General features: G+C 42.2%; 11 protein-coding genes across 11 annotated transcripts; 9 read left to right on the top strand and 2 right to left on the bottom strand.

The window, feature by feature from the left end:
- The first annotated feature begins 468 nt into the window (after window positions 1-468).
- abca3b (ATP-binding cassette, sub-family A (ABC1), member 3b) lies at window positions 469-26541 on the top strand. Its single transcript, XM_076752145.1, has 31 exons — window positions 469-775; window positions 1849-1938; window positions 4489-4735; window positions 7220-7347; window positions 9357-9522; window positions 10037-10296; window positions 10394-10510; window positions 10977-11097; window positions 12593-12766; window positions 12900-13081; window positions 14611-14757; window positions 14940-15069; window positions 15198-15352; window positions 15491-15646; window positions 15728-15938; window positions 16048-16198; window positions 16906-17004; window positions 18148-18346; window positions 18434-18740; window positions 18833-19106; window positions 19427-19631; window positions 19779-19998; window positions 20784-20942; window positions 21218-21390; window positions 21947-22081; window positions 22228-22422; window positions 22584-22771; window positions 22868-23038; window positions 23199-23395; window positions 23526-23599; window positions 24165-26541. The coding sequence occupies exons 2-31, from the start codon at window positions 1885-1887 to the stop codon at window positions 24294-24296; spliced, it is 5127 nt and encodes a 1708-aa protein (XP_076608260.1). The 5' UTR covers window positions 469-775; window positions 1849-1884; the 3' UTR covers window positions 24297-26541.
- Window positions 26542-28671: 2130 nt separating this feature from the next.
- Window positions 28672-32858, top strand: LOC143333766 (cytochrome P450 2K1-like). The gene is made up of 9 exons (XM_076752040.1): window positions 28672-28890; window positions 29026-29188; window positions 29407-29556; window positions 29711-29871; window positions 30813-30992; window positions 31625-31766; window positions 32127-32311; window positions 32436-32577; window positions 32671-32858. The coding sequence occupies exons 1-9, from the start codon at window positions 28672-28674 to the stop codon at window positions 32856-32858; spliced, it is 1530 nt and encodes a 509-aa protein (XP_076608155.1).
- A 4303-nt stretch (window positions 32859-37161) lies between these two features.
- On the top strand, window positions 37162-40752 carry LOC143333765 (cytochrome P450 2K1-like). The gene is made up of 9 exons (XM_076752038.1): window positions 37162-37383; window positions 37519-37681; window positions 37941-38090; window positions 38228-38388; window positions 38976-39155; window positions 39248-39389; window positions 40018-40202; window positions 40330-40471; window positions 40565-40752. The coding sequence occupies exons 1-9, from the start codon at window positions 37162-37164 to the stop codon at window positions 40750-40752; spliced, it is 1533 nt and encodes a 510-aa protein (XP_076608153.1).
- Window positions 40753-45186: 4434 nt separating this feature from the next.
- Window positions 45187-48791, top strand: LOC143333731 (cytochrome P450 2K1-like). Its single transcript, XM_076751966.1, has 9 exons — window positions 45187-45396; window positions 45532-45694; window positions 45957-46106; window positions 46245-46405; window positions 46974-47153; window positions 47246-47387; window positions 48068-48252; window positions 48380-48521; window positions 48604-48791. Exons 1-9 carry the CDS (start codon window positions 45187-45189, stop codon window positions 48789-48791), a joined length of 1521 nt encoding a protein of 506 aa, XP_076608081.1.
- Window positions 48792-49673: 882 nt separating this feature from the next.
- LOC143333758 (cytochrome P450 2K1-like) lies at window positions 49674-52611 on the top strand. The gene is made up of 9 exons (XM_076752025.1): window positions 49674-49877; window positions 50054-50216; window positions 50305-50454; window positions 50561-50721; window positions 51345-51524; window positions 51622-51763; window positions 51873-52057; window positions 52190-52331; window positions 52424-52611. The coding sequence occupies exons 1-9, from the start codon at window positions 49680-49682 to the stop codon at window positions 52609-52611; spliced, it is 1509 nt and encodes a 502-aa protein (XP_076608140.1). The 5' UTR covers window positions 49674-49679.
- A 2586-nt stretch (window positions 52612-55197) lies between these two features.
- LOC143333757 (cytochrome P450 2K1-like) lies at window positions 55198-58135 on the top strand. The gene is made up of 9 exons (XM_076752024.1): window positions 55198-55395; window positions 55554-55716; window positions 55800-55949; window positions 56054-56214; window positions 56901-57080; window positions 57178-57319; window positions 57398-57582; window positions 57710-57851; window positions 57945-58135. Exons 1-9 carry the CDS (start codon window positions 55198-55200, stop codon window positions 58133-58135), a joined length of 1512 nt encoding a protein of 503 aa, XP_076608139.1.
- Window positions 58136-61343: 3208 nt separating this feature from the next.
- Window positions 61344-65593, bottom strand: LOC143333548 (uncharacterized). The gene is made up of 4 exons (XM_076751621.1): window positions 65419-65593; window positions 64278-64948; window positions 64016-64129; window positions 61344-62669 (listed from the first exon to the last, which is right to left on the bottom strand). The coding sequence occupies exons 2-4, from the start codon at window positions 64917-64919 to the stop codon at window positions 61737-61739; spliced, it is 1689 nt and encodes a 562-aa protein (XP_076607736.1). The 5' UTR covers window positions 64920-64948; window positions 65419-65593; the 3' UTR covers window positions 61344-61736.
- Window positions 65594-65622: 29 nt separating this feature from the next.
- rnps1 (RNA binding protein S1, serine-rich domain) lies at window positions 65623-68748 on the top strand. Its single transcript, XM_076751530.1, has 7 exons — window positions 65623-65691; window positions 66288-66434; window positions 66530-66715; window positions 66807-66912; window positions 67005-67158; window positions 67246-67387; window positions 68283-68748. Coding segments are annotated over exons 1-7 (843 nt in total). The 5' UTR covers window positions 65623-65689; the 3' UTR covers window positions 68389-68748.
- A 1031-nt stretch (window positions 68749-69779) lies between these two features.
- On the top strand, window positions 69780-82370 carry LOC143333587 (arf-GAP with dual PH domain-containing protein 1-like). The gene is made up of 11 exons (XM_076751689.1): window positions 69780-70152; window positions 72951-73081; window positions 73865-73956; window positions 75154-75236; window positions 78923-79035; window positions 79206-79352; window positions 79727-79810; window positions 80255-80317; window positions 80466-80537; window positions 80811-81039; window positions 81143-82370. Exons 1-11 carry the CDS (start codon window positions 70062-70064, stop codon window positions 81169-81171), a joined length of 1134 nt encoding a protein of 377 aa, XP_076607804.1. The 5' UTR covers window positions 69780-70061; the 3' UTR covers window positions 81172-82370.
- On the bottom strand, window positions 81905-130978 carry LOC143333588 (ras-related protein Rab-26-like). The gene is made up of 9 exons (XM_076751690.1): window positions 130287-130978; window positions 128509-128619; window positions 111418-111459; window positions 109633-109699; window positions 102976-103028; window positions 86435-86500; window positions 85538-85594; window positions 84567-84643; window positions 81905-83946 (listed from the first exon to the last, which is right to left on the bottom strand). Exons 1-9 carry the CDS (start codon window positions 130470-130472, stop codon window positions 83847-83849), a joined length of 759 nt encoding a protein of 252 aa, XP_076607805.1. The 5' UTR covers window positions 130473-130978; the 3' UTR covers window positions 81905-83846.
- A 45727-nt stretch (window positions 130979-176705) lies between these two features.
- Window positions 176706-180520, top strand: LOC143334048 (transcription factor Sox-8). Its single transcript, XM_076752553.1, has 3 exons — window positions 176706-177392; window positions 177756-177991; window positions 178148-180520. The coding sequence occupies exons 1-3, from the start codon at window positions 176977-176979 to the stop codon at window positions 178900-178902; spliced, it is 1407 nt and encodes a 468-aa protein (XP_076608668.1). The 5' UTR covers window positions 176706-176976; the 3' UTR covers window positions 178903-180520.
- Window positions 180521-222088: the final 41568 nt, after the last annotated feature.

Genomic DNA, 222088 nt, shown 5'->3' with positions numbered 1-222088 from the left:
TGAAGCCTGAAAACTAACGTCAGGATATCTCCGCCGCATGGATTTTGGCTGTTCCCCCAGCTTACTGAGAGTGCAATATAGAGCACATTTCTAACGAGAAACTTCAGCAACATTAAAAATGAAGCATTTTCCTCGATACATTGGCCAACCGGCGTAGTGTACATTTGTGAATTTGTGATTCAGCTTGGAAAAAGCTTGAATTCAAGAGCTCATCAAAACTACATGGCACCAGTGAGTCTACCTTATTTCATTATTATAGAAAAAAAAGGGAAACATTTCTAAAAGCACAAAACATAAATGACCACACCACAACATTAGTACTAGAAATTGCAATAATAACTCGATATAAAAAAAATGTGAGCCACAGCACATAAACTATGCTAGATTTATTCTTCATTGTTTCTACATCTGTGCATATAAATCCCAGCTGTTCAGATCACGTGGCGCGCTGCTCCGCTGGGATCACGTGACGTGTTTTGTTGACGGTTGTCGCTGCATTTTGCACGATGAATTCACGGGCTTATCAAGCCGCTGGTGCAATGTCATCGCCTCGCTAGAAGGCAGCAAACTGGAGGGGAAAAACCTGGACCGGGCCGCGGACGTCCGTCGCTTCTCTGATGCTAAACGAGCCTCGACAGTGTCGGTGAAGGAAGAAGCCCCGCGGTGATGGTATTGTTGTCGGTTTGAGACAAAAAGGAGGAATTGTTTTCACCTCCACCAGGAAGAGGGACCACAGCTCGTGAAGTTCATATGCCGAAACGTGCTTTTACTTGAGGTAATTTGACATATTAATGTCACACAACATTGCCAAGTTACTTCGGTTGAAGCATTACATTATTAAGAATGTGTCAAATGAGATAATGTTGGTGAGTCAGCGCATTGTACTTTGGAAATACCTAGCTTTGTGCTTTAGCTCCATCATTAGCATTCATCAGGATCCTTCGGGATTGACGGACAGGTTAATTGTCCAATCAGGAGGTCTAGGGGGCCGCGCTGGACCAATCAGACAAGAGGAAGACTATGTATTTTATAAGGAAAGAGTTCACGTCCTAAATAGCTTGTGTACGGTAATTGTTTGCAGGGACATACTAGAGGAATAGAGAAATGGTTGCTTTAAGTATGTAGCACAAGGTCTTCTGAATTCAGTTACACGGATAATACATTCAGTTACCAGTTCAGTTATCATGAAAGGGACGAAGCTACTCAGAGATGAATGGCACTAGTGTGACAGTCCCAGCATGACCACTTTCATTACATTTATGAACTCGTGTGCTGTGCTGTGAAATTGACTTTCAGCACGACACACCTGGCTGCTGTAGCTTTAGATATGTGACTATATCAGGAAATGTGACTGTCAGTATTTGCAGAAGTTCATACTCTACTGGCAAAGGAGTGTATTAGCTGTGTAATCAGCCATAAAAATGACGCTGTCACCAATTTATTTTCCTGGTTCAACTGGTTCAGCATGTGCTTTTCTTTTTCCTGACTGAACTAATTTCTGCTTTCTATGAACTAATAATATCGCCTCTTTTGTTTTCTAATACCAGTTCGTCTTATTTCTCCATCACGATCTTGTGATCATGTCTCCGCTCTGTGTACATAACCAAACTTCATGCCAATTGCTCAATTTCACTTCTCTGTTTTTTTTCCCCCCTCGATTTATTGTTAAATGGAAACTGAGATCAGAAACCTTTACAGCCATCACTGCTGGTCAAAGCTGCTTTGAAAACACCACTAAGCTTCCAGAAATCTCCATAAACATTTTGCAAAAGAGTAAATTGCACACTTCAGCTTTTTTTTTACCTGAAACTAAAAATGTCACTCCTTTTCTGTCTCCGTCCGCTTTAGAAAGCTGACTGAACTGTGACCTGTGAACTGTTCAAGATGGCTATTATGCGACAGTTTGGGCTACTGCTGTGGAAAAACTATCTTCAGCAGGTGAGTTGGAGGAAGTTGAACCTTCACACACACACACTCACACACATGCATGTGTCTGAATTAGGTCCTGACATTGTTTGCGACTGTGAATTGTCAGAAGTAGCTGTATTGACAGAGCGGAGGCCTGTGTGTCAGTATTTGTTAAGGTAAAGGCATATGGGGCATCATAAATACAGTAAGCTGGCTAACAATGTCTTTTCTACAACTTCTGATGTTACCCAGCTGCTTTGAAACTGGGTGACCCCCGTAACATACAGTGAGCCTACACTGTTGCGTCACAAGCTGTTACTAGGTCAATACGCTGGTTCCTGTCACATGCTTTTCCTGCCTTATATGGCTATCTTTAGGGGGAGATCACCATTTGTGCCTGTTAGTTATTTAGTTGATTATTTTTTATTGTTGTGACATAGATCATGAGACAGGAGTCATGAGTCAAACGCACACACACACACATACACACATACATAGATATACTACTTGAAGTAAGAATATTGAAAAAGCAAAAACAAACAGTAAAACAGAGAGGAAACAAATACATTCAATTAAGAAAAATAAGCAAATGGGTGGAGGCGATGAAAAGTTATGAGCAGTGACACATTCTGCAGATACACATGCATACACGTAAATAGATTTTCTGCTGTATTGCACTTATGCGCATAATCACCGTCACATTTCCATTTTCTCGTCTGTCAGTAAACACATTCGGCAGGTTACGCACACCTTATCACAAATCAGAATCTTCTCGAAAGACACCATGTCCTATGGTAGCAGTTCACTCCAGGCTTGGCTGTTGTGTAGTTCGTGGAAAATCATATCCTCAAATTCAGGGTCTGTCCTTAGTTTACAGAAGATAAGAAAGAATTTGTAACAGTGCCAGTGAGTCGCTCTGAATGGCAGCATGCATAGTTTTGTACATTAATATCAGTTGAGGGTTGCACAATGTTGCAGCTGAAAAGGAATTGGTTATCTGCTTTATAGCATGCGTGGTGTGAGGTTGTTGCTGCGATACTAATCCCTGCTGCTCCAGCTGTGGGTGTCTGGAGACGACACAGACTCCATTAGGACCAGGCAGGAAGAAAGACTGAGCATTGTGGTGTTGCTTGTCCATCTTGGCTGCAGAACACAGACACAGGCCGCATATTAATCACTTAAACTGTAATGTAGTTTGGACATTGAAATTCAGGCCTATAAAACTCTGTCAGGAAAACGGCTATCACGTAAGACTTTGTATTTCTGGGCCATCCTGTTTTGTTTTTTTTTGTCCCCATGGACGACTGGCCACGTTGAGAAAACTTAAGGTCATGTTGACATATTTCCAGCTCAGCGACAGCAGATTTTGATAGTTGATGAGATTTCTTTGCAAATTGTCATGAATGCTGTCATTGGGCTTGTTTTTTTGTTATAAAGGAGCATGTAGCCGAAGGAGGGCAAAATGAGCTATATTTTAAATCAAAGAAAATAACTGTTTTGCATATTATTAACCCATATATCAGGGCCCTTCAAAGAATTTGGGCAAAATATACTTGAACTCTATTAAGCTAACCTCAGTTTATTTCCTCAACACGGTAGTAATTGAAAAGGTTAATGCTTTGTAGGTGATAGCCTATGTTTTTACTAAATTAGATACTGTCTTGTAGTGCTTGAGACAATTACCCCAGTGTTATTTTGTGCCTCATTCAGGTGTTTTATTGCCAGTGCACCGCTCCTTGTATGGTCCTTGTGCCACTGAAATCAGAGGCGCCTTGGCTGCCCTGAATGTCCTGGATACTGAGGCTGGGACGTGAAGCTGTAGCTCACACACATACATGAAATGAGCCCATTGTAGAAGTTACAGTGGTGTCACGACTCAAATGCCGGCATGCTTTTTTTTTAATAAACAGTGGGTTATGGTGATTGGTGATATGATCTGCGCTCATCAGTCGTGGCAGAGCTTTGTCAGATGTTGAAAAACCAAATGTAATGACTTTAGAGGCTTGAATCAGATGATACGGTGCAAGGAGTCATGGTGTCAACACAATTTGGTCAATACTCAAAATGGGCTATGGTTCAGCATGCATCCTTACACAAAACAGTGTTGCACAAAAGCAATCATGAGACCAAATTTATTTACGCATTAAAACACACTTCATGAACATGGAGAGACGGGGCATGGTGTGTATTCCCTGGTTCTATTTATTCCTCTTAGGGTCTGATATTGGCACCCCTCTGAGATTGACTGTAATGTCCTGAAACTGTCCAAGTCACTTTGTGCTCCAATCACTCAACAGGAGGAGGCCGTCACACAGATTCTGCTAGCATTTTCATAGCATATTAGCAATAACAAGGTTGTTTATACTTTGTCTGAGGAGCTTAAAGAGAATTCATTGTACATTGCTCACCTGTGGCTGAAATTTGGAGCCATTTATTCATTTTTGGTTGGAGTTAAAGTCTCAAATATTCTGCCAAACATTGCAGTTAATCCATCTCTGTACCTTTTCTGTGTGTGCTTATTCCCTCAAACCCTAAATGTCTCTCTCTTTGCATTTTCATTGGCCACCGATGACTCTCCAGAAACGTCAAATCCTGGTGACTCTGGTGGAGATACTACTGCCTCTGCTCTTCTCCGGCATCCTCATCGTGCTACGTCAGAAGGTGCCTTTCAAGGACTACCCAAATGCCACCGTCTATGAGAGCTACTCCGTCGACATGCTACCCACCACGTTTTTTCAAAGTTTACAGCTGGCGTATGTGCCCGGTAACTCCAGCGTGGTGCGCCAGGTGGCAGAGGATGTGCGAGGCAGCCTGTTCCTCTCCTCAGGTGGGTCATAGTTGGGAGAAAGGACAGTTTATGGGTATACATGGTGTTATTTGCTGAGCTATTTCGCCCTGGTTCCAGCCTTTATCCTTAGTTAAGCTAACAGGCTCGTGGATGTAGCTTTATGTTTATAGGGCACATATGGAAATTATATTGATCCTTCTGTTTAACTTCAGCATGAAAGTAAATAAGAATGTTTCCCAAAATGCCAAACTATTCCTTTAATGCTGCCCTTTTCTGAATGTATAAAACATGTTTGATATTCAGTGCCATTATTCTCCCGTAAAACTGAGGTCATTTGCTAAACAAATTCAAAAGGAATACATATCGGCACAGCGTTGGCTGAAATCTTGAATCGTTGCGCTAAAACTCTGGATTCTGTCGCAGCAAAGCCTAACGATTACGTCGCCATTTGAGCTGTTAGTACCACCACCGCAACCGGTGAAACACATACCGCAGCCTTGACACCAATTGTATTTTTGGACAGAGCTGGGAATACTGGTTCCTCTAGAAACAGCTCTCAAGAGAGCAAACAGGCCGCGCCCTGCTCCTGTGTCAGACTGCAACAGCTGGGAGTTTAGACTCCACTTCATCTCTTTTTAATTCACACACGCAGATAAACATGCACACGGTCTGACTGACAGATGTGCAAACAGGCTGTTTACATACAGCCTTTGTTTTCATGATGACAGACAATCAGCAAGATGGCCAAATAGCAGCGGTGTGAGGTTGAAGGCAGAGATGTAGCAGCAGGTTGACAGATCTGTGTAACTGCAGGTTGTGCTGTACACAGCCGTGTCAGAGCTCAGCTCAGCCATTAATGAATAATTTAGCTGGTTTCAGCATTAAAGGGATGAGGTGGAGGAGAATGATCAAGGCTGAATTTTACGATGTCATGCACACAGAAGACCTCCCAAATGTGACCTCAGCGTCCCACCTAAAATAATGGATTCTGCTGAACAGATGAAGGTGACAGCAGTTGAAAAGCCCCGTGGTATCGCAGATGTTAGAGTTTTACACACTAAACGACACAAGGATTGTCGAATGCAGCCCTCTAAAAACAGGCGGGACATCGGTGTTTGTTGGTGTAAAGAAACTTGGTGTTGAAACGGCTTGTATGTGTTTACATGGTGTGTTGTGAAATAGTGAATTGTGAAATGAGATTGCTTACATTGTGTAATCTCAGATTTTTGTTCTTAAGAAGTCGTCTAGTCGGTGACAAATAAAAAAAAAGAATCATTTTTTTCATGTTCAGCTTATTGAACATAATGATGACTTTCTTGTCACAAGAGCTTAACAGGAAAGTAGGAAATGGCTGCATTTGTATGACGCAGTATGAGAAGCTTTAACCAGAAAATGACTAGTTTTTCAGTAAATCGTAGATAATCAAACTACTAAACCCGAACCTCGCTGATGTTTCTTGTAGGTAATAATTTCACTCTTTTATCTATCTATCCATCCGTTATCCATTACATTTAGCTTATTGTTTCAACCATGAAGTTTAGCTTATTATTTGAACTTCTTATCCATTACTTTCAGCTATTTATTTTATCTGTTTAGCATTATTTTTAGCTAACTATTTAAGCCATTTAAGCTGGTCAGCTGATTACTGAAATGCTCACTTTTTAAATTTCATGCACTATTTCAAATCTTTGTAAATTTCTCGAATACTTTAACTATTTAAACCTTTTTATTTTGCCTCACTGCTTGCTTGGTAACTAGTATCCATGTACTCTCAATTGCAACACGTGGCTTTAAGGTGTCACACCTCGCCTTAAAGTGCCGTCAGCATAACTATCTTACTCTTATGTAAAAGCTCAACATTACACCAATTTGTAATAGTATTTGCAGCTCAGATTGTGTTGTGTCTGAAACGGTCATTAAGGTTCTCACCGTGTCAGTGTTGTTTAAGAAAAGCAGCTGAAGTGAGGAGCAATATGTCGAGAGTTTATTTTACGAGCCTGACCCTCATTTAACCCTTGGACCAATGTGTAATCCTGGTGTTCTTTGCTAGACTCATAATACCTTCATGTGTGCTTGATTAGTGGAATACAAAATGTAATTGTGAAATAGAGTCCCGGAAAAAAAAAAGAGATTTAATCAGAAGTGAAAAGAAAACCAAATCTGTTATCTGTTATTGTCATTCAGTTTCATTTGGCCTGCTGGGGGTTCTTTCAGGCGGTCTGTGGTGCTATTTCAGCTTGGTCTGTGCCTCTTCCCTTTTTGTGTGATCGAGCATCTGTGTCATGAAAGCATGCTCTATGTGGGTGTATTCAAGTGTGCTTGAATATTTGACCTGTTCATAAAATTGGCCATAGGATTCAGTATGCTGACAGTGTCTTGACCACCTTCCTCGCTGTCAGTGAGAGGAGCGATCACCAAGGTCAGACAGTGAGACGGGTATGAAAGACGTACGTGAGATGAATACCACACTTCTAATGTCATGTTCTCCGGATCTACGTGTGTGTGTGTGTGTTTCTTTCCCAGTGCGTGGCTTTGAGACGGAGGATCAGTTTGAGGACTATGTGAGAAATGACCCCATGTCAGGAAATCTGCTGGCGGCTGTGGTGTTCGAGCACCCCTTCGTCCACGATGATGAGCCCCTGCCCGCCAAGGTAAAAGGCTGCGTTCACACACCGTCACACATAAAGCTGTGCTGAATGTCACTGTTTTACATCTGCAGCTTTCAAAAGAGGCTTTGAATGTTTTCCACCATATTTTCTGACACCCTAAAAAAAAAAAAAATCCTCGAACAAAATTCTCAATTTGAATAAAGTGATTCATCTGATTAAATGAGTTAGTCTTTTTTTTTTTAGATCAGTTTTCATTAATCAATGTAACTGGTCAGTTTCATCAGCATAAACAAATGTAGGCAGCAAAAGTAATCCAATAAAGGCATGAAATAATGAGAAATGGTAATCGTGCTTTTAGGCTTATTGCTGTTAGACCGACCGTGTTAATACAGGTGCAGCAAGCAGGAGAGTAAACCGTTTTTGAAAGGCTCCATGTACCAAATGTGGACTGAAGCAGAATATTTCTTAAGATAAACACATGTTGTGAATTTGAAATGATTCTGTCATTTCCAAATCTTGGGTAAACTGCAGTACATTGTTTTGTTCGCTGCTAATTGCATCGCGAGCGCTGCAGAGTAGAGTCACGACACGAGTAAGTAATTCTGCTTATGCTGAATACAAAAAAGCTAAATTTGTTTAGCTGGTGTCAGTGTAAGGATGAATGAATAGTTAACATTTACAGTTGCCAGTAATACTGGTTTGGGCACCTTGTTCTAATTCCTGAAACCGTGTTGTTTCTTGGCCAGCTGGCAGCTTCTTCTGGCAGTCTTAGACAAATAAAAGAGCTCATGCTTTGATAATTTTTTTGATGAAACGTATCTTTTTGATGAAACGTAGCTCCACCTGTACCAACTGAAACAGTAGAATCCTGCTTTCACGTGAATGCGTGAGTGACAATAATGTAATGATACAATGTTGAATAGTACAACAGTCACACGAATAGCTTGCTGTAAAAGAAAGGATCAAATAGGCACGTTTTATTTTTTACGTTTTATTATAATAAGCAGTTCTTAATAATTCGATGTTTGTGTTTTGTCCAGCGGTGTAGTTGCAGAATAGTTGTACAAACTTTGACAGAGGAGAGATGAATTGTGTGATCCCACTGGGCACAATGAAGAGGCATCAGGCAGCCCGAACACTGGGAGAGACAGAGATGTCCTCTTCGTCTGCGTGCCTGTCTCCCTCTGCCTCTTTCATATCAATTCAGTTCAACCTTGTTGTCCTTGTAGAAAGTTCCTGCTGCCAGATGCATAAACCATAAATACTCAAAAGGCAATAAAACAAAGCGAACAACACAAAGTTATGAGTCAGCTGTTGTTCTCAACCTTTTTGATGTCTTACAACAAAGGAGAGTCACTTGTTGCTACTGTCACACGCTTCATAGTCAAGGCAGCAGCCGGAGAAGAAGAGGTGGTGTGGGCCTTCCACCACATCAGTGCCACATCAATCGTTCCATCGGCCCTTTGTAGGAGAACAAAAAGGATAATAACAGTATAAAAATCCAATGAATTGGCAAAACACAAGTAAATTTGGATTTGTACGCTAACAACATGCAGACAACTTGTCTAAATATCCTATTTAACTGTTTGTTTTATTAGTTTATATCAGTGTTTTCAACTTCATAAACTACAGCAACACAGGACCCTGCATCAGTTTTACAATAGTAAACCAAATTGAAATATTTAAGGTTTTTTCTGAACCAACAAAGAATAACTGTAAAACCCTTTGTTGTATATACTGTATGTGGATCAGTTGTGGGACAGCAGCAATAGGAGGCTTAAAATATTCCATATTAAGAACGTAAAATAAACAATTACGTAATTAATTTGCCAAAATATACTGTAACTCTTTCACCCGCTGCATAGTCTTGGCTTATTTACTGCTTAGTTGATTTATTCACTCTGCAAAAAAAACCCGAGAGGCAGCTGCACTGCTTGAAGCCAAGCTGATAGATAGAGCTGACTGTGAATTCACTCCTCTCCTCTCCTCTCCTCTCCTCTCGGCTTTGTTCGGGTTCACTGATTCTGTTCGCTTTTGGCACTGTCACACAGGTGAGCTACCACCTGCGCTTCACCTTCACCCCACGCAACGCCCCGTTCAAGGAGAAGTCGGAGCTGAACCCGAACAGCGACCTGGACTGGCACACGCTCAGCCTCTATCCCCTCTTTCAGCTGCCAGGGCCGAGGGAGCAATATGACAAGGAGGGGGGAACGCCTGGTGAGATCCCTCGTCTCTGTCTCGTCTTTGTCTTTCTCCGTCTCTTAACTCTGTCTCCACATTGGTTACCTCTGTTTGTTCGATTCGTCAAACTTAAATGATGATGATGATGATGATGATGAATTAGGGATTAGATAAGACACCCCTCTGCTGTCCCCCCAGCAGGCCCAGACCCTTTTTACATAATGAAGTTCCAAAGTTGAGTGTAACTATAATGGGATGATGAGGCATACTCCAAAAGATGAAGTCATCCTCACAGCATAATAGAACTGACAAGCTTTTAGCATTCCATGAATATGGATTTCCAACCTCCACATGCATAATAACTCATGACTGCTGCTCCACTTTGGTTCCTCAAGGCCTCGTACCCATTTTAATGTTAACTTCAGAAGTTAGAAGGACGTGCCGAACAGGCCACTTTGCAGGTTGGATTTTGTGGACCCAGACAAACGCTGATATAAATGATGGTATAAACATGTTTTCTTTAGTGTTAGTATCTCTTTTCTCTTTTAAGGTTATTTCCGAGAGGGATTCCTGGCTGTACAGCATGCAGTGGACCTGGCCATCATGCGCTCTTACAACAGAACTGCTGCTTCCTCTCTGCTGCGACAGATCAGAGTGGTGCTGTCACGGTTTCCTTACCCAGCGTTTATATACGACGTCTTCATCCTGGCCATTCAGAACCAGCTGCCCTTACTACTGGTGCTCAGCTTTACCTACACCTCTCTCAACATAGTGCGAGCCGTGGTGCAGGAGAAGGAGAGGAAGCTCAAGGTGCGTTTGTGTGTCTCTGTATGAGCTGGAATAAAAATGGACTACCTGATCCTTAATCTCCTTTTTTTTTCTTTTTCTTTTTTTTTTTTCTTTTCAGGAGTACATGAGGATGATGGGTCTCAGCAACTGGCTCCACTGGAGTGCCTGGTTCCTCATGTTCTTCCTCTTCCTCTCTGTTTCCGTCTTTTTCGTCACGCTGCTCCTCTGTATTCAGGTGAGTTTGTGTTAGAAATCATTGTTACTTCAGACACATTCCATCACACAACACCCTCAACCACATATTGAAGCAGTTTCTTAAATAAGCAAAAGGTAATACAATGTAGTTATCTATAGTGTTAGTGGTGGAATGTAACTAACGTTTACTCAATCAAGGACTGTACTTAAGTACAAATTTGAGGTACTTGAGTATTGTATGTATGCCACTTTCTGCTTTCTGCTCCGTATTGTACTCGACTACATTTATCTCACAGCTTTAGCTACTACTTTACAGTTTAAGATTTTTGCATACAAAACACACAAAGAGCTCATAAAATGTTTTGTTATGACTACAACTGAAACAATAGTAGTTGTAGTTGCAGCATGTAAGCGCAGGAATGAGTAGACTTTGGTTTAGAGACTGAAAATGTCTGTCCCTGTGTTATGACTGACGGGAACTCTCTGTTTTACAACTGTTGTTTTAGGTGAGCCCCAATGGAGCAGTGCTGAGCTACAGTGACCCCACGCTGGTCTTCGTATTCCTGCTCGTCTTCACCGTGGCCACCATCAACTTCAGCTTCATGATCAGTACCTTCTTCTCACGAGGTGTGTGTTTCTATGTCTGTCCACTGTATTGTGAAGGATAATGGCGTCTCTCTTGATGGTCGGTCTGTTGCTTTGTACTCTACTGTATGCATGGTCAGACACCCTTTGGACGGCAGCACTCGCAATGTACTGTGTTCTTCTCAGATGTGGGTCAAAATGTCCGCTGTTTGCTGTGCTTCCTCCTCTTCCGAAGCATAAAAGCAGCAATAAAAGGCACATCAGCTATAAACTGACTAGACGAGAACAGATCAACACAGCAGTTGACTCGTTATGTGGACCAACTATGAGAGGGTAAATTTCACACACATACTTTCAATCTGATTTAGCTGCTGCTGTTATTGCTGAAGAGTTTCCTTTATTGAATAGTTTTGGAGCTCTTTCTGTCTTCAGCCACCTGAAATTAAAGCACCCCGGACAACATAGACGATAAAGAAAACTATTTAAACCCCATCTCTCGCTTTCTCATGTTCCTCTTCTCTCCCTCTTTGCACTCTCTCTCTCTCTCTCTCTCTCTCTCTCTCTCTCATTCATAGCTTTTCATTCAGTCCAGCCTCTGTCTTCTTCCAGCTTTGCCCAACAAAGCAGCTCAGGTTGCAAGTGCTCATTGGCCTCAGTTTTATGCAGCCTTTTGCAAAGCAGTTGCACACAATCACTTGTATACGATTAAGCCTTTTGTCCGCAGGCGCTGTGTTGAAAAGAAAAGCCTCTCTTTTGTGTCAAATTTCATGAATCATCTTGTATATCTAACTCTGACTAACACTGGCAAAGTGCCTGAGTGTCATTTTTAAAATACTGTTCAGCTCTTCCTTTCTTCTTCCTGCTTTCTCCGTCTTCCCTCAGCCTTTGGCCCATGAATAATTGTCTAAACTGTAATATTCAACAGCCTAACTAACGTCATTAAAATTGTTTCAATTGCTGCATCATCACACTGGTTTCCCTGTGACACTGTGACATAAAAATGAGCCTGAACAAGGTTCGCTCATTTTCCTTAGAAGTAATTATTTGTCGACAGTAGAGGAAAGAGGCAGAGATGAGGGGCTTTCACAGAAACTAGGCCAAACCAAGAGAGAGGATCCTTCATTGCTCTGCTCGGCTGTTTTTGCACAAAGATGGACAAGTGCTCTTTATAGAGGTCTTGTAATGTTGCTCAGAAATGAGGGCAAAAACAGCCCTGAAAGCCTTTCATTCACCTCATCCACAGTACTTCTTCTCTGCTTTCTTCCCCATCTCTCCCCATTTGTTGTGCTTCATCTGAACAGCACTCAGACTTTCTCTGTCAATCATGGAAATGGGTTTCACAGAAAAAGCGCCTCTCTTAGTCATTTACCTGTTAGCTTGCTTAGGTCTACAAATACATGGCTGTGTGTTTGAGCTCGTCTAGCGGTACAGCAATGTTCTCTGCAACTGTGACAGCGGACGGAGTGACAAGAGCTGTGATTACACTTTTTACTTCACTGTTGTTCTCCAACCTCTTCTTTCTTCTGTCTTACTACAGCTAATGTGGCGGCGGCAGCGGGCGGCTTCATCTATTTCATGAGTTACTTGCCTTATTTGTTCCTGTGGCCACGCTACGACTTACTGAGCCATGCCCAGAAGGTGTCAGCCTGCCTCATCTCCAACGTGGCCATGGCCATGGGATCTCAGCTCATAGGGATGTTTGAAGGCAAAGGTAATGCTTGGGGTCATGGTCAAAGTGAATTTTGTCAGTTATAGTGCACAAATGTTTGACTATCTGACTGTATTATGAAGTTGGGGTCAACAGTGTATTTTTTTTGTTTATCTGGTCCCTCTACCCCCTGTAGGTACGGGTATCCAGTGGTCAAACTTGTTTGACTCTGTGACGGTGGATGATGACTTCTCCATGGCCCAGGTGTTGGGCTTGCTGGTTTTTGACTCGGTGCTCTATGGACTGGTGGCCTGGTACATGGAGGCAGTTTTTCCTGGGGAGTATGGAGTGCCACGACCATCTTATTTCTTTGTACTGGTAAGCTTCAAAGCTACTTGCAGACACACACACATACACGCATACATTCACTGGGGATGTAACCAAATACAGATACAGTAGTGGGATGAATGTGTGAACAGCTAGTGCATTCAAAGTGATGCAACTATTTTGAATAACTGCTGTTATCTGATCATTTTGTGCCTCGTCACAGTGACTTTAGCCTCTACATCAGTGTCATTAATGCAATCTTAAAGGAAGTAAACCATGAAATGGGGATGTTGCGAGCAAACAAAATATTGCAGGGTAGTCATTCTGATCATCTTTCGCAGAGACAAACTGCACTAAAATGCACTGTCAAAGTTAAAAACATTTTTTTCAGCGTTGCATTTTACATTTCAAACCATATTTATTGATTACTTAATACTGTTTTAATATACCTGTTCAACTTGTGAAGCTGGGTATTATGAGGCTGGTGGAATTTTTTAATTATTAATAGACAGTAAGAAGAAGAAAGAAGAGATGTCACATAATCAGGCACCCTGAGCAGTTAAGGGTCTGGGTCCACGAGGGAAACTGACCCCTCCCAGCTACCAGTTCACACTCCATAAGCCAAGACTAAACAGATTGGGCTACTGCTGCACACATAAGGATACAGATACTCATTCGCCCAAATAAGGGATATGATACTTAATGCTGCTCTTGCAGTAAAAAGGACATGACCTCTCACCAGATTCTCACCTGTAAACACTGCTGACTGTGTTCATTGAAAGGCATGAACATACCTACCACGACCTGCACCTGTGTCTGACATGGCTTTTACATTGTGGTTCACACTTAAAGACACATTGTCTTGTATACAAATGTTGTAAGTGGGTGGCGTTTAGTACTTATAGCACCATCAGGAAGTTGCATGGTCGAGATCTCCTGTAAGAGGAAAAATTGCCTTAGATTAAAGAAATTTCTCCGATACAGTGACAGTGGAGGTGATTGAAAGCGTGAGGTCACAACATGTCAGCCAGAGGAAGTCTTTGGGTTCAGCTAGCTAGAATAACAGGAAGCATCTGAGTCTGTCCAGCCAACACAAATAAGGTTTATGTATATAACAAGTATGGACGGTCACGAAATGGCATGCCTTTACACACGCTCTAAGATAAACTCATGCTAACCCATTTCCCAGTCGTCAGGAATTCAAGAGACTGCCAGCAGGGTGTGGATTAGATGTTGACGCACTTTATGTCCATTGTGTGTGTGTGTGTGTGTGTGTGTGTGTGTGTGTGTGTGTGTGTGTGTGTGTTTATGTTGCTGTTTCTACAATGTAGAAAGTGGAGGCTTGAGTGTGGTCCTTAGAAAGTTCATCCGAGGGAGTTTTGGTCAGGAGACAAAAGATGTTTGCAATATATGATAGAATATTTTACTTTTATTCTGGAAACATCTTGCAAAAAAGATGTTGGAAATTAATACTTTAATTGTAAAGTTCTATATTTTACAGCTTGTTGACTAAGACCAGTTTTGCCGCTCTCCACTTCCTGTCTCTATCCCACACTGTCCCCTAATCTGTTCATCTGCAGCCCTCATACTGGTGCAGCAGTCCTCGCATGGCTTTGGTGAATGAGAAAGAAGAAGAGGAGGATGCAGAAAAGGCTCTGAAAGGGGAGTTTATAGAGGAGGAGCCAAGTGGACTAGTCTCCGGGATCAAGATTAAACACCTGGCTAAGGTGAGTGGCAAAACAGACACTATGACCTAGAGAGTCAACATGTCCATGTGCTGTAAAGGGGTGCAGATGGTGCAAGTGAAAAAAAAATAAGTATAGAAAGTCATTAAAGATTGGACAGCAGGAGTCAGACGGTAAACAAGCAACAAGGTTACTCAGCCCTCATACCGTTTTCACTCCAACAGGAATTTCGAGTGGGCAACAAGACGCGGCAGGCTGTGCAGGATCTTACACTGAACATGTTTGAGGGACAGATCACAGTGCTGCTAGGACACAACGGTGCTGGGAAGACCACGACACTGTCCATGCTGACAGGTGAGCAGCTCAGACACACTCACATGCAATCAACCAATGTGTGGAGACACACACACACACACACACACGGCCAAACATGGATGCCACCTAGATAATTGTAACTTGTCTGATTGTGTTCGTGCTTGCAGGGCTGTTTCCCCCCACCAGTGGCAGGGCCTATATCAACGGTTACGACATCTGTCAGGACATGGCTCTGATCCGCCGCAGTCTGGGGCTCTGTCCCCAGCATGATGTACTGTTTGATAATCTTACTGTCAGAGAGCACCTGCTCTTCTATGCACAGGTACTCACACACACGGTGTACATCTTTGTATGTTATGTCAGGCTTGCTGTAGCGCTCCATTAATGCCATTGTGAAGTAGATAGTTGGGGTTTGGATGACATATGGTTAATTTGGTGTGCTTCTCTGCCTGATATCCAGCTGAAAGGCTACTCCAAAGACAAGATTCCAGATGAGGTAGACCGGATCATCCGTATCCTGAACCTCGAAGATAAGCGACAGGCTCGCTCCAAGACCCTCTCTGGTGGCATGAAGAGAAAACTCTCTATTGGCATTGCCCTGATTGGTGACTCTAAGGTAAAGAAATTCACAGTCACTATTCGCTCTCATTCTTTTTGTCCCATTGTTCCTCTGCTTAACCCACATTTCATCTCACAGGTGGTGATGTTAGATGAGCCCACATCAGGTATGGACCCATCAGCTCGACGTGCCACCTGGGACCTTCTGCAAGGGGAGAAACGTGGTCGCACCATCCTGCTCACCACGCACTTCATGGACGAGGCCGACCTGCTTGGCGACCGCATCGCCATCATGGCGGGAGGAGAGCTGCAGTGCTGCGGGTCTCCACTCTTCCTTAAGAACAAATATGGTAAGTGGGCAGTTAAGTGGAAATGACTGCAGCAGGCTGTCTGATTTTCTGAATATGTCATGCAGATTATGTAGCACGTACAAGCCTGTTCTTTTCCTCTGCCCACCAGGTGCTGGCTACCACATGGTGATAGTAAAGGATGCCCTTTGTAATGTGTCCGAGATCACCCGCCTTGTCCACATGTATGTACCTAATGCCACACTGGAGAGCAGTGCTGGGGCAGAGCTCTCTTACATCTTGCCCAAAGAAAGCACCAGCAGGTGAGTCATTCACGTCTTTGTTCTTATGCAGAATACTCATAGTAACACAGTGGAAAGTGAGCCTGAAGGGGAGAAAGTACACCAGAAGTGCCACCAGCTGAACCATTGTGACTAAATTATATCCTGTGTGAAAGGGAGATATATATGTAGTGCTATAAAGAGAGAATATCCTGAAATGGATCAGTACATTTATAAAATAACTCACATCATTATGTCCAACATACACTGACACTGAGGATATGATTCTAATCAAAACAGACAACAGTATGGCTTTGTTTCTCTTTGACTGTGTGCATCAAACTCTTTCTTCTTTTTATACGTAATGAGTCATTGTGGAAATTATACTAAAATTGTCCATCTCTTATTTTACTATGACCTTTCAGTTTCTCACTCCCTCCAGGTTATTTCTTTCCTTTATAGCTCCTATTACCTTGTTTATGTTCTTATATTCAGAAAAACAGTATTTTTACCCCCACAAACTGGACTTTGACTCCACAGTAATACTTACTGCTGTTCTACGGTTAGATTTAAGGCAGAACTAAAGCTACAATATATCATCTCATTTTAAAACACAGTGATATAGAGTGAAACCTGGCAGCTTTACACTCACAGAACTTATCTTGTAAAGTTCAGGGGTCGCATTTGTCCCGCTGTGAGATGGTGCATAAGCTGTTTCTCTGATACACTTGGTTTGTGCTTTCTGTCAGGTTTGAGCTGCTGTTTGCTGAGCTGGAGATGAACAGAGAGGAGCTGGGCATCGCCAGCTACGGAGCTTCAGTCACCACGATGGAAGAGGTTTTCCTCAGGTAGGCAAAATGTGACGTGGGCAAGTGTGATTTCTCACTTTGGAAATAGTTGCCATGCACATGAGACACTTTAATGCAAAAGAAAGTGAGCTCCGTATTCTAAAATGAAGAAATGCCTGTTCGAGTAGCTCTGCAGTCAGCATGGAGCTTATACACTGAACCACACCTTAAAACACATTTCTGTTTTGTTCACATGCAAACCAGTGCTATGGCTGATTTATTCCATTGCTCACACATCTCAGTCCCACCTGCCTGCTGCTTACTGAGCCCTTTTTTCTGCTTCCCTGTGCACTTGATTCGTGTATCTGAGCACAGGAGCGCTTCGACTGCAGACCGCTAACTCTGCATGCTACTTCTGCTAGCACGAGTGTTTGACATTGTAATTGGCCCTGCGAAGAATGTTTGTCTCACAGGCCTCATTATTCACAAGTCACACTGAGACTCCATCAGTGTGTTGTGGACGTAAGCAGCATACAGCAAACATCAAACACCAGACCAAGAAAAGCTGCTGTTATAACATTTGGCCGTTTAGCTCCCGTCTGGCGTTCAGTTTTGCAGCCAAAGAAAACAATTCATCAGTTAGATATTAACACTGCTGCATTATTACATTTTTGATTCCATTGTGATCGTCTACACTAAATTAAATACTATATAATGGTGTTTTCAAGAGAGCTAAATCATCTGATGAGCAAAGGTTTTAACCTAGATTACATTGTAGTTTTTAAGTGTCAAGTGAATTTGACGCACACTTTTGAAATGAGGCAATAAAAGCAGATGCGAGGTGTATGAAGGATAGGCGGATGTACTTGTAGGAGGATGTAAATAGGTTCAAAAGGCACACATCTGGCGAGATGAAGGTGTCTAATATACATAGTTGGGTCTGCTTTCCTGTGTAGGCGCCTTGATTAGATGAGCATACTGCTAATTTCATTGTGATGGCCAGAAATAGCTTTATTTGCAAGCAGCCCAGCCTTTCTTCGCCTTGCTGACCTGCTGAATGGAAAGGGAAATAGACACAGCGGATGGATTTTTACAGCAAGCGACTCTTGAACCTATAACTGAAGACTTCATATTTAAGGCACTTTTTTTTTTTCCTATTTTCATTAAGTTGGTGGATAACCACAGTTTGATTTGTATGTTCAGAGTGGGAAAGCTGGTGGATTCTAGTTTGGACATCCAGGCAATCCAGCTGCCAGCCCTGCAGTACCAGCATGAGAGACGTTCCCATGACTGGACCACAGATGACACCAGCAGCATCAGCGGCATGACCGATGTCACCGACTTCACAGACAGCGGCACGCTCATCTCAGAGGACTGCTCCAACATCAAGCTGAACACTGGGGTGAGATGACAGGAAGCAAAGTGAGGCATGTCTGTCATTCATACTGCTCACTTCCACTGTTTCACTTCCCCTTTCCTCTCCTATCAGGTCAGACTACACCTGCAGCAGTTCTACGCCATGTTCCTGAAGAGGGCGCTGTACAGCTGGAGAAACTGGAAAGTGATGGTGGCTCAGTTCCTGGTCCCTTTGGTCTTCACAGTCGTGGCTTTAGTTGTGGCACGCACCTTTCCCAACCACCAGGAAGCTCCTCAGCTGAGGCTGGCACTCAGACGCTATGGTCCCACCAGGGTCCCTGTGGCTCTGCAGCTTGATCCGGGTCCCCTGGCCTCTTCCTTGGCGAATACATACAGTTCACAGCTCTCTGCCCAGCTCGGCCAGCTCGTCAACATCACAGGTAGGCCCAGTGAGAGAGACACGGGAACATGGTTCGACCGCTTAGCTGAAAATTTACTGACTGTACGCTTCTTTTCTCCCGCTCCCCATCAGACTTTACTGATTACATCCTGACCCAGGCAGAGGAAGAAGGCGGCAGCTTTAATGAGCGCTGTGTGGTGGGTGCTGCTTTCCGTGGCAGCAGCAGCCAGTATGCAGAAGCAACAGCCTACTTCAACAACGAGGGCTACCACACACCCGCCACGGCCCTCATGATGGTGGACAACGCTCTGTTCAAACTTCTAGCGGGCCCGAATGTTTCCATCCAGACGGGCAATTACCCCATGCCACGCAACCTGTCCGAGGTCGCCCGGAGCCAGCTCACAGAGTGAGTTGACACTGGCAAGAACAAGGCCATTTGATTTATTTTGAGGTTTGAATTAGTATTGATTTGTAAATTACTCAGGGAATCCTTACCTGTAATTGAACAGCAGTGAGGATTTGAACAGGTGAAGATCAAGGAGATGGAGCAAAGTAAAAGAAAATGTGACTCTGTTTTATGTCTGTCTCAGTTATTTCTGTCTTGCTATTTCTTCACCTTTCCTTTGCACAATTGCTCTTCAATTTCCTCCTGTTGTCCACCACTTTCACCTCCTTCCTCCTCTTTTTCCCTCTCCTAACCATCTCATCCTTTTCTTCCATCTGTAGGGGAAAGACAGGCTTCGCCATCGCCATCAACCTTATGTACGGTATGGCCTCCCTGTCCAGCACCTTTGCCCTGCTGCTTGTAACAGAGTCCTCTATCAAGTCCAAGCATGTGCAGCAGGTCAGCGGCGTCTACCTGTCAAACTTCTGGTTTTCTGCCCTTCTGTGGGACCTGGTCAACTTCCTGCTGCCCTGTCTCCTCATGCTGGTCAGTATGACATCCAGTATTGCTTATTGAAACTGAGTAGTTAGTGTAAACAGTGTGGTTCGATTTGTCCAGGAAGTGAATACAGTATGCGTTAAATTGATATATGCATTGTGTAGTCTGATGTCTAATGTTGTTTTATGCTCTTAGGTGGTATTTCAGGCATTCGGAGTCAAGGCCTTCATAGACGACAACCACCTGGTAGATGTGTTGTTGTTGCTGCTGCTGTATGGCTGGGCTGTTGTGCCTCTTATGTATCTGCTCAGCTTCCTCTTCTCCTCTGCCGCTACTGCCTACACGCGCCTCACCATCTTCAACATGATCTCTGGCACGGCCACCTTTCTGGCTGTCACCATCATGACCATCCCAGGTGAGAGGAGACACTGGCCTACATCACTGGCAGACATCCAAGTGCTGCAAGTTACCGTATTGGCCAGAATATGCTGAATTTAAGATGGGCTTCACTGTTTCAGACAGCTGTGGGAAAAACATTTGAAGATAATGAAGACTTTCAGACTAATCCTATCAGTCCAAAAATGGGAAAGTCCTGATACTTGAAGCCTTTTCTATTGTAGAAAATCCCACACTTGTCCAAATAGATTTTCAGGTGCATCTAGATCTTCTGTCCTTTTCTCTATGAAGCCAACAGTCTAACATTTTTCATCCATTTGAGCTCCTGTTCATGACATCCCATGACACTGATTGTTCTTGACAGATTAATCAGTAGTTTTATGCAGGAAAGATGTTTTTGCTCTGGACAACACACAATAAACAGACTTGAAGTGACATGATAGCCAAGCAACAATGGCAACAAACAACCCATAATGCAACATTCTGTAGGCATTGGTGCTAAAAAATATCATGTTGTACTCTGGCCAATATGTTATACACTCATTTTAAGAGAGTTTAAGAAGTGCTTGTGTTTGGCTGAACACATGATTGCAGTGGCATAAAGTGGAAAAAGCACTGACCCACACCATCAAACTCGAGGGGCTTCAGTTCTCAGCATCAGTGCTCCTGGCTTGGCTCAGTCCCTCACTGAATACAGTATGCAGTATCAGTGGATGAGAAGCCAGTGAGGCATCATGATCATGGTGAAAATAAAGAAATATGTCCTTTTCGTTTCTGTTGATGACCTAATGAATTCTTCTCCAGAGCTGAACCTGCAGCACCTGTCGCACTTACTGGATAAAGTGTTCCTGATCTTCCCAAACTATTGCCTGGGCATGTCCTTCAGCCAGTTCTACCAGAACTATCAGTTCATCTCATTTTGCCCCACCAGTCCAGTCACCCAAGCAGTGTGCAAATACTTAAGTAAGTACTGCCCAAATGTAGCCTCAGAGAATGAGCATTTCTTTTTCCTGAAGGATGGTCCAGTGTTTTCTTTCACACTGCACCAAACTCCATTCAACTACAGACGGTTATAATCCACTTTTCACCCAGCATTTTACATTAATAATTGTTTTGAACCAATGTTTCTTGTGTTTTTAATTACCAAAATAAATGGTATTGAATTGACCAGATTTCTTGTGTGAACTTGCATATTTCTGCCCTAAATTTATTTAAATGAAGTGTTTTCCTGCTTCTAGACATCACGTACCAAACAAACTACTTCTCCATGTCGGAGCCTGGTGTGGGACGCTTTCTCGTGGCATTCTCAGTGCAGGGTGTCGTCTTCATTATGCTGCTGTTTGTCATCGAGCTGCAGTGTGTCTGCACTCTCCGCCGACTCCTCGCCTCCCTTGGCAGAAGACACAAACAGGTAGGCAAAGTGTGGGAGCGGTGAACAAGGCAGCGTTTGTCTTTTCCTGTGGTTCTTTTTCTGGGGGGGGTGGAGACTTCAGTTTCATTGGAAATCTCACAACCGCAGGTTATCAAGGGGAACAGTCTTGTGTTGAATGAATTGGATCTTGATAAATATGCTCATCTGTTTTTCCAAAATCGATACAGAGCATCACTCCTTACATAACAAAACCAGAGCGCCAGCTGTACTTGATCAGACAGAAGAGGCATTGGGGAGTTGTTAATTGAGGCTCTTCACACTTCTAAGATCTATTACCACGGCTTCATCCTTTTACTAAAGGGATTTCAGCGCTACATGTCTGTAGTTGTAGTTGTAGTTGCAGCCTTTATGAAGAGAGTTCTTATCTTCCTCATGAGGTGTTTATATTACTTCAGTCTACCTCCTGTTGGCTACTATGACATATTAAACTACGACATATTTATGTGTATTATAGCGTTAGAAGACCTCTGGACAGGTACAGCATGTGACATTACCTGGAAGCATGTGGTCAGTGTCTTGTATTTGTGTGTGTTAGTTACCTCTAATAGAGGATGCAGCCCTACTTCCAGAAGACAGAGATGTGGCCGAAGAGAGGAAGAGGGTCCTGGAGTGCCAGCCAATAGTGGAGTCTATGGTTGGTAGCCCCCTCATACTGCAGGAGCTCAGCAAGGTATGGAGCACGGGAGTGTTCTTCCCTTATATGCATGGGTCTGAATGTTGTTTGAAACACAAAGACAGAGCCCCTCAGTGTTGAAATACGTGTGTCTGTGAGATATGACACGATGGCACAGACCCACTGTTATCTCTTCCTTTCAGGTGTACAGCAGCGGGCAGAATCTCCTGGCTGTGGACAGGCTGTCTCTAGCAGTAGGCAAAGGAGAATGTTTCGGCCTCCTGGGCTTCAATGGAGCAGGCAAGACCACAACCTTTAAGATGCTGACAGGTGATGAGAGTGTTACCTCCGGGGACGCCTACATTGATGGATACAGCATCTTGAGGGACATTAAGAAGGTGAGAGCACAGGGAGATGGATGGGAAGGACATTTAATTTGAAGATAAATTGATTTCAGTCGTTCGACATTTGGATTTAAGTTTACTAAATCTTCAGTGTAGAGCCGCTTTGCTTTCAAAAGGCCAAGGTTTGAAAGAGGACATTCGTCTCTGAATTGCAGGTGCAGCAGCGCATCGGTTACTGCCCTCAGTTTGACGCCGTGTTGGACCACATGACAGGAAGGGAAACTCTGAGTATGTATGCCAGGCTCAGAGGAATACCAGAGAAGTATGTGTCTGGCTGCGTGGAGAATGTCCTGAGGTCGCTGCTGCTGGAGCCTCATGCTGATAAACTGGTCCGTAGCTACAGGTAGGTATCCTTTAGTGCTGTACAGTTTACATTTCGGCCTGAGTGATGCTCTGTTTTGTTGAGCAAGTGTGTGTTAACGACCATCAACATACGCAGTGGCGGCAACAAACGGAAGCTGAGTGCAGGCATGGCTCTGATTGGTGGGCCTCCGGTCATCTTCCTGGATGAGCCTTCGACCGGGATGGACCCTGTGGCCCGGAGGCTGCTGTGGGATGCTGTTACACGCACACGAGAGTCTGGAAAGGCCATAATCATCACTTCTCATAGGTGAGCTTCATATTATATCAGCTGTGGTATGTTTACATCTTCCACCACTGGGTGTGAGTTAAAAGAAACTATTACAATAAACATATTATGTGCATGAAAAGCAGAAGAAGTCAGGATGCTTACACCTTTGACCCATCTCCCTCATATGTTCCCTCACCAGTATGGAGGAGTGTGAGGCGCTGTGTACCAGGCTGGCGGTGATGGTCAACGGTCAGTTCAAGTGCCTTGGGAGTCCCCAGCACCTAAAGAGCAAGTTTGGCAGTGGCTACACCCTGCTGGCTAAAGTTCACATAGAGACTGAGCTGGAGGACAGCGACCTGCAGCTATTTAAAGACTTCATCGAAAGTACCTTCCCAGGTCAGAGGCATGCCGTGTAGCATTTAAAATAAAATGATAAAATGAATCTGTCTCCCTGCAGATTTGCAGAATTCTCTGTGCTCTACGTTAAATCTGTTGATCTAACAGTGTGGGCTTTCTTCCACCACAGGAAGTCAACTAAAGGATGAGCACCAGGGAATGGTGCACTACCATTTGACTGACAAAACGCTCACCTGGGCCCAGGTAACTGATTTTATACAGAAATACAGTACATATCTGCACTGCTGTGTTAGAGCTCCCTCTAGTGTGTCTAATGACACACAGCAACGCTTGACTGAAATAACTTTTTATAGCTACAGCTAAAGTATTTTAGCTACAGATAGCTCTCTAGAGGAGCAAGCAATGGCAGATGTGTAACATGTGGATGGCAAACGAAGGCAGTCAAAGTTAATTAAATACCAAAAAAATGCGCTGATGCTTTTTTATTGCTGCATGGCGGGACATGTTCACAGTAATAGAGAGCAGAAATAAAGTATATTTATTTATGTTTTCAGTCTTCAAAAGATGCAGGTTGTAGGTTCAAATTGTGAAAGCCTTGGATAACAGAGAGCACAGATGCCACTGATTCATCTGTAAAGCTTTGAGACTTATTTTTTGAACATAGATACAATATACTTCTAATGTGGCATCTTAAGCTTTTTTTTAAACAACTCCACCCCTGGACTTTCTTAAATGGGATGAAATCTCAACCCTTCCAATGTTGAACCCAAAGTTACGCCCTTGCCCCCTATTCTCCTTTCCCACCTAGGTGTTTGGCACTTTGGAGGCAGCCAAAGAGAAATACCACATTGAAGACTACTGTGTGAGCCAGATATCACTGGAGCAGGTGTTCCTCAGCTTTGCCCAGTTCCAGCACTGTACAGAGAGTGGGAGGAAGTAAGCGGTGCGAGGAGTCCGTCCATCCATCGTCCATTTTCGACAGAGTGTGTGTGTGCTTTGGATCTGCGTTCGTGGACTTGCCTCGGTCACACAGCAGGTCTGTACACAGGCTGGAGCAGAGCGTGGTTTGTCTCCAGCTCCATTTTTACCTTAACCACCAACACACACACACACACACACTGGGCCAGTCTCCAAACATCCAACTTCAGCATTTCTACTACTGTATCATGTTGGTGTGTCTTTGTTGGGTCTTCATGCTGTTGTTATTGTTGTTGTGTGACAAGAGGGTAGGAGAGCTGAGCTGGGATTGTGACATGTGGGGATGTTGATTATACCAAGTGATGAACTTTTTTTGTTGGTGAGATCAAAGACAATGATACCACTCATTCGATACTACCACTACTCTGAACTGTGTGTGACAGGGGTTTTGTGTGTGTATGTGCACTAATGTGTGTACAGCTTGACTTTTTGTTATTTATGATTTTATTTTATCACTTGATTATGTTTCTAAGAGTCTGTGCTTTTTTTTTGTAATCAGAGAGTGAACCACTCCATTTGATACATTTATGGAATCGTTGCACACCTTCTGCGCCTTATCTAACTAATGAGGGTTCTTGTTTCTTTATATTGCCCTATACAAAATGCCTGGTTATCCTTAAGAGCCTCTTAATGTTGTTGCCAGATGTAAATAATGTGACGTGTTCATGGTACTAAAAATCACTCAGATCAGAGCAGAACATTTACTCATTCAAAGACTGTTTTGAATGCATGCATAGAATACGATTTACAGAATGCATGATACTAAGAGAGCAGAGAGCTGCTAGCAATTAGTAAAAGACCGTCCTGATTGAGGATTAATCCTCAGAGAACATTTAGTCCACTCGGAGTACACTTAGTACACCTCCATTGTTCGGGTCAACAGTTCTGTTTTTGCTGTCAAACAAGTTCCAGCAACAGTGTGTTATCATGTGGACAGCCAGCCATTATAGTTTAAATGGAGGATATTGAGACAGAAAGCATGACGCATCATTGTGTGATGCAGTAAAATGAGAGGTCGTGATTTCAGATTAAGCTGTCTCACACTGCATGTGATTGATTTGGACCTGGAACAGCGAGGCTGCAATGACCTCTGATGGGTTTTGTACATTTTCTTTTGCACTTGCGTGTGTGTGCGTGTGTGTGTGTGTGTGTGTGTGTGTGTGTGTGAATGTGTATTAAAAGTGTGTGGGTAAGTATGGCAACACGTGATTCCTGAATTCACCCAGACTAAACTAAAACAGTGCTATGATAGTCCTTAAATATTAAAACCAAGCGATTGTTATTGTGCAGTGGACAAAGTTTACGTCTGTGTCATCTGTAATGTCGAGCTGCTCCTTCAGGGAATGCCAGGAAATGCAATAAAAAGGCCCAGCAATGGTGTGGTTAGTCAAACATAACTTCAGTCCTCTGCATATAGATGCCTTGTCCTGAGGAAGAACGATCAGCGCAATGTTTGTTCCTTTTTCATTTGGATGTGCCACTATGAACCCCCTTTCATGTGTTAATCATCCTCTCAAAGCCTTGTTTGTACGCGTACTAAAAGATCTGTTTACTTTGGAGTAACATTTTGAAAAACATTTGAACTTTGCAAAGAAAAAAAATCCCCCAAGCATATTGATGAGAAGTCTATTCTCAGTTCTCTGCTTTTCATCCGTGTTGAAGATCAGTGTTATAATCTAGGATGAATTAGCGTGCAAATGACATTCCTACCTTTGAAAAATGACTTCAAAGACGTGAGATGAATGTATTTACTGTCTTTATGAAAGCAAAGAGCACTCACAGTAATCGACTTTATTAATAGTGTCATATGACTTACAGCGCTTTCTTCATGTCACCAGATGTGTGTGTGTGTGAGAAAAGAAGTAGAGACTGACATTCCAGAAAGACATGCACACGTGACTTATTGATCTTGAAAGGATTTCACCTCTTAATTTTGACTTTTGTTACATTTGTTTGTGTGTTTGCACAATTTATGTCCCATTACATGTATGACTTGAATCAATCGCAATGTTCAATATGTATTTTGTGAAACGGTGGAAAGGATTGCACTGCTGACAATGAAGGATTGAGTTATGCTATATCATATTATAAAAGGGAATTTCCATTATTGTAACTGTGTACTGTCTTGTACCATGAAACTGACCTTGTCATCTGTATATGTAACGCTGTTCTTTTTAAAATAAATAATGCTCTCTGCAAATGGAAGCAAATACCAGAGCCTGGTCAAATTTTTCCAAGAGGCACCTTACACCTTTCTTGAATTTATTTCCATGGCGAGATACTACAAGGAGTAAATATATATACTTACCCTTAAAAGGCATCAAATTTGGAATCAGAGCCAATAAATGAGAATCAAAAGGTTTAACAATGGACACAAAGCATCACAGTGAATCTGAAAAGGCATAAAATGATGTGATGTGATGGCCAAAAACACTTGTATATATGGAACATTATGTATTCTGTTTTACCTAACAAGCCATTTCTTTTCTGGGTCAAGGTACTGCATTGGTACTACATTGGTAAACTTTTAAACTGAGCATTTCTCAATGTGTACAGAACCTTAACCTGGCATCAGTCAGGAAGTTCTGACCTACAAAACACAAGTGAAGGCAACATGTCAAACAGGAGGAAATGGCATCCCTTCATTTAACTTGGAAAACAATTGTTCTGTCAAAAGGTTTGCGTCCTCAGAGGGAGTCAGGTCCAGGTGACTCTAGGATCATTTTGGAAGATCTAGTGCAGTCCTTCAGTCTCCCTGCCAGTAGCATTTATGGATCTGCTGGTCCTCCACCTTCTGACTCCAGTTTCAGGTCCTCAGATAAGAGATAACCTGCTTCAGGTGGATCTCCAGAGACTCAAGAACTCTTTTTTTTTTAATGTGAGAAATGTATTTGATCTCAACAATGTGCTTCTCTTCATTTATTTGACAGAAGACAGTTTCATTTTAGTAATTATATTACTTGCATGATGCAAATATGTTACTAGTAGTCAGTAAATTTGTTACGTAAAACTGTAAATCTTGCTTTTACCTGCCTCCACCTCTTTAGCTGTCCAGAAAATATGGCCACACAGGACAAACATGCTCTGGTCAACCATGCTGAAGAGTTTGGAGACAGAGAAGTCACTCCCATATTCTATGACTTAAACAAAGTACACTATATTGCCAAAAGCATTCACTCACCCATCCAAATAATTGAAATCAGGTGTTCCAATCAATGTATAAAATCAAGCACCAAGGCATGCAGACTGTTTCTACAAACATTTGTGAAAGAATGGGTCGCTCTCAGGAGCTCAGTGAATGGTACTGTGATAGGATGCCACTTGTGCAACAAGTCCAGTCGTGAAATTTCCTCGCTCCTAAATATTCCACAATCAACTGTCAGTGGTATTATAACAAAGTGAAAGCGATTGGGAATGACAGCAACTCAGCCATGAAGTGGTAGGCCATGTAAAATGACGGAGCTCAAGAACAGTGCGTAGAAAGCTTCATGGAATGGGTTTCCATGGCTGAGCAGCTGCATCCAAGCCATACATCACCCAGTGCAATGCAAAGCATTGGATGCAGTGGTGTAAAACACCCCGCCACTGGGCTCTAGAGCAGTGGAGACATGTTCTCTGGAGTGAGAGTCATATGCGAGTCAAGGCAGGTGAGCCAATACTTTTGGCAATATAGATCACATGCTAAGAAACCACTTGTGTTTCCTGGCACACTATTTTCTAATGGTGACTCATGGAAAGAAAAGATGCATTTTGGTCTGACTACACTGAAGGATTTTGGGATGGGCTGTAAATGGAACAACAACAAATGAAAGGTGTATGTGCGAGAGCTCACTGAGCAGACTGTTGTATGGCTGTCAAGAGTCAAAAAAGAGTTACAAAACAGAAAAGAACATATTTATCCTGACATTGACTATTTCTTTTCTGGGTCAAGGTATTACTTTGGTGCTATTTTGCCACAAATAGGTAAACTTTTAAACTCAGCATTGCTCAGTGTGTACAGAGCCTTGACCTGATAACAGTCAGGATTTTCTGATGAATACCTGGAAATATAAGCACTCCGAGTTCATTCATTGTAGAGTTTTACCAGAATTATTGATTAAACCCTTGCTTTAAATGTCAAGTTTACATGACATTTGAGACACAGACTTACGTTGGCAATAAGGTTCAGTCAGAGGAATTCTGTCAACAGCACAATAAATGGGGAGACATAAATGTCTATTCACTGTAGAGTATGGGTGTACCTCCCAGAACGATTGATTAAACCCTTGGCAAATGACATTTGAGACTTGAGTTGACAATAAGGCTCAGTCAGAGGAATTCTGCCAACAGCACAACAAATGTCTTTTTTGGAGGATTATATTTTCTCTTATCCAGAGAAACTCTTTTCCAGCCCGACTCTGTTGGTGGCTTTTGCTCTCCTTCTTGTCCTCTATGTTGTTTCCAGCAGTTTCACCTCCCAGGAAATGGGGAAGGAGCCTCCAGGACCGAGGCCTCTTCCCCTGCTTGGCAACCTGCTGCAGCTTGATCTCCAGAGACCCTACAAAACCCTCTGTGAGGTGAGTTTAACACTGATCACGAAACAAATCCATTTTGGAACATTTTGCAGTTTATTTCATTGTCATTTAATTTGCAATAATACATGTCCTGATACCATCTCTGACATATTCAGTTAAATTTTTACATTTTATTAGCTTTCAAAGAAATATGGGTCTGTATTTACGGTACACTTGGGAACCAATAAAGTGGTGGTCCTGGCTGGATACAAGACAGTCAAAGAGGCTCTGGTCAGCAATGCAGAAGCGTTTGGAGATCGAGATATCTCTCCAATATTTTATGATATGACTCAAGGTCATGGTATGTCTTCCTTTACACTATTCTTACATATTAGCACGAAACCAATAATGTAAATGAACAGTTATAGCAAAAGCAAAACCATTGATAACATTGGATTTGCCATCTGTTATTTAATTTAGGCAAATCACAGATGAGCATTATAATATGCAAATGTATGTGTGTCATATGTATATGACATATACAGATTCATTTTTACTTGAGCATGTCATGTTTAATAGGGATTCTGTTTGCAAATGGAGAATCATGGAAAGAAATGAGACGTTTTTCCCTTTCCACACTGAGAGACTTTGGGATGGGTAAAAGAGTAGCTGAGGATAAAATCTTGGAGGAATGCCACCATCTGATCCAAGTGTTTGAAGAACATAAAGGTATCGAGTCAATGTATGGAAGTGACAATGCACAATGTTAGGAAGGTGTCATTGTAATGCTGAGTGATATTTCCTCCCCAAGATTGCAGTTTTCATGCTTCAGTCTTAATAATTTCATGATGAAAATGATCAATTTCTTGCCGTCACTTTACAGGGAAACCATTTGATACAGTATGTCCTGCCAATTATGCAACAGCCAATATCATCTCCTCCATTGTGTATGGAAGCAGGTTTGAATATAATGACCCCCGATTGCAAAACATGGTGAGAAGAGCCAATGAGAACTTTCGCATGACTGGCTCTGCGCCAATCCAGGTAATCTCCATATTTGCTTTTTAACTTGATGCGATTTTAAAGGGATTACGCACCATGCTAATTTAAGTAAGCAGTGGTGACTGACAAATTTGATCTGTGGACGCATGATTTAGAGCAAAATAAATTTGTCATTGAACAATTGCGCAGAATGGTAAAAAGCATCTAATCCTTTAGCATTTCACAGTAGATTCATAGAGACCTCCAGAGTCCACCAGAAGGCTGATTATTGCATGGGTGGTTCCAGGATTTTTTCTCTCCTGGTGCTAAGGGGGAGCTTGACCAGCATTTTCATGACTTCAGAGTTCAGCCCTGGACAGCACTCATGCAGCTACAGTTTCTAACACAATACATTCAAAATGCGACAAACAACAAGAAATGTATGTATTCCACATGCATAGCAAGCAGCAACCTCTGAAGCTTGTACTGACTTTATTCTCAGACTTGGCAGGTCCAGATGAGTTGCAACAGTACAGAGTCTCTTTTAATGCAAGTGAATAAGACACCAAGCAGTCACAGGCAGGCAAAGATTCAGGATGTGCTGAATACTAAGTCTTAAAGTCTGTTTAAGTGTTTGGTGTGGCAAACAGCTTATATACTGCACTGATAGCAATGAGTCTCAGGTGTGTGATCAGGTGAGCAAGCAGGTAGAAATGGCTGAGTGTGGAAAAGTACTGAGGGCACCAGTGAGCAGATGACGAAACAATGGCAGCAGGTCAGAGAACTGAATATACTGTGACATCCCAATGTTAAAATGCCGAACTTTACAGCAAAAATAAACATTTTACAGCCATGTAAATGCTAAATATATATGAGTACATACACTGTAAATAACGAGCTCATTGCCTTTCATTCTTCCCGTAATATGAGCTTTTACAATATTAGATGTTGATGGATAAAAGCATTGTCTTCAATAATCTTTGTTGTTTACTGTTGCCTCAAAGGTTTACAACATGTTTCCCCGGCTCACCAGCTGGATCAAAAACCGGAAGCTGATACTAAAAAATACTGAGATGTCTATCAGGGACGTTGCTGATGTGATGAAGACTCTGAAAGAGAGCCTGAACCCTGACACCTGCAGGGGGCTTGTGGACTGTTTTCTGATTCAGAAGCAGAAAGAAGAGGTAAGACTTTTGACCTTTGATTACTCTTCATCAGTAACATCCACAACAATGTTGCACACGTCTATTTTATAATGATATGTCCAGTGTTGGGCAAGTTTCTTTCAAAATGTAATATATTTCATGTTACTAGTTACTTAATTTAAAAAGTAATGTTACTTTGCAATATTATATTATTGTTTATTTGATTACTGATTATGCTACTGATTACACTACTTTTGCACTATTTCCATTAAAATAACTGCAGATATTTGTGCATTTGTACATAGTGCAGATATGCACTATAGCCTCAGCATAACCTGGCTGCTATGGCAATGTGAGCTTACCTTATGATTGCTTTTCACAGGGATTTTACTGACCAGCTTTATCAGATGTGTTTCTCATGTGTCAACATATACACTCATTTTAATCCATGCAGCTGTCTGCACCAGCTCCATGCAGACATGTTGACACTTGAGTTTTCTGAACAACACACACACACACACACACACACACACACATATTTTTAGAGACTTTATTATAGAAACATGATATATTACATTAGCAGTGGACAAAGTAATGTATTACGGTATAATGTTACTTTTGTACAGAGTTACCCTCAAAATTGGATATATGTGTGTTCTTTCTTCTCTTAGGACTCTTGTGTTGTGGACACTCACTACAATGAGAGAAACTTAATATTTACTGTGGCCAACCTGTATGCAGCTGGTACTGAAACCACAGCAACTACACTGAGATGGGCTTTGCTGTTCATGGCCAAATATCCACATATTCAAGGTAAGGAGAGAGGAGGCTACACACAGATGTCACGGACAGAATGCATCCAGCTCGGCCACAGTTTCATCCATGTTGGTGCAATCTGTGTGCAGTGTGCTATGGCTTCCACAATATGTAGAGAGTCATTCCACCATCACCAGATTTTGTACATATAACCTGGGTTCCAGAGGATGAACCTCAGTGACTTTGATGATGTCTTGACTCTTCCTCTTGATCATGTTAGTATTGTCACTGTATGCATGTTAGCATACTAATATTAGCATTTAGCTCAAAGCACAACTGTGCCAAAGTACATCTTGGCAGAGGTGCTAGCATGGCTGTAGAATCTTAGCCTTGTCAATTTATGATTATGTTTTTCAGACCGGGTTCAGGAGGAGCTGAGCAGGGTGGTTGGAAGCCGTCAGGTCCGGATGGATGACCGGAAAAACCTACCATACGTTGATGCTGTGATCCACGAGACGCAGAGAGTAGCTGACATCATCCCTATGGCTATTCCTCATAAAACCAGCCGAGACATCACCTTTCACGGCTACTTCATAAAAAAGGTTTAATGCTCACATATGTTTCAGAACTTATGCATGAAGAAAATATCCTGGAAATGTCCATTAAGCTCTCAACTTTCTTTTTGAGACCCTATACGACAAACCTGCTCACTTCCATTGCCTGCAGGGGACTACTGTGTTTCCTCTTCTTACTTCCGTCCTGTATGATGAGAGTGAATGGGAGAGCCCACACACTTTCAACCCCTCCCACTTCCTGGATGAGGAGGGTAAATTTATCAGAAGAGAGGCCTTTTTGCCCTTTTCTGCAGGTAAAACAACTGAGTCAGAGCTTTCTCTACAGGCATTTTACAACCTTAAATACATGATCCATTTGAACTTGTTGCAACTCCTCATTCTTGCAGGTCGCAGGGTGTGTCTCGGAGAAAGCCTTGCTAAGATGGAGCTCTTTCTCTTCTTCACCTCCCTCCTTCAGCGCTTTCGTTTCACTCCTCCCCCTGGAGTTACAGAGGAGGAACTGGATCTGTTACCAGCTGTCGGCTACACCCTCAGCCCTACACCTCATGAGCTGTGTGCTGTCAGTCGTCAATGAGGAAGAGAGCTGGAGCAGTGTATTACAACTGCCTGTGCAAAATGGCATGCATATTGTGTTAATATGTATATGTAATTTGTAGTGACTTTGTCGTATGTGCATGTATTTTAGAATGATACTGTTAAATTTGCCTGCATATTCTTGCTGCTCAAACACTGTGAATTGTTTGTACTTGGTTTTGTAGACTGTAATTTTGTCATGGGTTTAATGTCTTATATTGAGCAAATACTAGAAAACCTGTCATGTATTACCATAATTAAATTTCTACCTGCTTCTTCATATAGCAAATACTGAGTGAGCATTTAAAATTGCAATAAACCTCGTTTTGTTTACTTTTAGAAAACTATGTAATCTATAAAATAAATACTGGACACACATTTCTTCAAAGGTTTCAGATGGAAAAAAATAAAGGCAAGAATTCAATAAAGGGAAATGTATTGAAACTGCTTTTCAATGATGACTTGGCCAGTTTGCAGGATTAATCATCGGTTGACTTTCCACCCTGATGCTTCTTCATTCATGATGTTGAGCTGCAGAGTCACATTAAATCTGCTTCTGATCAGGTTTGACTGGAAACATCTGCCTTCTTTTTCTTGTTTTATTTGTTGGTGCTGTTTGAGTGAATGACCCTTTGACATTAGATGTTCGAGCTAGTGTTCTACATGCTGCCACCTGCTGCACTGGAGGACAATACATCACAAATAGGCAGACAACCTTTTTTTCAGAGGTTTTTAAGGTTAAAAATGGGGAGACTTACAGGGAAACATTTAAACAGCAAGACAGTGGAAGAGATGGGTAAAATAAGGGAGAATCCTGAGAAAAACAGGAGGGTTGACAGATCTGACCCTTTCCCTCTCCTCGTTCTCTGCAGCTGCCTGATTCCTCACCTGCAACTCATTCCATCATCAGTGACTCACTATACGTACTGTTCTACTTCCTTTGTTTCTTGGCAGATTGTTTGTTTACACGTAGCAGGTATTTTGGAAAACAGATATTTTAGCCCCTCCATTTTCAAAAATAACATTGTGCACACAACATTTTCAAAAATGTTGTCGTTTACATGAACCCGGATAAATACGCCGTCGAGTGCCATCATAACTATGCCAAACCTATGGGCGCGAGTGTACACGTAGGTCACTCACATGACGTTAAGTATTTTCAGTTGCGTGTTGTGACGTTTCGGAACCTAAAACGCCATTTAACCCTGTTTACATGCCACCACATAACTGGCGTTTACAGAAATCTCCACTTTGGCCGGAGTTTTTAAAAATGATCGTTTTCCGTGAAAAACACTCTGTTTGCGTGTAAATGAGAGGCCAAACCGCATGAAAACATATGCGGTTTCCCTAAGTGTAAACGGGGTCTCACACTATGTTTACACGTAGTCGTTCGTTTTCAGAAAACTTTACCTTTACACTAAACCACGTATGTATGCCGTCGACGCTGGCGGTGACACAGACTGGCTCTTCGTGTTGGACGGGGGAGAAGTTGTTGCAAAATTGCTGACCTCCAAGAACTCATTCGTCTCTGCTCCTCGATATAATAGAGCAGCTGTATTTGCAAATGCAAACATACAAAATGGTTTGCACCAACATAAATGCGACTGCTACTCTGAATGCATCCATGATCACCATAGCCAAATGAAAATGTAAACACTGGTTGCACTTTTGGCGCAGGTGCAAGTTCTGGCGTATAATGTGACGTCAGCTACCTAAAACTCTGTTTTTCTCTGTTGTTCTCAGTTTACATGCAAACGTGCAACTGAAGCTGACCAAAATCTCCACTCTGTCCGGAGTTTTTAGAATGCATCGTTTTCAGTGGCGAATACTCTCTTTTGCGTGAAAATGAAGAGCACAAATGAAGGGAAATGTCTCAGTTTTTCACATTACCGTGTATGTATAAACGGGGCCTCAGTTAGCACGTGCGTCATGTCGTGGCTGTCTAGCTTATGAATTAGTGTTCTGTTTATATGTTAACCTCAATCTGTTTCTGCTGCCTGGAACTTTGTGTTTGACGTTTTGCTTACTTACTGCCCACCTCGTTTACTCTGTAAGCGTATGTTACTCAGTTTCTATTATTAAACCACTGAATTGCATTTTGTCTCAGTCATTTGCATTTGAGTCCATTCTCTGTATTCCTGTTGCACATCAGCTGAGACACAAGGGCAAGAAGTAAAGGAACAACCATTCTGTTTGCATTAACAAGAGTCATGCCAGTACTTATCTGTGCAGACTGCTATAGGAAAAAGCAGGTCACTATTTATGGTAAAGAATGGAACAGAATCTCGGAGCCAGTGCCTTTAATATTTTTAGGAAATGCACATAAGGCAGAGATTTATCCTCCTTTTCTCATTCTCAAAATATCAAGTTTATATTTTCCAGATTTTGCATTTTAATTGCTCAGTCTTGACTGACAGTTTGTTTGTGTCAAGTCTGCAAGCTGCACCCAGAGAGATGGTGAAGGCAACATGTCAAACAGGAGGAAATGGCATCCCTTCATTTAACTTGGAAAACGGTTGTTCTGTCAAAAGGTTTGCGTCCTCAGAGGGAATCAGGTGCAGGTGACTCTAGAAGACAGTTTCATTTTAGTAATTATATTACTTGCATAATGCAAATGTTACCAGTAAGTCAGTACTAGAACTTTAAATCTCGCTTTTACCTGCCCCCATCTTTTTAGCTGTCCAAAAAATATGGCCACACAGGACAGTCAAACATGCTCTGGTCAACCATGCTGAACAGTTTAGAAACAGAGAAGTCGCTCCCATATTCTATGACTTAAACAAAGTCCATGCTAAGAAACCACTTGTGTTTCCTGGCATACTATTTTCTAATGGCGACTCATGGAAAGAAGAGATGGTTTTGGACTAACTACACTGAAAGATTTTGGGATGGGCTGTAAATGGAACAACAACAAATGAAACAACTAAACGAACTAAAACTAAACGAAAGACGCATCCAATAAAAGATTTTGTCGTTTTCACCCACGAGCATTGTCGTGTAAACGGGGCCTGAGGCTCAGAGGCTGCACCATCACTTTGCTCTCCTGCTCCGTCACTCGGCTCTCCCCCTGCCGTACTCTGCTCTCCTTCACTTTGTTCCACTGCTCCTCCCTGTCTAATGTTACTTGTCTTATATGATTACATAAAACATTAATGTTAGATAATTTACACTCAAATCACATCTGATTACGAGTATGGACACAATTTTTTACCTAACCATCATCATTTATGACTCAGTAATAGACTAATGATACCTGACTAGCGTCATCTTCATCCGCTGTCTTTCTCTTCTTAGAGAAATATTTGAACAAGCTCATCTGAAAATGCAGTCAGCAGTTACATGATGGCGTGTAGATATTAGCTTAATGCTATCAATTAGTTTACTCACGTTAGCGATACTGAGTTGGCACCCTGCCCAATTAACTTAAGCTACTGATATGCTACGTAGCGTTAGCTGGCCTTCAATATTTTGCGAATGTCTATTAAACTTGTAAAATCTATTGTGAGTAACCATACTCCTCTGACTCTCTGACCTGGTGCCTGGGTGCTTGACATGTCACTTTCAAGGTTGTGCTCTTGCGAGTAATTATGGTCAGACTCTGCTGTGAAGGTGGAGACATGCGGTGGTGGTGTATTTGCGACAATAAAAAAAAAAAAGAAATTTGAAGGAGCAGCGGCTAGGAATAAGGAACGGCGGCATGCCACTCCTAAATTAATGTAGAGGAAACCCTGCTATATAAATATTGATTTAATAGAAATACCTTGTGCGTGTGTATATTCATTGCACCTATCTGTTTAATGTTATTTTCATATGAAAGTCCATGGTTATAATTATTCATAAGTATGCAGTGTCATAACTACATCTCTGACGTTTATAACCACCCAAACCATTTGAAAATTGGTAGAAAATTGAGCAAGTTATGGTTATTTAAAAAGTACATGCACCATTACAACACAATGTTATGAGTGAGCAAGCTGCCTGTGGCAAGATGGCCTCCAGCGCAGACGTCCGACTCCATTGGCACGTGGGAGGCTGAGGCTGAGGCTGAGCAAAGGCTGGACATGGCTGGTAGGCACAGGCACAGGCTTTGGAAACTCATGGGAGAGATCAGGATAATCCAGTGACAAATCAAGCTCAGTGTATTCCTTATATACTGAGCCTTAATCAGGCTCATGACCTCCGGGTGTGCTGCTGGAGAGGCGGAGTCAGCTGGGTGCACCTGAGACAGACAGGGGAACACATAAAACTAGCGAAAAGGGAAATGGAGAGCACTAGGAACAGATAGGTTACCAGATCCTAACAAAATGTCTGTTTTCGAGGATTATATTTTCTATTATCCAGAGAAACTCTTTTCCAGCCAAACGACTCTGTTGGGGGCTTTTGCTCTCCTTCTTGTCCTCTATGTTGTTTCCAGGAGTTTCACCTCCCAGGAAATGGGGAAGGAGCCTCCAGGACCGAGGCCTCTTCCCCTGCTTGGCAACCTGCTGCAGCTTGATCTCAAGAGACCCTACAAAACCCTCTGTGAGGTGAGTTTAACACCTTGATCACAAAACAAATCCATTTTGGAACGTGTTGTGGTTTATTTCATTGTCTTTTCATTTACAATAATAAATCCTGACGCCATTTCTGACATATTCAGTTAAATTTTTAAATTTTACTAGCTTTCAAAGAAATATGGGTCTGTATTTACGGTGCACTTGGGAACCAATAAAGTGGTGGTCCTGGCTGGATACAAGACAGTCAAAGAGGCTCTGGTCAACAATGCAGAAGCATTTGGAGATCGACACATCACTCCAATATTTTATGATATGACTCAAGGTCACGGTATGTCTCCCTTTATACTATTCTTACATATTAGCACAAAGCCAATAATGTAAATGAACAGTTATAGCAAAAGCAAAACCATTGATAACATCGGATTTGTCATCTGTTGAATAAAACACTGTTTTTATCTGACTCAACGTTCAATTTTATATTTCTAGGTGGTTTCATTTAGGCAAATCACAGATGAGCATTATAATATACTGTATATATATATGACATATACAGATTAATTTTCACTTGAGCGTGTCATGTTTAATAGGGATTCTGTTTGCAAATGGAGAATCGTGGAAAGAAATGAGACGTTTTTCCCTTTCCACCCTGAGAGACTTTGGGATGGGTAAAAGAGTAGCTGAGGATAAAATCTTGGAGGAATGCCACCATCTGATCCAAATGTTTGAAGAACATAAAGGTATGGAGTCAATGTATAGAAGTGACAATGCACGATGAGGTGTTCTGATACACAAAAAAAAAGATGATGTTAAGACGGTGTCATCGTAATGCTAATTTCATGATGAAAATGAACAATTTCTTGCCGTCACTTCACAGGGAAGCCATTTGATACAGCACGTCCTGCCAATTATGCAACATCCAATATCATCTCCTCCATTGTGTATGGAAGCAGGTTTGAATATAATGACCCCCAATTCCAAAACATGGTGAGAAGAGCCAATGAGAACATTCGCATGATTGGCTCTGCGCCAATCCAGGTAATCTTCATATTTGCTTTTCAAATTAGGATTGCACACCATGCTAATTTAAGTAAGCAGTGGTAACTAGGACTGGGATAATATGCTTATCCAATTAAATGTATATTGCAGTTCGTAAGTATTGAGTTTGTACAAGTCTTACAGTTGGACAATTGAAAGGCTAATTCAATAAAATGATTCCATATAGAAAGTGGACACAGGATTTAGAAAATAATTAGTTATTGAATAAATATATAGAATGGTAAAAAGCATCTAAGCCCTCAGCAATTTACTGTGAGGGTAACTTTGTAGTGGCAGTTACAATGGTTTGGGGCAAATTTTAAAGTGACAATACAATACAAGAAGGCACTGTCAGAATAAAAATGACTGGAATCTGCAGACATCTGGTGATGGAAAATAATCAACTGTGGCAAATAATGGATGAATATTGTGTGTAAAATACTAGCTATTTCTGAATACATATGTGGTGCACAATGAGGTCATTCCCTATCATTCTCCTTGTATTTTGAGCTTTTACACTCATGTGGCAAGAGTGTATGAAAGCATTGTCTTCAGTTGTCTTTGTTGTTTTTTCTGTTGCTTCACAGCTTTACAACACGTTTCCCCGGCTCGCCAGCTGGATCAAAAACCGGAGGCTGATATTAAAAAATACTGAGATGACTGTCAAGGATATCAAAGATTTAATCAAGCATCTGAAAGAGACTCTGAACCCTCACATATGCAGGGGTCTTGTGGACTGTTTTCTGATTCGAAAGCAGAAAGAAGAGGTAAGATCCTTTGCATTTGTTTTTCATCTGCAGCTTCAGCAGCAATTTTGCACACTTTTGTTTAATAATGATGTGTGTGTTCTTTGTCTTAGGACTCTTGTGTTGCGGACACTCACTACCATGAGAGAAACTTAATATTTACAGTGACCGAACTGTTTGCAGCTGGTACTGATACCACGGCAGCTACACTGAGATGGGGTTTGCTGTTTATGACCAAATATCCACATATACAAGGTAAGGAGAGAGGAGGCTTGTAAATGTTTTTACCTGTGGGTGCCCTTCAATGCTTGACAAAGACGAGAACAAATGGAATATATGTGATAAGATAGTCGTGCTGGACAGTTCTATCTGCTTAACTACATAACAATGGTCGGTCAATAAACTGGTCAATAACTGAATGCGGCCAGCTTGGCCACAGTTTCATCCACGTTGACACAATCTGGGATGCACATTAACACACACCCACAGTGTGCTATGGGTTGCACAGTATGCTATAGAACCCATAGGACACTGGTATGTAGGTATGTCTTTTAAAAGACCCATGTACTTAAATGATTGATTCATTTGCTCATTTCACCTTAGCCTACATTTCATTTTCAATCAGCAGAGTTCCCAATTGGTGCCAGTCCATATTGCTGGAAGATTTCAATGTCTCTTACAAATGAGAGACATTCTAGTCACATATTACCTGTGTATCTGGACCCTATTTTACCATGTTGTTGTGAGTCAGTGATTAATGGGGACACTGGTTTGCTGTGCTTCATGCTAAATCTTCATGGGGGTTCTAGAATGGCTGTAGACTCTTAGCCTTGTTAGAGTGAAAGCAGACAAAAAACATCAATTCATGATTTTTTGTTTTCAGACCAGGTCCAGGAGGAGCTGAGCAGGGTGGTTGGAAACCATCAGGTCCGGGTAGATGACCGGAAAAACCTACCATACGTTGATGCTGTGATCCACGAGACGCAGAGAATGGCTAACATTGCCCCCATGGCTATTCCTCATAAAACCAGCCGAGACGTCACCTTTCAGGGCTACTTCATCAAAAAGGCTGAGTGCTCACATATGTTTCAGAATTTATCCACGAAGAACATATCCTGGAAATTTCCATTAAGCTCTGATTAACTTTCATTCTAAGACGTCTTATGTTAAACCTGCTCTCTTCCATTGCCTGCAGGGGACTACTGTGTTTCCTCTTCTTACTTCTGTCCTGTATGATAAAAGTGAATGGGAGAGCCCACACACTTTCAACCCTTCCCACTTCCTGGATGAGGAGGGTAAATTTATCAGAAGAGAGGCCTTTTTGCCCTTTTCTGCAGGTAAAACAACTGAGTCAGAGCTTTCTCTACAGGCATTTTACAACTCTAAATACATGATCCATTTGAACTTGTTGCAACTCCTCATTCTTGCAGGTCACAGGGTGTGTCTCGGAGAAAGCCTTGCTAAGATGGAGCTCTTTCTCTTCTTCACCTCCCTCCTCCAGCGCTTTCGTTTCACTCCTCCCCCTGGAGTTACAGAGGAGGAACTGGATCTGTCACCAGCTGTCAGCTTCACCCTCAGCCCTACACCTCATGAGTTGTGTGCTGTCAGTCGCCAATGAGGACGAGAGCTGGACCAGTGTATTACAACTGCCTGTGCAAAATGACATGCATATTGTGTTAATATGTGTTATGTATATGTAAATAGTAGTGACTTTGTCGTATGTGCATGTATTTTAGAATGATACTGTTAAATTTGCCTGCATATTCTTGCTGCTTAAACGCTGTGGATTGTTTGTACTTGGTTTTGTAGACTGTAATTTTGTCATGGGTTTAATGTCTTATATTGAGCAAATGCCAGAAAACCTGTCATGTATTACCATAATTAAATTTCTACCTGCTTCTTCATATAGCAAATACTGAGTGAGCATTTAAAATTGCAATAAACCTCGTTTTGTTTACTTTTAGAAAACTATGTAATCTATAAAATAAATACTGGACACACATTTCTTCAAAGGTTTCAGATGGGAAAAAATAAAGGTAAGAATTCAATAAAGGGAAATGTATTGAAACTGCTTTTCAATGATGACTTGGCCAGTTTGCAGGATTAATCATCGGTTGACTGTCCACCCTAATGCTTCTTCATTCATGATGCTGAGCTGCAGAGTCACAGTGAATCTGCTTCTGATCAGGTTTGACTGGAAACATCTGTCGTCTTTTTCTTGTTTTATTTGTTGGTGCTATTTGAATGAATGACTCTTTGACATTAGATGTTTCAGCTAATGTTCTTTTTTTAAGATTGAAAATGGGGGAGACTTACAGGGAAATGCTTAAACAGCAAGACAGTGGGAGAGATGGGTAAAATAAGAGACAATCTTGGGAAAAACTGGAGGGTTGACAGATCTGACCCAACCCCACACCTGTTCTCACTTCCTTCATGTGCTCTGCAGTTGCCTGGTTCCTCACCTGCAACTCACTCCATCATCAGCCACTCACTTTAACTTCTTGAGACCCGGCATATTCATTTGTATCCTCTGTAGTGGACATTTCGTTTTGGTCTCAGAATCCGGGAGCCAGTGTCTTTAATATCAATTATTATTAATAACTTGTGTAGCAGCATAGAAATATGGTTTATTCATCTATGCATTGCTGCACGTAATGAACCGGACAATGGCCAATCAGGGAAACGAGCGGCGTATAAAAGCGACAGCTAGTTCCCCGGGTCCGTCCTCTCTGCACTTCACCTGACGCGTCATTTCCGGGTCAGAGCTGTCGGTCCTCAACAGATTGCTGTGCGCCGCTTCGTGCCTCCCTGAGTTTATTCCTGTGCGTGGCCTTTTGTGTGGTTGAGAGCTCTGGTGACTGTCTGCAGCCCTCTCGCTTCCCTTGTGTGTGTGCGTATGCCCATCCTCAACAGGTCAAACGGCGATCAGGCCGCGATAATCAGCTGACTGGGGCCACTGCTGTTTTGTCTCCACAAGAAGTTTCCTCCGCGTTGCTCTGGCGGAGCGAGTGGTCTTGCCACGGCGGCTCGGCCCGCGGGTTTAATAAAACTTTTAACCGGGGTTTCGTCCTTTTTCTTAACCGGATGCATGCGTGCTTCCCACTCTCCCTACCCCTGCGTTATTTACATTAGGTTTATTTGGTTGTATTTTGTGTATCTTGATTTTGATTTTGTGTTCTTTTTTTTTTTTCATTCCATTTATTTAGTTATTTGACTTAGTTTGATTTCAATTGTCTCATTTGTTGCTTATGTTTGCTGTGTTAATTTGAGTGGTTTTGTCCTTTGGTATTGTTTGTTATAAGTTCTAATTTAAACGACTTGTATATTTTTGGTTAAAAGTTTAACTTTGTTTGAACTTTGGTTTGATTTTGAATGATTTTGTTGGTTTCTCTTCTGTTGTTGTCCCAGTCCCGCTAATTTGTTTTCTCCCCTTTCAGCTGCTGGAGGCCGGTGGTGGTGACGACGGTGCCGGTGAATGGTGGTGGTGTCCTTCGGTTTGTGTGCTGTGCTTCCCTGGGATTTGGTCACTTCACTGTCCATCACGTGTGTGTGTGGGTGTTTTAAGTTGGTATTACTTTTTCATATTTGTGTGGCTCACTCCCCCTTCACTAGCACTCGCCCACCCCGATGCCTCAGCTCCTGATCAGGTCTCCCTTTTTCCTCCCTGTATGAATGGTTTGCTTTTAAAAATACAATTTAATAAACTTGTCCTTTTTAACCCTTGGAACCACGTCTCTGTCCATCAGTAGAAACGGACCTGTGTGTCTAGTTCCCTGCGTGAAATTCCCGGGGTGGCGTTGTCGTGCAACCGTTAGTGTGTACAAGCATACATACAGTATTCCGATCAATCACTTCCTCCTACTCTCCCTCGCCACACTTGGAAAATGGTTGTTCTGTGAAAAGGTTTGCATCCTCAGAGGGAGTCAGGTCCAGGTGACTCTAGGATCATTTTGGAAGATCTAGTCCAATCCTCCAGTCTCCCTGCCAGTATGTGAAAAATGTGTTTGACTTCAACAATGTGATTCTCTTCCTTTATTTGACAGAAAACAGTTTCATTTTAGTAATTAGATCACTCGCATAATGCAAATATGTTACCAGTACAAGTCAGTAAATTAGATATCTAGAACTGTAAATCTCACTTTTACCTGGCTCCATCCTTTTAGCTGTTCAAAAACTATGGCCACACAGGACAGTCAAACATGCTCTGGTCAACCATGCTGAAGAGTTTGGAGGCAGAGATGTTGCTCTCATATTGTATGACTTAAACAAAGGGCATGCTAAGAAACCACTTGTGTTTCCTGGCACAGTATTCTCTATTGGTGACTCGTGGAAAGAAAAGATGTGTTTTGGTCTTAACTACACTGAAGGATTTCGGGATGGGCCAAAGGATTACTGAAGAGGCATGTCACTACCTGACTGAAGAATTTGGACAACATGAAGTTCACATTATCTCCAGTAAAGTATTGTCCCTTCAATACCTTACAGTTTCTTTGTACCTCCTGTCCATAACTCTCTCTCTCAGGTAAAGCCTTCAGCAACACTCAGTCATCTTCTCATGCAGCTTCAAATGCTGTAGCGGCCATCATGTTCTGAATACAATGGTGGTCTGAATGCAATACAATACAGAATCAGCTCCCATCCTCCACTAGAAAGTGACTTAATGATTAAGAAAAGTTGACATTCTAGTGCATAATAAGCACTAGTTAAGACTTTAGAGATGAATTATATGGAAATAACGTGGAATTGAGGAAAACAGAACTTTCCTTGGAGGACCTCTGCATTAAAATCCAATCCAAGTAAACATTTGTTGATTGGAAACTTTATTCTGCTTTATTATTATTCTTATTCATTACTTTTATTTTCCTGCAGACAAATTTCACATTCTTGCATGCTCATCTGTGCAGTGACTAAAAACAGTGTCTTGGACACATGAGCTATCAGTTTTAATTATTTCTTTATAAGTGTATCCAGTGAATAGAACCTCCATGTTATCACTTTAAACTATGTATGTAAATGTAAGTACCAATTTCTATAGTTGTTCCTGAGAGATGTCTTAAAAGATTACTGCAAATTTTTTTTGGAATTCACAAACCCATAAAGTAAAGCATCTCTATTTAAAATTGTTAACAACCTAGACCTAACAATTTTTTAGTCAACAGTATGTGTGTATTAACTATTCAGAGTTAGCTGTCCAGAGGTCCAGCAGTTTTGGGTAAGAGGGAGTCACAGGGTGGCTGGAGCTGTTCAGTTCGTTCTTGTTTGCAGATCATTTGCGAGTGCTCTCAAACACGTGCATTCCTGGAGTCTACTTACATGGTATTTACTGTGCACATTCCTGGTTGCAGTTGCCATTTGGGTTTGCTCTGAAGACACTGTAGGTCACAGGATGATTGCCAGAGTTGTAAATAAAACAAACATCTGCCACATAAAATAAGTCATACTTTTTGTCTTGTGAAACACTGAAAGGATTCATTTATTTTGGCTTAGAAATGGATTTAAGTGAAACAACCTGTGAGGGGAAATTCATTTTTTGTTTGCACTTTTCATAGCACATAAACATATACAACCACGAAGATTTGCAAGTTGATAGTCCTTCTAAACAACAAGTCAAAAAGGTTGGGAACGACTAGTCCAGACAAATAAGACCCTGAAGACATCTAAAAGAACTTTGCAGAACTGACATTACTCAGGAATTTTGAATCAACAATACAGGTGACTTAAATTTTAACCTCCAATTACATGTACCTGAAATCAGAGATGCTCAGACATAAAACACCCTGTTGTTCAGTGAACCTTTTCATTGTAGAACTCAGGTCTACCTGAAAAAATGTTGCTTCAGAGCCTAGACAAACAAGTCCTTGGGCTTTAACTGTCAAGTCTGCTTCACCTTTGAGACATGTCTCTGACAACAAAGCCCTGAAGGGTGGGGAGGTGATTAGTAATCCTATACCATAGCTGCAAGAAACAGTTCAAGTCATGTTGGTTGAGCCTAAACAGCACTGTGTTTTAGCACCAAGGCTCAGTAAGAGGAGTTCTGTCAACAGCACAACAGATGTCTTTTTTGGAGGATTTTGTTTTCTTTCTCTTCTCCAGTCCAGCCACTCTGTTGGGGGCTTTTGCTCTCCTTCTTATCCTCTATGTTGTTTCCAGGAGTTTCACCTCCCAGGAAATGCGGAAGGAGCCTCCAGGACCGAGGCCTCTTCCCCTGCTTGGCAACCTGCTGCAGCTTGATCTCAAGAGACCCTACAAAACCCTCTGTGAGGTGAGTTTAACACTTTGACCACAAAACAAATCCATTTTGGAACATGTTGTGGTTTATTTCCTTGTCATTTCATTTATAATAATAAATCCTGACACCATCTCTGACATATTCAGTTACATTTTTAAATTTTACTAGCTTTCAAAGAAATATGGGTCTGTATTTACGGTGCACTTGGGAACCAATAAAGTGGTGGTCCTGGCTGGATACAAGACAGTCAAAGAGGCTCTGGTCAGCAATGCAGAAGCGTTTGGAGATCGAGATATCTCTCCAATATTTTATGATATGACTCAAGGTCACGGTATGTCCTCCTTTACTTCACTATTCTTACATATTAGCACAAAGCCAATAATGTAAATGAACAGTTATAGCAAAAGCAAAACCATTGATAACATTGGATTTGTCATCTGTTTAATAAAACACTGTTTTTATCTGACTCAACGTTCAATTTTATATTTCTAGGTGGTTTCATTTAGGCAAATCACAGATGAGCATTATAATATACTGTATGTATATATGACATGTACAGATTAATTTTCACTTGAGCGTGTCATGTTTAATAGGGATTCTGTTTGCAAATGGAGAATCGTGGAAAGAAATGAGACGTTTTTCCCTTTCCACCCTGAGAGACTTTGGGATGGGTAAAAGAGTAGCTGAGGATAAAATCTTGGAGGAATGCCACCATCTGATCCAAATGTTTGAACAGCATAAAGGTATGGAGTCAATGTATGGAAGTGATAGTGCACGATGAGGTGTCCTGATACACAAAAATAAAAGATGATGTTAAGACGGTGTCATCGTAATGCTAATTTCATGATGAAAATGAACAATTTCTTGCCGTCACTTCACAGGGAAGCCATTTGATACAGCACGTCCTGCCAATTATGCAACATCCAATATCATCTCCTCCATTGTGTATGGAAGCAGGTTTGAATATAATGACCCCCAATTCCAAAACATGGTGAGAAGAGCCAATGAGAACATTCGCATGACTGGCTCTGCGCCAATCCAGGTAATCTTCATATTTGCTTTTCAAATTAGGATTGCACACCATGCTAATTATGTAAGCAGTGGTAACTAGGATTGGGATAGTATGCTTATCCAATTAAATGTATATTGCAGTTCGTAAGTATTGAGTTTGTACAAGTCTTACAGTTGGACAATTGAAAGGCCAATTCAATAAAATGATTCCATATAGAAAGTGGACACAGGATTTAGAAAATAATTAGTTATTGAATAAATATATAGAATGGTAAAAAGCATCTAAGCCCTCAGCAATTTACTGTGAGGGTAACTTTGTAGTGGCAGTTACAATGGTTTGGAGCAAATTTTAAAGTGACAATACAATACAAGAAGGCACTGGAATCTGCAGACATCTGATGATGGAAAATAATCAACTGTGGCAAATAATGGATGAATATTGTGTGTAAAATACTAGCTATTTCTGAATACATATGTGGTGCACAATGAGGTCATTCCCTATCATTCTCCTTGTATTTTGAGCTTTAACACTCATGTGGCAAGAGAGTATGAAAGCATTGTCTTCAGTTGTCTTTGTTGTTTTTTCTGTTGCTTCACAGCTTTACAACACGTTTCCCTGGCTTGCCAGCTGGATCAAAAACCGGAGGCTGATATTAAAAAATACTGAGATGACTGTCAAGAATATCAAAGATTTAATCAAGCATCTGAAAGAGAGTCTGAACCCTAACATATGCAGGGGTCTTGTGGACTGTTATCTGATTCGAAAGAAGAAAGAAGAGGTTAGATCCTTTGCATTTGTTTTTCATCTGCAGCTTCAGCAGCAATTTTGCACACTTTTGTTTAATAATGATGTGTGTGTTCTTTGTCTTAGGACTCTTGTGTTGTGGACACTCACTACCATGAGAGAAACTTTATATTTACAGTGACCAACCTGTTTGCAGCTGGTACTGATACCACAGCAGCTACACTGAGATGGGGTTTGCTGTTTATGACCAAATATCCACATATACAAGGTAAGGAGAGAGGAGGCTTCTAAATGTAATGTTTTTACCTGTGGGTGCCCTTCAATGCTTGACAAAGACAAGAACAAATGGAATATATGTGATAAGATAGTCATGCTGGACAGTTCTATCTGCTTAACTACATAACAATGGTTGGTCAATAAACTGGTCAATAACTGAATGCGGCCAGCTTGGCCACAGTTTCATCCACGTTGACACAATCTGGGATGCACATTAACACACACCCACAGTGTGCTATGGGTTGCACAGTATGCTATAGAACCCATAGGACACTGGTATGTAGGTATGTCTTTTAAAAGACCCATGTATCTAAATGATTGATTCATTTGCTCAGTTCACCTTAGCCTACATTTCATTTTCAATCAGCAGAGTTCCCAATTGGTGCCAGTCCGTATTGCTGGAAGATTTCAATGTCTCTTACAAATGAGAGACATTCTAGTCACATATTACCTGTGTATCTGGACCCTATTTTACCATGTTGTTGTGAGTCAGTGATTAATGGGGACACTGGTTTCTGAAACTGGTTCAGTAGTGAGTGAGAGTGCTGCAGCTCAAAGCACAACTGTGCTTCATAGTAAATCTTCATGGGGGTTCTAGAATGGCTGTAGACTCTTAGCCTTGTTAGAGTGAAAGCAGACAAAAAACATCAATTCATGATTTTTTGTTTTCAGACCAGGTCCAGGAGGAGCTGAGCAGGGTGGTTGGAAGCCGTCAGGTCCGGGTAGATGACCGGAAAAACCTACCATACGTTGATGCTGTGATCCACGAGACGCAGAGAATGGCTAACATTGCCCCCATGGCTATTCCTCATAAAACCAGCCGAGACGTCACCTTTCAGGGCTACTTCATCAAAAAGGTTGAGTGCTCACATATGTTTCAGAACTTATCCACGAAGAACATATCCTGGAAACGTCCATTAAGCTCTGATTAACTTTCATTCTAAGACGTCTTATGTTAAACCTGCTCTCTTCCATTGCCTGCAGGGGACTACTGTGATTCCTCTTCTTACTTCTGTCCTGTATGATGAGAGTGAATGGGAAAGCCCTCACACTTTCAACCCTTCCCACTTCCTGGATGAGGAGGGTAAATTTATCAGAAGAGAGGCCTTTTTGCCCTTTTCTGCAGGTAAAACAACTTAGCCAAAGCTTTCTTTACAACTCTAAATACATGATCCAGTTGAACTTGTTGCAACTCCTCATTCTTGCAGGTCGCAGGGTGTGTCTCGGAGAAAGCCTTGCTAAGATGGAGCTCTTTCTCTTCTTCACCTCCCTCCTCCAGCGCTTTCGTTTCACTCCTCCCCCTGGAGTTACAGAGGAGGAACTGGATCTGTTACCAGCTGTCGGCTTCACCCTCAGCCCTTCACCTCATCAATTGTGTGCTGTCAGTCGTCAATGAGGAAGAGAGCTGGAGCAGTGCATTACAACTGCCTGTGCAAAATGGCCTGCATATTGTGTTGCTCACCCCCACACAGGGCATGGCATCCTTATCAGCCAGCAGATGTCTCTATTGTCAGAACCAGGATCAGTGAACAATGGCAGGAAAAAGTTCATTTCAGTCACCTACTGTAGGATAGCAAGTTATCAGAAATGATGGAGGAGAAAAATGAATGGTGTTGTACACAGGTGGAGATGCTGACTGGTCTAAATATTTTTAGTAATTTGTACACATTAATCAACTTGTCTGAATTTGGTTGTACGTATATGCATTGTTTTCGAATGGTACATGTACATCTGCCTGTATATTCCTGCCTCTTAGTCACAATGGGTTGTTTGTACTGAGTTTTGTAGGTTGTAATTTGTCAGGGGTTTAATTTCTCATATTGCAGCAAATGGCAGAGATAATGTCATTTACATGAATGTGATCTTTCCTCTTGATGTAGCTTATACCTGCTGTACATCTGAAATATTAATAAACTTCTTCCGACTGGTTGTAGAACCGGAATTTCACTTTATATTTTTTCCAAAGGTTGCATTTCAGATGCTAACACAGAGATGAATGTTTGATTAGATCTGTCATTGGCTGACATATCTGCTCATTAACACAAACTGAAGAGATGAGTTGAAGGTCTGTCATGATTGGTTCTGCCTCTCCAAGAGAAGGTGTGCGGTCTTGGTTGACAGCTCCACCCAGACAGGTGCCTAGAGTGACATCGCTGTATAAATATCAAAGTGAAGGAAAGAAGCAGTACTGGGTTACAAACCAGCATTTATGCCTCTGTTAATATCTGTTAAGTTAAAACGCTTGCGATCCCAGTCGTATTCAGGTCCAGGTGACTGTGGGATCATGCTAGAAGATCTTTGCCAGTCCTCTACTTCAGTCTCCCTGCTGGTGGCTATTGTGGGCTTGCTGGTTTTTCACCATTTTTACTCCAGCTTAAGCCCCCAAGAAACGAGAAGGGAGCCTCCAGGACCAACACGTCTCCCCCTGCTCGGTAATTTGCTTCAGGTGGACCTCAAGAGACTCGACAGATCTCTTTTTGATGTGAGAAATGTCTTGTTTCTTAAAACAGTGTGAATCTTTTAATTGCTTTTATTTTGACATTTTCAAGTTTATTTTCGGAATTATATTAGTTGCTTGTTCAAATATGTTTTCAGTCAGTAAATCACATTTGTTATCAAGGACTGTGAGTCTCACTTTGACCTGCCTCCATCTTTTAGCTGTCCAAACAATATGGACCAGTGTTCACAGTCTACTTTGGACTTCAGAAGGTGGTAGTGCTGGCAGGATACAGGACAGTCAAACAGGCTCTGGTCAACCATGCTGAAGAGTTTGGAGACAGAGAAGTCACTCCCTCATTCATTGATGTTAACAATGGACATGGTAAGAAAATATTTCTGTCTTTCTTTTGAGTAACTTTGTTTTGTTTTCGTCTAAACAAGCCAACCACTTTTTTTTTTTTTTTTTGAAGGCATAATACTCTCCAATGGTAACTCGTGGAAAGAAATGAGACGTTTCGCTCTAACTGCACTGAAACATTTTGGGATGGGCAAAAGGATTACTGAAGGGAAAATCATTGAGGAATGTCACTACTTGATTGAAGAACTTGAACAACAGAAAGGTAACATTATCTCCAGTAAAGCACTGTCCCTTCAATACCTTACTTTTTCTATTTAAGTCGGGTCCATAACTCTCTCTCTCTCTGTCTCTCTCTGTCTGTCTCTCAGGTAAAGCCTTCAACAACTCCCAGACAATAAGTTATGCGGCTTCAAATGTTATAGCATCCATGGTGTTTGGAAAGAGGTATGAATATGGAGACCCTGTCCTCCAAACTTTGGTGGACAAAGACCACGAGGCCATCCATCTTTTGGCAACAGCCCCCATCCTGGTATGACAGAGTGACTTAATGATAATGAGAATATTTTACATTGTTGTGCAATAAGGCGGAAGAGATGAATTATCTTATTGTAGTCCATGAAATTTTTGTTAAAGTGTTATTGAACTGATACTTAATTAAAAAACAAAAAAAACAAAAAAACAAAAACATTTCTTTTATGCAAAAAACTCTGTAATTTAGTACTGAGGAAAATACGGATTTCCTTGGAGGACCTGCGCATTGAAATCCAATCTAAGTAAATGTTTATTGGAAACTTTTTTCTGGTTTATTTTTAATCTTATTCATCATTTAGATATGTCTGTGTTCATGATCTAGATTTGCCTGTAGAAAATGCTACATTTTTGCATGTTCAGCTGGGCACTCATAGTTGTAAAAAAGCCTCAAGCTCACATTAGCAATCATTTTGAATCATTTATTTGCAAGGGTTCTAACTAAACAGTGCTTCCATTTTTATTTTATTTTTTTTTGTACTTTTTAAATATCCCTAATGAAGTGATTAACAATCAAATGTAAAACAAAACCAAATGAAAACACTGGTTAAATGAAACCAGCTGGGGCTCCAGACCTAATAGCTCCCCAATAATTAGACTAATTTGTGTTGTGCTCTGTTACAGATATACAACACGTTTCCTTGGATGGGCCCTTTTATCCAGACCCTGGCGTATGTGAAGAGGATTGTGGGAGAGAACAAGGATTTACTAAAAAGTATCATAGCAGATCTGAAGGAGACTCTGAACCCTGAGATGCACAGATGCTTTGTTGACTTATTTCTGACCCGTAAGATAAATGTGGAGGTGAGGTGTCCCAACTCCAGTGCATTCATTCCTAGGCTGATCACACAAGATAAGTCAATCATTAAGTATAATCCCTCTGTTCTGTATGTTATAATAGGAGTCTGAAATCAAGGATTCACACTATCATGATGAAAACCTGGTCAGCAGTGTGCTAGATCTGTTTGCAGCTGGAACTGACACCACAGCAAGTACAATTCAGTGGTGTCTACTTTTCATGGCCAAGTACCCTCAAATTCAAGGTGCAAAAACACATCCACATGCTCATCTCAGCTGGCCATGCTCATATGAGATTTGGGTTAAAGTAGCATTACATATTCATCAAATTAAACCTTTTTCACATGCATCCAGACCAGGTCCAGGAGGAGCTGAGCAGGGTGGTCGGAAGCCGCCAGGTCCTATTAGAGGACAGGAAGAACCTGCCCTACACTGATGCTGTGATCCATGAGACACAGAGAATGGCTAACATCTCCCCCATGGCCTTTCCCCATCAAACCAGCCGAGACATCACCTTTCAGGGCTACTTCATCAAAAAGGTTTAATGTTCACATGTGTTTCAGTGCTTATCCATGTAGAAAATATCCTGGAAATTTCCATCCACCTCTCAACTTGGAAACTTTCGTTCTGAGACGTCATATGTTAAACCTGCTCTCTTCCATTGCCTACAGGGGACTACTGTGTTTCCTCTTCTTACTTCTGTCCTGTATGATGAGAGTGAATGGGAGAGCCCACACACTTTCAACCCTTCCCACTTCCTGGATGAGGAGGGTAAATTTATCAGAAGAGAGGCCTTTTTGCCCTTTTCTGCAGGTACAACAATTTTATTAGATCTTTCTCTACAGGCATTTTACAACTCGAAATATATGATCCAGTTTAAATGTTGCATCTCCTCATTCTTGCAGGTCGCAGGGTGTGTCTTGGAGAAAGCCTTGCTAAGATGGAGCTCTTTCTCTTCTTGACCTCCCTCCTCCAGTGCTTTCGTTTCACTCCTCCCCCTGGAGTTACAGAGGAGGAACTGGATCTGACACCAGTTGTGGGACTTGCTGTCAGCCCTACATCTCATGAGTTGTGTGCTGTCAGTCGTCAATGAGGAAGAGAGCTGGAGCAGTGCATTACAACTGCCTGTGCAAAATGGCCTGCATATTGTGCTGCTCACCCCCACACAGGGCATGGCATCCTTATCAGCCAGCAGATGTCTCTATTGTCAGAACCAGGATCAGTGAACAATGGCAGGAAAAAGTTCATTTCAGTCACCTACTGTAGGATAGCAAGTTATCAGAAATGATGGAGGAGAAAAATGAATGGTGTTGTACACAGGTGGAGATGCTGACTGGTCTAAATGTTTTTAGTAATTTGTACACATTAACCAACTTGTCGGAATTGTACGTATATGCATTGTTTTCGAATGGTACATGTACATCTGCTTGTATATTCCTGCCTCTCAGTCACAATGGGTTGTTTGTACTGAGTTTTGCAGGTTGGAATTTGTCAGGGGTTTACTTTCTCATATTGCAGCAAATGGCAGAGATAATGTCATTTACATGAATGTGATCTTTCCTCTTGATGTAGCTTATACCTGCTGTACATCTGAAATAACAATAAACTTCACTTATATGCCATTCTTTCATATTGGTCTCTGTGCTGTTTGCTCCCTCCAGAGAGAACTTACATAAGAAATATTAGACACAATCCTTTCTTTAATGTTTTCTGGTGGGAAAAGACAAAAATAAAAGTACGACAGAAGATTTAATTACCTGAAAAGTTGCATGAACTTCTTTCATGTTATGATTCAGCTATTTGACAAGATTCTTTTCTCCTCAGCTGACTGTCAACCCTCATGCTTCATTCATGGTGTGGAGCTGCATAACAGTAGAGTGAATAGGTCACATTAACCCTCTTTTACATATCTTCCTAAATTCACCTTTTAAAGGCATTTGCATATAACATAACACCCATGCATTTTATATAGAAAGTTGCTGAAAGACAGGACAGGAGACCTCAGCCAGACACCTGGGGTTGGATGGAGCAGGAGGACAACCTGGACGCTGGCAACGTAGAAGAGGAAGCTCCAGAGGTTGGCCAAGAGGTTTGAGATGAAGATAGGTAGCTGACAACTGATGATCTGGCTGAAATTTGGAGCATGGTGCAGGACAAGCAGACAACAGGAGGCTAGTAACAGGGGCTCTGGCTGTGCATCTGCACGGGCAGCTGACCAGAGTTTTGTGATGCTGGGTAGTTGCTGAAGTCTTTGCTTTGGGGACCCCGTCTTCTTCTGGGACTCCATGGTACCCTGTGAAAATGTTCAGGCAACTCCCTTCAATAGGTGCCTGCTGGATGTCAGGGGGGCTTCTCAACCAGTCCACTGAAGGCTTGAAGGGTTGAAGGGAAGGCAGGCAGAGGGCTGTCAGCCCAGGGCAGGCAGGCTGCAGGCTCATGAAGCCATATCAAATTGAGGATAGGACTGGGTGTGCTCTGGAAAAATTGGACGTGGAATAGAGCAAGCATGGACTTCTACCTACAGAACCAACTGGTCAAATTCAGGGTTCCCCTTCCAGATGACTGCAAGGGACTCCAGGAAGCCTGGCTCTTCACAGAAATAAAATTATCCTGCAACGCTCCAAAGTTATGCCAGGAAAAAGGCAGGCAGGGCCATGGACTGTTTGCTGAATCCGTTTTTGGTCAGATTGTTCTGTCAAGGTGGTGAGTATGAGGCAGCAGGGGATGGACATAAATGTAGACAATGCACAACCACAGCAATTCAGTTTTTTCTTTTTATTTGCAGTGGTGAATATGCAAAAGCTTACAGGCAGGCAGGAAGGGAGGCAGGTACAGGTGGCTAAAAAGCAAATATAAATACACACATCAAGAGAGAAACTAACAAACTTAATGAACTGACACTGACTGGGGAGAAAGGCTGCAAATGCTGCAGTGCTGATGAGAAAAGTGGGAACAGGTGTATAGGTGGGAGAGGATGTCAAGAACAGTTACCTAGTAAGGCAGCTGGACTTGTGAGCTCGTGAGATCACACAAGCTCATGCAACACAAGAATCCATCTTCCCAGGCTTGAAGATATGCTCTTGTGGCCTGTTTGCAGCCCACCAATACATAAAACCAATATGTAAAGACATGACAAGATGAAAGATGTAAAAGAGCAAGAAAAGACAACAAACATCTTCCATAATTTAACTTTGTCTTACTTTCCACATGTATTCTTGCAAATGTTTTCAGTACAGTTCTGGTTTGTTAGGGTTAGGGGCAAACAGTCACACAGATTTTCGAGCTGTATTCTTTTGCATATCCAGTTTCCCTCCATGACTCAAAAACTTTTCTTCCACTTTTTTCCAAAGGTTGCATTCCAGTTGCTTACACAGGGATGATAGTTTGATTTGATCTGTGATTGGCTGACATGTCTGCTTATTTACACACACTGAAGAGATGGGTTGAAGGTCTGTCATGATTGGTTCTGCCTCTCCCAGAGAAGGTGTGGAGTCTTGGTTGACAGCTCCACCCAGAGAGGAGCCGAGGGCAAAATCTCTGTACAAATATCAAAGTGAAGGAAAGAGGCAGCACTGGGTTACAAACCCGCTTTTAACCCTTTGTTCAGCTTTGACAATATCTGTTAAGTTAAAACATTTGTGCCCCCCAGAGGCATTCAGGCCCAGGTGACTGTAGGATCATGTTAGAAGATCTTTCCCAGTCCTCCACTTCAGTCTCCCTGCTGGTGGCTATTGTGGGCTTGCTGGTTTTTCACCATTTTTACTCCAGCTTAAGCTCCCAAGAAAAGAGAAAGGAGCCTCCAGGACCAACACGTCTCCCCCTGCTTGGTAATTTGCTTCAGGTGGACCTCAAGAGACTCGACAAATCTCTTTATGATGTGAGAAATGTCTTGTGTCTTAAAACATTGTGAATCTTTCAATTGCTTTTATTTTGACATTTTCAAGTTTATTTTCGGAATTACATTAGTTGCATATGCAAATATGCTTTCAGTCATAAAATCAGTGAGTCTCACTTCGACCTGCCTCCATCTTTTAGCTGTCCAAACAATATGGACCAGTGTTCACAGTCTACTTTGGACTTCAGAAGGTGGTAGTGCTGGCAGGATACAGGACAGTCAAACAGGCTCTGGTCGACCATGCTGAAGAGTTTGGAGACAGAGAAGTCACTCCCATATTCTATGATCTTAACAAGGGACATGGTAAGAAAATATTTGTCTTTCTTTCTTTTTTTGAGTAACTTTGTTTTGTTTTCGTCTAAACAAGCCAACCACTTTTTTTGAAGGCATAATATTCTCCAATGGTAACTCGTGGAAAGAAATGAGACGTTTTGCTCTAACTACACTGAAAGATTTTGGGATGGGCAAAAGGATTACTGAAGGGAAAATCATTGAGGAATGTCACTACCTGATTGAAGAACTTGAACAACAGAAAGGTAACATTATCTCCAGTAAAGCACTGTCCCTTCAATACCTTACTTTTTCTATTTAAGTCTAGTCCATAACTCTCTCTCTCTGTCTCTCTCTGTCTGTCTCTCAGGTAAAGCCTTCAACAACTCCCAGACAATAAGTTATGCGGCTTCAAATGTTATAGCAGCCATGATGTTTGGAAAGAGGTATGAATATGGAGACCCTGTCCTCCAAACTTTGGTGGACAAAGACCACGAGGCCATCCATCTTTTGGGAACAGCCCCCATCCTGGTACGACAGAGTGACTTAATAATAATGAGAAAATTTGACATTGTTGTGCAATAAGGTGGAAGGGATGAATTATCTTATTGTAGTCCATGAAATTTTTGGTAAAGTGTTATTGAACTGATACTTAACTGAAAAAAAAAAACAAAAAAACAAAAACATTTCTTTTATGCAAAAAACTCTGTAAATTGGGACTGAGGAAAATATGTATTTCCTTGGAGGACCTGCGCATTGATATCCAATCTAAGTAAATGTTTATTGGAAACTTTATTCTGGTTTATTGTTAATCTTATTCATCATTTAGATATGTCTGTGTTCATGATCTAGATTTGACTGTAGAAAATGCTACATTTTTGCATGTTCAGCTGGGCACTCATAGTTGTAAAAAAAGCCTCAAGCTCACATTAGCGATCATCTCGTCTCTCATCTTCAACCGCCTATCTGGAGTCGGGTCGCAGCAATCACTTTGAATAATTTATATGCAAGGGTTCTAACTAAACAGTGCTTCCATTTTTTTTTTTTTTGTACTTTTTAAATATCCCTAATGAAGTGATTAACAATCAAATGTAAATCAAACCAACTTAAAACACTAGTTAAATGAAACCAGCTGGGGCTCCAGACCTAATAGCTCCCATAACTATAATGTTCAGTCTTCCAATAATTAGACTTATTTGTGTTGTGTTCCATTGCAGATATACAACATGTTTCCTTGGCTGGGTCCTTTTATCCAAACCAAGACGGACGTGACAACGATTGTGGGAGAGAACAAGGAAGATATAAAAAGTATCATAGCAGATCTGAAGGAGACTCTGAACCCTGAGATGCACAGATGCTTTGCTGATGTATTCCTGACCCGTAAGATAAATGTGGAGGTGAGGTGTCCCAACTCCAGTGCATTCATTCCCAGGCTGATCACACAAGATAAGTCAATCATTAAGTATAATCCCTCTTTTCTGTATGTTATAATAGGAGTCTGAAATCAAGGATTCACACTATCATGATGAAAACCTGGTCAGCAGTGTGCTAGATCTGTTTGCAGCTGGAACTGACACCACAGCAAGTACACTTCAGTGGTGTCTACTTTTCATGGCCAAGTACCCTCACATTCAAGGTGCAAAAACACATCCACATGCTCATCTCAGCTGGCCATGCTCACATAAAACTGAATTCCTTTTTCACATGCATCCAGACCAGGTCCAGGAGGAGCTGAGCAGGGTGGTCGGAAGCCGCCAAGTCCGAGTAGAGGACAGAAAGAACCTGCCCTACACTGATGCTGTGATCCATGAGTCACAAAGACTGGCTAACATTGTCCCCATGTCTATTCCTCACAAAACCAGCCAAGACATCACCTACCATGACTACTTTATCAAGGAAGTCAGTTGCTCACATCAATCTGAATCCACACACACTTGCTTTCGTTAAATACGTTGTTTGAATTCTTGAAAACAGCGTTTGGATTCAATATTTTATGATGCACCCTACTCTCTTTCATTGCCTGCAGGGGACTACTGTGTTTCCTCTTCTTACTTCTGTCCTCTATGATGAGAGTGAATGGGAGAGCCCTCACACTTTCAACCCTTCCCACTTCCTGGATGAGGAGGGTAGATTCATCAGAAGAGAGGCCTTTTTGCCCTTCTCAGCCGGTACAACAACTTTATCTGAATTTTCTCTCCGGATATTTAACAATCGTGAGGATATCATTCAGTTTAACTCATTGCAACTCTTCATTCTTGCAGGTCGCAGGATGTGTCTTGGAGAGAGTCTCGCCAAAATGGAGCTCTTCCTCTTCTTCACCTCCCTCCTCCAGCGCTTTCACTTCACTCCTCCACCTGGAGTTACAGAGGAGGAACTGGATCTGTCACCAGCTGTGGGCTTCACCCTCAGCCCTTCGCCTCATAAGCTTTGTGCTGTCAGTTGCCACCAATGAAGAGATCAGGAACTGCCTCTTTGCCTCTTGTGGTCACTCAGTCACCCATGACGTGTGAGACGATGTTGTGTGAAAATGTAGAGAGTAGTACTAGTGTAGAGATTTCACCAATTAACAGCAATTTGCTCTAACTCAATGGCAAATTTTCTGTAGAAAAAAATAAAATAAAAAAAAAATTGTTACATACCATGCCAACATTTGGGAACTGGGAATGACTCATATTCATGCTTGGACAGGATTTGCACTTATTAGACAGCCTCATTAACAGCATTTTCATCTCGTTGATGTACTACTGCTGTTACTGCTATTATTACTCCTACTACTAATAATATGTTAAAGGTACAGTCATTTCAACTATTCGTTCAGTGAGAGAGAAACTTGAATTTCGAAAGTATACGGTTATATTTTTCTGTTTAATAAGGACAACAGGTGCAAGAATATTTCCTCTGTTGATGTGTTGGTGTGCTATCAATCTATGGCCTTGAGGTACAAAGTGGTATTATGGTATCATAGACGTTTTTGACACAACATCAGAACTATTACTTTTTCACATTCTGTTGATAAAGTGCATTGCGTCTTTGAGATCATTTAGAAAAACGTTGGTATCAATTTACTCCCAATAGAACCTGTGTATTCATGCTACTTGTGTACGGCTTTATCTTTGACAAGCAGCAAAACTGGTTTCTGTAGTTTCTGCCTGCAGCAGAGTGGGGTTTGGAGGGCGGGCGGTTGCAATCAGGACATTGAGTACAGAAAGTAAGATATTGTTCACACTGAGTGACTGACTGATTTGCTCCATCACACCTACTGAAGAAGTCTCAGTGGTGACTCAGAGTGGTATGTTTGAAGGCTCTCAGTCATCCAGGTCCTGGTTGCCCGAGGAGGGTTCAATCAAAGGCGTCTGTGGTCCTGCATTCTTTTAGTGGCCCTTTTAGGACCTAGAAAGGTGCTCTTAAGATAACTTTTCTCAGTAATTTCAACCAAAAAGCAGTTTGGACTACCTGCAGATATCCCTGCATTTCACAGAGGAGCTCATTGAACTCACTGTGAGGAAAACTGCTCAGTGAGAATGTTTGTGTTCCTGAAAGGAGTCAGTTTCCATTTGACCTAAACCTCTCCCCCGTACTTGATAACCTGTTGCAGCTACATCTCAATATTAACCCCACCTGCTGAGTTTGTTTGTCGTCCACCAACTAATAACCTGATGTATTCAGCTTGTCTTCCTCAGTCCTAGTGTATCTAGTCTGATAATTGCAAAAATGTGTTGGTCACAACTCGTGACACGTTACCCGATTCCACTTGAGTGTGTGCTTTGCACTTCATGAAATTAGAGCCCTTGTTCTAAGATAATCCCTTTTGCTGCAGGTAACAACATTGCCCATTCCTCTCATACCACCCTCTGGTGCCAGACTTCTATCCAACACAAAACAAGACAGTTTTATGGGCTTTAATCAGAATTACAGCCTCATTAGTGTGCATTTCTACCTTTTACTTTAGTTTCTTATTATATGTAGCTAGCTTATATATTGCTAGCTGTATTCTCTGTTCAGTCAAAAACATGTCCAGTTAACAATACAAACAGGTTCAGTCTGTACTGTTCTGTATTTATTTGCAACAGCTTTTCACTTGGATGTGCGAATGGGCAAGCAACACGATATGTCTCAGGAAGAACATGTAACATGTAGGAAGTCCTGAATCCCTCTGCAGTTTCGTACCTCCTCCATCTTATCAAGAAGAGATCTCACGTTCCCTATAATAAGAGATGGTATGTTCTTTTCTTGTCACGGCATGTAGCTACAGCTCTGCATGCCCTCCTCTTTCTTATTATTTCCATGGGGATCTCTGGTCTTTCCACTGGGAGTATGTTGGTGTTGCACAGCACTAACAGGTGTAAACAATGGAGCTGTGGCTGAAGGGATCTCCCGATGTTGTTTTAAATAGTGTGGAAAAGAGTAAAAAGCAGATCACTCGTCTCACCAGTTGTACATCCCTAAGTGGAGATGATCGAATGAGACTAGTGACGGAAGAAACACAAGAAAAGCGCAAAAAAACCCCCAAAAAACAAAAACAAAACACCAAAAAGAAAAGCGCTCTGAGCTGCTGTAACTAGCTGCCAGTCGTGCGGCACCATTTTGTTTGCCACTTATGCTTTTGAGATATTGCCCCATCATCACAGGCTTGAACCTGGGTAAGACAAAATACATCATATTGCAAATCTGTTTGTGTTTTTGGCCATTCACCTCTTAAAATGTACCCATGTCCCAACCACTTTTTCTTAATAGTCTGCTTGGTGACTTGAATAAACTTTACCTCTTGCATGCTTTCTCAATGCATCACAGAAGCCAGCTGGTTATTCATTAACCATACACAGAAATAAATCTGAGAGCAAAACAATTAAAAAAAAAAAAAAAAAAAAAAAAAGTTGGACGTGTGTCACCAGTCACATGGTGTGCCTCACATCCAAATTGAAGCTCTTTCTCTTCCTCCTCCAGTGCTTTCATTTCATTCCTTCACTTTGGGTGAAAGAGGACTAACTGGGTCTGATATCAGCTGAGGGCATCACGCCAATACTAACACAAAATTAACTAAACACACAAAGAAGCAGAAGGCACAAATATTGTCTCTGACACTCTTACCAGTGTGACTCTTGAAAATGTTCCTGTGATAGAAAATTTTTCTCTGCAGTCCCCCCCCAGTGTTTGCCAATTTGCTGCAGCAGGATCCTAAGCCACCCCACAGCACACCACACCAGTATTCCAAGCCTTGCTTTTGTTTTGATATTTGAACTCTGCTAACTTGTTGTGGATTTCATGATTAAATTCCTTTTTTTGTTTCAGGCTCAAGGGTTTGTGTGGGGGAGAGTTTGACCCTTCCCCCCTCCTCCAGCACTTTTGTTTCACTCCCTCACATGGATCTGACACAGGCTGGTTTGACAAATATTAACACACAGACATTTTAAAATGATTAGTCATTAAATATGACGCTTATAATTCTCATAATATTGACTTTATCTAATGTTAGTACTCCAGATATTATGTCACTTCTCCTGAGACACGCTTCACCAGCTGTACACTGTCATCTGGTGATCTGATCGTTTTCATTAGAAACGCAACTTTGGGGCCCTAACTAAATTTTTTAGGATAAAGTGGAACATGTGGAACATGTTTTTATGCAAAACTTCACACACTTCTTAACACTTGAAACGCTTTGGATCATAAGAATCTCTTTATTTTTTGTCCCTTAGCATAGAGGTATGAAAACTAACAGTTCCTAATGCCAGTCCTAGTGATAGAAAAATAATAGATACAAAATAAAAAAGAAATGCTTTAAAAAATGACAAAGTGCCTGCACATATCATTTTCTCTAATTCTGAAATAACAAATGACAAATCAAACACATTATTACTAAACCATTGTAACACATTTATTCTATTGCTGTTTGTATTCCTTTAGAATGTAATTTGGAAATAAAATGAATGTAAGAAACGCTACAGTGTGTTCATTCTAAAAACATGTGTGTCTTACATAAGTATTCCAAACTGACTCTAAAAAAGCACAACCAAGCCCTTGTGGTCCCAACACTCTGGGGCATCTGAAGCCCTCTAAGGTCCCTCCACTTTGATAATATTGATCTGTTGATCCTGTGGCTGCGTGGACACACTGCAATCCGGGAGGGTCCTCGCTGTACAGCTGCTTGCGAAGTCAGATGTTTTACTCTCTGACCCCCTGAAAGTCTGGGGATGTGACTGGCTGTATGTAGAGACATAGGACTGTGTGTAGGGTGGCATGAGTGTTTGACTGTTTTGCTGTGGATATGCGGCTGAATATGGTTGTGTTTGAGGGGGAGTGTGGGTAAGTGGGAGGGTCTCAGCATTGCTACATGGTGTAAACCCATTCATGCTTGAAGGGCTAAGTCCTGGCAGTTTAAAGGCCTCTACATTTTCTAAACTCTCTAAAGAGTTGTAGCTTGGCTGGGACTGGCTGCACTGAGTGTATGTGCCTTGACTGAAGTTGAAGGTGTCCTGGCTGAAGGAAGCTGATGCAGAGGCCGTTGGCAAATCAGAGGGTGATGTCATTTTGTTGTGCTGCTGTTGAAGACCGCTACAACATCCCAGTTTGGAGGCAAAACTCTGTAGAGTGCTGAGGATCTGCTTCTGAATGTGTGTCTGCTGTGCCTGCTCCCTCTCCAGACGGCACTGCTGCTCCACCAGCATCTTCACTGCTAGACCCAAGCTGCGCACTTCAGAGCCCAGGGTCTGAATCTGATCCTGTAGTCCACCTCTCCCTCCTGTGTCCTGGACTGCCTGCTGGGGGCTTGGGTTCCCCTCACTACGAGTGGCGCCCTGGCCTCCCGGGGTCTGCAGTCGGATGACGGCAACCCCAGGAGCTGAGGATGTTAACGGTGATGTTGACCGGTTAGGAAGACGAACGCCAACCCGAGGGAGAGGGTGAACGGAACGAGCAGGGAGACCTGGTCTCTGTGTGAGAAACCGCCTGGGGGCACCGCCTCCTCCAGCCTGACCTTCCATAACAGTCTGTGTAACAGAGAAACATTTCATGAAAATACTGAGAAACTAGCTGTAAGATAAAATGAGATAAGATATTCCTTTATTAGTCCCACAGTGGGGAAATTTCCTGTATTACAGCAGGGCTCTACACTAACTTTTCCACTGGTAGCACTGGTGCGACCAACTTTCTCAGTTGGTCGCACCAGCACATGATTTTCCTATGAACTGGGCACATGCCTTGGCATAGATTGGGTTCACATTCAGCCCGTTTTTTTTCATCAGTGAGATCTGGGATTTGAATTGTGTGAACGGGAGTTCCTCTTTCGCTATGTTATAGGCAGTGTTAAACTTAATGACCATTTCGTTCTCTTCTGTTGAGCGATTACTCTCATCCATCCGCTGAAAAAAAAAGTCGGGAGGGGCTCAGTGTTTCGGGTGATGCATTGGTCCCGACAGGTTTTGTGTTTTATGCTGTCGTTGTGTAACTTCACAGTTTCCAGCTTAAATTGTGTCGACCCCGTAACAAATTTAGTGTTGCCTGCAACAGATGGGCCACACTGTCGACACCAGACACACAACGTAGTTCCCCCTTCGTACCGCAACCACGGGTACTGTGTCAACCATTGCGGTTGAAAGCAGTACTTTTTTTTTTTTTTCACCTGCTGCTCGGCGGGTCTCTCCCTGTCCTCCTCATCAACAGTAGGCCTACCGTCTGATTCGGCACCTTTTGCTGGCTCTACCTCACCACCAGTCTCCTCCTCTCTCTCCTTATTTAGTTTTTGGAAAAAATCAGCAATAGACCGCTTCATTTTTGAGAATAGCGAAACGCTAGTCTTGGTGTCTTGAAGTTCTGTGCGCTGCGCATGTACGCGACGGCTTATGTGCACGCGACAGCGCTGTCTCAACAGGAGAGAGTGCAGGTGGAGGCGGCTGACTAGACCAGTGAAAAAAGGACGACTTTCAACCACAATGTCACGGAGCCATAAAACTGATGCGCTCGCACGAACGCGACCAGATGAAATTCTTACAAACTCTGAAAAAAAGGTCGCATATGCAACCATTTTGGTTGCAGTCTCGAGCCCTGTTACAGCAGCAAAGTGGATAGCAAAAAATAGAGGGCATCAGTAAAAAAAAGACATTAAATAGCAATGCAACCTTATTAACATAATACTTGAATAAATGTTAATTGGATGAGGATATGTGCTGGAATACTAACCGGTACCAGCTATTTAAAGATTCATTGTACAAACCAAAGCTTGGACTTAACAGGCACTGTGGCCTGCAGTGACAGTCTATCACTCATGACGTGCTGGCACACGCTTTAGTTAACATGTGCAAACATTTATGGTATTTCAGTTTTGCGCTTTTCTCACCTTTTCAGTGGTAAGATCGTAAGTTTCATGTGGCTGTGACACTGCACTTCTCAGATCAGCACCTTGGACACTCAAGTGATCTCTCCTCAACAATGATGCCACCTGCTGGAATGACTGTTAAAAAGTAAAGCACGCAAGGCTGAAAGTTGATTTGACTCATATTGTATTGGACAAATTACACAGTTTTTGTGTTATTGTAAACAATAATTACATACCTAACAACTGGGATTTTGACACATGAGAGAAATGTGTAAGTAGGTACCTTCATCCTGTGTGACAGCGCTTTATCCAAAAGCCTCTTTCGAGCTGCCAGCATTGAATTGGTGGCTGGAGAAGGTGTGAGTCTCCTCCTCATGACTGCTCCAGAAGATGTTAGAGTGGAAGACACGGTGCCCGTCTCTGCCCTTGTTACAGTGGACTGGGGACTTCTTTGTTGGTTGTTCTGCGCAAGGGAGGTGACACTAACAATCTGGATGTCATTTTCTTCCTTATCTCCCTCATGTTGCTGTTCTGCCCTGCTCCCGTCACTGATTTCCCCGGACCCAGATGGCTTTGCACCAGTATCCGGATTTGTGGAAGTCTGTTTGGCAAAGTTTGCAGCTGGTGTGAAGCCAGCATGGTGAGATGCCTGTCTCAGGAGGTTTTGGAGATGAATATTACTCCAGCTTTCTTGTACTGCCCCAGCTCGAGGCTGCACCTGTGCTGGTGATGTGCTGCTTCCAACCTCCACAGGTCTGACCCTCCCTGGCGGCCTCCCTTGAAACTCCCTCAGGAAAAGGTAGATGGCCTGGGCAGACACCTTGATGTTCTCCAGCTCCAGCACGGCTTTGATCTTACGGAAACTCAGACCAGCCTTCCGCAGCTCCACGACTTTGTGTTTGGCGGCATCATCCAGCCGGCCCATGGTCTGTCACCGCGTTTGGCTGCTGATGTCTAAAAAATTCACAATTCACAATATAAAAATTCATAATAAACCTGTAACTAACACTTAGTGTGAGTTTAATACTGAGATGATTTTACTGAATGTCTTCTAGTATGTGAAAATACCAGTGCCTTTATTAAAAATCTTGGTTGTAGCAAGGTTTATCATATTTTCCCCAAATTTCCCCGTTGTTAGAATAAACTTCTCTCTTACTCTTATTTTATCACAATGTTTTAAAGCAGTCTTGTTATTGTACAGTTCCAACATATCTCAGTAAAACAAAAAACTTACTAAATATATACTGATGAACACATGAAAAAAACAAGATCTCAACAAACACTTAATTTTTGTTATCGTGAATGTACGTGTGTACTGGATTTTTGGTGACCAATATGTTTCGACGTGGTGAAAGGAAGAGATTTTGGGTGAGCTAGCAAAGGACAACAGCTAGCACAGCACGGTTATAAAGTGAAATCCTCACCTTACGAAAGCTCGCTTAGGAAAGGTCGATTGGTGTTTCCTATTCGATTAAATCATTTCTCGAGCCGTGAAGAAACACCCCGTCTTCGCATAGCTGTGATACAGTCATATGAACGCAATGTCATAAGCTCACGTTTTTACCAGCAACATAAATAAACAAATGAGTTGTAAGTGGCGCTCGGGTGGTGACGTCACTTCCGTTTTCGTCGTCATCACCGAGCGACATCCTCCGAGGCCGCGAGTAAGGTCCACCGACATCTAGTTGGAGAGATATGTAAGTTTAGCGTGTTATTTAGTTGCAATAAGACTAGTTTCAATTCCAGTCTATGTTTTATGTCATACGGAAAATTGTGTACCATTATATAGCCGTTTGTGCTCTTCGTGAATAGAGCAGTAATGGATAAACCGTAGCCGCCATAGCTATCTCCTCCTTGTTTTGAAGCGCCAGTTGAATGAAAATCAATGGCGGCGGATTTCGGCTCGAGAGCACAGTTGTTGCTAGTATAGTTAACTACCCTGAGATGTTTCAGTGATGATTGTAGTAATGTTAAATTGTACACGCACTTCTAATACGAATTTAGTTTCTTTGGTCACTTACTGCTTTTTGTAAATCATCTGTGGTGTTAATCGTTAAAAGCACATGCTGGATTACGATGCGTGATTGGTCGACAGAAAATTTGTGGCCAATAGTTGGTTGTATTCTACCATCACAAAAGTTTTACTTCCTTTTTTCAGAAGCAAATCCTGTTTTGCATCACAGTAGTCTTAATAGTTTTTTTTTTTTTTTTTTTTTTTACTGCTGGTAAGACAAAACAGCTCTTTGCAGACGTTATTTTGGGCTCTGTTTTAATTGGGCACTATTTTCTTCAGGGCACCATCACCTACAAAGCGGAAGGAGGAGGAAAAAACAAAAGACAGAGGTAAAGAAAAGACTAGTACCAAGGAAGGAGACAAGGAGAGAGGACGGGAGAAAGGAAGGAAGCGCCGCAGTGCTTCTACTGGCAGCAGCAGCAGCAGGTTTGTTTCCTATGTTACTATTTCTACACAGGTCACTGGCAAAATCAGTAGGTTTTCTGACCTGCAATGTTTGTCTTTGTTTTGAACACGACCAGGTCCAGATCGAGCTCCACCTCGAGCAGCAGCTCTGGTTCCAGCTCAGGTTCCTCGAGTGGATCCAGCTCATCCGGTTCCAGCCGCTCTGGGTCTTCGAGCTCTCGTTCCTCCTCCTCTTCCAGCTCCTCAGGCTCCCCCAGCCCTAGCCGCAGACGCCACGACAACCGCCGCCGCTCCCGCTCAGCGTAAGTGACAATATTTATACATGGCGATGTCTTATGTTTCACTCGCGTGAGTCATGATAAAGTTAATCGGTGTTTTGTTGCGATTCTGCAGATCAAAAACACAAAAGAGGGGAGATGATAAAGAGCGGAGGAAAAGAAGCCCGAGCCCCAAACCCACGAAAGTCCATCTTGGACGACTGACCAGGAATGTCACCAGGGTCAGCTGAGAATGATTATATGTATTATAAACAGATCATCCAAGTCTTCTTTTAACATTGTTCTGACAAACACACTGTCTTTTTTTGTACAGGACCACATCCAGGAGATCTTTTCCACTTATGGAAAAATCAAAATGGTTGAAATGCCAATGGACAGACTCAACCCACACCTGTCCAGGGGCTTCGCCTACGTGGACTTTGAGACCCCCGAGGAGGCCCAGAAGGCGCTCAAATATATGGACGGAGGTTAGGCCAGAGTGTTTGTTTGACTTTGCAGGATTACTGCGTGCGAATGTGTTGAATAACTGTCCGTGATGACTTTGTCATTGTTAGGTCAGATTGACGGACAGGAAATCACTGCATCTGCCGTGCTGCCTCAACGAGTCCGCCCTCCACCTCGCAGACCTTCTCCCCCTCGCAGAATGCCCCCACCCCAGCCAATGTGGCGTCGCAGTCCGCCACGCATGAGGAGAAGGTACTTTGAATGATTTTCAGTCAGTCACGATTTCCATCGACATTTGTCAACATAACATAGCATATCAGCATATAGATGGGTGACAAATGAAAGGAAAAAGTATGCAGATTCTTCCACACAGCTGCACTGCAAGGTACAATTAAGCAATTAGATCTGTGGGAAAGACATCTGTAAACTGGGTCAGTTGATGGTGCACATTTGATAACTGTGATGCTCGTACATTGGTGTGATATGTATGGAAAAACAGAAGAGCAGCTCATCCTTTGGTGACTGAGAATCGATTCAGGATGTGATCAGACTGTCAGCAGCAGAGAACAGCCCGTCGACAGTCACACAGAGAGGGATATTATAGTCTGGTTGCAGTGCATAAACCCCTCATTACAAAGACGAATGCACGTTTGAGGCGCTGGTGTACAGAGGTGTGGGGAAAAACGTAATGCGGTCAAAGGAGTCATCATATTCTCGACAAATGGTACCGGCCTGAGTGCATGATCTCTACACCGAGGGGATCTGGTGGCTCTGTTATGCTGCTGGGGCTGGCATGTTTTGTGTCCATGTGTCCAATTAGAGTGGAGCGTCACTTCAAGTCAATACAAAGCTGTTCTGAGATTCGCCTTTATCCATTATGAAACAAATCTATGCTGATGGAGGGGTCTTTTCCAGCATGACAGTGCCCCCATCCACAGGGCAGGAGGGGTCCAGTAGAGTTCTGGAGACTTGTAGAATTATTTGCCAAGGTGCATTGATTATTTACTAAGATACTTAATGATTGATTTTCCTTTAATTTGTTTCCCATTTCTATGTTCATGTTCTTTGTTTCACACCATTTAGTCTGCTCATTCTGCGTGCCTTCCTGCCACAAGAGCTTTTGTTTTTAATGCTTATGTCCTCACAGGTCCCGCTCCCCGAGGAGACGGTCCCCAGCACGCCGCCGCTCTCGCTCCAGATCTCCTGGCCGCAGGCGTCACCGCTCCCGTTCCAGCTCCAACTCCTCCAGATAGACGAGTTTTCGGCCTCCTGGTGCCAAGTGATCGCTTATGTTCTCTCTGATCAGTTGGAGTTTCTGTTTTCCCAGACCTCCTGGACTCACCAGAAACAAAACCATCTGCACTGTAGCCAACACAAACATCTGTCTGCATGTAGAAAGCGGAAGTGTGTTTTTTCTTTTTTTGTGCAAATGTGAGTTCCTTTTCATATATTGTGTTAAATTGATCCTGAAAAGCTGGTTCTGTGCTTATGTTGTGTTTCAGGCTGAGCGTGGGCTCCACTGACATCGACAAATATTTCTTTTAAAGTATGACTTCTTTTTACCATTTACTGAATTTTTAGACATTTTTGAAAAATAAAAACAATGAAACATGCACAGTGAGTGAGTTGCTTTTGCTGGTCACATTTCTGGCTCAGTGCCTGTCAGCTTTGTTTGCTCAGTGCGCCCTTTCTTAACCTCTAGAGAACACGTTAATGTTTAATGCGTCTGCCATACCTTCAAATGAATATTAACAGAAAAGATACTCAAATGTGCTCACAATTCAGCAACAACACATGGCAAATGCATGTGTTCCGTAATGTAAGTGCAGTATTTGCTGGTACTGCAGCATCATTTACTGGATAGAGCCATGAGATCCAGGGAAATGATATACCAGTATGTTTTTTTCTCTCCTTTAATTTCTATGAACATGTTTTTTTGCTTTTGTGACAGGCAAGATTAAGGGAAGATTTACCACAAAAGCCAGCATCCCTTGAATGTATCTTCATAATAAATCTTACAAGGGTAGGCAGATCAGCAGATACATGCACAGTATGCAATGTTAGTTAAACTGGAAACACAACAGTGGGTGGACACAAGAACTAATACAATATAGATTACACACTACTGAGTGACAGGTGGGATTAATAATGGCTCTTTCATTTCAGTGACCCGCTGAGCCAGCATGCAGTTTGGCTGATTAGCCTTAATTGGTTCATGACTCTGGTGACCCCATATAAACCCTAACGAAGCTCCGCCCACCGTCAACCGGAGCACAGGTGGAATCAGCCATAGGTGAAAGCACCTGGGATCGGTATTATTTCACCTAAATGAGACAGAAAAAGAGAAATAATTAAAATGACAGGGAATACTGGTAATGAGTTCAGTATTGAGCGTCTAATATCCAGCATGATATTTCTATTAAGGATATATTGCAGCAAAGGAGGGTTTGTCTTAAAATGAAAAATCTTCAGGGGACAGTCTTAAACAAATATGGGCTATTCCACAAACCGTGTCTTTTCAGATGGAAGATGTCTTTTCAGGCATCAAGTGAAATATTTCCTGGCTATGAAATAATGAAGGAGGCTGTAAGGGGTAAATGTGGGTGTATTCACGGTCCGGAGAAGCGTCGTGAGCGCGTTTCCTACCGCTGGGGGTCTCACTCTAGAGAGAGAGACAGAGAGGAAGACTTAAATGTATTTATTGTTGCATCTATATGGGTCTTTATAGCATACACTAGGCTGATCATGCTCCACTATTCAGCCACCCTCCACCCAAAATTACAGCCTTCTCGTTAGAACTTGGGCGCGTCGCGACGCGCTTTTACGAATTGAGTCCAGCACGCCAGGCGTCAATCTTACTTTTCGATGCACGAGAGTTTGATGTCTTCAGCCGCTGAGCAGGCATCTGAGCAGAATCATTTGCATTATGACCTCGGACCAAGAAAAGAACAGACAGCGTATGAAACAGCTTCTGGGGAAACCTGGAAATGGAAACTGTGCCGACTGCGGGGCTGCAGGTAGGCTGGAGGGGAGTCCCTGACGGACGCTGGCCACATTTTACTGACCTTTTTCCCACTTCGGTCTGTTTGTTTATACATTCTGCCACCACCCTACGTCTTTATTTTGCATGTGGGTTATTATAAGCCACACATAATTAACTGCATGTGCCGAAATTTAACAATGTGTCGGCAGTTCTCTTTTCGCAAGAGTGTGTGCAAGGTCGTTGAGTTTCTCAGACAGTCACGATGTGGTCTAGGCACGGTTATGAAATATAAAACGGTTGACATAATGAAGCTCAAGCAGGAGAGCAATGGATTTCCTGACGACTCAAATAAAAGAGGCTTCCAGCACTTTTCATTTAACTTTATAAATAAGTAACACATGTCGAGCTTGAGGTGTTTTTATTTCAACTTGGAGTGCCGTCTTGGTTATAAAGGGCTTTACAGCATATATTTGATATGATTCATATTCTTAGTACTAGCTGAAGTCTTCTTTCTTTCTGCATGTGGTCACACACTCAGATGGTCACACCTTGTAGGGTTCAGATCTGCAGCTCAGTACATGGCAAACAGGTGTGGCCTGTGAAACAAGTCTCGTCTGCAGCCCCAGTGAAAGTCAGAAAGGTCTGTTGAATATATTGTGCTTTACTTTGCGTAGCTTCTGCTTTAAAAGTTTAGGCTTTCTTAATGAACCTAATTCAAAATGGCCAAATATGTGATGAGCCTATGATTATATCTGAGCATCTCATTTCTCCAAATCCATTCATCCAGGTCTCATATAGGATGCCCACATGCAGGGCTGCAATTACTTTCATTATAGATTATTCTGATGGTTATTTTAATCAGAATGAGTTTGAATTGTTATTTGAAAATGTGAAAAAATACCCATTATTTCCCAGAACTCAAGATAACATCTTAAACGTCTTAAAGGTTTGAGCGAAGACGCTAGTTTACAGGAAATTATGTCAGTGAAAAACTGCAAATCCTCTTATTTGTGAAGCTGAAACCAGAGAGTGTGAGAGAATTTTTTTTTTTTTGCTTGAAAAGGAAAAAAAAAGGCCCCGTAATGCAGAAATGATGGGAGTGGCTAGCTACACATCAGCCTCTTGTCTCTTGTGTACAGATGCAGTCTTACAAGTGTGCAGCTTTGTGATTATGTACAAGGAAGTAATAGGTTTTTTTTTTTTTTTTTTTTTTGTTCTCATGCTATTTTTGCAGTGTGTGTTCACTCCGTTTTCATTAGCAGTGGTTGAAAGGCTGCAGCATGCTGATAGAAGCTATTTGACACTGTACCAGTTGTCTGGCTCAGTTGCAAAATAACTACCACAGCAGCTGAAATCTCACCTTGCACTGATAAGAGTAATGGTTCTGAAAAAGGAGGTTTTGGAGGAAGTGTGTGTAGCCAATCGCACGTTCGCTGCAAGCCGTGTGCTCACAAACCTAAATTTAAAGGACTGTCTTGTCATAATAAAAGAATCTGTTGTTGTTGTTTGGATTTAAAAAAAAGAAAAGCTGTGTGTTCATTGTGAACTTCTACGAAAGTGCTGATTGCCACAGTGCACGCTCATTGCACACTTGCCTACCTTCAAAGAAATGTCTCAACTGTGCGATGTGCTGACCTTTCACTCAACTTTGTAAGAACGCTGAAAAATGTCATGAGTGCTGAAACATAACTGCCTGACAAGTTAAAAAAAAAGTCATTTTTCAGTTTGTTTGCTTTATCTCAGAAGTTTTTATGACAGATGTGTTGGAGGTAGTCGTGACTCATGATATATGCATAAGTGTGAATGTAACATGTGAATGCAGCCAAGGTGTGAATAACACTTTGCACACACTGGTGTATGTAAATGCTATACAGAAGATATACTTGTGAATTTCCAATATTACTACGAATGTGAAGGCAAAACCTTGCAGCTTTCAAGAGCAACAGGCAAATAATTGTGATACACACGAGGACGTGCTGCCTGCCTCCAATGAAAGATGATCTAGAACTGTATTATCACCATTTCTAAACAGGTGTTGATGAGCTGCAGCAACAAAGTACAGTAAATGTGGGCTGTTGATGTGTAAATAATGTATTGAGGGCGACATTTTGCCGCGTTCATGTCTGTGTTGTGACAGAAATGGCATCTATGAAACACTACCCTGCCGGGGTGATTCAAGGTGAGCCATCAGTGGTGCTGAGGCTCCTCTCTCTCTCTCCCACTGCTGCCACAACACAGTGAAAATGCAGAGGAAACACCCAGTCTGCCCCCACACAAACCCGAATACAGTCCAGCTCTTGACTGACATCATTTCCACCCAAATATTGATCATCTGTGAAACTGTGGGAGGGAGTTCTGATCACTCTGAGGATGTGGACAGAGTTGTTAAATCTAGGTCATGACGATAAGCTCGCTGCACTTTGGTGACCTGCTTCCTGTCTGAGAACCGGATATTTTTTGTATTGAGCGAGTCATCAGCATTAAAGGCCGAGACATGGCGAGTGAGGACTCTAGGCCTCCTGAGGGATGGACCGCAGTCTCTTCCTGTTCCTTCTCAGTCATTACCCTGTTTTAACCCTTTATCTCACCTGCCTTGCATCTTGTGTTAGATTTCTATCGATACTTTTTTCTGCTCTAATTTCTCATCAGGCGCAGATTAACATGATTAGAATGTTAAAAATAAACTTCCATACAGATGATTTCTCCAGCGCTTTCTGCCTGTAATAACATGTCACTGTTTTGGTTCAGTGTCCTAGAAGGATGTTTAAAATTGTTTTGTCCAGTTTATTCAGTTATTTTGAACCTTAAACGTGTTTTTACTCTGCGTGGCAGATCCGGAGTGGGCGTCCTACACCCTGGGTGTGTTTGTGTGTCAAAGCTGCTCAGGCCTCCATAGAAACATTGCTCAGATCAGCAAGGTGAAATCCATCCTGCTGGATCCCTGGAGCTCCTCGGAGGTGGAGGTGAGGACTCCTGTCTGTCGTGCACGTGAAGTGTCCTTATTTTATCCGTAAAAATCCCCAACAAAGTCGAATTCAGCCATCGATTATGGTCTGAAACTTGGCTTGAAGTAACGCAGCCTCGCCCTCACCCAGCCAAGCCTGCTCCACTGTGAGCATCACTCTCTGCCTGCCGCCCCGCCCCTTCATCCCTGCTTGGAAAAAATAAGACAAGTCATCCGTCTCAATTGAGCCCGGCCTGAAAGGCGTGAGCCAGCAGCTGGCAGATACAACCACTATCTTTGTGTGTGTGTGTGTGCTGAGTCTTGGGACTCTCAGACTTTAAAACTCACTTTAAATACCACTTGATTTAAAGTGAAAATATCAAGAATGAGGTGAAAAGAAAATTGTTTTCTTCCATCTAGCCCAGTCACATTAATCATATCAAGCTGCTGTCCACTGTGTGTGAATGCATGCAACAAAAGGAGGGTTTGTGTCGTTAGCTCTTTCTCTCTCTCTCCGTCCCCCTTTCCCTGACGTCCTCTTCCTTCATTTGCCTGTGTGATCTGTAGTTTGCTAGCTGTGTGCTATTGCATGCTGAGCAGTGTCCTCTGTGTTAAATACAGAGACACAAAAGAAGAAGCAGCCATGGCAGCAGCAATGTCTCCCTCTGGGCAAGGTGTCAGCCACACAAACCCTGAGCTGCAAGCACCTCATTATTTTTGTGTGTGTGTGACCTGCCCTCATCAACCAAGTTATATACATACGGATATCCCTGACTAACACCTCTCTTGTTCCTCTCTGCAGTTTATGGACTCTGTGGGTAACAATGCTACCAAGGCCAAATATGAACAGATAGTTCCTGCCTTCTACTACTGTCCCACACACAGAGACTGCACGTAAGTGATGCGTCCTCCTCTGTACCAGTGTCCTCTCAAAATGTGAGAGTTTCCTGATTTTGACAGCCACGGAGATGTAGGTTATCATATGCATCCATTCGTGCCTAATGGAGTTGTTTACAAGGTAGATTAGGATGGATTGACTTTGCAAAAATCAGGTTTATTAAAATTTTAAAGGTTCTATAAATAAAAAAAAAAAAAAAGACACCCGGAAGAAAGTCAGATTTTATATTTGGAGTTGACGTATTGCTCTTTAGGTCATTTATACAATAACAAATGCTGATGTTTCCTGTTTCACACCATAAAAATGTAATGCCACTCTGCATCACTACTGAGGCTTTTTAGAGCCTAAGAGTCCGTCATCGATCAACAACATTGCAAACCTTTTCTGGTTATATGCTGTGGTTATTTTGTGCTCATAGACAGTAGAATATTACTCATTGCATCTTTAAGATTGCAGTTATTCTTCCACAGATGGATGCATTCATTAACTGTTGGGCAACAAGTGGTTTTTGTGATAAGACTGGCCAGTTCCTGCAGTTTGAACAGGAAGCAACAGTTCAGTACGAGGGTTTCTTCTTAACGGTCCAGAAACATGAATAACAATATGCAACAGCTAAACACTGAGGTGTGGAGTGTATTTTAGAGCTGCATTGTGTTTATGAGGGGTGATATGATTAAGGCAGTAATGAGGAAGAGATGATTGGATAAAGGAGAGAGAAAAAGGCAAATCCATTAAGTGTGAAGGGCTTTGCGCATTCATGGGAAGAGCCATACAAAGCCATTACATTAAATACTGGCCTGCTGATTTGTTGAAAGCGACATTGCTGGTTAAGCATAGTGAAAAGCAGATGAGGTGTCTTTGTATGCTGAAGATGCACGCACATACAAGGCGCTGGTTTGTCCATGATGCTTTGTGGATGTTAAGGATAATTGCAAAGGGAACAGAGAGTCCATAGAAATTAAATCAGTCAAGATGGACATGAGAGATGAAAGAAGAGCATGAGCCGTGTAATCAGTAGCATGACACAGGGAGGACAAAGGGAAGGCACAAGCGATAATTACGAGAAGATGAGCCAAGTAATATTTGTTTGCATGAAATGTGGCTCCGAGGCTTGATATTCATGTAAGTTAATGAGACGTTTCCAACAAATTAACTCAAGCATGAAGTAAACATCAACACCAACTGTTCTGCAGGCTCCTGCGGGAACAATGGATCCGAGCCAAGTACGAGAGGAAGGAGTTTATGTGTGTGGAGAAGCAGGAGCCTTACTCGGCAGGTAAGAATTAAACGCGCCCTGTACGCTTACACACACACACACACACACACAGACACAAAGACACACAGACACACACGCATTATACTTCTTTTTGCTTACTCTGAAAAAGAAGTAATTGTACGCGGCTCACACAGCACCACCTATTCAGCAGTGAATGAATGCTCAGCAGGGAAACAGCATCATCCATTTATGAGCAACATTCTTGGATGAAACAGCTAATGAAATCTGAGATAAAGAGTGAAAGAGGAAGCAAAACTGTGCCCCCCCCCCCCCACTTAGAGGAATAGTTCAATATTTTGGAGATGTAACTACTCTGAAAACCTGAAATAGTTGTTTTTAAAATCCTCTTTATGGACAATTTAAACAAATCAGATACATCAGGTTTATAAGTCAGCTTTAAAGTTGTTGGTGGACATATTTCTTTCTCCTTGAACAGAGCCTGGCTAGCTGTGAGCAGGGATTTTATGGTAAAGTAGCACAAACTCTTGCTCCTCCTCTTATGTCACCAACTGGCTGATGATGATGATCCTGTGAAAAAAGTGTATTGATGTCTGTTTGGGTTCGCCATGTGTTGTAGGAGGTGCTATTTGGCCCGCTAATAGCATTACACTGTCAGAGAGTGTAATAATAAACAACTCATGTCCCAGTAGGCACCATTACCCACCGCTCATTTACATAGCCAAGCCCAATTAGCCTGCCCATCAGACTGACTGCTCGTTAGGTAGCTTGGCAGATAGACGGTGTGTCAGCACGGCTTATGCTGCAGAGACGATGAGGGCTGGTCATCAAGGGAACTAAACTGCCCTTTGCTGTCCTCCTTCAGTGCTTTGTGTGTCCTCCTTTTTAAGATTCTGCTCGTCCTTCGTGTTTCCTTATCTTCATCCATCTCCGTTTCTGCAGTACGTCTCATCTTTTTCTCATGGTTCACTGTGTGTAATCATTTTGCCATGAGCTCAGTTTCTCATGACCGTGCAGCTCTTATCTCTGGCTTCTGTGCTGAATCATGCCCCCGCGTGTGTCACAAATTACAGTGTCTCTTGGCAAATCACCAAGTGGAACCTCATTAAAAGAGAGAAAGTGGCACAGACCTGATCGGTAATCAGACTCAATCAAAAAAAAAGTGATTGGGCCCCCCCCCCCCCAAACTGACTGGCAGCGAGTGCACAGATGCCAAGATTGAACCATTATGATCTCTTAAAACTCTGGAATCTTATCTATTAATATTATATACAGTGATGGAAGAAATACACACATACACGCATACACACATATAGTTCTGCATTCAAAACCCTACTTAAGTAAAAGTACAAAAGTATTTCCAGTAGAAGATACTTAAAGTATCAGAGTAAAATCACTCATTCTGCAGTAAAGTGACAGTATTATTAAGTACTATTATTTATTTATTTAGTATCAGTATGACTAAATTCTCAAAATCTGCTGCACAAATTTTGCACTTTTTTTCTCACTAGGATATCTAAATATATTGGGGCCATCATTAGATGATATATATACACTGTTTTTAACAAGTGTTATTAAACCTTATTAAAATGCTAATGCTAAGTTCTCACAGGGGTTACAATTGAGCAAGCTCTGCGCTTGGAGTTAAAACATCATTCGGCAGCTTTAAGAAGTGCCTTTGCAGTGAACCGAAAAACTAAAACAGAGCATGAAATCTCTCAAAGAGATTGTTGCTGTTTTGAAAAAAGAAAGAAGAGAAATCTCTCTTCTAGGTAGATGAGATAAAGCGCTATTATCAGAGTCTCATGACTGTCCAACTCTTGCTCTCTGTGTCTCTCTGTCTCTCTCCCTCTCTGTCAATGGCCTCTTGTGTTGTGCTGTGCAGAGGTTTAGGAGCATGTGGCTGCGTGTCTGCGCCCCGGAGGAAGAATGGCCTCTTTTGTCTACAAGTATTCTATATAATATTGCTCCTAAATTGCTGGCCAGGAGAAAGTAGCAGCAGTCTGTAGAGAACCTGAAGAAAGACACTGTGTTTGCAAACCTTGGACACGCCATCGTAACAGCGAATGAATTCTCTTCTCCTCTGCTGTCATGCTTTTGTGGACAGTCTGCCCCACCCTTGGTGGGTCTCAGTGCTGAAACAAAACTTTCTGGCTCATGAATAATTGATGAAGCCGCTGCTCAACCAAAAGTTTACTGCTGTCTGTGGCCCGCACCATGTCGGCTTTATTGCTGTACAAAGAAGCAAAGGACGGGACAAAGGGATGGGTGGAGGAGAGAGAGGATGGTGCAAGTGGACCAACTGAGATATAATTTTCTCTCAGAATTTCCCTTTTTTGCATTTTTATTGCACTGCAGTTTAGCTCATACCATACCAAGTATCTTGCCACAGTTTTGTCATGCTAATGCAGTGTCTTTGCAGCTGGACTGATAGCACGTCATGACCAAAGCCTTAAAGTAGGCTCTGTGGCTGTGCTAGCAAGTGGTGGTGCATGAACCTGCCAACACTTCCTTAAAACACATGAAACTGTGGACCTCAAATTGATGAAAGATCCAGTTTATTATTAATTAAAAAGATAATCTGACAAAAAAACAAAAAACGACTAATTCGGATCTTTTATCGTTAAATATTGCTGATTTTGCATTTGTGCGAGTGAGTTAATTTGTATGTGTGTTGGCTGAGTGCACATAGGGCAATGACAGTGCACTTCTTCCTGCAGTGCTGTTTCTGTTGGCTCATGCTGAGTATGGGCCGAGAGGCCAGTGTCAGGAACAAGCCCAGGAAATGAGCCAACAAGCTCTCTGTGTGTGTGTGAAAGAGGATGGGCTGGATACAGCTTATTATTTAGAAGAGGCTAAAAATGATGGAGCGAAGACTCATTCTCGCTCCAGTGCTGATTGGATCGTAAGAAAACTCTTTAAAATAAGTTCTGACACAAAAATACTTTACTGGTTGTTAATCCAAAACTGTGTGTGTGTGTGTGTCTGTGTGTGTGTGTGTGTGTGAGAGTGAGAGATGGTTTCGGTGATGTTCAGGCTTGCAGAGGAAACCATCAGTTGAAGCTGAATTATTTATGTGTAGTAAAAGCAGAGGTGCTTCCTCCCATCACTGCTGAGCTGCTTAGAACAGTGACCACATAAGCCAAACGTGTATGCACGCACTCGCACGCACACACACACACACACTCTTACATACACAAATTCACCACCAGTCTCTGTCATATAGGAGCTTTCAGAGGTCTTGACCAGCATCGTTTCTGGGTCAGTCTCTTGGGTAATATCATGATACAATAGGTGGATACTTGAAAGAATCTTTAAACACATTTTTCTTTGTTTACACTTTTTTGTTTACCACATATTTCCATATGTGTCATTTCACTGTGTTTTCAGTTTTCATCTACATTGTAGAATAAGAATAATTGTTTCCTGGTGTGATAATGCCATTGTGACAATTAAAGCTAAAAATGGATCTAAAGCTTCCTTCTTAGAGTTAAAACAGCTAAAACAACAGGGATTATTGGACTTACATGCTTTGGGTGGCTAAAAATGGGTGGTTGATCGATAGCTTGATGTTTCTTAGAGTCACCGTTTGTGAGTTTCTCTCCGGTGTGACTGTTTGATTTTCTATTTAGTTTTTTATTAAACATCTATTGTGTCTTCCCTCTGTTTTCTCTGTATTCCTGCTCCACATCAATGGAACGGGACCCTTGTGGCTCCCCTCCTGGCAGGCTACAGAGAGGGGTTTCTATGGAAACGAGGCAGAGACAATGGACAGTACCTCAGCCGAAAATTTATTCTGTCCGAACGGGAAGGCGTTTTGAAGTACTTCAACAAGCACGATGTGAGTGTTTTCTCCCTCTGTCTATCTTTTAGTCTGTATTTGATTTGCAGGTCTCGCTGTTTGAAATAGCTCCCTCTCTCTAGAAATGTCCTGGTTTTTACAGCATACAAGGAGAGTCAAGACTGTACCGCTGACTTTCTCTCTTCTCAAAATGTCTTTCTTGTCTGCAGGCCAGAGAGCCCAAAGCGATAATGAAGATCAATACAGTGAATGCCACTTTCCAGCCAACAAAAATCGGAACTGCCCACGGCCTGCAGATAACCTATTTGAAGGACAACAGCACTAGAAACATCTTTGTTTACCACGAGGATGGAAAGGTGAGGTGTGGCACCTCTCCCTGCTGTGTGTGTGTGTGTGTGTGTGTGTGTGTGTGTGTGTGTGTGTGTGTGTGTGTGTGTGTGTGTGCGCCTCCCTGGTGGAAATGGTTTGTCATTACAAGTCAGTGTGTAATTGAAGTTCACTGTAATAATCCTTAATATTAGCTAAAGGCTTCCCAAAACAGACATCTCCCTGGTGTTTAGAGCTTTTCAAATGGCGTTTCTCGCACAAATCCCACTTAGAAAAGCCATTTTGTCTGGTAATGATAGTCATGAGCACTGTGTGTAGCGTGGGGGGTAATTAGGGATTATCAGTGCTGATGATGTGTGCGAGGAGATGATATTGCAGCAAGAATCATTTTCCTGTCTTGAAGGAAATGGTGGACTGGTTCAACGCCATCAGAGCAGCCCGGTTTCACTACCTGCAGGTGGCTTTTCCTGGAGCTCCTACCTCTGATGTAAGTACATGCACATATACAGGGTAGTAGCTACAATTGAGGACACTGACATCACATTGTTGGGGGATTTGTGAGTTTCGGCAAACTGTGGAGGCCATTACGTTCTACAGTTAAAAAAAATACAAGCATTTAATAAGCTGATTCAGATCTTTCCAGACTCAGTATATTTAGATATGATTACTTTAATTATTCTTTTCCCTCACAATGTGAAAAAGGCTTTGAGGCCCCATTAAGACCTAAATATTGCAGAAAAGAACAAAAAAACAAAACAAAAACACAACACAGAAAAATAACTGGAATAGTTGAATAATGAGATAAAAAGGGAAAAACCCTTTTACCCACAGCATTTTTAAGAGACTGGCTAGGACACACACGTACGCGCACACACGCGCACACACACTCACAGTTTATCAGTAACTAAGTCTTTGCTCTTTGTTTGTCTAGCTGCTGCCAAAACTAACTAGGAACTACATCAAGGAGGGTTACATGGAGAAGACTGGTCCAAAGGTAATGCATTTGTCCTATTTTTGTTTTTCTGTGTTGATAGAATACTTTTCCACAACATGATTTCTAAGTTGGGGAAATATGCAAAGCCTATAACAGCGTCTTGCAGAGCATAAAAGCCCCATGTTTCTCTCCTGTTTCTGTCCCACAGCACACAGAGGGCTTCAAGAAGAGATGGTTCACGATGGATGACAGGAGGCTCATGTACTTCAAAGATCCACTGGTATTAAAGCTGCACAAAACTGCTGTAGTTACACAATGTGGCCAGCAGATGCTGCTATCCCCTTTTCCTCTACTGGAGGCACAGTGCACTCAAAAACTCCATAATATAAATATTTACCCTTGAGAGAGATTGATAGATGGATAACAGTTTGGTTTGTGATGCCAAAACAGCAACATTTTCCCAGAAATATGACAGTTATTTGCACTGACTTAATCTAGAAGTCATGTTTGTATTCCTTAATGAAACTGCGTGTGTTTCTCCCTCTGCTTTGAGGACGCCTATGCACGAGGTGAGGTGTTCATCGGTAGTAAGGAAAACAGCTACACTGTGCTTCCTGGTCTCCCCCCGAACATTCAGGGCTACCATTGGCAGTTTGGAATTACCATAGTGACCCCGGACAGGAAGTTTCTATTTGCATGCGAGACCGAAGAAGATCAGAAAGACTGGATGGCTGCATTTCAGACTGTTGTCAACAGACCAATGCTGCCTCAGGAGTATGCAGGTAAATTGAACACCCAACCAAGTCAAGTCTTTATTTAACTCTTTTATTTTTTTTTCCCTCAGTTTCTGAGTCTTATATTTTTCATTTTCTGTTCTCTCTGCAGTAGAGGCCTATTTCAAGCACAAACCATGACTGTCTTCATGAGAAAGTAAGAACTGTTGGTGCAGGAGAGGCAGGAAGTGGAGCTGGAGGAAGAGAAGGACCTGAGATATATACCTAAGATCTTATAGTGGGAGCCTTTATAAAAGCCTAAAGGTGACAAAAAAAAGGACCTAAAGGTGAGACAGCTTTGCCCACAGTTAACGTTCCCACAGTGACACCTTTACCTACCATCCTCCTCAACCTGACCTACATTATGTACCAGACCCATTTCGTAGGGAGTCCGAATCACTCCTGAGCTCTTGAATGTTAGCCTAACTCACTCATCTGTTATGCGACTTAACATACTTGAAAGAGGTCAGTCATCCTGACCTGGATGTGCAGAAGTTATATGTGTGACTTGTTGAAAGGAATCACAATTGTGCTGCTCAGATGTCAAAATATGTGGTTTTCTTGTCCGCAGTAATATAGTGTTATAGAAATGCTTAAGTTACCCAGATGTCTGAATTAACCTTGCATTTCAACTGTGTACAAACTGCGCCCTTCTGGCCACTTACGTGCACGCTAAAACAAACATTATCTGACACAGGACTGTAATATAATCAGTCAGAAGGAATCATACACACACGCTCTGCAGATACTCACATTTATTTCCATGTATGAGTACAATATTTAATTGTCAGTGTATTTATTTTTTTAACTGTCTAAATTGCTCTACACAACTTGTAGCAATATAGTACCAAGCAGTGCAGGTATAAAAAGCTAGTTTTGCCTGTTTTTTTTTTTTTTTTTTACATATTCAAGCATTATTTGAAGAATTGGCTTGCACTTTTTTTTGATTTTGCAAAACTGCATGCAAATTTAGAATTAGTTTTAATGTGGTGTAGTTATTTATCCAGCAGAGGGAGACAAAGGAAAGGTTTTAAAACTGAGCCTCTCAACCCACACACACACACTCCAGGGACTCATTAATCTCATCAAACCAGTTACTGCAGGTGTGCACACTGAATTATTTGTGTACGCGCTGAAGAGAAAGGTATGAAGATGTTGAGCAGTGTCGCCTTTGTTGAAACTTAAAGAGCCATGGTCAAGTGAACCTCGTGAGCTTAACTGTTAAATCTCCACCACGTACACACTCACGCTTACTGTTTTGTAACTCGTGCTCTGAACACGCTGTGGAGTCGTTTGAGTGAATCTGAATTATGGTCTCTATTAAAAGGGGAAAAGCCACATTACCTTCTGTTTTTATTGTAGTTTCAGTTACAAGAAAGAAGTTGCACATTGAAACATAGTAAAACCAAAAATCAGTACATTACTCTTAACATCAAGATTGGAAAAGTGTACAGTAAATACTGCACAGACATAATCAGTCTGTATGACTAAGATGAAATCTACCAAAGCAACAGACATATAAAAAGAGGCCTATGCTTCTTTTATGAAGAACAGGTTAAATACTGTGAACAGATTATAAGAAATGTACTGGTCAGTCTTTTTAAGAAAACATGGCACTATATACCCCATTTATATATTCATGAATGGGAAATAAAACAAAAAGCAGGAATAATAGCAGCCGACTACTGTTTGCACATCTGACTACAAAAGAAAACATTCAAAATAAAATCAAATATACACATCTGTGTCATATACAATACTTCTTTCTACCAATCCATACTCTTATTTACCATCTAAAGTGCTATTCTCCTCCATCAAAACTTTCTTTTTACATGCAGAAAAAAAGTATTTACATCTCATTTGTCAAAACCCCAATGTATGCAGATTACACACGGTATGTACCAGTACCACATGTTTTATTTACCAAGATGAGCGGCTGCATTAGAGCACTCAAAACTCAACACTGGTCCTTTAACATTTAAAAAAAATCCCCCAAATCTTTTATGTTCAGTGGCCTGTGCACTGCCATGTTTGTGAAGGTTCGCTTAAACTGCTGTATGCTTAATTTTTTGCATCTCGCATGAATTTAAATCTAAAAGAACCGTTCATTGTGGCTAATGATGCTATTCTGTACCTCCTAGCCTTGTATACACAATAGCAACATGAATTTACGTTTATGTAGAAGTAGTAACACATATTTCCAAATATCCACAGCTGATTTATGGAAATGCTTAGATTGAGTTTATGCTGGTGAGCTAAACTGGCTGCAAAGAGCCCGTTGAATTTCTGACATGAACACTGAACCATGGACAGAGGACACATCACTCTACATCTGTTGTATGAACATTCATCCACGAGCTGACCAAGAAGAGAACAGTCAGCCGAAATGACGGCTGTCACTGACCTTTTAAATGGACGTGAGAAACAAATGGCTTTAGAAGACACATGTCTGCAACAAGACAGTTTAGGAGGAAGCTGTCCATTAATAGCTTCATAACTGAGGTGTGCGGCGCATGACTTTGTCTTTTGCAAACCATAGCCTGGGGCTACATTCACAGCTGCAGAAGGAAGTGGGTGAGGAAAAGCAGGACGTGCAAGATGGAGTAGGGCAGCGAAATGAGTGCAGGACGACAGATGGAGGCTGTGTGGACGGAGACGGGGAGGTTTGAAGGTGCAGGAACGGGAGGACAATAATGTTTATACCTCGCTGGAGCTGACTCCTCTGATCAGGCCAGATATGAACACCGACTGTATGAACATGAGTGATCTACACACATAAATACACACACAGATCCAGAGAACGACTGCGGCAGGCTTTAAGACCTGCAGCAGCCCGTGCTCTTCATCTCCTTGTTAACGTACTCCTGGAGCTTGAACTTCTCACTGGGGTCCTTTATAGACCGGTGCTTCAGCTCCCTGAGACAAAGGAAACAAAGACCACCAATAACACTACAAATATTAAGATTATGCCTTAAAAACTAATTTAGGAACCTGTAATCTGACACACAGAGAGATGACTGATTATTGGCGTATCAGAAGAACTAATTTAAATAAAATCTCCATGTCCCCCTCCACTCATTCTTACTTCACTGGGATGTTTGACCTTCACTGTGAAAAATGATGTATGCACAGAGTTTGACACTAGGAGGCCAATTTCACATTCAAGGGATTGTTTTTTTGTTTTCAAAAAGCCATTACTGTCCCTCTCTCCGAAGCCACGGCCCAAACCACACTCCTTTGACAAAAGCAGTAATTTTACCTCCCAGAATGCAGGTTTACTGCTGGCATGATTGATTAGTTTATTTGTGTTATTGTGTGATTTTTGTGAATCCCAACAAGCTCTTTAAAACACCGAAGTCACACAATAACACAAAACAAACTGATGGCGTTGGCAGCAGACCAGCCACTCTTGTGTTCTCCAACGTAAAATTGCTGTTATTGTCAAAGGAGTCTGGTTGGGACTGTGGCTTCGGAGAGAGCGATATTAGCGGTTTGACAGCGAAGTAAAGCAGTGAAAATGAGAGAATGATGCTCACTTCGCCACAGCAGTGAAAGCCAGCTCTACATTGAGGCCGGACCTGGCGCTGGTCTCCATGAAGGGAACGCCAAACTCCTGCAGAGTCAAAGCAATGACAGTTATTGGAGAGGTTCACTCGCTTTCAACAGCCTTTCAACAGGCTGTTGGCTAAAAATGATGCAAAAGTTCACAGCAGAACTTCACAGCACAATAGCGAACTTGTTTACTTTGGACAAATCCAGCTCATATGTGATAAATTTGTCTCCCAGCTTTTCCTCTGCAGGGGAATTTGTCTCAGCCCACAGCGGCGATAACCGATGTGCTTTTTTTCCCCCTCGCAGGCTGAGCCTTAAGTTACTTAGCGGCACTTTATTGCTCCCACTTCTGGAGAGAATCGCTTGGCTGTTTGCTACTTGTTTTGTGTGTCATGCTGTTAAGCAACAGTCAGGGAGATTGATAGTAGGAAATGTTTGCTCCTGGTTTCGGAGCTCAGTGGTTGTGTTCGTGGCCCTGCTGGAGTTTATCATAGGAACATAAAACCTCAATAGATGATGACAAAAAAGGGCAGGGATCTATATGATAATTATTCATTGTCAAATGTTTATTATCTACAGGAGGGCAATACATCTGAGGTGTCTGGCCTCTCTTTGCCTTATCTTTTTGGTTTGGAGGTGGTACAGCAGAGAGAAATATGTGAGATAAAAATTAAGTGAAAGTGAGAGCTGATCTCTACATAATCCCACCTTTATGGAATATTCATGATAGTCTCATCTGCCACAGGCATTCAATCAGTCATTCAAATACCTGTGGTAAATTACCTGAAAGGAGAAATCACTGCCTTTGTTGGTCACACACAAGACCTTGATTTCACCAGATTTCACAAGACAGAGTTGACAACTTCCTGCTTGGTGCAGCTTCTCATTGTCGTAGCTGTGGCGTCTGAACAGTGAAAATTGAGCCCATACACTCTGTTAATTCTAATTAATTCACCTTTGCGAGCCTCTCTCCATCTTCTCTCTTCACCACCCTCTCATGAGTGGCATCAGCCTGGTGGGACGGGAAAAACAAGGTCACACAGGCGTGCATCACGCACCAACATCAGCGCTTAAAACCACAACATCCACCCACCCGCCCACCGTTCAGATCTGCTCGCTGTTTGTTCACAGTTTACACACAAGCCTTTCCTGGTGTTCAGGTTTGATGGCAGCTAATGAGTCAGGATTGGCTCTCAATTTGCTAATTAAGGGCTGATATGGAGCGTGGGGGACTGAAACTAGACAGAGCTCCAAGGCAGAGACATCTGTTCTCTGTTCAGAGGGAGGGATGTGAATGGCAGCTATCGGAAAAAAAAAATGTGTAACACTGATATTTGCAAATTAGCAGCTTGAGATATTGTCAGATGTGTGCAGACTAATTGTTCTTTTAGAAATATAACAGCAAAATAGCTGCCAATGATTGACTGACTGATCTCCAACATAAACTCGAACATATACAGTCTTTGATACACTTGATGCATGCGTGAATCCTTACTGATGCCAATAAAACACGAGTTTTAGACACCTCAAATACTACAAAAAACTTGTTTTTATATAAGAGAAAGAAACCTTAAAGGATAATCTGGTGATATTCTACATTTTGGCAATTTTCAACAAATCCCATGAAAAAACCAAATTAATAGACTCCCATTGGTTCCAGCTGAAGATGTAAATCTTATCTTATACTGCCAGACTTCTATCATCTTAATGAATCTCATCTCATCAAAGAGGAAGTAAACTAAGAGAAAACATTAAATGCCAACATTGCCATCTGTGGTTGTTACACATCTAGAATTATTTTTTCATCCACTGTCTCTACCTGCAGTCCCAAAAAATTCCCATAATGCCTTGCCTTGTTTCCAAGCAGCATGAGCACCACATCCTGTTGGGCGTACTCGTGGATCTCAGTCAGCCACGCCTGGTAACAATACAGGACAAAGAGACGAGAGAGAGGAGCTGTGAGACAAGCAAGAAGATATTATGAGTGTGAAAACCTGAAAGGGAACAACGTGAGATTAAAGATAAGAATAAAGAGGAAATGTGTAGCAGACATAAAAAGGGCTTCAGGAGAAGAAAGCCTTGTCTGGGATTTGACAAGGACGAGCCTGAGCATTAAATCTAATAATGTGAACAAAGGAGGAGGGAAGTGAGAGCCACGACGGCATTTAGAAGATGAACATTGGTAAAAGAAAGAAAAAAATAGAGAAAAAACTGAGGCAAGGACAAAGAGATAAAAGGGATAAAAGCAAGAAAGAGTATTTGAGAGAGAAATACTGAGAGTTAGTGTAAAAAACATCATCAGTTTAATTAACAGTCGGCTGCATCCTGCTTTCACTACATGTACACAGAAGGACGATAAAGCTTTACAGGGAACAAACTGCACATCTGACTGTATGAGCCCTGACAGCACCTGAACCATCCATTCACCGCTTGTGAGCATTTAATCAAGTCAGACACACACCTGCAAACCTCTCCTGCTGAAATAATGTCCCTCATCTCAGCACAAAGCCAAGCTGTACCCTCAATGAATTGCTCCACATTGGATTTCTGACTGGCTGGTGATCAATGCGCCTTTACTTTAGCGGTCCTTCTCCCGAGCGTTTCCCCTCTGACAGCACCTCTGTAATTAATTCTGCTGACGTCTGTGTTTGCATAGGGATTTCACCTCAAGCCAAAGGTCCTGTTAAATAACAGGAGATTGCAATGTGTTGACACTGCTGCCTGTGAATTTCACAGCATGTACGTGTGGTTAAGGAACACTATACGTAGGTGTCAGCTGGAATTTTTATAAACAGGAAGTTGTGTTGATAGGAGAATTTCTAATTTACATTATCTTGATAAATACTGAAATGAGATTGGCATTTGAAGCCAAACTCTCTCAAAACACAAACGTGCATAGCTAAAATGGTGAAAATGGTGAACAATAGCATGTTAGCATTGTCACTGTGAGCTTGTTAGCATTGACTGACTACATACAGCCTCGCTGGCAGTTCCCATTTTGAACAAATCTTTGACATCTTTAATGAAACAAAACATGCAAAAAAAAAAAAAAATATGTACAGGACCATGACTTCCATTTCAATCCACACCATGTTTAAAACCTTCTCCCAGCCCTCCTTAGTCTGCAGCTATAGTAAAACCATCCAACATCCAAACTCTGGAACCCCGATCCTTCACCCAGTCAACTCCACATCCAGCAAAAGATGCACGGCCCTCTGCAGGCTCACGTGATTGGCACTGCACGACCATGCTCAAACACTCAAGTGCTTATAAATAAAATACCTGCATTTCACTCAGCTAAAACCCCATCATACTGCAAACTTACACAATAAGTCACTTTAGAAAAAAAAATGGCTTTCTATTAGGAAGGAAAAGGCTTAAATGAAGACTTGAGTTGTGATCTAATGCTGCTTCATTCTGACCTTTAATTTAGGTGAAGTAAACAGAGCTTTGGTTCACTAATACAGGGTTTAAATTAAAGTGTACAACACTGTTGCCATTACATTTGCCTCTGTGTCATCATTTTGTACCACGTTTAGCTAAACTATAATTGTTTTTGTGTGAGAGCAGGTAGACTGAATAATGAGTAGCTATGAGAGTTTTATATAGGAGCCAGTTCACCTGTGTCTTTTGTCCTCTAGTTTATTGTGTTGCCTTGAAATGAATGCTGCATCACATTTGCAATTTGGATTTAATAAGGTCAAAGAGGTTTGGTGATTTGAGAAACCAGACAGTGGCTCGGAGGTTCTTTAATAAGGCAGTGAGCTCCATCTGTGGGGAGCGGAGGACCGATTTAGAGGAGCATTTAAAGACGTTTAGACGCAGGTCTGGCCGAGCCCTCTGCTGTTCTGAGATAACTGGAAAAAGATTGAGGTAGGCTGCTTGAATTTGCATCACAAATTCAGCATTCAACACAATGCTGAAGGGGCGAAATGTTACAGAGGAACATTTTGCATGTGGATAATTATCTGCTTCATGCATAATTCAACTCTCGAGGTTTCCCATCATTCACATGTTGCTTCGCTCGGTCCACTGCTCGTCGTTGGTGCTTCTCTTGGAAAACAGCTCCTTTAAAAATAGTCTGTACGAACCAAATTCACTAACATATTTGTGTGGATGTTTGGCAGTTCTAATACAGGGTTCATCAATCCAACCTTGAAAAACTTTTCATTCTCCAGCAAGTCTAAACAAGCCTCTGCAGGATAAAATTTGATAGCTCGCCTCTGAGTGATTCTCTCCATATGCTGTGATTACCGTTGATGAACCACAGCTTGTAATTAGATCATTCAGCTGTTTATAGCGCAACCCCCTCCCACCGCCCCATGGGTCATTTCACAGATACAATCACTGATTCCAGATGATGCCACTTGTCACCTATTACCAAAATCTCCTATCTTTTCATCGCAGGAGAGGAATGACATGTGCAGTGAGTCGGCAGACAGCAAAAATGGATCAATGCAGCAAACAGGATCTAGACGTTACCATTTGCCTCAGAGAGAGGAGACGAGTGACTGCATTTATACTTCCTGAGGGAAGATTCTGACCATTTATTCATACATAACACTTGATAATGAGATGTTTTTTTTTTTTTTTTTGCAAATCTATTCTTGTGAAAGAGTGCCGAGAGACGAGCTTTGGGTTTATGTTTATGAGAAAGGCTTGGCTGAGGAAGATGCTGGGAGAGAAACAGGCTTCCTGAGTAAAAGAGATCAGACTCTGTGGAAGTGCTAATTGATGAGTTAACAGGCGCACATAAATAAAGATACCATGCTGAACAGCCCACCATTGAGGGCCATTATATCTCTGTGACAGGCTGAACAAACAGTGACTCCCTGTTGTCAACATCTCATCTATACGCTGCAAACAAGGCTTGAAACACAAAGCTCTGGAGTTCTGTATTTTGCAGTAATAAAGACTCTATAATATCTAAACATGCCTTTATTTCTCACGTTAGTCGCTCACGTCACATTTGTTCTTGTGCCTGATTCACACATAGCAATGTGGATTAAAGTTCTGGATGACATCTGCAGCTTGCACACACTGAAACTTACGACGCATAAAGTTCACTAATGTAAATTAGTTAATTTGCACAAAACCAGGTGGTTCTTGAATACGATGGCTCTGTTGAGTGCAAACAAAATGCAACAACACCGCCGTGGAGCTGTTGGAAGATGTAAATTTTTTAATGCAGGCTGGCAGTTTCCCCTTGCCTCCTGTGTTTGAGCTAAGGTAGGCTAAACATGGGAACACCAAAGCCTTGAAAAGTTACTCAGCATGCTTTCTTTTATACCAGGTTTTTACATTTCATTAAACAGCCCTGCAGGAAAAACTCTGTGAATGTTTTGTCCGCCTCAGGTTAGCTGTCGTTTGCATCGACACCTAACCTATTTAGGATCATGCTATTCGAGCACACTCCAGTGGTCATAGTAAGAAACTGCAATACTAGATTCAATTTGTTATTTAACAAACAAATGAATATAATCAGTAACAGTCGATTTCTGCTGTGGAGACCAGTCGTTACATATGTTCATACCAGCATCGAGGCAGAGATGCTAACATACTAGTGCTTCTGGCAAATACTTTAAAAATGAATAGATAAAATAAATATATTTATTTTGCTTTAGATTTAGAACAACAGCTGAGAGCAGATATATACCAGGCTCCAAATAATATCCTCAGTGGCTTTGGCTGCAGGAACTGGGCTGGGTTCATCTTTTATTCAAGACTAATACTTCTGGCCAAATGCTCAGGGAGCCAAATGTCAATGACAATGTGGCACCGTAGCAGGGGCGGTAATACATTTCTCTGCTCCTTGCCCTGGCAATGGCAAGTCCCCAAATTGTGTGACAAATCAAATGCAGCTGGAAGTTTGTTTTGTTTGCAAGGGCCATAAAATCTTTAACAAACCCAGTGGAATTAAGCTGCTCGATTCCTATTTTCCTACATTACCGTTGACTCTCAGTAGATTAGAGGTCTGATCAATTAAAATGCCAGTTTGAAGTTCCAAGTATTTCCAAGCAAACCTCCGAGAACAAATCCAGAAGTTACTATTTGTTCTAATATACTACATTTCATGGAACTAAAAATGCACTGATGAAACTCTTGATGCCTGCTCAGCTGCAGAAGTAAGAGACGCTAACAATGGCAGAGACACTGATGCAACAGAGGGAGAGACAGAGGGACAGAGAGCGTGCCAAAAGGCAGCAAGATGGAGAGACAGACAGTGACACTGAAAGACAAGACAAAGACCCAAAGATCTGTATCAGAGGGGAAGGAAGATAAAAGCCAGGCAGACAGCTGCAGGCGGCTGCATTGTGACATTGGCGAGACGAGTTGTCACTGGCAGAGGTATGTGAGGGCACTTCTGATGTTGCCTTGTTCTCCTCTTGTTGTCACTGAAATGAAAAAGCAGAGCTGTGTCCTACTCCAGGGTACTGGACGAGCCAGGTCAGCACACGCTGCTGTGGTGCAGTTTTCATTTTTTCCCCAAATGACGGTGTCATTTAAAATTGTTCAAGAGGCCGGGATGGAAGTCAGAAATTACATCTAGTCTCAATAATATAACATACAGTAATGTGTCCCTGGCAGTGCTGCCGGAGCGCACCAAAACAACACTTTGCCGCTTTTTTTTTTTCTCCAAGTGAGGAAATAGAATATTCACAGATAAACTTGGCCGGCTTGTGCTGCATCCACAGCGCCTGCAGGAAATGAAACCTTGCTGAGCTACGTTTTGGTAGCGTAGCCTATCAGAAGAGCTCGACCTCTGCCTGCACTGCAACTTTTCCTCTGAATGGATGTTTCGAATGCGGCTTCAACTGCTCGGCACAAGTAAGCAAATGAAATCGTTCAAAACCCAAACTACCTGCTGCTCTTTTGATCAATTCCACACTAACTACAACCTGCTACATCACTGGTATCACCTAAAACTACTTTGCTAGATTGCTGCTTGTGAAGCAGCTGGATTCACCAGATCACAAGATCACACGAGCTGTGAATCCATCTTGCCGGGCTGTTTGAGTTATGTGTCTAAAAAATGATGCATGCCTTTTACTGTACACAGAATGTTTTTGCTATGAAAACTCAGGTCATACGTTGCTGGGTACGTGACTATAATTCCTCAAGGAGTCTCTTTCCACGTGACCCAACTTTCCCTCCGTTGCACTTTTGTCTGAGCAGATTTGCTATGGGTGACAATGCTATTCTTGCCGAGCTTTGATCAGTATTACACCAACAGACAGAGTGGAGAAGTCTGCTCCCCACAGCAGGCAAAGTCAGACTGAGCCACCCCAGAGGAGCACAGGGAGAAAATAGGGCTTCTCCCCCGAGAGGAGGTTTAAGCTCCTCGAGGCAGCTGAGCTGAACTGAGTGACACCGTGTCACTGTCTGACACTCGAGGAAGACGCAGAAATTGTATAGAAATACATCAAAAAGCCATATTTGATTTACTCAAAACCAGGGTTTACGAGCAGCATTTTTTCCCAAAGCGTGCATGTTTTCTTCTGCAGATCTTAAAAGCACGCACAATCTCTAATAAAAGACCTCAGCAATCAAGTCCCATCTGTGTTATAAAACTTCACATAAAAAAAACCCAAAAAACACTGAAAACAACAGCTTTGTAAGCTGATTTCTGTGGCCTGACAGGGAAGAGAAAGGCCTTTGTGTTTATAAAAGAGCAGCTGACGTGTCTATCTGCCAGCAAACATGGGTGTGAGACATGTCTGGTTGACTGATGTGCTTTGAAAAGCTGCAGTCATAGAGCGAGCGTGAGCACGGGTGAGACGTATATCCTCACTTCTGTTGACGCTTTCCACCAATTAGTTTCTGTGCAGTAGATGCTGAACATAAGTGCTGGCCCTAAACTCGTTTGTCTCTTTCAGTTGGTGATAAGTTTCCACTCTGTTAGATAGAGTTAAATAAACCAGATAAGAGTCTTTATATGTGGAAACTGGTGGTGTGTGTTGTCAAAAGTTATGATTATGATATGTGAGCGTGAGTTTCGCCTTACATTAAACCAACCCTGTGGCTGAAAAGGCCTGTGAAGGACGATGTTTAATATAGGAAAAAGAACATACCGACTTCAAGTGAATAAAATGACTGCTTTGCTTGGGGGAAAGTTGTTCTTCCTCTATTTAAGTTCCTTTATAGATGTTAATGTGATTCAGCTTGGCCCTCTGAGCAACCAGCAACAAAGAAACACAAGCACACATTGCCAAAGGAAGAAAAATTACTGATGAGCTGAGGATGAAACAAGGTCACCTCACAGCATTTGGAACAAAAGCAAGCCAGAAGAAAATATTGCAACTATGCCTGGGTTTCCAAGTTGCTCTGAAGCTACAAGTAAGCATATGGACGTATGTGACCTTTCTTTTTCAAGTTAAAGTGTTAGTAAACCAGCTAAAGGCTAAAGTTTTTACAGTCCTACACGGCACTGTACCACGCAAGACCCTGACTTTCATGCTAAAAAATATTTTTTTTCTCTCCAGTTTCTGATTTCTTTCAGCTAAAATCAAAGTATTTCGTAGTAATACACCGATGTAAGCATCTTTCCATGCTACAGAAATACATCTACACTTAGACTGGTTAGAATGGACGTGATATTTCAGAAAAAACGACACAAAGCAGCGGTGAAAGACCAATTACGTGTTGATTTTAGTGGCAAGTGGTCGAGTCAAGAGGTAAATGCGATCAGTTCATCAACACTGCCAGTGCATGCCCGGATGTCAACCTTGTAACTGATTTCCATTTCTCAGAATTGTGAATGTAAAATAGGAATTCAATAATTTAAGGTTTTCAATATATTATGAAGGGAAAGAATGGAATGGGCAAAATGTCAAGTGCCAGGAAGATGGAGATTGAGTGTGAGCAGACAGGCAGGTCTCAAAGCTGCACAGACAAAGAACGGAAGTCATCAACCTGCAAATGTGCTACTTACACATTTTCATCCTAATAAATTGACCCACGCACCATCCGAGCTTACGGCAGGAATGCAGATGCAGAAGCTCGCCTTGTTAATCGTGTGCCAGTTTTTGAGATTGTGTGCACATACGCAGAGCTCATTATCATGATATCCACTGTGACATCTGTGCCAGTCGTTTCCAGAGACACGTACTGTGTGTCACAGAGGTGCGTGTGTGTGCGTGTGTGTGTGGGGCTCATCCTGTCAATCAAACTGATATCTTGTCAGTCCTCCTGTCAGACTCTGTAAACACAGTTCCTCTCTTTAAAGTCTGCTTTTTTTGGTGTAAAGAAGCTTTCTATTCTTGCTAAAAAAAAAAAAAAACACCTGACATGGATCTCTGTTCATATCAAGCACATTCATCATCTCCAGTCAAGGCAGATAAAAACTTAACATGATAGGCGGTGATAAAACAAAGGAGAAGAAAACAAGCGTGGAAAAGCTCAGAAAACACCTAAAGCCATATATAGAGTTTACTGACTTTGATACAGTCACACTGCGTGGGAGGGGGATGACCTCTGCTGAGATACCTCTGCTTTGAGCCACAGTTTCTTCTTCTGCTGTTACGAACCCAACAGCATCTTAGATCCAGTGCTAATGTCTTGACATGCTGCAGGCTTATTAACACTGCAGACATCAAATGCACAGCACAACAAGCTGTGCTGTGCAAACACACATCGTGGGCTGTGGGCACTAAACTTTTACAGCAGTGATGTGCTTAATTATTCTGGTTCTGCCAAGGAATCCATCAGCAGGTGCTTACTCACACTGGCAGTTTTACAGCATATAGGCTGTTAATGAACAAACTATTAATATAGCAGCGTGCGTAAACATGCTGTCTTTCAATAAAACCTGCAGTAACTGATTTTTTCTGGCCGCTTGGGGATAGCAGAAGCAGGTAGTGAACACAACACTGACGCATCATCACCTCTTCAGCTGATATGGCGAACTTGTTAGTAAGCAGTCGCTTCTTTACACATCCAGCATGTACGGAGCAACATTATGATTCATTCTGGAGTTGCGTATGTGACTGAGGAGAGACTCAAAACTCCTGAGGGAAATATCTGTCTCTGTAGCTGCTACGTTCAAATCCTGACTATTACCCTTTCTATGCATCTCAGGAAAGCCTGTAATATACAACTGAATATTATTCTATTTACGCTCTGCTAAGATAAGCTGTGGTATTCCTGTTCCTGTAAGATGCAAACAATGAGTGATGTTTTATGAAAAGGGGATTCTCAGCAAAGTGTGTGCTTCCAGGGGAGTTATGGCATGAAACAGCATCTCGTTTGTTACGGCATAGCGAGGGACTGTAAAAGCTTTGAGCCTTTAGCCGATTTACTTACACTTAAACTTGAAAAAGAAGAGTTTCTGACGCAATGCCAAAATGACATGCTTTCTTGCAATAAAACCTGCAATAACTGAGTTTTCTGGCCACTGCTTTTTTACATATCCAGACTGTTTCTGGTGACCTGATGAATGTTACCATGTTCACCGCTGTGTGACTGCTTTCTCTGCTGAAAACAGCTGCCTGCTGTGGGCGAGAAAAGGCAATACGGTATGAAAACGGTGAGAATGAACTAAAACGGTGAAGCTGTGGGGCGAACAGCTAAACAATAAGCTGAAAGTGACTCAAGAGCTTCGTAAAGCTGAGCAGAGCTGCAGATTCAGGTGAGAATTCTCTGTAGGTTCGTCGCTATCAAGAACTATCACATTCTCACTTTGTCATTTGATGCAGTGTGAATATAAAAATATTGATTGTAGCTGCTTTAAGATTTATTAGCTGAGGACTTACTCCAGCAACTTTATACTGCACTTCTAAATGCATGAACCAAATTTGACTTAAAAAAACACAGATGTTAACATCATGGTGCTGCTAGAGGAAGACTCAAGGAGTGAATGCTTCATAGAAATCCTTCAGATATTTGTTAAGATACAGTATTTTAGTCTGGATTTAAGTCCTACATTTCTTGTAACGCAACTTGATTTGACTTGTGTTCGACCCTCCCTGCCTGTTAAAGGCCCACAGCTTCATCCCTGCAAGGCAAGAGTTCTGTTAGTGTCAAAGTCCAAGCTGAGATACTATATTTGTTGCGACTGTAGGTCAAATTTGTGATGGTGTTTACTCCCAAATAAAGGGTACAGTAATGATTACTCTTTTTTTTAGGTTTGTTTTTCCTTCTTTCCTTCAGCCAGAATCCCTTGCAGACTTTTTGAGACATTGGCTGCTGAGACTTGTGCACCAGCCCAACACATTTATTTTGTTTTTGTAGTTTTGGTCGCTTCAAAAATGACATTTGGGAAACAAGAGCACGTTGCTGTTCCACTAACAATGTCATAATTACTCTGGATTATGCACAGCCCATGCTGTGTTAATAGTTTTGGGTTATTAGACAAAATGATGTGAAAATTAGAGTTAATGTTCAAATTTCACTTCATCGTGTTTTCATGTTGAAGCCACCTACAGTTTTTTTAGAGGCCACTTACTATTCTGTTTGGGTATAATTGAAATCCATTTTTACACTCTTTCTTTTTCAAACAAAAGTTATAAGGTCCTTCTGTCTGGATGATAAAAGGATTGCAGGACTGTGATAAAAAGCCAGAGTAACCACAACAAAAATAATGACGCCTCTGCATTTGTGAGATAAAACACTCCAAAAAGACAAAAGAGATAGAGAGTGACAGAAAAACATTTTTTTTTTGTATAAGTGTTGGATTTTGTGTGAGTGTTTCTGTGAAAGATTAACAGTTGCCCAATTGTTTAACTTGGGACAAAGAGCAAAAACATGTCTTAGTGCACAAATGTACAACTGGGAAGAGAAAGAGAGCAATGATATCTGCAAACCGAGGGAAGCAAGATGCTTTACAGAGCTGTGTTTTCGAGGGATCACATATTTTCCCTGAAACTGTAGTGTCAATAATTGCTGTGACCAAGAGGAAAAATGATACAGAAACAGACAATGCAGAGGATGATTGGATGATTCATTTTGTGCAAACACAGTGCAGCACCCCTGGCTCCCAGATGATCTGATGAATCTGTATCAAATTAGGAAGGTTTTTAGGACAATTTTAAAGGGACTTGGTGTATAAAATAAAAGGAAAAAACCCCTGAGGTTGTGGGAAACTCAAAAAACTTGTGTTTAGTCCTGCATTTAAGATTGCAAATGCTATTCCTGAAGCAGAAAACACTCTTCGCTCCTTGTCATGAGACAGACGCCCCCCAAAATCTTTTCTTTTTATGCTTTTTTAATGGAGTATTTTTCTTTTTATGGACTATAGATCCAAAACTCTGTGCCCAAGGCTATCCAAAAACATGATTTCCTTCAAACTGGCCTCATAAATGGACTCCAAACTGTTTTTCCTTGAATATTTCTAACCCAAACACCATCAGTTCATTTAAATATTTTAGGTTAAAGGGTAATTGGAGTGCAAACAATAGACCTAATCCAAGCTTGTCTGTCTTGGAGACCCTTTGATATAATAAAGCTGCAGTTGACTTAGCTGAGGGGGCGAGTGAGCACTTCAGTTTACGACAAAGCTGTCTCAGATCTTTCATGGTGGTTTTGGACGCTGAAAGGAGAGGCAGAAGAGAGACAGTCGGCAAATCATATTTTCGTCCTGAGAGCGTCTGAATGGCTTTGACCTTTGTCAGCCCCCTCACAGGTAAAGAGCTTCCTTCTGCAGAGTTGCAACAAACTCGGAGGAACATAAAAGGCACTTTTCTGGTGAGCAGGAGGAAAAGTGGCATTATGTAAGAAAGAGCAGCAAGATGATGAAGAGATGCCTACATAACAAAGAGGAGCGGCAGTCAAACACCTCTGACATGAATCCATCCACTAAGACATTCTGGTTATATTTATTCCTTCGGGGAAACTAAAATGCTCAAACGATGACAAAAGGCAGGCAGCTTATAAGACATTCATCTTGCAGTACTTGAGCGTGCACATAAGCGTCTCATCTGTTTAAATGGAGGCATGAAAGCTGCTGAACCTTGGGAGATCATTTTCATCATGACTCTTTGCCTCTGCAGAGCTATACGCTCCACCGAATGCATCACGTACCAATACAGTAAAGAACAAGCAGAAACCTGCTGAAGCAATGGAGCTGACATGCTAATAATATTCCATGCAGGAGACCAAATTATAGGAGTTGTGTGAGTGACGAGGTAATGAATGAGGATAACTGCATGTCATGCCCTCGCTAACTTCTACAGAACCCGATGGGGCAGAATAATCCATGATGTGTGTCTTCGTGCAACACTCGCCTCAGATGAACATCTAAAATGCCAGAATTTCCACTGATTATAAATGAATGGTATTTAAATTCATATCACTGCATTATTTACTGACAGTTTCTCTCGTCACCATCTGGTGCGGTGGTGCCATGACATTTAACTAACAGCTATGTGGTAGGCAGGCGGTCATTTCATTTGAAGGCAGACCATGCCCCGGGGACGCAGAGAGATGAATGAAGGCACACAGATGACGGTTTCATCTCCCTCATTGCTTTTATTGCGTTTCTACAACAGCGACACGTAAGCATGATCAAGCACTTGAGCATCAGCACACGCAGATGTCAAAGCAACTGCAGCTGCAAAGAAATACAATAAAACAATCAGCATTAGAGCCAGACTTTTCAATAAGACACTTTTTATTAAATGTATAGAGACTGTATTCTAATCAGGGTTAGAGCAGTGAAACAGTGAAACAGAGTTTGTGTCTTATGAGACTGCCTCATTTGGATCAATACCTGAGAGCTGATCAATTCTAATGTTAGGAGAATGCTGTGGGATTTTTTTTCTGTTTGTGTGCAATCAAAAGTGCAAGTTGGGGTTCAAAACAGCACGAGTGGAGCTGGTGTCTCGCTCAAGGACGCATCAGCAAGTCTTACAAGCTAAATGTTGTTTGTCATTGCCTTCGAAAGTGATTCATATGACTGTTTTCTGACCTGACGCCTCTGTTGACAAGGCAAGTTTGTCACTGCCTTCCAAAATCATCACAAAATGATTCATATGACCGTCAACAACACCATGGTTGCAGCTGTTATAACCAATATTTTTACATTAACAATGAATGAAATGTGCCATTTGAAGGGGATCGCTTGCAGTGACGAACCCACAGAAAACCTTATGTTACTTTGTAGTTTCCCTTTAGCTCTAGACGGAGCAATTTAGCGTATTTGAGCGTATTATCTTGGTTATATGTAGCTTTACTGTTTTGATTTAGGCCCACTGTGTTCATCAAGGCCATTCCAGCCACAGTAGGCAGCTGTTTTCAACAAAAAAGCTTAGTTATAATCCACAGTATCCTACCTCTACAGCACCCAACAGCTGACAGACAAAGTTAGCGACGACCTGATGAACATAGCGGAGCATTTAGCAGCTAAAGAGCTGGATATTTCCCTCAAGGGTTGGTGGAGACAAACTTTAAGCTTGTGTTTACATCTTGTTGCTCTCAAGTGGCCAAAGCATCAGGTAATGCAGGTTTAAGGTTTGGTTAAGTTCAGGCACAACATTAGCAGCAAACAAACAGCAGAGGCCTGTCTTCCCAACAAGGTTTTGCAGCGGTATAACAACGTCACATGACTTCCACCTATCCTTCTGACAGAATAAAAACCAGATAAAAGAGCTCTTGTCAGGTAAATGCAAACATGGGTCTGTTTGCCATTTGGTAAATGCCCAATGCTGACTTTTTTTTCTGGTGAGGACAGTCTCTTGCCAACATCGCAGCTTAGTCCGAGATCCTGAAGCTGATGGGCCGTCTCTCATCACCACAGAGGTCTGCTGCCCTTTCTCGATGGTGTGTTTCAGGAACCGCAGGTTAATTGACAGACAGGGAGCACTGAATGGTTTGACAAACTTTTTGACTCCCCTTAACGGCAAAAGATCCTAGCCTTGAACGATAGCACCACAGGAGCCAGGCTGCTTTTCAACACAGTAAACCAGACAAATGATTCGCAGCAGAGGCCTAAATGGACTCTTACAATCTCCCTGAAGCACTACTTCTGACAAGAAGACATTCATCACATCACTAAATGGCTCATGTATCTCTGCTACAGTGGCTTACACCAACAAATACTTGCCACCGTGTATTAAAAAAATAGAAGCCTTATTCATGCTGCTGATCGTAACCGACTACATGAAACACCTCAGTAGCTGTCACAGTCTCTGATGCAAGCTGAAATGCACATGCACAAACAAGAAATGAAGCCATACTCATCTGTCAACACAGTATCAACCCAAAGCATGCAAAAGACGTGTCAAGTTTTGCATCTCATCTCAATGTCAAGTTAGCAAAAATAAATATGCAATGTCCAATGTGATATGCAATGTTAGACAACCAACAGTGACTCTTGATTTCACATGGAAATCTAACCCTGCTCTCTCGGCCTTCATACTATGTTTGTCCATCATTCCCCCCATTATCACCTCCTGCTGTTACGACACCTTCATACATGTGTACTTTTCACGCTTCAGCAAGGCACAACGAAACACTGACATGCTGTCCGATTCGATTGTCTATTACACATGCGTTAGACTTAGCTGCAGATGTTGCAGATCAACACTTTTATCCACAATTATACCATCCAAATGAAAGCGGCTGATGTTTCAGTATTTGTTTGGCCTGCCTTTCCAGCTTTAAGTGTGAAGTCTTTCTCTGTCAGATGACAGACAGCTCCTATATGACATTCATGCTTTGCTTGCCTAAATGTCATCTACAGTAGCTGGGGAGACAATAACACACCACAGTGAGAAGCAAGTCTGGAGGCGGAGGAGGAGAGAACGATTTGCCCCTCTCATTTCTCCCTGTCCTTCAGAGCGGCATTCATCACCATTAGCGTTCATTAACATGAGTTAGTGCTTGTTAGGCGGCGGTGTGCCAGCAGGCATCTGTAGCTTGCCGCCTGCATATCTCCTCCCTGTAATAGACATTGACTGAATGTGAGAGTGGTGGAGGTATGTGGGGAGAGGAAGGAGGGAAGGCCAAGCAGGGAAGGGAAGGACCTGTCAACGCGTGTCTTCTAAGATTACCCCAAATTTATCCCTGGCAGACTAAAAAACTGTTTAAAATAATAATCTTCAGCAGTGACGAAGTGAGAAGTACAATCCAGCAAACGACAGATTCTGCAGAGAGTAGCGTTATGATAAGTCTTGTTGCAGCCCCACATTGGACTGCATTAAACAGAGTGTGGATTCACACTGATGACTTTTAACAATGTCATATAAGATCGCACTCGGTGGCTTATAGACTCATACGTTGAATTATTCAGGGGACAAACGTGTGAAGGACAGTTTGTGTTTCTGAAGCAGTGTGTGTTGGACCGTGAAGAGATAAGAGAAAGGCTGAAGGTCTTCTGCTCACCAGCGCCGGAGACTTTGTTTCAGATACTTGATGGTTACTCGTCCTCCCTTCTGTTACCGTCTGTCCAACATATCAGTGCAGCCCCCTCCCCCCATTCAGCTGCTGTTCACATCTGCAGCTAAAGAGGCCCATTTTCTGATGTCTCAGGGCAGATGGGCACATCCTATCTCTCTGGCATGTTTCTCCTTCCCCTAACAGCCCCTTTGCTGACCTGGAAATAGCCTTTTTCTGATGGCCAGTGCCAATTAAAGCAATTGAAAGCTTCCACCCTCCTGTTGCAGGGTGCACTTACCACAAAGAAAAAACAGCAGGTATGCTGACACAGTGACACCAGCAGTCCCTCTGTCAGCAGTGGAGCTGTGAAGGATGGTAATGGAGCTAGATGTGGTGCTGTTTCCCAATAAAAAGAAAGATTATTTTCCCTTTCAATACAACGCGATTGTAAAACAAACGATTTCATTATTGATTCAGATATGAATTATTTGTTTTATTGATTGGAAGAATGTACTCACAGTTTGACTTCTCTATCCTTTCAAATCCTCCCTCCCTGGGGTGCTGATATTCATTTTTATTTCTTCTCTCGCTTTAATGTTTTATCTGTTTTTCTGCTTGTTTCTGTACTTTCACAGCTTGCTTTAGAATTACTATTATAGTGGCAAAAGCATATTGCAATGTTTTCTTTTTTCTGTGTATATGCACATAATTACTACACGGCACAAATAAAACATATGTACTTATTTGTGCCATCTTTATCTCATCTTATCTCTTTATCTGCCTCCGTTATATTGAATCTCCATTTTTTAATTAGCTAAATAAATAAAGGTAATATAGGTGGGCACCCAAGGCTATTGTGATTTGATTTGTAAACTGCTGAGTTCTTCAGAACAGACCGCATCAAAAAGCCTTTAAAAAGCTCAGTTTGCTCACTTGTTTCTACAGCATCTTTAATGGTAACTTTCATTTTATGCAGCTGTGTATCTATCTGGTCATGGCGGAAATAAAATCCTCTGAACTAATGAATGGTTTCCTTTGCATGAGTGCAAAGGAAGTTCCTCGTATCAGTCTCATCCAGCTCATTCAGTTAATCTGTTTTCAGTGCTCCTGTTGCCAGAGTGCGCATGGCCACAACATTTAATAATCTGCACCAACAGGCAGGGAGAGGCGCCACAGTGGCTCAGTGGTCAGCAGAGAGTGAACCCCAGCAGGGCTGACCGGGACCTTTCTGTGTTGAGTTAGCATGTTCTCATGATGCTTTCCTCCCATTAGCATCTCACTGCTATTGACCAAGGTGCTGGAGCCAGCCTCTGGGCGCTGACGTGTAGCTGCCCACTGCTCTGTGATGAGTGAAATGAGGCGCAGAGGAGGAAGAGCTCCAGAGCGGGCAGATATAACCCATCCACTCTTTTTGGTTACCGTCTAGGATTCCAAACACAGTCTTCACGCTAAAACTGAATCCTGACGAATTCATTGTGGAACATGATGACAGCTCTGACTGCTAAATATTTGATTCTGAGAAGGAGAGCAGCCACGCCAAGTCACATTCAACATCATATATTCATCCCCTCATTGTACAGATTACAGTCAGGTAGAGAGAAGAAGAGAGGGATAAAGATATAGAGTGGGGGTCTGCATGATGAATATCCCACATTCCTCCTGTTCCAATTTCTTCTGCTGTTCCCCCCCCCCCCCTTTTTCCTCTGATCCCCACTTCTGATCACTCTGTGCTGTGTCACATGAACTGACTTTGATAAAAAATGGGGGTTAATGATGTTGCCAAAAATGACACAGACAATGAAGCTCTGCATTTTGTCATTACAAAGGCGTCTCATCCAGTCATTCCTTTATTCACTGGCATATCAGACATCACTGAACCTTTTGTGACAACACCTGTGGCCACGATCTCGCCTTTCAATCTACAAAATCAATCTACTGAGCCAAGATAAAGTTAATTAAAATTACAGCGTCAGGCGTGACATTTGGTGCACATGCTTTTGAAAGAACACCAAAGTTTGTATGAAAAAGAAGTGAGAGAACCGACAGAGACATCAGAACAAAGAGCAATAAAAGGTGACCTACCTGTATGTTGTCAAAGGATGTTTTGTTGGTGACATCATACAGCAAAAGCAAAGCTACAAGAAAAGGAGAGAAGTTTGAGTGTATTGTTTCTAAATTCATGACTGCAAGACTGCAAGAAATAATTTGATGGGAAGAATTCTGAGCAAATGTTTATCTTTTCACCTTCATGTCTCGACTCCCCTTCAGATTAAATTAGGAAAGAGTTCATTTTCTGGCCACAAGTTAATTTGAATTCCCTCTCTTGGCCTGAGACTTTAGGTGCTGAACTGACTGTACGTAGCATGCTATTTGACATGATGCTGCAAAACATGAAATAGCCAAAAGGCCAAGATAGGGATACTGAAATTAAGTATTTTGAGAGAGAGATCTCTCTCTCTGAGCCTGTCATATGTGTGAGGACAGTGTTTTGCATGTGAGGACAGACACATGACCAATCTTTCCAAACATTTGGCCAAAGTGCATCACATACAGGCCAAGAAATGCACAGCTTTTGACTTCCTAGCTCGTAATTCATCTCTCTTAACCCCATCCACCCCAGGGATCTTATGTATGCAGCCTAGAGCCTGCACAGAGTTAGCTAAATTATACAAACATAGGTTAATTATTAAAGTAACCATTAGCCAGCTGATGGTTTAGCTCTGCGTTCATAATTCAATCTCAAGTGGTCAGAGCATCATCGGAACTGCTGCAGCATCAGAGCACTAATCTTTATTTTTCAACTACCACATTATAGTCTGTAATAGTGATTTGTTCAAAACAGTGCTGCTGCACTTCTGCTCATGAATGCTAATTTATTACAGTAAATATGAGAAAGTGAAGCAATGCTAACTCTGTTCTCTTCATTTTTCCACACCAAAACACAGGAAGCGCCACATGAGCACACTACAGTACTAGCACATGAGACTACACAAGTTATTATTTGAAATATTTAACAATAACCCAGCACCGTTTGCCCCCATTATGTTGATTTTTCTAACCTTAAATCAAACAAAATAACACACTAAAGTCGCTAAAATGACAGATATAGTAATCTGAGTACTGCCTTAATGTGGAAAACAAATACATGTATATTCAGTGTAACATAGTCTATAACATGAATGTAATAGGACAAAGGTGGCGTCCCAGGAGAGATGAGCATGATACAGACTGACAGCTATGTAATAAAGCTGAGCTCTCCTAGACTCATCCTGGAGGTGTTTCTCACTCTTTTTCCATTTGCTATCACTCTGTGGTTGAAGGCAGGACACAGAAAATCATACATTGCTGCCACTGTTGCTCAGGATCTCTGTATGTGTGTTCATGCATGCCTTTCTGCCACCTTGTTTTTGAACATCTTTCCCAAAAGTTCCAGTATCTGTAAGGGTCAGTCTCCATTGTTATTTGTGAAAAAAGAAAAAAGAAAAAAACCCCAAAAACAAACCAAAAAAAACCCCCAATCAATTCAGTCATTTGCAGTTGGTGTAAAATATTCAGGACCTCTGTTTTCTTCTGAGCACTGGAAACAATGCACTCCATCAAAAAGTCGCATTATATGTGAGAATTACTGGCAAATAGAACAGTGAAATTGAGGTTCGGAGGAGGAGATGAACAGAGATTGCGAGCACAGAATAGAGAAAAACTTGATGAGAACAAGCTGGAATGAGAAGCAACGACAACAAAAAGAGAGAAGGCTAAGTTGGTGAGACACAATGACAACAATGGAGAGAAAAGAAGAAAACAAAGGTGGAAGAGTGGCAGCAGGAGTTGGAGAAAACTTTGTGGCGAGAGCGTTTGTGCGTCTCTTCGTCGTGTTCACACACACACACACACACACACACACTTTGCATCGCCTTCAATCTCGCATCTGTGATCTCATTTACATCACTTGAGAAGTTTTAATTTGTTCTTCCCTTGTGCATCCTGGATGGCATGAATCTTTGTGTGAATTCATTTTCAATTTGAGCTTCAACGCTTGTCACTAAATTATAGAGCGCATTGTGAAGCAGAATGTAATCACTGGGTAAGAACACCATCAAACATTAATTAAACCTTTCTTAAAAGACTTCAAAGTTTCCAGACACTCAAATAATAGTTTCTGCAAATCATCCTCAATTAAACACAAATGTGCTATTTGTTAAAAAGAAACGGGTCATTTGGTTCATTTTAAAACATTAAAAGGCTGATTTTGACCTGTTTACCATTCCCAGTGGTACGATCCGTTAGGCTGCAACCATGCGCAGCATTAGGGGCTTTGGTGTAGTACAGTACATGGGTATGATTGTTCAGCCTGAATAGCTGGTTTTATGCCTTTTCAATCCATTTAAATCATGTTCGACCAGCAGCCGAGGGCACGATCAAAACAGGCGTGAAATGGATTCGAGCGAATTACACCTGACAGTGAAATTGATGCACACATTTCACAAAAATAATGTGACAAAATTCCACATTTTACGAGGGGGAGCATTTCAAATGGATTATCTACTGTCTGGAGTTTAGCGCTGATTTTTGTTTCTTTCTCTGGATTTCATCAGGTGCTGCTGGCTGAAGCATCTTTCAAAAGACTAGTTTCTACAAGAGAGGTTTTGATGTCAGGGGGACTTTATGGTTAAATAAACAATTTTTTAAAAAAAAAATCAAAAAGATAAGAGTTGGCATCTGAATTATATTTAATTTGAGCTGAACAAAAGAAGGAAATCTCAGGTCCCTTGTCCAGGAGCAAAGAGCCCTCCATCAATCTGGGATGGGAAACATAAATAATTGTACAAAATGGCAAAGGAGACCTCTGGGCATGATGTGGGGATATAAACCATCTACCATCAAGTAGTTTCCTTTTTAACTCGGGAAACTGGATGCATTTGCTTTGCAGAGCTGTATTTTTATCCAACAATGTCTCGGAGCAAACCTGTAATTTCTTCTTTGTGTTTTATCTGTTTATTTGTTCTCACTGCGGTTTTCTCTTTTATCACCGTCTGCACAAATAAACCAAACCAAGATAAGCATAACTGTAAAAATAAGTAAATAAATAAATAAAAAATAGCTTCCAGAAAACGGAAACTAAATAATCACTGAATTTTCACACAAAAATGAGCTGAAAAATATCTGATGGCTGTCTACACCTTTTCCTCCCACACAGCCAATACAGTGCATATTCACCAACATCTAAAATAATCCCCCTAACATGCATCTCTCTCTCTCTCTCTCTGTCTGTCTCTCTCTCTCTCTCTCTCTCTCTCTGTCTGTCTGTCTGTCTGTCTGTCTCTCTCTCTCTCTCTCTCTCTGTCTGTCTGTCTCTCTCTCTCTCTCTCTCTCTCTGTCTCTCTCTCTCCCCAACTCAGAGTCCCTCCACCCTCCCACACTCATCCTCTCTCTGAATGCACCAGCACTTTAGCTCTGGACTTTCTCTGCTTTCAGCTCTGCTCCAGCCCCAAAAAGTTATGGCAGCGAAAATTAACGCCATTTATCATTCTGCGCCTCCTTCGTGGAGGAGTGCACGTTTGCATGTCAAACATTGCATATGTAGATGGGTTTAGGGATATAAAAGTATTGCTGGCAGGCGATCTGCAAATCCATTATAACACACATAATGTCACTGTCATTGGCTGAAACATAAACTTTGTTGTATATAACAGTAATAAAGCATAAAACAGTCACAGCAACCCATGGCTGGCCCGTCTTTTTGGGACCCTGAGCAGAATTTAATTTGCAGTCCTTGGCGTTAAAGAGCTTCCTGGTCTCAAGTTATCATCATTTATCGCTAGAAGCTTGAGCTGCTGTCAGACTTGGCAGCCTTGTCAAAATCACAGCCTCTTGCACCGGCGCCACTAAATTTGGCAAAACGTTCTGCAACACTGTGTACTTAATTCGAGCAACCTAAGAGGGTTTTTTTTCTTGCATGGTAGATATCAAACCAGCCCATCAGTGATCACTTTGGTGAAAGAGCAAGTGTAGTTATGGGGATGAAAGACAAGAATCAACTAGATTAACCATTACAGTACAAATGTAGAGTTAGTGCTATTTAACAAACGATGTAAACAATGCAGGATTTTAAACCTGCAATGACTGAGATCAGTGTTCACTCTCTTTTAGCTCTGTTTTTGGTCTCTACCAAGCTCTCAGAAAAACATCCAGCTCTTCAGCCGCTAAATGCTCCAATATGTTTACTAGCTAGTTGCCAGCTGTGTCTGCTTGCTGCTTAACGCTGAACAGGTGGTGCACAGTAGCCTTTTAGAGCTTTGTTTTTTTGTGGAAAACAACTGCCTAATGTGGACAAGAACGATGCTATGAGAGGAGTGAGAGTAAACCACAACTGCAATGTTGTGCACTAAACGATGAGCAGAAACTCACTATAAAGCTCCAACTCTGACCCCAACATATTGTCACACAGTAAAAATTCTGCAGTCCAGCTTTAAGTGCTATGGGACATAGCATAGAGCTCATATGCATAATTTTCAAATTTTACAGGACAATGAGCACCACTATCAATGACAAGAAGAACAGAGACAAATGTTTACGTGATGTTTGATTCACTTTTACCCTTTGCCACACGGCCGTTAAACATTCATATACAATTGAAGGCATAGCTTTGCCCACTGCCAGCTGGCATTTCACAGATACTTTGATGTAGACAGATGTACAGTGCAGCTTGAATGGGGCAAAAGTCACCGGGGCTTACCCTAAAACCTGCAACAACTGCTTATGTTACAAGATGAGTTCACTGTGAGGACACAAGGACAAAAGTTGCAGAAAGAAACTTCAGTTTGCTTTCAGAGTTTATGGGAAGCAAGAAGAGACTGACAGCCTAGTGTTTACACACAATATGAAGGTAAGCAGGCAGATACTGAAACCACAGTATCAGAGCCTTTTGTACGACACTTCAGAGACTTCAAAAGCTCACTGACAGGCTGTTGCTGAAACAGGAGTTTGTTCGGGTTAGATAAAGTCGCTGTGAATCACAGTCAGCACCATTTGTAGGCTTGGTATCTACACGGGTGTGCAAGTGATGAGAGGAGACTTTTTAGTGTGGTGTTGCAATAGACCCAGCAATAAAGTCTGAAGTTCAGATCCTAGTATTTTTTCTTTCCCCAGATATACCAGACAGAAAGTGCATTTTAAAAGGTCACATCTCTGATGATATGTGGAGATCCTGGTGCAGCTCTGTGCTCTGTGGTATTGATAGTTCAGCTTATCCTGTGATATGCCTCGAGGTAGTACTGGAAACTATAATTGAAAATCCTGACACTGAGATGTCTAAGGCTACACTGCGAAGACGTGTGATGTGGTTTTCAGAGGGAGATATGTTCCCGGGCGTCGTGCCTGAAACTGGACCTGCTAAAAGTCCTCCAAGGTCTCCCTCCAGGAGACAGAGACGAATAAATCCTGCTATAATTATGCAGGCTAACCGCCAGACCATGACATGCATAATGAGGATAATACACAGACACAGATCATTTACACTCATTAAATCATGTATGCATGGAGACGCACATACACACACCCACACACACACACATGCACACACACATGCACACACACACACGCACGCAACCTGTCTCTGCTTAAGTTGCATAAACGTGAATAGATTTTACAGACACACACATCCAGACGGTAAAACTTCCCTTTGATCACACGGGGATTCCTTACTGCCCCGAGATTAAAAGACCAAACGAGGTGATGCGTTCTCCATACAAATGAGGGGACAAAATGACAAACACATACTGCAACATTGTGTGAATACCAAAACGGAGCAGAGCCACCATTTACCCGCTCAGAGAAAAATCAGCCCTGCTCAGGAAGCTGCTCTTTCTGTGTAAAGCCACATTTCACTTCATATCAAGCTGTTATTTACTTACTGTTTATGTTATTTAGCAGTGTGTGTGTGTGTGTGATCTGGGAATAACACCATGAGAAAACCGTATTTACACTCTGGGGTGCAGCTGATCCTTCATAGTCCTTGGCTTTTACTTATCAACCACCATGATTAACCACTAATGCCACTGTGTGTGCAACTTACTTAGCTCTCTCTAACATAGAATCACCAGAAAAAAGGGTGAAAGATGTTGGATTACTTGGGGTCCAGGTTTTGCGCCTCATACACCAGGTTATGTGAATCTGACTCAATTTACGAAAGCAGCTCTGCCTTGATTACCAGCTTTGTGACAGAACAATGGAGGGTTGCCACTAAGAGCTTTCTAAATGAGCCTGCATGCCTAATAATGATATCACGATGAATAAAAAGCAGATATACACACATGCAGGCTCACATACTCGCACATCGGTGAAGACTGATTACGGATCATCAAAGACCCCAATGAATCCTGAATGGGATGTCCTTCCATCCCAGGAGAGGAGTTATTATTTTGTGTAAAAACAGCATCTAAACATGAATCCTCTATTTTTTTGTGCCTTAATGTGCACAGGAAGAGTGTTCAGTATATTTGTAGGTGTACATATTTTAGTGCTTCCTCTCCACCTGCCACAAAACACTCATCCATGAGGTGGGGAAAAAACAAAAACAGTAAAACTGCACTGTAATGAGGCTATACGTAATCTGGATAAGCGGACACTGGCCTAAGTTGCACGTCAAGTGTGGGAAAGTTAACAGCAACAGATTGCTTTTTCACAACAACTCTGTAGTGAAACAATCTCAAAACTGTGTACGAGTGTGTATATGTGTCTCACCGTGGGCGTCACGGTAGTAGGCATGAGTGACACTGCGGAACCGCTCCTGTCCAGCTGTGTCCCAGATCTGCAGAGAATAGGACAGGAAGGTAATCACTGAAAGGAGGAAGAAGTTTCTGTCTTTTTAATAAGTTCTGTGTTTGCACAGACATTGCGAACACCCCCCCCCCATCCAATTTACTCCGGTGATACTGGATGAATCTGGAAATTGATATTGAACTCTCTTTTGTCTTATGAATTCAGCACTGAACAGATCTGGACTTAACGCTGCATTAATTGTTTTTCCTGTGGTCACTTTGGGGCAGCGCTGCACACACAGCATTGACTTACTATCTCCATAAATTTGTTAGAGCTAACATCTTAGCAAACTAATGCACATCCAGCACACATGGAGCAGTATTAACATTAGTTAGCAGTCGTCTTTGCTTCTGCCTGATTAATGCAAGTCTAACATTTTCTCTTTTTAGCTGCAGTCTTGATCTCCACGGACTCCTGAGGGAGGCTAATTTTACCTGTCTGCCATTTGGTGGGCTGGGCTGGTTGCATACAGTGGATTTATCAGACCTTTTTGAGTGAACCAAGCAGTAAAGTAGCAGCCTATAAGACAGTGAGGTAAAAGATGCTAACACACTCTAGATCCACAGAGCTGAGGGGAACAATCAGGCGATAATTCTCTGTGGGTTTGTCACTAGAACCAACCCTCTCACATTACTCATAGTAATTGTACAAAAAAATATCGATTTGTGCAGATTTAAGGTCACAGCACATATTGTATTTATTATTTTCACCAATCATTCCCAATATTCATCTCAGTCTGGGTCATAATATTGAATATGAATCAGCCGTGGTCGATGCCACTCGTTCCATTGTCCAACCTCAGTGGAATAAGGCTAATTAAGTCCTTCTTTTACCCATCAGACAGCACTGTGGCTCATCACAATTTGGCTCCAATGGCAATTACATTTTCTTCTCTCGATAGAGCAGACCTGTGCAGGTTGACTGCACCCTGCACTTGGTTTTGTATGAACAATTCATTCCCTTGATTTTTTTCTGCATTCCTTTTCTGGACACTTTCTCTTCTTCCTTCTGTCTCAGCTGTGTCAGCTTTGACGCTGGTTCTGCCTCCCGATTACCTCCTGGGGCAACCGCCCACCCAGGAAGTGGCGGTAATGAAGAAGGGCAATTACGGGAGGAAAAATAACTCCCTCTCTCTGTTTGTAGGCTGCAAATGGCTCTGCACACTGACTTTGAGCCAATTAACCTCAAATGAATACATGGCTGGGCAAAGGCCCACACCATCAATCTCCATCAACCCCTAATTAAGATCATTAGGGACGATTCACATAATTACTTGCTTTGTTTGACAGAAATATCAAACATACAACAAAGCTGAGTTGCAGTATGGGCGCCAGTTCTCAAGACAGTGTATGAAGTGTGGAGAGGGGAAGAAAACTCACAGACTAATGGAAAGTATTCATGGAGATATCTAAAACTTAATTCTCTTTCAGGTCCTTTTTGTTTTGAGGTCACTGATTGTCCTCACAAAAGAAGGCCACCGAGAGATCTCTACTACATTTTGTGCTCTGCATCAACTAGCTAAATAGCAGGCACTTACAAAGCTAAAGTGTTTTATTGTGGAGAAAGGTGGGACTGGAAACAGGACCTGACAGGCGGCCACAATCCCTCAGGGGTCGCAGCCTGACTCTCATTTGGTCGACACCTTTCTGTTGACAGCGACGCTTATAGGCAGTTATTTGTCAGATGAGTGTCAGGATAAATTCTTACCTGCAGCTTCACCTTGACTCCATCAATGTTCAGGACTTTATTCTGGAAATGAAAGCAAGAAATCATAAGTGACAGCGCCTAAATTTAAACCTTTTCTTCTTTGAGCAAGTAACAACTTTTTCAGTGCACGGAAGGAACAACCTCAGGTGTGGCTGTGTCAGTTTGTGGTTAGACACCTGTCTGAAAAGTCTCTTCCTCTCATCTGCCAGTCCCACTCTCCCCGCCTCTCTTCATCAATATTGCATGTCTCCACCTCACTTTGGCCCCTTTTGATGAAGCCTCGCTTCTTTCCTCCAGAGGATTAACCCCCTCTGCCCTCCTCTGTCTCTCCATCTTAGAGAGACATTCCTCTGATCTCTGCTTCGATCTGCTCCACCACACAGCAGATTGAAGCTCAGCCAACTGGACGTGCAGTTTCCCAGGCCAGAGGTTGACTGTGTTTTGATGGATGGATCTACAAAGGTTAAACAATGTGCCATCCAATTAAATTCAGTCTAAATGATGGTTCAAGTTAAAATAACTGAATGTGAAGTAGAAAGGCACCAAACATGCGCCTCTTGCTCATTGGGCTCTTTTATAGCATCAGTTATGAGAACAAAAACCTATAACATCAGAGAACATACTGGACTGACTTATCCCCACAGCACACTTGCACACCTGACCTATGTCAAGAAGTGATAAATCAGCTTTGAGGTGTGAACCTGCCTTGTGACCCCAGTCCTTCACCTCATTGATCAGCATTACTCCTGATCCAATCACTGGAGGAGCATCATATTGATCTACATGAGAACGACTGATGTTGAGATATTTCACAGAGGTGAAAACTTTGACCTGTTTGTGGCGATGGATGAATAGTCATTGTGTACCAAATTTCAGTAAAACTTTAAATTAAGGTAAACGGCATTAGCTCATGCTCATTAGCATGTACACCAGTGGCTCTTTATTAGTCATTATAAAGCACTTATTAATACCTTAATGAACACATTCTACAACTTCTAGGTCATTGAGTAAGAACCCTACCCCTAACCCTAGTTATCGCTTACGGACAGTAAGTAAGGAAGTTGTTGTACATTAATTATGATCTTAAAACCCTAACCCCCAGAATATGGCAATAAGTACTTTATGATGACTAATAAAGAGTCAATGTGCCGCTAATGTGAACGCTAATAAGCAACAAATCAATGGTGAATATGTGTACCTTAATTTAAAGTGTTTCATTGTAGTCCATCCAACAGATGTTGAGATATTTCACTAAAAAATAAAAATTCATCATCGAAGTCAGTAGGTTTCGCCCTCTGGAGACCTTGTAATATACACAATTTAATGGCAATCCATCAAATAGTTGCTGAGATATTTCTGTTTGGACCAAAGTGGTTGACCCACCGACGGGCCGACATTTCCATCCACTCATGTGGTTAAAAATGACTGGAGGGATTAATCGTTCATCAGATTGTTGCCTTCATTTTCTGTCAATGGACTAATGGATTAATCAATCATTTGAGTTCTAGAGGAAATGCTTGGAAAATGAACGACTGCCCTGAAGAACAGTCTATGTTGAATGTGTGTATCGACATGGAGGCAAGCAGCTCTTTCATAACATGCATTCCCATTTTCTGTGAGCTAGTGGCTGCTGCAGAAAAGAGGAGGTCAAGATGTTCTTCAGTGACCCACATAGAGGCCTCCCGGTCTGCCAATGTGGATCACATCACTTGGTGCTACGGCAACCCCCTAAAGCCTCCCCTGACCATCATCCCTTAAATTGTTCCTGAGAGCCAATGCTAACATCCTAGATTGAGAAACACAGGATATTCAATCCCTCCAAGATGCTGCTAATGTGCCAGCAGAGCACTTAGAAACAGATACAGTCTTTGTTGACATGTTTGGTTGATTTACCTCCCCGAGAGTCACAAAGGAGGAATCTCATACATATTCACCGGCAAGTCGAGCTGCAAGATGGTGTGTACGTGCGCTCTGATAGGAATCAGAGTCTCAATAGACTTCCACCATGTTGTTGTTGTTGTCACTAAAAACATCCCACAATGAGCTCGGAGGCTTCATAAATATTTAGTGACCCAGAAAAAGAGGCTCATGATAGCACCGTGATGAGGATTTTGGGTAGTTAGTCAGGCTTGATTGCACCGATAATTATGTTGGATTTGTTAAGAGGAACCATATGAAATCAGCTAGAATAGGACATGATGACACAGATTTAATGAGCACTAAGAGAGAGAGAGTGTGTGGACTGAGCAAGGTAAAAACCACCTGAGCAGCTCTACTATGGTAAAAAGGGGAATTAAATTAAGGTATTATAGATAACACACTGCCATTCACACTTTCCAGCAACACTCCAGTTTGCTTTAAAAACTTTGTCAAGCTTCAACGTCTTACAAGCTGACACAGCTCTGCGCCATCAGTTTACTTACAATTTACCGAGGGACGGCTGACAAGGTTGCGTCATTTTCAGTTGAGTTTCACTCCTTGCGCTCCAACAAACCCCCTCCAAACATAATGCATCTTCAAATACAAACTGCTCTAGTTACCAGCCAGTTGCTGGATGTTAGCCATTTTATGCCTTATCCCCCTCAAAAGGTACATGAGTGAGAAGGTACAGTCAGTTCAGAATGACTCTAACAGCACTTTACAGGGATCATAAATTACAAATGCACGAGGAGCTTTCAGAAGGGTCGGTCAAGTGTGAGCCAATAAAACATTAATGGCAACAATGTGAGGCAAAGAACAGATGCGTGATGGCTACAAAAAGGTTGCGTATGACACAAACACACAGCATTGATAAAAATAATGAGAAAGAGGCTGTCTCTTCTCTTGCTGTGAGAGCTCACCGGTGCATACAGCTGCCTGGCCTCGGTGCACACGCCAGAAATCAAAGGGGGGAAATAAGCTAAAGAAGTGAGAGCATGGATATATGGAGAGGCATGGCTCTACTCTGTAGTCAACCCAAATCCCAGCTGTCAAGCATTCTAAGTCATGCTGACACAGACATTATGCACACGCTCTCACATACTGTACCTACAAACACATTCGACCCCTTTGCCCTGCCTGCCTACAGAGAGACTCATTTCATCAGCTGGTTCTCAAAGACGTTTGACACTTCACTCTAAGTGGTGCTATGCATAATGCATGCCATGTTACATTACAATTTATGTAACTTTATATTGCAATAATGACATTTTTCATGACTTTTCTTTTTCTTCTTCAAGAAACATTGTTTTAAGATAAAATGATGGACGTGTAATTTTTGTGAATCCAGGGAACAAAATCCATAATAAATCAAGATGCTGCAAAAATAGTCATAGTAATAATAATAGTCATAACTTATGGCCTGTCCGTGGGTGTGTCCTCTGTTGTGGATCTGGCTGTGTCTGACCACTATTTTGTGTTTTTTAACATCACCAGCGAGGATATGCAGGGCTAAGAATGAAGGTTTTGTGCCCATCAGTCACAGCTCCGACTGAAAAAGCAAAGTCTGCTTCCCCAAAACACTCCTAACTCTCTGTGTAATAACCCGAGCCTTCCTGTTATTGACTTTCTCACTTGAGTGACCTGGTGAAGCTGGAAACAGAGACTAATTGAAAGAGCAGTGGGCCTTAGGGCCATTCCACAAAGACAGCTGCACTGCTGCAAAAACACGGGCTCCCTCATCCATTTCTACGAGAGCAACAGTGGTGAAACAGGAGGGATGCTGCAGAGGGCTCCTGCAAAAACAAAAGATTTGTCACAGATCTTTACTTTGTAACGTCATCTGGCACCACATAGCATTGGTTGATATGTGCATACATGCAACCGTAGGACCGAGAACACCTTGTAGCATGTACATTCTGGCATTTTGTTAATTTCTGTTTATTTCCATGATTGTGCTCTAAGACGTATAAAGCCTTGGAAACTGACACTCATGGGTCTGTTGAAAAGGGCAAAGTTACTGATTAACCTGCATCACTTTGCTCTTTTTAATGTTTCAGATTGGAGCTGCTTCCTAGAAAGCCACTTGTTCGTATTTGATCTTTTCCCTGTAACCTGTAGCAACATGCTCACACTGACGCAGACACTTTCTGTGATCCAAACCTGCCCTGAAGCAGTAAATACGCACAAACACACTCCCACAGCAGTTTGTGATCTTGCATCACAGATCCATTATTCAGTTGAACGCTGTGTGTGTGTGTGTGTGTGTGTGTGTGTGGGGGGGGGGGGGGGGGGGGGGGGGGGGGGGACACACTCTCTGGAGCTCTTCCTGAGGAAAAAAATCAAAAAAAAAAAAAAATCAAAAATCAAACGGGAGCACAACAGAACATGGTTGTGCATGGTCGCTGTGACCATGTGTATTGGTGAATAATCTCCTGTGGCTGAATCACAGGACAGAACAGGCTGAGGGGCAAGCTGTTGGCTCGGATTTCAACATTTCTTGTCTGTCCTTCGGATTTCATGAAACAGTTTTCCTCCCCTGGAGCTCAGACATGAATATATGAACACACATGAAATATAAAGTTAGCCCCTATAAGCATGGTTGAATTGAAAATGTCTTCTTCTCTCACTTCTATGCAGCCCCTTTCATGTTTCAGAGAAACACTTTATTTTGGTCCAGTATCGTCACAGACTTCACCAACAACTATCTGCCAACGCATATGTTGCTCAGATTTATTACAGTTTTTCTCAACTGTTGAGACACATTTCCTGAAATCATGCACCGCTCTCGTGACACACACACGCACACACACACACACACAAAAAAAAACCTCATGGTTGTACACCTCACCAACCAGTCAAGTTGCATTCATGTCTGTCCAGACTCACAATATGAGGGAAGACATAAAGGAATTGAATAAAGATTTAGTAAGTACTAAATCACAGTTATCACTACACTGACGTGTGGTTCCATTAAATAATTTCCAGTGAGAAATCTCTCAGAGACTGTTTTCCATACTTGACTGAAATGTCCCTACATGCACATCACAAAGTGTTAACTGAGTTCAGGTTGTCTGCTAATGTTTACCTGAAGAGTCTTTTTTGGTAGCTGATGACTCAATTTCCAACTGCTTGTATATTTCTGACTGTTTAGCTATCATTAACTTTTACAGTTGCAGCTGTGAAATAAAATTCTATTTCAGTAAATGGTATTAGATCTGCATCATGAGATCAACTGACAGGATCAGGGTTTAGGGAAGCTTTTAATATCATTACTTTATGTAAAAAAAGTGTTGTTCACTGCCTCCACCTGTTATCCTCCTCATCCTAAGTTTCTCGGCACACATATCTCATCCACTGTCCATCCCTTGCTTTGTGTTTCTTTACCATTTCCACCTCTCATCGGGTCCGTCCAGCGATGTCGCCCATACTCCAACAAGTCACTTCCCACCTCTTTCATGCCGTGGTTAAATATTCATGGTGCTCCTCAGGGCTCCCCTCTCGAGATCCCAGTGACATTAGGGCAGCAGGTGGCAAAGCTGGTTTTCATTAATTACAAACACCTCCCGAGGCAGAAGTGAACCCCCACCCAGCACTCACTCACACACACACACACACACACACACACACACACACACACACACAGTTTACACATGCATGTACACGCACTTGGACAAACAGGTTTCAAGTGAAGCTGAATGCTTGATAACTTTTAATGCACTAAGGACACAACTGAACATCTCACCTCTAATTATGAACCCAGACAATCCAGTGGAGATCACATATAAACGCGTGCCTGGTTTTGTGTGTCCAACTGTGCCTCTACCTCTCAATGTAGTTCTTACTTCATCCTAATTCAATTCATTTCTCGAGCAGAAACATCAATGCCACTTGATGGCATGATCAAGCTTGGCACTTTAATTGCACCCACTCAGAGAAGACAGGCTGGCAGGCGGGAGAGCAGATAATGGAGAAATCAGTCAACCATCCCTCCGCTGACTACATTAAAAGAAAAAAAAGGAAAAACATATAGAAGCTGGCAACAAGTGGACTGTCAGTGGCGTGCACAATGACAGAGGAAGTGTCAAAGAGGAGCGGAGGCTTTCAAAGAAGAAGACGTAATCACCAAGTCACAGCTTGACTTCTACGATGCGTCCGTTATCGTACTCTCACATGCCAGAGCGGCCTCTCTCCCTGCTGTCTGATTTTCCATCTCCTTTCAACAGGACACTTATGGACCCACACAATCGTATCTGCAGGTTTTAACGTCTTAAATCTGACCTGCAACCAGCAGTTGAATCAAGTTTTATTGTCTCACGGGGAGAAATTTGGTGTTAAGAAAAGGTTTAAACTCAGTAAAAAAGTGGACAAGAATTTAAATGTAAGTTGATTTAAAGTCAGTGTGCGGTGTTTAAATCATGGTTGCATGTGGATAACTTACTGGATTTAAGACATTCAGTGTTTTAAAGCCTTATAATGTATGAAATCTACTGAAAGACTACAGGCACAATATCTAAAGGCAAACACAGAAACGTACAGTCACAGCTCCTCTGTGTCCTCAGCATCTCTAATACATATAAATGATGATGAATCAGTGAACCAGCCTGTTGTCAATGGTTTGAGAGACTCAAACACACAACTCCATCAGCATCCTTCAACTTGTCAAAGCAACAACCTCCACCTCTCTGCTTCTGTCATCAGCTGGATTTTGGCTCCTGCTGATCTACAAAGTCAATGAAAAAAAAAAGCTTTTTATACAAAAGAAAAATCAACCACCAGGTGTTTAACAATACAGAAGCAAAATTGAAATCATAACTATGCAAATACACCCGTACCAAAGTGCATCGAGTTTTTGCCTCCAACTGAGTTGCAGTAATTATGTGGTGACTAACATCCACTTGTTGCATGAGTCACGCGGGCTAAAAAAATGCGGTCTGAAGATGATGACCTTGTGTTTCTCTGAACAAAAAGATTTTCAGCCATTAAACAGACACTTCAGCATGCAGAGTGTAATAATGTATTCTACAAAATCTCAGATGTCAGCTATGATGTTAGTGCACTGAAGTCAAAAGCTACCCACAGTGAGTGTTTGGGGGTGTATAATACACACACACACACACACACACACACACACACACACACACACACACACACAGATTGAGTCTTCTCCAGCCAGAGAGGAAAGTGAAGTGATTCATATCACGCTTGTCCTAATTTAATCCATTTCAGAGTGCCATTGCTAAGGATGGACTGGCTCATGAGTCAATGGTGCAAATGCTCACTCAGCCTGTGTGAGTGTGTCTGTGCTAGGAACGAACGATATCCGCCACATTGCGCCACCATGTTTCTACAGTAGCCCAGAATGGACAAACCAAACACTGACTCTTGCGAGAGCCTTTTGCATATTTCATGTTTTTAGCAGCCACAACAGGTTCTCCTACATGCTTGGAAAGGAAGGGTGAGGCGAAGTTGGTTGCAATCTGCAAACCTCCCACTAGATGCCACTAAATCCAACACACTGGTCCTTTAATCTGCAAAGTAGCTATTAATTATATATAACCTGCCAGATGAATGTGAGCAAGAAGTATATCATCTAAAATACTGAAGTAAAACTAAAACTTGGAGTTAAGTACAGTCCTTGCGTACTTACTTTCTGCCATTTAAATTTACTATAAAGAAAGATCAAGAAAAGCAGCAAAATGGAGAAATTGGAACCCTCAACAGTTCATCATTTTTGCTTGAAAAATTACTAAATTAATCCATTAAAAAGTAGCTGCAGATTAATTTTCTTTTGACCCGCTGACTTATCGATCAATCGTTGCAGCTCTATTCCACACACGAACGCACCAGCGTATGCTCCGTTATCAGCATGTTTCTCCTTTGCAGCTCACTTTCTAATCCTTTCTCTCACTGTACGCATCAGAGCAAATAACTACTGGGCCTTAAGGGGAAACTGCCTGCATTCGAACACATCACCTGTATCCCGAAATATGGCGACGAGTCAGCAGACGGTGCCAGGTTTAACGAACATTATCTGCCAACAGTGATGTAAGAGAGACAGCTAACGATGTGCAGCTACGGTCAGGAGAGAGAGATGCATAAGAAGAGCTGCCTGCCTGGATCCCCCCTGGCTCATTAACAGTTGCCAGATCTGTTGAGCATTGTTATCAGTGTGAGTTTGTATACTGTGTGTGCACGTGTGCGTGTGTGTGTGCGTCGCACTGACAGCCACAAAATGTGCCGCCGAATGTGTGACTGAATGGAACTGAACGGAAACCACACCAGTGTCTCACTTCATGCTTTAACACAAGGGAAACAGCCATCTGCCTTCAGTGATCTACTGATGGAGGGATTCATATTCCATGAGAGACTTGTAATGTTTAATGTCCTCAGCTGATGAATACACTTTTACACACATTTTTTTTTTTTTTTTTCAGCTTTTATAGTAACACACACTCTCTCCCAGTGTGTTAATTACAATAACCTCACCACCACAACAGCCTCGTCTCCCCGGAAAGGTTTTCAAAATCAAATAATCTCCCTCTCTCTTCCTCACTCCTGTGTGCTCATCTGAGATCAGTCAAATGACTGTTCAACTCATTTTCAGCCCATTTAGCCACTAAGCTGTTATCAATGCCATTGACCACACGACGAGGGCTCGGTCTTCCAGTGCGACCATGAAACACTGTTTACCAGAGGTTGACCAAACTGCGGAAAATACAACCTTCGTGATGAATTGCACGTCTCGGTGGGATGATTGGCTCGGCATTATGGGGGTCAGAGGTCAGGCGAGTAATCAATGTTTACAGCTTCAATTTCAGGTGGTATGACAAAGGGCATCAACCACCTTGGAGGAGCATTTGTTGCCTCCTTGAACACAAAACTCAACACTTCCTGTGAAGGTTTATGTCTATTTTATTTGTACTGGTAGGGCTTTTTTCGGGGCCAAAACCAAATTTCTGACTCCAATCCCTTAAATCTGATTATCTGATCTTATTATTAAAAAAACACAATTCACATATGCTGATCATGTAATTTGTCTAGACATAGCATAGCCTAGTTTGGCTATTTATGGCAATTTATTGTTACTTATCGGCCTGGTAGTACAGTGTGTACAATAACGTAAGACTGGCTGACATGAGTTGGCTGATTTAAGAATAGCTACACTTACCTGCAAACATTTACTCTGATACTGATATATAACGATTAGTTGATTAATCGATCAATGGTGGATCAACAGAAAATTAATCAGCAATTATTCTGTCTCCGATTTCAGCTTCTCAATCTTAGAGATTTGCTGCTTCTCTCTGATTTCACTGTACTTGCGTATCTTTGGGTTTTGGAGTGTTGCTCGGATAAAACAAGATATCTGAAGACGTCATTGAAATCTGGGAAAATAAGGAAATAAATAACTGAATAAATAAGGTAGATTGTATTACTGGCGTCAACTGCAGATCTTTATTATATGTAGAGAGTTGAGAATTCACAGTCTCTCCAATGTGTCATTAGATGAGGGAGTCTAGGTATCTCTTTCCCCATCTCCATTGCGGTGATGGAGCCAAGCGAGCTCACAGCCAAATTAAAACCTCAAGTAAATGAGATGCACGGAAACAGCCTGCTACCTTCCTCCATGGATATCACACATTCTTTAAAGGTGACTGTCTTCATTATTAAAGCGCAATATGTGCAGGACTATTCAAAACACCTCCAACTCCTCATTATATGTCCAAAGACATGTATGTGTGTGTGTATTGGTGAGTGTTTCCGACTACATGGTCTGCCACTCTGGTTATTAGAGAATAAGATTTACAGCTGCTTCTGCCCCTCTGTGACTCGATTAACTCTTCCTGCCATCTCTGTGCTGCTGCTGCTGCTGTCTCATGCTCTGGCAGGTGTAACACACCCATCCTCACTGCCATGGAAATGTTACACACACACATGCACACACACATTGTTGATGGCTGATGCAATAAACTGCACTGGACAGTTCACCCAAAAAAATGAAGGTCATAGCCAACTTCTGTAGCTGCTGTATCAGCTTTAGTGTAGAAATAAATTGAGGTTCATGCCCCCCCAAAACCTTGATAAGTGAATTCAAAGCAGGTGCTCTAAAAGGAATTTCATTAATTCACTATCAGCATTATTTGGCTTTGATCCTCGTTAATTAGGATGAAAGTGAGCACATTTCCCATGTTGTCTTGACCAGGGGAGCGGACGGTGAAGGTCGAAAATTTTTCCATTTATTTCTAAAGCGTCTCTCAGGCTAAAAGCTGTAATGTTCTTAAGCGCAGGAGCACAGCGCTGAAATGCATCCCCACTCTGAGCTATCTTAAAATCAGACAGTTTTGCAGATGCCTGATTCATAGCCCCCACCCCCACATACATACTAAGTACACCCAAAAATAACATCAGAGAAAGGCGAAATGTGAATCAATGGGGCCGTCTGTTATGAGTGGAACTGCTGTGAAATGGAAACTTGATTTTACATGCTTCAACTCCATTAGCGAGGTGTGACACTTATGTGTGAAAAAGTCCTTGTGGTGACACACAGAGGGGTCAGAGTGTCACGAGTGTAAATGGGAACATGAGGGTTGACCTGTCTGGGAAAGCAGAGAGGATAGTAGTGGAGGGTATTACAGAGAAAGTGTTAATATGCATATGTTGTAGGGACATTATCATTATTACATACTCATGTTTCCTGAAATGATTTGATATTCTGTGGCTTTCTGTAGTTTCATCATGCTGCTCATACTTTGATTTGCTAATATTCGCTAATTAGCAGGCTTGGGAATATCATTACCAGTGATAAGCATTTGGTCATAAAATGAAATAATGGAAAAGTAAAAGAAAATGTGTGAATGTCTACACCAAACTCCGTGGCAATCAATGGAACAGTTGTTGAGACTTTCCACTCAAAAGCACAAATGTCAACATCATGGTGGCGTTCGAAGAAACGTCCTGTTGAGGCATTTGATTCTGGTGCAAAGTGGTGCACCGGCCAGCCCCTGAGCCGTGCTGCTGACATGGCTAAAGACACCATGCCTCACCCCCGCCTGAATCTATGTGAAGCACAGTTAGGCCGACAGTTGCTTCTATCAAACATCATTCAGTGGTGAACTCAAGCCTATCCATTGTCACCGTGACTTACGAAGAAGTAGTGCTGAAAAGGTAAATAACTGACATAAAGGTATTGCGTACAATACAGACTACAAACAGGGTGAGATGAATTAGTAAGCCAGGTGCAATCCATGTCTCTTAAACCTTTCAGGGACGTTTTATGGAGCACTCCTAGATAGAGTGCTCCTAGTAAATCATTGTAGAAGGGACGCCGTGCTGTGATGTTTCATCTGCTGAGGGCTGCAGACTGTACTCTGTGATAACTGCTTCACCCCAGTGTAAGATATACTCACTGTTCATCCTCAGGGGACAAATTCTATGTGACTCGCTCATTGAGGAAATTTTAATATTGAGGTGGTCATCACAGTCCAATATGAGTTGAGCTATTGCACATTAACACAGCAAGGGAGAACTGTCACTGAGGTCAAGGGTGCTCATGCATCTCAATCAGAGAGGAAGACCTGTGAATTACCACAGCCAAGCCCTGAGAGAAGCTGTTTTGTCTCCTTGAACTGACAAAGTAGTGGACAAACACTGATGATGGCGTGAGATGTAAAGTTAAGGTTAAGTTAATATCAACACCAAAGTCATTTGGATTCATCCTCTGGAGATGATGAATAGCAGTGCTAAAGTTTGCGTCAATCCATCTTGTAAATGTTGAGATATTACACAGGATGAATGAAAACAGTGACCTGATGGTGGCACGAAAGGTCGAGGGATCAGAGTCCGGAGGATTCATCCTCTGGGGAACATGAATGTTCGTAGTTGCTGAGTTGTTTCAGTTTGGACCAAAGAGGTGGGCCGGCCAACAGGCAAAAAAAGCCCAAAGTGTGATGATCCATCCTCACAGACATCACTCAGGATCTGCCTTCCCGAGTCAAACAAACCACGTTTTTAAGGGTGCAGATAGATGTGGTTGCATAAGAAGTCTGACCCCTGCCATAACTGACAGCTGGGACCAGCTTGCTTGTCTCTCAGTCGAGGTGAGAAGTGCTGCTCTTCTCTCCACCACTGCATTTGCGTCAAATGAGGGACTGAAGGATTAGTTCCCTCTGGTGTCATGAAGTGAGGTAGACTGGGAAAAGAGGAGCAAAGTTTTTTTTTCCTGAAAAAAACAGAAATGAGACGAAGGAGTATTTTGTATATTGTGTATACTGTTAATTGGCCCTCCGAGTGAGCGTTTTTTCCTTTTTTGCATCTCTCCAGTATGATTTCCTCCTACCTTTTTCTCCCGTTTAACACTCCTCTTGACTCGAAGAAACTGCGCTACAAGGTTGGTTTCCAAATGAAGACACTCTGACCCCAGTAATGGAGAAAGAAACCTCTCTCAAGCTGACAATTCTGTTTTTCAGCAAATAACGTTTGGGACTCATTATGTTTGCAGCTAAGACGAATTCACCGACTTCCCTGCCACTTTTCACTTTTTGTTACTGTGGGATTTAGTTGAAAGGGAAAAAAAATGTTTTGCCTTCAGGCTACAACATTTAAAAGAATAAACAGCACTCACACATTATTTTTTTTTAGCAAGAATATGCGCTAAATGCCAAATAGCATGCCGGGGAGTAAAGTGACAGAAAAAATTAAGCAAACTCAGAGTATGATGGATGAAGACAATTACAGCATGGGAAATTGATATTGGTCCCCAAGTGTGTGAAAATCTAATTGTAGCAGATTAAGATAAACTGGCTGACATGTCACATATTTCTAGATTTTGGTCTTGGATTGATATATTTGGTAGCCTTGCATGCCACGTGCAGAATCCCAGTCTGGCTTGGTTCAGCACCAAGGACAGCTCCCACCATTGACTTTGCACAAACAGTACTTGTTAAAGCCTAAGTTGAGTTTTATGTTTTCATTTTCTCAGCAATCCCATTAAAAGATCAAAACTAACAACGAATAGATCCAGCTATTATCTGTCGCTAAAGCCTGATACAGCTTACTTCTCTGTGCCATCGCCCTCCATTAATTTCCAAAAACTATTAAAAAAACATCAGCTAGCCCCACTGCTGCACCTCATGATGATAATGGGTGCTGTTCATTGTGAGTAAATCCCACACACCCTGCTGCTGCTGTGAATTTACTCCTTTTGGAGTTATGTTAGATAAAACTGACTAAATGCAAGTGTTTTAGGAAATTACTGAACCTTTAAAAAGACAATGAGTGGCACAGACCGGGTGGGGGAGTTGGAAAGTATTGTGAGAATGACTGATGCATTGTTGGTTTTAGCTTTTCTGTGGTATTTACTGACAGTGGGAAACATAACAATGCGTCTTAATAATGATCCTAAACCCACCAAAGCGTGATGTCAACTTTCAGCCAGAAAACAGCATTACAGCTCCATCCTATTGTCAGACTAATGAGAAAACTAATGAATCCAAAATGACTGCCTGAAGCCAACACAAAGTTCAGGCCTCATATCCTTGAGTATGTCTTTATTCTTTGCAGCAACTGTGAAGTAGTTTTGATGCCGCAAGGAAAAAGTGTCAAGTCATCACTTGTATCAAGCTGCTTAGTGTTTGTTTGGCTCGGCTTCTTTTAGATTAGAAAGATTCCACCTGTGGCACAATATCTTATTTTAACTGCTTTATACATATACATGTCAAATTCAATAAAAAATGGAAAAAAGAATACACACACACACACACACATATATATATATATATTCCAGTCAATGAGTAAAAGTGCATTTGCCTTTTTATCTGTGCTTGAGAGCTAAATCTGTTGATCTGTGCCCTGCAGAGCCAGACCCCCGATAAAAAGACAAGCTTGGATGAGTCTTCTAATAAGTAATTGCTGGTTACCCTTTTAGGGAGTCCTGCAGAGCTACTCCTGATTCATTTAATAAAGAGCTGTCTTCCACAGGCAGGGCATGAGCCTAACCCGGGATCCCTCAGAGCTGCAGCAGGCAGGCTGAAGTGTTAAGAACACATCAGAGGTCTTTTTTACTCTGAGAGCAAAAACTAAATTTTGCCAGAGCAGCAGGAGTAATTTACACCCACCTGATGCCTTTCATATGCTGCTTATGACCTCCTGAAAGAAAAGAAAAGAAACTCACCAGCACTCACAATCAAGCACAAAAGCAAGCTCTGCCCTCACCTGCTCATCGGTTAGCACCTGCAGCACCATGACAACTGATGACCTGGACATGCTGCGTCACAGTTTGTGAGTGTATTGTATTGCCTGGTCCTCTCTTGAACGTGATGACTTTCACCACTTTTTATGCAAATACGGCATTTTCTGTTATTGAGCAGTTTCTAATAAAACAATAAAAAGCTGCATCGCTGCAAAACCTCACCTTCATCTCATAAAAATGTTTACATTTCGGCTGCAGTTTCCAATAATCCTTTACCAGAGTGATGGGAAGTGCATACTGAGATGTGATGATAATAATCACTGTAGTATAAGTATTGCTTCTGTAAGGCAGGCAGCTATAGGGGTGAAATCACATCCAATTACACTGATATGGTCTAAACGTCATTGCTATTAATGCATGACAGGTCCATATAGAAACACTAATTTTTCCTGTTAGTGTTTAAGGGACAATTATTTGCCAGAGTGAGATTGAGAAACAGATCATGTAAAAAGATTTACATGGAATTAATATAATTAGGTATGGTCTTGTTTTTTGCTGTGTGTCAATGAATTCATTGCCCTTTATAGGGAGATTTTACAATGAAATGGAGTTTGAATGGAATTATTAGTCCCATTCTGGCTCTCTGTACTTTAAGCCTAACAAGGCACCGGTGCAGCTCTGTAATCCTGAGAACATGCTGAGGCTTAAACGAGATGAGACTACAACAAACAAGAGGGGGTAGAAAACACAGCGTCTAGCTGCAGCTTTGAAGTGGGAACCGGATCAAATCCCCATACGAAACAAATTGCCTTTCTTTCCCACCAACTAAAAAGGGATCAAGACTGTCTTTTCCTAAAAATAACGACTCCCTGTCTTTCTCTGTCTTTCCTCCATGGGAAGACAAACACCAAGGACCTTCATGTTTTCCTACTCAACCGAGTCCTGCACTCTTAACTTCTCAAACACACTGTTTATAAGATTTGTGCCATCACATAAAGGGAAACTTGAAGTGCATGTATTCAGGAACTGGGTGTTTTCTGGTTCTGTATAAACACTTCTACCAAAGGATGGAACCATTGAATAGGAAGCCATGCAGAAGAGCTCCGATGTGCACACTGCAATTAAATAATAGGTCAATATGACAAAAGAGCAGACTAAGCACTAGACTAGGAGTTTTGTCCTTTTTCATCCATCAGTAGTAATTGTTGCAGAGGGGAGAGATAGCTGATGAAGGCCACTGCTTTGCTTCGATAGGCCTAAATGTACATCAGGACTCCAGACACAGTGTTATAAGAGACGTTACATAAGTAAATAAATCAACTGCTCATCCACCCACAAACTCATCCAACCCACACACAGGGCTATACAATGGTTAGATACTTTAGTTTAACACACACACACACACACACACACACACACACACACACACACACAGTAGCAGCCCATCTGAGTATGCCTCCAAAGAGCATAAAGGATCTAATGCTGCACTTACACTTTATGTAATGGTGTTAACTTTGGGACTTTAAACAGCATTCTCAAACAGGTTCATTTACCTTGATAGATGGAGGAGATGGGTGGAGGAACAAGTGAAGATAAACTCGCACGGTTTCCACTGAGCTCAGAAAGAGCAGTGGAGGAACAAAGTCGGCAGCTGATCGGCGCTAACTCAAAGCGATGAGGGAGGGTAAGCGGCGAAATGCCTCCCTTAAATGAGTGAGCAGCTCATCACTGTTTAAACTGTAAATGTGTTAGTTTAACATCGACTACTCCATCTGCATTTTTTTTAAAAGCAATACAATAAAACCACAAACTATGGCACCGAAACATGACCACAGAAGTTAATTAAAGGAAAACTCCAATGATTTTACCACATCAAAGTCTATTTACAGGACTTGTGGAGTACTACTGCAGATGTGAAAAAAGTTATAGAAAGCATTTGTGTGAGCGCCTCAAGTGATGTCACCTGAGTCAGTGTTGGTCGGGTCTGAAAACTACAAATAAAATGAAAAAAACAAAAAACAGAAGTAAGCTTACCAGACCTCTGCAGCCCACTCCTCATCTCTACTTGAGGCTAGCTGCTAGAGGCTACGTTAGCAGCAATTAGCATACCACCCCCAAAACTCTGACTGAACTGTTGCTTGTTGAGTTGCATTGTGGGTGATGTAGGCACCATGTGTTGACAAGCAAGGCGAGTACGTGGAATAAAAAAAATAGATCTATTTTTAAACTGTCCTTCCAGAGTCTTAATATCTCTCAGACACAGTGCCGACAAAAACTAATATAATCAACCTTTCTAAAAGCAAGATTTTCTGCAGGGGCTCTTGTACTAGACTGGACGGATGATATTGTAGAACATATCTGACAAGGCAGACAATAAATACATTTGCTACACTGCACAGGCTCATGTTCCAGTCAGTGTAAGGGCATTTAACATAAGTTGCCTTTTAGAACAGACAATGAGTGAAGATAAAAACAAAAAAAAGGAAAAAGCCCATTGATTAAGTGGTTTAGCAGACACCCAGGGCACTTCCTGTGGCTAAGCATGAGGTCACTGCCAAGCCGGAGGTAGCGAACTGTCTCTTTTTGGCTGGGTCTTCGTGTTGCTCTGAATGATCGCCTGTCTCGGTCTCTTGGGCGGGCGGACGGACCCACCTGAGTGTGATCATTAGCAAAGATGGACAAGCTCTTTCCTGGCTGCCCGTGTGGGACCACAAAACTGGCACATGAGAGACACGATTATCACCCAGGGAGACAAAAAAACTAAAGCATGTCGAACTAATTTAAGAAATCAATATCGTATCTTATGAGACTTCACACAGGAAATACTCATAGCTCCGGGACATATAAAGACACTGGATTGCTCCTATTAGCACATATGGCCCCATTTTACAAAAGGTACTAAACCTGCAAGTGTGTTGCGTGTGCACATATGAGAGTGAAATGTCACTTTCTGCTTGTTTCTGGTTCCACTGATTCAAACTCACCCTAAAGTCGATGCCCACAGTGGAGATGAAGCTGCCAGCCAGGAAAGCTCCGTCTTTAAAACGCACCAGCAGACACGTTTTCCCCACACCAGAGTCTCCAACCAGCATCACCTGCACAGGAAGCCAAGAAGGAAAAACTCAGCCGGGAATGACTGGAAGGCTAAAAGTAAGACGCACAAGAAAGCGCAACCAGATGAACTTTCCGACTGATCGATACAAGTAAATGTCAGAAAAAAGCACACGGAGGAGCATGGACAAAAGTGTGCTGTTGCTCATATGTTTAATTTTAAATGTTTCTGATTAATTGAAAAAAAAAACCCCAAAAAAACAGAACATTTGAGTCATTCAGCTAAATCACTCCTGCTATTTTGGTGCTCAGCCAGTGAAGATGGTGCGTGTGAATGAACGCGTGGCTTCTCATCATGGCCGCCAGCGGACCGAGCCTTTCTGTAAGTGTGTGAATGTACACAACCATCTCAAATCCACATGCATGCGCGTGTGTGCGCGTGCACAAACACAAAGACACACTTGAGCTTCATTCCTGCCTCGCCTTTCTCTCTTTATTCTGAGCTGTGATGGAGTTAAAGGGTTTATGTGATTACTGTTATCAGGTTAGCTGAGGGACTGTGAGCCCCAGACAATGGAAATCCAAAAGCGCCTCTCGGGTGCACAGAGGAAGCAGAGAGCAGATGACAGTCAGAGGAAGAGGAATGAAAGGATGTAACAGGGTCAAGGAACCGATGCAAAATGTGGCAATGGGTAAACAGCTCGACATGAGCCCAGTGTTTGCAGGAATGTGCAGGAGGAGGCACCTGGTCTCTCCCTGCCCTTAGGTTCTTAGACATAAAATGCAGTCAATTTCCTCACAGACTCAATGCAGAATAATGAGCAGAGGGAAGAGTAGACAGTGAACTGTGCAAATGATCTCTGCAAAGCTCCACCTGTAATAAGGTACCCTAAAAGTCAACAGGTGGAATCCTTTTCAGTCTTGCAGTGTAAAACTAAACATTACAGCTAGATCTAGAAAGGACTTAAAAAGAAACTGAAGGGAATATAATTGGACTTGTGACTAAAAATGTGGAAAAATGGAAGTCAATGCATCCAGCAAATGGCAATTAATGAACAACGAATACAGTTCAGAGCTTGGATGGAGCAATCGATTCAACTGCTCTGCAAAAGGAGCAACGTAAAGTGTGCACTCACATCAAACAGCTGCTTCAAAACCATGGAGTAGGTGGCACAAGTCCCTTGAAGCTACGCTGGGAGTGCACACTGAGAATCTGTGGGTGTCAATCTGTGTTTGTGTTGTGGTGAAGTGACAGTTCTCTACTCACACGAGTGCTCACATTACGGGGAGGTGAAGCTCGCCGAGTGCTCGCTGTTCAAACGCAAACCCAGTGACCTTAGGCCGCCGAGACAAACGTGCGTTCAACCAGTTGCGCATGTGATTTGTCGGCTGTTGCGGGGCGCTGCGCACCTTTTCAGGTTATCGATCGTCTATTGACACAGCTGCTGTCAGGAGCTGGCTTATGAATAAAGGTGGTTGTAAAACGCAATGCAATGGAAGCTTTACGGGAAAACAACACTGGTAAAGACTAAAGTAAAACACAAACAGGTTTACTGTGCGCATTTTCGTTCGAAAGGGAAACAAAAGCCAAAAAGTGTCCATATGTCCATTACTGTTCTTCATGTCCTTTATTGATGTTTTAATGGTAAAAGACAAAATACAGCCCACTTTTCTGTGAGTTGGGGTTTGTTATCATGCATCAACATCTCACCTTGAAAGCGATGTCATAAAACTCGCTGCTGTTGCTGATGGAGGGTCTGCTGGGATGGACCACGCCGTTCATCTGAACGATGCCCGGGCTGCTCCTCGCAGCCTTCCCGTTGCCCTTCCCGGTGGGGCTGCCTGCGGACGGGCTGCTGGTCGCGGCTTTGCCTTTGACAGCCTTCTTGCGAGACATTTCTCAAAAATTCAAAAAGTATGTTGGATCCAAGCTAAAGCAAAAACAACAACAACAATAACAAAGCCCGAATCTGCACAAGGTTGAAAAGTTGCAGCAGCGACCAACTTAAATCAGCAGATTTTTCACCTGCGCGTTGAACGCATGATCCCACACCTCTCCACTCAAAGTAGGGCTGAAAATGTCCCGACACGCAAAAAGCGCTCTCGCTTCCGCTGCTGTTCAGCCGCTTCCTGCTCCTGACAGCCTGTTCCTTTCAGGACAACAGCCTCAGTACTGCGCGCTGTGGCGGCAGCAAACTAGACGCGATGTGGCGGAAAACTCCACCTTGAGCGCACAACAATCAGGACGCAGAGACGCCCTTAAAAACAGCCTGAGCCCTCTATCTTCACATCATAAAGTCACAGGATAAATGTTGCAGATTTATTATAGAGACGCGTGGTAACTTTTGAGCAGCGCAGTAGCACCACGTGACTTAACGTTATCACTGACAAGGTGACTGTCCTGTGTGATGGGACTGTCACTGAAGAATATGAGGAAAGGAAAGGTGAAAAACAGCTGTGCAAATACTTTCTCATGACCAGATTTAATGAAATCCTCATGGGTGCAAGATTATGATGCCATGTTGTTTTTCCCCTTAGAATATTTTTAATACTGTCCTTTCTGGCTGTTTCCTGGCAATAACCTTGAATATTGAATTATAAACCTTCAAAAATAAGGTACATATACTGCAGCACAAAAATGATTTATGTCTGTCAGTAAGGTGTTCATGATTTCTGCTTTATTCTGTTGGGGTGGAGATGTGAAGATTTTTTTTTATGTATTATTATTATTTTCTGCATGCAGGAGACGTAGCTGCAGGCCAGGACTGGTTAGATCACATGATATGACGTCTATAATTGAATGAGAGGCAAAGATAATGCCGAACACATGTAACTAGTGAATGAAATGAAAGCAATCAGAGCAATCTGTTCCTATTAGCATGAGCATTACTGCCATGATGTGGAGAAAAACACGACCAAGCCACCTGTGGAATGTGCTGTGGATGTGATTTCAACAAAGCACCACAAGAGGGCGATATAAGAATATAAGACAGAAAGATAAAAAAGGAGGAACAACGAAGTTAGGTTCAGGTATCTCCAAAATAAATTAAACTGTTATAGATAAAATGATTAGAAAAATGGCAAAATACACAGCTTTGAACAGAAAATAAACTATGTTTAGTGTAGGAGAGGATAGTCCTGCTGGAAACTGCAACAACGACAAAATATGCCACATAGACTTAGTCATATGAGATGTCCATCATAACTGTGATTAGATATTCATATACAGCAGGTCTTTATCATCAGCGGCAGGCCTTTTAATAGGCTACAGTTGTTTTTCATCCTCCATCAACAAGCTGCTTCTGATCAGAGCAGAAGAGTCAAAAAGATGGTCACTGGCCTCTCTGTGACTGTTACCCACACCCGTCATAATTCACAACATGATTCGAACGTCTCGCTGTAGCATGGAGGATGTCGCTCTGTGGCAGGGTCCCCATATTGTTTACGTTTGCAACAAAGACCAGCAGCATATTCTGATTAGACCCTGATCCTCTGTGGCCAGTAATGAGATGCTGTTGTTTCCCGGCTCTGTAATCTAGTTTGTTATGCAATGTTAAATTTGTGTACGATACAACTGCCTTTCTGATCAAGCGCCAGCCTGTCCAGGCTCATTAGAATGCACCCAAAGATCATAGCCCAGAGACCTTGTTTGCTCCCCACAACAGGAGTCTGAAGTGCAGCTTGTATTACCTCTGACCTTTACAATGTGCGGCATGAATAATACCAGGTTAAACTCTCCGAGAGGCAGCTCCGTTTACAAGTTAAACAGATTGGAAACCCACCCAGGAATAAACACCAGAGCTATAAACAGGTTGTGAGTCATATTTAAGTTTCTGTGCTGTGGATGAAATTTGACAGCATGTTCACCTCTTACTGGATTTGCCGATGGCCGGGTTGCAGTTGTTCAGCTCCTTGCATTGTGGTAAACTTTTGATGTAAAAATAGTTTTAATCTAATCTAACATCAAAATAACAAGCATATGCGATTCCTCTTCTACTTTGCCAAACATTGTAGTTTGCACAACGAGCATGAGGAAGTTATTGTGCGTGGACTTTTTGGGGGATGTCACTTGTTTAACCAGAGAGCTCTCCAGTTCAGAGGTACTGAGCACTTTGGTTGTAAACATGCAGACAGCTGTAGCCTCTGGTTTCTGTCCCTGAATCTGCAGTCTGTCAGCGTTTTTCCACACTCCACCCAACTCACCCCAGAGTAGGGAGTGGAGTGTCATTGGTTTGAGGGAATACAAACCCCCAAATCCACCAGCCCCCTTGCACAACTCCCCTTGACAGCTGAGATTCGTTCTACCCCAAAAGCAGCTGTCTGCTGTGGCAACAGCTGGGCATTTTGGAGGGAATACGGGACGTGGATTCAGAGGGTCACTGGAATCCGTCCCTGGTTTCAGAGAAATTAACAGTCTTGTCAAGATGAGTTAAATATGCCCAACGAGTGTATTGTACTCTGCCAGACTATAATGTGTACTTGTGTACCATATGCTTGTGTGTGCCTGTGCCAAAATACATATCTGGCATCACCAGCACATAAAACGGTCTAAGAATACAGACTGTGGAGGCAGTTGAGAGAAATCTAATCTAACAAATGTACTTTTTTAGCTAAAACTAACAAGGCAGTGATGAAATTCAAGCTTTTTTTTTTTTCCCAGTGTCATGCACTGTAAAGCAACTGTGTGATTCAGCTGTCAAGAATACATCAAATCACAACATGTTAATTAGGAGCAAATTACAGCACTTGTTCCTGGGAGCAAGCATCTTTAGAGCTGTGCCATTTTCATCACAATAAGTCAAAACACCTGAAAAGTGTGGGTGAGTGCAAGAGCAACGTACTCGATCAGGTGCTTGAAAAACACTGTAACTGGGAACAGAAGGTGGACAGAAGGTGCGCGCCTGTGTGGGTGTGTGTGTGCCCGTTGCAGTCGCAGCGCCCTCAGGGTCATATCACTCCGCAGGCGCACCCAAAGGCCAGGCATTTGTCAGTTTACCCAGGGTCAGGTGCCCTGAACGTGGGCTGGGTGGCGTGCAGCAGCCCGGCCAGTCGCTCAAACAACGTCACAGCAACTGTTGATCTGTTGGCCGCTCTTTCTCTCAGCTGCCTGCGGCCCGAGCGCCGTGAGGAGGGGCAGGGGGCATCCTGCCAGCCGCCATCTCTGTTTGTCAGGCTTTGGCGAGAGCAACCATCAGTGGACTGGTAGTGCCAGGCACTCATTCGCTCCCTGAGGCTTTATAAATGACAGAAACAGAGTCTGTGTGTGTGTGTGTGTGTGTGTGTGTGTGTGTGTGTGTGTGTGAGAGAGAGAGAAAGAGAAAGGAAACTGGCTGCATGGGTGCTGCTTGTGTACAGTGGATCATGGAAAAAAAAAGTGATATCAGACATGCTTCAATCAATAAGAAATCCTAGAGTGTATATCTTTACAATATAAGTGGCCTTGTATTCATTTTGACCTAAAATAATTATCCTTTATGGGAGGCATGTATTCAGTTTGAGGCATCACGTACTTTGACTTTAAATCTATAACCCAGATTATGATAAATCCTACTTTTGACTCTACAGCAGTTTTCACATATTGAAAAATATGATGATCAAGTCTGCAATGACTTAATGAAGGAGATTGCTTTATATGGAGACTATGCCAAAATGTATTTCTTAATACCCCTTGAAGCAGTTCTAAAAAATATTTTTTAGCATCAAAACCAAGCTCATCTGGTCTCTCTCTCTCTCTCTGGTGTTGAAAATCAAGCTGTTCCACTTAGTGCTCCCCCTAGAGGCCTGGAGATCTTCTGTTGTGTTGGTTTGATATGCAGTGTTTTTCTGTCGCATTTGTTTTTTCAGGGTTTGTATGTTTTAGACTTTGTAGCAGCATGTTTCGGTTGTTATTTGCTTTGGCATTGCAGCACATTTTTCCAAATGGAAATGTTTTGGGCCTTTGCAGCATGTTTGCCCTTGTTGGCGACCGTAGTTTCCAGCAAATAAGTTATAAAAACCCACTGTACACTGCACACTCATGCCTAGTTAGCAGACAGACGCAGTTAGCAACTAGCTGGCGAACATAGAGGAGCATTTAGCAGCTAAAGAGCCAAATATTTTCCTCAGGAGTTGGAGGAGACCGAAAATGGAGCTAAAAGAAAGCTAATATTGCACAGAAGCACAATCTCACATCATCAAAGACAGACCTTCTGTTAGGCCTTCTAAATCATTGTGGCAGATAGACTGTCTGGAAATGTTATGCTTACTTTACGTAAGCATATTACGCTATATTGTATAGTGACAATGGGTGAAAGATTAAGAAAATGTAATGGACTTAAAGTAGGTGGGGCTGATTATCAAAGTCAAAATTTTAATGTCCTCAGTGTACTGTGCACCCCAGAGCTTGATACCTCTGCAAACTGTAGTGCATACAAGTACAAGATAAAACGGAGAGAAACAAGCCTTTACAAAAACAATGTGTTCTGGTGGCTTGAAATTGTCTTGGCTTGATCATTTTGCTCAATCTTGCCATATTTTAATGTGCTAAACCAATGATGCCAAGCCCTGACTTCAAATCTGTCATCACACAAAATTTTTAATTCTCTTTCCTCTACGTCGTAAAAAAGGTGACACGGTTAATTATTACCTTTCCAAAGACGTCACCACAGCATCTCAGTGTCACACTTGCAATTTCCACCTCTGTTTTAACACTGTTTTCACAGTCACTGCGTTTATTTTTTTCATTTTTAATTTCACTGTAACCCAGCAGGGGGTCTGTATTAGTAAGGCCTCAGAGAGCTGTAGCAGGGTTTAATCTGAAGTGTTGAAAATAATACGTACCCAACCCTCCCCGGACCCTTTAAAAGATCCAGACACAAGAGTCTGAGCCAGGGTATGAGGATGGAAAAACTCTACAAGGGTAATAATCACTACCAGGGGCCCAATTTTCCCCAATATCTGCTCCTTATTTCAGTCTCCTTATTTATTTGGATGTAGGCCCTTTAGGCTAAATTTAATCTGAATCTGCTCTGCTTTTTTAAGGTGCAAGACACTGTTGTTTCTACTTGCAGAGATGTCTATCATCTTAAGAAAGAGGGTGTTGAGTGCATTCACAAGTGATGGGCGTGTTATCCGAGGCCCAACCATAAATCCTCGCTAATCCTGGGTGCTTCCTGCAAGCGTCAGTGTCACTGTATTCTGTTGCTGTTGTGATCAGATTTATGACCTCACAAATGGTGTCAAACAGGAAGCATTTGCCGCCGAGTGCACTGACACGCTCACACATACCAAAAACAAGCAGAGTAAGCACGGGAGTGATTTCACACATTGATCGTGACATTCGATCGAGTCGGACAGTTGGGGCAAAGAATAGAGGAGCACTTGGAGCGGAGAAAAAACAGAGGTTCAGTCCAAGGCGTGCCTAAATTGCACACTGCCATTTCAATCCTTTCTCTGCGCTCAGACGCAGAACAGATTGAGTTTTAGGTGGCCGTAATTTTTCACAGCTTAGCCGAGGCCGTCATAAACCATGACTCACTGTCCACTTTCTCTCTCATGCTGCAGGACCAGAGGTGGGCACTACATGTCAGAGCTCAGCTGGAACTGCCGCAATAAAAGACACACGCACATACACACAGAAACGCACACACACACACACATTACATGCAAGCTGCGGCAGAGAGTGGGCACACCAAGCACCAACTGGAGAGAGCCATGGAGAGCGGGAAAAGGTGTGAGCAGGAAAAGTGGTGTGTGTGGGTGAGTGTGAATATGCGAGAGTGTGCGTGTGTATTTGTAGAGTTTTTGCAGTTGTGACAGCTGGGATGAAGGAGTGGAGGCGGCGTGTGTGATTGGAGGAGGTGCCAACAGAGCAAGTGTCTCTTTATTTTCATCACACACAAGTGTGTCTGTGTGTGGATATATGTTCATGGACACTATGTACATCTGTGTTTATGTCTTTTAATACCTATCTTCACGGTAATTTAGTCTGTATGTACAGGACAATCTGATCTTGTTAGATATGAGTGCAATATGGAGGCACCATAGAATGTATACAGAATGTCAATTAGCCTCATGTTTACATGATACATCCATGTTTTGTTGTATTTGCTATTGTTTATGCAGTTAAAAGGTCAATACGCCCAAATCACAAAGAAAAAAAAGTTCTCACCTTCTGTTAGTTCTTATCTGTGCATTGTACTTTTGGTTTCATTTGCAAAAGTTTTCAGCAACCCTGCTGCCAGACATGAAAATCTATATTGTACAATTCTGCAAAGCTCCAGATTCTGTCCAATGCAAACATTTTTCAAATTCTGCTTTCTGCTATATCTGTCCATTGCAACTATGGAATAAAGATAAAGAATAAAGATTATAGGGAAAGATTAGGGTAACAGCCAAAAACAAGCGAACAATATATGAGGTAAAATATCACAGTTGTGTTTAGAAAAGTTCAGAACATTAATTGCAGGTCTGTTAGCACAGACTGTGTAGAAGAAATCGACGTGGCCTCCGGATCTGAAAGGTGAAGCCATTGTAGCTTCTTTCGAAGGTATTCTTTCTAATGGTCAGCAGGGGCGACTCCATTGGTTGCAAAACAAGTCCAATTGTAAGGAAAATGACCCTGCTTCTCAATTAATTTATTACCTCAGTAAACAGTTTCCTAATGAGTTTAAGGTCTCAGTCGCAAGGCACTGTGTACACAAAGTTTATCTTGAATGATGGAAGCTAACTTTGTTAGCAGCGTAACCAAGAGTCGGGTGCAGTCCAGTTTGACGTTTGTCCTCAGGTTCTCAGTCAGTTGCCCCTCGTTCCTCTCCAGCTCCACCTTCTCCAGTCCAAACGTGGTGCCTTCTGGTTCTAAAAAAAGTGAGTTGACACAGCCATAATGCCAAACTCAGTTTTTCTGAACTGTTTCGAGTCCACAAACCAGCTAGTGGTCACGGTGGCTTTCTATTATATACTCTACGTCAGTGACCTGATATGAATTTCAGTTGTCTCCATGGAAATCAGACATGTGACATGTCACATCCACCACCCCTACCTTTCAGTTTGCTAGGTATACATGCACACTGCTTCCTGTGTTGGCACTGCGAATTGGTTCTGCACGTATATCATCATGTCCAGAATCCTCTAATAATGCCATGGTTACTCTGGACAATGCACAGACCTCACTGTGGACAGTTTTCACTGGGACACTTCGTTTTATTGAAAGTAGTTCCAATCAAAACTTCCCCACAGAAAAGTCTATGAATTTTCCAGCGTGAGGGGGACTTTGTTTCTGGAAAGACGTATTGAAGGTTAAAAAGTAATTTTTCAGTGCTTTGAGCAACACAACCAAATTCCATTTATCTCCATTGTACTGAGGCGGAGGCAGAAGTCTGAAACTAAATCTTTCTGCATGACCAAAGACCGCTAATAGAAAAAAATGTCTTCTTGCGATTTGGGACTTATCCTTTGAGGTTTTGCATGTTATGGGCACTACACCAGTGTATCTGCTTAGTTTGCATGTGATTATGTGTGTGTTGCGTAGGTGAGGTCACTCTGTTGCTGTTGAAGTCCGGAGCCATGGCAGCAGCTGCAGGGAGGCAGGCAGGCAATGATGAGGTCATTCAGCAGGCAGGATTAAGGCCGTGACAACTGGCGCTGTGGCCAGTGCCAGTGCTGACCGGGGCAGTTGTGCAGTGGGCATGGCGCTCCGGCCCCGGCTCCAAACCAGCACTAGCCCACTGTTGTTTTTTCATTAGCTTGGTACTGGCCCAGGGCACTGTGTGGCTTGCCAGGCCCACAGCATGAACCCACAGTTGTTGCAGGGCTTTAGCGTCCCGCTCTCTCCACCTCTCTCTCTCTTGGTCTCTGTCTGTGGTCACACACTGTGACCGCAGTCCTCACAGGGAATAAAGGATCAGGTTACGTACCAACACACTCGTTAACTCAATTATGCAAGCCTTTAACGCTTTGATGTGCAGCGATAACGCCAGGATTATTGAAGGGACAGATGCCATCTGACCACAGCAGAGCTTTGTTGCGGCGTGCCTCAGCTACAGTCGATGAAAGATGGACAAAATGGACTGGTGGGGGTCAGGAGAAGCACCACTTATAACCTGAAAGGGTTGAAAGACAGGGACAGACGTGGAAGTTATCAAAGTGGATGAAAGCATTTTACAGATCTTCACATGTGAGCTTGACATTTGGGGTGTGAAAACCTAAAATAGCTTGTAATGGATGAAACAGTTCCAAACTCGCTTTACCTAACATCTGTTTAATACATGAAGGAGTGACAGGATGTGCTATGTGTGGCTCTAAATTAGGTGATTTCAGTCTCCATTTTCAATTTTCTGCAATTTCAATTCTCCTGCTTCTCTTGCAAAATGATGAAAAAGCATAAAACTCAGCAGCTAGCCCTTCATTGGTTCCCACTTATTTTTCAGTGGAGCTTGGACATAAACCTAAAACCATTAGCTGCACCGCTGAGACCAATTAGCCAAACGTGGCCAAACAAACCTCCGCTTGCCTGTACAACATGCTCGCTCTTTTTACCCTCCTTTCTTCCAGTCCTTCCATTTTCTCTCTCTCTTTGTGGCAGACAGAGACACAGTTTTTAAGTGTCTTCAGCCCCTTCTGAGCTGCTGATAAGTGATTTATTTATTATGAGCATTCTTGATTCTGTGCAACTGTAGGGATGCTCTCTTATGGCCCGAAGGCCTGACATATTGATGTCTATCTCCCACATAAGCTCCAGATGTGAACTCACTGGCTTGATGTTTGGTTGGAGGAGCTCAGCTGGAAAACTTTATGGTCGCAGACCAACAGTCTGACCTGAAATAGCTGATGAACAAAGAGACTATGGTGACAGACACCCGACAGTTATGCTGGGTTCAGTTGTACATGTATCGCTGCTTTAAATCAGTTTTTATAGAACATACAACCTCAGTTTATTGAACATACATTCATTTAAACCACAGCAGTGTCAAGACAGTAAGCCTCCTTTCCCACTAGGTGGCAATGCAGTTGCAGACTGACATGATAGAGGGGAGAAAAACACCTGTGGGATGACAACATCTCACTTCCCGCTCTCTCCCTGCTGTCCTCTTGTGTGTCCCAAGTCTTTTAGAACGTGTTATATTGCCATTTAGAAAACAAAGAATAGGATTCACTTTTATCCGCGGAAACCATTTGATTTCTCTGTTTAAGACTCTGGCATAATGATAAGGAATAAGACCTTTAAATCGACTTTTTGCTGAATTTTTCTGTTAATTTGCAACATTTATGCAAAATGACAGTGTTGGACTGGCTTGTAGATCACAAATCCTTCGTCGTTGTGCTCAAATTTAATGTTAGAATTGATATATAGATAGATAATAGATATTTTTTCCAGGTCAACGAGGATTTGTGTCCAGTTTAAAGCAAACATATTTATAATATTTTCATTTTATATAGCAATAATTACAGAATTTTGAAGGAATAAGTTTTCTAAAGGATGTTCAAAACTGTGGTTATATAGGTTATAGCTGAATTTGCAAGGTAGAGGATGCATCAAGGGTCACGGAGAATTTTGTTCCAGTGTTATTCCTCTTTAGGTCTGATTTCTTTATTGTGTTTAAGACACAAAAAGACACAGTTAGGCTCATATACTTTATTTCTTCATAGCTTGCAAAACAACTAAAAGACACTGACGACATCTGGCCAGACACAATTACATTATAAAATCTGAATTAGCTATAAAAAATAAAAAAGTAAAAAAGTAATAAGTGCTTTGTATTAGAAGCAAAACATTTTCATTCTTCTAAGTGCTTCCAAACTGGACTTGCTTGTGGTTGTAGAAGACATTTCGCCTCTCAGCCAAAAGGCTTCTTCAGTTCTGAGCCCAGATGAATGAGAATCTTCACAGACAACACTTTCATTCACGTTTTTTGACGCAAAACATATATAATATAATATTTAAATAGTCTATAAACTTTACAGATTTATATTTTTACCTCACATGAACCTCATTGAAAAGGAATCTGAAGAATCAAACTTCCGTATAACAGCCTTTTAATTTTCATTTTTACTATGTGATTTGAAATTCTTATCATTTATAAGCATAGTTGCTCAAAACTGGATCATGTTGTGTAAACTTCATGGTTTTATCTCGCACTTGCAGCTGTTTAATACTTGCATATACAGAGAAAAAGGCCAAAATGTAGATAATAATGCCATCATATGTTGCTGCAGCATAGGAGCTATAAACCACCTGCTCTGCCTGCCTCATCAGACCCAGTGTGACCACGTTCATGATGGTCACACTGGGTGCTCATGTTACCCCGGCAGAAAGCATGGATAAGCCCTGAAACCCTGCGGGAGCCAAAGTTCTTCACCTCTTGCACAATGCTGTTCTCCGTTTTAGCAGCTATTATTAACAACCAATGGCTGAGCAGTCGGCAAAAGTTCTTCATGACCTTCTCACCTTCTTTTCGTTTGAGTTCCTGTCCTTAAACTACAGCCAGAAGAACAACAAAAACAGTGTTTGATGTTGTTAGTGAGGTCTCTTTCTCTCTCTGCCTGGAAGTCCCCTTCTCCTCCTAACTACCACCAAATGGTGTCCTGTAATTCACAATGTGCAAGTACATCATTTGAGAGCAGACTAAACCCAGAAGCCTGACGTTGGGATTTCTCCGCCACATGAAATGACTGCCACATTTAATGTAAACAAAGGGTCAATAAAACAACAATAACACAAATAAACGAGTCAGTGTCAGAAATTCATAAAGGAAACATTATAAATCAAGGGTCTTATTCACCCTTGTAGTGTAATCGACTGGGATTTGCGACGTTGTGGTTTGTCAGCGTCCACAGTGTTTACTTACATCTCACAGGGGCACAGTAGAGACGAAAGACGAAAGGAATTATGTCAAAATAGGATAAAGTAGGTGCTGAGTCAAGAGAGAAGAAGATGGGAAATGGAAGAGACAAAAAGAAAAAAAAAAGTGAGCACGAGGAGAGACGAGCCTGGAATCAATAATATGTTTTCTCTCGTCGGGCTGAGGAGGGAGAGCGAGAGAGCGGCGCCTGAGGACAACAGACCGCATCCTTCCTTCCTGTGAGGCAACGTGGGGACAGGAAGGGCCACCAGAGGGGGTCACTTGGCTAGCGATTCACTTCCTGTCAGGGTCGCTGAGGATCAAGGGATAAGTACATCCAGGTCGCATGAGGAGCCACCTGTCTGATTGTCTCCTTCTGTCCTCAAACCCCGCATGATGTTGACCTCAATGGCAGCCTGGTGGAGAGTAGATGCAGGGAGAGGGGGATGGGCGGGGGAGCAGGAGGGAGTCAAGGCCTGAGGGGTGAGGTGGTATCATTCTGTGTTCTCCCATCACCACACGTCCTGAGTCTGACACAGACATATGGATCTGGACGTGAGGTAAGAAGGCAACAATCGAACTTATCTGTCTGACAAAAGGGGGGGAAAGTGCAATCTTTACTCATCATGCTGCTCATGCTCAAGCTGGCGGCATCGTCTTTTTAGAGCATTTTATGTCATGTTTAGACTTCTTGATTTTTGAAAGTTGACAGAGCATTTTTAGCGCTGACTCCAGAAAGGCAAGCAAAGGCCTGCTCAGTAACAAAATTATCATTCAAACATGTCTTTGGAAGCATAAAAGGGGGTTTCCAGAGAGGTCGCTGGTGTTAAGACAAAGGGATTATACATAGAAATAATGTGCACTAGACAGGAACATGTACCAAAGGACTGTGGCACCGAGGGGCAGAAAAGTGGACAAACTTTGCCACTGTGACACTGGCTGGAGGCTTAAGCCAGCTGAGGAGTGTGTATGTGTGAGCATGTGTGTGTGTGTGTGTGTGTTTGAGTGTGTGTTTGAGAGTGTGCCAAGCCGACCAGAAAGCACTGGCAATTTCCTTGAGATGCAGTGCTTCATCGCGCTCCCCAGGGAGAGGCCAAATAAACCTCAGATGTGCAGCAGGATCTGTCCCGCCCGGCCCCCCTTTGTCTCTCCCCTCCACCTCCAAAGACTACAGAAACACATTAGAGTGAAGAAGAAGAAGAAGAGGGAGAGAGGGATAGGAGGACAGAGAAGGGGCGAGGGAGGTAGAGAGGAAAGGGGAGATTTCTGCTGTTTCATTTTTTTAACTCCTTCACTGTAAGCTGTCATCGTAGTCAGCTCTGGGGAGGTTTGCAGATGTTTATCATGTACAAGAGGGAAGAAAAAAGAAATCATAAATTGTTCCACGATGCATCCAAGGTCACAAGTTCAGACCCATAAAATACACGAATAACCCTGCAGAGTGTAATTATGGAAGTAAACCTCCATGTCGTAGGCCACAAGATTCAACCTCACAAACCTGTCTAAATCATTTTGGAACAGAGGCCTGAGATGGCTTTGTGATGTATGGACATGAGCGCGCGTGCACACACACACACATACACACACACACACACACACACACACACACACACACACACACACACACACACACTGTGAGGCCAGAACAGTCATCTGGTTATACTGATTTTAAGAAGAGCACAATTCAAAGATAGCAAATAGTGCCGGGAGCTAAAACCATTTATGGAACACGCCTGCCCGCAACTCGTAACCACACTGTAACCACGTTTGTGTAAATGACCGTCCCAACCAACGCTGCTCCATCTGCTCTCATTCATGTGAGAGGTGGCTGATGCCGACCCACCTCTGCATCAGCCTCTAATTTGACTACCTGGAATGGATCTGTGAATATCATCTGAGTCACACCACCAATTTTAATCTAACTGATAGAGAAATTATGTTATTTTGAGCACTTAAACTGTGATGTAATCTTTCCTGAATCACCTGTAATTATCACTAAAATCCTCACCAGCAATTCATTTTCATGATATTAAGGGGGCTCTGTTGCACCCAGTCCTTTATCACAATGTGTGCTCTTTAAGGAGCCTGGAAAACCCACCACACCACACACATAGACACATACATGCACCTCTAATGCCCCACCCTGTCCTGAGAGTCCACTGACAGTATCTATGTGTCAGCACATACTGCAAGTAAACAAACTGCCCATTACCCCACCCCCATCCCATGGGAGTCATCTGACTGACTTAGCATAGCATTAATGTAAGTATTAGTGTTAGTAATAATGATAAAAAAAATTATATATTCAAATGATGAAACTGAATTAAACATGTTGTGAAACATAATAAAAATATATGCAGATACAACAATATGGTACATGTCTTATGTGTAAGTAAAGAAGCACATGCAGTATATGTGAAACAGACACACACGCAAAAAAGCAGTTGCAAATAAAGCCACCCAAAAATGTGCCTTGTATTTACATCAACAAGTTTGCAAATGGCCATATACTGCATATAGACATAAAGCGTTGCAGACGAAAGCTATAAATATTGTTCCAAGATGGAGGAAATCATTCCAAGACAAACACAGTATGTACAGAAAATGGCAGCGTGGAAAACACATATGGATTATCATCTGTTCACAATATAGCTATACTATCAGAACATGGGACGAGAAAGCTATCATATGTGCTGTCACATGTCCAGAGAATGCACACAGATATGCAGAGCAGCTTCATCCGACGTGTTATCCACAGTCGAGGTCTGGCAATAATGGATAATCAGCCTGAATTGTCATGCTGCTGAAAAAATCAGAGATGTGGGCAACGATTCAGAGGTCTAGATTTCAGCTTGCACTTTCATAATTGTTTGAACACAAGTAATGTCCAGTGTGGCTCGAAGCACAACAGAGCATCCACAAAAATGGAGCATCTCCAGGGGCGGAAGCAGTGAATGAAGATGCTCTGTAGCTGCACTTTCTAACTTCCTTTCATGCTTTTGGGCCTTTAAGAAGACGTCATCAAAGTCCATTTTTTCCAAGACATCAGTTTGTAGTGTAGGCTCTGCTGCCACCTCCGTGGTTTCCAAGCTCAGCCCTCCAACACTGCCAACCCTTTTCTGCAATTCGATCATCCTCCTGTGTTCCCAGCATTTGGCCAACACTTGTCGATATACTGTACAAACTGAGCTCCCTCATTAAATCGCCTTGCATCCCTGTAAGTGCAGAGAGTCCAGTTTGTTATTGAGGCGATTATTAAATGGCACTCCCGTAAACACGTATGCTGAAACATCACTGTAGCCTGAGCTGCAGGAGACTAAACAGACTTCCCACAGATCCCAAAACCAACTTACAAAACCACAGCAGCACCTCAGCCCCACTGGCGCTACCTTTATTTTCCCTTTCGACTTTTTCTGTTTTCGCAATCATCATTTAACGGGTCTATAAGCTGCAGCAACAGCCAGGCTTGTGGCTAGATATGAGCTTGTGATAGACGTGGGGTTACTCTTGTCATACCCAGACTACTGGGCTCACAGTGGGGAAGTATCCGTTTACCCCAGGTCTCCCCTGCTTATTCTCACACTGGAAGGATGCCTATAAAGCCAAAGGGAGGGCGGGGGATGGAGTGTATGCGTTTCCATTACGACTATTGCGCCCCTGAAACACTAGAAGTCTCATTTTGGGGATCCAATTTTATTAAATCAACTGTGTGACAGCGTTGGGTTGTTTCCACAACATGAGCAGGTACGGTGGGTGTGAGGTGCGCAGACAAAGTGCTCTTTGAGTGCTGTGGTCAGGCGCTCTGCCAGACACCTTTCCACACCTAGCACTTGGAGAGCCTAATTGAGAGTATGGGCTGAGCCAGTCGTTGCCTTTACCATTATTGCACTCAACACATGGCCAAGAGGCTCTGATAGCTGTAACACTGCTACCAAGGACTCATTTCGAGTGTGTGTGTGTGTGTGTGTGTGTGTGTGTGTGTGTGTGTGTGTGTGTGTTTATAGGGAGGCTGGTTGAATGCTTTTGCTTCTGTCGGTGCTGCTGAGCAGGAATGGCGGACCCTGCCGCTGCATAAATGTTCTGACAATGATTTTACACCAATATAGCCCAGCTGCAATTACTTAATGATGAAATATCCAGACTGAAATATAAATGGAAAAACAGGTGACAGGTGTGTGTCTGAAAAATCAGCAGCGATGTGTGTGTATGCATGTGTCTCGGGCAAGCAAAGCGTGACAAGAGAGCAAGCAAGTCCTTTTACCTCCATAGAATAATCGAGAGGCTGCAAATCATAATGAGAGCCTGAGCAAATAAATAAGGGAGAGATTATTTATTTGATTTCGGGGAAGCTGGAGCTGTAACTCATGTCTCATTGGAGTTGGCGCCGGTGGTGCTGTGGTTTCCAACATGCTGGGAGCCTCCTCCCTACCAAGCTCCGCTCTGCTCAGACTCAAGACTCAGCTTACACCAAAACATACAACTGCTAACACCCTGTAAAGCACAGCAAGGAAAGGGCAGGCATACAGAGAGAAAGGTCTGGGTCACAGTGTTAATGTAACCACTTGCAGGCTGGGGTCGCAGCGGTTGATAAACCGAATGTGTCACATTTTCTTCCATACTGTTCTGGCGAGATGCAGAGCAGACGAATTAAATGGTACGGATGGTTTTGTCCCAGCACAAATGCAGAGAAATAGTTTTTTTTATGTAGTACAAAGCGTCAGAGGAGGATAATGATGAGAAAGAATGTGATGGTTCAGTGGAGCCTCTTCACACTCCTCACATTCTTACATGCTGTCTCTCTGCAACAGGAGGCCTGGGAAAAAAAAAATCACTTTTACTTTTGCTTGGATTCCAATCCCATCTCTCCTTCTCTGGCTGTTGGATTGCCAGCTGAACAGTGTACAGGGCGGCTGCCATTTTGGCAGGGTGACTCTTTTCCCTTACATAGTTATTAAAAGCTGATTTTCCCCTTGGCCCAGGTCTCTTGAAACAAGGTGTGCTCACTCACTGGATAGGCCCTTAGCAATCTGGACCCAATTCAAAGGGGGAGTCAAAGAGGAATAGGTTCGCCGAGATGCATGAAAGAGAGCTGGCTGGAAATCAATGTCATGTCACAGCCAGATATGATTACGGTAATCTGTATTAATTTGACCACAAGTACATAAAGACAGATTATGACAAGCAGTCTCTGGTGTATGCACCCACCCACTAACCCACACACAAATGCAATATATACTGTGGGCTGCACAGAGAAGCCCACATATGGAAATACCTTTAGAGGCAACAGTGATGATATGTGATAGAAGACAACAAGTTAACAAATTAGCTCGTGACAGGCTTCGCATGCTCATGCGGTGGTGTCAGGCTGCGTCACATCACATGCTAGATGGAAATTAACAACCAAAAAGAGCAGTTGCCGTGGTGATACGTCTGCGCGGACACACACTGACACATACGTGCACTTGCAGAGAAACAAACACATGCGCACATTTGCAAGAGACATGCACGCACATGGACACCCAAGTAAACACGCTTGGCTGCAAGCATAGTCCAAATGGCGATGCTTCCCCCGGGTGAGACAGCACCCTCTGGCCTGCGGGGCAAACAATAGGATCCATTCTGCACTGTCCCCTCTGCGCCGTTCACAGTCCTCCCTCCCCTCCCTCCACGCTTATGACTAATGACCTCGGGGCAGGGGTAAGTTAGGGGTGAAGGTGGTGGGTGGTGGGGGGAAGGGAATGATGCTATCACTGAAGACAACAACATCATCACAGGGTCTGAACTCAGCCTCTGTCAAACCCACAACAACAGCAGCTTAAAAGGACATAACACTCGACCCAAAATGAAAACTACAATCAAGCCAAATTAGAGTTCAAGTGCTTCTACTGAAACCGCCGCGCAGCACCACATGTTGTGTCAGTCACCATCTGTAAGCAATGCTTTCGTCAGCCAGCATCAGCGATGTCCCTCAACTGATGTCCATCCGTAAGGAAGTTACACAGAAAAGTCACGTTTTGGACAGACGAAGGATAGATCGGCAGCATTTGCTGCTTCAGTGAGCATGCCAGGAAAGCTTTGAACATGTGTTACCGTGAAAAGACATTCCACATTAGGGCCATTAGAAGTGCCATTATGGTAAGTGTGCCACATCTCCCTCTCAATCAAAGAAGGCTTTTCAAATAAAACCCACCGTATCGCATTGCCTTTAGGAATACTTTAAATAGGCCACAGGATTGTATAGCTGTCTGAGGTTACGCATGTATCACTCAGCTGGAGGACTGAGGGAGGGTGGCACGAGGCCAAGCCCAGTTGAGGGGAACGTGTGCATGGTGTGGGGGCCGGAGCAAAAGTCTTGAGCTGGAGCACACAGATGTGGAGGCACTGACGGATGTTTCTGGGACAGATGCTAGCTTTGCTCAAGCATGTGCAGCTGTGTGGACGTGCACACGTGTGTCTTTGCGCTTTTGTATACAGTATTTGTGTGTCATCTTTACAGTCCATTTGTTCGTGTGTGCAGAGATTAACTTTGGTGTGTGTGCTCACGTAGGTGTCGGCCTACATTTGTTTTTGCAGCTTTATACTTGGGCCATTTAGATTGTTTGCTCCTCGGTCGCAATAAAAGGCCGGTTGACTCAAGAAAGCATTTCTTTTTATTCATTTTGCTAATTCATGAACTTTCAGCAGTGACAGATGACAAAGAGTGATGCACCAGAGTAAAGTGGCAGAGCTACAAAAGGGAACCAAAGCAAAAGGACTCACAGGTGTTTCTGCTTTGATGGCTCGCAGCCTTTTGTTGCAGCCAGTGATGAGCTTTGCATGCCACAGAAGGACAACAAAGCTACAGAGTGAATCACAGTGTGAGCAGTATCCGCACCCCGCCGAGGACGTGTGCGCATGTGTGATCGTTGTAACTGTGTGGGTTACCGCGCATATGTATGTTGATGGAAGGTTTGCATCCATGTGTGATTGGAGATGACGCAAGCCTTGCTGGTGCAAGCTGGTGCTGTGCTGACTGAGGCCCTAATTGAACTGCCTGCCTCAGCTGCCTGATTGCAAACAGACCCAGGTGAGTGTGTGACAGCACCCTCCTCCTTTCCTCCTCTTCCTCCTTCCCTCACTCTAATGAGTTTGGAGACCCATGTCATGCACATTGCTCGCTACAGAGCTAATGATTACAATTTGTCCAGCCATCTGATTAAGGAAGTGGCTATTAGAGCACCGTGCCACACTTAAAGTCCTCCCCCACCGGCTCGGCATGGAGAGTTTTATGGGCACAGGTGATGGAGTGTCACTGAGGAATAGCTTTGCACCATCAAAGCTCTAATGATCCTTAATAGCATATGCATGTATTTTACAACTGTGCTGCTCACAGAAAAATAACATAATTATATGTAATATCATTCACAAGGCATAATAAAACATATACATTTTGGAAGGAGGAGCTTAGATTGTGGTGTTCAGCACCCAGACAGGAAACAAAACTGATTTTTACAGGGTGAGGGCACCCAAAAGTAATTACTTATAACATAGGTTGAGGCCCGTAATAAACAATTACTTGGATTACACCAGCGTAGTGCCTCGTAAACACTGCGGTTCTGAACTACACCTGAGTTCTCAGCCTGTCTGCTGGCTGGGCCAACGCACTACCTCATAGGAAAACCATGTCTGACAGCTTGGCCGTCCTCCAACCAAGCAAGCACAGGGTTTCTCAAATGCTCTCATCACGTTATAATTTATTAAGTTTATCAAAATTGGAACAAGGGGCTAAGTAGACACTGGATAAGAGATTGGTAACAGACAACAGCAGCACAGACTGATCCTGGCAGTTAGGAGAAGTGACAAATGCACCGGCAAAGTGGTGTTACAGTAAGAGACAAAGATCTGTGACTCATGATGCTTTTTCAAGAGTTGAAGATCGTCCAGAAATAAAGTGCAGACCATGTTGTTCCCTGTAGCACAAATGTTCTGTTCCTCTTTCCCCTGTAGGCCAATAAGATAAACAGCATGGACTCCACAACACACTAACCCCCCTTGAGGAGAGCTCACTCCCATCACTCTTTTTCTCCTCACTCCTGCATATCCCTGGGCTCCTCTGTGCTAAATCTTTCCTCTCTTCTGATCTCTAGCCTTCAACATCTGTAAATAAATGGCAGGAGAGCAGATAAAGAAAGAAAGAAATTGTAGTTTGAAAGCGTCTGACTTTGAGAGAACAAATCAGTACCTCTGTGGTCAGAAACGCATTCCTCGCCTTTTCTTGCTTTCTATCCTTCCTCCTTTCCTTCTCTGGCCTACTTCCCGGCCTCTGCCAGTAGGCGTAATGCTGGAAGGCTCCGCTCCTCTCTGCGTCGTCTCTGTTTGCCTGTTAGCCCTGAGCCCAGGCCGGCAGCAAAACAAACCAGCACCCCAAGACGGAGCCAGGCGGAGTGAGATTAACATGAGCCTGGAGTCATTACACTGTTCATGAGCCGTGTCCAAAGCAACAACTTTTATGGCACCTGTAACACACCAGCTAATCTGTCTGACACCCCTGACCAAATAAACACAGCCAATGCCACTGCAAACACACACGCACCACACTAATGCTGGCATCGCACATAAGCAGCACTGATTTGGGCATGAAAGCGAGTTGCCTTGAGTGTTTGTTGTGAGTTTAAAATGCAGTTGTTGAAGGTGAAGTGACGCTTTACGGCTGATGATATTTTAATTGACCTTTGACTTCCAGGATGGTTTCTCATGAGCAAACAGCAGCACCGGCATTGCATGCACGCACATTATGCCGGACCCCTCTCTGTCTCCACCAACACACCACCAGCTCTGTCTTACCCATCAGTCAATGCCAGGGCTAATCAGTCAAAATAAATCCAATAACCCAAAACGCAGACCCCTACATTTAATTACAGGAATTGGGATCTTGGAGGGGAGCACACTGCCAACACACATACTGGCCTCTTTATCGAGAAGCATACTGCGCTAATTGCAGCCTCTGTGATTATACAATTTAACTGTATTTAACCACATTAGCAGAATAGTGCGTACTACCGGGAGTGGACATAATCCTCGGGAAGAGGAGATGTATATAATTGAATAATTTTCGATTCATTCGGCTGATAAGGAGCGGAGTAAAGGAAGCAAACCTCTCCACGTTGGTTGCAATCTCATACCATAGTTTTCTCATTAGGCGTAGTCAAAGAAAGCCTTGTGGTGGGTTTGCCGTGGGCTGGTGACTACTGCCCTGTGAGTGAGAGGACAGGAATGATGGTGTTCCCAGGGAAGCAGGGGGTTAAAAGGTCACCAGAGATCGAGGTGCTCCTGGTGGATTGTGTTTGAAAAGGCTGCACAGGGTCAGAAACCTGGCAAACTACATGTGGATTCGGCAAAGTCAACAAGTGGAATTCAACTTTTTTTTTTGCTGGCATATCTGTATATTTATATACCGTGTTTGTCCTGACTTCTATACTTATTTGGTCAAAATGTACCAAAAAAACCCCCAACTTTTACTTGTTTTCTGCAGTGACAGTGACAGCAGCCCATACGTTAGTGTTCTCCAGGGGGGTGTGAAGTTTTGGTTCTGACTGGTGTTGTTAATTTTTTCGGTCCAATATCTGTGTAGGTAGGCAGTAAAATAGTGTGTAATGTCAATAATGATAATAAGAAGTATAATAAACCTCATTTATAGAGCGCTTTTCAAAACATCTTTCATACTTCAACTTTAAGAGGACTTTGTCAATTGGGTGAAACTATACTTTTACACTGATAAGTGTCAGTTTCACCCACACTTGGCTGGTGCAAAGAAAGCAGGGTTAAGTCAGTTCTGAGGAAAAGTGTTGATTCACACTCACAAATATAAATCTCTCAGACTTGACAATGATTTTTTTCAATTTCGGCACAAATATTTTGGCTCGCACCTTCCCTAGTGTGCTCCTGAACGTAGAAAGAGGAACAATAAAGAAAGCCAAATAAAAACTGTGAGACAATACAAACAACAAATGATGAGGACGAGATGATGTTATGACATGACAGTGCCGATGAGTTGGGTGATTTGTCAGGCCCCGAGAGAGGAGCAGAGAGGCCCTTCAGGCGGAAGTGTGGGTGATCAGCCGACAGACAAGGACATGTGGTTGGGGTCGAGGGTCATCTCACCCCCATTTCTGCTCCCCCGCACCGCTGCACACAGGAAGTCCGAATCAACACACACAAACACGCAGAAACGAGCGTGTACACACATGTAAAGGCGTGCACAGGCGCACACAGCAAGGAAAAAAAATTCCTGGTCACTGCTCCAGGGCTGACCCAGGAACAGTCCCCCCGCAGCAGCCGTGTTCTCAGCACAGTGATGACCTGCTCCTGGAGCTCATAAACACAGGCCACCCAGCGAGAGAGAGAGGTAGGCGGGGGGTGGAGGGGGCTTACACTAGCCTGGAGGCTGCTCTCCGCTGGCCAACTGTCACGTCCTATGACCTGACCTACTGCGTCTAGAGCTTTAATAACACACACACACACACACACACACACACACAGCTCTCACACAAACACGAAAAAATCCAACTCAGTCAGGAAGGCGGATTCTGTTACCAATGCTGCAAAAGTTTGCTAAAGGTGTTTTTGTGGGGATAAATCATAGAAATATGATACCAAGTGTTTCATCAGCAGCAGTTCTGGTAAAAACAGAGGAACGGCTCGGTGTCACAGGTGAATGAGGAAGAGATATAATATACCACAAACCTCGTTGGCTGAGCAGCATGACAGGTGGCACAGATGATGGTTCCTCCTTAGATGCTCATGCAAATTTCTAGTCAGGTGAAGGAGGAAGTGCACCTGTGAACTGGTTAACCCCCGGCCTATATTTGCACATTGTGCCTCAGCTTGCCAGTAGGGCAAACCAAGCCTGATGATCTCACTGTTGGTTTGTTTGCCAAAACTCGGACACTAACTTAGATGATTATTTACCCAGCTTAGTGCATTACTGGACTGGAGTTGTTAGTTCTCCTTGTGCTCAGTAAATGGTCTTATATTACATTTTGCAACTGGGTTCAACAGAAAGCTGCAGACTGGTGCACAAATGAATAGCAACTGCAGTGGCACTGTGTTGCAGAAGTTACCAAATGAATTACAAATGTTCTTTTAGCTTACAGAAACGTCTATAAATGGCTCCTTTCAGCCAAATTTTTTGCTTGTCTAGGGTTTGCAAACAGAGGTTGCTGTGGGACAGAGCATTGATTATGTGCAGGATGTGTTTGGTACTGAAAGATGTTGGGGGGTGTTAGATGAAAAAACAGTGTGATGACTGTTCAGAATCCTGCTCCAGACACAGACTTTCATTAATGACCAGAGGTCTGGTCATGAACTTGTGGCTTGGTCAAATAATGAACGCATTTGTGGCCCCGCAAAGAAAAAAAAAAACTTCTCTCACTTTTCAAAGTAGCAACTGAAGGCAATTTGTGTTATGTTCCTGCCGATTTTGTCAGTGTATTCCTTTGAGGCCTATCTTAATTTTACCCATCAGTGCCTCAGCAGATGTGTGTGCGTTTGGTTGTGCGAAGCGCCAGATGTGAAGGGCACCTGTAGTGTGCTGTCAGCGCTGAAGAGAGGACCCAGCGGCAAGCAGGACAGTAGAGCTTGTCTGGGCAGACACAGATGCACAGGGTCACATAGGGCGGCCATTGTGCATCCGCCATTTATGCACGCACACACGCACACACCTGGGATGGGATGGAAAGCAACAGCAAAGTGCCACTGTGTTGAACTGAATCAGAGAGCCAGCTGCTGGCTTGCTGTCACTGGGATCCACCAGTATACCAGTCTGCACTGGTTGTAAGAGAGCAGAGGTCAGTCAGAGGCTGATGGACTTACTGATTGACAGGTCACCTCAACACTCAGCAAAATAAAAAATCTTGACTTGACTTGAAAACAATAACTTTGTTCCACCTCTTTTTGGATCTGCTGTTTTCCTTTCCCCCTTTCCCTTCATGTTATTTGTCTGTCTGTCTGTTCCCTCGTCTGTCTAGGGCTGGACACGGTCTCCTCCACTCTCTGCTGTCTCCTGCCTAATCACCTGCGCACCTGCTTTGCATCAGGCTCATCAGACCAGCAGTATGTAAGCCTGGCTTTCTTCACCACTGGTTGCCAGTTTGTCCTGATTCCTTCTGTGTGAAGCATATCCCCTTTGCCTGCCAGCCACGTTCCAGCCTAAGTTATCCCGATCTGCCTCTAGTTTTCTCGAAACGGCTCACCAGGAGTTCGCCTTAAGTTTGAGTAATTTTGTCAATAAACTCTTTTCTTTTTTCCCCACTTTGTCTACTGGTCTGCATTTTTGAGTGCAGTCAATTTTTCTCAGTGAAAGCTTAAGACTTTTATATCACAGGCTACAGCTTGTGTCCATACCTACATTCATAATGTTCTCCATGGGCACCAAACTTGTCTCCTACAATTTACATTTATATATTACTACCTTATTTTCCTAATTATGTCGTAGAGGGGAAAGAAGTCTCTGTGTGGACTTGGGTTCAGTGGCAAGAGAATCAGACAATCAAGTGCTACTTGTATGCACCACACCAGTACCAGTACCAGCAGTGAAGTGGTTACTGCAAGCATTTTCTGTATTAAACCAAGACCATGATCTTTCCCTAACAAAGTGTGTCCTGTGTCTAAACATAACCATGATGCTGTGGACACTTGGAGTGGATATTGTAGGCTTTTGCAAGACCTGATAGTTTGGTGGAAAACAAATGAAATATGTTGCAGCGATAGAGGAAGGATACCTGGCCCAAGTCAGACAAAAATTTACTACTACTTGACTACTTGACATGGAGTGACTCAAATTTTACTACATTTCTAACTGCTGATGACATGACAGAATTCTAGTCAGTGAGCCTTTTTTAATGCAGAACGTAACGATGCCAGCATTATATGTCCTAAAGAACATATTGTAGGTTGCGAATTAAAACATTCAGGAGAAAGGATTGTGGACACATGGACACCTTAATTATGAAAAAGAAACTGCTGCCATGTTTATCCTTTAATCATTAAATGGAAAGTCCCATTTCTTGCTTGAGGTTATGATGATTATATTAGCCGGATTTTCAAAGAATGAATCCATGTCTTGTCAGTTTTTTCCAATGAAAATACCATCTATTTTTGGTTGGAGTACTAATATGTAAACCAGATTCACTGTATACCCTACCTAAACCAAATTATGAAACATCACTGAGGTGCTATTTGAAGGAAAAATTCGAACGATAATCCCTGAATCAAATCAAGTGACCTGGAGATGTGAACCGTAATGACCTGACATGGAGGCAAAGATAGCTGACTCAGCAAATCAGGGCGACCAACATGGTGGGTCATTACAGACTGATGACGATAAAATGCAAAGGTGTGTGTGAACAATTTGAGTCAGCTCCATCCAATTTTTCAAACTCTGAATTCAGTTATTTCATATATCATTGATATTACAAGGCAAAAACAAGAATTTCTATGACACAAACTGGCTGAAAAATAGGACAGCAACGACATTTGTGCATGTGAGGGCTGATTGCAAGCCCAGAGAGGAGGTGTAAGTCTGATCCAAGGTCAGATCACGCTATAATTCAATGCAAATTTCTAGACTATTGGTTGAGGGTGGATGATAACAACATTCCTCCAGAGCTCAATGCCCAGTTTAAAAATGCAGATGTCAGATAGTGCCCCCCCCCCTTCCCTCCATCCCCTCCTCTCCTCCACTCTTGATCTCTCCTCTTTGATTTATTCATTTTCTATGCTGGCGAGCCAGACAGGACAATGGTGTCTTTCATAACTGAATCCCGTGTTCCCACTGCCAGCACCCTGAAGTCCCCCAGAGTCCCTCATTCACCAGGCTGGTCTGATGTGACCTGGTCATGGAGAACTTGTTCTACTCGGGAAGGAAACACTGAAAGAGTAATTCTATTAGGTGATATAGGCTGTAGGTAAAGTACATACCACAGTATAGAAATGCTTATTTCGAGAAAGATTATCAGACAGATGTTACTGACAACATGGAAAAAACTTTGTTGTAAGATCAGTCCGTGCTGCTCTTTGGCTCAAGTCTCAGTTATGCTGTCTTGTTAAATAAAAGTCAAATAAAGTAAGACTGAACCAAACAGTCCTTGAAACTAAATCCAGAAAACAGCTCTCATCCTCTCTGCTGTTATTGCTTTCATTTTTTTGGGGTTACATATTACTGGGATGCAAGTGTCGTACTCAAGAGCAAGCTGTTATCTTGAGATGCTGCAGTTTTACGGTACAGTGCAGGACTGTTTGACCACAAGCTGAAAGGGATATTAGGGGTCCCCAGTGTCATATAAACAAGCCAGAACATGCATGTTTCTGCCTGAAATAACTAGAGGAAAAAACACAATGGAAAGAGGACTAAATTTTCAGGTTCAAGTACCGGAAGCACTTCAGTGTTTTCTGGAAGTTTCAGTTCGCATCAGATGAAGCAATCGGTGTGGGAGGAAAATATGGAATGAGAAAAGAGGGACAAGAGCTGGAGGGAATAAAGGAGGAGAGGGGAGTGCAGTCAAATGAGGAGGGGGGTGAGCAGGGGTCATGTTGCCTCCCCCTGTACTTGCTCTCTGAGGTGCAGCATGGCTCACTGCAGAGCCGAGGCTCCTGCTTAGAAAGACAGCCTTTCTTTTCTACAGGCCCTCGCTAATGCAATTGAGAGAAATTAGTATAATTATGTATGCTCCATATTGCAGATTGAGGAGGCAATGTGGCCTGTGGGACGAGGATGGGGAGGGAGAGCTAGCGTGGGTATTTGCTGACGGGAATAACTAATTCATCAGCTACTTTTGCCATTTATCAGAGTACATTCTTGCATTTATGACATTACAGCTAATCAAATAAAGAGGTCCTGGAATGCTGCATCTTTCTCAAAATGTGATTCCGCCAATGCGACAATGACTCCTCCTCCTCTCTCTGGCCCCGCGGCTCTCCTGTCAACCATGTTCCAGCTGCTTTGCCCACTTCGTCGGGACCACGTTAGGCAGAAGAATCTGTCCGGCCAACTAAACTGTCTCGCCCGTATTGTCGTCCCCTGATGTCAGTGCCAATTCTAGTACGGTTGTCTTCCATTCAATAACAGCTGCACATACGCTGAAACACGTGTGGGTGTGCTGCAAAGGACAGATCCATCAGATGAGTCCGCTCTGAGACAGATGTCCCAGACTCTGACACGTTTGTGGAAGAAAAATGTTAAAAAGAGACGGTACAAAACAAATCCATGTCAATAATGTATTTCCGTACTTGACGTTGGCTCTGGACTTCTGAGAGACAGCACAGGAGGGGTTCTTCCAAGCCCAAACCAGAAGTATGCATTTTTTACCGCAGTTTGCCTGAACATGGTTTCAGGGCCCTGATCCACCATTATATATGCAACTGTGACAGTAATTAAAGAGTGCTGTATCCAGGGGTCAAAATGAGGCGCAGAACGATGGATGAAGATTAATTTAAGCGCGATGACTGTGATTCTCCGTAAAAACAACCAACCAAAGTAGAGAACATGTGGATTCTACTTCAGAGATATAGAAATGAACAGGAGGTATAATGTTATCCAGATGATTCACAGGAAGCGATCAGGATGCAGCACGTGTGACAATATGACCTTGAAACACACTTGAGGGAGACCTCCTCTTCCTCAGGCCGTCCGTCCGGACCCCACCCTGCAGAGACAGAGGGAACAGTGGGGGGTGGAAGAACACCATTTGATCCCTGCTCCAGAGAGCACCAGGCCTACACATCATCTATATCCTGTTTGAGAAAGCGGTCTTTTGAAACCCATCTGCTCATAGCTCCCAATGGCATCATCAAAGACACTTATGAGACAAGAGCATGCAACAAGAAGAGCCAGGAAACTGCTTACTGCTTTTCATGATCAGAGATTCAATGTTTGCAACTAAGATCCTCAAGAACAAAGTTTCAGAACGGATGAAAAGGCGCATTTTGCATAAATATCTGCACCAGGAAAGAAAGTAAATAAATCAAGGGAAATTCTCAGTTGCCACAGAGCTGATGTCCACCCACTCAGGCGTCCAATAATCATATATTCAGCATGTTCCTTTTAGAGTTAACAGGTCAAAAACCAGATGATGCCTGGTATTGGTCCATAATGTATGCTTACATCATGCGTGTTGCCTGTATGTGATGTGAAGAGTCAGCCCACGCATGGATACGCACACAGAGAAGGAGAAGAAGACAACATAAAATCTGCTCAAACTAATAGGTTTGAACAAGTGGTTTTAAAGTTAGAAAATAATTAAATTCAGAAAAGCAAGATAAAAGGCCTGTGAGAGAAATAAGTGACAAATCTGATTATGACCAGACTTCTATTGAATCTGAATGACCCAGATTTGTTTTGAAACAAGAAACATCCACGGTGCACTAATAATTATTGGCCATATGAAAGCTCCTCAAACAAGGCAATAATGACAAAGAAAATTAAAATGCAAACTCATTTTTTTTTAGGTTCAATGCAATTTACAATTTAAGATGCAAAGAAATTGGCATAGATAGAAGCTCAAATGCTTTTCAAAAGTATAATGTCATACTGCCGTGTTCCTGATTACAAGTTGTGAAAGTGTTTGGAAACTGACAAACTGTATTAATTCCAGGCTTAAACAAATGTGTCCAAGATGTTCGTTGATATTTAATTAATTTTCGCTTTTCCTATCTTATGCTGTACAACTATGAAGCTGTAATGTTAGCTAGGAAGTAGCTGAATGCTAACAGCTGTTGTCTAATGTTAGCTGATGGGTTATCTAATGTATTAGCTTTTCACTATCCATTGTCTTTTGAGTTGCTGATCAATCTTGACATGATGAAATGATAATTTATCAAACTCTCTACTTTTATACATTGCCATATGGAACACACTAGTACGACACCGTCCCTTTAATAACAGCATTTGACCTCCCACCCTGAGTGTAACGTCAGAGGAAATTGGCCTTCCGCGTGAAGATAATAGATAATGTGATTTTCACATTACTACATCATCATTAGTCGATTAATCTGTATAAGGATACAGTTTCAATGACAAAAAGCAAGCTGACGAAGTCTGCAAGAACTTCATCATCTGTACTGGGGAAAAAGCTATTTTAGAAAATAATTTGAAAATATTGAATATATGTTACACACGCTGCAAAGCTAAAACAGATGACGAGGACCATAATGTTGCAAACCCTACCAGTAAGTGAGTATTAAAAGCACACTATTAAGAAAAATCATTAAATCATATTAATAAACATTAATTACTGAAAAAAAGGGTTTAGAATGCTTTAACTACTTTACAATGAAAAACTGGTTTTAGGGGAGATTTACACTGGAGATTTGTGGCAGTGCAGTGTAATAAAAAGTTTTGTGACCAAAAGGGAAAAAAAAAAAGATTGTCAAAGTTGTCGAGACACATAATGTGGGCCGTTAATCAGTCATGGACCGAAGGGAGGCGGCTCCCTCAGGAAGCAATTAGCTGTGTTGGACCAGTTGCTAATAAAACACTTGGGTTACAAGCTACCCACAGCCCAGCCAGGCCAGGGGACCCATGGTACACTCTACGTGTGTGTGTGTGTGTGTGTGTGTGTGTGTGTGTGTGTGTGTGTGTGTGTGAGAGTGAGTATGTGTGTGTCTGTGTGAGTGTATGTGTTGAGGCCTAACAGGTAGACACAGAAAGCCACAGTAGCAGCAACTGCACTGTTTGTCAGTTTCAGTCGCTGTTAAAGTGATACTTCGTCCTGAAATCTATGAGCATCAAACCCTCTGTAGACTTGAAAGATGGCTGTAAAAAGTTTCTCATATGGTCAGCTTGAATGATGTCACTTTTCAAAGAAAAAGACACAAAACATCTATAAAAATGTCTCAATCCACCCCGGAAGTATAATCATTCCTCTGCTCTCCATCAGGATTGCTCAACACGCTGCCTCTGTCACAATAATTCAACCACAGAAGTTCTGTCTTAAGCTGTGTCAAAAGACATGATGATGATGATGATGCTGTAGAGAAAATTGAGAAGTTTTTGTGCATGCTTTCATTTTTTTCTTGCCATGAATACTGCATCTTTGTAACCAATATAATCCAAGCTGACCACAGCCGCCTCTCAGGAAAAACCAAACTACAAACTCCAAACAGCCACATTTAATGAACGAATGAAGGCATTGTGTGTCCGGCAATCTTTTAATTACAAAGCACATTTACAAAATGTCGTTAATCAAGTTGCCATCCAAATTTTGCACAAATCGTAAACTGAATTTGAAAAGAAAATGCTAAGTAATATTTATCTCCATCCACTGCTGGTGTGCGAATATTTGGAGATGACCACATCAAGATTGGTAATCAGTTAATAATTCAGTCAGATGCTGTTAAACCACAGTAGAAGAAGACAACACAACACGATAGTCAGTAAAAGAGCACCAGTCAAAACTAAAATGATTGAAAATGAGTCATGGTTACTTTGCTGAATCTTTTTCCATTGCGCTTTATTTTACCAAGTTTAAGCATTTTTTTGGCAATATTTCGCCTTTTTTTGGACTAACCCTGTGTGGCAGAAATGACGTACTGTGCATTCAAAGTGTGTGTGTGTGTGTGTGGGGGGTTTGATCATTTACAGTGTCGCATCACTTGAGGCTTTCTGTTTTGTTGGATTCTCTGAAGTACATCATAATTATTTGTGACATATCTGTCTGAAAAGCCTAGAATCCCAAATCAAAAACTAGTCCTAACCGTCTTTTTTTGTCACTGCTGTTACAACCCTGATTCTGAAGAAGTTGGGACGTGAAACGTTAATTAAAACAGAGTGCAAAGACTTACAAACAGACTGTGTTTATCAAGCGCTTTTACAAAGTGTTCCTGTCGCCCCTGTGCTGCTCCTGTCCCAACTTGTTGCATGTTGCTGCCATCAATTTCACAATAAGCACAAAAATCAATGAAGTCAATGAGGTGAAACGTTAAATATTATATTTAATTCTTTGTATTGTTTCCAACTGAGTCCAAAAATGGTGGGAAGTTGTCACATTCTGTTTTATTTATGTTTTACACCGCAATCAAACTTTTTGGAATCAGCACTGTACAACAAATGACTGTATTGGCACGCTATTGCACTAAACAAAAAGTATAATATAAGAGTAAGATATATTTGACCAACAGTTAGACCGAAGGGGGTAGTGGAAGGCACCAAGCCATGTTCCCATGATGCAGAGCCACTGCCCTCAGTAGGGAGCCTGTAGAGTCCAGAGTAAAGCGGCCAGCAGCCACTAAGAGGATCCCAAAAACCACCTCTTGTGGTGTGGCGAGCGCAGCGTTAGATTAGGTTTCAGCTCAGCATCCAGACCCTGCCAAAGCCCAGACTCTAGACACAACAAAACCAACCCATTTAGGAAACAAAGCCCAAAAAACGCCACTTCAAACTCTTCCCCGGGGCGAGAGACAGGGTGAGAAGAGATAGAGCGAAAGAGAGGGGAGAAAGAAGGAGGGGGAGGTGGTTCTGGATATAAGTGGAAGCACATTGACAAGCTGTAGACAGCAAGCACTTCTCTGCATGTTTAATGCCCAGTCCGGCTTCCAGTGTTTAGGAGGGATCTGTTGAAAAGACTGGTTACTGACTATACACTTGGGACCCGAAACTCCACTTGATGGCTTTTTGTAGCAGATTAGTCTCCGCAAGAGATCCCATTTTTCAGATTTTGGGGAAGGTGTTAACTTGCAAGCATTGTAAACAAAGGCCCATTTGACTGGCAAATATGGATCACTGCTTCTATTTAACAGCCATACTGTACATCTTGCATAATAACACGGTAACTAAATGGCTCAGTATTTGTGATGTTGTATACATATATAGTGTAATAAATCATGATTTGATGGTATTTCTCATGCTCATTATCATTCTACCGGCCACATTACACTGGAAGCCCATGTGCTTGAACAGAAAGGAGTAAAAGTGTAGCAAAGGCTCGATAATCAATTTATTCAGTAATTTTATTGTAAAGTGTAAAAACATCTGAGATGGCCCGGTGCTGTCCGCAGCCTTCTTTGAAAGTTGGCTTCTCAGTTTGTCTTCAAATACTAAAGATCTATTATTCTTATTATATATTTTATTTGCCATATAGCACAAATTAGGCTGCTTTGGCAGGAGGATCCCCCTGACGGAAATGAATGATGTGGAAAATGTAAAGGCCATTAGTGCAATAAAAATGAGGGTCTGACTTCTTGAGGAATGTCATGGTGGTCAATTCAAGTGATTACTGGCAAACATGAAGCATTTGGATGAGCAGGCCAAACGTAATTAGTCATACCAGACACACACAAACACAAAAGGAGTTTACTAAATCAAATCGGAGCACGAGCGGCCAAACTCCGTGTAAGATACATTTGGAGTCTTCCAGGAATAGACAATAAATAAAAAAAGGATGAAATGAGTTGGCATTCAGGAGGATATGAGCAAAACCCAGGTAGGCTTTCGACATCCACATCTGACGTTAATTGAAAACTTTCCTTCGATTTGGCAGACTGAGCGACCGGCACGCTAATGCCGCTGAAGTCCAGACAAATCTGTTTGCTCTTAGCTGTTTAGACTGCAGCACTGCTGACGATATTCACTTACTATGTTTCCAGAGTTGTGCACCAACACAGCTAAGCATGAGTTATTCCTGCAGCACAGTGAGGATGGTTATGCATCTCTCAACTCTGGCGTGAAGTCATTTGTTGTGGGAAAACATGCATGTATGTTTTATTGCACATGGAAACTGAGGTGTGTCTGTGGGCCAGATTTTCACACGCTGTGTGGTCCTGCCTCGAGAGGTGAAGGAGAAGAAGAACCTCACCCTTCGTCAACAGAACCGGAGAGTGTATTCTCTGGAATCTCGGCGGAGTGCTGATTTGCTTTTCCCAGAGAATGACTCAACATAGAAAGAGAGAGAGAGGGAGAGCAGAGAAATGGGCTCTACGCTATCAGACCTGAGGGAGCCAATGGCAGGCCAGATATTCCCAGGAAGGCGGGTTTCAAAGAAGAGTTGAGTCAGCAAATATGAGCAATCACTGTGTCAATAGCCGGATGATTTAACTATGAAAACAGAGAAAACGTTCAGATGTCCGCAGATGAGAGGAGTGTAAGGGAAAGGGGAAGACCCAAGGAGCGGTGAGAGCAGTGAGAAGGTGGGGGAATGATCTGGGGAATTCTTCATCCACATCCTCCTTTTTTTTTTTTTTTTTTTTATTGAAGCAATTTGGGTCAGGCGTGCCCTCCCCTTCTCCTCCCCCAGCCTGAGGGTCTCCCCAGAACACATGTTCACTCTGCGGCCAGCTTACAGTGATTAGCCAGGCCTTCCTCTCTGACAGGTGCACCGTCACGCTCTCACAAGCCAAATGAAGCCCCCCTGCTCCGCCGCAACTGATACAGGATACACTTGGTGCATCCCCCGGCCAAGTTCATTTCTGTCTGTGAAGACACACCAGCAGCAGCTAGGCGCTGATTCAGACGAGGCGGTTGTCAGCATAGCCAGTAATGCAGGTTGAAGGGTGAAAAGGTAATACACGGATGTTAGACACTAGATATTACTGTCCATTTCATTCCAGATGAGCCTTTTGTATATTAGTATTGATGTGAAAGCCCAATACATCTTCCACAATTTATAATCCTCGGGTTAACCGCAGCCGGTGGCATTTCCTCCAGAAGAATCGCACACGGCCAATATAAATTACCAACTTGCACGTTAAAACATTCAAATAAAACAGATATTAGACAGACCACATTATGTTTCTTGAGTTCTGCGAAAACTAAAGAGCTCGCTGCTTCGTCTTTTTCTCCAATTTAAATGGCCTGTAATTACTTTCAGTCTCAGGGAATCAACTTTGGTTTTTACAGTTGTAAGCACTTAAGGAAAATTATATTCTTGGCACCTGAATTCCACTGTGGCACATGCTCTGCTTCCCAGGTCCACACCAGTCTGATCGAAAAAACACCCGCAGCAGCAGCAGCAGCCCTGTGGCAGCCTCGATGTTTGGCAGGCAACATATTGCAGCAAATGCAGAGAAGCCATAAGAATCATTAAAAAAAAGAAAATAAAGAAAAAAAAAAAAAAAAACCCAGACAGGCCGTCTGTCTGCTTTCCTATTTGCATTCTAGATGTACAGTATAGTGTGTCACTGCTTACTGGGGTGGTGGGTGTAAAAAAAAAGGAGTTTTATGCTTATGAAATGAAAAGAATAATAGTGATTGTAACCAGAAGGGATGGTATTGCTGGATGCCAGATGATGACAACAAGAAAGTACACAACAGAAACTAGAGCTGCCATCCAACGCTTGTGTTTAGTGAGCATGCAACATGCTTTCAGATGGATAGCATTATGTATGATAAGGAGATTCAGTTGAACAAGCAAGGACAGGCTCCTACATAATGCAAGTTCCTGAGAATTTCACTCAAGTCCAGTGTCTGGTTACCATATTTTCATGCTCTGTATGAACACTAGTCAATAAAATGCACCTCAAATATATTTAAAATAATATTTTATCATGCATTATAGTCAGCAAGTTGCTATAGTTGGTTGATTTTGCAAAGTGATTGTTCTAACGAGGACTTCATGCTGCACAGTTCTATGGAGAAAGTTTTCATTTGGGTAGATTTGCTTGAGTTGATGACAGGTCTGTTTTACATACATGTTCCTCTTCCAGTTTGCCTCAGTGTGTCTGACATGCTTCACTTATTTGGAATGGCTACAGGCAGTTCATTAGACACTTTAAATGTCCTAACACCCCATGTTAAAGAGTGTCCAAGTGAGCTTCGGTGAGTCAGCTGCCTCAGTTGAAACTGTCCTGTAGATGCAAATTTCCACTTTTGCATCTTATTTTGCATTCAAAACTTCCCAGTTTGCTGTGGCAGCTGGAAAACATGCTGCATGATGTAGGACAGAAAAGAGAGAGTGGTACCTTTGAATAACCAAATAAGTTCAGTTCAGCTCTGTACATTTTTCTAATGGCCCCGGCCTTTTTTCAATGCAAAGTGGCCCACTTGGAGCGATGCCTATCGCTGCATGTTAGTGTGGCTGCAGAAAAATAGGGAAATGAATGGTGCAGATATGACAGTTAGCTGGGACTGGCACTTCCCTGTTCTGCTGGAGTTCAGTTTAAGTTGTTTGCATGTTTTTCGTTTTTTTTTTTTTTTTTTTTTTTTTTCCTCACATGAGACTTAAGTGTACAAGGTCACAGAGAGAGAGAGAAAAAAAAGAATTAGCTAACCATGTCCTATAAATATGGTATGATGAGAAACACGACATTATGTGCAAGGTTGTACACAATCTGTGTCTGTCTCTCAAATGCACACACACGTGCATACACAGAAAATAATATTCTGCCTTGTTTGCGCTGTTGTCTAAACATAAAATCCTGCCCCCCCCCCACCACCCAACCCCCTGGCTTCTAACCCCAACCCCCCAGCTGTGTTCCAGGGAGGTGAAACCCAAACCAGAGCGCAGAGAGCTCTCTCAACTCCTCAACCTCTCAACACATTCTCAACACTACCCTTTGAAAATAAACCACGCCGGCAAGCCCCTGTCACAAACTCTCGCCTCATATGTGAACACACATGCCCCACACTCCTCTGGGAGATCTTTGGAGACTTCCCCGCCGCTTTTCCAGGAAGCAGATGTGAGAATGGCGGCAATCAGGCATGACGCTTCACTAGGCAATGTGGAGACCATTACTCTCATAGGGGAAGATATGAAGGAGAGGTGAGATGTGCATCTTCTGCAGTTGCCCAGAGTTGGTTAAGATGACACAGCGCTGAGCTGAAAGCATCTGATCAGTGCCATATCAACAACATATGGCTTCATTTTGTCGAGCTTCACAAACGTGGGTTGGACGCAGATTGCGGGGCTTAAACAAATTTTACATGACAAATGAATTGATGTAAATTAATGTAAATGACAGTGATGGGAGAGTAATTGGCCACAAGAAAAAAAAGGAAAACCACTCAAACAATAACTTCCACACACCCACGAGTGAGCGCAGAGCTGATGAAATATTTAGTGATTTGATATAGGCCAGTGACACGTTCTTGCAGCTTCCCACACTCTAAAACATGTGGAGGGATGGAGCTCCAGATGGCTGGAAGTCTGCATTTTCTGAGATCCACCTTCTAATGATGATGATCTCTCTCACACTTCCACACAAACTGCAACCTGAGCGAACGAGGAACCCAGAATGTGTTGTTTCTGCTGTATCAGATGAACCGGGGTGACTGATAAGAAAATGAACAATAACCTGGGGCACCGCATGAAGAGCGCGAGCTGTGTTTTCCCCTCTGGTGCAAGAGGCGGCGGGTCTGTCTGGGGAGAAGCCCGCGGGGTGTGAGTGACAGTGCCGTGATGGAACTGATATCACGTCACTGAATTCAGTCTCAACAAAGCTTTAGACACACGGACAGTGGAAGGCTGCTGACCCATGGAAAGAACTGAAGTCATTCAGAAATGATGGAAGAAATGGATGATTCTGGTGACATATTGTCAGCGGAAGCGCTTTGTTTACCTTTGAGAGACAGAGAAGAATCAGATGGAATATTTGGAAAGGGAAAATGAACACATGCTATGGTATCAAAGGGCAAAACAGTCAAGATAGGGAAATAAAACTGTTCACATGTAGTTATTAAGTTCCACGTGAAAACTGAGAAATCAGAAATCATGAGGGACTGTTCCCGATAAAAACATCAATAGAGGTAGCTGGTTTTTGCTTCAGAAAAAGAGAAAACGTATTGTGCAATCAGTGACTGTTGGTCAGCGTGCTTGCTCGCAGGACTTTTAACTAGTGATAGGGATGTCTGCAAGTATCTCAAGGCAGGAATACTAAGTGTGTGGGACAGTAGGCTCTTTCAGAGTATAGCCCCATGGGGCATAGTGTCTATGAAATGACATTCAAGCATTTTCACGGCAGGACAGAAGGACTTATTATCAACGTGGCTGAATTATTGCTCACATGAAGAGGGAAGGGTGCACCGAGGTGTGGGGGAGGGAGCCATGTGCGTCAAACCTCTCATTAAGGATACAGAGAGACTTCAGGAAAAGACACATAATTTATAAAGCCAAGGAATAGTTGACAAAAGCCCACAGCTTTCCGTACTGTCCAACTCCTTTGCATCACATTTACATATTGCTTTTATGATTATCAAAAAGCTTGTTTATGGAACATGACGGCAGAGAGAAAACATATGCAAAGTTAATACAAAAATTCATCCATATTTTGGTTGGTGCTTCCACAGAGAATGCATGTGTAAAGAAAAACTCGTCTGGAGCTGGAGCTGATTAAGGGTGAAGATGGAGACGATAAAGCAAAGTGGGAACATCATTTTTCAGCTTCATTGTGTCTACACTTCTGCCGTGTTTCCGTGTTTTTATGGACTAAAGCAATCTAATGACGAAAGAAATCTGCATGTGTTTATGTCACACTGGTCGAGCGTGGTGTCCCCAGCAGAGAGGATGGTGTGACATCTTATCCGCATCAAAAGGAACAAGAGCGCTCGCCTGCAGGACTTCCTCTCCTCTCTTTCATTCATGTCCTCTCTCCGTCTCCTGCCACCTCTTTTTGAGCTGCACAAAGCCGGATGAGGGTCATCTTACCGATGCCCCTATTGCAATACAGAAATCCAACATTTTGGCAGCACCCTGACCTGTTAACATCTAACTTCACAAAGCTGACAGGATCCTCCTCTGCTCCCTGCAACACTCAGAACTGTTGTTGACAAAATCATAAAGTGAGGCTGAAAAGCCACAGCTTAGTATCAGCATACGGCCTTAGTGAGACAGCACTTAGGGCTATGTTTGTGTGTTGCTGTAATTATTTGTGTTGCTTTTCCAACTTCTGCCAACATTCTCCCACCGTATGAATGATTCCAGTGATGCACACTTGTTTGAGTGGGCAGTATTTCCACTGAGGCAGTCCTTTGACATGTGCATATTGCCGTATTGCTGTTTTGTGGGTGTTGCTGTGTTTGTATTTTGACATGGTATAATGTTTGTTTGTGTGTGTGCCGGGGTGGGGTAGGGGTGCTCTGAGGATGTGTGTGCATGTGTGGGTGGGGGAGGGAGGCACAGCTCTGCAGCCTGATATTCTGGGAACGGCAGGGTGGCGTTGTTGACCCACCTGCTGCCTTCTCTCTTCAGCTGGATCTAGTCGAATTTCAGCAGCTGCATCCCCTCACAAAGCACCTCTTTGTAATCTTCCCAAGGCGCACAAATACAACTGCAACCAGGAGAGGAGAGAGGAAGGAGGAGGGAAGATGGACAGTGGAGACAGACAGAGGAAAAGGGCGGTAACTGTTCTGCTTGGTGTGCGCCGCTTTCACCGGCAGATGATACTGTATCTTTAAGTAAAATTACTTACAGTAGCAGGCGCTTTTATGATGGAGTCATGCATTGCCACTCACAAAAAAATTGCCCTCACACACATGAATAACATGACACCTGTACACGTACATGTATGCAAAAATAGAATGCGTGCTTTGACAAGTGAATATTATTTAAATCAGCTGTTTCAAAGGTGTATGCAAAGCGTCTTTCATCCATCAAGCATCATGAGATTAATGCCCTAAAAAAGAAAAAGAGATGGCAACCAGCTGCCTCACAGATAGAAAGTGACAAGAGCTCAGAAGTGTGGCCCATTTGTTTCCCATTAGTGAAATTTCCCCCTGGCACTTTCGCTTGCAATGGATCTCGTGCCTCTGGAATATGCCATGTCACATGCATGTCATTTTGCACTACACAAGAAGAAAGCAAGGCCCTGTCTCATACCACCGTCTCAGCCACAAACTTAAACCCTGCTCTCCAGGATTCGCGACCTAAAAACAAGGCCCTGTTTCCCCGATCCTGTCTCCAGTGATCGGTCCCTATGGCCCGAACCCAGACTCACTGGTGGCAGAGGAAAGGAGACGTCATTAGGAGATTAACTACAGCAGCCCACTTTACTGCCATCATAAATACATGTACCTGAGTTTGAAGCCATAAATGCAAGAAAAAATCAGGCTGTTTGGTGGGGGGCCGAGGTCATTGGCTGTGATTAAGTTTCGTACCAATTTATTCAAAAGCACATGGAGTCATATGTGGACAACTCATGAACAACTCAAAAGCTCTGTGATGCATAGATACCACAAACATGCTTGTACACATGCACATACACATACACATAAAAACAGTACATAAACAATTTCTCCAATTATGAGGATTCTGCTGTTTTACTGTTAGATGCATAGTCTGGCTTTAGAGAGTCATATCATTGTCAAATTATAGATGATGAATTAATCCCCCAAACCAAACAGGGGAGCTCAGAGCTCTAATGTATAAATGGAATAATCAATCAAATAAACCTACACTGACATATTCTTCATATGATCCATAAAAGAAAGTTGAATTTGCAGAGAACCATAAAGCAGCATCTTGTTAAATGAGGGACCTATAGCTCAGTAGATTTATATTCTATGTTAAATGTAGCCAAAGCTGTCCCAGGGGCTGCCATTAGTAGACACAAGAGGTAGGTGGAGCAGGGGTGGTGGGATGCTTAATACTCCTTCAGTTTGGCTAAAGTGAGCCGAATCGTTGAATTGAAATGTTTGGTGAAAAATAAAAACCAAAATGTATTCAAATTAAAACAAGTAACAGGGACTAGAGAGAACAGAGAGACACACACAAACACACAGAGGTAATCCAAGGTGAGTGCGTTGAGTGGAATCAAATGTTGTTGATTTGACCATCTTCAGCAGATATGTAATTTCATCTATGCGCTGATAGTCCTCCGAGCTGAACAGAGTCACCAGTCAGTAGAGGTTAAACACTCACTAAAGGTGATTCTGTCACCCAAACTGGTCTGAGGCTTTTTCTGCAACACTGGAATCTCTGTTAAAGTGTTATTCAACAGAAACAACATACATGTCTAAGCCATAAACCTGGTTGGGATTAGTATGAATACACAGCAGAAGGTGGAGGAGAGCGCTACGTTTCCAAGGCAAGCTAGTTCAAGGGAAAGTGAAATTCCTCTGTGAATGAAAAGGTCAGACTTTGTGGTCCACTGAAAAGACTCTTTATATCCTTCGTGCTACAGAAGTACTTCCGTGGCCTCTTTTGTCCCCAGCTAGAGCTCTGCACCTCTTTAAAGGGAACAGGAAGTGACCTCGGTGACCTTGGACTCCCACACCATGTGACCTATCACCGCGCACCACCGTGCAGTCATGGTCAAAACTCCCCACAACAACCCAATAAACTCAACACAAATAACCCGCTTTAGTTTGAATGTACATCCTATTGAAATGCTATCCTACCCGTGGGTGCTGTTGCACCCAATTTTTAGATTTGCCTTTCCCTAAAGTACCCCAAAGCTACAACATGATTGACGCCCTTTTCATTTTGTTTGTGCGTGTCTGCAACGGTCAGGCAAACAGTTGGAAATAGTGAAGTGGGTACCAGGAAATACCCTGTACCTACAACCACTGGAAAACGGTTAACAAGTGCTTCCTTCTTTCCCTGCCTGAGGCAAGTGATGTCTGTGTGACAGTTGGTGGAAATACCATACAGCATGCTATGGATCAAGAATGTCAACCTGGAGGGGAGAATGAAAGGTCCAGTCAGGACAAAGAACCAGGCATCGTTCCACAGATCAAAATATGTCAGGAAGTGAAAGACATGAATAGTAAGAAGCATAACAGGGGTTTAGAGAGAGAGAGGTCTTTAGAAAGACTGACCTGGTGTTGCTTCTGGCTATTTTCATACAGTAGCCAGTGTTGGGCAACTGACATGACTAATATCATCAATCACTCATTGCATATTAGGCTTACTCATTAAAAAAGTAATTACATTACTTAACCAATTACTTAACAGCAAAAGCAATTGGTATTGGACATTACTCAGTTCTGTGAATGCTTTCACGCCCACATATCCAGTATTTAACACGTTAAAAGAAAACAGCACAGTGTGGTTTGCATTTGGAGGTATTTACTTATAGTACTATTTTACTTCAGCTCCAGTGGCTGCATGCAGCAGCACTCCAGAGACCATGTCCTCGCACCGAAGCTGGGTTCACAAGCCCTGTAATTCTGAGCAAAACCAGCTGATTCCTGAGCATAGGCTTACCACTGACTAACGTTAGCAAGACAGCTACTGGCTAGCACATAGCTCCCTCTTTTTGGTAGAGGCCTCCTCACACCTCCAGCCCCTGCACCAAGAGAGAATATTATACTGTATTAACCTGTTAAATTACTGTAGCAGCCCTAACCTAAATGCAAAATCTCACAGGGAAGAGTGCAAATCTTTTCACACGTCTCACTAAAGAAAGGCTGTTTTTATAATATCAGCAAAGGATAGAGGAGTGCTGCCCTGTGCAGTTGAGAAAGTGCAAAGCTAAGCTATGTTCCCATGGTGATGACATGTCAGGCACCATGATTTGATTTGATCTGTACTGTGGCTAACCATGTCTGTGCACGGTGCTAATCTCTGGATAATGTTGCAATGCTGGTTTCTCTGGTCAGGAATACAGACTCTGATGGGTGTTTATAGGGGCACATGGATACGCGTTGACTTAAAACAGCATGTATGATTAGGGGAGGAGGATGCGGAGCACATTGCGTTTCTTTGCCCCCCAACACACTGTATATAAATAGCATATATAGTTGATTTACAACAGAGAAGCTGTAAATTTGCATATACTATATAGGCCGTATGCAATGTGTGCAAAAGTGATATGATATTTTTTTACAACACTCCTGTGGAGGAATCACCTTTGATCGAATGCTGAAGCACTTTTCAATTGTGCATTAAATTAACCAACATCAAGCCATGGAAATTATCTCAGAGCTTTAACATCATATAACACATTACACTGCACTGATCCAGATGATCACAACAGACTCTTCATGTGTTTAGCAGCAGGTGTGCTGATGTGTTTTTCAGCGTTTCTATTAGAGGTTACAGACAGGCTGGAGACAGACAGACTAACTGCTGCTCATAAACATTGAAAGCCTTGGCAAGTACACTGAGAGCCTAATTGGAGAATTTGATCCACTTCACCAATAATCATTTTAATAGCTTATAAATGATTCTGTAATATATGAATTGTACACAGGAGATTTAGGTTTCGTGCTTGCCTGTGTGTGTGCACTTGCTACACACTTGCATGCATAAACATTCGGATGCACGTGCACATTTGCACAGTCTTGAGCTCATACAAGGGACATAAAAATGAGCAGTGCAAATGGTTTTTTATTCTTGTTTTAATTATCTGCAAATAAAAACAATCCACCACAATTATCTTAATGCTGTGAGGCAACGTCCCCACAGCCAGACAAGTCCTCTAAATTTGTCTTGCTTTGGTGGAGCAGCCTCCCATTTCCCGTAAAGTCAAGGGGTGGGCTCTCTGTTCTCTCGCCGCCCCTGAGCCCTGTGCTAAATGTCTACATGTCCCGCACCATCTAATTCACAGGCAAATTAGGGAGATGATTTATGAGAATCAAGGATCAAAAAAGGAGACAATGTGAAAGACTGAGCACACCGCAAGTTTTATGAAGAACATATGCCGTGAAGATGAGAGGGAAGAAACACAGAAAGAGGGGGATGTAGATCAGAAAGCGTAAAAAAAAGAAAGAACCCACATACACCCACGCTTCTCCGGGGACAACTCTGGGACAAGATACACCATGGGAAGTGTCATCCCAGCTGAACGTCTCAGCATTTACGCTGTCGTGTCAGAAGAAAATAAGCAGGAATGGACATTTTCCCTGTACATGTAAGATCAAATGGAAGTTCACTGATCTGTTCTCCAACAGTCAACCCCGAGTTTACCTTTAGCAATGTTCAACATTTGTGTTAGCCGCTAAAGCTGTTATGCGTTTCTCAAATGTACACATAAAGTATGTACTCATTGGAGTCCCTACACAATCAAAATACCTTCTGACACATAGCAGATCAAATACTTTGAGGCAAGCCTTGGGGAAACGAGAGGATGACTTAACATTGACTTCCTGACCTGCTACTACAGCAGCTTCCAAAACCCGTCTGTCCATAATCTCCAGCACATATGAACATACAGAACTATCGCATGCAAAACCTCTGCCTTACAAAACAGTTATGTGTCAGGGAGAAAACACAGCAACTAATCTGGAAACACTTGAGCTCTTTTTATACTCCTGACATTAAAAATGAGTGTGGCCGAAGGCCAAACACACCCTGAGACGTTTTGGACTAATTGTTTCCTTCAGTTTCAAACACTCCCCCTTCAATCTATTCAAAACTCCCTTCCTTCCCTCCTCACAGAGCAACCCCTCCTCTCCACCTCTCTGTGTCCACTAATAGGTTTAAATAAAACCTGCAATTGGTCCAGTAAACCCCTCATTATGGTGTTTTAATAGAATGAATTTAGGATAGTGCTGGGTCAGGGGTCAATGGGAGGTCCTAACACACAGCAGCTGTCATGGGGGTTGGACTGTGATTAGAACCAGTGGAGTCAAACATCCCCAGGTCCTCGACCTCACTAAGTAGAAAACCTGGAAAATACATTTGGCCACAGACCAAAATGGAAAACATCCACCATCCCTCTTCCAGGAGGGGGTGGGATGAGTAGAGATGGAACAGCAAGGAGGAGTATGGACATCCATCACTGAGAATTCACTGTAATGTGTGTGTGAACCTGGCTGGAAAATCCTTTGAATATTTCCACCTGAAGATGTAACAACATCAGCAGCTATAAATTCACAGTGGATGTAAAATAAAGGATTTTCTAGTTAGCGATATTCTGCCTGCGACTTGTTGCCTTCCAGTTGCATTCGCTGCAACTGTAAATTTTGCGCTAATTACCTTCTTTCTGAGTGTGTGAAACCGAAGATAGAAGTGGTGGGGTTGATGTGGTGCAGGGGTGAAATATGGCTTGTTAGCAGCCCAGGAGCTTGTTCCACATGTGGTTAGCCAGTGGTCGGGATCGTCTGGGTGAGAGGGAGGACATGCCAGTCTCCACAGTTCAGCAAGTTTACGCTGACTCAATGTGCAATCAGTGAGATTATTTAACAGAATGAAGGCCTTCTGTTTGGGTTAGGGTTAGAGTGATGTGGTGGCTGCAGAGACCCATGTTAGTTGTTCCTCATGTGGAAAATTTAGTATAAATTCTACCAGGATTCTTGTGGTACCAAATTCTTACATCATGCAGAAAAATGGAGGTTTAAATATTAAATACATGATTCACATGCAATATTTTGTTGGATGCATGACAGACATTTATCTAACTTTGTATTTTTTATGAACTCGATGACCTTCATGAACTCTTCATCAGGTTCACGTCATCCAAACATCCTAACTCTTTTCTACACTGCGCAATGGTGTGGCAATTTATGGCAATTTAGCTACGCAACATACTTCGTCCAATGACTTGGCTTGAGTGAAGAAATGTGCCTAAGTGTATTAAAACACAGAAGCAGAGACCAAAGGGGGCAGAATTCCTGTGGGTGACTGTGTAATTTAATTTTGTATGCACATTAGAAGCCAGAGAGTATAATTTACATGTGGGGTTGAAGTGACTTAGGGCCCAGGAGAAATAGGCTAACATGCTGTGCTAAGGCCCAGAAAAAAAAAAAAAATCTTTACCCTGGTCTTTTCTTTCTGATGCATCTTGCAAAAAATAGGAAAATTAAAACCTTCCTTTCATTCTTCGGGACACTTAAGGTTCATGCGCGGTTACCTCTCCTCTGTTGCTCCTTCCTTTTCTAATCAAGAGCCCAGAGCCCACAAACTCTGGCCAGAGTTTTTCCCCACAATACAGGGAGGCATGACGGGGGGAAGGCTGGAGTCTGTTTTAAGTCTGTCTCCTTCTCTGTACCCAGAAACCGAGACTGTCTCACGGCTTCGTAGGGCTTGACGGCAGCTGTCACTCATGTTGGGCTCATCCTGGTTCATCTTCAGCGTTGTTCCAGCTGAGATGGGTTGACTGGTTTGGAGTAACTGAATCAACTGTGGAGATTCTGGCCTCCTTTTAAGATTGTGTTTAAGTGGCCGACTTTGTTTTTCCAATGATCAACCTGCAGCTATTAAAATCATGTTCAAATGTGCAATTGTTTGGTTTTTTTTTCCAATAAATACAAACCAAATGCAGCACTGTTTGAACTCTGACACACTGGTTTGATGAATATCGATTCGCCTGTTTGTTTGTCTGTCTGTCGGCAGAATACCTCAACCCTGACGAAAGGATTTCCATGAAATTTACTGGCGAGACTGCCAAGAACAGTTGATTCAGGTTCTGTGGTGATTGGGAACAGGGACTTCCAGCATTACATGTGACACACACACACACACACACACACACACACACACACACACAAAGATTTAATTACAAATTCAAAGGGGATGTTTCCCTAATAAGAAAATCTATTTAATTCATGTGTAAGTGACAAGAATGCCTTGCGTGTTGCAGCAAAGGTTCATTATTGTAATTAACACTACACTCGTGTCAGGTGAACATGGTTAATCCTGTGAGAGCAACATGCGAGATAGACGGCAAATATAAAGTCTAATGTCGCAAAATGTTACAATTTTTTCTATTTAAATAAACTTGTAAAATAAGTTTGCACATGTTTGAGCCCTGAAGAAAGCTCAATTCTACATATCTGCGTATACACACTCACACACACACGCAGTAAATACTTTTCCATGTGTGGAGCGGGACGAGAACGAAGCCAGAGCCATTCATGTTTGACAGCTAGCCGCTGTCCTGTCTGTCTGTTCACACACACACACACTCACACACACACACACACACACACACACACACACACACACACACACACACACACACATGCACTGAACTTGACCCGACCGAGTGCTTTGACAGCAGCTGTTAGAGAGAAAGGCAGTTCGGGGTCGACCAAAGGAGCACTTTCATTTTGTGAATTTATCCAGAAGGTATAAAAGAAAAAAACTAATTGTGTGACATGTTTATACACATCCAGACACACAATCCTTCCAGACATCGAATGCAATATTATTTAATGCAAATTCACCAGCAAGACCCTTGGCTCCTCAAGCTTACAATGACAATGAAAACTTCTTACCTTACCGTGCAAGCCGTTACCTTTCGTTCGCTGAGTTCTGTGCTGTTTGTAAAAGCCACAGTTTCTATTATTTCCACATTACAGAGTCTCTTCTTCCCGCAGCCACCTGCAGTGTGCATGGAACAAAGCAAACTGCCATCCAGCACAGACATACCTTGTCTTTTCACAGGGAGGCCGGTGATAAAAATCACCCCACAATACCTGAATACAACGACACCTTTAACAAAGGCTGCGATTCAATCTACCCGCTTATCTCTTTAGCTCTTTATATCTTCAGTGTCATAAAAAGTCGGCGTCACTGGTGGTGAGAAGTGACTTATGGGTCACAAGCAGACTGCTGGGACAAGCCCCTCTTCTGAATGTGTAATTTTTTTTATCAAAAAGCTATGATTAGGCTGACACGGGCCTGTGAGGCCGGAGGCTTTTGTTATCAAGGCAAACACAAGATTTGGACATGAGTTGGTTCAGGAGTGAGGGTATTTGGTCATGATCAATAGCTTAGATCAGATATTGCAGGCTAAAAATCACACATTGAACCAAATTAGCAAAAGCATACTATTTTTGTGCATGTTAATATATCACACTGTTCTCTGTTATCTGAGGGAGTAAAAACCTGAATAACAATCTTCATTTTAACCTCCGCATATGTTTATTTTGGTGATCGATTCTTGTTCAGATCCAGTTCACTTGGATCCAGAGTCAGATGTTAAACTGCAATCTTCCTCTCCGTAAGAAAAGATATTATTTTTCTAAACAAATCTACCAGTAGTTTTTTGACATATTTATTATGTCTTCACTATTCTTTGACACTAAAAATAAATTAACTTCAATATTTATCAAGATATCTTCTAAAGAAGCCATCATTAGCACTGCAATTATCATATTACCAAATATTATTTTTAATGTGGGTGTTGATTTATGCTTACATTCAAAGATGTTTTCATTTGGTGTATTAATTATAGAAGAATAATAAACATCCACTATATCTTATATTTAGATATGAGTGACTTATGAATTCATTACATTTCTTAGCAGGATAATAAAATATTTGTCATACAACCTGTGCAAACAGAACTGTACCAACAATGAAAAAAAAAAGAAAAAAAAAAGAGATATTATTATAATTACGAAGCTCGCGTAAGAGCCTGAACCAATGGAGGGGAAGCGGTGATTTGTTCCAGCCAATCCCAGGCGGAGGGTGGAGTGACGATTTTAAAACTCCAACTGAAGTTGCTGTAACGTGTAGCTCCTCAGCTCACATTGTGGACCACAACTTTCACGACTGCACCTCCCATGACAGCCTAGGAAAACAAGACTAACGAAGACAAACAAACAGGGAAACAAAAGGAAAACACCGGACTCGCGCTGACTGAAATTGTAAAAGGAATTTACTGTGGCGCACCGTGCGTAAAAGGCGCACTGGCCACTCTGCTGCGCGCTTGAATTCAGTGGTTACATTTAATTTCTGCTCTTAATTGAAGAATACATTTTCGGATTTTCATCCCCAAGGGGCTGAATAAATAATGTTGAAAATGACAGAGGAGCATGACAAGTGTGTCAGCGACCAGCCGTGCAGTCCATCCGGCACAAACAGCTCTATGTCCCAGGACGAGTCCGACTCCGACGCTCCGTCCTCACCGACGGGCTCCGACGGGCAAGGATCCATGCTCACCGGTTTGGGCAAGAAACTGGACTCCGAGGATGACGACCGGTTCCCAGCTTGCATACGGGACGCCGTCTCTCAGGTCCTCAAAGGATACGACTGGTCCTTGGTGCCCATGCCCGTGAGAGGGAACGGATCTCTGAAGAGTAAACCTCACGTCAAGAGACCCATGAACGCGTTCATGGTTTGGGCGCAAGCGGCCCGCAGAAAGCTGGCGGACCAGTATCCACACCTGCACAATGCCGAACTGAGCAAGACTCTGGGGAAACTGTGGCGGTAAAGAAACATTTTATTTTTATGAGACAGAAAATGCAGGGATAGTTATTTATAAAAGAGATAATTAGGTATAAAAGGACACTGAGTGGTAGTTTGGGCATGAGTCACTCATTTCTTAAATGATATTTTAAGTTAACACTTTTGGCAATTATATAGAAATATGCATTTTACATAATTTCAAAAAGTTCTGGCTTTGAATGTAAATGATTTAGAGGAAATTAAGAAAGGAAAATTTTCTCATAACCTCTTGACAATAAATAAAAAGCTCTAAAAGTAACTTGGGTCATCTAACAATTTTATCTTTTTATTGTTCTTTAGTTTGGCTGCATTCATTTTAAATTTTGATATTTTTTCCAACCATAGTTTACTCTCAGAAAGTGAGAAGAGGCCGTTTGTGGAGGAAGCAGAGAGGCTTCGGGTTCAGCACAAGAAAGATCATCCAGACTACAAGTACCAGCCCCGGCGACGAAAGAATGTGAAACCAGGCCAGAGCGACTCAGACTCGGGAGCAGAACTGGCACATCACATGTATAAAGCAGAACCAGGGATGGGAGGACTGGTGGGGATTACTGATGGACACCACCATCCTGAACATGCAGGCATGTTGTCAAATTAATACAAGAAATAATACATCAAACACAGCAAGTTTTATTTTAGGAATTTAATGGTTTATGCTACTGTAAAGTTGCTCAAATCATTTTGTATTTGCAGTGCCGAACCCTCACGCTTTATTTCTGATGTTATTTTCTTTGTAGGGCAGCCCCACGGTCCCCCTACACCGCCCACTACTCCCAAAACAGACCTGCACCACGGGGTGAAGCAGGATCTGAAACATGAAGGCCGTCGTCTTGTTGACAGCAGCAGGCAAAACATCGACTTCAGCAACGTAGACATCTCTGAGCTCAGCACTGATGTCATCAGCAACATGGAGACCTTCGATGTGCACGAGTTTGACCAGTACCTCCCGCTCAATGGCCACGCCTCGGGCACCTCCACCCTGCCTTCAGACCACAGCCACGGGCAGCCCCCAGCACCTGGCAGCTCTTACACTTCCTCATACAGCCACGCAGGCGCCAACGGGTCAGCATGGAGCCGCAAGAGCACCATGTCCTCCTCCTCTCCCTCCGCCGGCGAGGTGGGCCAACACCGGCTCCATATTAAAACGGAGCAACTGAGCCCCAGTCACTACAGCGAGCACTCCCACAGGTCACCCTCACACTCCGATTACAGCTCCTACAGCAGCCAGGCCTGCGTCACCTCAGCCGCGTCAGCTGCCTCGGCTGCAGCGTCTTTCTCCAGCTCTCAGTGTGACTATACTGACATCCAGAGCTCCAACTATTACAACCCTTACTCTGGCTACCCTTCTAGCCTCTACCAGTACCCTTACTTCCACTCATCCAGGCGGCCCTACGGCAGCCCGATCCTCAACAGCCTGTCCATGGCTCCTGCCCACAGCCCCACCGCCTCCAGCTGGGACCAGCCGGTCTACACCACGCTGTCTCGGCCTTAAGGACAAGAAACAGTGTCAGTTCACACCAGAGACTCATTCAGATTGATGCACTACTAATGAAGGAAGTACGGAGCAGGTGGAGAAGTGTGTGAAGGGGCTAGTAGGCTACCTGTGGCCATTTGTACGTGAAACAAACAAAAGAAAAAGTGCCTGCTGATTTTATACAAAGTTATATCGTTGCGATGAAAACACACTTGTACAGACTTTTTACACAAAGACAAATTGTGTTGTTGGTGAGCCAAACTCCTCCATGAGGAAATGTCGCCTACGCCTACATCCTGTACATCCCCCCATCTTTCCAGTTTAAGATTGCACGTGTTGTGCACACTTGAGGTAAAGCAAAGGCCTGCCACTGAGTTGTGTAGGAGAGAAACGCTTTGGCTCAATTCTGTTGTGAAGCAGATGGAGAAGCAGATACGTTGGAGTCGGGACCAATTATGTGAATTTGCAGTAAAATTTACATTAATGGCCAGAGCTACATTGCAGCACATTTGGCCATTTGCATCAGTGGATCAGTCTTAACTAAATGGCTCATATGAATCTTATAGTGTCATTTTGGCATAAAAGTCTTATATGTATTTATGTTCATGCATTATTGGTTTCTTTTTTTTTTTGTTCTTAAGTAGATAAACACATGTAATGTGGGTTTGGTTATTTACAGTACTGTTTGGCTTTTAATGAAATAAGGTAAATGAAGTGAAGGACAGTACAAGTACAATAATTGTGATATCATTCCGCTGAAGACCAATTTTCCGGTACCATCTCCATTCCGAGTTGCAAGCAAACAGAGCTGGACCAACAGACTCGCACAGGACAGAACAGGTGTCTGAAAGCTATGCTTGGCAAATTGCGATTAGTCATGATCTAGGGTTAAAGGAAATGGGGTAAAATAACACCACACACTCTGAGTGACATGTCAGCTGGACCTCCTGTATACGTGGATGGACAACACACGGATGTGTGTACGTACATGCATCCGTGTGTGTGTGCGTGTCAGGGAGATAAAGTGCTTCTGTATGTGTGAGCCATTTCCTTGAGAAAGAGATACATATCCCATGACATAATACGCACCAAATGATACTTAAACAAGTCTTTTCTGAAAACGATCTCTCAACTTTCTCCGTTACTCAAAGAAGAGCTTTTGGCGTTTAAGGAGGAAATTAAGAGTGTCTGAGTATTTGCCCGTATTTATCTCATCAGCCATCAAGTGCCAACTCACTGCGGCAGTCTCACGCAAAATGTTTTTTGTGCCTTCTAATGCTTATTGTCAGTATTTCAGTATGAAATTGAATTATTAACAAACTTCAGGCAGCACACAATCAGTAATCCACACCAGAAACTGCGACAGTTAACCTGATTATATCCTTAATTTGATATCATTCCTTACAGCCTTGGTTTGTAATGTTCTGTGAGATGCTGTATGAGAAACATACGGAGCGTCATGCTCCAAGTTTTGTCCACAGAACCGTGTTTTGTATATTATTCTGGTGTATAATTTTTGAGAAAGGCTGTGAAAATTATTGTTGTCCTATTAACTAGAGTTTCATTCACACATGCACAGCTAACCCATTTGCTGGCCATTTTTTAAAAATAAAAGATACTCTTTTTCTTGATATTTTGTCCTTGTCATTCTTATTCGTATCCAGATTTAGCTTCGACTTGTTTGTTCTTGAATATGTTTGGAAACAATTTGTGGAGAAACAAAAAAAAAAAAAAGAGTTTGGGTTATGGGTTTGTCTTTGTGCTGGATACCAGCTGTTCATATTAGCCTTCTTGTCTAACATCTGTCCTGTGAGCTACAGCTGTGAGGGGACAGCAGTGAGACATTTAGGGAATTATTCTCAGCTCTCATCCCTCTGAACAGTTTCCCAAAGTGACAGTAATTAAAACTCCACAGTAAATTTAATTGGATGTCGCTCGAATCAAGTGGATGTGTAAGTCTGTCAAACTCTGTCACGGCAAAAACAAAATACACGTTAAATTATTCTTTCCTGTGAAGTGCATACGCTTCTCATCTAGCCCGTTTTTTCAGAAATATACAGGTGGTGAAAATTAAATTTTTACACATCGCACTAAACACTCCATTTCTGGTGCCACTCCCAGAACCTTCTGACCTTACAGGGCCTCAAGTTGACACTATAGACGCGTCTACCAAAAGAGTAAAGTTCAGATTTTTTTTCGTTAAACCACTGACGAGAGAGGAATGAGGAGAGAGCCCATCTACTCTGGTCCAGTGGGTAGAATGCTCAAGTTGGCCCTGGCATGCATGCCAAGCAGCCGTGCCTAACCAGCCCAGGGAGAAGCCAAGTGCCAGGGCCGCGCTGCTGAATTTTAATGATTCATTATGCTGTGGAGGGGCCCCATTGTGTCCCTTTATCCGGAGAGCTAGAAAGGAATTAATTGGACAGAAAATGGAAGGGCAAGGGGAACTGACAAGCCATTAAGAGGGTCCTGAATGGACGATTAGATGCACATGGGGGAGGATCCCCCCCCCCCCACTTCTTGCTGTCTCATATCGCAGCGCTCCACAAACAAAAAAAAAAACAACAAGAACAACCACAATGACCACCAGACCAAACTGTAGAAATCATATCAGCGCACATAATCTGTAGATAATAAAAGAAGATAATACCACAGCAGATGGGGTGTGGGTGGCTCAAGAACGACTTGTTGTTTTTCTTCCCTCAAAGTCTTTTTTTTTCACCAGTGTTTGCCAAATACTTTCAGGAGGAACTCTTGAGAAAGAACAGGAGTGAATAAAAGTGAGGCAAAAAGGCTCTTCAGGGTGCTTGGGTCCTGTTTCCCTGGAACTTGTCCACAGTTTCTGATTGGGCCTCTTGAAAGCCCTACTGTAAATAGCTTGAAAAAAAAAAAAATGAAGTGGAATGAGGAGACTTCATTCCTTCATTCAGTATACTGTGCTGATGTAAGTCAGCGAATGAATGAATGAATGATTTTTTACGCTGCAGTTGCAACTTGGTCTGAGAAGAGCTGCATGTTTATGGACGTAGTCTCACATCGGGTACAACATCAGAGCACTGTAACACAGTACATCTGCAGGAGACGCTCACACACACATAAACTCTGCCACTCCACACTCGGATGCATGCAGAAATTGGAAATGAAATATAATTTACAGTAATTTTAACACTGCCGCACTGAGGTTGTGCTGCATTCCAGCTGTCACAGTTATTGTTGATGGAGGAAGGGCGTTATTGGTCGAAGTGGGAGTCGTGGTCTTGGACCCGGAGGACATGAGGGGGAAGCGAAATGAACCCAGTGGAACTGGTGCTTCCACCACCTGACCACATCCCATTGTTTGGAGCAGGATAACTCGCCTGGTAATAGTCTCATCCTGTTTAATGAGCCTGGCTGACTCAGGGCATGTTTCGGGGAAAAAGAGGGAGCTGGGAACTGTGAAAACTCTGAGAATGTGAGGCTGATTTGCAAGGGAAATGAAGTGGACATAAAGCACGGTTATTGCCCGCCGCTGAATCTGCCCAGCCTGAGTCCTCGTGATGCACCGAGTCTCTTTTACATTCTCCGGATCTTCATCTCACGTTCATCTCACGTTTCATCACCGATGGCGTTTTATTTTCTGTATGTTGCCGACACCACGATTGAAATTCATTCATTATTCTCATATGATTGAGTGATGGCTTAAACGCTTTTCAATTAGTTTATTCCACTGTGAAATTAGAAATTTGCTTTAAAAAAAAACAAAAAAAAACAGTTTGACCCACTTGTTTGCTGCAGTATCTCACACCGCTTCCAAAGCAAACACTAAATTTTAGCCGCTCCGCCCAAGTAAATGACTTCAAGTAAATGACTTCCTGAGCCTTTTTTTTTTTTTTTTTTGCCTTGTCTCCCTGTTCTTCCCACTGAATAAAGAAGTCTGCTTTATTCTTGGTGTCTCCTGTGTTTGCTGGCATGACCAGGCCAAGCAAAACAGGGTGGCAGACAGAACCAACACTGACTTCCTCAATTCCTCGTGGATGGGCCCGCACAGAGAATAAGGCAGGGAAGAAGCGTGCCAGCGCTCCAGCTCTCGAAATGCCACTAAATTGATGCTGGCTCCGCTCAGGTCACCTATGATTGGCCAGAATTACTTACTGTGCATGAATCAGTTCCTGCCAGTTTTGGCCAGTTTAGCAACTTAAACAGAAAGTAAAATATTTGAGGAGGAAAAAGAGCGTCTAATCAAAGTGTCTACAGCTTGAAGCCAAACCAACCATTTTGTCTGAAATGTCAATAAAGTTGCAGTTTGTTTGTACTTTAAGGATTGAAATATTTCATGGTAAATCAATGGAGAATGGGTTCATTGAATTAAGATCTCTGAAAACTTATTCAAAACAAAAATCTGGTGCTTCAGGCATTGAAAAAAAAAATCCATTTTGAAGTAAATCTGGCTGATTATGGTTGTTTACTGAAAAGATAATCAGACCTGGGTCTAAAAAGATTTGAAAATAATTCTCAGTGTCTGTTTCAACCTGTGCCAGATGGGGAGGGATTATTTCACCATGGAAAGTCAGAGTGTCAGGTTACTTTTCCTACTCTCCTGATTAATGAAACTTTCTGGTACTCATTATAAATTTCACATTTGGTAAAAATCCCAGTTTTAATAGTATAAGTCAACCAACAAAGGTTGGATATTATTATTTTTTTAAATAAATAAATATTATTTTACCAAAAGTGGGGTTTATCGGCACTGTGAGATGGTGATAGTGATGGTGTTGAAGACAAACAGTCACCACAGGTGCAGTGTTCCAATTTTTATCTTTATTTATTTTTTTAATTTAAATTTCTAAATTTTAAAATTGAAAAAACATGGCAACAATTTGACATCTGGTCATGTTCTGTTCTCTGAACAGTTGTCCACAGTCTTTCACTTTCTTTTTTCATTTGTTCTCTCCTTTTCACTTTTTCTTGGCACATCTCAATTGTGAATGGGGTGGCAGCATAGCTGCTCATCTTCTTTCCACAGCTTTAAGACTTGTTGATTAGTAACTATGGCTGTGTTTTCATTGTCACAGCTTTCTGCTTTTGTTGAACTGTGGCACGTTTCCATCGTCATGTACTTTCTCCATCTTTACTTCAAGTTCTCTCATCTCAACCTTTTTCCCTTCACACTTCCTGTCTCCCTGCTCGTCACAGAGTGAGTTTACTGTCTCGTGTTTTGGTCACACTGGAAAGAATTCTGATGATTGACAGTGGCTAACATAATATTTTTCTGTCCCCTTTGAAATGAAAGAAGTGGAGCTTTTCAGTGGAGTTCTGCCTGCGTGAAAGCCTCCTGGTCGTTGTGAATAAGAAGCCATCAAGAATTAATACAGACGTTAATTACATCTCGCTGTAATTTAAAGTGACGTGGAGTGAAGCAGGGGCTTGAGACCCACAATCATTAATTCAAAATTGTTATGTCAATGAGGGAATCTGTCTTCTGGCCAATGTAATTAAGTATGATGAATTAGTATATTACTGCCCCCACACACAGACACTCACATTGTTACCCTGCCCCTCAGCCCCCAGCACCCACACAAGTTACACTCCTCTGCCACCGATGAGACAGAGGAGAGAGAGAGAGAGACTGAGCCACCAGCATGTGGGATCCTGTAAGACCCTGGAATGTGAAGTGTGGGAGGAACATTTGCCACTAAATTTTCGTACTACTGATGCACAGAGGTAGAGGTAGAGACGAAGCAAGAGAAGAGAGCGGGAGAGGGAGGGAAACAAAGAGGGTGAGGAGGAAACGGGCAGAAGCCTGCAAACATTTCAGGTAGAGAAAAAGAAGAGAAAGAAAATGATCTCTCCCTTATTTCTCTTGTTTGCAGAGTTGCTTTGGCAGAGAGTGCGGTAGGGACAGCAGGACCAGAGTTTTAAATGTAGCTCAGTGTTGGCAGAGCTGTGTGTGAGTGCACTCTGTGGGAGCACCAAATTTTGTCGCCCAGCGCAACATGGCGATTCAGACAAAAAAAAAAAAAAAAAAAAAAAAAGCCAGCAGAGCCCATCAAAACCCATTTACCCAGCTCGTGCATATACGTGGTGATTAGGCTGCGGTCGGATTTTCTTTACTCACCACCTCAGCCCTCACAAGCCTATGCGCTGTAGTGCCATGAGGAATGCATTTTACAAGCATGTCTGTGATGCCACACTTTCTCTGGTTTCTGGGCCACGCTAAGACGGACAGCACACCGCAACATATTAGGTGACCATTGCTATATTTGTGTAATACGCATATGATCAGCAACACATGTCCATCCTCTCACACTTGATATCTTTTGTGGTGTGACAGAGAGCAGGGCAGAGGGGAAAAAATGGGGAAGAGTTTGTTCTCCCATGTGGTTTTGGGCTGTTCTGGAGGGCTTGGAGCAACGCCAGTCTATCCCTGGTCCAGCCTTTGATATGGATGGGGTTCATTATGTAACTGAATCTATTGTCAAAGAATAAAGCAATATGGGGGAGGTGTGTGTGTGTGTGTGTGTGTATGGGTGTGTGCGTGCATGTAGATGTGTAGTACTCACATTGTGGGGACATAAATCTATTTACACAGTCACATTGTGGAGACTCATCTTCTTTATGGGGATAAAATGCAAGTCGCCATAACGTCAATCATACATTTTTTTGGCTCGGGTTCAGGTTAGGTTAAGGGCTAGCCAAGCAGTGGTTATGGTAAGTCTCCAGGAAATGAATGTAAGTCTATGTAATGTGCCCAACTGAGTGTGTCTGTGTGTGTGTACGTGCATGTGTGTGTGTGTGTGTGAGTTTGCAGGCCACAGGGGACCTAAAAAGCGAGATGCTCAGGGGGCATTTACACAGCCCCCTCTCACCTTATCACAGTCCAGACACTGTGAAACACTCATGCTCCCTGCTTTGGCTTTGAAATGAGCTCCATGCTGTATTACCAGCTATGATCTCCTAACAGGTTTCTCACTTTGCAGTTGTAATGAAATGTGTTAGAGCATTTAGCAACAAATCTTTCAAGAATTCATTCACTCATTTTTTTTTTTCAATTTTCACTCTTTTTTTTCTGCATTTGCACAACTGCACAGAATTAGTATAAAGCCTGAATTATAGCAGTCAGAGAACTACGAATGGGCATCAAACATATATGGATCTGCTTCCCTCCTCCCTGCTGTTTCCTTTAATGCAACACAAGGCTATCAATATTTTACACTCAACACCAAACCCAAGAACTTGATCAGCTGCAGTCTCAACAGGACCACAACAAATAGAGGCAAAGCAACCATGACGCTGGCTTTCACCTTCCCCCTTCTCCTGTGACAGCGAGACCCCCCTTTCCTGGGACATGCGGCCTCACAGAGAGGCTGGGGAGCTGTGATCGAGCAAGGGTAGTGAGAGAAAGCCGTAGCCTTTTAGTGGTCGGCTGAGTTCATTACGGCTGAACTATGGTGAGAGCAGCAAACCTCAACGTGGTTGCGGAGGTCACCCGCTGCACAATGTTCTGGCGCCTCTAACCCGAGACTGGGTCCCTGACCGTCGCTTGCTCTCACAGACAAGGAGGGAGAGGGGGACCTGAAATGTAGCTTCAGCGCATTGGGACAGTGTTGGGTAAGTGTCACGGCTGATCTGGGGACCAGCAGTTTGATTTGACTGCAGCGGCTCAACGCTGCTGAATGCAAATGGGTGCGGCCAGGTATATCTGGACCAGCTGATGATGATTTGAATGAATGAAAATGAGAGCTGTTAGATAGAAGGTGAAAGGTGCGGCGAGCTGGCTGCCAAACTTGGTGTTCTGTGATGTGAATGACGCAGGATGGAGGGGATGACTCAGTGTAGGTAAATGGTCAGAGGTGGTGTTTGTGTCTGGGAGGGTCAGTCTTGACCACAGACAGCCAAGAGTGGAGTAAGACTGGAGTCTGTGGTTTTCTATCCTCCTTTCTCTACTCTGTGTTCCTTAAGGTAATGTTTGGCTTGGTCCTGCTCCATTATTTTCTCCCACGTCAAGGATCAACATGACAACAGTCAGTGCTCAGTGACAATTATATTCATGATATTTCATAGAGAAACAACAACGATGTTTGACAGCGCTATGTTGACTTTTCAGGAGGGCCAGGAATAAGCATTATGCTAGCACTCAGTAAGTTCACCCACAGCCAGAACCCCAAAAAATAAACGGCCTGGTGTGGGTTCAAAATCAACACAAACCGGAGATCAAATGTCTGCCTGTTTAAACAGTCATTAAGCAGCTTACTGGATGTGTGTTCAGAAAAAAAAAGGCACTCAACAAAAAGATTCAATAAAACAATTTAAATCTCATGTCTGATGTATTACATGCTGGATGCTAAAATTCCCTCATGACCACAGATAAAAGTCTCCCTTACAAGTCTCTCCTCAGTTCTTCAGCCAAGAGTCAAAAAGAAGGGACCTGCTTTTCTTCCCCCCCACCAATGCTCCTTTGTCCAAGTCATCATAGAACCCACTTCCAGTCGCATGTTGCAACCCAGCAAGCTGCATCACTCGTCAGTGAAAGAAAAAAAGCTGACATTCACCATTTGTCTTAGTGACAGAGCTGTGATGTCACGTGGTTTTGGAGCATGGAGTCAAATTTTAAAGGCCTGTGACAAACACATGAGACAGAAGGACGGGGAGAAGCTGCAAGGCTGCATTCAGGGTGACGTTGCAAACTTGAGCCAGCAAGACAGACTATTCACTGTAACGGCTAATGAGCTTGAACTTTGACCCCTCGGCTAGGCAGGGAACCCGGTGCTGGACTGCCCCTGGTGCTGGTTTACTGTTTTTATGGTTTCACGGAAGAGGAGTGGACTGGAGGGGAAATGGTAAAGCTTTCCACTGGACAAGAAAATGTTGGATTTCATGCTGTTATTTCAGACATGTAGCCTGAAATCATCTGACAGCAGAAATCCAGTTATTTCTCCACAATTTATATGATCTGATTAGAAGGAAACTCTTCTTTAAGTTTGTCCATTGTGCAGCTACTGTTTAACTTGGTGCTGATTTGGATCTTTTTATATTGAGTTAGAGCCATCATTATGACTTTTCTGCCACATTAAATGTGTGTGCCAATGAGTCTGTACAAGAGGTATGCACAGGAAGGACACACACAAACACACACCCACACACACAGCTAGTCAGGTAGCTAACATTTCGCTTCCTGGCAGTGTTGAAGTGGGGTAGGATGGTGTGCAGGGATTATATGATCGAATGTGAAAGTGATCTGTAGTTTGGGAGGATGGCTTTTTTTAATAAAACAGACCTTTCACTGCTTTGCGGTGTGATATCCCTGAGAAGAGGTGCTCTCATTGCTGAAGGGGGTGGGGGGTGGGTGGGGGCGACGGGGGACGGCACAGGGCAACCAGATGGGCCGGCTAACTGGTGAAGGTTACTGGAGGTCAAAAAATCTGCGAAATAACAGATAAATCACTGGAGTGGGCAAATAATTTAAAGGCGAGTTTTTAAAATTCTATGAATGAATAAAATTTTTATTATTGTATCACGCATATAGCTGTGGCCAGCCCGCATGAGTTTACAAGACACTATAAATTCATACAAGCCAGAGCCAGAGTGCAGCATACACATTTTCAAAAAGGCCTGGAATAGAAAAACTATGTAGTACTGGAAAAATCAGAATAAACACAAATTCAATCATCTATCTGGCCTTCTTTTCCAGGCTTTTTCAGACAGATTTGGCAAACACATCAAAATTTAACAGCCATTCCAAGTTTTGTTCTTCTGTACGCCAGAATATTTCAAGATTTTGTCGAGCTATTTCATGGAACATGAACTCTCTTCAATCATCATTGTAATACGTACAGTACAAAAGGAAAGTGACTGACTTTCAGCTTCGCCAGTAACAACATCTCATCCACAAGGCTCAGAAGAGTGAAAGTTAGGATTCCAAAGGCAGGTGTGAATCGCTAGTTGAATTCAAAGATTCCTTGCAGTAGGATTGTTGGTGTCTATGCATCCCTGAAATTAAAAATACAAGCATTTCATCTCATCAAATACAGATGCAACTAATAACATAAATAATAGCAGCGATGGATACAGGAATGCCAGAACTGGGGTCTCTATTGTGCTTAATGGCACAAATAAATGAAATTAAGAGAGGTAGAGCAGAGAGTGGGGCGGCTTCGTGTCTTCAGTGCTGTCTGGTGTGTGTTTAAAATCTAAATTTAAATTACGAGCAGCAGTTCTATTAAAAATCACCTGAGTGAATCATCTGCTGACCAACAAACTCTGGAAGTCACCCCAACCCATTAAAAAAAAGCTTTTTATTTGTTGAATAAATTGTCTTTTATTGTTTTATCACACGTCCAAATTCAGATGCTGATTCTGATGCTTGGGCCTGCATGCCTCATTCCACTACAGCTGGGTAGCTGTCTTTATTTATGCTGCAGCTTGTGGTTACTCAGGAATTCAATGTTTCTTATTTCTCTATTTTCCCATCGTTCTTGACACTTTCCTCTCATTCTCAGCTTTGCTTTCCTTCCTTCTCTCCAGTTATAGTGTGCATATGCATGTAACGTGTGTATGTGTGTGTGTGTGTTTGTGTGTGCGTGTGTGTGTGTGTGTGTGTGCATGTGTGAACGCGCATGCTTGCCTGCATACATGTAAAAGTAGCTGCTCTCCCAGGATGGGACTAATCCCGGGGTGGCAGGAGTGGAGGGGGAGCCGACACATGTGCAAATCTTTCAACTGCGGTTCACGATGTTTAGTCTTGCTTCGTCAGCACTTCTTGAACCCCGTCCAGAAAAGCTTTCAATCGGCCACAATTCTAGACTCCCTCTGCATCCCGAAGCCCACTCGCGCTCTCTGCCCAGAGGACTTCCCCATCACAAGATGAAAAAAAACAAAACAAAATGAATGTAACAAAATCTTCATCAAAAATGTGATGCTGATTTCCTCAGAGGTAAAGAGGAACCTTCGGTCGTTTGCCGTGCAGGGACTTTCCCAATATCACTCATGATCTTTCATCACATGGCAGGTTGGCACCACTGAGACAAAGGTATCACTTGCTTTTCATCACAATTTCTCTCCCGCCTCCCTCTCTCTCTTGTCCCTGGCCTTCTTCTGAAATATCTCCGGGGCAGCTGATTTGACGAGCAAAACAAGGCGCATTCTGGCGGGATGGTGCAGGGGGTTTCCCCAGAAATATTTGGCCAACAGCTCATAACATCAAATAGCATCTGAGGGGATGAGAAGGTGCATGCATGTCACATGCCTGTTTAATATCATATTCAAAGTTAATACATTTAGCTTGGCAATACAAATCTAATTTCAGTCACTCTGTTTGCTCTGGTAGTATGTTTCACATGCTGCACATACTCTTCATTTGATTTTAGACTCAAGCAGTAATATCATTCAGCACAAAGGCTGTCTCTTTCTCAGTTGTTTGTGACTACATGTACATGTGCGTAAGTACATATGTGTGCAGGGCACCTAAAGGACACACACACCCCTGCCCTCACTTTCATTGTGTAATAACACTCAGTGGCCAAACACAGGACAACTGCTCAGCGCAGTATTAACTTTGCATCTGTCGACCAACAGATGCAAAGCTGTCCGCTCACCCGGGTCCTCAGTTCACAACAACAGCTGAGGCTCAACCCCTCTCCTTGCACGGACGTCCAAGTCATGAGTGGCAACATAGCCTCAAACACAATCCCTCCAAAGATCTCCTCAAGCAGTTAAAACATTTTTGTATGATCTAAAACATACTAAAATTAGATGTGCTGAGGCTCCACATGCTTCATCCCATTTCCCAGATTTCTCATCATCCCAACCCACTCAGGGCAGGACCTTTTGTAACAGCTAAACTCACAACATCCAGTGTATCTCTTACACCTCACCTCCCGCACACACACTTCCTCTCTCTGGGCAGGGGGAGAGGAATTAAACAGAAGAAATGATTAACTTGCATCTTGCAATGCGGGGAACTTGTGTGTCATCTTCACTTTTTTTCCTGCAAAATATAAGATGCACAGGTGGTTTAAGCTGCTCTGGAAAAGGGGAGTTCAGCAAAGAAGAGGCCAAGTTCCACCTGTTCTCCCTGCTACCACAAGAAACTAGTCACAGCTGGGTAATATGACACTCTTCAACATATAAAACAAAGCTGTAACTCATCTCAGTTGTAAATTTGTGGCTTAACACTGACAAAAATACACATAAAAGTAGGCTGAAAAGTGTAAATGATGAATGTTTTTCTATCTAGCAGAGCTGTATCATTCAGGGGACTCTCTGTGGAAACACATTGAGGAGTTCACCACAAGATGGCACTGCAGCACTTCAAATCAACTCATTTCCATCCTGGGATCCGCTGCTCCACCGAGTGTTGAGAAGAACGCGTTACACACAATTCCCCTTATTTCCTTCCATAAACTCAGCTCACTTTGGAGGCTTTTCTTTGCAGCTCACAGCAGCAAAAACAAGGAAGTTTCATGAATGGGTTTACATTTATGTACGTTTCAGCGCCACGTTACCAACATCCAGCTGAAGACCCTTTTGCACCTGACTTGACACAACACAGATAATCACAGCAGCTTTAACAAATCCCAAGCAATGCGAAAGCAACAAATCAAAAACTACCTGCTATTTAATGGATGATAAAGAAGAGATTTAGTCTAATTAAAAGCACATTCTTGTCAAGATTACTGATGGTGTGTTAAAAGTAAAAGCAGGCTGCCTACTCAATCAATTCTGGTACATGGCTCCAAACATCAGTCAATCATTTGACCAAGTTTAGAACAAAGGCTCATTGGAAATAAAAGCAAGTGACGACAACTGACATTTTGTGAAAGATAGTGGTGAACATTATAAAAATGGGTGGAGGCAGCATGTTTATAAATCACACATACTTACAGTATAATGTTTGACCCACTTACCACATCAAAACCAGTCATTGTGGAAATATGCAAATGACTGCAGTCTATATGTTCCCGAGAAGAGCGTGAATGTTGTTGTGTTTGTATCTGAATCCTGGGCTCTGTAAATTATGTCAGCAGCAACAGCTGATGTCTAATTAAACACAGTGGGCCACTGTGGAAGCAGACAGCCTGTCTTAATTGCACATTGTTATTTACTTTTGCAATTTATGTTTCATTCCAAAAGGCAATCCAGTTTAACTACAATTCATTTGAAGGCATTTTCTCTTCAGTGGGGAAATTAAAGCAACGCTAAAGCCCTCAACAAGGTACAATGTGACACCAGATGGCATTCCTAATATTAACTGGGTCGACTGATGTGCATGTGACATTGTTTTCTAGCTTACAGTAAACTGGCTTTTAACAATGGGAAATTATTTTCCTTCCAGTGGCACCTAATTACTTCCAAATCTTTCCACCAACGGATTAACGTGATATGAATGTTGTGTTTTGAGGGTGTTTGAAGGAATTAGCCAGGACCCAGAAAGGAGAGTGAACATTGGACAGACATTCTTCAGGTGGCCAAAACACCACTCCAAATTAATGGTAATGATGCTCCATTTGCGCTGGATGTGTAGCTAAATAAGTAACTCTGAACCAACACATTTGCCACATCGGCTTTACGGCTTCTTGTGTTTCCCCACTGACCAAAAAAATCAATTCACGTATAGCTTTAACTTCAAAATAAAGTGTTGAAACAGTTGCATGGTTAGAACATCCATTTGTGGAGATGAAAGATGAAAGCAACCCCCTGGCTGACAACTTACCAAATTAGCCACTTTTTTTTTTGTCATTTTTGGCTATGAACAAACTACAAGATATAAAAATCTGTTTGACCATATTGACCACACTGCTGTTTTTATATCACTTTTATAATCTCTTCGCTTGCACGTCACCCACCACTGTGGTTAAATTAGGACAACTGAAAATGGCAAATTGGCAAGCTCAATGAACCACTCTCATATCTATTCAACAGTCCTGTTTTTCAGCCCTGGCGTTAGGCTGTTAGGCAGGCATTTACACGTGCAAAGGCTCTGTTCCCACTCAGTAAAGCAGGATTATGGTGGAAAACCACCTTCATAAACACACAATGCTGCTGGCCAACTTCCTCTGTCACTGTGATTGTACATTACCTCTGGATATTGAAAAGTAGGTTAATTTGATACGAGATGGATTGTGGAGAGGAAGAGCTGGCATTTTGTGGAGATAATAGAATCAGAGGATTATTATGAGTCTGTGTGGTAATCAACAGCCAGCGGGCGTGTAGCGGATAAACTATTATAACTGTTGAGTAGGAAACGTTAAATGAGTTAGATAGCTGTTTACTTCTACAACAGCAGTTTTGTGTAAATGATGTCGATCAGAAGAAAATCCTCCTGTGTACCAGTCACTGTATAGAAAATCGTCCTTCATGCAGGATTGCCTTTGGAATCCAAGTTCTTACACAAAATAGGTAAGAAAAACAAATCTGTCCACATTAAAGCTGCAACAATTTGGCTCTGTAATATACATCCACTTCAATGTAATGAGCTTTCAGCAGTCAGTCCTGAAGCACGCTCCAATATAAATGTGGGCCAAATATAGACATGAATCCAAATAAAACAATGAGGCATGTCCATTACTCCCATAAAGCAAACTGAGATTACATTTCTGAAATCATGGGCATATTTTATTAATGCCATTTCAGACGAGGGAATGAATTAAGCCAAATCGGTTTGCTGTGGAGAGAGGCTGATATGCTGAGTCACAAATGCAGACGTTAATGTGGTTGCTCCATAATAATGCCGAGCAGATGGCTGTTATTAGGCAGTGGGGTGAAACTTCACAAGAAGAAGAATTCACGACCGCAGCAAGAAAAGCGAAGGACAATTAATGAGAACGAACAAGTGTATGCGTGCATATACACACACATGACAAAACCCATCTGGAGTATGTGCATCATTTAACGCTTTTATTCACCATTACTTTATTTTATCTTATTCTACATTCATCTAACCAATAAGTATAAGAAACAAAGTAAATTACGACATCATACCTATAAAGTATTTTAGTTACCTTTTTATTTATTACTTATGACATTAATGGGTAAAGTGGACTCTACTGTCCATGCACTGGCCACAGATGCAAACGCAAAGCTGGTGCTATGAAAACCAGTTCATGCCCTGTGTGTCCCTGCCGTGGAGAGGTTATATTCTCAGTTTCATTGTCTGAGGGAAGAAGGAAGAAGAGGATGCAGAAGGATGAAGAGGGAGGGGAGAAAAGCATCGGGAACTTGGGCCACTGTATACCATCTGAGTCCCTGTTGTCATGGAGACAAGCACGGGATGCAGAAATGTGAGTATTTACCAGCAATCTGAATCCAAAGTCAACGTTTGCAAAGACGTGTTACAAGTTTTCAGAAATTACATGTTTAAATGTACAACAGAACCATTATCCATTAAATATGTGCTAATTTGCATGGCGGAAATAAAATGGCACCAAATCTGAAAATTGACCAGCATATAAACAAAACAATGAATGCATTCATTGATTTGTTTGTTTACTGAGCATATCAAGCCACCCGGATGTTTAGTTCCCATTAAAAAAATCTTAATCTCCGTGGATGGATGGATGGATGGATGGATGGATTCATTAAATTGAAATTATTAGGATTATTGAGATTGTCTGGATTGTGAAGTGCTTCCACACATGTATATCAGCGATGTATTTACGAACCAAAACAGTTCATGCACTTGTTTTGCACGTGTTCATAATAGAATGACGCCAATATCTTTTCATTTATTTGAACATTTTGACACCAGAACATTGCTGAAAATACATCGCTTGAGCAGTACATGGGACTTGATTGAACATGAAGAAATTAGATGAAGTCTCTTGAGGTGTGGGCGTAAGGGTTAATAGTTGCTACAGTCAAGCTGAGAGCATAACCCAAACTGAGACATGATGCAGTTATGGTGGAATTCACCGCATTTGTTTGTTTTTTTGTGGTTTCAGGGAAAACATACGACACTTACGTAATAATACGGTTATGTCAGAGTTCGAACTGCAACACGCTGCAGCTCCAGGTGAAAGAAAACAACACAACCCTACTGCAGCAGCTCTCTGTGATGACTGCATCTTTATACAAGCTGTTATAATTACTTGATGTGTTTAATTGTGAGCAAGTATTCAACAGTTGGTGTAGCTTAATTATAATGTGCTGATAGTTAAAGTGGCGTTAAATACAGAGAAACACAAGAGGGTACAAATGAGTTCATGCTAAGTGTTTTATCATGTTGATTATTTAAGTATGAAGATAACAGGAATTTATTCTAGAAATTTCAGCTTTAAAAAACTCCTCCGCGTCCAGACCCTCCCACACATTCACCCCAGCTGCCTTTTGGACATCAGTGAAGATGCCCAATTTGCCAGTGTCTGCTTTTGTCAGGAGCAGATCCTGAATGAAGCAGAACATGAGTGACCTTCACATGAATGTCAAGAGAATCCAAGATGCTCAAAAACCGTTAATCAACATGTGACTGCAGCCTCCTGCGGTTTGGACACATGCAGACACACATGCTCACACACTCTTGAAGCTGAGAGCAACACACACTGCTGTTCAAACCCCAGCTGCCCTTATGGGCTCAGAGAAAGTTAAGCGTTGTGGGCCCATGTGGACCTGGCTGATGCATAACATTAAATTCTGCAAAAGGGAGAGTAATCATGTTTTATATATACTATATACAGTATATATGAGTAGTCCAACCATCCACGGCAGTGTCCATCATACACAACTGAAATAAGTTGTGTATCTCATTGTAGGTGATTTGAACTCAATTCTAAATATCAAATTAGGCAAATCACCTTAAACATAGTATTTCACTTTCAACAAAAATTCTAAAAATTTCATTTCTAAACTCAGTGTCTTGGGTGAAGATATGGTGTAGCCAAAAAAGGAAAAAGAAAAGAAAAAAGAGAAAAAGAAAAGATTATAACTAATTTATTCCATATTTAGATCTCAGTCATTAATCACCAGCTGACATTCCCTTTAAACCTGCAGCTAACGCTCACAAGGCCACTAGATGGCATGTCGATACAATGCTGCTGAGCAATTACAGCTTTTTGTCTCAATTAAGGAGGGAGCTCCAAAACATAGCTGACCGCGACACACCACAAATCCTCTGGGGAAAATGCTAAATGTTTGATTTGAGCTTGATTCTTGTAAAGACACCACCAAGCAAAAACTCTGATACTGGAGAGAGGTTTACCATAATTATACATCAAATATGGGATATATAAATAGGCTTCAACCCGTCAATCATCAATCAATCAACTGGGAGAATCTCACAGAGGGTGAAGGGTCCCAACATAACATTAACGTCACTCTTACCCTTGATGTTAAAGCAGTGGACATGAGCATAAACTGTGAATTAAATTGATGCATGCATGATGCAGCCAGCCAGAAGAGTGTTTGTGAGGGCTAATAGATGCACATCATTTACGCACTATTGAGAAGCAAGGAGGAAATGATGATGATGAGCATTAGTTTTTGTGCCTAATACATCGCTGTGCCCTTTATACCACTCAGCTAAAATCTCTGATGCATCCTTACTGCCCTTTTCTGTTAAATTTTCTCAGGCAGAGGGCACCTGTTAAAGAGAAGTGAGTCATTTTATATATATATATCTGTATATATAGATATATATTTCTGCAAGCGACAGGAAGACATTGAGAGTTCTACTTCAGCAGTTTTATTGGTGTTGCTTGAGCCTCGAGCAAAGTGAGTCACGGTGACTGACAGACACCTGAAGCTCGAACAGGACAAACCAGTGAAAGACGAAGCAGCCGACATCATTGCAGTTTAATTTTCTGAATAAATGAGTTGTACTGAATGGACATGTGAGATGTGACACAGGCATAATCAGTACTCCACTGGACTGTTAATCATCCCTCTGCAATAAGCACGGAGAAAATCAGTCCTGCTTGACACGTCTGTGTTCTGCACATATTGTATTTAGTTTGTTTCATCCAGGTCTTTGACAGTTAAGTTAGAAAGAGCTACAAATCCATCAGTTTACACAATTAAGGGATAAGGATGAGTTGGTCCAGTTGCCCATCTCTTATTGTACAATTAGCGACGAGTGACAAAAAATATTTTAAAAGCCTTTTACTGCTTTGGATTGCCTGCTTTTATTTAACTGTATTGCTGATCCTTCATCCTTTAAAACTTTGATTTACTTGTGCAAAGCGCCATGCATCATTATTGTTTAGTAAGTAGTAAGTCAACAGTAATTGATCTATAAGTTGCCAACAAATGGGTGAAGGTCGCACCGTTGAAGTCGTGACAGTTCTGAAGTTCCAAGATATAACTCAGAATAAGCCTGACCTTTACCCACAGGAATACTTTTAAAGTCATTATTATCTTTGCTCTTCTTAGCTGAAGAAAGCAGTTCCTTTAATGTTTTTTCTCAATCTGCATTAAAATTGTAATTAATGTTAGAAACTGGGTTAGTTTAGCAACAAGTACAACACACTGAAATTATAACAATAATGACTTGTTTACTCTGAACATTACACATATTCATTTAAATTTTAATGGTATTTACACATGGAGGTTACAAATGTACAAAAATAACTGCGATTTCTCTCCCCAGATGTGTGCATCTGACTCATAGACAGGAATTACAGCAGCTCCTCCCATTAGATGTCGTGTTCAGCTGAGCAGGGCATATGCACAGCTGGTTGAGGCGGTTTGTTTTTCTCCAAGTGCTCCTTATCTTTTGTCACCACCACATTTCCAGTGTTCTATTTTCTCTCTGCAGAGTTCTTTTAAATTGAGTTACACTCTCTACAAAAAGCATTACCTGTGACCCAATGCCTGTAGCTGCAAGCCAAAAACAGAGTTAGCGTGTACAGAGAGAGAATCACTTAGAATGACACCATCACAATTAAATTGAGCTCATGTCACTCTTGCGCCTAATAAGAAATTCCCAGTTTCAGCACTGGACATGTACGTTTGCAATTAATGCTTTAAATGTCTAATGATGCCTGTGGCGACGCTGTTCTCCCCACTGAAATGAGCAGAGAAAGGACAACAATATTACAATCAATGTGAGAGTGCTGCTTTTGTTTTCAGAAGACCCTGGCATCTTAAAAAGGACACAGACAGCAGCAGACAGCACTCTTAGAAAGGAGTCACAGTCGATTGTTGCATTAGTCTTTGCACTAGACTGACCTCAAAGGAGGGGGGGGGTAAAAAAAAAAAAGTTTTCTGTGCTGGAGAATAATTCATTTCCTTTTAATGCCTCAGCAAAATAACCACAATGAGGTGTTTTGAATCAGTGTGTTCTGCCAGACACAAACAGGTGCCAGACCAGGGCACTGTGTGTAGGATGGTTTGTGTGCTCTGATGATGCAGGATGAAAAATGCCAATGGATTCAAGTGCGTAATGGAGGGTAGTGCAAACAATGTGGCTTTATGTCTTGGCCAGCAAAGAATCCACCTGTTTACACTAAATGGAGAGAAATACAAGCTTAACAGTAGCCTACAGGTAGTTACGTTTACAACTGCCTGGAACGGTAACGGCTTGGTCCACCCAACTTCATTTTGTTTTTATTGTTTTTGGATTTGAGAGGCTAAAAAAATGTTTAACAAAGTCACAAAACTGCATTATAAAACAGATTCTGCAACAGAATTGGCATATGAGGGGAAAGGTACCCAAAAAACAAGAAAATGAGGTCCAGTTTTCCAAGTCATGTTCCATCTAAAGAGCCATTTTTTTGGTTTGGCTTGATTAGGTGTTACAAACTATATCCATATACTTATACATATGATCACTATGCTGAAAACCAGGATGGCAGATGTGAAAGTTGCTCCAGATCGGCACTCACCAACACATTGTACGTTTACAAAAGAGATTTTCCTGTTTCTCAGTAGTGGCCGTGGGGTTTTGGAAAAATAACTGCCACCTGGAAGTAAATAAATCCATCTTCAAATTTATAGCATACTTTATTAATTCGATATAATGTAAAGTGCACACTGTTTGCAGCTATTGGTGGAAAACATGCAACAGCAGTGGTGGGTTTCCTTTAAGCTGAACAAAAGTCTTACTTCTAACCTCAGTGTTCTCTGTTTGGCACGTGGTGCCTTTAAAATGGTATGCACATGTATTAACACCTTCCTGGCACGTGCAAGTCTGATTAGGACTTTGATTATTTACTCCCACCTCACCAGCCTTCTCTTTTTCTCCTGACTGCTGTCAGTTCTGTGACATTGAGAGGACTTTGTCAGTAGTCCATTTTCAAATCCCATTTATCAGCAAGTCTCAGTCTGAAGGTTTCCATTAAACGAGCAGCTTCACTCGGAATATGATTCATAGTGTGTTTCAGTGAATTTGACCAAATGGCAGGGTATGTGCCATAGACTTCTCTGACTCTGACTATGTAATGTAATCTAATACACAAAGGCAAATCTTGATTGTTGGACATTGGACTTACAGTAGATGATGTAAATGCGACAGGGATGCACACACTCACAGACATAGACTAATTAGGTGATTTGAGTGAGACAGAAATATACTACTGAATGCGCACAAACCAACTCTGGTTTCCAGTCCTGTGATGACTAGCGGCTCTGCACGTGTCCTATCCGTTTCCTCATGTGACACAGCTGTACCTGTTGTTTAGTGACTGCCTGAGCTAGTGACTTGACCCACCTGGGTCCACCTACTTGCACTCCTGTGTTTATGTGTAAGTGCGCGTCAGTGTATGCAGACAATTGTGTATGGATGCACGTGTTGATGTGCTCTGCATGTACAGTACTGACTGTGTCTTCGATCGGGATTGATTTTTGAGTTTCGTTGCATTAGTATGTCACTGAGATGAGCAGACTCACGTGCCTGTGATGAGCAGGACAGCCCCTACAGCAGCTTTGTGGTACCTTAGCACTTTGCTAACAGAGGTTCAACTAGGCTCGTGGAAAGGATCCATTTGTACAATCCTTTTAAGTGCCAAGTTCATTATGCATCATACAAAAAATGTTGAAGAAAAATGGAGACAAAAAGAATTTGATTCTAGATGCTATTTTATGTGGCTCGACACAATTATGATAGGCTATCACTTATTTTGAAAGACTACCACAGTCATAAAATCGTAAAAACACATAAAGGGTCCTTTTCTAAATGCCTATTTAAAGTGGCAGACCATCTTTTTTTCTGTTTAGCATCTTTCAGCTCATTGTTTTAGTTGTCCAGCTCGTTACTAAACTGATTTAGTTCACTTTCACTGCTTTCATAGCTTCATTTTCAGCCACAGCAAAGCCCAAAAAACCCACTTTACAGTACCTACCTTGCTCGGCACCAAACAGCAGACAAAGTTAGCAATTAGCTGATGAACATAGTGGAGGATTTAACCACTAAAGAGGCAGATATTTCCCTCAAACAAACACCAAGAGCAGAGCTAAGTGAAGAGTGAATATTGAACTTCATTAGGTGGCCAGAAATGAATACAGTACTGTGCCGTATCTGATGCAAGTGTAAATTTTCAGCTTGATTTCTCTGCCCTCCAAGTGGTGTCGTTGTCTGTGTTTCCTGTTTCCATCCAGTTAATTAAAGAACTGTCTTAAACCTGTCTATAAATGTGTCATTTGCAGTTATAGAGGCATTAATTGTACTGTTGGCCTTGTAATCACCTTGTAGAAACGTCTTCAACAACTCCTCAGTGATCCCCTGCTGCTTTACTTTAATCATTCATCTTCGTTTCCTGCTCTCTGCCGATGATTCAGACCGCTCTCAAACCATCATAGCGCAGCTTGGAGGGTTTCCAGGTAAGGGCTACTGTTCTTTCTCAGTTGTCACCTTTGACATGTGATGCAAAAGTTCATTACTAAGAGAGGCCACTTCCCATCACAGCTGTCGAGTTGGACATGTGAGAGAAAGAAAGACACAAGACAAGATGTGATGAGACTGAGTGAAACAAGATGAGATGAGATAAGACAAGAGAGACGAGAAGCGACGAGATCAAGCAAGGCGGGATGAGAAGAGTTGAAATGAGACACGATGAGATAAGGTGATAAAGGTCTTCTTGCAGGGATCATGCAGGAACTTTGGGTGTGTGGGGACATAAAATCCAGGTGAACTTGTTTACATTTTCTTGAGCTCAACATCACCAAATTACAGAACATTCATCTCCAGGCACAGCATCCTGACAATCATTCATATATTCAAATACAGTAATACAAAAGCCAATGTTCATACATCCAACAACAAAACCAACTGACCAATAAAACTGATGAAACCAATTTAAAAAAAACAACAACAAAAAAAAAACAGATAAAATCAATAAAAAATTTGATAAATACAATTAATAAAACCAAATTATTAAACAAAAGTATTACACATTGCATCGGAAAATTACATGATCAACAGTAAAATCTGATAATAATGCTATCATGGAATTGCATTTTAATTTTCAAGTCTAAATTGTCATTTTAATAAAGTCCCCTCTGGGCTTCCGTAAAAACCAACAGGCAGAGTCTGTCAAACCTATTATATTGGGTTCTATGACCATGTCATGTGGTTTAAACACATCTGCGTCTTGAAATCTGAATATTTCTCAAAACTATTCAAAAACAAAGACCCTGAACCTCATCTAGATACATCTGAATACAGTCGAGACAGATGAAGATCCTGCTCAATTTGCGAAGCTCCCCCTATAGTGCATTAGTAGTCTATTTAAGTTCAGCCATGGCTACATGTGAAGCAGCTGCTGTATAAATAGCCTCAAAGTTCTTTAATGAGAAAAGGTGTGGACACACAGCAGGAGAAAGTGTGATTGAGGTAATCTGTTCCATGACAGCAGGCTAGATTTTTCATATCAGTCTTCAGGTCCACATATATACTCCCAGCAACGTGTCTAATTAGGCTTCATCTGGAGGGGCTTCAGTCTGACAGGGATAGTTAGATGATACACAGACTTTGAACACAGCACCAGGAGAAATCGCATGTGGTATTAGAGCCACTTTTAATAATTGGTTTAAGTTTAAAAGAGAACAGGAAACGATCTTTTCCAGGTTTCAGTTTTCAGAAAAGGTGGTTGAAAGAAAATTTTTATCTGAAAACCTATCAAGTGAGAGATGATAGTGGGACAGAGGCCAGTTAGGAGGGACTTTGGCTCCGTCTTTGAATTGTATGCCAAAATTTGAGGTATGGCCACTGCTGCAGATGTAAAGCAAGGCAGGAGTCTTTTAGTGATATAGTTGGGCCAGGATGAACTGCAGAATGTTTTCAAATCCTTGTTAACACAGCATCATCTTTACAAAACCCCTTCTGAATGGCGTCAGTGTTTTACTTGTGCATATCAGTAAATTGATTCAGCACATTCAGACATGATACACGGTGTCATAAGAGGCTCAAGTGACTCTATGGCCCTTAAAAAAGTACAAAAAGTAGTTTATAGCATGGACAGAAGGATAAATGGAAAAATTAATAGATGTATTATAGGATAAAAGGCATGAACCTTCCTAGTCCTGAGACATCCTCTGGGAATACCTGATAATATGTGTTGGTGCACACCAGGACAGCCGCCACACCTGCGGCTACTGACTTTGTATCAGAGGGTAAAATTAGAATATTAAAACCAAACATGTTTATTGGTGGAGAGCATGAACCTTTTCTTTGTTGGGGTATTTCTTTGCCCTCGCTCGGTTTTCCCTTCAGTTAAACAGAGACAGACAGACACATCAAAGCACTGCCAATGATGACTCAAAGAAATACAACACACGATTTACAAAGCATCACCGAGGCCACCAAGCAGGCAGAGTACGAAGATCAAGATTCAAACTGGCAGGCTCTCAATGGCCATATGGCAGGCCTTCAATAAAAATAAAAAAAAACAAGCCTGTGGATTTTGATTGGTGCTGCAGGTGCACGCCTCCAGGTCCCAGTAACACACGAGTGCTTTTGCCATGTGGCCTTGGAATGCATGTTTAGATTTATTCATTCATGTTATTTCCACCTATTGTGCATAGGCCAGTTGTGACACCACGATAAAGCAAGTCCAGGTGTGAAATAACTCAGTCCTCTGAATTTTCCACATATACAGTTGTTTCGTTTCATCCGCACCACATTGACACAATGCATATGCTGATCCCAGTTTGCTGTACATGCTTATATAAACAGCTCATAATCTTCATGAGTGACAGCTTGTGCCTGCACATTTCTAGGATTTACATGTGTGGTGTGAAATCACACCAAAAACTACTATTAAATCACTTCGCTCATGGCCTTACTTGAGATATCTTGCTGCCTAACAAACAAGATAAACTCACAACCAAACAGACAAATGTGCTGCAAATACACACAACACAAACACACAAGCCAGAGGTTCTCAAACTCGTCACTCAGAGGTCTGAGACGAGACGCATTCTGCATGTGCAATTTAGGAGCTGATGGCAAATTATCAGGTGTAACGCTATTCTGTGAACCCTGCAGACACACAACACTCTCCAGCAATTGCCGTGGCAACAGTGTAACAGGGAAATAAGCCAATTTAAAGGTACACTCACCTGGGGAAAGGAATGCTGTGAATGACATCCAGCCATGCTGCAATATTTACGCTGGACCTCTTCCACTGGTGAGTAATGTTAGATGTGCGCTTTTTCTGAATTCATTAATATTCTGAGGAACAGATGGAGACAAATGTGCTACTAATACTCACAACACAAAATCTCAAACCATGGCCCAGAAGAGCGTGTGTATGTGTCCTGTGTTTTCTTAATTTGCTTATGTTTTGTCTGTCCAAAAAAGTCCAGTCACAAGTGTCTGGACAAACCCTGAGAACAGGCTGCACTCACTCTCATAGCATGTCTTTTACATTGTAATTAGGAAGGCTTTTAGTCCACTCTTAGGCCTTGTCTTGTACATGTCTGATACTTACACTCAAAGCACCTGCATCCATGGACCCTTCTGAAAGCATTTCCCCCTCATTCTGACTCTTTATGAGAAAGAAATTATGGCTGTTGCATATTCATGCTTCATAAGAAGCAGCCACGTCTTGTGCATTGAAAACATCCTGAGCTCAGTGGGTGGAGGATTTTACATTTCTTTCCAAATTAGCCAGTAATGCTTCGACAGTGGCCGAACATGATTACTTGATAACATTGGCTTTATTTCTGGATTGCTAATTTATGTTATTAAATCACTCACAACGCTGACAAACTCATGAATCTCATTAAGCTGCTGCGTTTTCATGTCCCTTATGTATGTCAGTGATGGTCATTATGAGTGCATGTGTGTGCATAACCGATGAGTGTGTGTCAGTGTGTCCAAGTGTATCTCCAAGTGGATGTCTCAATGAGTCCCAGGCACGTGTCCCTGTGTGTGAGCTGGAGAACAGAATCGACGTCAGCAGCTCAGTAGACTGGTTACAATATTGCTTTCATGGGCTCGACAGTGTGTTTTACTCTGTGTGTGTGTTGTGAAGCACCCGTCTGCCACAGGGTCTGTCCTCTGGTTCTGTATTTCTCCACCTTGGGATGGCGATGATTCACAGGTGCCAGCACTTTAACCACATGTGAGTGCTACAGGGTGAGTATGGATAGGTGCAAATATACAGTACAGAGGCAAATATTGTACTTCATTACATTTGTTTGACTTTAATTAGAAGGTACTTTGAGATTGAGATTGAGATTGAGAAGAAAATATATAATGAACAAATAAATTCTGATGTATTATTTAAGATTCCCAGCAGTAGATCAAAATTACCTCCACCTTTACTGGCTGCAACATTAAAGCAATGTGCTGTGCTTACTTTATTCCAGGCCATTCTGCCTAATGAGTACTTTTACTTTTAATACTTCTGTGCTCAAGTAAAATTTTCAATGTATGTCTTGTACTTGAGTACATCTGAGTTCTTCTTCCACCGCGGCGAATAACAGCAACATAAAGCAAAGCGGCTGACCCCATTTTCCATAGTTGTCAGATGACCTCGCATTGTTATTGCTACACCGGTCAATAAACACATACAGTTCTTGTTGACAGACAGCCTATCTTAGGTCATTACGAGCATTATGTTAAATTATGTTGAACAGTGTGCATAATAGGTCGGCAGCAGCAGCGGTGGCATCCTCAGTGATTCCAGAACAAGACGTTTCAAAAATGTCCTGAGCAATGAATGAGCATAATGGCTGCGTTTGTTTCGCAGCTCAGCTGACAACATTCATCATTGAGCATAACCAAAGAATGACGACACAAGTTAATCTGTTAGTCCCCCTTTATGATTAACACGTACTTCAGTAGAAATGTTTTAAGAGGCCATTTGCTGTAAAACTTCTCTTGTGTAATTATTTGGCATTTCACCACAAGACTGCAAACAGCTTCATATGTTGTCAGAAGGCTGGTCAGTCACTCATAATGAACTATACATATATAACATATTAAGTATACATTTATAACAAATGAAGCCCAGCTGTGAGAGGGAACAATGGCTGTGTGTGTTCTGAACTGAGCTTTGTCTCTATTCCATGCCACCCACCACTAACTCATCTATACTTCCACAGGATTAGCTAATATATTTGACACCGAAGCAGAGGAATAGCATGTTCTCATACACAGATGTACGGTTTCATCATCTGAAACAACATCGTTCAAGATGCTACCTGTCCTTGCATATTGTTGGCGGGGATTAAAAGAGATCTGACTGTGCAGTCCAGGGAGGAGGGTGTCCTCAGCGGCGAGAGGACGAGAGATCACAGTTTTCCTTTTTGTCCAAATAATGGAAAAAGAGATTCTGCCTGGGCTGAATGCAAACAAGAACAGTATGTGTAGGTTGTGTGTGTGTGTGTGTGTGTGTGTGTGTGTGTGTGTGTGTGGCTCAGCTGTTCTGATAAGGAGCTCTGAAACAGCGTTTGAATCAGCAAGGTGTAAAGATGTGCACAACAAGAGCGCGAGCATACACACACACAGGTCAAGCTGTGTTTGGCCTGCTGGGTGAGGAGAGAGAACAGCTTGTCCATTGTGTGTGTGTGTGTGTGTGTGTGTGTGTGTGTGTGTGTGTGTGTGTGTGTGTATTAGCGAACCAGATCTAGCCGTCCTCTCCTGCTAACCTTTCTCTACTTTTGGCCCAGGCCATGCTAAGCACCTTGGATAATGTTCTGCTCTTTCAATTGTGCTTTTGGTGCGATGGCCTTAGCATGAAGGACTTCTGGTACGGCCATCGAGCTTATGAAAGTCAGCAGTTCTCTCATTTGTTCGTGTCTTTCTCCGCTTTAGTCCGCATCCTCTTTTAAGAACAGAGTGTCATGGTCAAGGTGACTGTAGTTTACATGAGATTCAGTGTGAGCGTCTGCTAGAAACTGTTTCATCCTCCGAGAGCTTCACGGACAGTAAATAAACCACTGAATAATTAAGACAAGAGGTGAGAACAGTCTGTTCCGGATTGATCCTTGCTCATGAGGGAATTGTTGGGTGTCTGTAGATAAAAGAGCTCGGCCTGTACCAGCTCAATACGGAAAGCGTCCTGAGACGAATTCTGTTGTGATTTGGCGCTATACAAATAAAACTGAATTGAATTGAAATCCAGATGAACAGATTTTCAGACATGAGCGCATAATTTTACGCTCCGTGTTCATCTTAACCTTGTTACATACTTGCACAAGGAGGCTCGTGTTTATTTCATTCAGATTTTGGTAAACGTTTAATAGAGAGTTCTCCTCCTCATGCTTCATCAGCTTCGACAGACACCTGCAAGCAGTGACACAGATATACATCGGACTAATTATAAACTTGTGCTCCTGTCATGTTTTCATTGGAATAAGAGCAAATCCAGTCATCTGTTTGCAGCGGAGGTAAACATTCCTTCTACACCGGTCAAGCTTTTGTAACAGGGAGGCGAAGCATGGTGCGCACAACGTTTCTGGGTTTAATCAAGGATGTGCATACAACTGCAACTAATCCCCTTACACTTTAGTGAAGTTTTGTATATTCAGTTGTTATGGGTCACTGGGTCCAACAATAACAAATGCACCAGCGGAGGTCTCTACGAGGGCAGGTGTGCCTTGTCTCTAGCTGTGCTGAGGGAGTACATGTCTTAGATAACGGCCCTCCCTCCCAGCTGCTGCCTAAAACCGTCGTGCCTGAGACTCCGTGTTCAGGGATATCTTCTTCCTGCGTATGTTCCAGCCACTGCATTGTCCTGCTTAGTCCTTGTTAATGTTAATAACAACACTAAAATGTTGTGTTCTTGCTCATATAAATAGCTTGGACGGCGAGCGCTGTTTCATAATGTGAATGGGACAAAATGAAAACCCACGACAGGAATAACTACAGCTAACAGAAATACTAATGGGAGGTGACAAGTCTACTGGGTTTTTTTTGGTTTGTTTTTTTGTCTTTTCCTTCTAGATGGCCTGTGTATTTAGAAAAAGAAAATACTGGTGTGCACATTCCCCCAAATTTCTGTTCAGACACAGGTTGTAGAAAGTCTATTTAAATTCTTATAAAATGATCAAATTTGAATGCTCACATGATCTGATCTGCAGGTTTGTTTTAATCAGCGTAATGACATTCATTGTCATTACGCTGATTAAAACAGGGTCTCATTACATGTATGGTGCATAATTGCACCTCATTATAAATGCAGGCTGCTAATTGTTATGGTACATCTTGTATGTATGTAAAAGAACACACTTTGTCACATGCGTCAGATACGGGCAGTAGGTAGATGGACGTGGACTGTTACAATTGTTTGTATTTATCTGTCATGTTTTTGTACATGAATATTATGAATATGAATGAATGTGAGTGTACATACAGTATGTGTATCACTTTAAAAATCAGATATTCAGTCAGTCAAAAAGACATGTCTTTCAGTATAAAGTACATAGTTTGTTGACCATGGCCTCTGAACATCATAGATACAGAAAGGAAGTAAATTATGGATCCATTTGCAAAAACTAATATTTTACAGCCATAGAATTGATTTCTTCATGCTACTGAATTCAATCAATAATCTGGTCACTAAATAATAAGTCGAACAGCCAGGTAGTATCTGAACAACATGTGGGTCATACTTACAAATGCAAATACAAAAAAAACAAAAAACAAAACAAAACATGAGACTGTCCTCCAAATGGTGACGCAGCATCAAAATGCAAAATGTCATCTGTTTACTCACTGATGACAAAGCCCTCTAGCTGCTGTAGTAACAGTGATGTGAGCAAAGGAGGAAGTCGGGTGATGTTTTTACAGTGACAAAGTCTCATTTTAACCTGGGAGGCTGCTCTTCATTCCCTGTTTCCTACACGTCAGCATTGGCTTTTTTTTAAGTGTCATTTTTGTGCCTAAACTTAACCAAACATTAACCGTAATGTTGTCACATCATTTTTTCAACAGTGATTTGTAAAGCTGTTGGAAGGCACAGGCAAATGATGCCGTCTGTCAACAGAGGCGCCAGATTTGTTGGTTCACTTTGAAAACTTGGCACGAAAAAAACAGCGATATAAACACACACACTTGTAACTTACTAGAGTACATTTCCAGAGATCTGCCTTTGCAGCTCATTGAGAATAAAAATAAAAAAAACAAAGAAATAACCGTGACCAAGTTCAGTGCCATCTTTGTGAGTGAACTCTTATGAAGTGTGAACTTGCACAACACCGTTTGCAGGTCTAAACTGCAACTGATGTTAATTTTCTTTGTAATAGGTTGTCTTCATTTCTAATGTGTCCCTGTAGTCACAGAGTACAGACAGTCCCTGGAAATAGTTTCCACTCAGGGTCAGAGCAACAAACTGTTATAACTGTGAGAGCTAAGCTAGGGACACAGCAATATACAGTACACTGTGTGTTGATACATTATGCTGCAAAGCTGTGAATGCATGGGTACAGTAAGTACACAAACAGACATACACACTTCACCCTCAAAAGAGATATATTAATAGCACACAGCATCCACTTGTGCAGCCAGCACAAGACAAAAATGTTTTCATCATGCTTGCAGAAAATCCTATTCAGTTTTGGAGAACAGTTTAGCTTTAGAGGCGGTTCTCGTATGAATAGACGTATAATTTTCTTTTCACTGTGTTTCTAACAGGCAAACAAAATGTCATGGACTCTTCAAAGGCTCCAAGAAAATGCATGAAAAATGAAAAAGTGGATACAGCCAGTCTTGATAACCCATTACAGGATGACCACGCTAATCACATTAAAGTGTGACATCAAACACACTCTCTGTCACTGCCTCTACATCCTTTCATCTAATCCAAAATGTGCTTTTACCGGCGTTACTAAGCAACCCCAAGAAACGCAAATTCCCTCCACCTCTTCTCCAGTTCAATACATCTGACAGATGATAAGTGGCCCAACAGATGTCATTAAACCATTACGTTTGTGAGCAGGGTCCAGATTTAGTTTGGGGGGCATATACATCAACAACGTGGCCACACTCGACACAGTGAGGCAGCACTGGTTTTATTCAAAAATCACCATCTGTCTTACATTACCTGGCTGTCCGTCACTGTCACTCCAGCGTGCTTAAGACAGAGGGTGAACATTGTGTAATTCTGCAGAACACATGGTGTGAAAAAAGTTTGTGGTGAAGAATGTTTTTTTTTGTGTGTGTGTATGTAAAAACATTGAAAAACTAAAAAAAATAAGGCAAGGAACTGAAGCTCAGTGAGAGAGAGTCGAAGCAGTGACGGGGGATTGTGCAAGCAGTTCAGATGTTCAGCAAAATAAGCAGATTGGCATCAATAAGTGACAGTCTCTTTCAGAAGGTCACCTTAGTGCTAATTGGCAGCATATGCTAAAAGTCCTTATGCTGTGGGTTGCATAACTTCTATTTCATAACTGAAATTGTGACGGTAGTAAGAATGCGTGTACTTTGAGAGAAACACAAGTCAGATTCAACATGATGGTGACCGATAAAAGTCACTTACTGCTTTACAGTTCTCAACTAAGGCTTTAGAAAAATGGATTATGTTTGTTGAAAGTCAAGACAAGTGATTGTTAACCTGAATGTGTGAAGAGAAGAAGAGATATTAACTTCAGGAAATCTGCTCAGTGAAATAAGTAGCTATTTAAAGTTACTGAATACCTCACATATTTGTAAATGGGAGGAAAGCATTGGTTTTATTCAGAGCACTAAACGTGGTCCATATGGCCTCCAAGCTATTCAGCTCCCCACTCGTGTCAGTGACCGCATTATATGTGAATGAATATTCCACGAGGCCCAGAACATCGGAACAAGGTTTTGTCCTTGTCTGTTTCTTCAAACGACGGTGAATGACAAGAATCAAAATGAGATCTTATTTTCACCAGACTGCTTACCCAGAGTCGATGAATAAAAAACCGGCACTGGTTCCACTCCAGTAAGTTTGCTTTGTTATTAATATATTCTTGCTGCATTTTTAAAGTGTTGTCAAGCTGCTGACAATCGGTTGGGTTCATGAGAACACTGCAAAATAAGATGGTTGAGAAACCGTGGTTTAATCGATGCCTGCAGATCTTCACTGCCAAGAACTTGGAACACTTGAATTTTTCGAAGCAATTAAATCCTTTTGGCAGCAACAGCAAGGTATTCCCAGGTGATACACAGTGGAGTCAGATACACACCAGTACTCTTTGTTCTTAGTAAGGCTTAAGTAGCCAGGTTGCCTGAGGTCAGAGAAGCACTGGGTGCACAGAGTTGCTCATTGGGGATGTTGATCATTATCCCGATCCATAAACATAGCCGGTCATATTAAAATATGATGGATTCTCTGGACGCTAAAGTTGCCATGACGCAGAGTGAGCTGAGGTGGCTCGTGGGTTGAGGTCAGAGCTCAGGTAAAAGAGGGCGCTGAGGTTCAGTATTTGCATGTGTGAATGAGCTCATACAGTTGTTGCGTGTGTTATGTACATCGGCTGTATATGACTGCACCTGTTCACCTCCGCGTCCATTCTCACATTACTGAACATCAAATCCTCCGTATGGTTAGTCCCTGCAGCCATGGCGGACCCTGAGACACTAATGCACTCAGTCCAGCCGGGGTCAATTATACATAATTAGCTCGGTGCAGTGGCTAGGCTAACAGGCAGCCAGTATTGACCCAGTCTGTCATTTAGCCAGCTAACCGTGTGCACCCGCTGCTGCTAATGGCTGTTTTGGGCCCAAGAGTTCCAGCTAGGCAGTGACACACAGATTGTGGGACACGGCCTTGTGTGCTCTCATCTTGTCACATGGTCCAAGAACCTACAGACATTACCGCCAGCCATTTTTAGCAACAGGAACATGAGAGGAAATTCTATTTTGGTCATTTCCACGTGGAACATTTGATAATTTTGACTCCTTCCTAACCTAGCAAAGTCACCCATACTCTCACGCGTTTGTGTTTACACTGAGTTGTCCTTGCATTTATCAACACACTGAGTGAAGTACGTGCCAGCGGAAGGGCAGAGAGTCATGCAGGCAGAGAGGACCTTGTCTTCTTATCACTTAGCTCACTGCCTCTCGCTCTTATCCTCTGCTGCTTTCAGCATCCTGCACTCACCATCAGCCTTGCCTATTAGTATTTTGGGCAAAATATGAGGAGGTGAAACAGCAGCTTGTGAATCAACTAGTCCACCAGCTTTGTGCGCCAAGATGAATGAAATCCCCAATTGCGGAGCAACGTGTCACTTATTAAAAGTGGACTCCAAGAAAAAAGGTTGAAAGTTCCTATTTATAATTGGAGTGCATTTATGTGTAGTTACGGCCATTAAGACTTTTACCTGAATTCACCCAGTCAGGCTATTTCATGGAAACAGTATAATTTTTAAACTCTGTGAACTCTGTGATCCTGAAAACCTCTGTACTCAGTCAACCCTGGCCACATAATAAAGTGCATGTGATCGTAAATGCAACGTTTACAACAGAAACCACAGTACATGGTCTATTCCCATCGTGTCTGCCAATCCATGACATTGTCTTTCTATTGTCAAAATGATACTGAAGGCATGTCAGAACACATCAGTCAGCCTTCTCAGTGACTGAGCTCTTTTTTTTCCCCCTTCTTTGCGTACAAGCTTTTATTCATTCACTGCACATTCAGGAATCAGGGTTGCAGATAAGGTATGAAGCCACTTATAACCTTTGCTTGTTAACGGTTGTTGTTAAGCATCATTAGGTGGGTACAATTAGTAATTCTCCTCCTTTGTCTGCTGCCTCATAGCATAGGCCTTTTGCTCAGAATGCATTCTGACATGTGGCAGTAAGGAAACCTCAGGCGTAAATAATAAAATGAATGAAGGATGAATTCCATTTAGCTGCTTCAGCTTCAGAGTCCTGGTGTTGTGTGTGCCGCCTCACTGTCAAGGCTTACTGGGACACAATGGCTTTGTTAATGTTATCAGAAACACCTGTGCTTTTCCTACTGCACCTCACCCACAAGCAAGTGTTGAGCACCATCTAAAAAGAAGTCAACTGCCCCAGGACCCCATCAGAGGCCCCAAGTCCACCATGTGTCATTTGTTTGTTCTATTCCTAGACCTTCAGTACCTCCGTTTAAACTGTGTTAAAATGGTTAATATCCCGCAATAAATGTTATCTTTATCATGTTCCAGTATTTGTTGTGGGTACACCTGTGCTGTCTCATCCCCCCTCAGGCATCTGCCATTAATCACATGACCAATTGCCATCTTCCTGACAGCAGTTCTTAGTTCAGTCATTAACTCTTCGCTATAAATAGAAGACTGTTCCCCCACTTCAGTTTTCCAGATTGTTAATGTTGCTACTGGGTGGACTTGGGCTTTTTGTTCCAGTTACAGTATGTCACCTGACCATCTCTGCTCAGTGACATTTTCAGTAACTTTCTTCTTCTAATGGGGCTGCTGACCTTGTGCACGAAGGTAAATCGAAGCACAAGATCTGCAGACAGACGGGCGGATGGGCTGATTTGAGTGATTGCAGCCGGCAAATTTTAACCCACTATTTACTCTACTTTATAGTCAACAACTGAGGTTTAGCATCGCAACCAGATGCACTCAGGTGACACAACATGAATGACAACGAAACGATTTATTGAATGACATTTGGCAGGAACCCAGAGGCCAAAAGGGGGAAAAGACTGAATCGGGTAAGAGAGCAGTACTGCCTCATCAGAGCCCTTCCACTGCTGGTGGTTCAAAGGAAGGTACAAAGGTGAAGAGTCTGGCTATGAACAGCAGGAGACAAGCTTTTCTCACTGTGGACTAATTGGCTGGCTACCATCAGCAGTCTTTAATGGTGAAAATGTTAGGCTTCTGCTAAATGATGTAATGGTGAGGCATTTCTAACACTGATTTCATTGGAGATTTCCTCTTCAAATGCAAGATTTTTGTGACAGCTTTTTGACCATGTTAGAAGAGACGTGTTTTGGATTTGACCCTTGTTTCACACATATACATGCTAACATGTGCTACTTCTGTGCTATATAAAATAATACTCTGATTCCTCTGTGAGATAGATAGAAACAGAATGCAATCATTTGCAAACCATTTATTTACCCACAGCAGTTTTTTTGAAGTGTTCTTGAGCCCATGTAGTAATAACCCTCATCCAATCATGTGTTCACAAAGCGGTGAACCTCTCTCCATCCTCACTTGTGAACGACTGAGCCTTTCAAGGATCATCCCAGTCATGATACTATCACCTGTTACCAATGAACCTGTTTACCTGTGGAATGATCCAAACAGGTGTTTTTGGAGCTTTCCACAACTTTCCCAGCCTTTTGTTGCTGCTGTCCCAATTTGTTTGTACCATGTTGCTATATCAAACTCTACATATGAAGAAAGCCCTAAAGCCTCTCACACCAGCACTAAGGGACCTGAATAATTTAAGGTTCATTAGTTTGTACATTGATTTTGATGTACAACCCTGTGCAGTCTCGTGTTTGCAATTTGAGCAACACAATGTAAACTAAGATACAAAAATCCCCATGCAGGGTCTCTGAAAATGCCTGTTTGAAGGATGTGTGTGTGTCTCTAATCGCATGTATGTGTGGTTTGTGATCCATGTGATAGCTTCCTGTTTACATATTTGATCAACCTCCAAAAGAGGACAAAAATTGTCAAAGCAGATCAGCTCAAAGACACACACACACGCACATCAGAGGGCTATCATGTGTCCAACTCGAAGACCACTGTATCAGCACACGAAGCATGGCTGTGCATGCTGCCTATGTAATTATTCGAAGAGAACGTGCATATAAGCCTTGTTAGCCGAACAGTAGGAATGTCCGTGCTGACCACCGAGCGCTAACCGTCCCAGCAGTTGGCGGGATTGGCGTCACACTGAGTCAGAACAGGCGCTGGTTACACAGTGAAGATGTAAACAAAAACAGAGAAAATGGGCAGTTTGTGTGTGTGATGTGGGCATGCATATGATTTAGTGTGGCTCATCTTGTGTTATGAAATCCTGCTATGAGCCACAGCACCTGGACAGATACTCTCTCTCACGTAAGGGGTGAATGCGAAAATTCAACAAGTGCTGTAATAATTATGATGTCAAATCTTGCAGCGGGATGAGTCAAAAAATTGTTTTAAAATATCACTCTTCATATTAAAATATGCTTGTTGGATTCAGGGAACGACAAGAAGGCTTTTAGCGGGATTAGTCATGACAAGGTCTGCATTAAACCGTGATGAATTCTGTCATGCGGATTTGATGCAGGGAGAGAATTTTGGGTGTCGAATAGGCGTCATTGCAGTCAGCACAATTAGAAATTGCTGAAATTTAGGTTCATGCAAAAATGTGTTTAAACAAACTGCATCGCTCCTACGTTGTTGTGGAGGATATATGACTCATAGCTTGATTCAATTTTACACACAGGCCAGGTACTGTTTGGTCGGTGTTTCATACACCAGCCCAGGTGCCTGCTGAGAAGTTTATGTAATATTTGTTTGGGGGTGGGAAGGCGGGTTGGCGAGACATAACTGCCTGCAGGGAGGGTCAACTGATGTTATTAGTCTTTGGTCTTAAAGGTGTGAGAACATGTGTTTGAGGTGAAATTAAATATATCAATCCTTGGCAAAGACTTGCCACCTTTCTCTCTTTCCTTTCTTCCTCCCTCCCTCTCTTTTTGGTCTCTGCGTGAAGCTATTAGAGTTACGTAAACAGTGCTGCAAAGGGCAGCAGCACACTGACGTCTAAGGTTAAGCATTTATAAGATCACTCAGTGGTAGTCACATTTACCAACTCCACTGCTCTGTGAAGTAATACCGGTTTGGAATTGACTATTACCCCTGATACAAGTCCGCAGAATGCCTCATGGAAACAGTGAAACGCCTACATAGCTAATTTTCCAAGTGCTTTTCAGCGAGCTCCTTTGTCTGCAGACTCTCAAGAAGCAAATCATCTTATGTTACATCTGTACCATACAGCTCTGGATAACAGGCTGGGTATTCAAATTAAAACTTCCCTCTGTTCATACTTGTTTTCACACCACTTCCACAGACACAGGTAGGTATAAACTGAAGCCTAATTTGAGGGAGAACCTCTCACAGTTCACAGAATGATTAACCTGAGTGGACATTTTATGTAAAGGCAGAATGAATGGGATTTCCCTAAAAAACAAAGCATAGACTCATACAAAAATAATACATCTTAATCATCACTTATGACCCACCAGACATCTGTGGCAGTGGTTTTGTGCTTTCTGTGTGCATTTTCTTATTTTGGTGTGTTTGGGACATTTCTGGGCTGCACCCTTTGGGCAGTGGGTGTGTAGCCCCCAGCCAATAACAACATAGGGACCATGTGCCAGATCGTAAACACATCCAAGAGGAAGCTGCGAAGAAACAATTGCAGATTTGACAAAACACTTCAAAATTAATGAAAGTTACAGAGGTTATTGAGGTTAGAACCTTTTTAAATTAAGTTTTATTATATCTGGATGAAAACATGAACATTATCTATACTATAGATAGCGAGATATTGACGTGGATCAGTTTATTAATGGTTGGTGGTTGATTTTGAAACTCATACACACTCTGAAACTTCATGCGTGAACTAATTTTTGGTCATTTGGGTACTGCTGAGAGGTAATGGAATTACAGTTCGAAATCTGTAATACTATATCAGTTACTTCATCATATGCATCAATGCATCAGCACAGGCTATTCAGCAGCTATAAGTAATGTTAAACCTTTAGCAATATTTATTGCCAGGTACAAATAATCACTAATAATGTCATTAAATTCAAGATACATAACAACACCTCACTAATGGTCACAACCATAAACCAGTGCAAAAATGACAATTGCCAACATAAACCATGTTCTGAACACACACATTACAACCACTGTTGTACAGACACTAATGTTACCAAGTAATTTGCATTTTGGAACATAAAACAGCAAATTTAACAAATTATTGATTGATTTTACATTGTCACATTGTGAGGACTTGCCTCCCTTATGGGGACAAAACATAAAAATCATTAGACTGAAGCCTTGGGTTAAGGTTAGGGTAAAGGTTAAGGTTAGATAAATAGAGGTTATGGTTAGGGTATGTCTCCAGGAAATGAATGTGAGTAATTAATGTAATTACATGACAAAAGTTTTCTAAAACTGTAAACTGAAAGGCCCTGTAGAGCCAAAGGGAGGCTTTCATGCTGGTTGTTAATGTTGGGGATTAGTCTACCCTTCGGGTTGTCTCAGGAAACATGTATATTGATCTGACTGACCTCGCTCTGTAAGGTGACTTCAGGTCTCCAGGTGCAAATGATCAGATGTGTTTGTCTGTGAATTCACTGCTCTTCAGTCCATTAGGAAAATAACCACCTGTTCAGAAGAATCCCAGTTCAGGCAGGTCAGACAAGGAGAACCCTCTGAACCGCCGTCTGTTCGGTGCATGCGAGGTTATCAACCGGCGTCAAATCGTTTCCGATAACTCACAGAAAGAGGCTGGAAATCTGAGGATACGCTGCTGATAGTTCTAAGCTGTTGTGTCCAAGAGTCATCATCTCTCAAAAGGCTAAAATTACATTGAAACATCGTGATTTTCTGGTTCTGCTTCCCTCAGAATGAGATGAGATTGGAGCCTGATATGCTCTCTAAAACAGATCAGCAACATAAAATACTAAAAACACAGGTCCTACCCTACTCGTACATGTCTGCCATAGAGTCGAACAGAGTGATGTTTTGTTTCACATATTTACAACCTCATGTTGTACGTCATGCAAGGAGCCCGACATCAGGTCGCATGTCATAGATAATAACACAGCTGACAGATTGCCGGTTTATCAAAACATGCAGGTGGCCAGCAAACTAAAGCTGAACCAAGGCCAGGATTCTGATTGGCTCTGAAACCTGAAGCTTTTGTATTGGAAACAGCAGGCTCATGCTTCATTCAACAGTTTCCCTGCAAGATGGCCCAGTCTGACATGCAACGGCCCAAAGTCTCACGCCATGTGTACACGGAATGACCCCCCCTGCCCGCAGCATGCAGGACCCGGTGGCCTCCATAGGGGCAGATTCTATCTCACCAAATTAAACTGAGCAGCAGTGATTTCAAAGAGACAAACTTCACATCTTAAACTAATTATTAAAAAATGTAACTTCTCAGAATTTTCTTTCCTTGATAGTTCCAATAAACACAGCCAAATAGACTTGCAGACCAAATATGTCATTATTACGCACATAGTCTTTTACCTCTACTTTGAACCAGGCTGGTAAAACTGGCTTTATTGCATTTTTGTATTTAGTTGCCATCAAAGTGGGGCATGCAAACAGGTTACATGGACTCAAAAACAGCTCATTTGTGAGGGTTTTTGAAGCTGTCATCTTGTGAGGTCAGAGATTTTGAACAGAAGGACGAGGACAAAACAAGTCAATGTGATGGACTTACTTTTTGTCACGGTTTACCATTCATACAAAGGAACAATGCACAATGTCTAATGAGAAAATCCCCATGGAGCACAAACCTCCCTTAAGGCTGCACAAACTTCTAAGGTTCATATTTCAAAAGATAGTATAAAGAAAAAGGCACCTGCAAGTCCAACCATATGTCAGCATGTATGCATCTGATGTAATTAGGGCTCACACCTGTGCTGAATCAGGTGAGGTCTATGTTTGTTTTTTGCTGACGCATATGATTGGGATGTGCAGCAACTCCTTTGTGACCATATATCATTACAAATAGAGTTTTTAATCTGCATCTAGGTCTCAATCTGCGTTGGAATTTACACACTGACAGATGGGATTATCAATATGATATTTTTGAAGAATTTCAAAAATCCCTTCTAGGAGTTTTTGGGCTTTGCACAAGGTACAAAAATACATTTTGCAGGACCATTTGGACATGATATGTGTACCTCGTGTCCCCAAATCACCAAATATAGCTTTAACCACACAAATTGCTTCAGGTTTGTGCCAAGTATGCATGCAAGGACTGAGGAATCAATTAACAGAAAACACAATTCAATATCATTCAAATATTCATTTTTTCAAGCTTTCAGGCTAAATGTACCATGTATGAAAACTGACTCATGAGTCATGTAGAAACTGTTTTGCAATTAATTTGACTGTAATATCTGAGAGCAACTTTGGGAGCATCCAGAGTTTTTGCACTCTCACAGTCACATGGCCTGTTCATGTGTTAAAACAAATATTCTGCTGAATATGTAAACCCAGCAGACTTTCTTGGCCTTGCTGTAAGGGCAAATAGCTGCAGATACACTGACATCTACATAGTGCTTCTGCGACATGGGCCAAAAACAACCCCAGAAGCCTAAAGCCATGCAAGTCAACGCGGATCAGCTCAACATATCTCCACCAACACGCTCACGCACGCACACATGCAGACGCTCTTACGCACACAGGCACATATGCTCTCCTCGGCTGTAAATTAGACTTCTCACTGCTTATGTGTTCAGCATGTTTGGCACACGTGGCTGTTCATGTGTGACATGCCATCACAAAGAGCCGAGGCGATGGCATGATGGCAAAAATGTCACGGTACTGTCTGTTGTCAGATTTCTAGGATACGTGCTTTACAACCCCGATTCCAAAGCAGTTTGGATGCTGTAGTAATCTGCTTCATACAATCATGTGTTCACAAAGCGGTGAACCTCTCTCCATCCTCGCTTGTGAACGAGTGAGCCTTTCCAGGATGTCCCTTTCATATCCAATCATGATACTATCACCTGCTACCAATGAAGCTGTTTACCTGTGGAATGATCCAAACAGGTGTTTTTGGAGCGTTCCACTACTTTCCCAGTCTTTAGTTGCTCCTGTCCCGACTTGTTTGAAACATGTTGCTAACATCAATTTAAGAATAAGCATATATTTACAAAAATCAATGAAAATGATGAGGTCAAACATTAAATAGTCTTTGCGCTGTTTTCAGTTGAGCGTATGTCAAAAAGGATGAGCAAGTTATCCCATTCTGCTTTACTTAAGTTCTACACAGCATCCCAACTTTTTGGAATCAGGGTTGTAACAATAAATAATCACTGCTTTCAGTCAGCCTGTTTCTCCTTCTGCCACATAATGCTTTATTCAGAAAATTGCAAATAAAATCAAATCACAAAACACTCTAAAAAAAAAATCTCTGTAGCTCCTGTCAACAAAAACACTCTGAGACGGCTTTCCACAGTCTGCCTCGGCTGCCTCCTCAGCCTTTATGTTATTTTCACTGCTCCAATTTCCTTTTTTTTTTTTTTTTACACAATTGGTTCCTCCGTAATAAAACATGCCTTTGGTGTGCTGAAAACTTGAAACAACATGTAGATTTACTCTTCACCAGATCAAAAAGCACAATTTTGTTTTCACATCAGCTGTGAAGCACTGTGTCCTCACAGAGGGCCGCAACGTCTTTTTTTCCAGTCTTTTTTGTTCTCTTTACTAATTGATGAAGACAAACATGGCTGAGAAGGAAATTAGTCTAATGCGTATGATTGGCCATGGCCTGAGTGGGCTGCAGCTGGTGTGTTTACTCTGCTTGAGGGCCACGTTGCCAGGACAGTGCATGTGTCGAGGTCCAGCCATGTAACAGAACAGGCTGTGAACAGGGACAGAAACATGGTTCAAGACTGAAGACTTAAGAGTCAAGCCGTACGCAGACAAAGAGAGTGTGCCTGAGATACATTAGACTGGACTGTATGTTTGTGTTTCCTTCTAGGACTGGCCCTGAGCTGATTCTCAGGTGAGCAGCCAAGGTCTGTGTGTTTGTCATTGAGGTTCAACAGAGTGAAAAAGCTGATGTTTCTCTTTCTCTGACAAAACAAATAAAGAAACTCTGTTGGCTAAGTTCTTGCCATGACTTATTCTACCTCAGCTGTTACCAAGAAATGGGATCATTTGTCAAATGTCCATTTGAATTGAAAACTCGTGCTTTTGAATAAGCCATGTGATTTTTGATGAAGCTGATTTTTGAATATTTTTAGATGCGCTATTCATGCACTATGCATAACCTCTCTGGGCATATGCTAGATGCAGAGAGCTCTTGATAACAGCTATCTAAAATGCACAGCGAGTGTTTCCCTAAGGGTGAGAATATATATCATATTCCCTCCGTCATGTTTTTCTGCAGACAATATATGGCAGTGCCTTGCAGAACAAGCCCTCCTGCACGTGTCCTGTTATACGCATCACTGGGAACACACTGGCTTAGTTACTGACCAATAGCCAAAGGTGTAGCACTGGTCCACTCCACCCTGGTTACACAAACCCATCGCTCAAGCTTTGAACGACCTGGCTTAAGTACACCTATCTGATTTCATCCCCAATGCCCCACAGAGGGCTAAAAAAGGTCATCGGTGTTGGCAAGTTTTAGGTGGTGCATGGAATCAAGGTAAATACCGAGACTTATAATTAAGTTTGACTAAGTGTTGGGGTTTTTTTTGGTATTTGAAACACAGGTAGAGCATAGATGGAAAGCGATAAGAAGGGACAGAGGGAGCAATGAATATTTTAAATGTCAACCCTCTGAACCTCGCTGACAGCTGTGTTGCTTAATCCAGTGATGATGCAGATTTGTAAACTCAGGGAATCTTGACACACCGACAGCACCAGCGCTGTCAAAATGGCATTAAATGGCACAGGACATCTTAATTCAAATGGAAAGTCCTTAAAGGGCAGGTTGTAGTCTTTCTAAAATGTTCAATAAGTCTGTGATTTGGCTCATGCTCTTTATCTGCCCTTCAAAAGGCTATCTGATGGAAAGTCTCTACATGTATCTATTAACTATTATTCATAGAGTACACACAAAAAACAAAACACAGGCATGATAAAACAACAGCAAATGCAAGAAGTAATATGAAACAAGGGCAAAATTGGCAAAAATAACACATCAAGAAAAAGAGATCATACACAATAGCTGTTACAATAGATACTGACACCGGTGACGCATTAATCACGAAGACTTTCTCTTTTAGGAGTAATTTTCTCTCCCTCCACAGATTCACAGGTGATAAGTGTAAGTAAAAGGTAATAAGTGGTTAAGGTGGCAAAGTGGATGAGCCGCGATTGAGTCACAAACAGCGGGCTCTATCTTTAGACTGTCTGTGGGGTACTTCAATTAACACATATGAGGAAGTCAATACAAATTGGATTGGGTGGCTTGCAGGCACCAGTCACACCCAGCTGTTGCAGGTTTGTGACATATGCACTGCTGCTTGCTTTCACAATGATCTAACGTTTATTCTAACCGAGCAGAAATTCTGGGTTTTTACTTTTGCAGGTGGATAAATCCATTAAATATCTTCATTAACCTGAAAGATTTTAAAGGATCTGGACAGTAACGCTGCTTCTCGATGTTGTGCTTTAACTGTTTTGTGTTTTAGATTTGGAAACTCATCCCTGTTTATTCATCTTAACTGGATACTGCTTCCATTCTCATGAGACCGTTGTCATAGCCTGTTTGTGTTCTTTGGTGTTGTAACAATGATTTTATGATGTTCTTTTGGCAAGTGCTGTTGAAAAACAGATTTTAATCCAAATGAAACTTTTTCCCTTAAATAAAGGAAACTGTGTGCCTGTTATATTCTGTGAGACTCTCTATAAGCTGTCCTTCTACTACTGATGAGGACTGAGAGATTCAGCATAATGGTTACAGTACAACCTTATCTGATATCAAATCAAACTATTGGTGTAACACCTTTCATACAGGTGAGGCCATTTCAACGTGCTTTACCGACAAGCTGATAAAAAAAAACACATATCGAAAGTTATACACATGAGAATTAGAAATGATTAAAAATGGAAAAAATAAAACCACAAAAATAGATTAAAAACAAACAAACAAACAAACAAACAAACAAACAGATAAGAGGAAATAAAAATATTTTAAAATATGACAAGGATACATACACAT

This window comes from Chaetodon auriga, chromosome 16 (assembly GCF_051107435.1).
Source record: "Chaetodon auriga isolate fChaAug3 chromosome 16, fChaAug3.hap1, whole genome shotgun sequence".
NCBI classification, from domain to species: Eukaryota; Metazoa; Chordata; class Actinopteri; order Chaetodontiformes; family Chaetodontidae; genus Chaetodon; species Chaetodon auriga.
This window is presented reverse-complemented; position numbering and strand designations above follow the sequence as displayed.

Coding starts and splice junctions, on each gene's coding strand:
- abca3b (XM_076752145.1), top strand. CDS start 1,885: ATGGCTATTATGCGACAGTTTGGGCTACTGCTGTGGAAAAACTATCTT. Junction 19,107..19,426: donor GCCCGGAGCCAGCTCACAGA/GTGAGTTGACAC, acceptor TTCCATCTGTAG/GGGAAAGACAGGCTTCGCCA. Junction 22,772..22,867: donor AAACTGGTCCGTAGCTACAG/GTAGGTATCCTT, acceptor CAACATACGCAG/TGGCGGCAACAAACGGAAGC.
- LOC143333766 (XM_076752040.1), top strand. CDS start 28,672: ATGTCTTTTTTGGAGGATTATATTTTCTCTTATCCAGAGAAACTCTTT. Junction 29,557..29,710: donor AGTGTTTGAAGAACATAAAG/GTATCGAGTCAA, acceptor GTCACTTTACAG/GGAAACCATTTGATACAGTA. Junction 31,767..32,126: donor CAAATATCCACATATTCAAG/GTAAGGAGAGAG, acceptor TATGTTTTTCAG/ACCGGGTTCAGGAGGAGCTG.
- LOC143333765 (XM_076752038.1), top strand. CDS start 37,162: ATGTCTGTTTTCGAGGATTATATTTTCTATTATCCAGAGAAACTCTTT. Junction 39,390..40,017: donor CAAATATCCACATATACAAG/GTAAGGAGAGAG, acceptor TTTTGTTTTCAG/ACCAGGTCCAGGAGGAGCTG. Junction 40,472..40,564: donor CTTTTTGCCCTTTTCTGCAG/GTAAAACAACTG, acceptor TCATTCTTGCAG/GTCACAGGGTGTGTCTCGGA.
- LOC143333731 (XM_076751966.1), top strand. CDS start 45,187: ATGTCTTTTTTGGAGGATTTTGTTTTCTTTCTCTTCTCCAGTCCAGCC. Junction 45,397..45,531: donor CCTACAAAACCCTCTGTGAG/GTGAGTTTAACA, acceptor AAATTTTACTAG/CTTTCAAAGAAATATGGGTC. Junction 48,522..48,603: donor CTTTTTGCCCTTTTCTGCAG/GTAAAACAACTT, acceptor TCATTCTTGCAG/GTCGCAGGGTGTGTCTCGGA.
- LOC143333758 (XM_076752025.1), top strand. CDS start 49,680: ATGCTAGAAGATCTTTGCCAGTCCTCTACTTCAGTCTCCCTGCTGGTG. Junction 50,217..50,304: donor TGATGTTAACAATGGACATG/GTAAGAAAATAT, acceptor TTTTTTTTGAAG/GCATAATACTCTCCAATGGT. Junction 51,525..51,621: donor CCCGTAAGATAAATGTGGAG/GTGAGGTGTCCC, acceptor ATGTTATAATAG/GAGTCTGAAATCAAGGATTC.
- LOC143333757 (XM_076752024.1), top strand. CDS start 55,198: ATGTTAGAAGATCTTTCCCAGTCCTCCACTTCAGTCTCCCTGCTGGTG. Junction 55,396..55,553: donor TCGACAAATCTCTTTATGAT/GTGAGAAATGTC, acceptor TCCATCTTTTAG/CTGTCCAAACAATATGGACC. Junction 57,852..57,944: donor CTTTTTGCCCTTCTCAGCCG/GTACAACAACTT, acceptor TCATTCTTGCAG/GTCGCAGGATGTGTCTTGGA.
- LOC143333548 (XM_076751621.1), bottom strand. CDS start 64,919: ATGGGCCGGCTGGATGATGCCGCCAAACACAAAGTCGTGGAGCTGCGG. Junction 64,130..64,277: donor CGCTGTCACACAGGATGAAG/GTACCTACTTAC, acceptor ACTTTTTAACAG/TCATTCCAGCAGGTGGCATC. Junction 62,670..64,015: donor ACGATCTTACCACTGAAAAG/GTGAGAAAAGCG, acceptor TCTGTTACACAG/ACTGTTATGGAAGGTCAGGC.
- rnps1 (XM_076751530.1), top strand. Junction 66,716..66,806: donor CGCCGCCGCTCCCGCTCAGC/GTAAGTGACAAT, acceptor GCGATTCTGCAG/ATCAAAAACACAAAAGAGGG. Junction 67,388..68,282: donor CCGCCACGCATGAGGAGAAG/GTACTTTGAATG, acceptor ATGTCCTCACAG/GTCCCGCTCCCCGAGGAGAC.
- LOC143333587 (XM_076751689.1), top strand. CDS start 70,062: ATGACCTCGGACCAAGAAAAGAACAGACAGCGTATGAAACAGCTTCTG. Junction 75,237..78,922: donor GCAGGAGCCTTACTCGGCAG/GTAAGAATTAAA, acceptor CCCTCCTGGCAG/GCTACAGAGAGGGGTTTCTA. Junction 79,036..79,205: donor AGTACTTCAACAAGCACGAT/GTGAGTGTTTTC, acceptor TCTTGTCTGCAG/GCCAGAGAGCCCAAAGCGAT.
- LOC143333588 (XM_076751690.1), bottom strand. CDS start 130,472: ATGTCTCGCAAGAAGGCTGTCAAAGGCAAAGCCGCGACCAGCAGCCCG. Junction 103,029..109,632: donor CTACTACCGTGACGCCCACG/GTGAGACACATA, acceptor CTTTTCTTGTAG/CTTTGCTTTTGCTGTATGAT. Junction 84,644..85,537: donor ATGGAGAGAGGCTCGCAAAG/GTGAATTAATTA, acceptor TTGACTCTGCAG/GAGTTTGGCGTTCCCTTCAT.
- LOC143334048 (XM_076752553.1), top strand. CDS start 176,977: ATGTTGAAAATGACAGAGGAGCATGACAAGTGTGTCAGCGACCAGCCG. Junction 177,393..177,755: donor ACTCTGGGGAAACTGTGGCG/GTAAAGAAACAT, acceptor TTCCAACCATAG/TTTACTCTCAGAAAGTGAGA. Junction 177,992..178,147: donor CCACCATCCTGAACATGCAG/GCATGTTGTCAA, acceptor TTTTCTTTGTAG/GGCAGCCCCACGGTCCCCCT.